The sequence below is a fragment of the Camelus dromedarius genome, chromosome 6 (assembly GCF_036321535.1).
Source record: "Camelus dromedarius isolate mCamDro1 chromosome 6, mCamDro1.pat, whole genome shotgun sequence".
Lineage (NCBI taxonomy): Eukaryota > Metazoa > Chordata > Mammalia > Artiodactyla > Camelidae > Camelus > Camelus dromedarius.
The window spans coordinates 6,823,718-7,096,577 of NC_087441.1; the positions used below are offsets into that span (position 1 = coordinate 6,823,718).

Here is a 272,860-nt window from a genome sequence, read left to right on the forward strand (position 1 = left end):
GAATTGTTTGTTTAGGTCTTCTGCCCATTTTTGGATTGGGTTGTTTATTTTTTTCTTATTGAGTCATATGAGCTGCTTATATATTCTGGAGATCAAGCCTTTGTTGGTTTCATTTGCAAAAATTTTCTCCCATTCTGTAGGTTGTCTTCTTGTTTTACTTATGGTTTCCTTTGCTGTGCAGAAGCTTGTAAGTTTCATCAGGTCTCATTTGTTTATTCTTGCTTTTATTTCTTCTAGGAGAAACCTTTTTGAAATGTATGTCAGGTAATGTTTTGCCTATGTTTTCCTCTAGGAGATTTATTTTATCTTGTCTTATGTTTAAGTCTTTGATCCATTTTGAGTTCATTTTTGTATATGGTGTAAGGGAGTGTTCTAGCTTCATTGTTTTACATGCTGCTGTCCAGTTTTCCCAACACCATTTGCTGAAGAGACTGTCTTTATTCCATTGTATATTCTTGCCTCCTTTGTCGAAGATGAGTTGACCAAAAGTTTGCGGGTTCATTTCTGGGCTCTCTGTTCTGTTCCATTGGTCTATATGTCTGTTTTTGTACCAATACCATGCTGTCTTGATGACTGTAGCTCTATAGTATTGTCTGAAGTCTGGGAGAGTTATTCCTCCAGCCTCTTTCTTTCTCTTCAGTAATGCTTTGGCAATTCTAGGTCTTTGATGGTTCCATATGAATTTTATTATGATTTGTTCTAGTTCTGTGAAATATATCCTGGGTAATTGGATAGGGATTGCATTAAATAGATTCTCTCAATTTTAAGACATCAGAAAAGGTCTTCCCCTTCATTTTTGAAGGATATTTTTGCTGGGCGTGGAATTCTGGATTACCTCAATTAAAATTTTTTTTAAAGAAATAAATAAGAATTCTGAGTCAGCAGGTATTTTCTTTCTGTGTGCTAAAGCTGGTACTACACTGTCTTCTCACCTCTTTTTTTCTGATGTGAAGTTAGTCATTATTCTTACTGTTGCTTTCTGGATAGTGATTGTGGCTTTTTTTGTTTTTATTTTTGTTTTTCTGTTTTCAAAATTTTCTCTTTATCTTTGATTTTCAGCAGTTTGGCATGCCAAGGTGCAAGTTTCTTTGTATTTATCTTGCATATGTTTTCTGAACTATTTGGGTTGATGGCTATATGGTTATGGTTTTTCATCAAAATTGGGAAATCTTAAATCATTAGTTCTTAAAATAATTTTTTGCCCAATTTTCCTCTTTGTACTTCTTCTGGGATTTCAGTTACACAATTTTAGATTGCTTGAGCCTGTCTTACAAGCCAATATCTTTTCAATCTGTTTCTCTTTGTTTTTCAGAATTTATCATTTTCATTAATCAGTCTGCAAGTTCACTGATCATTTATTTTGTCACATGTCATCTGCTATTACACCCATCCGATTAATTTTTCACTTTGGATACTTCCTTTTTATTTCTAAAAATGCCATTTGGCTCTTTTTTTTAATAGTTTCCATTATACTGAAATACCATAAATGTCTTTTTATTATAAGTATGTTTTCCTGGAATTCCTTGAAAATATTTATAATGGCTTTTTAGGTTACCTCCTTCTAGTTACCACACTTGCATTATGGCAGAATAATGTTCTGTTGACTTTTCCCCTCTTGGTTATGGGCCACATTTTCCTGCTTATCCTGCGTCCATCAGTTTATGACTTGATGCTATAACTGTGAACGCTACATTACTAAGAGTCTATATTTTGATGTCTTCCTCCAGAAACCATCTATCTTTGTGCCAAGAGGCAGTTAATTTACTGGTGGGTCAGCTTGGTTCTTCCGAGGTTGTTTTTTTAACTTTGTTGTGATGAGTCTAAAGTAGCACTTACTCTAGCCAGAGCAGCCTGACTTCTGGTGTCAACTGAAAGCTAATGACAAACAATGTTCAGTAGGGTCTCTGCTCTGGCTGGCTAGACCCCCCAGGACTCTCGGCTCTGGACGACCTCCACTAAACTCAACAGCTTGGGATTTTCTGCTCAGCCGAGCACCACAGACTCCGCTCTGTTCGTGCGCAAATTATTGTTCAGCCAAAGATTCTACAACTCCATGAGCGTGTGGACTATGCCACGTTCATCTGTGCCTCCTGGGGGTCCACCCAGAGCCCGGCACACAGTAGGCTTCTGGGAGAGGTTTCCTGGATGAACAGCTTTGATTTACATCCATCAGATCGATAGTTGGTACTGACTCAGTTCAGTTACCAAGTGTTTTCCTCACCTGCTTTAAACATCTCCTTCCCTTCTTCCTTCCCCTCTCTCCTTACATTTCTCGAGTGCTAGAACAAATTTCTGTACCATGCAATGACTTCTGAAAGAACAGTATCTAAAATTAAAATGAAGAGGTTAATAAGGAGTCTTTTTTTTTTTGACTCAAACGAACAAGTCAAAACTCTGATTGAATCGTCTTGTTGCCAGGGACCACTGACATTGATAGTTGGCTGCAGACTCTCTTCTTCTCTGCCAGCAAGGCCACTGAGGGAGGGGAGGACAGCAGGACGGTTCTGGGGTGATGTGATGTGCACCCCAGGCGCTCACAGCCTTCTCATCCCATCATCTTGCCCTCCCCCTCAACATTCTTCTGAGGCCAATGCCGGGCAGAATGAGGGAGATTCAGGCATCAGCAAGATGGAAAACTTCTGGAAAGCACGCAGGGCGGACCTTAGAGGCAGCCTTAGTTGCACTCCTGCCAGGCACCCGGCACGGTGGCCCAGAAATGAGTGAGTGTCTCTCCGGGATAACTTCTTCACCCCCAGCAACTGTCCTGGATCATCGTGGAGCTCAAACGAGAAGGCAGAGATGAAGGTGTTTGGTACGGCCCGGATGCTTTCCAGGCACCAGGCAGGACTGCTATTTTTAAAGCTTTCCTTTTTTTAAAGGCAGGGCTTCCTTGAGCAGCATGTGGCATGAGTAATGATTGCCTGTCCTTGGGAGCCCTGCGTCATGTTCTAGCGGAAGCTGAAGTGACCCAGCCACACAGCAGAGCGGGTGAGCCCGGCCGCACAGAGAGCATCCAGGCTTCCTCACACCCCTCACCTTAATCCTCATCCAACCCTGTTAGAAAGTGAGCGTAGCACATTGATACTTCGAGAAGTTTCCCTTAGAGTTCTTCCACAGGTATCCATGTACTGTGCAAACAATTGATCTGACGTGTTCCTGTGACCTGAAAACTGGGTTCACCTCTTGGTGGGCGTGGAGCCCAAATACACAACCACAGCCACAGCATGGGAGGGAAGGATTTATTACTTGCCCAGGTTAGGAGAACACCGAGGATCTTTCCCAAAGCAGTGTCTCCCTGAACAGCAAAACTGGGGAAGTTTTAAGCCATGGGTACATGCATATTCATGAAGGGGCTTGGGCAGCCGCAGAGTCCAAGCTTTAGTTGATTGAAGACACGAGGGCCAGAAAATGTCAGCATCCTCCTCCCTGAGGTTCCGGTTGATCTGGTACTTGAGCCCGTCAGGCTGATCTTTGTCACTGAAACAGAACCGGGAGTCTCTGCAGCTGGTCTGTTATCCTTGCTGTTGTTACTGCTCTCGTCTGACAACAGGCAATGTTCCTGCCTTCTTTTGTTCCTTAAGATCATTAATTACTGAGATCTGTTCAAGGCCAAGCACTGTAGCCACACTTGGATCTCAAAATGGCTTAGGCCAAAAATGGCTTCTCTTATGTCAAGAAAGCCATGCTTGGTTCTCTTTCTCTGGAGACCTCCTACCCTATCTGTTTACAGACACATCCTTTTATTTTCAGAGATCTTGCCAAAGTGCTCTGTTAAATGAAGAACCCATGGAGGTTAACATATGTCGTGATTCTGTCTCCCAGGGCTCAATTTCTCTCTCGATGAAATGGGTTAGTTAGATCATGGTGCTGGTCAGTGACAGCTTTTGCTGATTTGTGTTCAAATGGGGAAGGGATGAGAGAACAATGTCTTTTAATTTTTTTACAGCTACATTTGTTCTATTTCTAAATCCGGAGATGATTCCAACAATTTCTGGTAGCCACATGTTCTTTTTCTTAAGTTATAGTAATAGAAGATGATTTTGTTGTTGTTTCTTTGGTTTGTTTTTTGAGTATCTTGCTGGCTACACTATGTCAGTCATTGTAGTTCTGAAATTTATTTTCCTGATCCATGAAGTACAACCAACTGAAACAGATGGACCAGCAGATTTCTTATTCAAGTCCACTGTTTCTATTTCCAGTAAGTCTCCGTGGTCTCTGTTTTAGCAAGTTAAAGCATTTTTACCATGACCTTAGCCTCTCAGTCTTCCTCTTGTTACCCAAACCCTAGCCCCCACTCTCCATCCCACCCACTGCTCCTCAAGCCACCAGATAAGCTACTCCCTGCCTGGCACATCCCTCCCATTCCAGGTCAGGCTCCTCCCTTCCCCCTAAATTCAAGACTTGCCCATTTTACAAACCTTTCCTGAATTGTTCCACCCTGTTCCAGTCACTGTTATCTAAGTGATTACTGCCCGATAGCGTGAACTCAGAGAGATGATTCCAACACGTGTTAGGGAACGTAGATGGTGTTGAATGTGTGTTTCTCTTTTTCTCATCAACAGAGACTTTCTTTACCTAATACTCTGTAGCTACCACCAAAAAAAAAAAAAAAAAATCATAGATCAGAGCATTTGGGACTAGAAGAAGTCTTGGAGGCCAAGTGACCTGCCCAAGGTCACAGAACTGGTTCCAGAAAGAACAGCCTCCTGGCCCTTCCTGCCAAGTTGGTGACATTGGCCACACCTCTTTCCTGTCACAAATTCTTGGGAGAACCTCCACTGGTTTTAATACCAAACTTGACCCTTACTAGGTGATTCCGAAATCCGACCAGGAGACACTTACCACTCAGACAAAGGGTCCTCCTAGGGATGGGCTACTAAGATTCTCCTAGGACTCGCCTCTGCCCAGAATTGATAAAAGCTCCTGAGTTGGCCACTTCCAAGGCAGCTGCTTGGCTGGGACCTTGAAATCACCACCCTCCCAACTTCTCAGCTAATTGTCTGCCTCGGGGATGAAATAGGACTTCAAAGTCCAGTCATTTCTGAAAGCTCATTAATCCATCTGAGCAGACCTGCGCTCTTCTCTCCACCCACAGTGCCTCTGTGCCCGGGTTTCTTACCGGAAACACCTTACTCCTTAACATGCTGTGACCTCCACCACCGAACATGGCTTTTACTTTAGTTATTTCAATAGTTTTGTTATTTCAATTTGATGTAACATGCAACTTTTGTTTAGATTGTAAAATACTGACCCCAAAAAATGGCCTTTAGTGATAAGCTTTAATGGCGAATGTACTCTTTCAAAGGCAAGACCTCAAAAACGCCAGGGTGATTCTGTCTCAGAGTGCCAGTGGGTCTCAGCTGTCCTCATCCAACGCTGGCACGGGGTGGTCAGCAGCTGGTCGAGTGCTGGGAGCTCGGCCACTGCCCCCACAGCACAGGGAAGGCACTAGAAACCGCAGGAGCCCAGCAGTGGGTTGCTCGCGACCCCTCTTTCCTCCACTCACAAGACCAGCCCAGCCCATTCAACCAGCTCCAGGTCGACCTGAGCACTCCCCGAGCCAAATGCTTAAGCTAAATCCCTCCGAGCACGCAACACGTAGGGTTTACTCTGCTGGCCAACATCTTGTCTCCTTGTGCGTTGATGGGAAGAGAAAACATGCAGAAAATCTCCTCCCCTCGTTCCATGGATGCAATAGTGCTCACCTTTACCCCTGCCCTCCTTTGGTCAGAAATCTGGACCCTGGGTTACTTTGTAAATAACCAAAAATAGGAGGAGGATTTGGCTTGCGCATCCACATTTCCAGGAAAGCCCCAGGAGGGTGTGAAGGATTTTCGAGGCTGTTCCTCCTCTCTACTGAGCCCTTTCTGTACACAGTATGACCTGGCCCCTAGCAAGCTGCAGTCTAGTGCGGGGAGCAGGAAACCCCAAACCCACTTCCCAGCACAATATCAGATGCTGAGGCAAGCGTTTCTGGTGGTGAGTGCTGCAGGGATTTGATAAACACGAGGTGCTGGGCTCTGGGCTGGTGGTTCCGGGGGCAGGAGTGAGCGCTAAGCGTGGCTGCAGCAGCCAGGGAAGACTCCACCCACCAGGGAAGGCTCCACCCACTAGGGAAGGCTCCACCCACCAGGCGAAGGCAGGGGAGCAGTGAAAGCGCGAGGCTGGGCGGAGCCTGCTGCGTTTGCGGGGTGGTGAGGAGCTGGTGCCAGACGGAGGTGTGGAGGCCTCGGAACCGCAGGGGAGGCTGTGCACTCCGAGTCCCCACCTGGGTCACACTCCCTGTCACCTGTTTCCTTTGTGGGACATGCCCTGCCTCTCCTTTGCTGGCACCTACCCGACTTTCAGGACCAGGGTCACAGGTCATTCCTCTGGGAAGCCCTTGCTTCCCACCCTACTTGCCTCTGTGTGCCATCCTGTGTCCCCGGGACCCTCAACCCGCGTGGTGATGATTGGCTTGCTGGTCGACCTCTCCACTAGGCGGTGAGCGCCGTCGGGCTGCACCTGGTGCCTGGCCCATGCCTGGCAGAGTCAGCACTCACATCACAGTCCGCTGAACGCGGATGAGGAGGGAGGAGAGGGTGAATTCTGAAAGCTGGGGAAACGAAGGTCCACTCTGCCCCCTGATGGGGACCTACATGGGATAAAAGCGAGTACCCTTGGCTGGCATGGCTACTGGAGAAAGTTCCACCATCTCCGGGCTTGTGCACCTGCCTTGCCGGAGCCCAGCTGAGACCTGCCAAGCATCCATGGGCACCAGACACCTCTTAGCACCTCAGTTTCCCCAGGTGAAGAAACAAACACTCAGTTTCTCCAGGATTGTCACAGGAGTGTCAGGGTGTGGGGAGGGGGAAGGTGAGGAGGGCATCTGCTTACAGGGGCTGCTGGGTGAGGGGTGTCGGGGGCCCAGAGAAGAGAGGAGGGTCCCGTAGGGGGGCCTGGCTGGGGTCGCAGAGCCCTGGCAGGTGAGGGAAGAAGTCCAGTGGGGCTGAGAGGGACTCCACCTGGGGGGACAGCCCAGATCCCTCACAGTCAGAGGTGGGAGGCACAGACAAGGACAATTTGGAACTTGAATAAAGCTTGTGGTGCTAAATTGGAATTGGGCATATGGGTGTGAATTCATGGTTGTCATACACAAAGTAGATTCAAATGTGTGTGCACAGATGCATGTGGGTGTGTGTGTGCACGTATGTGTGGATATATATACACAGGTGTATATAAATGTCTATGTGTATCTGTGTGTGGTGGATGGGTGTGTATACAGATGTGTGTGTACGTGTCTATATAATCTCTAACTCCACTGACTGCAAGCAGCCCCCTTTCCTGAGGTGAAGAGTGTAGCTAGTGCCTGGATCTTGGCTCTTAAAGACCATTCTCTGCAAAAGGAAGAGAGGCTCCCTAGAGAAATGGCCAGTTCCCGAGCTGGGCAGGGACAGCACAGGAGAGACTGAAACATCTTATCTCAAAAAGCAAGAAAGTGTTCAAATAATGAGGGGGACATGTCCAAAGGGCACAGATATGGGCAAATAAGACATGGCAGTTAACAAAGTATAACCTATTACACACAAAAGGTAGCTATGAGTCCATCTGATAGAAATAAGTAAGTTTTAAGTTTGGTGAGGAACAAGATATTGACATAGTGCCGACTATTTACTAAGTACAAAGGGGAAAGGAGGGACTGTGAGCTGAAGCAGATACTGGCAGCACCAGCTTGACCAAGCAGTCAGAGTGCAGGTCGTCAGCACTGGTGCACAGAAGCCGAGAATCGCCGATAGGGTCCGACCGGAAGAGCCCGGCCTCCTTTCTGTAACATTCCTGCTGAAAGGGACAAGGAAACACACGCCAAAGTGCTCAGAGCGGGAGGCGCATCATGTCAGCCACTTAGTCGCAACAGAATCAAGGGTTCAAAAAAACCCAAGCAGATATTTCGTATTGGACTTGCAACTTTTCCGTAAGTTTGCAATTATTTCAAAATTTAAAAGATGTCCTGTATAGCACAGGGAAATATACACAAAATGTTATGATAACTCACAGAGAAAAAAATGTGACAATGAGTGTGTATATGTCCATGAATGACTGAAAAATTGTGCTGAACACTGGAATTTGACACAACATTGTAAAATGATTATAAATCGATAAAAAATGTTAAAAAATAAATAAATAAAAGATGTGATGACTAATGCAAAACAAAACATGGAAAAGCCCGTGAAGTACGGTCCTAATTGTGTAAACCAGTGATCGCCCCTCACCTCTGTGTGTGTGGCTCTCTGATTACACAGGTGTGGGTTCTGTCCAGCAGAAATCCCACCAAGATGGAATGAATGATTCGAGACTCTGTGGAAAGTCAAGAGAGCGAGAGGGAGTCTCACTCCTCGAGCCTCTCAAACACTCTCATATTTATTGTGCACGATCAAAGAAAAGATCACAAACAATTGTGTCATGGAATGCAGGAGCTTAAGGAAAAACAGGATCGGGTAGAGATCATCAAATCCCCAATGAATGCAAAGGCTTAATTTATCTTCAGGGCAGTCATGGAGGGAGGGGAACAAGGTACATTCTTCAGATGTAAGAACTTGATTACAAAACAGACCACCAGGCCAGCCAATTCCTTGTCTTGGGGGTTACAGACTATCTAAACAGCAGAAAGCACGCCCAGCATTTACAGCTGAGGGCATGGGTCGTCGCTTTGCAACGAGCAGAGTAAACCCTGAACTATGGACCTTTGCTTAAAACAAGCCAGTGTCCTGTGTTTATAGCAAGGGACACACAATGGCTTTGCTCCTGGAAGCAGCCCTAAGCTAGAACCTCAACTATGCAAGCAATGCTTTGTCTCTGCTTTTTAAGGCCCGTGCGCCTGCAAGCAAAGCACATTTGTTCTTAAAGGTCACAAGCCACTAGGGTCTATTACAATTTATTAACCCAATCATGGGCTCCCACACATGGGTACACAGAGAAGTGTGGACTCCTACGTGACAAACTGCACACAGTGACCTTGGGTAGAGGCAGAAGCAAAGAGAGAAAGAGTCAAGCAGAAGGAGAATAAGGAAAAGACTCGCTTAAAGACAAAAATCCTGCAATGTAAACCATCATTTATCTTGCACTTCATGTAAAATCATGTGTGCATTGGCCAGCTAGGGCTGCCCAAACCAAACTCCACAGACTGGGTAGCTTAAACGACACCTGGGGGGCTAGAAGTCCAAGATCAAGGTATGGGCAGGGCTGGCTTTATCCTGACACCTCTCCTGGACTTGCAGACAGCTGCCTCCTCTCTGGGTCCTCCCTCTCGGGGTCTTCCCTCTTGCCTCTTTATGAGTAAACATTTCCTCTTCTTCTGAGAATGTTACCAAACAAATTTCATGTGCCCGATGCAGTGGGGCCAAACAAACTGAAATGTAGGAGTTTAGAGCAGAGAAAGGTTTTTTGTTTGTTTGTATGTATATATTATATATATATATATTTTTTTATTGACATATAGTCAGTTTACAATGTTGTCATGGAAACAACCTAAATGTCCATTGACGGATGACTGGATAAAGTAGTTGTGGTACATTTATACAATGGAATACTATTCAGCCATAAAAAGTAATAAAATAATGCCATTTGCAGCAACATGGATGGACCTGGAGATTGTCATTCTAAGTGAAATAAATCAGAAAGAGAAAGAAAAATATCATACGATATCACTTATATGTGGAATCTAGGGGAAAAAAGACCAACTTATTTGCAAAACAGAAACAGACTCAGACATAGAGAAAGGTTTTTTGCAGAGCCAAGCAAGAAAGACTGGAGGCTCATGCTTAAAAAACCTGAACTCCCAATGGTTTTCAAGGGGAAGTTTTTATAGGCAAAATTTGGGGTGGGGGCTGCAGGGTGTGACTTTCTTCTGATTGGTTGGTGGTGAGGTAACAGGGTGATGCTCCAGGAATCTTGTGCTCAGCCTGAAGCTACCACACTCTGCCTGGGCAGGGGCCTTGGTTTCCACAGAACTCAGATATGTTGCTATGTCTGTTCCTTGAGGAAGAACCAGGACCCCGCCCCATGGCTGCACTATTATTTCTCAGCTGTTCCTCCCTTGTCTCTGCCTCCCCTCCCTTCTCTGATGAACAACTGTTTGAATCTTCCCTTTGGAACTCAGGGAAGGTCCAGGAGGTTGAATGAAGCCTGTGTCCAACTTACCAGAAATGGGAGACATGGAAAGGATTTGTACCAGGAAGGGCCCCACAGGGTCCTGCCCCACTTCAAGAACACTGTTCGTACAGGATTAAGGCCCACCTAACAGCCTCACTCTAACTCAATTGCTTCTCTAAAGGCTCTACCTCCAGATAGAGTCACTCCTGAGGTATAAGGGCTAGGACTTACAGTTACGAATTTGGGGGGGACGGGATCCAGCCATGTCAGTGTGAACACACGTGTGTGTATGCACGTGTATCCGTATGTTCGTGGGCATGCATGGAGAAGCCTTGACTGATCATGCCGTGTGCTCCCAGTCGTAGCAAACATCCATTGTGATCTGTTCCGGACTTCTTGTTGAAGGATATTTGGTGACTTTTGTCCTTTAAGAAAATATTTTTATAGGGTTGTGTGTTTCCTGAGTTTTCTTTATTCCAGTCAAAAGCAACAGAGATTCTGTTGCTTCATTTTAGGTGAACCCAGTCTTAGGAAATGACGTAGGTTCAGGTAATCCTTTCTGATGACAGGATGTTTATGAACGCCACTTGGAACCCTCTTCCTTCTGGGCTCAATGATCAGAGACCAAACTGGCTTCTCAGGACAACTCCGCTTCCCATGCAGTTTGTATCTTTGTCTTACATATTGCTCTGTGGCCTCCCCTCCCGCCCCGGACTAATTTTTCTTTCCCCTACATTTTTCAGTTTCAGCTAATTCAGCCTGTGCATTTGGAACTGTCTTCTCCCATGACAAAGTCCCACATACCTGTACTGAATGAACCGTCCAACACCATCTCCAAAGCCTGATTTAGAAAAAGAACATCTGTTGTCTTTGGAACATTGCGCATTTGGTATTGTGGCTTCTCAGTTCCCCTGTTGTCATGCTCACAGAGATGTGGGAAGGGTTTTGCTTGCTCTAGAAATGCCTGGAATAAAGCTTCATATCTCTTCTTTTTCTTATTTCCAGTTACTCTAGATGGGCTGTCAAACCACGAAGTGGATGGAAGTACGCCCCCCTGCATGGGTTGCTAATTAGAGCAAGTTGTGCCAGTTACACGTCGTACCATCCCTCAGATCAAACGCTGGGATTGCAAGGACCGAACAGCAGGAGCGATGGCTTCTGACAGTTTAGCCTCCCTGGGGAGTGCATAGCACGCTGGCCTCAGTCCGTTCCCCTTCCACTGTTTACTTGCTGGGGGACCTCACCTGTCCACCATCTCACCTGTGTCACCGACAAGAGCACCCCTCTTCTGTCTTCGCTGGATGGTCAGCTGGGCTCCAGATCACACGCAGATGAGTGAAGAGTCCCATGTAAGCGGAAGGGAAGAGGCAGCGCTGGTGCTGTAGAGATGAGAGGGGTGGCTAGGGCGCGAAAAATCTGGGTGAGGTGTCTCCCTTGGTGCTTTCCTCTGAATCTCGGCTCACTCACTGGGGAAACCGGTCCTTGAGCCAAGCTCATGGCGGGCTGTTCCACAGCTGCACCATCCAGGGGCATTTAGAAGGTGTTTCCCAGAATGTTTTAAGGTCCCAGGGAGTAAGAAGGTCGCCTCCCTGGGGATGCTGCTTTGTGGGTGGGTCAGGCGAGCAGAGCCCACCATGCCTGGGAGGCTTGGAGCCCGGCTTCTGGAGCCCACAGATTCTCCTCGGGGCTCCCCCAACCCCTAGCCCCTCCTTGGGAGCCTTTCTGCCCCTGAACTACACACCTGAACGGCCAGCTCTGTGCTGCCGCCTCACAGCTGTCTTCCTGTCGAGTCAGGTATGTGAGGACTGCAGGCACCACAAGGTGGAGTCAACGACTCAGTCTCCCTCGGGGAGAGGATGGCTTCGGAGCTCTGCCCCTGATCCAGGGCCACCTCCCTGCCAAGTGTGATGATCTCACTCACGCACACTCCAGAAAGTGAGGTGCTAGGGAGCCGTGTCCCCCCACTCACCCATCAGCCCAGACCAAGATGCAAAGCTCTGGTTTAAGGTTTACAAAACAAGCAGCCTGTTGTCTTCGCGAGCACCCAGTGGACGGGGAGTGTGCTGTGTACTTCCTCAGTGTTCTTCTCATGCTGCGGGCTCACTCACTCAGTCATCCACACTTTTACTGAAACCTATGCTACTCCCAGCACAGGGCTGGGGACAGAGCTCCCACAGACAAAGGAGACATTGTCCTTGCCCTGAGGGTATCTGTGGTCCAGTGAGAGGGGAGCACACAGAAGGCACGGGCGTCCAACAAATACCTGACCTGTGTGCAAATCTGAGACTGCAGCCCACACTGCATCCCCTCCCTGTTAATGTGGAATACTGACCCATTCATTAAAAGAAAAAATTCAGAGGCTACAGACTGTCGCCATGGAGAAATCCAGGCTAATGGACCTAAATGAGGAACTAATCCTTGACCTTGATCCCTTGAGGCCAGGTTTCTGCTAATCCATGACACAAGTTACTAAAGTTTTAAAACTTGTAAGTAGGAAGGCTGAATACTGGTTGTGCCTGAAAGTCACACATTGGGTTCTTCTTTTTTTTTTTTTTTTTTTGGAAAATACTTTTCCCCCCCCTGCTCAACAATTGAAGCCAGGGATGGCACAGCTACCACATACCTGTGTATCTTTACAGGGCATCTGTTAGCCTAATGCTAATGTAATAAATCCATCACCAGGACACCAACCCCGTCTTGGGCTGCTACCCACAAAGGAAAGCAGAAAGACTCCTGGTTAGAGTCTACATCTCAGGGTTCCTGCTGGCTCTGCCCGCTTTCAGCTACACCAGAAACCACCTCTTCCTGCACATCCTGCTGGGCCATTCTCCTTCCATAACCTGTCAGGACACCTTCTCGTGCTTGCCTGTGGTTTATTCACGCCATGAGTGTTCCAGATCACATGAGTGATAGGAGAGTCCAGCCTCGGTGTTGTGATACATCTCATTATTTTTATAACTTCATGATAAATACAAGGGCCACTGTGCTCAGGACAATACACTCCCTGCAAACTACTGTACATGCTTCATGGCCCGCGCAGGGCCTGACGCTTGCTGGTGGAAATAACAAAGACTGTAATTGAACTTGGGTGTCCGTCCCTGCTGGCTGCCCACGCTTAAGCAATGCTCTCCTCAATGCTGAGACCAGGTCTTCTGCATCCTTCATAACTCGAAGTCTTGGGCACCCAAAAAAGCTCTCTCTGTACTTGTTCAGTAAGTTCATGAATGCTTTCTATGAAACTGGAGATTTGGTCCCCATCCCTCTTTATGTGAACTTTGGAGGTGATGCTGTGAAAATGAGTTGTCTTCAGCCATCTGGAGAATGTGGCCACACCTGATCTTGGGGTCAAGATCATTTCTCCCTCCAAGGAATTACTCTCAAAGGGCTTTCCAGCCACCGTGGGAGCAAAGATGGCAGAAGGAGAGGCAAGAGTACTCCAGGCTGGTGGCAAATGATGAGAAAATTCTGTATTATCTGTCTCTAATCTCAGGGTTGCATCAGCCACTTTGCAAGGCTGGCTCCCTCCAGGGGATTTGGATAACAGCCCATCTTCCAAGGCAAATAAATGATGTGTGCTGCCCTGAGTTCCAGGCACCACTGTGTCGCTCCAGCACACGTGACCCTGGAACAGTGAGTTTCATTCGGAGGTTCACAGGTTGTTTGTATTGGCCATTCCACTTCCTGAGACGCAGCCAGTGCAACAGCATGTCCTACCACTTGCTGTGTGCTTAGGAACCAGCTTAGAAAAAAAGTCTGGGGGAGCAGGTGAAACCTTCCTTTCTGCCTCTGGTCTGATATAAAATGCACTGTTTTGAGACAAAAAGGGGCTATGCTGAGATCACTTATGGGGAAAATTACAGGCAATGAAAGTGTAGCACTACTAGAATATACTGGAATTTTGATGACTGCTTATTAGAATGTGGACCCTAACGTTTTCTTCTCCCCAGCATCTAGCACTTTGACAGCTACGTGTCAGAGTCCGTTTCATTCTCTGTAAAGGAAAGAATTAGATTTCTTACACCTAGAGTTCTACTCGCCTCTAAGGAATTCTAGAATTTTATAGCAAAATACATCACATAGTGAGGATGTCTTAGAAGTTCGGGGTTAATATTCTTCCCCTTCCAACTCAGTGTTTCACAGAGTCTCCTGATATTCATTAAACAGAATCACAATCACGACTATGATTAAGAGCTTCATGTGAGTTATTGATTAAAGGAAACACCACACAACACCAACCAAAAACTATGGGAAACATTTAAAGGAGACCGATGGACAATGTGGAGACGATCAATATCTTTCCCATCAACCAGCAAAAATCAGTTATAAAGCCAGATCCCTCAGCCACAATATCAGTAACAACGCAAGCAAATGACTTGGGGAAAATCTAATTAAAAATTCATAGGGAATATACGTCTGTCTTAGTAAATATCTATATATTTACTGAGTGACATACTGATTGCATAAATGGAGAGGAGAAAATATTTCTGGGTGGTAAAATTGAGAAGACTGAGGTATTCTAAAAATGGCGAGTCTTCCTCCAAAGAATTGAGATGTTCTATTTAATCCAAAAGAAAATTTTAATGGTGGGGTTTTTTTTTTGAACTTGAAAAAGATAACATAAAGTTTATCTGGAAGATAGATTGAATGAATCCGAGTCAGTGAGAGGAATTTGACACAACATTGTAAAATGACTATAACTCAATAAAAAAAAACGTTAAAAAAAAAAAGAGTCAGTGAGTAGGAATAATGTAGGTCTCATCCAGAGAAGACCCTTTAATGAATTAGACTAGGATTACAGAAGTATAAAAAGAAGACGAAACAGAAAAGCTCTAATGACCCGTGAACAGAACTTAGTACATATACGTGTACATTTTATAAAAGCGTCATTGCAAATCAACAGTGATGAATATTATTTAAAGTAATGGTACTGGCAAAATTTCTTGACATTTTGGAAAATATGCTATTGGTTTCTTATCTCACATTCCTAATAAATTAAATACAAATTAAATAATAATACACAGATGATAACCTCATAAAAATAATATATGTTAAAAGTTTACACCCTCTTGGTAACGGAGTCAAGGCATACAAGCAATGGAAGAAGCAAAAGAAAACAAATCTATTTAAATTTTGAACACTTTTGTAGGTTAAAACTCCCTGAAGTAAAAAGGTCAAAAATCAGCCGGGAAAAAATTGTTGGCACAAATTTCCAGCTTTCTAAGATGACCTGGCTTTGCCTTGGCTCTCCATTCCAAGAGAGAACAGGCTGTTTCTGTGTCAGTGTGGACTGCCCTGCTCTTATTTTTGCTTTCAAGACCTCAGTACCCATGCATCAGAGACATGGGAACACCTTGTGTGGAAATATCGCCACTTCCTTTCTGAACAGCTATGTGAAATGTCTAACTGTTTCCATGCCTGAGAACCTCATCATGGTAAGTGTCTTTTTAGAAGTGTGTTACTTTAGGTTTTGATTTTAACCCTGGAAACGTGATAAGGTCCTTTTAAGAGAAGTTAGTTCTTAAAATTCTCAGGAAGACAAAAACTGGGATTTGAAGGAGTGAACTTAACCGAATTGCTAAGTGGATACTTGATGGGAGCAAAGGACTTCACTGAGAAGGGGACAAGACTCCCTTGATGGGACAAGAGGTCCCTGAATGCACCTCAGTGACAGGAAGGTGAGTGCACTAGGGCAGCCTGCTCTAACTTCGTCAGTACCTGGCAGGTATGACTTACATAGCAAACAAAATCCATGAATTATCCTTCTGTTCAGGTCCAATATGAAACTAGGATCAATTTTACTTACAGCAAATATCTAATAAATGTGTGTAATCTAAACTCATAGCCACATGCATACCTGCTTCTTAGAAGGAAATAAAATCTAGTTAATTTGTAACTTCTGCTTCTGATCAAGATGGAGTAACAGAGACCAGATTTACCCTCCTTCCTGAAACAATCATAGAAACCAAATGAAACACACCAAAGAGCCATTTTCAAGGCACTGGACATCAGGCAGTGAAGAACAGTAATCCTAAGGGATGGGAGACAGAAGAGATGAACCCTCTGATGACCCCAACTCACTGCCAGGGAAGAATTTCCAGGTCATGGTGTAGGGACAGGAGTCCAGATGGTAACCAGTGGACTTTCTTAGTAAACAGAGCTCTGTTGAATAAACAGAGCTGAGAGTGTGTGAGAACAAGGTGCCTAGAGTTTGCAGAACAGAGTACCAGAGAAGAATCACATGGAGGGAGAACTCCTGAGATCTGTGGAGGGTCCGCTCAAGAATTCAGCAGAGCACTGATAGGCACAGATCAGGGAAAGAGCTGTCTGAGAGGATCAGTGGGAGGAGTGCCTAGCACTCATGCAGGGCCAGTAAAAGTGCCTGTCCCCAAAGCAAGACAGGAAAGCATCATAACTAATGGGTCATTGGGTAAGGCACTCAAAGTCATATTTTGTCAGTAATGTGGAATAGTTATCAGCCTGAGGCTATTCCTGTCCTGTTCCGACTAAACTCTTAAAAGCAAGATCCAAAAGGATCAAACATTTTCCAAGTGATCTAACTGCAACCCAAACAAAGCTTATGAATATTTTAGATATAGAAAAATATTCAGCACCAAACAAACTAAAATTCACCAAGCGTGCAAAGAAATGGAAATATCTATGCGGAGAAAAAGCAACCAATCAAGACCAGCCCAGGACGGATCAAATATTAGGATTAGCAAACAAGGACGTGAAACAGTTACTACAACTGTATAAGTGTATTCTAGATGTTCAAGAACTTAAATAGACCCAAATCAAAATCTCAAAATGAAGACTACAAAGTATTAGATAAAAACATATGGGATGTGATTAACAGATTAGATGTTGCAGAATAAAAGGTAATGACTTTGAAAACATAGCAATAAAAACTATCTAAATTAAAATACAAACAAACAAACAAAAAAATTAAAAAGATGATAAAGTCATCAGCAAACTATTGCACAACTTCAAATAATCTGATATTTGTATATTTGGAGTCCCTAAAGAAGAGTAGGAAGGGGGACACCAGAAAGACTATTTTAAAGAAATAATGAGTGAAATTTTTCCAAAGTTGGTGGAGTATAAAATAACAGATCCAAGATGCTTAGCTAACCCTGAGCACCAAAAACATCAAAAATTCCTTTACAACTAAGTAACACAGATATAGTTGTAAATACAATTATAACAAAAGAAGAAAATCAAAAAAGATCACACCAAGTTAATTCATAATCAACTTTCATAAGCCAGTGATAAAGAAGAAATTAGAAAAGCAGCCAAAGAAAAAAGATGCAATAACTATGGAGGAACAAAGATAAGAATGACAGCAGATTTCTTTGGGGGAACAGTGCAGGCAAGAAGATAGTGGAGTAACATCTTCAAAGTACAGGCATATCTTGGAGATATTGCTGATTTGGTTCCAGACCACTACAATAAAGCAAATATCACAATAATGCAAGTTACACAGGTTTTTTGGTTTCCCAGGGCATATAAATGTTATGTTTCTATTACACTGTAATCTATTAAGTGTGCAATAGCAATAATCTAAAGAAACAATATACATACATTAATTTAAAAATACTTTATCGCTAAAACAGGCTAACCTTCATCTAAGCCTCCAGTGAGTTGTAATCTTTTCGCAATAGTAACATCAAAGATCATTGACCACAGATCCCTATAACCAATACAATAATAACAAAGAAGGTTTAATGTATTGTGAGAATTATCCAAATATGACACAGAGACATGAAGACAGCAAATGCTGTTGGAAAAATGACACCAATAGACTTGCTTGACATAGAATTGCCACAAACTTTCAATTTGTGAAAAAAATTCTATATCCGCAAAGTGCAGTAAAGCTCAGTGCAATGGAACAGCGTGTGCCTGGACTACTGATAGAAGGAGAAAAGCTCAAGCTAAAATTCTATCCCCCCCCCCCAAAAAAAAATCTTTCACAAATGAAGACAAAATGAAAATTCTAAACTCTAAAAGCGTTGAAAAAATTTACCACCTTCAGAGCCACATTACAAGAAAGTTTAATGGAAACTCATCAGGCAAAAGGAAAGTGAAACCAAATGGAAACATGGATTCACACCGGTGTTTTCCCAAGCTGGGCACCGTTGACATTTGGAGCTGGGTAATTCTTGGTTGTGGGGGAGCTGTCCTGTGCACTGCAGGACATTTGTCAGCATCCCTGGCCTCTATCCTCTAGATGCTTAATAGTGCCCTCCCTCAGCTGTCATAACCAAAACATTGTGTCCAGACATTGCCCAAAGCCCCCGAGGGGCGAGATCACACCCAGCAGAGAACCAGTGATCTACACAAAGGAATAAAGGGTACCAAGAATAATATTGCATTGGTAAATGTGTAAAATTGTCTTCTTCTTATTTAAATCTGTGTAAAAGATAATGGATTTTTTAAGAAAAATAACGTTTTTAACTTCTTAACTTTTAAAACAAAAAAAAAACCTTTTTAACTTTTAAAACTTTTAAACAAACAAAAAAGATTTAAGAAACCAAATATTTTAAACCAAATATTTAATAAATAAATGATAATTCTACCCAAATTTTTCCAGAAATCTAAAAAGAAAGGCATGCTTCTCAATCTATCCCATAAGACTGGCACTACCCTAATACCAAAACATACAATAGCACAAGGAAAGAAAATGATAGGGCAATATGCCATGTGAACATAGATGCAAAAATTCTAGACAAAATTTTAATAAACAAAATTCAACCATCTAGCAAAAAGATAATACATCATGACCAAGCGGGAGTCATTCAAGGAATTCTTGGTTGGCTTAATATTCAAAACTCAATCAGTGTCATTTACCTTGTTAACAAACTAAAATTGAAGAACCTATGATTATCTCAGTAGAGGCAGAAAATTGCTTAACAAAATTCAACATCCATTTGTGATTTAAAAAAAAAAAACTTTCTTAGCAAACTTGTAATAGAAGGGAACTTTCTTAATATGATAATGAGGACCTTGAATAACCTACAGTTAACATAATTAATTGTGACATATTCAGTGCTTTACCCCTAAGATTAGTAACAAAACAAGATGTCTCCTCTCCCCACTTCTATTCAGAATTGTACTGGAGATTCTATGCAGCTCAGACAAGCAAGAAAAAGAAACAAAAGCCATCCAGACTGGAAAGGGAAAAGTAAACTGCTTTTATTTGCAGATAAATTGATTATCTATGTAGAATATCTGATAGAATCCACACACACACAAAAGCTGCTAAAACTAATAAGTGATTTTATCAATATCACAAGATACAGAATAAATATGCAAAATATGTTTATATACTAGCAACAATTGAAATTAAATATCATTTAAAATAGCACCAAAAAAAAAAAAAGAAATACTCAGAGAAAACTTCAATGAAAGGTATGCAAAGCCTCTATATTGAAAACTTAGAAAAGATTAATGAGAAAAATTTAAAGAGACCTGAGAGGTTTAAGCCATTTTCATGCATTGGAACACTCAATATTGCTAAAATTTTAACTTGTGGTAATTGATCTATAGATTCAACACAATATCTATCAAAATTCCAGATGGCTTTTCTGTAAAATTTCACAAGCAAATTCTGACATTCATATGGAAATGCAAAGGACAAGAATAAGAAAGAACTTGGAAAACAAAATTGGAGAACTAATTCCACTCGATTTTAAGACTTATTATAAAGCTAATCAAGGCAATGTGGTATTGGCATAGAGATAGCCAAACAGACCAATGGAAGAGTCCACAGTCCAGAAATAGACCCACAGATTTATGGACAACAGATTCTGATGAAGATATAAAGGAATTTCAGTGGAGAAAGCATAAACTTTTCAACAAATGATGTTGGAACAGTAATATATGTCCATTTGCCAAGAAATTGACTTTGATACATACCTCACACTGCATATAAAAACTAGCTCAAGCCAGGGAGTGTATGGCTCAGCGGCAGAGTGCATGCTTAGCATGCACGTGGCCCTCGGTTCAATCTCTAGTACCTCCATTAAGTAAATAAATAAATAAAACTAATCACCCCCGCCAAGAAAAGGTAGTAAAAAATTTTTAAAACACATTTAAAAGACTAGCTCAAAAGGAATCATAGAGTCTCTCTCTCTATATATATAAAACCATACAGCATACATGTGACAAAAATGTATAATTATAAGTTATAGAAGAAATCAAAAGAGAAAATCTTGGTTATCTTGGGTTGGGCAAATATTTCTTGACTATGACATCAAAATCACCATCTCTAAAAGAACAACTGATAAATTGGACTTTATTGAAAATAAGAATTCCTGCTCTTTAAAAGATAGTATTAAGGGAATGAGAAGATAGACGGGGAGAAAGGATTTGCAAACCATTGCTGATAAAGAACGTGTATCCAGAATACACAAGGAACGATCAAAACCAAACAATAAGAAAACAAATGATAAAAGATGGGCAAAATACTTGAACAGACCCTTCACAAAAGAAGAGAGATAGATGGCGAATTAGCAAATAAAAAGATGTACAAGATGAAATTGTTCATTTTAACCATGTACAGTTTATTTTCTGTCAATTATACCTCAAAAAGCTGTTAATCATTAGAGAAATGCATATTTAAAGCACAATGAAAACAGACTTACCATATGATCCAGCAATCCCACTCCTGGGCATATATCCAGACAAAACTGTAATTCAAAAAGAAACATTCACCCCAATGTTCATAGCAGCACTGTTTACAATAGCCAAGACATGGAAACAACCTAAATGTCCATCAACAGATGACTGGATAAAGAAGATGTACACATGCACACACACATATACATGTACATACACAATGGAATATTATTCAACCACAAAAAAGAATAAAATAATGCCATTTGCAGCAACATAGATGGACCTAGAGATTATCATATTGAGTAAAGTAAGTCAGACAGAGAAAGACTAATATCATATGATATCATTTATATGTGGAATCTTTTTACAAAATGATATAAATTCTGTTTGTAAATCAAAACTAGACTCATAGACATAGAAAACAAACTATGAGTACCAAAGGGGAAAGGGCGGGGAGAGATAAATTAGGGGTTGGGGATTAACAGATACACATTACTGTATATAAAATAGATAAACAACATGGACCCACTGTATAACACAGGGAACTGTATTCAATTTCTTGTAATAACATGTAATGGAAAAGAATCTGAAAAGAAAATATACATATGTATGTATATGTATAACTGAATCACTTTGCTGTACACCTGAAACTAACATTGTAAATCAACTACACTTCAATAAAAAAAGTAAAACAAAGTACAATAAGATACTACTACAAAGCTACTTGAATGACTAAAATTAAAAAGACTCACTATATCAAGTGTTGAAGAGGATGTAGAGGAACTGGGATTCTCAACCATTGTTGTTGGGAAAGTAAAATAATATAAAGCTGCTCTGAAAAACAGCTTGGCAATTTCTTAAAAAGTTGAATGTATACCTACCAGATGATCCAGCCATTCTCCTCCTAGGTGTTCACGCAAAAGAAATCAAAGCACTTGTCCACACAAAGACTAGTCCACACATGTTCAGAGCAGCTTTGTTAGTAATAGCTCCAATCTGGAAATAACCCGAATGTCCATCAATGTGAGTGGATAAATGTACAGTACTTCTCAGCAATAAAAAGGAATAAACCGCTGATATGCACAACATGAAAAGTTCTCAAAATAATCATGCCAAGTGAATGAAGCGGGGGGGAAAATACATAATGTAGGATTTCATTTACATAAAATTCTCGAAAATCTAGACTAATCTGTACTGACAGCAGATCAGTGGTCGTGTGGAAAGGGTGGAGGGGAAGGGCAGAGGCCAAGAGAGACAATTACAAAGGGCGTGAGGAAGTTTGGGGAGATGCTGGATATGTTCATTACCTTGACTGTGGTGACAATTTCACATGGGTAAACATGTCAAAACTTATCAGATTTTACACTCAATATATGTGCAGCTTAGTGTACATCAATTATACCTCAAAACACTGTTTAAAAAAAAAAATCTGAGAACCAGCCTCAATGGTTGTAGGCCTTTTGCAGAATGAGGCATGTGGCCCAAGCTAAGAGCTGAATTATGTCTCTGTGTTAGGGACAGTCATTTCAAAGTCAGCCAGTTTTTACACCAAAATTCAGAATGTTGGGCACTGCCCTGGAGAAGATTCAATCATGACATCATGTAAACAGTCATAAGGGCCTCCCAAGGGCTGGGCCCTCCACTAGGCAAAGAGCACACAGCAGGGACCAGGGACCCAAACCCCTGTCCTCGGGAACATACACTATAATGTGAGAGATTAAAAGGAAACACAATAACTATGTAAAATATGCTTTAAAGAATGAATGCTAAAAAGGAAAACTGAAACATGGACTGTGTATCTGCATTGTGCTTTGGAGTGGGGAGATGTGACTTCAGGTAGAAGAGTCTGGAAAGCCCTGCGGAGGTGAGCACTGACTAGCACGGACTTGCCATTAACCCAGAGTTCGGGGGTCTTAGCTTGCAAGCTTGCTTCGAAATTCCTTTTAGAAAGTTGAAAATCTGAGCCCATTTTTAAAAGGCTGTCAAGCTTAAAAATAAAATGACTTCATTTACTACTTGATTCATTGACTGATTGGACATTGGTAGCAGCCAAAGAAGTCTAAGAAAAAAAATCGCTAGGGAAAAAGGTTGAAAATGAGAAGCTCTCTTCTGGTCATTCACAGAGAAGTGGGTGAGAGAGAGTCTGGTTTCAGCTGCAGCTAAGATGGACCCAGTTTGGGCAAAAACAGAGCTTTTAGGGAGTATACTTTGAGAAACTTTGCGTTGTATAATTTAATATTCATTCACTCATGGCTTCTGTTGCTCACGTAAAATTGTTCAGAGAAAAATAAGCTGGAGCATCTCTGGGTCCTGACACAAGCATCTCAGAGCGGGAGCGTGGAGGTAAGGGCACCATCTTCCGGGGGGAAGATGCAAGGACTTGACTCCCAAGAGGCAGGGCGCTTGGCCAGGTGCTCCAGGGCTGCTGGTGCTCAGCCTCTCTTCAGGGGATGGGAGGAAAAGGGTCCGGGAGCAAACTCCCTGCCTGACAAGGATTAGTAAGAGATGATGAGCTTTGCTCCTCTCCAACCCAAACTTCCCTAAACTTATAAAACTGTCAGAGCATGAATGGAATCCAGACCTTTATTTTTTTTAATTTAAGTATAGTTGATTTACAATGTGTTCATTTCCAGTGTACAGCACAGTGATTCAGTTACACATATGTATATATTCCTTTTCCTTTTCCTTTTCATCACAGCTTATTACAAGCCATTGAATATAGTTCCCTGTGCTGTACAGTAGGACCTTATTGTTTATTTTATAGATGGTAGTTAGTATCTGCAAATCCCGAATCAAATACAGATCTTTAGACTCACCTTGGTCAGTGCTCTTTCCACTCTCCCACACCGCCACATCTGACATCGTGCTGCGCATGAAAAGGGACCAGGAGACAGTCCTTGCCTACCTGGACTTAATCACAACATGATTCAGTTCACAACGCAGAAGATGTAGTAATTTGGGGGAAAGAGATCGGTGGTCCTTGGGGCCTCCAGGCATCCTGACCGTGCAGCACTGACCCGTTTTTTTTCCACCCCCAGTCTTCAATTTGACTCTGGATATTTCTGGGTTCTGCACAAAGCCAGCTCAAAATTCGTCATCTGGTACAATGAGGACATCTCACAATACGGACACACAGTCCTCTCACTGCCTGGCAGAGCGGTAGCGTAAGCAGGTGAGGGTGCTGAGCCCCCGGATGGCGTCAGCAGCATTCCTGAGCTATCTCCCAGAGCTCTGGGTCGTCTCAACAACAAGCAAGAAGCAGCACCTGCTGTGGCCGCTGGCACCGGCTGGCAGAGAGGATTTGCTCCATCAGACTCTCAGCAGTGCCGAGGGAGACTCGTGAATTTCGTCACTGGCACACTGACATAAATTGGAGTTGAGGTTGAAGGTCGCTGGCCATTTGCTGGCTCAGGTGGTCTTTTTCAACCACAAGCTGCTAGATTTCAGTGACCACACAGCTCTGCAGTGTCAGAATCCAAGCCAGGCCTGCCAAGTGACCCTCATCAACCTGAGAGTGAGTGAGCCCCTACCAGCCAGGGAGGGCTGGTTCACGGTGGTACAGCCCCCAGGGAAGAACGTTCTGGGGCCTGATTTCACTCACCCTCTGCTGTCTCCCTTACTGATTTGTCAACATGGTGAATAAGAGGCGAATAACAGGACCACAAGCTTTCAAATGTGAAATATCTGGGTGTTTTTTTTTTTAACCCCGGGTGTCTAAATATACCCACCAGAAGAAAAGATCCCAGATAAAACCGGATGTTTTCATGAAGTGAACTTTACCTCTGCATATATTACCCCCAATTATCAAATGAACAAAAGCTGTGTGCGGCTTTATTTATTGTCTGGCAAGCGTACCGTCACCCAGTTGCCAGCATCGTGGAAAATGATCAGCACACAGTCCTCTGGGCCTGGCTCAAGGCGTTTGTTTTTTCCCAAGTGAAGGAGATGGAGGGAGAAACAGATACTTTCTCAAAAAGAAAATGTGAGCTTGGAAGGAACATTTTGGTTACTTAGTATCAACTCAATGAGTATCATTGAAATTTCACAAAAAATCTTTGGTACTTAAGTACACTGGAGACAACTCAAACAGTACAAGCTTGCCAAGCCTGAGATGGTCAATAGAAGCTCCGTTATTTTGAGGGTCTGAGCCCAGGCCTCTGTTGCAAATAGGACTGAGCAGTTAACTAATAACTAGCCTGGAGGTTTGCAGCCTCTGAGCCGGAGAAGAGGCCACAGAAGCCCAGCGATGCTCTTCCAGGGTCTGCCTCTAACTAGCTGCGTAGCATAACGTCACTTACCCTCTGGGCTTCCACTTCTCATCTCTAAAGGGAAGGACGTGGACCAGTAGTTCTCAGCCTGGGAACATTTAGCAACATCGGGGACATTTGGTCACGACTTGCGGTGGGAGGGGTGTTACTGACACCTAGTGAGTAGAGACCAGGGAGGCTGCTAGGTGTGAAACCTGGGCAAACTTAAATTGGACCGGATTTCCAACAAGGTAATATCCAACTCAAACATCCTGTGGGTCTATGGACAGTTTGATATATTTCTTCCATTCCAGATCCCTTATTTTTACATTCTCTGTCTCAGATTATTTATCTTCAAAAAAGTAATAATGTTCATATATTACCAAAAATATATAGATAAATAGCACTTTTTTAAATTTTTTTTTAAACAATAGAATAAAACCTCTTAAGTCATTGGAAAAACCTCCTTATAAACACTTCCAGCAGCAGTTGTCAGTGGTTCCAAGTCTTTCAGGGAATAATCTATGTCCCAGCAGTAAAATCAGTCTTTTGAGAAGCTACCTTAATAGCTGTTTGGATGATGTTTGCTGAATCAATGATTCATCAAATAATATCTTTGGTGTTGAAAGAAACATGAAACTTGCGAAAGTCCAGGACCGTGGGAACCAGGGAGGCTGGGACTTCTGTGTGTAGTAGTGGTTGTCGGGCCCACACAGAGATTTTTTAAAATAAAGTAAAGCTAAAACCCTTTTCCCTACAAACCGCTCTTTTGCATTCATCTTTTCCAGTAGAGTCTTTGTTTAGAAGAATATGCTTTTTTTTCTGACTCCCACTCTTCCCCGAAGGCCTGAGTCAGACGCCCCCCCACCCACCGGGCTTACGTAGAACCCCATGTAGCAATGAACTTCTTATATTTTATTATAAGTGTTTCATTTGTCTGTCTGGCTTCTGGACTCTTAAGTTCCCTGAAGAAGAAGCCTGTGCCTCGTTCGTGCCTCGTCCCAGCACCCAGCCACAGCAGGTGGACGGCAGGCATATCGTAAATATTAGTTGACACTGGTAAGTGTGGCAGACTTAGCAGTTGTTCCCTGCGACGCTCCTCGCCCAGGGAAATGCTGCATAGAATCATTGGATAGAAAACCAAGCTTAAATGCAAGAAAAGGATATCCCTAGAGGCTCGAGTTACAGAAGGAACTCGAAATCAGAGGTGGTTCTTGACTTTCATCATGAGTTGAGCCCACGGGGTGCCGTGACCCCTGGGCGCTGGGGTTTAATGCTAAGGAAGAACAGAAGCCGTGGATTCTAGCCCTGGAGGTGATGAGCAGCTGAAACTGAGCTTCCCAAGTAAAGCTAAGGGCTGGAGAAAATTCACTCCCAGAAACACAAAAATAGGGAAATCTGAAAAGTATTTTTTAAATTAGTCTGTTTTAAAAGTTTGAATACGTAAAGGAAGTATTTCAATGTATGATGCAAGAATACAAAATTACGTTTTAAAAAACCAAGGAGATTAAAAAAGGCACCAAGCAGAAATTCAGCCATTAAAATAAAATGCAAATTAAACGGCAGGATGAACACAGCAGAGGAGAAATACATCTGAGAACATAACGTAGACCTCAACACAGAGAAGCAAAGAGATGGGAAATGTGGACAAAAGTGAAAAGAAATGGAGGAAAGAATGAAAAACTCCAGCTTATTATGAAAGGATTCCACCCGAGAGACAGTTGAGAGAATGGAGCAGAAATATATTTGAAGGGAAAACAGGGACTTTTGTAGAATGAGAATCCCCACCAGGCTTCCCCCCTTACATGGGTGGAGCTGTTTTTCTCTGATTCGCCAGTTGAGTCTGGTGGCATCACTGCCATCTCAGAGACCTAGTCCAGGAGAGTCTAGAAGAGGGTGGTCTCCATGCCGACGCTCTGCTCTGAGACCACGGCCCCAAACATGACCTCGTGTCTTATCATCTCTGGGACTGTTTCTCCCTCACACTGAGATATCTCCCCAACCAAAGCTGGTTTGATTTCTTTGCATAGAGTAGTTAAAGCTTCTTCTGACAAATGATTAGCTTGTGAGAGATGGAACAGACTGATAATGACCAGACTGGTTGTAAAGACAGAAGTCTGCGGCCATTCATCCAGGAGGCCAAACAACAGCCTGGAGCAATCGAATTGAAATGGTCAGAACCTGATTAACAATGGACAGCATCTCTGATTTTTGTCCCTTCCAATTCAGGACCCACCAGAGAAAACACAATATGCACCCACTAACCGATCACATGGGTGCCCTGATTCTGGTTAGCTGCCTGGAGATTCCCCGTGCCCACGCCTCCTTCCGGGCACACCTGAGACCGCCCCTTTCTTCACTAAGAAGCCTGCCGGCTCCTCTGCCCGCCCTCGAGTCTCTGCCAGTCACGGTGATGGTGGCTGATCCCTTGTTACAGCAAGTTCTGGATAGAGAGCTTTTGCTTGTCCTCAGTCAAATGGTTTTTGTTCATTTCCACACTTGCTTGTTTTAGCTTTTAGCACAAATTAATTTTTTCCTCTAATAAATGAATGATTTCATCATCTAGAATTAATAAGAAGAAAAAAGTTACATTTTTAAATTTAATTCTCAGTTATACACTATTTTCTTCCCATTGTGATCCTTTCTGGCTTGCTCTGGATAAATGATACGGCTTGTAGGTCCCCCAGTTCACTCCCAGTCCTGTGAAAACCATGACCGTAGGCTGCCTGTTCTCTCTGTTCTTGAATCGAAGAAACCTAAACTCAGAGACTCGCTCGAGGAAATCTCAGATATAAACAAGACACTTTGACCCCTTTCCATCATCTCTCATTTCAACCAGAAGTCTACATGTCTTTCTGTCCTCTTCTACTTGAATTTGTCTTTCTTAGGAAGATAAAGAATTTCTAAGGAATTAATTATGTTGGTGATATACTTGATAATTTGTCTCTTAATAAATGAGGGTGGTGATCTAAAGAGATGAAGAGAACGTAGGTTGCAGCTGCTCCGGGAAGCATCCACCCCACCCGATGCAGCGTGGCTCTACCTGTATTACAGTGGAAGTTTGAGAGAATGAGGAGAGCATTTATATTACATTATTTATGCTATGATCGTAGCTCTGGAGCATGCCAAGTTGTTATGAAGGTCTTTATCTGTGTGTGACATAGAAGACTTTGGATTTACCACTAGCAAATCACTAAGTTCTTAAATTATTTTTTTAATTGAAGTATAGTTGATTTACAATGTTGTGTTAGTTTTTAGTGTACAGCACAGTGATTCAGTTATACACATACATTTTCTTTTTTATATTCTTTTTCACTATAGGTTATTACAAGCTATTTTGCTATACATTAGGTCCTTGTTATTTATTTTATATATAGCAATTTATATCTACAAATCCCGAGCTCTCAATTTGTCTCTTCCCACTACCACCTTTTCCTCCTGGTAACCACAAGTTTGTTTCCTATGTCTGTGAGTCTCTTTCTGTTTTGTAAATAAGTTCATTTGGATCATTTTTTTAGATTCCACATATGAGTGATATCATACAATATTTTTCTTTCTCTTTCTGGCTTACTTCACTTAGAATGATGATCTCCAAGTCCATCCATGTTGCTGCAACTGGCATTATGTTGTCATTTTTATGGCTGAATAGTATTCCATTGTATAAATACACCACATCTTCTTTATCCAGTTGTCTGTCAATGGACATTTAGGCTGTTTCGATGTCTTGACTATTGTAAATAGTGCTGCTATGAACATTGGGATGCAGGTGTCTTTTTGAATTAGAGTTCCCTCCAGATATATGCCCAGGAATAGGATTGCTGGATCATATGGTAAGTCTATTTTTAGTTTTTAAGGAATCTCCATACTGTTTTCCACAGTGGCAGCACCAAACTACATTCCCACCAACAGTGTAGGCGTTTCCCTTTTCTCCACACCCTCTCCAGCATTTATCTTTTGTGGACTTTTTAAAGATGGCCATTCTGACTAAGTCCTTAAATTACAATGTTTAAAGTTTCTTTAGAGATTTCGTTTATTCCCTTCTATTTACAGCTGAGGAAATTTAGGTGGTGTCAGCCTGACCCCTCCAATATGAAATTCCTCACCATCATTTCACCTAATGAGTTTAGTGCCTATTGAAGATTGATGCCTAGATTCACAATTTTGTGGGATTTTTTAAATAAGTCGCTATTGACTAATAGATTTTAACAATATACGTGTGTTTCCATCCTTTACAGTTATTACTCTTTTTAGTGCCCAGATTGTCCCGTTGTAGGTCTATGGAACATCTTCAGGTGGCCCCTTTGTCCTGTAGACGTGAACAGTAGTCTCAGCTCTCTCATTTTCCAGCCTGACGGGGTGTCCCAGCTCATCATGTTGACTTGCTCCCCCCGATATGGAATCAGCAATTTTTCCCAGGAGATGCCCCTCCCTTCCCTCTGCTGCACCCCTGCTCTGAGCTGAAGTCACAAACTATTTAAAATGTGCTGGGACCCCCCTCTCTAGCCAGAGTTCTTTGACCTTTAGGCAACATACTTAAAGCTTGGCTGTGAATGAAAAGTTCTGCTTCTGACACCTGTTGTTTTTTCTTTTTTTAATCGGCTTGGGATTAATTGATGTTAGTATTATTCATTCCCTTTGACTCTGGCACACACACCTGTGTAGAAATCCCTGCAGCATAAGCAGATGAGAGGATTACAGGCACTATTACCCTCAGTGCCCGGGGTAAACGGTCTTAAGAAATAATAACTTGGTCAAGGAGGAAACAGATCACTAATCCAAGCTTAAAAAAAAAAAAAAAAAAGAAAATGAGGAGTTCTGGAAATGAAAGTCTTAAAGGAAAGATTCTTTACTCATTCTCCAGTGGCACCCAGGTGACATTTAAAGGGTATTCCAGGCCAGATTCACTGTCTCTTTGAAGAAGGCAGTGCAATCAATTTGATTCTCTCCTGGGTTTTGGAGAAGTTAAATGCCCACGAAAGTTCTATTATATTTGGATATTAATAAGGTGTTGGCTTTGGCAAATAAAATCACATGATGTTCAAGCCGCCAGGTCAAAGAGCTCTGAAGACTGAAGGCCACGTGCCTGTTGGAGCCGCAGGTTCAACATGACTTGGAAGCCAAAGGCCAAACCAAATACTCTGCACCTAATTTTGCATAAAGAATTAATGATGTTTAAAGACAAGTGGTATCTGTGAAGAAGGAAACTTAGTCATTAGTTGTCTGGGTCCTTTAAGAATTACTTCTCCCTGCAACTCTTCAAATTAAGCCCTGACGTTGGCCAGGTTGCCCTTGTGGTTTGGTGTCAGGCGTGAGACCTATGTTTTACTGCTGGGGGGTCCAGGCCTTTTGTGGCCCCCAGAGCTGCCTATCCACCTGGGTGTGGAGGCTGAGCTAAGAGGGGAGACAAGATGCTGCAGGAGAGAGTGGCCCGGAAGCCTCTTTCCTGCCCCTCCTAACGAAGGCACTCTCATCTCACAGTCTAACTGCGCCTCCCCAGCTTGAAGGGAATAATTACAGAACCATCATTTCATGGGGAAAACAGAGCAATAAAGATAAACAGGATAAGAGATTTCATGGATTCAGGAAGCCCCAGCAGAGTTCCCAGCCACCCTCCCTCATCAGATGATGACTGCAGGGGGTTGACGGAGGGGTCGCGTCATCTGCTGATGTCAGCCCACCCCTGCTCGGCAAGGCAACTCCCAGCTCCCCAGGGCCCCGGGGTCCCCACCCAGAGTGGCGCTCGGAGTCCTGCCCTCTGCACGTTATGGACTGTCCCTGGTGGGGAGGGGAGTCGACACCAGCCTCGCAGGGAACTGGGGCTGTTTACTCTGGGAGAGAGAAAAGTCTGAGGTCAGAGGAAGCCATCTTCCAATATCTGAAGTTCTCTGTAGGAAGATTTCAATCTAACCTATCTGACCTCAAAAGAAGGAATAATGTCCAAGTGTGTGGAAGGTTGTGGAAGACGCATCAGCAACGCCCAACTGCGGAGACGCTCACCTGACACAGGAACCGTTTGTGTGTAACCGAGGGGGAAAGATGTTTTTGAGGAATTGAAGCGTCAGGTGGTGCCGTTCTGATGTCCTCTGAGGTCCTTCCATCCAGAGGCTCCATGATCTTAGGTCAAGGCAGGTCTCCTGCCACCACGGCCAGTGTCTGCAGAGGGGCAGCAACGCAGTGAAGAGGGCAGAGACACGTGCAGGCTGGGGAGGGGATGGGGGAGGCGGGAGGGGGGAGAAGGGAGAAGAGTATCTTGTGGTTGGGACTAGCGGTGTGAGCCACTGCGCTGGGGATCCTGACTGTTCCTGCTCATTGGCTTTCTGTCTCGGATACAGTCACCAATTTGCGAGGTAGGAGCCAGCCCAGGGGACACGGATGCTCTAGGGCAAGGCTGGGCGCAGTCCAGCAGTGTGGGCTCTCCCCTCCTGGTCCCGCACAGCCTGCTGCCATTCCCCAATGAGGCGCCTGGAGAACACAACCCACGTCACCTCAAGACAATCCTTTCTCAGTCATCCTGCTCTCAAGTGGACTCTACCTTCCCTAAGGGGCAGCACTGACCGAGGCCGCGTCGTGCCTTCTCACTGCATCTCATACCTACCACCTAAACACTGGCTTGTCACGGGGTGGGACTCAGTCCTAACTGCCCACCTGTCCTCTAGTGGGGAGAGCTCAGACAGTCAGCTTGGGCACAGCCGACCTTCCTCGGTGTTTCTGGAAGATGGTGTCTGGGGGTAATGTTTAATTACATTAGCAATGAACCTGATAAAAGATTGAGGAATACTTCCAAAACTCATTACAGTGAATTATCCGATTATGTGGATTAAATGATTGTTCAGCATTGGATCGGATTAGCCTCTTGTCACACCTCTGAGTGTGCAAGCACCCCCACGAGGAAGTGGTAGTGCACAGGGGACCAGACTCAAGTTGTAGGTGTGGCGTTAGCCCCTTCACTCCGTTCCCTCCCGCTCTGTGTTTTCTCCTGCTCACTGCCTACGTGGCTTTGCAGGGCGTCAGTCTGTCACCTCAGGAGGCTGGGTTTATGGTAGTCATACTGTGGGCTTTGCTTATGTGCTGTGTCACTGGGAAAGTGTCAAGTCACTGGCAACCAATTGCTGTAAGTGATCTGAGGTCTTGCCTCCTCCTTATCTGATCATTCACAGTAAGTAATTCCCAGGGAATTTCAACATCATTTCTCCTTGGCAAACGAAGCCCTCCTTGCCTCTCACCTGGTGCCCTCTTGCTCTCAGTATGAAGATCTGGTGTCTTGAAATGGACCGTGTCTAAGAGTCAAATCCAGGGTGCAGGTGTTCGTACCATTTCCTAGTTAGAAGGCAGTCAGACCACCTCTGGGTCCCTGGGATTGGAGTCGAGTTTAAGGACCTTGATCACTTTTTAACCCGCTCTTTCCCACATCACATCCAGTGAGTGACAGAAGGCTGGGAGGTGTGGGGACACCCTTGCTTCGGATCTGACTCGTCCTTAACTGGCTGGCTAACGCTAAGGAAGTCTCGAAACTACTCTGACCCTCAGAATCCTCTTTTGTAAAATAGGAGCACTCACATCTGCCCCACAGGGATGGTCTCTGGCTTACAGGAGAGAAGTGATGCTGACGTGGCTCCTCAAAGGCCACCTGCAGCAGAGCACACCCTCAGCAGATACAAGCTTCCTTCTTTCCTCTGCTCCTCCCCATCAAGCTATCTGCCACAGGCAGTGACACCTGCTGGTCCTCCTCTGGGTTCTGCCATCAGCACCTGGGGTCAGAGAAGAGGCTGGAGGTGGAGGTTGGGCAGTAAGACCAAAGCCACAGCTGGCCATGCTTGACTGCTGGGAGAAACCATAGACCGTCTCAGTCTCCCTGCATCAGCCATGGCGATGCACAAATCTCTGTTGTGTGATGGGGTGTCACCTCGAAGAGGAAGGAGCCTTGTTCTGGTGGCTCTGGAGGTGAGAACTGGGCCAGTAGGTAGAGAGCAGATGGACAGGCACTGGTGTTTATAGAAGATGGAAATCGGAAATGACAGGCAGTGAGGCTGGCAGGCTCCGAGGTTGAGTGGCTGTGTGTCGAGAATCTTGTCGAAGGATCCACGCATTTGCCCAGGTGACAGCTGTTCCCTGCCGGTTGTTCCCAACTGGGGGATGTTGTCCAGGGTGTTCAGCACCCTTATTCAGATGATTAAATCACACTGCAGAACTGCAGACAGCACCTCTTAAAGCAGTGTTTTGTTTCACAGAGTTTGGGGATTAAGAGACAATGATGATTTGTGGCTAACAAAAGACAGATTAAAAAAAAAAACTTAGAGGAAAAGAGGAATGAGAAGTCCACAGGTGTCATGGAAAGGCTGCAACATATTTCTGGGAACCTAGAGAGAGCAGGCTTCTGTTGTGGCTTTTGATGGTATTATGTTGGGACTACTGGTTTTTCTGGCTTGCTGCTTCTCCAGCGCCCAGACTGGCTTGTATGACAAGAAAAATTCACCACCATGTCACTCCTTGGGCCCAGAGGTCCCTACCCAGGCTGCCTTCTCCCCACTGTTCAGAGCCTCCTGGCGATTGTTTTATATACAGTGTCCAGGGTTCTGAGTTGTGCTGAGCAGGAAGAATGAGGAAAAGTCAATTTCTTCCTGGAAGATGGAAGCGCCTCCTTTTCCTGGAAGCGGAGGCTAAAGGTGCATTTTTTTTGGTCTAACTTCGCCTTACCTTTTGCTGGTTGGCATTATTTATCTGCCCTTTATGTTATTAATGACTTTTCATCTTTATTTGAAAAATCTTTCTGCCTCTGAAGTGGTCCTGAGCAAAGAACTAGAACGCAGGTCCAGACTCATCTCTCCAGAAATCCTTCCCCTTATCCGTTATCCAAAATGGCGCAGAACAAAGCACAGCTTTCCGGGTTGGTGTTTTCAGTCAGTGACTGTTTATTACCTACTCATCACAGCCTACCCTTGGCCGTGGCCAGTCACAGGACAACCAGCAACTTAATCTAGTTCTCTTGTTTTGTCCCCTTGAGTAGTCAGTGGGTATAACTGCCTGGATGAGCTTTGGAACTATAACTTTGTGCCAGAAACATTACCCCTAGCTCTTGGTTCTACCAAGTCTGAACCCACTCACTCAAACCGGAGCTGGCTGGGGCAGAGTCGCCATCAGGCAGAGCCTCTCTGGGAACCCAACAAAGGTGCAGAAGAGGTTGACAGGGTCTCCACAGGTGCCCTGGTTCTTGCTTTTTTAAGAAAACAAGAAGTTTGCAGCTGCAGTGGGGAGGACATCTGAGGGTCACTCCTCTTAGACCCACGCTGTTATACCCTCAGAAAAACAGAACCCAGAAGGAGAAAGAAAGAAAGAGCGAGAAAGAAAAAAAAAGAGAGGAAGAAAGAATGAAAGCAAGAAAGCAAACAAGCAAGAAAGACTGGATTCAAGAAATTTCTGGTATTTTAATATGCAGATATATCAACTGGCCACCTTCCTGGCGTAGCAGCTGCCCACGGCAGTGAGGATCCTCTCCCTACCAGGAAAGATGTTTGCCTGTTTCCCTTGCATTCAGATGCACCCAGCACCATCCTAAAGAGGCCCCCCTGACCACAGGAAGAAATATCTAGGACAAAAAGACAGCAGAATGAAAACACTCCTGCCTGTGTTCACACTTGACCTAGATGTGTGGAGAACATTGCATTCTTGCCTCACAAGTGGGTCAAGGGGTCTCAGGGTTCAAAGACAAGAATGCCAGATTGTCATTCTTCAAAGGGGAGAATTAGAAAGTCCGGGAAAAATCAAAACAAGCCACAGCAGGTATCCTGAGTGCACTTGCTGCTGTTTGGAGAATGAGCCCAGTGATAGAATTTGCAAAGCACCTCCCGTCTCTGGCCGGAGACTGTGATTCACCGCGCACCCGGCGAGCAAGGCCAAAATCGCGTGCGTTTCCCTGCAACCTTGGAGAAAAGGTTGGCTGTGTGGGTGAGATGGGAATATATTAATTTCCTGGACACTCAGTTTACTAGAGAAAGATTAACAGGTTCGTGATATGTGAAAGCGCTCGGGTTTCTCACCGGGCGGTACAGAGGAGGGATTGTTTGTGGGGCCGCACGAGGTAGCAACAAACTCAAGGAGCGACACTGCAGTAAACACGCCTCGCCCTGTGAGTGCTGGGGACTTTCAGGAGAGCAGCCGGATGCACCCCGCACAGCTGGAAGCTAGCCCGGCCCACAGAGTTCTGGACCAAAGGCTGGTCGCCTTCTAAAGAATACTAATGCTCACCCTTTGACTTTTGGCCGAGAGTCGTGCTGAGCCGGCCGCTGCCTGCCTCATTGGCCTTTGCAACAGCGCAGGGAAAAGCATCAGGGCTCCTCCTGCCTGGGGAAGAATGCCGACAGTGGATGACATCCTAGAGCACATAGGGGAGTTCAACTTTTTCCAGAAACAAACGTTTTTCTTCCTAGCGCTGCTGTCTGCCGCGTTCACCCCCATCTACGTGGGCATCGTCTTCCTGGGCTTCATCCCGGACCATCGCTGCCGGAGCCCTGGCGTGGCCGAGCTGAGCCGACGATGTGGCTGGAGCCTGGAGGAGGAGCTGAACTACACGGTGCCGGGCCCGGGGCCGGCGGGCCAGGCCTTCCCACAGCAGTGCCTCCGCTACGAGGTGGACTGGAACCAGAGCGCCCTTGGCTGCGTGGACCCGCTGGCCGGCCTGGCCGCCAACCGGAGCCACCTGCCGCTGGGCCCCTGTCAGCACGGCTGGGTGTACGACACGCCCGGCTCCTCCATCGTGACCGAGGTGAGTGAGCGTGGGACTTAAGAGGGATGGGAAGGCAAAGAGCGCGGCTTTTCTTAGGGAAGATCCCAGGGAGGCCCAGACGTGCTCCTTGAGCTCAAAGTATCTTACAAAATCCTACTTTCCAACCAAAGCATGCAGCCTTTTACTTGTCTGGACTATGAGTAGGTTAAATTCCATCAAATTCGGACAGTGATGGTTGTAGTTTACGCAAGTCTCAGTGGTAGGAAACAAGCATATCAGACTTCCTGGAAATAACGCCAGGAAAGGGGAAATTGTCACGTCTCCTCTTCTTCTGGAAGCCCTATCCGCCCTTCCCCACTCTGCCGTCACACAGGTGGATGCCTGACAGCTCACAGAGCGTCCCTGAACCGTGCCGTACTGCCGTAATTGTCTCTCGGTGCCTAATTTTCTCTCTTTCACTTACTCCAAGTGTCCATATCAAACCACTTGGGGGAGGAGTTTATGCTATGATACTACTGTTTTATTAAAATCTATACTTGGCTTTAACATCTAATTGTGAAATGTTTTTTCAGTAAATGGAAAAAAATAGACACTTGTTTTTATTGGAAGCAAAGCAAAATGGGGGGAGGGGGGTGAAGTGATTCTGCAAAGACAAAGAAAGCCAGTTGTCTGGCTTAATTAAAAGGACTTCTGGGATAATGTGAAGATGCTCTGCATGAACAGGTGTTTAGGTAGAGGGGCCTTCTTTAAGGCTCTAAAGTGGTCTGGTAGTTCCATGAAATGTGGTTTAACCCTATACAACTTTAAGAGGCTTTACAGCGTGGCTGATCTCGCCTGTTCATACAGAGATGAGAAAGCTGAGGTCCAGAGCAGAGAAAAGTTTTGCCCAAGACCACAGAGTGAGAAAGTTAGTTGTTAGCCCTAGAAACCAGATCTCCTGACCTCCAGGCCAGCATCTGTGCCTCCTTCAACACGGCCTCTTGTTCCAAATGACAGCAAACAGAACAGCCATCAGCAAGTTGCTCCTAATCTAAAGGCACCAAACAGCCCAGCTTCCTCGGAGCAACACTTGTATCGTGTCTGCACACCTATTTGACTTTGTGTAGAAAGGGAAGTGTCCACAGATGGAGTAATTACCCAGTTTCAGCTAAACAGAGTTTAGCCTGACAACATAGCGCCAGACGGGATGCTAAGAAGGCTGTGGACAGATCTTTCGGTTGTGTGAAGAGAGTGCGTATAAGCAAGAGAACACTGTGATGCCCTGCAGCCTCGTCAGTTCAGCACAAGGACTGTCTGCTGAGTCTCCGGGCTGAGTCATGCCTGACAGGGTTCTGTTTTCTTTCCCATCTCACAGTTTAACCTAGTGTGCGGCAACTCCTGGATGCTGGACCTGTTTCAGTCAGCTGTGAATGTGGGATTTTTTGTCGGTTCTATGTGTATCGGCTACATAGCAGACAGGTAGGTGCAGCGCAGATGTGGGGGAATTTAAACAGTCCGTGGGAGGAACTTGGATTCACCTGCCCCTGCTCAAATACCATCCTTTCCCAGAGCACACAGACCACACTTTCCTGGCTTAATGTGACTGTCGTGACAGTCTTAGTGTTCTGCTGCTGCTTCCATAAGCATGACCAATGTCTTTATTTTGAATTCTCTGGGGTCGTAGAGGGATGTTTCGGTGCCAGGCAGCAGCATTTCCCTGTGGGTCACCCAGACGCTTAGGGTTAGAAGGAAGAGTCATAGATGCTTTGATCCCCTTTGTAATTCCCAATTCATTCTTTGGTCTCCTAGCCATCTGCCTGGCCATGCTCCTTCAGGGCCTCTGAGCTCCCTCTGGTCCTCCGCTTGCATCTGCTGTACCTGGACCGGTGTAGACCCTCCCTATTGTTCTAGCCTTAGCCCGTGGGATTGCAGGATTCCTCAGCTGGGGTGCTGGAGCCGGATGTAATTATATGGACAGAACCTTGGATATAATTTGATGAAAGAGAAACAAGGTGTCCCCACTGGCAGAGGTAAATATCCGCTTCTGTAATGTCATGTCCCCGCAGAGAGATGGGGAAAGACCTCTCCACGTGGAGTGTACAGCAAATGGCCCTCTCGGATGTGTCCGTGTCTCCACGACCTAGTTTTCAGTGACTTGTACTAATTCAGCTAGTCCTATGCCCTTTATTTATCCATCTTTTTGCAATCTCAGTTTCACTGTGCTGAGAGTTCCTCATAGCATGCATCTTTACTCTGCTGATGACCAATTAGATATTTTTAAGAGTCCCCAAAACGGAAAGGAACGGGAAAATTGGCTTTATTCTTGATATGCGCCTTAGATAATTTGGCCTTCTGGGCTAATTATTTAATATTCATAGTCACATTATCGATTGTTTACTGAGCGTTTTCCATGTGCCAGGCACTATGTGCAATATTTTGGACAGTACCATTCTCTTTAATCATTAGTCACCTAGTAAGAAAGTGCTTTCTAACTATATCATGAATGTATAATCTTATACTTTATTATAAACTGTGACTATCCATATTTAATTCTGCAATAAATCGTAAAGAAAATTTACTTTATGCTTGTCACTGTCCTCAACTATACCTTTGATCCAGAAAAACCCAAACCTGTGAGTTTCATATTAAATGGGGACAGAACATTTTCTCTGATGATACTCTGTTGTCAGTCTGGATTAAAACCTGCAAATGTGTTAAAAATTAATAAGGATGATTTAGTCGATCACACCTCCAGAGGCATCTGAATTTTCATGGCCAGGGCCCCTTGTGGCCTCCAGGGGGAGGGAAGATGACCATTGAAGCTCAGGGTCACAAGACAGCCCCAGGCATCACATGACTTCTGTAACTGTCTGCTCAGCCTCTGTTCAAAGGATCTTCCTGGGACTGAGTGCGAAGAGGCTTGCAAGGTGAAGAGGAAGGTCATTCGCTTTTCCCTTTATTCCACGGAGCTGAGGACAGTGGTTTGGAGATGACCCCTGAGGTCAGGAGACACACCAACAAGGTGCGGTCAGAGTCGGCCCTGCTCCAGTGTGTGCCTGTCCAGCCCCGCTGGCCCCGGCCTCCCTCTCCTCTTCCTCCTTCCCTGTTAAAGTGCAGAGACTAACGCTCAACTCGACGGAAGTGAGCGAATAGATGCCTGAACCTCCCAGCTGGTTAAATAAATGAGTTAATTATTCTCATCCCACTCAAAGAGTAGGAGACTGGTTCTAATTCTCCACTGACAGCGCATTCCTGACTTACAACCCCCAGTTACCCACCGTCTTAGATGACCTCATTATTCTGCTCTTACTGTTGAAATCTCCTGTGTGAAGCTGATCACTCACTATTCTTCCCCCCGAAGCTGTGTGTGTCCTTCTAGTTCTTTTCCTTAAACTGTCGGAGTCTTGTTGGTTGTTGGCCCCTTTTCTTCTATTTGTATATGTGTGTTGGGGAAGACAACAGGGGTCAAAAAGGGGCACTTTATCTTTTGCAGATTTAATGCTTAGCTTTGAACCATTGTGAAGTTTACACAATGGGGCAAGAATCACGTGAAAACCCATTTTATGCTATAGATTAAACCAACATGAAATAAAATAGATTGTCTGCTATGAGGAATTTTAAAAATATGATCTAACAGCTGATTAAGGTGTCTTTTCGATGAAAACCAGGAGAACATTATGAGCAGGTTGTAAGTAAGAAGACTGAGTCTTACACCAAATCAACTTGATGAAGGTCAGTTTTGCAAATGGAAGGAAGGACAGATAAAAGGGAGAGAGGGAGGGTGTATGCTAAAGAATTTTAAATTAAACCGTTTATACAATGTCTAATTTGCTTCATCACTCAAACCTCCCAAAGAATGATTTTGCATCACCTGACACCAAAAAAGGAATCCCTCACATTTCAGGTTTTTTACTTAATGATCAGTAATAGTAAACGCTATATTCAGTGGCAGGCTTATGAATGTTTAACAGCTGACTCTCTGAAGAAAAAAGCCCCAGTTTGTAGCGTTTGGTGACCTCTGTGGTGTAAATACCCCACACTGGTCCATTTCAAGCTACCAAGTTCCCCGAGATCACTGAACACAGAGTTGGCTAGAAATACACACCATTATGTGGTATGTCCACCACACAAATACATCAAATAGACGTAAAAAACTTCACAAGCATAGATAATGGTCAAACACAGTAAAATAATGGAAGAGATAAATTTTGCCTATTTATCACACTTGATCTTAATATAACTTTATTGTAAGTGTAAAATTTCATTTTTAATCACGGCTGTGTTTAACAGTCAGCTCACAAATTTTCTGAAAGTCTGTCCATCAGCTCTCGAGCGCCAGCACTGCTCCTCCAGCATTCACGGCGGAGCTAGATCGAAGCAGCGTCCAAGTCCCAGGGGGTCGCAGTCAAACTTACCCAACCCTGTGAGCTCTTCCAGGGCAAGCCCTCCCCTACCTCCCTACCTACCACGTGCCAGTTGTTGTCCTGGGGACCCCTCCGTGTTAGATTTCATTTAGGATCCTAACTGCCTTGAAAAGGAGCCTCTATTACCCCCCAGATGTAGAGGAGACTGGGGCTCAGTGAAATGAAATCAGTGCTTCCCCCAAGTTAATGTGCACATTAACCACTTGGGGAATTTGCTAGAATTGTGATTCAGAACCAGTGGGTCTGGAGTGGGCCTGAGAGTCTGCATTTCTAACGACTCAAAGGTGATGCTAATAGCCCTAGGCCACATTCCTGGTAACAAGCAGCTGAAGGACTTTGAAGCCCGTAGTACTGGAGTCTACTCAGTCTCCTGTGTTACCTGCTTTCCATTTAACGCCTTAAGTTCTGTTATGAGAGGGGAGGAAGGAGGGGAGGTGTCTCAAACCACCTCCCCAGCAATCCAGAATTTCTTCCGGCCCTGCCTTATTGTTTTAATAGCGCTGTGCCCTTATGTGGAACTTGCTCCCTAGTGAAGTTTTCCTGCATTCGTAGGTTTGGTTTTCTGAAGGTTTCCGTGCTCCAAGTTTCAGATGGTGAGTGTTCCCTCTTGTCAGCCGCAGGATTCTGTCCGTCTGTGGAAGTGTGGTTGTGGTACTTCACAGTATGCCTGAGTCAACTTCAGAATTTGTACAATTATTACTTGAGCAAATACTTATGAAGTCTTTGAGGGCAAAGGAAGGGGTTCAGGAAGGAGGAAGTGGGAAGAAAGCCTAAAATGTCATGCTGAGACGTGACTCTAGAAGGCTGGGGATGAAAGGTCGAGGGGTTATATATTTACAAAAGGGAACTGTTAACTGAGACTTAAGAAATGGTGTGGTCAAAACAGAGTTTTAAGAAGCTTAGCAGTTTACATTAATAATTAATGAGACTGCTTGATCTTTAAATTTCATATTTAAAGCATTAATAGTCTCAAGTAATTATTAACGCTGAGGATTATTTTCAAATGGTCAATTGGTGTTGAAATGGTCACTAGAACATACTTGCCTAAAAGAAGAGCAGCAATTAAGAAATGTCCACTGTATGAGGCCCCAGGTTCAATCCCCAGCATCTCCACCAGGAAAAAAAAGCCGCACTGAATGTCCACTTCTAATGATGTGAGTACCCTAGGGACATCCAGTTTGAAGTGAATAAACAAAGATTAAATAAAATACTGCTTTCTACGAAGAGTTTTTCAAATATCCTCTGACAGCTGATTAGGGCATCGTTTGGAACAAAACCAGGAGGACATGATGAAATGTGAAAGTAAGAGACTGAATCTCAAGTCAGCTTTCTGGGAGCCAGCGCTGCGAAGGGAGGGAGGAGGGAGAGCTGCGTGCCGAGCTTTTTACATGTGTTACCACGCTGAATTCTCTGATCAGCTGGGTCAGGTAGGTCTTCTCCAGATGAAGAAGCTGAGAAAGGTGGAATAACTCGCCTGACATCACAGTAAGCGGTAAGGTGGTTAAACGCAGCATCCCAAGTTTTCCGCTACTCTGTGTTCTGAGACCCTCTCCTGGTCCCTAAACTGATGAAACCCAAGGCCCTCAAATAACACGTGGAAGCTAGCCTGCTAGGGTCCTCCAGAGCAAAGGCCCTGTGGGACGGCCACATGGGAAGCGATGACAGTGCCACACAACAGACCGTCTCCACGGAGACAGGCAAATACCAGAGTCCAAAAGTGGTGCTGCAAATAGATGGGGAAGCCTATTGAACACTGAGTTTTGTTGTTTATAGGGGAGAGGGGATAGCTCAGTGGTAGAGCCCATGCTTAGCATGCAAGAGGTCCTGTATTCAATCCTCAGTACCTCCATTAAAACAAATAAACAAGTAAATAAACCCAGTTACCCACCCCCCCAAAAAATAATAAAAATGTTTTAAAAAAATCTCAGGCCATAAAATCTTAAGCCACATGAATGTGCACGCACCAGAGACTGGTTAAATCCATCCAGGGGGCAGCCAGCCAGTGGAATCGTCTCCAAAGAGAAAAAGAACAAAGAAGCTGTTTTTCCTAAAGCAAATGCTCCCAGGTGGGCAGTTTGCTGAGACTGTTGGTGCAAAGACCTGGCTCAAGTGATGACGGAAGCCCCAGACGGGCCCCGGGGGCATTCATCACTGGTGGCCTGAGGAATGGCCCCCTCCCTGCGCACCCTCCACGGTGTGGATCTGAGAGGGGCTCTAGCCTGGGGTGAATGGGGTCATTGTGCTTCCAGTGTACACGCCAGCGCCCTGATGAAAAGTCCTGGCGGGACTGACCTGAAGTCAGGGGCTCTCTTGGTGGGTGTCAATCCGTACCTCCTGAGCCTCCATGATTCGGAGTTAGCCTCCACTTTAGATTTCCGTAACTTCCGTGAACTTTCTACAGCCTCATGAATCTGATCTCATTCTGTTCCCTTTCTTCGTTTTCTCCTGGCAGGTTTGGCCGTAAGCTCTGTCTCTTGATTACAATCCTCATAAACGCGGCGTCTGGAGTGCTCATGGCCGTTTCCCCGACCTACACGTGGATGCTAATTTTTCGCTTGATCCAAGGACTGGTCAGCAAGGCAGGCTGGTTAATAGGCTACATCCTGAGTAAGAACGCTTGCGATTGCAGCCTTGGGGTGAAAGGGACATTGCTGCAAAAATATAGTCAGTCGGGGGCGGGGGGGGGGGGCAGCTGCCCAGAAAAATGGACTGAGCTTCGAGACAATGTTGATTTCTTTTTTCTGTATCAGAAGAATTTCTAAATTCTTTTCAGTCAACTCATTTTGCATTCCTCTTGTAAAGAAAACAATGAAGCAGAAATGAGGGTAAACATCATGCCTTCCAAATTCTCATGTAACACTTCAGGAATTTTTGTTTTCTGTACCCTGGGGAGTTACATAGAGAGAAAAGTCCAGGCTACCAGGCTATAACAAAGAGAAAATTCAATGATGAGAAATATGTTAGATTTATAAGGGACTTGATAACTTTGAATATATTCAATCTAGAAACCACAGTGATCTTCAATTTATATGCAAGGAGACTGAGGATGCAGGTGCTGTGGTCAGTCTCATCCCCTCAGCTAGCCATTTATAGGACCAGGAGTATCGCTGACATCCTACTTGTTAGGAATCAGAGTTACGCTTAAGCTCCATGGATTACAGGAGAATTTTGAATTATGCCAGCACGGCATCTTTAAAATAGTTATTAAGAAGAATTCCCACCATAATTAGATGTTGAGAATTTACTCCATCCTTACCTTCCCTTCGGCCACATTCTAATAGCATCATACAAAGGGAAAAGGACATTGAAATTGAAATAATATTAGCAAATCGCTCATTTCACACGAGAGAACTAGCATGTATGTGCTTAAAATATTAAAATATTACCTGGTAAATTTAATCTGTGGAGTCCTGTGAGATAAAGAGGAGATGGTGCTTAACACTCCCACGTGCCTGCCGGGGTAGTCACCTGATCTATGTCTGGACAACAAAGGAATTCATGTACGCAGTTATCCGATGAGAACTTTGGTTTCTAGAACACATGACTTGTAGAAATATGTAGAGTTTGATTGTATAAATTTGAATCTTAGCTTTCTCCCATTAACGTCTCTCCAGTCCTTCTGAATATCCTGAAGTGTACCTGCCACGCCCCCTCTGTATACCTGCCACCCCCAGACCTCACCTGTGACTCCAACCACTTTGAAAGACAGACTTTTCTATTTATTGAGCATGTACATAATTTCCCTTAACTCTCTTTTTAAATACTTTTGGATAATTCACAGTAATTTATAGAAGTAATTTTAGAGTGCATTTCTATTTGGCTTGCAGATCACTGAAGTCTTTAACATGATTTCCAGACATTTAAGGCAAAAACTCTGTGGTTCATTGAATATCTGGAATCTCAATTCTAGTGTCTGTGATAGCGAAATGACTATTTTCTGAATCCGTGTACCACAGACTGCATGCATCTGTCCTGACGTAGTCATGGGATGGAGAAGGCTGATTATTATGCCATGTGCAGTGTTATGCCAATAAGCCAGCTCTTGGCAAATAAAAGGCCCTCATTCATAGTGTTTTCCAGTTTCTAAGTTGTGAATACTCTCACCACTACTGATTTTAAGTTACCAATGGGTTAAAAACCAGCTTGCAAAATTTGTTATTCTCAGAAATTTTGCAAGCTAGTTTTTAAATCAGCTTTTGCAAGCCAGTACTAACCATCTCCAGTCAGCCTGGAAACCTGTCACTAGGTTTTTATACACATTTACACATATTAACCGGATTGCCAAGAAAATGTTTAACTCGTGGAAGAGAACAAGTTATATCGAGCTGTTCATTTACATGAAAACCATCTACAATCTAAATTCAGTGTTTCACTTACTCATCTTGAATTATCACTGCTTTTTTTGCCCTAAATCAAAATTTTGCATGTATCTGAAATACAATTGCATTTGCCCTTGAGATTATTCTGTAAATCAGATGGTTTGCTCATGTTGGCAGGACCTTCACCCCATGTAATGTGGGATTATAAGATTTTACATTACTTAACACAACAGCAATAATTATAACAAAATAGGCCCCAAAGACATTTTAAAATTTTCAGAGAGCTGTGTAGAAAATTCTAGAATTTGGACTACTTTTCTGAGGTTGGCATTCTGGTTTCCCCATAGCTGGATGGCCAACCCACTGTTGGACTGACTTGCACTGACCGTTTAGGGTCTCTCTGCAGTTACAGAGTTTGTCGGGCTGAGCTATCGGAGAACAGTGGGGATTTTTTACCAAGTGGCCTTCACCGTTGGGCTCCTGGTACTTGCTGGGGTGGCATACAGACTTCCGCACTGGAGGTGGCTTCAGCTGACGGTGACTCTGCCCAACTTCTGCTTCTTGCTCTATTACTGGTAAGTCCATGTAGAACAAAAAGGAAATAAGCTGACATGTTTATGTCACTGAAAAGGCTGTCTTCCCCAACACACATCATCCTTCCAGCCTAAGGTTTTCTTCACTCTTCTGTGTCACAGGAGACCCAGGTCCATGTTTCACGGATAAAGATCACAAGCTTCAACCTGTCTTCCCCTCTGGAAATCAAATGTCCTTTCACTCTGAGCTTCAGAGTTTTATGACTTGCATCTCACATATTCACATTATTTATGTGGTGTTTAAATTAGCTTCTAGAGGCCATGAAACCCTTTGAAGAGATTGACAATATTACTGTTCTGATTCCGCCCCTCACAACAAACTTCAGGATAGATAGAGAAGGCGAAGTATGATACTTTTGTCACCACTTCCTACATCCATGCCCAAAGCAGACATCCCCAATCAATCACAGCAGCCTTCATCCCAGATAAGGCCAGCACGGCACCCCAGACAGACCACACCAATCAATCAGAGTTACCAGGGCAACTGAAATATGTCTGTCACCCCTGCCCAAGGGAAACGTGGAAAGCAGTAGAAACAGCAGACACTGTCAGAAACCCCTAACACAAGGTTACCTGAAAACGAAGCAAGACAGATGCTGGATAATCAACCAAATCCTTCTCCTATGCAAAAACCCACTCATTCCGTTCCTGGATATATACCTACCTGTCCTCCCCAGAGCTGTCTTGTCTGAGAACTAAACATCTCAACCCTTCCCAGGAAGCCTGTTTCTCCTCCAAAAGCCAGTAAAATTCTGAGAGTCATCCGTAACTCCACCCCTGTATCCTTTCTACCTTCTATACATCTCTGAATCCACCTCCCTTTTTTTCCTATTCTCATTAGGAATTCATTATTTCTTGCCTTGATTGCTGGGATAGGCCATAACTGGTCTCTTTGGCATTAGCTTTACCATCTAACCCACGCCTCACTGCATTGTAAACATCCACTTCTGCCATGTTGCTCTCCAGAATAAGTCTTCCAATAGTTTTACTCTCCTCAGAATGAAAACCTAGTGCTTTAGCAAGACAGAAAAGGTCCACCTGTTATCCAAGTTCTGACCACCTCGGAAGCACCTTCCTTCCACTTTCACTCAGGAGAGTCAAATTTGATTTTCTTACATTTCTACAAGCTCCCCTCAATAGGACTGCATTTTCCAAAGATCGCTCAAGGTGAAGAGTAGAAAACAACTGTTTTAGGGGAAGAATGGAGGCAAAGAGATCAGATAGGAGACTGTTGTCAGCATCCTTGCCAGAGGGGACCAGGGCCTGAATTTAGACAGAAGTTGTGGGTGTGATGAGGAAAACTTATAAACAACTTTAATAAGGTGTCAGTGGCAGAGCTTGGTGATAGACTAAATGTGGAGGTTTAGAGGGAGGAGGTGCCTAGTGGATGGCACCCAGAGGGTAGGCTTGGGCGTCTGCGTGTTGTTCAGAAATGAGGACCAGAGAAGGAGGAGCGGGTTTGGAAGGAATGCTGGGAGATTGGACATGGCGAATCTGAGATGCTGGAAAGGCATCAACGTGCAGACATCCAGATGTAATCAAACTGAAAGATGAGGAAATCAAGCACAGTTCACGTCTGTTGTCACTATGGGATGGCTAAGATCACTCAGAGGAAGTGAACGGGGCCAGGAGCGGAAGGGGATGGGGCAGAACACCAGAAAACAACAGTTTTTGAAAGCCAAGCTGAGGACGAGGAACTGAGATGGAAGAAGAGTGAGGTGGCACCAGTGGCGAGAAAGGAGGAGTTACCGGGGCCGAGGGGCGTGGAAGTCACGGGAGGAGGGACCTGTGCAAGCCCCACCCTCTTTGAAGCCAACTCTGGTCAGCCTGTCAAGGCAGGGCCTCTGTCCACTGCCCGGTGGCATTGTGCACAAGCCTCTATAATCTCACCTTTCACTGTTTGTTGGGGTCAACTCTTCATTTGACATTGCATGACTGGATTGTCTGTCCCGGTGGGCTGTCAGCTCTTAGAGGTCAGATAACATTAGGGATCCTCTGGACCAGTTTCCTGTCTGGGACAGGAGTCCCACAGCAAGGGCCCCAGTGGGTGACTGTCCAGCCTCTGCTCGAACACTCATGGATAACACTTTATCATCAAGCAAACCATTTCACTCTAGAACCCAAAGCTCAGGATCAAGAGACTGTTCACTGAGCAAGAGTTCACATCCCCATCAAGTTTATCCAGATTTCCTAATTCTGCACGTACAGCCTCAAAAAATTACCTTAATTTCTATTCTGCCAGGCAGTTCTTTAACTGTTTGGATATGCCTCCAAGAGTCCCTCGAGACTTTCCACTCTCAGCTAACCATCTCCACTTCCTAACTTTTCTGACTTACTCCCAAGTCCTTCACCTTCTTGGCTCTTCAGCGCAGGCAACAGTTCATGGCCGGACTGATGCCGCTTCCTAAAGTGTGGGCACCAAGTGTGAACTAGAAAAATTGCCCTGCAACGTCACAGGGAGAGATTCCATGTAGTGAGCTGGGGACTGACTGCCTCTGAGCACCACACACTTCTGTTCCTGATGTGGAGTCTTTTTTTTTTTTTCAGTTTTTTTAAATTGATGCATAGTCAGTTACAACATGTCAGTTTCTGGTGTAGAGCACAATGTCCTTGTCACGCATAAGATGTTGAGTCTTAACAGAGGAATTGTTCTTTATTCCTCTCTCCATTGCAAGCACCCCCACAAAATATCCATCCTGAGTTTCTCCTGAGCCCCGCCTCTCAAAGCAACCCTTCTCTTCCAGGGGGATGACCCCAACTGGGGCCTTTCTGACTCTTCTTCAGAACTACCAGCAGAGCAGTGCCACCACCTCCTTCCCAAAAGTCCCCTCCTCCCACCCACCCCAAACCTGGCTTCTCAAAGCAAGTGACTATAGTCCTGCTCAAGGATGTTCAGGGGCTCCCCGTGTCCTGCTAGATCAAGTTTAATCTGTGCAGGCTGGCTTTTAAATACTAGTACCATCCGATCTCAAACTCTTACCTCATTCCTTTGGGAGATCAGGTCTCAGAATTTTATATATATATATTATAATGGATTGGAGCATCCCGGGATTTGGGTATCCACAGGAGTTCCTGGAACTAATTCCTCCATGGATACCGAGGGAGATAGATACATATATATGTATATGTGTATACACATCTTCTTTATTCATTCATCTATTGATGGACACTTGGGCTGCTTCCATATATTGGTTATTGTAAAAAAAAAATTGCTACAGTGAACAAGGGTGAGCATATATATTTTCAAGTCCTTGTTTTTGGGTTTTTTTTTGGATAAATAACAAGGAATGGAATTTCTGGATCGTATAGTAGTTCTATTTTTACTTTTTTAAAGGAATCTCCATACTGTTTTTCACTGTGGCTGCACCATTTTACATTTGCACCCACAGTGCAACCCTTTTCTCCACATCCTCGCCAACACTTATTTCTTTTCTTTTTGATAATAGCCATTCTGACAGGCGTGAGATGATATCTCTTTGTGATTTTAATTTGCTTTTCCCTGGTAATTAGTGATGTCAAGCATCTTTTCATGTGCCTGTTGGCCCTCTGTATGTCTTTTTTTTTTTTTTAAGTGCCTAGTCAGATACTCTGCCCATTTTTAAATTGAATTGTTTGGGGAGTGTTTTTCTATTGAGTTGTATGAGTTATTTATATATTTTGGATATTAACTCCTTATCAGAACTATGATTTGCAAATACCCTCTCCTGTTCAGTAAGCTGCCTTTTCATTTTGTTGATGGTTTCCATTGTGGTCAAGCCCCTTCAGGCTTCTATTTCTTTACGGATTCAACCGAACCTCACTGGGTAAGATCCTTCCCAGAAATCTGATTATGACCATTCGGGGGAAGAGGTTCCACAGGGCTTCCCCACCACCTGACAGCACTGATAACACTTGTTCTCTGCCCTAGGTGTGTACCTGAGTCTCCGAGGTGGCTGATCTCCCAGAAGAAAAGTGCTAAAGCCATGAGAATCATTAAGCACATTGCAAAGAAAAATGGAAAATCCCTGCCTGCCTCGCTCCAGGTGAGCCAGCGGCTGAAGCATCAACTCAGGGGACAGTGAAGAAGAGGATTTGGGAAGCCCACTCCCTCTGTACAATAGGAGATTCCTGTTGTGCTGAGATGTGTGGTTCCCTGGTAGAATATTTTAAGCTGATGGAAAACATAAAACTAAAAGGAAACCGAAAACCACTTACACATCAAGTGAGGAGCTTCTGCCTTGCTCACCTCAAGACTGTGCTGGTCCTCACGCCCTAGTCCCCGGCATCCTGTTTGCCTGTGTCTGTCGGCATCCTCGGGGAGGGACATCTTCCCCAGAGGGAAGATTCTTCAGACACAAATCATTTCTTAGAATGTTAAAAATTTGGGATAGAGATTATCCCAAAATATTTTAAGCAATCCCCTGCTGCCTTCTTTATTTTTTTCTAATTGAAGTACCGTCAGTTACAATGTGCCAGTTTCTGGTGACCAGCACAATGTCCCAGTCATGCATGTACATACATATATTCATTTTCATATTCTCTTTCATTGAAGGTTATTATAAGATATTGAACATAGTTCCCTGACCTATACAGAAGAAAATTTTTGAATCCATTTTTATGTATAGTGGCCATAGAAGAAATTACTGCCGTATCCGTTTTCTCTGCATTTAGTGTTTTGCCTTTTGCAGAACTCAGCACTTTCAGTTTAAACCTTTTCGTCTGGCAGGACCTGGAAAAGAGAAAATCAAGCTTATTAGGAAATTCTGTAGAAATAAGAGCAAACCATTTCTGATGAGGCTCTAAGACAGGAGACCTGTAAGAATTTGAGATTCACATGACGTTTAGAATGAGGATTCGGGAACTCAGAGGCCTCTTTTCTTCACTTCCTCTGGTTTCTGGGTGATTGGAATACATAGTTTTTCCCACGAACAATTGGCATAGCAGTGATCTGAGGTTTTAGATCCTCTCAAACTGGCCAGGGATCAAAGCACATGTGGGTCACTGTCTCACCCAAGTTCAGAGTTCGTGTGATGGCAGTGAGTCTGGTCATTGCTGGTCTTCTGGGGATTTCTGCCCCTGGTTCCCTGACCTTCTCACACTGCCAAGTGTTGCTTTAGAAGGAGGCAGAGTGGAGTGGTTCTCAAAAGGGCTCTGCTTTCAGAGCCATAGAGATGGAATATACACCTTCTGTGTTCTTCTAGAGCGGGCTTCTCAATTCTGCACCCAGGACTCGCCTTGTGAACATGCAGATTCGGGTTCAGTCTGGCTGGACTGGGGCCAGAGATGTTTCATTCTCACGAGCTCCAGGCAATGCTGACGCTGGTCTGAGTCCCAGGGTCTCAGAGCACAGCCTCCTGACCGTTGAACCACACACAGTCCGAGTGGGCAGAGGAGGCGTGTCAGTGTCAACCCTCCGGGCTGTTGGGCTGGCTCCCCCCCTGTGCTTTTATCAACGGTGCGTGAGTTACCTCCCTTCTCTGTGGTGCAGCTTCCTATTCTGTGAAATGGGGTGAAAACACAGAACCTAACTTGTGGGGTTGCTGGAACAACGAGGTGAGCAGATGTGTGTGAAGGGCTTAGCTCGTCCTGGACGCGCAATACTCACTCAGCACTTGTGAGGCATTCTCGTCGTCCCTGGGTGACAGGGACACCAACGGTAAATATACAAAGCCCTTCCTGTTGTTTCTATTCTTAGAGCCTCCGACCCGATGAGGAAGTTGGCGAGAAGTTGAACCCTTCATTTCTTGACTTGGTCAGAACCCCTCAGATAAGGAAACACACTTTGATCTTGATGTATAACTGGTGAGGAATACTTTTCACTTTGCAATCGCTCCAAATTCTTTTCACTCCAATTATCCACATAAAGGGAGGAACCAAGGGTAACTTCAAAGCCTAGCCTGTGTCCAGTTAGCATCAGTGGTGGACGGCAGGGGGGCTCGCTGATAGCAGGTTTTCCTGAAATCATTTTTCTCGGGAGTGTTGAATTCAGCCTACAATCCCAACATATACATCACTACATTCTCAACCCTGGCTTTGCCTTAGAATCACGTGGGAGATTATAAAATACCAAAGCTTCCCCACAAGGATACGGTTTAATTGGTCAAGAGAAGGACCCAGGAACCAATACTTTTTCAATTCTCCAGGTGATTCTATACGTAGCCCAAACAAAGTGAATGATTATGAGTGTAGCTAGAGCTCTCCTGATGGTGCTAGGCTGACAAAGAAATGGCTTTTTCTTTTTCTTTTCCGCCTGGAGAAAATGAATAAACATCCGAACAAGAATAAACCGTAAGAATAATCCACTGGCTCCACAGTCCAGTAACTGAAGCTTGTCCTCACCGTGTGCAGGCTGCCCTGTGGGCTCCCACCAGCCCTCTTCGGTGGAGCAGACTTCCTCTCCGTCTGCAGCATCTCTGGGATGACTCACACCAGCCAAAGGGAGAGCCACAATCACTCACAAAAGCAAAGCTCGTCAGGGATTAATTTAGCAGCCTCCGCAACATTACGTGTGAAATGCATCAGTGAAGTTCCACCTCATTATCCTTCCTTCCTTTTCTGGATAATTGTGACTCTTGCTGATTATCCCCATCTTCTCCATTACAATGAACACTTTTAGTCAACAAAACTGGAAACATCATCAAAATGTTGTTTGTATCACGTCGGAATACAAGTCATCAGGAAGTGGGGGCTCTACTCATTTGGGAATTTGGTACCCGTCTGGTCTCCCAGTTTCCTAAAATTTGGATTGAATAGTCATTCCTTGTGATTTTGATGGTACTGGAAGACCACAGAGAGGAATTATTAACAACCACTAATAACCTGATTCACTTTTATTCAATAAGTCACTCTAGTAAGACGCCCCTTCTTGCCTTTCGGTTTCACCAGGGAATGTAGTCCTGCCTCTTCCCCTTTCCTGGGCCCAGGGTCACAGCCAACCACCAGAGTGGGTCAGGTAGAATGAAAGCAGTGAAATCGAGGGGAGAGCAACGAGGAGATGACAGAGAGAGGTGGCCTGCGATCAGCCGCTCGGGTCTTTGCTCGTGGTGCTTGGCTTGACCCGAGCTCTCCTCTCTGCTCAGGTTCACCAGCTCTGTTCTCTACCAGGGCCTCATCATGCACATGGGCCTCGCCGGGAGCAATATCTACCTGGATTTCTTCTACTCTGCCCTGGTTGAGTTCCCAGCCGCCTTCATCATCATCCTCACCATTGACCGCATAGGTCGCCGGTATCCGTGGGCTGCAGCAAATATGGTGGCAGGGGCAGCCTGTCTAGCCTCGGTTTTTATCCCTGAGGGTAAGAATGGGGTCCTGTCTTCCAAGGCCCTGAGCAGCAGGGGTGTCACGGCCCTCTGATAGGAGGACCGTGTAATTTACCATCCAAGTCGATTTGGAAAGAAGGAATGCAGTATCTGGGGCCTTCCTGAGCCAACCCATACGGCCACTCTGCCTTTAAGAACAGTCACGCCCAACGGTTGCCTGATGTAATATTCTCACGCCCGCTGGTTCTCTGATGTAATGTAACAAGAGAGCCTGGGCGGACCCGGGCTGCAGCCCACCAAGCTGGCCCAGAGCAGACAGCACGGGCTTGGGGGCAAGCAGCCCCAGCACGATAATCTTATTCCATCATTTCCTTGACCTCCCTGCAGAATAAAGGAGAAAACTGAGATAAATGCTGTCCATGAATGACTCTTCAGTTCCTTTCTTTCCTCTTAAAATGCTTTCTCAATGAAGGGGAGCAAAAACCTGTGTAACAGAATCCTATTACCAACATGGGGCTTTTTTTAATCTTTCAATTATTAGCAACTATTTTTAACATGTCCGTATCTTCCTATTTCTTTTGGGCGACCTCTGTAGACTAAAATGGGCGCCGCTTTGGAAGCTGGGGTAAGTCTGCTATCACTCATGACTGAGGGCTAAAGTATGGAGAGTGCCAGAGCTGTGTTTGAGGTTGAAACAGACGTGGGGAACTTTGCTGGATTTTCTTGAGACTCTAGAGGAACCGATTGTGCATTCTTGTTCCCTTCTGGAGGGCACACGTTCTCCTTGCGAAGCCCTCTCTGGAGCCCTGTTCTGAGACCAGGGGGCATGCACAGCATGTGTAAGTGATGTGTTTCTCCTCTCAGATCTACTGTGGCTGAGAGTTACAGCCGCGTGCTTGGGGCGAATGGGAATTACAATGGCCTACGAGATGGTTTGCCTGGTAAACGCCGAGCTGTACCCCACGTTCATCAGGTGAGTACCTTTTCCTCAGCGTGAAGAGGGCAGTTGGGACGTTTATTTACTGATGAGAACAACCCCAGGTGCCAGCAGAAGACCCCTGCCTTTTCAAAAGACAGGATAAGGGAGGATGAGAACATTTCACGGCAGCAGCCAGCTGCACCTCACACTTGCAGGCTGGGGTAAAACACAGAAGCCGTGTGATGAGAACAGAAGAGATGGAATTGCCAGAGGGCTTACCAACTGGCCACGGGAGGGAGCGGTCAGAAGCGACCCAAACACAGAACGGAGCAGGGGAGCCAGGCGATGGCAGTAAAAAGTGAAAATGCCCCCAATTAAAAGTCTTCAAGAAACTTAACATAAAACAAGTGCAACAGAACATGGATGGAATTAGCATGAACGTTTTCTTTCCATTCACACACATTTTAATGATTTGGGGGAGTATCTATTCACGGCGGGGTGGGAGGTAACCACTGTACTGTGACAAGTAAAAAGTTACACTAGTTTCCTCCATTTCAGGAACCTTGGGGTCCTCGTCTGCTCCTCCATGTGTGACGTCGGTGGCATCGTCACGCCTTTCCTGGTCTACCGGCTCACTGGCATCTGGCATGAGCTCCCGCTGGTGGTTTTTGGTAAGAAAACCTCAGAGACGCCTTTGAATGATAACCTATTTTTCTAGGGGCTCCATTTTTCTACCTCAAAGTAGGCTTCATGCCTATAAGTAACTAGTAAATATGCCCAGTAATCGGTCCTATTGCTGTGTATTACTAATAGTGTTAGCAGCCAGTGGTACTCAGTTATGGGAACCCACTAGGACTCATGCCCATTGAGGTGCAAAGTCAAGGGAGAGTGAGATGAGGCTCTCCCTGAGGAAGCTCCTCTCTTCTCACTGATTTCCGCCCTCCTAGGGTCTCTTTGTCCAAGACTTAACTCTTCCTGCCTCTTCTGCGAGGAAACATTCAAACTCTTTTACTTCATCACTTCAAAGAAAGGTGGTTAAAATTTTGCAAAGGGCAATTTCAAAACCCAGGGGAAATGAAGATCCAGATTAAGAAAATGCATTAGCACAACGGGAACAGCCGGGCTGGTGTGGGGCATCCCCGTGCTCAGAGTCCTCAGCAGTTAGATTTGAGGAGCTGGAGCACAGCGCCTCCCTCTGACCCTCAAGGATGTAGCAATGCTGAGCCCGCCCCTCCCTGACCAGGCTGCAGGATAGAAGATGGGGGACAAATCTAATGATGAACACGTGCTGGACGCGAAGTCTGAAGGCTGTGGATGGGGACTGGGAGTCCTGGGCACTTCCGGTCACCCAGCATCCATTCCTTTCCCCACGTGGTAGACCAGAGGACGGAGCCTCTCCACCGCATCCACATGGACACATCTCCAGATTCACACACACAACAGCCACCTTCTCAACGTTCGCCCAGATCCTTGATGCACCCATTTCAGTCTTCTCTAGGACTCATTCTGAGCCTTTCTTTTAATTTGACAAAAATGTAATACTTTTCCCCATGGGCATACCAGACTTGCTTCATGTTGGGGGTGGAGTGGGGAGGAAAAGCCTCTCTCAGACACACGCCCGCCCAGGGGACAGCAGATGGCTGTGCTCCTGGTACTGTGCATTGTCATACACAAGTGTCTCCGCTCTTTCCTTCTTCACAAGGGATTTGTGAGGGGGACATCTTTCCACTGCTATAGGTCTGCCAGCCAAAGTTCCAAACCGTTGACAGAACTCACCCTCAAAACAGACCCAATGAATTTCTCCACATTCCAACTTAAGAACAACAAGAAAGCCAGAGCTGATAGATCACGAGCTCTTTATCTTGAGATGATCATGCTTTGGCCACAGTGGCTGGCACTGCCCCAGATTCCTTCCTTCCTCGCTCAGCGCTGGCTGAGGGGCCTGACCCCAGGGCCCCCTTTCCATCTTGGGACGCGCCGTCCCCCTTCCACCTCAGTCCCTGCCGCGCCCCTAGGTGGGCAGTGAGTGACTCATGGCTCAGCGGCCTACTTCTGGGTAGAGTACAGATACTCCGTGTTTCTCTAAGTACCATTTGACAAAGAAATGCACAGGCCAGACCCAGAGGAACCAGTGCTGTCCCTTTCTTGGGTCTTACGTCCCTTTGAGAAGATAAAGAATTTTACCTGCATTTCAACGTTTGAAGCAAACTCAAAGACAATTCCCAATTTCATATTTACTGACAGTTTCATCTTCTTCTCTCCCCAACCTTTAATCTGAGTAGGTAGCAGGAGGCTAAACTAACAATTTTACACCTTAACTTCTTTCCCTTTCTTTTCACACAGTAATAACGTGCTAATTGTGCTCTTGAAATAGCCAGAAACAGTCCTCTAGTAGCCTGAAAATCAACAAATCAACACGTTGGAAAATCCTGATTGAAAGAGTACTGGAAAAATTAATAAGAAACATCCTAGTTTATTAGGCCCATCCTTGCAAATATAAAATACTAAACAGATTATAATTTGATTAATATATTTTTTCCCAAACACTTGCTTCAGAGAATCAAAGCCAGTTGAATATGTTTCTTGTTGGCATGAGTTACAACCACGTGAATCTTTAGAGGGTGGGAAGTTCTTGAGAGGTTCGCTATTTAGTTCCTCCCAAGTACCAGGCACTTTTCTAAGCCCTTAACAAATGTGAATTCATTTCAGCCTCATGACGAGTCTTTGAGGTGGAGACATCACCCTGCTTTCTGTAGAGGAGTCTGGAGCAGCAGGGAGGTCACAGGACTTCTCAGGGCTCTGAGACCAGCATGCAGGGTATCCGGACCAGACTCAGGTGCCCAGAGTTCTAGCCAGTGCCCTGAACCACTGTGTGCCGTGGCCTGTATTTCTCGCAGTTTTAAGGGTGCAAAAATGGAGTCCAGCATGTATTTTTCAAAACCCCAGAAAGAGTGAAGAACCCACATCCTGCTTCCTGTATCCTTTTATAGAAAAACATATAAATCTCAAAACTGAATGGGAATTTAGAGAAAGAAAAACCTTACAATCTCAAAACTTTCATGGGAATTTAGAGAAACAAAAACACCCTAATGTTTACTACTATACACCCCCCTCCCCGGCATATGCAAAAAAATCACAGCTGGAGACACAGAAAAAAGGAATTTATCCAACACCTGAATCAGAACTAAAAACCTGGCTCACCTGTTTAATGCTGTTGTGCAGTAACACATGATTCATTGCTTTTATTTACTGATTATGATCCAAGTTTCGGGCCCATTTTCATTGCCAAGTGCTTGATATTGGCAGGGTTATATTCTTCCTTTTCTTAGCATTGAGGTTTTTTTCAGAGTTATTTTCTAACTCCGAAGGATCTTAATATTGTGGTAATGTCCTCTAGCCGAGAATAACTGTGACTCAAAATGTTAAGTATTTCATTTCCCTATAAGGAATTGCAATCCATCGGACTTGGGAATGGGCAAAATATTTATGATGGAGAATAGGGCAGTCAGCGATGGCAAAGGAATCTGAAAGTATAGGAGATCACCAAAAAAAATTTTTTTATAAGAAATAAGGGGGGGTTCTAATTTTAGAGTCAGCATGCTTCAGTTCGGAATGTGATTTGCGTCTGTTTGGCTTCAGCGGTGGTTGGCTTGGTTGCCGGAGGGCTGGTGCTGTTGCTTCCAGAGACCAAAGGGAAGGCTTTGCCAGAGACCATTGAAGAAGCTGAAAACATGCAGAGGTAGGCAGTTGGGATTCCCAAGTGAGCTGTTCAATCCATGTTTTGGGAAAACTCTGCAGCCAGTTGGAAAGAAAAATGAGGTTCAACCTATACGTCACACCATACACTGAGCTCAATTCAAATGAAATCAAAGTGAATCTAACATGTCCAAAAAAAGAACCAGTAAAATAATGAATACTATGGGAGAATACCTTTATCCTTTCATAGTGAAGACGGTCGTTAAAATTTGACCCCCAGTGTCCAGGACTCATGAAAAAAAAAGTTTGCCTTCATAAAAATTTAAATTTCTTCATTGAAAAACTATCATAACTTAAAAAAAAAAAAAAAACTAATTTAGAGAAAGTATTTACTCCTCCATAAAGGGCTAATTTTCCCAATATATAAAGAGTGCTAACAAATTCACAAGTGCAACTGCTCAGTAGAAAAAAAGTGGCCAAAGGACTTGAACAGATAATTTAGCAAAAAAAAAAGATTAAAACAGCTTTCTAATGTATTAAAATATGCTCAGTCTCCTTCATAGTAAGAGAAGTGCAAAATTAACACCACACTAATACCCACTAGGATTGTCAAAGAGCACACTCCTTGGTAACGTAGAGTTGACCTTTGAAGAACGCAGGGGTTAGGGGTGCTGCCCCCCAGTGCAGTCAGGAATCCATATATAACTTTCAACTCCCCACAAACTTAACTGCCAGTACCCTGCTGTTGACCAGAAGCTCACATATAGCATAAAGTCGATTAACACATATTTTATATGTTAAATGTACTATATACTGTATTCTTGCAATTAAGTAAGCTAGAGAAAAGAAAATATTACTAAGAAAATCATAAGGAAAAGGAAATACATTTAAAGCACTCTCCTCTGTTTACTGATTCCAGAAGTTTATGTCATCTGTTTAGAAGATGAATTGTCTGTTGGTACCTACAGTAATATTGCCTTACATGCTATAAAACACTGTAGATGTTACATGTATTACTGACACTTGACATCAAAAATGAAAAGATAATGTGAAAAAGAAATTCATATCTATTTACAGATATAATGATCCACATGTTGATAACGAAATGACAATAAGATTGCTTTATGGTCACCTGGTGTAATTGATACAATTGCTTCACAGTAGCCTGGCCTAGACAGTAATGAATGAATTGTTATGAAATTTTTATGGCATAGAGTGTTACAACCATAGTCATAATATAGTGTTGGAAACATCGTTTCATTTTTTTAAAACCCATGTACGTATGATGATAGTCTGATATGCAGTTTCTTCAGTACAGGGGAGAGAGGCATACTGTGTGGTAACGTTAACTCTCTGAAAGCAAAGTTACAACACAGTAAGAAAATGAACACATTATTAATTTTATATTCTATATCACTCACCTTAAGCCCATGTAACAATAGACTAATATCTACATCTACTTTATGCATTCATGACATACTTCACTTTTGCTTAATTTTTTTAATGTCTCTAGGCTACATGGTTCATCTGCAAGTTTTTTCAAACTGTTACAAATCTCCAAAATTTTTTCTAATATATTAACTGAAAAAAGCCCACATATAAGTGGGCCTGGGCAGTTCAAATGTGTGTTGTTCAAGGGTCGACTGCACCATGTGGGGAACTAATTGGGGAAACAACTGGGGGAACAGGTGGTCTGCATTGCCAGGAGGACAGATTTAAAACCTCTATGAAGGGCAATGTGACAACAGTATCCAAATTATAAATGTGCACGTCTTTTTACCTAGCATTTCCACACTACTAGGAATTTGCATGTGCAAAATGGCGTTATGTCCAGGATTATTCAGAAAGCAACTTTTTATGTAATGAAAGATTGGAAACAACACAAATGCCCATTGTTGGGAGACCAGTTATATCAAGTATGGTATCTCATTCCATAGCCATTAAAAAGAATGAGGCAGCTTGATGTACGCTGGTAAGTTTTCCTAGATATATTATTAATGGGGAAAAAGCAAAACAGAGGAAGGTACATGTTCTATCATTTGTGTACAAAGAGCAAAAAACATATGCATTAAATATACACACAGTTTTCTTGTATCTCTGGAAGAACATGCACAACATTATTGTCTACGGAATTGGGTGACGACAGGATACAGGTGGGAGGGCAACTTTTCAGCGCCTACCTTTTTGTACTTTCTGAATACATATGCACCTATTCAATAAGCAACCTTAAAATTCTAAATAAAGAGAAATATATGTGACACACTCCTCATAAATTTGTTTATGTGGTACGCTTGGATATTTCTATTTATTTTATCCATTCTCCTTCTCCATTTTCGGCCCATTGGTTTCGTGAACTGAGCTGAATTGTATTCATGCTACAAACCCTTCTCACTGAACATACTCAGTACTTGGGCAAACGTCATGGCAGAAGAATCACAAGGGCCTGAGGCTTTTCCTAAACTTGCGGCTTAGAGTTGGAAGAGGCTTTGAATTCAGCCAGAGGTCACACACTGGCAGCCCACAGGACACCAGGATCTCAAGGGCTGTGCTTGGCCCACATGCTGCTTTTTTAAAGTGGGAAATTCCACATAAACTGAATTTCCAGAATCTGTTTTTAAAAGGAAAAAAGTCAGAGAACTAGGTAACACTGAGCAGGCACCTCCTCCTGTTGACAATTTACAGGAGCTGAGCCATCCCTCAGCTCTTTGAAGGACACGCCCACTGGAAGTGGTCACAAGCCCACCTTCCCTACATCCTCTGCCTGGTACCCATCCGCTCAGTGCACGTAGACACTTGAGTTTGAGATCCTTGACCTCGATTAACCCCATGCCGCCACCTCATTTCAGCTTCCCATGTGTGTGCGTGCCTCCCCTTGAGGGCAGAGACTCCAGCCCCTTTAAAGCAGTACCGGGCCCACACAGAGCAGGTGCTCACCAGAGAGCTGTGGGATAAACGCGCTGTTCCTTCCACAGCATCACTGAGGGAGTTCCCCCCGGGGTCTTCCCAGTCAGCCCCGAACACAGGAAGGCAGTAATACCTGGGGGCGAGGAGCAAGGGCTGCAGAGTCTGACAGGCTGAGTCCTCACTTTTCCTACCCTGTGGCCCTAACTCCTCTAAGCCTCCAGTTTTTCATCTGTAAATGGGGACCACAGTTCCTTGTCATTGAACTTTTGCAATGATTAAATGAGATCATGTGTCTGGTGCTTAGTAAATGTCCAGCAAACACTGAGATTATTAATGAAGTTTTCACAGCTGTTCTGGAAAACAGGAAAATATGCACTCAGGTGATTCATTGGGAATCAGATTTTTAAACATATGCTGACTGGTTTTGAAAGAAGGAAGTGCAGCTCAGGGACATATGCCTATACTTGAAAGAGTTTTTCATTTTCAACAAGCTGGTTCAAAGTAGGCAAAAGAGGTATTTTAAAAGATTATTCCTTTTGTTATTTTATATTCTTGCTGTTTATGCGATCTGCAAAACTTCTATGAAGATTTGCACGTTTCAGTTTTCTGTACCATGTAAGCCAGTTCACTTTTCAAAGACAGAAGACAGATCTGTAAGGCTTAGGGCACGGCAGGAGGAGGGTGTAGGAAGATGGGGACCCAGGCAGAGCTGGTCACAGGCTCCCCCTGCAGAGGAGATGAGGAGGGGCAGCCCACAGGAGGCAGAAGGGCCTGGAGCGGAGCAGACTGACCGAAGTTGGTACCTGGGGTCAGGCTGGCTGTCTCGGGCAGCAGAGCTGCTCCAGACACAGCGTCCCAGACACTGAGGGAGCCTGCAAGACAGGTAGGGTGGGAGGCCCCACCACCGCCCATGTCTTTCTTGAGTCCATCCTAGTTACAGAGAGTCTTTTGACTTCCTGATGTACCGCTCAGCCTGTTTCCTTTTTTACAAAATCAGGTAACAATAGCTAACATGTCCCAAGAGCTTTCGGTTAGTGCTCTCCGGGCTCTCTCATGCATCACCTCATTGAATCCTTGCAGCAGCCCTGTGGAATAGGTAGTGTTATTAACCCCATTTGACAACTGAAAACAAACCAAAGCAAGAGAGATTAAAGGACTTGCCCAAAGTCACAGGGCCAGTACGTGACAAGCCAAGGTTCTAGTCCTGGGACCCAGAGGCCAGGGCCCATGGGCACGCCTTGCCTCAGATGGCTGCCTCCCGGGAGGTGCCGTGCAGGGCTGCCTTTGGGGACCAGTCAGCCCCGCCGCTGTGCTTCAGCTGTTGTGTTTCTGTTGTTCTTGTTGCTGTTATTGTTATTGCTGCTGCTGTTGCGGCTGTTGTTGCCATTGCTGCTGCTGCTCTTGGTGCTGCTGTGTTGCGGCTGTTGTTGCCGTTGTTACTGTTGTTGCTGTTTCTGTTGCTGCTGCTGTTGTTGCTGTTGCTGTGACTGCTGTTGCTGCTGCTATTGTTTATGTTGCTGTTGTTGCTTCTGCTGCTATTGCAGCTGCTGTAGTTGCCATTACTGTTGTTGCCATTGCTGTTGTTGCTGTTGCTGCAGTTGCTGCTGCTGTTGTTGTGGCTGTTGCTGCTGCAGTTGCCGTTGCTGCTGCAGTTGCCATTGCTTTTGTTGCTGATGTTGTCGCCATTGCTATCGTTGCTGTTGCTGCTGTTGCTGCTGCTGTGACTGCTACTGTTGCTGTTGCTGTTTTTGCTGTTGCTGCTGCTATTGTTCCTGTTGCAGTTGTTGTTGCTGCTGCTATTGCTGCTGCTGTTGTTGCCATTGCTATTGTTGCTGTTGCTGTTGTTGCCATTGCTATTGTTGCTGTTGCTGTTGTTGCTGTTGCTGCTGTTGTTGCCATTGCTGTTGCTGTTGTTGCCATTGCTATTGTTGTGGCTGTTGTTGTTGTTGTTGCTGCTGCTGTTGTTGTGGCTGTTGTTGCCATTGCTGTTGTTGCCATTGTTGCTGTTGTTGCTGTTGCTGATGCTGCTGTTGTTGCTGTTGTTGCTGTTGCTGTTGGTGCTTTTGTTGCCACTTTTGTTGCCATTGCCATTGCTGTTGTTGCTGCTGTTGTTGCCATTGCTATTGTTGCCATTGTTGCTGTTGCTGTTGCAGCTGCTATTGTTGTGGCTGTTGTTGCTGTTGCTGTTGTTGCTGCTGTTGTTGTGGGTATTGTTGCCATTGCTGCTGCTATTGTTCCTGTTGCTGTTGTAGTTTCTGCTGCTGTTGTTGCTGTTGTTGCTATTGCTGTTGCTGCTGTTGCTGCTGCTGCTGCTGTTGCTGCTGCTGCTGCTGTGATAGCTGTTGTTGCTGTTTTTGCTGTGGCTGCTGCTATTGTTGCTGTTGTTGTTGCTGCTGCTATTGCTGCTGCTGTTGTTGCCATTGCTATTGTTGCTGTTGCTGTTGCTGCTGTTGCTGTTGTTGCAGCTGTTGTTACCATTGCTGTTGTTGTGGCTGTTGTTGCCCTTGCTGCAGCTATTGTTCCTGTTGCTCTTGTTGTTTCTGCTGCTGTTGTTACCATTGCTATTGTTGCTGTTACTGCTGTTGTTGCCATTGCTGTTGCTGCTGCTGTTGTTGCAGCTGTTGTTGCTGCTGTTGCGGCTGTTGTTGCCATTGCTATTGTTGCCATTGTTGCTGTCGTTGCTGTTGCCATTGCTACTGGTATTGTTCCTGTTGCTGTTGTTGTTTCTGCTGCTGTTGTTCCCATTGCTGTTGCTGCTGTTGCTGCTGCTGTTGTTGCAACTGTTGTTGCCATTGCTGTTGTTGCCGTTGTTGCTATTGTTGCTGTTGCTGCTGTTGCTGCTGCTGTTGTTGCTGTTGTTGCTGTTGTTGTTGCTGTTGCTGCTGCTATTGTTCCTGTTGCTGTTGTTGTTGCTGCTGCTGGTCTTGTTGCCGTTGCTGTTATTGGTGCTGTTGTTGCTGCTGTTGGCATGAAGACCCAGGGAGCTCTGTAGACGTGCTTGGGGCCACACATCTGGCTCCTGAGAGGATCCCAGTACCTCTGGGTGATTCAAGTGAGCTGCTGCTACTCTCCCCAGCTCAGACTGGTCCAGAAGCTGAGACAAGACTAAGTACTTCTGAGTGACGGGGATTCTGTGAGTAGCTGGCAGACCCAGGAGCAGGCTTGCTCCAGATTTCAATATTACCAAGAGAAACATGTCAGGAGGGCACAGCTGGGAACAGCAAAATGCAGAAAGCAGCATTTCGGCAATGAGTATCCGCAACATCCTGGTGTTCATACAGGCAAGATGTTGAGAAAACTTACGATGTCAGCAGATTTTTAATTTATTTCTTTTACTTGTTCAATGCTGAAAAGTAAATAAACTTTGGTAAAAAAATAATTTCTCAAATTCCTTTTGCAGAACTAATTATAACAGTGTCTAGATTTTGCAGGCATCATTTTTAATTGATATAAAATTAAATTTAGACATTTCCAACAGTCTCTATTACAGAGAGGGTTGAAACACCTTAAATAAGTTATGTAGGCCAGTCCCACTCCTACAAGACAGTTTAGGAACTGCTCCATCCACATTAGCTATTCACCAAGCTCTGTCCATTTTCTGTTTGAGCGTGACCACTAGGGACACTGTAAGATGGACCCTGAACAAAATTTATACTCATTTGTTATTCCACTTACTTACTAACTTTCAGTTTTCAGCTCCTTATAATTTCTTTCTCCCCTCTCCATTTTTATCATTGCAGATCAAGAAAAAACAAAGAAAAGATTATTTACCTCCAAGTCAAGAAACTAGACACCCCACTAAATTAAGAAGAGAGAGCTGCTCTGGCCCGCTTTGATAAAACAAGGCCAGAATCAGAGGTGCCTACGCTCATCATAAAACCCATTCAATTCAACCTGACTTCTTTTGAACACTATTAAGCTCAATCAACAACCAAATGGAGTTTGTTGTACTGCTGTATAAAAATCTGCGTATGGGACCAGGTCCTGCAATCTTCTCTTCCTTGAACACTTTTCATGACCTCATCTTATGTAGGTGCCTTAAGAGGGGATGCCAGTACTCCTCAAGACCAATCATTGCCCCCAGATGTGTGCAGAGTAGATTCTAGAATGTCTCGAGGGAAGAATTCAGAAGTCTATCTAGGAAAGAGGGAGCTTACACATGAAAAGAATTTCAAGATTTTGTAAGTTATATCGGCAGAAATCCAGGGAATAGTTTGGGAATGAATTATGATGCTAAGCTCAGGAGGCTGAAACATAATAATGGATCAGGTCAAATTTATTGGTATGTGTATTCTGAGCCAAGATTCTAGATTTAAGGTGCTGGCTGGAGCATCTAGCATTGGCTCCAGTAGTTAGCAGATCAACAACATTAGAAAAGATATAAGAGAGGGTGGGATATAGCTCAAGTGGTAGAGTGCATGCTTGGTATGCACAAGGTCCTGGGTTCAATCCCCAGTACATCCTCTAAAAACAAATAACAAACCTGATTACCTCCCCCACAAAAACAAAAACAAAAAAAAATATTCCTAGGATTTATACTTTTGAATCTTAAGGCATGGACACCATCAACATTACTGGATGAATCAAAAAAAAAGATATAAGGGAGTGTTTCCATGATTTGAAATAAGGAGAACTTTTTAGGCAAGAATAGAATTTAAGAGCCACGTGAAAGATTGATTGATCAATGTGACTACCCAAAACAGGACTAAATTAAATGAAGCTGGGTGTGTTGTACACTTGGGGTACCACACACCCCAAGAATAAATTTAATGCATGAGTGACAGGTTTGAGAAAAGATTTGCAACATATATAAAGCATTCAAGGGATTAATATCCAAAAGAAATAGCAGGGGGAATAAATTAGGAGTGTGGGATTAACAGACACTACTATGTATAAATAAATAAATAATGGGGAGCTACTGTAGAGCACAGGGAACTGTATTCAATATCATGTAATAACCTATCATGGAAAAGAATCTGAAAAAGAATATGTTTAAAACTAAATCACTTTGCTGTACACCTGACACTAACCAACATTGTAAATCAATTATACTTTAATTTAAAAAATAATAAATTTGCATTCCCTCAAAAAAAAAAAAAAGGAAATAAAGAGCTACTAAAAATCAGTAAGGAAAAGACAATCCTTTAAACACTCCATTAGAAAAAAATAATGGTCCAAGAATACCAAGTTATTTATAGAAGTAGCATCAAAAAAAGGTTAAGTTATTGAAAATAAAACATGTGTATTCTCATTGTTAATCAGGGAAATACAAATACCAGTGAAATATTTTTATTCATCGGATTAATTAATAAAATTAACAGCACAATAAAATGGAAAATATTAAGTGTATATGCAGAGATGAAGAAACTTTCATGCTTCGCTAGCAGGAGTATTAATTGGTACATTCTTTAGGAAAGCAATTTGTCAGCATCCATCAACGTTAGAAACATGCATATCTGTGACCCAACAATCTCACTCCTAGGTCTCTATCTTTGAGAAACACAAACATGTGCACAGAACCATCTCAGAAGTATTCATTTGTGTCATTTGTTGATGACGGCAAAAATTGGAAATAACAAAAGTCCTTAAATATGAAAAATGCTTACATAAACTATGGTATATTGACTTACCAGTTAAAAAGGAATGAAAATGATTTCTAGCTCCTCCATAGAAAGACTTCCACGATGAAGGGCAAAGATGGGCTTTGGAAGACTAATGTAAGAACGAGGGGCAGTATATCTAATGATCTAGGGGGAGGTGGTCTGAGACTGGGCAGTGCACGAGGAAAGACTAGATTTTTCTGTAATTCTTGCACTTTTATGTTTTCACATGCATGTGTATGGCATGTTCATGCTGTTTTTAAAAATAAATGATTAACTCTGAAAAATAGTTTCTTAAAAAATTAAACATGCGCTTGCAACATCACCTAGTAATTGCATTCCTGGGCATTTATCCCACAGAAGGGAAACACATGTTCACACAGAATTTCATACACAATTGCTTATGGCAGTTTTTATCTGTAATAGACAAAATCTGGAAATAACCAAAATGTCCTTCATACCAAGAAATACTCCCCAACAAGACAAAGTAACAAAGCAACAATACACACACAGCTGGGGCAGATCTCAAGGGCATTAAGCTGAGCGATAAAAGCCAATCTCAGTCATTCATGAACGGAAGAACTATTGAGATGGAAAACAGATTAGTGGTTAATGATGGTAGTGATTACATAAATCTGCTCATGTGATAAAATGACACCCAACTATACTCACATATTGCATCAATGTCAATTTCCTGGTTTTGATATTATGCTATAATTAGATAAAACATAAACTGTTGGGGGAAACCAGCTGGAGGGAATCCAGGACCTCTCTGTGCTATCTTTGAGACTTCCTGTAAATCTATAGTTATTTCAAAATAAGGTTTTAAAAATTAATGATTAAAAATACAGTATTTTTAAAAAGTAAATGCTATAGGGGCCCAGAAAATGTCCACACACACACACAAAATCTACAAATAATGAATCAACTATACTTCAATTAAAAAAAAATAACACAGAGAGGCGAATAATATTAACAATCTAAACTCCACATTCCTTTTCTGTGTGTCTGGAATTCAACACCATTTTTTACAGTCAGGCAAACAGGTTAGAAGTCAGATTAAAAAGAAGAAAAACAGCTAACATCATGTTAGTGCGTTCATGGACGTGGCCTCCCGTAGGTCCCCCCACTACGCCCGGGGGTGGGCTGGGCTGCCGACCTCCTGGAACCCAGCAGCCTCAGGGTGTGTTTGGGGCCTGGTGATCCCCAAAGTCCCCAGCACCCTTGAGGAAAAGAAATAAGTTGGCCGTGCAGACTCTGAGAGGCAACCTGTAAGTGAAAGGGCAGCGGGCTGCTCGCTACAATACCAAGTCCAAGGGAAGACACAGATTTAGGAACAAGTCTAACTGACCCTTGGTCAGCCTGTAACTCAACTAGCAGGTGTAGATGAGTAAGCACGCCAGAATGGGGCCACCAAGCCGAGCTGAGGGTTTGTCAGCTGGTTTCACAGAGGGGAAGTGTGCCAGTCAGGGTTCCCCAGAGAAACAGAACACACACACACACACACACACACACACACACACACACACACACACGCTAAAGGAAATTTTGGCTTACATGATTACAAAGGCTGAGAAGTCCCACGATCTGCTGTCGACAAGCTAGAGACCCAGGAAAGCCAGTACCATTCAGTCCAAGTCTGAAGGCCTGAGGACCAGGGCAGCCGACGCAGGAACTCCCAGTCCACGTGCAGAAAACAGGTGTTCCAGCTCAACGGTTGGGCAGGAAGGGAGGCTGGCGGGCAGGGGGCTGTTTTCCTTCCTCCACTTCTTGTTTGGCCCAGGCCCTCGAGGGACTGAATGACACCCACTCAGGCCAGGGAGGGCATCTCCTTGACTGAGGCCACCGCTTCCAGCGCCGAGCTCCTCCAGAAACACCCTCACAGACGCACCCAGGACTAATGTTCAGTCGGCACCCCAGGGCCCAGTCAAGTTGACACGAAATTAGCCCTCACAGAGGGGTAGTCCTGCAAACTGGTTCAGTAGAGGCCGGTTGCGTGAGCTTCTCCTCAGCCCAATGCTGATATTTGAAACAAAACATAGAATTTTCTTTATTTCTCTCACACAAGCCCTGATGAACAGGACAAGGTGTGTAACCCAATACCCTGATCAAACCCCAAGAATAAAACGCTCTTCCGTTTGCCCTGTTTGGCAGGTCTTAGCACAGGATCCATGGGTAACCGGGACCCTAGAGCTGCGAGCCTGAGTGACCCCCATTAAGTCCTGGAATCAAAAGTGACTTGGCAAAGGCTTCTTTCCCACAACAGTCTGAATCTACTTTATGTCGTCAGACAAATGGGTCTTGGGCTCAAGTTTACTTTCAGATGTCTCTGGCAACAGTTGCTTTAAGGCAAGAAGACGCGGAGTCAGAGACACACTCGTCCATCACTCTCCGGCTGCTGTAATTGTCGGGTTTGTGTGGCACCCGTGTGCCTTCATCTGGGTCTTCCCCGCCCAGCCCAGAGGGCAACAAATCTTGCACCGCGAGTGCTTTTCCTCAGGCGGGGAGCCTGCAGGGACACCACATCTAACACAACTGGCCCTGGCAAAACTGAAGCAACCACGTCCCAGGTTCCCTTGTCCCTGGGCTGCCTCTCCTCCCTCCCCAGGCCCACCCTCTCTGGCTAATCCTGGGCCCTCTGACACCAAGCAATCTCCCCCTCTGGCCCCTTATTGAAAGAGACACCTATGGCTCTGTTACAAAGCGACCTGTGGGGGCAGAGGATGTTAATCCTGGAAACCAGTCTGGCTGCCCTGTGGGAGCTGGTGATCTCCATCCCAGTGCTGTTGGGCATTCGGTCACTTCAGTGCTTGTGGGCCCAGAAACTCTTAAAAAGCAGTAACTCTGAACACCAGGTGCCAGCTTCAATTTCCAAGTCAATGGCTCTGGCCCAGAACTCCCTTCCCAGCTCCAGATGTCACCATTGAGGTGTCCTGAGGGCTTCCTGCAGACAGCATTTCTTATGGAGATCTTAACTCCCGATGACAAAAATGTTTATCATCTTTAGATTTTGATAAGAATTCTGAAAAGGCCCGTATCTTCATATCTTACCTGCACGTTTTCTAAAGCCATCTCTCATGCCCAGGAAAGCATGTGGAATGTTACAAGGGATGTAGCCACAGATGCTCAGTGACGATTTTCACATCATGCAGAACTCCTGGGGTCAGGGACAGCCGGAGGCATAGAGCCTACCCAGGCCCTGAGCCCCCTAGTTCACAACCCAGGAGGGGCCCAGTTCAAACACAACAAACTGGGCTGTACCCAGCTCAGCATTGTCCCTGCAATGCCCCGCCACACCAGAGGGCTAACCACGGACTACTAACCAATCACGTCAGGCACCCAGACAAGACGAACAAGGTGGATGGAGGAAATAGCTGGGTAATGACAGCATGGTGTACAGAGCAAGAACGAGCAGGAAGGATGGGCCGGGGCTCCCCAAACCAGAGCTGGTCTTGCTTGCTGAGCGGGGACATGTCTCCCCACCACCCAGGGAGCTGACACTTAGCTCCAGTGCATGGAATCCACAGACAAAGGAGAAAGTGTGTTTTGTGGGGAGATAGCAGCTGTTCTGGGGGCAATGCCGTGGGTGGTTGAGGTGCAGCGTGTGCAGGAGGGGGGAAGGCAGCCAGGGGTGCTCAACCTCAACCTTGTGGGCAGAGAGCTGGGCAGGAGAGAAAGGATGGGTGGCCGGAGGCATGGAGCCCCAAGTGCTGGCCTGAACTGGAGATGGAGAAGCAGGCAGATAAGAGAGGGTTTTAGGAAGGGGAAAAAAAAAAAAAAAAAAAAAAGGATGCCTGTTAAATATGGGACCAGAGGTTAAAGAGGAATTTAAAAAGAGGGTAGTGATGAGACATCCCACAACAATCTAAGAAAACAAACGCACTGGAAACTAACCCCACACACAGTGCAGCCTGGGGACACTTCACACGGGAAGGTCCAGGAGCAGGGCTGGAGGCCCTGAGGCCATCAGTACCCTAGAGAACCACACAATAATTTTTACACCCAAAACAACCAGATATCATAAAAACAGGGTTCGAGTACTTTGTAAGTACTCCTTTGGAAAGCAAGAAAAAATATAAGGCATTTTAGAAAAACTTTCATCCAAAATAGTTAAAAGAAGAATAGAGCTCAGTTTCCAGGTAGTGGTAATTTTTAATGCTCTTCTTCATAATTAGGGCATTTCCTCCATTTTCTGTCATGTGTGCAGTTTTTAGAAAATATTCGTTAGGCAGTATTTGGTGTATACAAAAGTACATGCATATGTGATAGATGGGTCGCCAATAAAGATTTCCTTCTTGACTCCATCCCTGGTCCAGCCCCCATCTGGACAAAGTAACAACTATTCCAGATTTTTGTCCCTCCCATTTCCTTGCTTTTAATGTGCACCTCACACACACACACATAGACACACACACACACACACACACACACACATACAAACGCACACACACATATACACACACGTATGTATGTATGCTGTTAAAAAACAAAATTCAGTTAAGTACATTTTAAAGATCTAATTAGCTTTAAAGAACAATTCACAATAATATTTAATAATATTAAATCAATATTTATTGTATTTAAACATAATTTGGGGTCTTTCTTAACTGCATTTGATCCAGTAACTGGAGCAAATAACTACCATTCCATTTTATTCAAGTGAAATGTATTTTCCTAACCAGGGTAAAATACAATGTAATTACTAATCAAGCCAGTTAATAGCCAAGGAAAGAAAGATCTTGCAAGCTCCTATTCTATGAAAGCAAACAAACTGTAGTTTAAAAGAAAAAAGGGCATGGGAGCAGTTGTGGTTTCCTTGGTCACTGAAGGTTCAAGCTCTCTTGACTCATTAAGAAAGAAGCAACCATAGTTCAGTTCACCCAATAGTCCTTAAAAATTGGAAAGCAATTGGATCCAATGGACTATTTGTTTTTACTGGCTTAAATCAGGTGATGATAATAAAAATCTGGTAATGATTACTTGAAAATGTGACAGAATAAATAACACGTCTTCTTTTTTTGACATACTTTTATAAAACAAAAGTTCTGGTATTGAGGATGGAAAAGAAGATTGCATACGTTACAACTAAACCAAATCAATGTGATTAAACAAAAGAGCAAGAATGTTTCTCACTAACCTCAGAAACTACTAAAAAAAAATCAAGTATTAACCAACAAAGTTTTAAATGGCCAGCTTTGATTAACTAAACTAATGTGTTCTGACAGCTGCTTCTGGGACTAAAGCCACAAGAAGACAAATCCCTTTAAATATCTGATGTACTGTGAGGCTAGCCCATGGCTGTGGCATGAGCTGTCACCACAGTGGGACCAGCCAGAGCAGCTACAAGAGCAGAGCAAAAGGAATGTCCAGGGGGAAACATACATTCTCTTCCATCTACAGACCTTTGGTGAACCACAGACTTCATGGCACCTTTTGGGGGTCAGTCTAAATCAAGATAACCTATATTTGGCTATTGTGCACTCCAAGGTGTGAGCCTTTTCTTCTCTTGGAGAAAGATACTGTAACAAAATATCTGAAAGGACATTCATGGTTGTTTCCCATTTATATTTAGATGCTGGGAAGTCCTGACAAAACACAAGGCCAGGGCTTAAACCCACTAGAATCTACCAGAGATGAATGTTGGAGATTCTGACAAGACTGAGAGCAGCTAAAAGGAATTTGCCATGAATAGTTTTAAGAGCTTCTAGTTTTAGAACTGTTCCTCTCAATGTGGTCTGTAGGTCTTACTGAAAAACCTCTGCCAATCACAGTGCACAAGAAAAAAGGGATTAAAATCTACGGGGCAGTGCAAAAGTAGACGCCTTATTGATGTTCACAGCAGCATTTATTTGACCAGTGCTTATGAAGTGTCCGCTGTGCGCATGTCCTGTATTGGGCATAGAGAGTCAACATGGGACAAGAAGGTGCTATTCCTGGATCACGGAGTTCAAGCTGTAGCAGAAGAGAATGCGGTCAACAAGGAGTTAGGTTAAAATGGCGACTTGCACACACTCAGCCAGCACAAGGACTGACACAGAGTGCCTGCTTAACGATCGGCAGCCCAGAAGGAGAAACAAGTGCCCCAGGGAGGCCAGACCTTGTCCGGGACCCAAGGTGGACTTCCGCTGAGATTTGCAGGGGAAGCGAAATAACTGGATGGGAGTCACAGGTCGGAGATAACCTAACTCCATCGGTTGCTTGAGACTTTGCCACGTGTGGGGAAAACTCACCTGAGCACTGTAGTGAAAAGCACATAATGTTTACTATCCTGATCACCCTTCAGTTCAGGGGCATGAAGTGCACTCACACTGTTGTCCAGTCATCACCACCATCCACCTCCAGGACTCTCATCTCCCTAAACTGAAACTCTGTGCCCATTAAGACTCCCCATTTCCCCTCCGCCCAGGCCCTGGAGACCACCATCTACTTTCTGTCTCTGTGAATGTGATGACCCCAGGTCCCTCATGACAGTGGGATCACACAGTATTTGTCTTTTTGTAGGTTTATTTCACTTAGCATATTGTCCTCAAGGTCCAACCATGTTGCTGAAAATATCAGAATTTCCTTCCTCTTTGAGGCTGAACAATATTCCGTTGTAAGTGCAAGCACGTTTGTCTGTCCATTCACTGATCAGTGGACACGGGTTGCTTCCACTGCGTGGCTACCATCAGTAGTGGTGCTGTGGACATGGGTGGACAAGTATCTCTTCAACACGCTGCTGCTTCCACTTCTTTCGGGATCATACCCAGACGTGGGACTGTTGGGCATATGGTGATTCAGACTCAGTTTTTGAGGAACTGCCACGCTGTCTTCCAGAGCAGCTGCACATTTTACGTTCCCGCCAATAGTGCACAAGGACTCCACCTTCTAGATGGACACAATTGTGTGTGTGTGGCTGAGATGACGGCCTTTCTATTTAATAGCCCACAGGCCTTGTACAGAATCTCTTTTTTTTTTGCCTTTTTTAAAGTTAATTTTTTAAATCTTATTTTATTTAATTTCAAATTTGGGGGGTAATTAGGTTTATTTATTTATTTTGTGTGTGTGTGTGTGATGGAGTTACTGGGGATTGAACCCAGGACCTCGTGCATGCTAAGCACGTGCTCTACCACTGAGCTGTACCCTCCCACCAGAATCATTTTGTATCATCAAGAAACACACTCTGGAAAAGGCAGAGACCTGTATTAAAAAATATTTTTCAATAAATCATATTTTTCTTCAGTTTCCCATTCATACTCATGTTGACAGCCACCAACACACTTGTTCTAATTTTATCGTATGGTATTTATTTGTGTAAATGTGTGTCTTGCAAAGATCTTTGTGCATCAACCATTTAGACTCTGAGCATCAGCTGTCATAAACGGCTTCGATGTTGGCTGACTCTTGTGTGGGAGGCTGCTCCCACCTGCATAGCGTTCCCCACAGCCCCATGTTCCATGTTTCATGTCCCACGTCCTGTGGCTGGGACCCTCACACTCAGGAGAGTCCCAGAACTCCACCCACTCCCACAGGCTCTGTTTAGGGCCCCCTGTCAACAAGGGTTGGTACAAAATGCACAAAAACCTCTTCTCCTAGCTGACAACCTAGGCTGCTTTTTCCTTTGCACCAGTGTGAGTTGGGAGGCCAGGAAAAGTTCATCCCTGGGTCTTCAAAGGAGAGCAGCTGCCGGCGTTTTCAGGGGCCTCCTCCAAAGCCCAGCCTGGCTGTCTCCAACTGTCCTAAGTGGGAAATGACCGCCCAGGGCCAGACACTGACACACTATTATCTCAGCTCAAACACATTTGAAAACAATGGTCTTCTCTGTTCTACGGGCAAGAGGATGCTATTCAACGTGAAGTGCAGTGGGGCAGTTGTTAACTGAATGAGAGGACAAAGGGAGTTCTAAAGAGAGTCCCCTTCCCTTCTTATAAATTTGGCTCCAGAAAACTTGGCCAACTTTAACCAGGGGAGCGATTCCTTCTAAAGAATCCCAGAGAAGAGGAGAGTGATTCAGGCCAAGTGTCCCTAATGAAATGAAATCCCATTAAAACTGATTAAACAGGATTCTCTCAAACAGCTCAAACTAGGTACATCATCGCTCTGCGGTGAGTAAGAGAGTAGATGAGGAGGTCAGACAGGGTCCAGGAGAAGTGAGGAAGGCCTGAGGGAGGCTGGAATTGTCTTTCCTGCCGTTACTCTGTGTCTGCAGCCGCAGGCAAGCTGAAACAATAGAGAGGAGGGCTGAGAGCAGGGCTATTGCCGAGGTGAGAGAGATGTTTCCGTTTATTAGCTAAGTGATGCCATTGAAAGACTTTGGCTGCATCTATCCAATTGTCCTTAAGAAAATGTTACAAATTAATTCCACCAACACACTCCGGGAGAGTGTGTCTTCCCGCGTCCTTGCTACACCCAGTTTCTCTCGCGCGGCCTCTTTCCCTCACATCCGCACACACACGTGTGCACACATGGTTTTGCAAAGTGAACCAGCAAAAGATCACACTTCACAGTTGTTTTGCCTGTGTTTCTTTGAGCATTGAGGTTGAACACGTTTTCATGTTTCTCGGCAATTTTCTTTTTACTGTGATGTGATTAATTTCTGTCCTTTGCCCATTTTCTTTTGGGAGATATTCCACTTTTCCTTATTAATCAATAAGAGCCTTTCATATGTTAAGAGTAATAACTCTTTGATTGGCATGGAATCCAGATTGTGTCTTGGGGTTGGTCATTGGACTTTTAGGTTTTTATTTGGGATTTTTCACATATAGAAATTTTTAAAATTTCAGTAGACAAACCTATATGTGTTTTCCTTCATGGCTTATTGATTGGTATTATGTTTAGAAGGTCTTCCCCAAACCAAAATTATATAAATGTTGACCCATATCGTCTTCTGGGATTTTAAATGATTCTATTTGCCACATTTTAATAATTCAACCAGAATGCATTTGATGTAAATTGGAGGGCATTGTTGGAATTCCCCATCTTCTAGGGGTGTTCAGGACTGTCTCCATGGTAACTTTGGTGTGATTACATTAGGTCTTTTGTCTTGATCCAATAATTCTGGATATCACCACATCTCTGCCATCTTATTACCAAATGTAATACCAAGTACCAAGTTCCAGTGCCGGATGCACCATGAGGCCAAACAACCCATCAGTTTGGAGCAGAGAAAGGTTTACTGCAGGGCTGAGCAAGGAAGATGGGGTGGCTCATGCCCAGGAAAACCCCAAACTGCCCAGAGCATTTCAGCAAAGCATATTTAAAGGCCCAGTGAGAGACGAGTGCCCAGGGTGCATGATCAGCTCATGCACAGCTCCCTGATTGGTTGATGTTGAGGTAGCAGGGCGGTCTACACCATCCATCCCGAGGTACCAGAAGGTCTGGGGGCCACGTGCTCATGATCGTCGAGTAGTTCAATTCTTCTATGGGTGGTGGTTTTTAACGTCTAAAAAACTCAGGAAATATGCATGAGATAGTATTATCTAGATACTTCAGAGAGGAGCTACAGCAGAGGATATGGAGGGGGGAGGTCTGTCCCAGGAAGGCCCCGTGGGGTCCTTCTGGAATGAGTTCATTCCATTACAATCTGGAATGAGTTCCCTGCCCCCTTCCCCTCCCCACACTCCCAGCTTCTTCCAGATTCCATCCCTGACCAAAGTACCCCCCCTGCTTTCCGTGGAACTCAGACAAGACCTGAAGCATAGGGGAAAACAACAAGAAATTTAATACTGACCATTTCCGCTCTACGTGTGTGCATTGCATCTGCGGTGTCCGCTCTCCTTGACTCTCTCACCTTTTACCCTCCGTGCTCGCTGGCTGCCACTTCCCTCTGCGTTCTAGCAGAACTTCTCAAGCTCATCTTCAAATTCACTAACTCGGCTTTCTGTAATATTCAGTGTGTCTCTGCTGCCGTGCCAGATGTTTTTCTTCTAAAAGTGGTATATCTATTAACATTTTTTTTTCCCTTTTCATGACTTCATTATCTTCTAGAAACTTGGAGAGGACAGGAATTAGAGATTTTCTTAAAATTTCCCCTTTTTGGTGAGGGGAACTCTTTTAAAAGGAAATCTTGGCTATGGTATCTCAGGTTCATCACTTCCTCCTGACCTTCTAAATCTTCCCAACGTTTGCTTATGTTTTCTCTGCTAGTGTCTTTTTTGAGTATGAAATCTACAATCTTTCCCAGAATTAGTAGCTAAGCTAGTTTCCTGGAGTGTGTTTCTTATTATTAAATGGAAAGGCCACCACCATAGTCACACAAAGAGTGTGTGGGTCATTCTTCAAAGTTTGCAGGTACAGACAAGGGGGTATTAGAAGAGTTTAAATATGCTGCAAATTGGGTTTCCACCCATCTCTGGCCAGACTGCTCTTTGATACTTTTGCTCACGATGAGATGGAAACGTTCGAGCATCAAGAGTCTGATGTTGGTTAAAGGATTCCACCCACTCATTTTTCCTAGTTAAATGCAACGTCCAAACAATATCTCAATATTACTTGCATTACAAGAGCAGGTGTGGGGCCCTGAGCTGTTGTTCCCACTAGAGGAAGACAAATAAAATAGTGTGCCCACTGCCTAGGGTTGAAATTTGGAAATTGGGAGGCCATTCCACTCCAGCAATTGAAAGTTGAGAAGGCAAAAGTTGTAGTTTGATAAAGAAATTCACTCACAGACTCCCTGAGGTTTAATGTTAATAAACCTTACCAGACAAGAACAGTAAACTAAGACATAACTCTCTGTCTAAATAGACTGGGGAAGGGGTGTTGTAACCAAGAGGCAGAAAAGTCTTTAAGAACATTGAATAAAAGAATTTACATGTTTTTGGTTAATAACAATATAATAATAATAATAATAATAATAATAATAATAATAATAATAATAATAAATTTTATTTTCAGGGAAAGTAATTAGATTTATCTATTTATGTATGTATTTATTTATTTTTAATGGAGGTACTGGGGATTGAACCCAGGATCTCTTGCATGCTAAGCATGCACTCTATCACTGAGCTATACCCTCCCCCCAACAATTTACATATATTTTTAATCATCCCTCAGTTGGCAAAAAGGGATATACACTCATTCAGGAATCAAGGTATAAATGTATCTATATTCTCTAGTCAAGAAAAAAGAAAAAAATTATTACACAATTACTTAAACTAAATTAGCCCAGCAGGGATCCACCCAAATCTTTCTGCTTCCCTTGTCCCCGGGGACTTAATTTTCTTCGGAAATTACTTCGATCATTTGTTTATTTTTAGTCTGTCTCCCACAACTAGAATTTAAGTTCTTTAAGGGCAAGAGATCTTGTCTTTCTTCTCCTCTAACTGGATCCCCAGTCCCTAAAACTGTCTAGCACATAGTAGATGGTCAATCAATGACTGAGTGAATTAATGGTGGATGGTTGGATTGATGGATTGATCAATGGATGGAAGCAGCTAAGAGACTTCTTGGGGCATCGTATCCCTTGATTCTGGCCTTTATTTACCCAAGACAAAGGGAGTATGGGGATGTGGGTGAGAGAGGTCTGGTTGTATATCCCAATAATCATGATTATCCTGTATGATCCAACAATTCTTAGGTCAAGAGCATTTTTCACTGTCCCCATTGGGAGACCACCATTCATTAGTCTTAGATGGATCATTAATTCATTCACTGTATTTCTTTGGTGTTAATTTTTTTTTTTTTTTGTCATTACCAAGTGCACCATTTTCTTTAACTTACCATCAATTAGCATCTCTGCTTTCTTCTGTGCAGTGGCTTGCATACCAGCATTGGCAGAAAATATGCTACTTTTAATTTGAATTAACCAGGATTCCTGTAATAAATGCTAGAATTATCCAGCTTTTCCCTGTAGACAAGTATGGTCCAATATTGCACAACTGTCCTTTAGAACAAAGCCAGCAGAGGAAAAGCTTTCAAGGGCCACTTCTATGTCTTACACGAGCCTTTGGAGTGAGGTAGTCTCGTTTGTCCTGGAAATCTATCTTTCTCATCAAAGAGCAGCCTTTGATTTGGGACCCAGAACACCAGGGGTCAGATGTCGTGGGCTGAGTCTCCAGCTTTGAACAATCACAACCATGTCAGGAGCAGCTGGTCCACAGGGACCATACTGGAAAAGGGAAATCTTCCAGAACCTCCCAATTCCAAATGACAGTGTGTCATCAGTTTTATTTCCCAAATCCCCAGACAGTAATTCTTCGTGCCCTCGAGTTGGGTCACAGGTTTTCCACCTTATTCTGCCCCCTTCCCGAGTAGCCTTTTGGCTAATTGTATTTAGTGGATTAGCATCAAGTGATTCCTTCAAGTTTTCTGAAAAAAGAAGAAGAAGAAGTAGAAGGAGAAGAAGCTATTTTATAAAAAGAATAAATAATGCCATTTAAAGCAACATGGGTGGACCTGGAGATTGTCATTCTAAGTGAAGTAAGCCAGAAAGAGAAAGGAAAATACCATACGATATTGCTCATATGTAGAATCAAAACAAAACAAAACACAAATGAACTTATTTACCAAACAGAAACAGACTCACAGACAGAAAACAAACTTACAGTTACCAGAGGGGAAAAGGGGTGGGAAGGGATAAACTGGGAGTTTAAGATTTGCAGATAATAACTAAAATATATAAAATAGATAAACAACAAGTTTCTGCTGTATAGCACAGGGAAATGTGTTCAATATCTTGTAGTAACCTATAATGAAAAAGAATATGAAAATGAGTGTATGTATGTGTGTTCATGACTGAAATATGCTGTACACCAGAAATTGACACAACATTGTAAACTGACTGTACTTCGATTAAAAAAATACATGTTATTTTTGGTGCACATGTCTGATTATTGTCTTCCAATTCAATAATCGAAGTACATGTTTGGACTTCCTCCTCAGTGGTGTACCATGCAGTCCCATGAAGTTGGGCTTCACCAGGTCTCTCTGGATCGTGGGCCATTCACTGTCTGACCAGCACCTGTCCTCACCCTCCCTGACTGTGTCCACAGTAGCAGGAGGAAGTGGGGAGAGCTTGTGCCGTTAAGAATTTGAGCTTTTCAAGGTCCTAGCCTGATTCACAGTGCCACCTGAAGGTCTGACTATCGTTGCTGTTAGAGTGTGATTGATAAGGCAGGAAGGGACAGTCTCATAATTTCTAATTTTTCAGTATGAGTTAAGAAATTGTATCATTTTGAAATTTTTTTAATCTTAGAAGGTGATAGTTCTGCCCCAGGCACAACTTCTTGGCTTGTTGGACAGTCAGGCCCACGGGTCACAGCGGGGGCAGTGCCCCAGGGCTCTGGCCACTCACCACCAGCTAGCCCTCCATGCCGCACACGTCATCTTTTCCCCCGTGGACCAGGCAGGTCTGTGTTCTCTACTCCAGACCTGTCGTCTTCATCTTGGATTGAGGCCCTGAAAGATTTGACTTTGGTTTCCAGGTTAGTTTAATTCTGGATGGCCACTTTGTTTTAATTTAATAAGGTCAAATCATAGACATGATATGTATTTAAGCATGTGTGAGGACCTTTCCACATCTGTTTCATACTTGTGACTCTTAACCTGGGTGTTAATCGCAACTTGAGTGGCAAAGTCACATTAGTCGTGTTGAACAATGAACAGAATGCCCTATAAACTTTATTAGAAACTCATGTGTGCTTTTTCCTTGGCATAATTCCTATTATTTGTTCCTTTTAAGTATTATCACGGACTTGACTCTTTTTATAGTCTCAGCTTGTTCCAATTGACTATAATGACTGTTTTGATGTTAAAATTGTCCCTGCTTGGCCATCATGGACTCCCCATATTTAGGTTTCTTTGTCTTTTTAACACAACCTTGGTCATCTTTGATGGGCAAAAACATTCTCTTTGGCAAAAACATTTCCCCACCCTTTTGAATTTTGAATTTTTCCTGTCCCTAGGCCTAGCCACAGCAGCCCTTCTTGGAATCTTAATTTCTTTTAAGCAAATTGTGTATGCGAGACTAAAAACTGGCCACTAGGACTGCACACGAGATGGCCCCACAGGCTCTGGCTACAGGCAGAGCAATATTAGAGGCAGCCTCAGTCACTGAGTGAAATTACAAATATTTTCAAGACACTTGGCCGAAAGTTCAAATTTGGACTGAGACTAAGATCAGGGCACAAAGCCTTGCCTTACACAGGCAATATTTAAAGAGTATTTTTTAAATGAAGGACAATTCTAGATCTTATTAATAATATTAATGACTGGGCTATGATACCAGAACAGATAAAAACCAAACGTTCCTTGAACAGTTAGAGAGAGGTCTGGGCTGTCAGGCTGGACACAGTAAATTACAGATTTGGGGTCAGAAGGGGACCTCAGCACTTGGAGAAGAAGTCACAGAGATGGGAGACCAAGGCTGGGGTGGTGGACATCTAGGCCAGGAAAGGGGATGAACATTTTACTACAACCAGAGGGTCCCCGAGGCACAAATGGACACTGAGAAGGTTTTCCTAAATGAGGGGAACTGAATGACCAAGCGCGATCCTCTAAATAGTCCAGACATCTAGTCTGGGACTAGATGGAAACAAAACTAGAGTCTGGCTTAAAGAGGTTAGAAGACGGGCTCGTGTGCCACCCACTTCTCTTCTCAGCTGTTCTTTAGCTCTTAAAATGCCCTGTTACGCCCTCCCGGAACCAGCGAAGGCTGGGCCTGACATCACCAGCCTGGGTCTGCATGAGAAGCAGGTGGTGCCTTTTCTTTCGGACCATTGGCAACAGTGAGCCCTTTGGTTCTTGGGCGGCTGGGGAAAAACGCCGTGGAAGGGGGTGTGGTTGGGGTGAGAGGATGAGGATGACAGACGTCACCCTGCCATTGTCAGAAGTGAGCTGAGCCAGCTGAAGGGCATCTGTCCATCTTCCGTGTCCTGGCTTCCCTCTGGACAAGTCAAGGAGGTGGCGGGGAGAGGCGTGGGAACTGCCTGACCTCTGAGGGGCTCATCTGGTCAAATATGCACCTTATTCTCATGCCGTCTTTCTAGCTTCCTTCCCTTCTTCTAAAGATCCCCTTTGTCCCTCCATGTTTAATCTCGAAGGCAGCTTTGAGCTTTACAGAAATCTGGGTAGCAGATTAGCCATCTCTTTGTTTCCTTGTCTTCTTCCCAACCCACCTTCCACTCCCAGAAGGTCCTAGAGAGACAAACCTACTAAACAATCGGCCGTTTGGTCCCTGGGATCTACTCTGTCACTCCCCAAGGGGAGTGGAGACAGCAAAAGCGCCCCTCACTCCACATTCCCCAAGGGCAGGAAGTCAGGACATTTTTGCTTGCGTCAGAGCAGTAAGTACGTTATCTAATAGGAGGGCAGTTATTTCATTAAGACAGAGCAAAATTTGTAACTGATCTGCTTGGGAAATGTACCTCATTGAGAAACTTCACGTGAAGTCATGTATGTTTGTGATGATTTTATATGTAACGTCATGTGCAATGTGACATGTAATGGAGAGAGAGCAAAATGAATTCAAAAGATGAGACAAGTAGGATTTGGTTCAGCAAGAAAAATATGTTTAGTACACAAAATGCTTGAAAGTGCAGAAATAGATTGTGTACTGATTTGGACATTCTGACAAACGCAAGGAAGAGACGGTGCAGGCTGGAGTTTGGGAATGTTTATGGAGGATGGCCAAGGGCAGATGCCCTGGAGAGAAAGCCTGACCAGGAGATGGTGCCAAGCTGCCGTCCTCACAGTCCCCCTGGCCACCCCCAAGGAAAGTCAGTCCCAGCAGAAGGGATGTGACAAATGAGATGGGGCCGGAGAGCCAACAGAAAACCCCATCATTCATATTCCAGGGAAGGGGACCAAAATTCTAGGAACAGAAAACAGAAACGGCTGAATAACTTCTGTTGCACAATGTCTTACTATGCAGTCATTAAAACGAATCAGAACCATGTGTCCCCAAGGGAAAAATGTTCACTCACAGACCCATTTGGATGGCATGACTCCATGAGTTCTCTGGCCATAAAATTCAAATGTGTGAGAAATGTAACCTTGTTTTTCTCCAACTTGGTTTTTATCTCAAACCCCTGTTCTTCCAAGGAAATGTCCTTAAAGGAAGGCTGTCCTCCTCGCTGCGCCCCGTCCCCTGCAGTGTGTGTGCAGACGATGGGCAGGTCCCAGCAGCCACCTGGGACCTGGGAAGCCCTGCCTAGCAGAGCAAGGAGCCAGCAGCACCTGGGCCTGTCCCTGTGCCTCCAGACAGAGCTGTATGGCTGTCCTTGAACTTCTTCAGTATGAGAAAGAAAGAAACTTAAATCTCGTTTAAGCCTCTGATATTTAGGGGTTTCTGTTACGGTCAGATATAACCCAGACTAATGCACCCCCTGGGAGCCAATGCAGAGTAGGCGTGCCCAGAGCCCAGGGCCCTTCTCAGAGACCCGCACTGACCATCTCTTTTGTTCCACAGACATCTCAAAACATCAGACATTGAAGCTTCACCTGCAAGGAGGAGGAAGAAGTGGGGTGAACAATAGGATGCTCTGCCCTTAGCAACCAGCTGCAGGGAGTCAGCTGGTCAGATGGCTCAGTTCCATCTCCAGCTGGAGATCTGCAGGTCCCCAGTACAATACAAATTGGGGACCAAGTGGCAGGGAGGCTGGGTGACTACCTCGACCTGGGAGGCGCTCCCCAGCTTCCTGCCAGCTTCTCACAGCATCCCAGCATCTTCACAACCCACTAGCGGGTGGGTGTCTGGAGGACACAGAGGCTCACACAGTTCAGGAACTTGATGGAGGCCATTAGATTAGTAGCTGGTGGAGGAGGCGTTGGAATCACATCCAGCTCTGACCCCCTCTGTGAGAGAACGCTGCAGCTCTCCGGCCACTCTCTGCCCTGGGGAATGGGGCTGAGAGTGAGGCTTCTTGCCCTGTGATCACCCCGCCCTCTGCAGGCGCTGTCCCTGCACCTCCGGTCCCCACTCTGCTCCTGCCTGACAAGCGGCCCCACCCCTCCTGCTTTTCTTCCGCCTCCTCCCATCCCAGGAGCCACAGGATCTCTGAAGGCTGGATTCTAGGCACTGAAGGAAATGTTGGGGCAGGACTGGGGAGGCGATTTTCCAGACCCTCAAATCCCCCCATCAGTTTGTAAGGTTGGCCAGTGCTGCTCCTCCACGTCCAACAATATGACCTAAATTGCCTTAAAAGGCTCTGTTCCTACCGTGAATTCTCACGTGGGCGCTATTCCCAGCACACCCTGCAGCTGCCTTCGGGCCTTTCTGAGAGGGTGACAGAGGCACCCAGCAGGCGCTCAGCTCGTGCTTAGACGGCACAGCTGCCGGGAAGCAGGGCCCCCTGGCCGCCTTGCCCTTACCAGGAGCTTCTGCTTCCCCAGGACTGCGTCCCACCTCCCAGTCTCTCCACGTGTTCAGACGCCATCTGTGCCCTTCACCCCACCCACTCGGGACTGACTTAGGCTCTGTTGTATCCACAGCCAGGAAGGCAGGAAGGGAGGAGGCCCAGTGTCACCTCTTGACACACAGGGCAACACTCAGACTTTCTTCCCTCACCAGGAGGAGCTGCTCCTGGACCCGCAGACACACACTCCTGCCCGGATCAGACAAACCGCACTAGGAATCTAAACCCTCGTGCTTTTCAATTAAACTCAGACCTGCTTCTCCTACAGAACCGCACACATCTAGTTGGTCTAGACATGTCTTCCAAGCAGAAAGTTGGAGGTTCACTGTGGATTTTTAATAATGACCCCTCTCTGTCTAAAGCCTTCCTCAGAAGTTTTGCCAAAAGATTCTAAGATTTGAAAGGGCATTTTTTATACGTATTTGAAAAAATGATTCAAAGCCTGCAATTTACATATTTGTTACCAAGAAAGAGTGTAAGTGTTATGGTCGGAAAGATAAGATACAGAGTCAGGACTCTGCTTGGGAGAAGCTGAAATGAAGTGCTCCATGTGTCCAGATGTGTTTTGGGTTTGGATTTTTAATTCTTTATTTTTAATTTTTAATTGAAGTATAAGTTGATTTCTTTTTTTTGTTTTTGCTAAGGGCACAGTTTCAGGTTTCTGAGAAGCCAATGTTCATTCTCAAAGGAAGGTCAGATGCTGCCCAGGACGGAACAGGAAGAGCCCAAGTCCCTGAGGCCACACCCTGCCTGAGCCAGTCCCGCCAGGAGAGTTTGCAATACAAGCACACGTCCTTCATCGTGCCTCCAATTTGCATTAGAGTCTTTTTGTCCCCAGTGCGCTCTGAAGGGTGCCCATCATGTGGTCTTTGTGGCTTGTCTCCCAGGTAAAGAAATTTTCAAATAAGGTTTTTGTGCACGCCAGGAACGACATCACATCTTGAACCAGAACTTGAACCGCTTACTGCTAACTCGCAGTAGGCTGAACTCTTCTTCTTGATATCTTCACTGTGATATTCCAGAGCTGGCATCTGAGTTCACCTTCTAGAATCACCAACAAGAACCAAAGCCAAGAGTGAAACAGAATAAAGTATTCCTGGAATGTAGGTGCCAGAAACGTCTTCCCCAAAAAAGGTCATAGAAATTCTGGCCTTTGAATGAGGAGCATGCTTTACTTCATTCTACGTGTGGAAATGTGATTGGGGTTTGCTGGTGAAGTCACTATATTTAAAAACCAAGTTCCCTCCAGGAAACCTATGTGTTGAAACACTTTTGCCAACATAAGTACCTACAAATACAAAAACATTTTCTTTCAGAGAGTGAATAAAACAATACTTTATTCTAGGAAGTCAGTTACAGAGGCTTCTTTTATAGCAGCATTTAATTCTATTGGATCTTCAAAATACTTCAGATGATTAAGTACCAATTACTCTCACTAAAAAGGATAAGTAGATAAAAGATAGCCAGGGCTTTAAGAGATGGAAAGGAAAGGGAAGGGAAGGGAAAGGAAGGGAAGGGAAGGGAAGGGAAGGGAAGGGAAGGGAAGGGAAGGGAAGGGAAGGGGAAAGAAAAGACGCTTCATGTTCTTTAGAATTGGTATTGGTTTGGGGTCAGGCAAGTACGAGGAAGAGTACAGGGGCAGGTGGACTTCCGACCATTCCTTCAGATGGTAACTCTGTCCTCATCTCTGCCACCTGGTCCCCAGGGAAGCATCTCTCTCAGGTGCTATTTGGATGTTCTGATGTTTGGATCTGAATGTAAATCGTGTTTTCTTTGGGCTTTGCTTTCCTGTAGCAAACAAAAATAAAAATTTAAGTTAAAATAAATAACATCTTGATTAAGAAACCATTGCAAAGCTGTACACGGGAGAAGTCTGAAAAAAGCTGAGAATAGGATAGCAAATGATACAGGAGGGAAGGGTTGGTTCTGGCTCTCTGCTTATTTTGCTGTGACCCGTGTGCTAAGAATGGTTTCTTACATTTTAAAATAGTTTTTAAAAATTAAAAATAAAATATCATTTCTGGACACTTGAAAAGGAGATGAAATTCAAATTTATCCAAATCCAAACGTCAATAAATAAAGCCAGAACCCAGCCACCCTGATTCATTTATGTACTGCCCACAGCTGCTTTCTTGCTGAAAGGGCAGAAATGAGGGCGGCGGCAGAGATTAGATGGCCCCAAAGACCGAAATATCTGCTCCCTGGCCCTTTGCAGAAAGAGCTGGCTGTCCCTTGAAGCAGAGCCATCTGTTGTGTCACGGTCCCCCTCCATCATCAGACAGTCAACGTGCCATTTTGAAGCCGGGGGTTTGGGGGTATCTGTCATTATTTCCTTCCTCGGTAGAGTGGGTTTAACAGTAGCTGCCTCACAGTGCTTTGAGAGGGCGGGGTGAGAAGGCACCTGAAGCTTTCGGTGAGGCTGACGCACTGTGAGCGCCCTGTTAGCTAGCGTGACCCTTCCTCCCAGCCCCTGACGGTTCTTCCTAGAAAGTCGGGAAGAAGATGTAATTGAAATGATCTCTCTGGCCATGGACTGTGGCTACTATTTATGGAATTAGTACAGTGGAGAAGACATATATGAAACAAGTGATTATTACACATTATGAAGGGCATCGTCCAGAACAGAGGGTGCCCAGGGAGGTGTGGGGCTCAGAACAGAAGCCCCTGACCTCCCCAGGCAGGTCTATGATGATGGGGCAAAGGGATGAACAAAACATCCTAAAAGACGTCAACACGCCTATTAACAAATTATACTGAAACACTTTAAAATCAGGTAGTCAACATCAGCTATATACGTCTACCTCTGGGGACCAAAAAGAAGCACACTGTCAGCAATTACAAAAATGGGTTCAAATTAAAATAGGGTATTTGTCCCTTATCAGTACTGAGAAATGCAGAATTTCTCAAAGCGAGGTGCATAGAGGGCTTGAACAGACAGCGTCCTTTAAAGTGCAGGTTCCCGGGCTCCCCCATCCACGTACCAAGTCAAAAACCTAGAAGGCCCAGGAATCTGCGCCTGAGCAAGCTCCTTTTGTGATTCTTCTGCGTACTAAGCTTAGGAATCACTGAGGAGGTCACACAATAAGCAGGAAGAATGGAGAAAACCTAGGATTTATGGAATACCTACTATGTGCCCGGCAGTGGATTAGTCACTGCCACCTACCTCATCTCACTGAATTCTCACAGCAGCCCTCTAAGTTAAGTGCTATTGTGGCTATTTTTCAGGCAAGGAAATTAAGGTTCTGCAAGGTTCAATGACATTCCCAAAGTCACGTGGCCAAGTAAGCGACCACAGCCAGGCTGAACCCAGGCCTTAACGGCCCCACAGAGTCTCTTCTCCCTGCCTGCCAGGGACGCATGTGTCCTCGCTGTGGACTCCGTGGAACGGAGCCTAACGACCACCTCAACAAACACTCTCTTCCTTTTTTTACTGCTTCAAGAGTAGAATCTGAGACTCCATTGAAGCCCTTGTCCTCATCACAAGAAGGAAAGTTTTAAGCCGTTCTTCTTTGTGAAGAAAGTCATTAAAGTATCTGAACCAACAATTGCTAAAAGGACAGGCGATTGATTTAAAAATAGCTCCCAACTCAGAGCTCTCAGCTCCTGGGGTGAGTTAGGGAGCTGGGTGACCCGGGTCGTCAGTATGACAGACACATCGCTCTGTCTCACAGTTTGGACCAGGCGACTGTCATCAGAAACGCACGCTCATGCTCTCCTGTCTGTCCTTTTAAGCCAATGGTTACTGTGTTTTGTTTCTCTCTACAGCAGCTCTGGGAGAAATAGAAGGCTGACAATACCTGTAAAGCTCTCCTAACCCTTAAGAGAGAGGAGATGGGGGGTGTTCATGACGTGGGAAGGCAGGTCTAACGTGGCCCTCGGCGTCCCCCAGCAGCCCGGCTCACCTCCGCAGGTTCTCCACGTCCTCGATGGTCTCAGGCAAAGCGACCCCCTTGGTCTCCGGAAGAAGCAGCGTCAATCCCCCGGCAACCAGCCCCACCACCGCTTCAGACAAGACAGATTTCACATGGAGCCATTAGAGCATGGCCAATACCATTCGCAGGTGATGACAGCTAACTAAAGAGATGCCTAGGTGACGCACGTGTAAGGGACACGTAAGGTCAGGAACATCTAGAAAATTACAGCAGTCAGGTAACTGGGGAGACGGCAGAATAAGAAAAGGGCATGTGGCCTTCATTTTACTTTCACGTGAGCATAAAGCTCCACGTACCTGATGTTTAGGTATTGGGGGCTTTATTGATTCAGAGACCTCAAGAACAATATGAAGCTCAATTCTGACAAGCTTCTATATATATATTACTATATTGATAGGCTATAATAAAGTATTTATAGTAATCATAATTTATACATAATAGTGTTTATATAGTAACTGTAATATATTGTACATAAAATAACATGTAGCATATAGTTTATGTATAACTATAACACATATTATATATAATACATATATTATAGTTACTATATATTAACATTGTGTTACTATATATTAATATGTGTTGCTATTCACACTGGGCTGGAAAGAAGGAAGGATAAACGTTTCATGAAGTCTTACCAAACAAAGCGAGGGGCAAACCGTGCCAAACCTCCATCAGCCTGAAGACCAGAAAGGGGGTGATGATCCCACTGAAATCACACAGGGAGGAACACACCATCATTCCAAGGTTCCTGATCAAATACAGAGAACGAAAAAGACGACATTCTTGTGAATCAATTTTCCAAATGTTAAACTTATTCCAGAGAAAACTCATCACCCATTCCCCAGCCTCCGGGGAGGGGAGACAGGTTGGAGATGGAGTTAATCACCAGTGATTTGATCAATGGTGCCTACATAATGGATCCTCCATAAAACCTTAAACTATGGGGTTCAGAGAGCTTCCGGGTTGGTGAGTATATCCATGTACCAAAAGGGCGGCACACCAGCTCCACAGGGACAGAAGTCCTTGTGCTCAGGGCCCCTCCAGACATTGCCCTGTGTACCTCTTCATCTGGCTGTTTGTTTACATCCTTTATGATAAAGCAGTAAATGTAAGTGCTCCCTGAGTTCTGTGAGCCATTATAGCAAGGTAGGGAACTCAAGGAGGGGGTCGTGGGAATCTGATTTACAACCAGCTGGTCAGAAGTGTAGGTGGACAATGTGGGGCTTGTGACTGGCAGCTGAAGTGGGGGCCGTCTGTGGGATTAAACTCTAAACCTGTGGGGTCTGCACTAATTCCAGGCAGTTAACGTTAGAACTGAACTGTAGGACTTGTTTGGAGAGTTGGAGAATTGACTGGTGTGAGTCGAGTTTTTTCTTCCACATGTAGAGATAGGGAAGGGTAGAGAGAGGATTTTAAGGAATGGAGGACAAAGAAAGCTAGAGGGGAAACGCGGGGAAACGCGGGGAAGCTGTCTACTTGAAATGAACTCTTCATCTCTGAGAACAGTCTTTGCTCTGAAATCCATTGTGTCATATGAACACAGCCACTCCAGCTTCCTTCTGATTAGTGTTCACATGGACTATCTTTCTCCATTCTTTTACTTTTAAACTATCTCTGCCCTTAAATTTAGAGTGAATATCTTGTAGACAGCACACAGCTGGGTCATTTTTGTCCAATCTGACAAACTCTGCCTTTTAACTGGGGTGTTTAGACCATTTATATTTCTTGTGATTATTGATATAATTGGGTTTAAATCTGCCATCTTGCTATGTGTCTTCTTTCTGTTCCACCTGTCCTTTGTTACCCTTTTCCTCTTATTCTCCCTTCTTATGAAATGAGTATTTTAAATGAATCTATTTTTTTGATGGCTCAATAACTATAACTCTATTTTGGGTTTTTGGTTTTTTGCTTTAGGGTTTATAGAACTTGTCTTACGTCCACACAGTCTACCTCCAAGTACTGTTATACCACTTCGGGGGTTGAAAATAAACCTTACACCAGCACATTTGCGTTTCTGTCCTCCCGGGCTTTCACAATTTTACTTCTACTTCTAGGTTATAAATCCACAACACAATATTTTTGCTTTCATTAGAAGTCAGAAAACAATAGCCCATGGGCCAAATCCTGCATTGTTATGGCCTTTGAGTTAAGTGTGCTTTTTATGCATTTATTTTTAATTTTTTTTTTAAAGATTTGGCATTAACTTTTTAAAGATAACAGTAAGTGTAAAGGAGGTCTCCTTGACTTTCACACTTCTTGACAGGGGTGTTTCTCTGGAGAGCTTTTTTTTTTTTTTAACATTTTTTATTGATTTATAATCATTTTACAATGTTGTGTCAAATTCCAGTGTCGAGCACAATTTTTCAGTTATACATGAACATATATATATATTCATTGTCACATGTTTTTCTCTGTGAGCTACCATAAGATCTTGTGTATATTCCCCTGTGCAATACAGTATAATCTTGTTTATCTATTCTACAATTTTGAAATCCCATTTTAAAAATTAGAAAGCAAGCCAGAAAGAGAAAGAAAAATACCATATGACATCACTCATATGTGGAATAAAACAAAAGACACTATGGACTCATCTATAAAATAGACTCACAGACACAGTAAACAATTGTGGCTCCCGGGGAAAGGGGTGGGAAGGGATACATTTGGGAGTTTGAGATTTGCAAATGTTAGCCACTATATATAAAATTTTTTTTAAAAGTTCCTTCTGTATAGCACAAGGAACTACATTCAATATCTTGTAATAACCTTTAATGAAAAAATATATGAAAATGAATATATGTATGTATATGCATGACTGGACATTGTGCTGTACACCAGAAATTGACACATTGTAACTGACTGTACTTCCTTAAATACATACATACATACATACATACATACATACATACATACATAAAATAAAAATTAGAAAAGAAAAAGAATATGCAACAGAGACCACATGTGGCCCACTAGCCTAAAACATTTACTATTAGAAAAGTTTGTCAGTTCCTGCAAGATTTTTGTTAGGTGCCTTTCTTGATTTTTTTTTTTTTTTTTTTTTTTTGTGGTTGGAATTAATTGATATTCTTAGATCTTGAATTTGTAATTTTTATTAAATTTGAAAAAGGTTTGGCCATTATTTCTTCAAATATTTTTTAACCTTTTTTATCGATTTATAATCATTTTACAATGTTGTATCAAATTCCAGTGTAGAGCACAATTTTTCAGTTATACATGAACATATATATATATTCATTGTCACATTTTTTTCTCTGTGAGCTACCATAAGATCTTGTATATATTTCCCTGTGCTATACAGTATAATCTTGTTTATCTATTCTACAGTTCTGAAATCCCAGTCTATCCCTTCCCACCCTCCACCCCCTTAGCAACCACAAGTTTGTATTCTATGTCTGTGAGTCTATTTCTGTTTTGTATTTATGCTTTGTTTGTGTTTTTTTTTTTTAGACTCCACATATGAGCGATCTCATATGGTATTTTTCTTTCTCTTTCTGGCTTACTTCACTTAGAATGACATTCTCCAGGAGCATCCATGTTGCTGCAAATGGCGTTATGTTGTCAGTTTTTATGGCTGAGTAGTATTCCATTGTATAAATATACAAATCTTCAAATTTTTTTTTCATCTCTCTATTCACCCTTTCTACTCTCCTCTGCAGATGCCAGTTACCTGTATTGGAGTTGTCCCACAGCTCACTGACTCTCCCTCAGGTTCATTTTGAATAGTTTCTACTGCTGTCTTCAAGTCTATGCATCTTTTCTTCCACAGTATTCAATCTGCTGTTAATTCATCTGGCATATTTTTGACCTCAGACGTTGTCATTTTCATCTCTAGAAATTTAACTGAGGACTTTTTAAATATCTTCCATTGTCTCTGCTTAACATGTTCACTCTTTTTCTAGGTTCTTGAACATTCAAGATAAAGGTATGGTAACTGCTTCAATGTCTTTGTCTACTGCTTCATCATCTGTGTCATTTCTGGGTCCATCTAGTTTTCTTTTTCTCCTCAATGTTGGCTCTTTTCCTGCAGCTTTAAATGCCTGATGATTTTTGATTGAACACTAGACATTGTAAATTTTGCCTTGTTCAGTGCTGGATATTTTTGTATTCCTATAAATAACCTTAGCTTTGTTTGGAAAACATTGTTAAATCTGGAGCAAGAAATCAGGAAAAGTTTATCCTTCAGGGTCTTACTTTTAAGTGTCTTCTATTACATCTATCTGTGTACTTTACTTCCTATAATGAGTAATTATAAAATCAGTACATTTTCCTTTCCTTCCCAACCCCCACTCCATGACCTCATCTTAGTTGGTTATTTAATCTCTCAGTGTTCGCTACTATATCTGTAAATATATTCATAATTTACTTGATTTATCAGCTTTTTTCTTAGCTGGAAAAAGTATACTGAGCAAATTATATGACAAATTATCAATCCATGTTTTACTGAGAGATTTTAAAAACAAGAGTAGATGCTAAATTTTATTGAATGCCTTTTACTATCTATGGAGATAATAGTACAATTTTTCTCTTTTAATTTATTAGCACAGATTATACTATTAGATTTTCTAATATTAAGCTCTTTGTATACCTGGAGTAACTCATCTTAGATATGATATATTATTATTTAATGTGCTCCACTATTCTGTTTAATAATGTATTGTTTAGAGTTAATTAATATTCCTAAATAATATTTGTCTGTAGGTTCCTTGTTTCCTTTATCTTTGTTGTTATTTGATATCAATACTATGATAGCTTTATAAATACTTTTTGAAAGATTTCCTCCTTTTCCTATACTCTAGAACAGTTTCTATTAATTAAATGTTTTGTAAAATTATCTTAGGAAACCATTGTGGATTCCCTTTTTATTATTTAGGGTCTCCTTCATCTTATTAATATATTTTATCATAAATTCAATTTTTTCTGATAAAATTATGGTTCTATTTTTGTTCACATTTACCCAGTATGCTTTTTATTTTATTTTATTTTATTTTATTTTATTGAGTTATAGTCAGTTTACAATGTTGTGTTAATTTCCAGTGTAGAGCACAATTTTTCAGTCATACATGAACATACATATATTCATTGTCACATTCTTTTTCACCATGAGCTACCACAAGATCTTGTACATATTTCCCTGGGCTATATAGTATAAACTTGTTCATCTAGTCTATATATACCTGTTAGTATTTACAAATTTCAAATTCCCAGTCTGTCTCTTCCCACCCCCCTGGCAACCACTACTTTGTATTCTATGTCTACGAGTCTGTTTCTGTTTTACATTTAAGTTCATTTGTCTTCTTCCTCTTCCTCTTCCTCTTCTTCTTCTTCTTCTTCTTTTAGATTCCACATATAAGTGATATCATATGGTATTTTTCTTTCTCTTTCTGGCTTATTTCACTTAGAATGACATTCTCCAGGGACATCCATGTTGCTACAAATGGCATTATGTTGTCATTTTTTATGGCTGAATAGTGTTCCATTGTATAGATATAACAAAATTTCTTTATCCAATCATCTGTCGATGGACATTTAGGCTGTTTCCTAGTATATGCTTTTGTGCATTTCTTTCTTTTCAAATTTTCTGAAGAAAAGTTATACTTCAACTATGTAGTAAGTTGTTGGGTTTTGCTTTATAATCAATCAAAGAGCATTTTTATTTATTTTTTCAATAGAGGAGTTGAGTCCACATTTATTTAAATGTCAGAAATGTTTAGTCTTAATTCTGTCATTAGCTTTTATGCCATTTTTTTATTATCATTTCCAGTGTCTTTTATTTTCCAATGTGTGTTGGTTATGTGTATTTTTTCTGATAATTAGAAAGGTTTGTATTTTTATACAAATGACTACCTTTATAACTTTACATAATACACTTAATACTCTATTTCTTTAGATAAGTATTGGCTAACTATTATGAATAATTATAAAATTAGTATATTTCTACTTTCTTTTCAACCATCCTTCCATAAACTAATTTTAATTAATCATATCATTGTTTTTAGAGCTTGTCTTTGTATCTTAAAACACACCTGTAACACTGCTTAATTTATCAGCTTTTAATGATGCATTTTTTCCAATCTGGAGAAAGTATATTGAGGAAATCCGTGCACTACACCACCTCTAACATTCTCTCTCCTTTCCCTTTCCAATCCTTGCTCGTTACAACATTTCTTTACTGTCAGATATATGACATTCACATTCTGTTCTGTAGCCAAAACAGGATCAGGATTTTAATCTCAGATTCAGTGATCACCATCAGTAATTTTGATGGATTACTCCACTTACCACTGTGTTTACTGAGAATTTTTTCTCTAACAGCTTTTTGGGAAAAGGTTTGTAGGAACCATATTTTAAGATAATCATTTCAAAATAATCAGCCACTGTCTTTATTTAGGAATGAGAGCTTAGATTAAATTCTTTGGGTTTCACTTCTTTTCCTTGAGGTCATTGAAGGCCTGTTTCACTGTCTTCATTGAATGGCATTGGTCTGATTTTCTCCTTATACACGTGGCTTAAACTTTCAGCTTGGGTGCTTGATGAGTCTTTCTCTCTGAAGCACAGTAACTTAGCTAGAATATTTCTTAATATTGTTCATTCTGGGTCAGTTTTTCCCATTACACGGTGTGGCATTTCAAATCATAGATCATTCTTTTATTCCCAGAAGTTTTCTTTGAGTTTTTGTTTTTAATTTCTTGAAGTTATTCATTATTTTAATTATCTTCTTTGGGACATAAACATAATCTCTAAACCTTTCAAGCCCTTTGCTTATTTCAGTCTTATTTTGCACTCCTTCATCCTGTCTTGACTTTCCTGGACTATGTCAGTCCTTCCCTGTACTGCTTTCAAAGTAGGTATCATGTCTCAAATACTTTTTCTTTTTTGCTTCTTTTGAACCTGAGCTGACTTCAGTTTCATCTACTGTCTTGTCACATAGTCTCGCAAGAATTTACATCTCTGCTTCAAACTCTTATTTTCTAGAGATGACTGATTCATTATTATTTTGCATTTAGTTGTAGTATATTTGGCTACACATTTCATTTGCTTTGTGACAATATTTTTTGCGGTGCATCTTCTTCGGTTGCTATTCATTTTTCCTGTTCCTTTCCCCCTTGTATCTCATGATATATTTCTATAGCTCTTAGGCAAGTTGCTTTTTTAGTTATGATTCATCTTGTAACACTATGATTTCTTCCTGTATCGGCTATTTGAGAAGGATTTGTGGGGAGGGGCCAGGCCATGTTCTAGGCTAGTAGGAATTCTTTCTGACCAGGGTTCTATGTGGTGAGATGCACTGACCTCTCTTGTGCCCAATCTACAGGGGGTGGCAGTGCAGAACTTCTCACCCTGCGGGGTCTCTCTCTGCCCTCCCTCACAGCACACTGCTATCTCAAAGGTTCCCGAATCTTCTCTCACAGCCTTGCCCTCCCTGCCTCACCTCCAGCCACACAACATCCAGGGAAGGGAGTGTATACCTCCAGCCCGGCATCCATCCTGTTACTCCAAATGAGGAGTTGTGCCTTAAACTCTTCAAGGTTCGCTTCCTACTTTGGAAGAATGCTGGATTTGTCTCAAATGTGCTGTCACAGTGAGCCTCCCTGGTGTCTTCTAGACCTTCCCAGACTCCCTGGATTACGTAGCCCTTCTTCCTCCATACAGTCTTTCAGGGTCATCCTAGTTTCAAAGATGGCATTTGCAAGGTTTTTTATTTTTTCTTCTCATTCTTCTAATAGCTTTGGTGTGATGTCCAAGAGGAGGAGGGGAAAGACTATTATTTTCTTTGCAATTTTAAGAAAATAAGTCTTTAAAAAGAGAAAAATCTGAAATGCACGCAGAAGCTAGAAGTGGGCCCCTCGTTCCCTTATTTAAAATTCACATCTCTGTGATGCTTTATTCATTCATTCTGCAAACACTGGGTGACTGGTCAGCTCCAGGAAGAACAGTTCCAGGAGGCATCGCGCATGATATGTTCCTGTTTTCAAGGAGCTCATAACATAGTGAAGAGGTAAAAATGGGAAGGCGATTTTCAATATGAGGCAGTGCATACTGATGCCAAAGGACTGCTCGTGACTGTATGTGTCACAGTCAGGAGGGTGCTGTTCAACTTTAAAGCCTCCTACGATGACAAGCAGGGTCAAAGTGGCTTAAATAGCAACTGTTTGAATTTGAAGTGCTTATAAAGTAATAAAGTAACAGAAATAACCCTCCCCCCCCCCCAGTTTCAATTGGATTCAATTGACTGAGGTGGCAGTACAGCTCAGTGGTAGAGCACACGCTTAGCATGCGCGAGGTCCTGGGTTCAATCCCCAGCATCTCCCCTAAAAATAAACCTAATTACCTCCCCATCAGAAAAAAAAGAAACACAAATCAACTGACTGAAGATACAGGAACTTTCATAGCTGTCTTACTTTTGGGGGGGGGGGGCTCAAGTTTAAAATTATTTCTGAACATTGGGCCTCCCTTCCTAGTTACTGAGACTCCTCATCAAACCGTCTCTGCACAAATGGTCAAGGGCTCCTTGAGGACAGGTCACTTGGCCTTCCTCCACGTAGGACCAGGCACTCAGCACCTCCGATAGTTTACATTCTGAGTCAGTCCCCTGGGTCCAGTGGCCATGACAATGGAATTGTTTGGCCTGGCTATTTTAGACTCTGGGCTCAGAACTGCCAAATGTAGAAGATTTTTCTCTTTCATTTGCCTTAATCTCTTTGTCCTCATTCCAAGTGACCTTTTACAAATGAGAGTATGAGACAGGGCCTTTTAATGAAGGGACGGGCAGGAGAGAGGAAAGAGTGAATCAGAGGCACCCTTGTGTCTTCTGGCTCTGGGAGGGGTTCAGAGAGCTATGCAGGTGTAAGAGGAGGTTGGGGAGCTGGGATATTTGTTAGAAATCATTGGTCTGATGACATGGGGAGAAGAAACAATTTATACAAAGAAAAAAAAGAGTTTAAGGAAATATGCCAAATGCTAACAAAGGTCAGAATTAAACTTTAAATAAAATGGTTAATTACTTTTATAATAAAAATAATCTTCATTTAAACTAAGTCTTCTAAACAAATAATCTATATACAAAATAGAAAGAGATTCAGTGACATAGTAAACAAACTTATGGTTACCAAAAGGGAAAAGGCAGGAGGGATAAATTAGGAGTCTGGGATTCACAGATACACACTACTGTATATAAAACAGGTAAACAACAAAGTCCTACTGTATAGCACAGGGAACTCTATTCAATATTTTGTAATAACCTATAATGAAAAAGAATATATGTGTGACACGTGATTGATAACTGAATCACTGTGCTGTACACCAGAAACTAACACAGCATTGTAAATCAACTGCACTTCAATTTAAAGAAAAAAAGAATGCAGTATCTTTTCAAATCTCAGAAAAAATAAATAAACTAAGTCTTCTACGATACAGATGGTAGTAAGTACACGCAAAGACGCTCAGCATCATTACTAATGAGGACGATGTAAGCCAAGGTCACAGTGAGGCCACCCTCTCCAAGAAGGACTCGAGCACTCTGTGGAAAGCTGGCCACACCAAGCTCTGATGGGGATCCTGAGTCACCAGCTCCCTTCCACACGGCTGGTGGGAAAGAAAGACCCTGAGGCCACTTTAGAAAACATTCTGGCAGTTTCTCATAAATTTAAACACACATGACCCACTCCATAGTTTTTATCTAAGAGAAATGAAAACATATGTCCACTCAAAAAACCGTACATGAATGTCTGTTGGCAGCTGTATCATAATCACCCCAAACTGGAAACGGCCCAATTGTCCATGAGCTGGGAGATGGACACACAAATCGTGGTGCATCCCCCACGCACTGGAACACCACTCGGCAGTAAGAAGGCATGAAACACTGACACACGGAACAGCGTGGATGAGCCCCGCGAAGCCAAGTGAAAGAAGGCTGCGTTCCATGTTATTCTATTCACGTAACATTCCAGAAAAGGGAAAGCCGCAGGGAGAGAAATCAGATCAGTGGTTTCCAGGAGGGGGTGGGAGGGGAGAAGACTGACCACAAAGGGATAAGAGGAAACATTTGGAGAGGATGGAGCTGTCTCTGTGGTACACTGATGATGCTGGTGGTGAAATAAATATAATCAAAACTCATCAAACTGTGCATTTTAGGGTGAATTTTGTTCTAAGAAAACTCTACCTCAATAAACCTGACTTTAAACAATGACTCTTCCGGGCCCGTGACTGAGTTTACAGAGTATCATGTCATCATGGGAAAAGCAGGAGATTCAAGGTCAGAGAGGAGCGAGTTCCTGCCCTGGCCCTGCCACTCCAGCTGCGTGCCTCTTGGAGGGTCCCTTTCCCTCTCTAGACCTCAGCTTCCTCCCATGTAAAGTGGGGGGACCAGTGACGGTAAGGGCGGCATGTCACAGTGCAAATCTGAACTGCTATTTAAGCCAGTGATGCCCAGAGGTGCCCATGTTGCTGCAGAAGTTTACAAAACGGGTCGGCGCTAAGGACAGACTTGAAACTCAGCCTCCCGCTCCCGGTCCAGTGCTGTCTCCCCCGTGCCAGATGCCCCTTCTCTTGTGTTTGCCCTGTGCGCAGCACACAACATGACCCTTGGTCTACCCAACCTTCCATTTCCCATCTCCATCGAATTAGATGTGGGCTCGCTCTTGGATGCCCAAGCCCCATCTCGATGTCAAACCATCTACCCTTGGGGGCATCTGGAGGGGTGGTCCTGAAGTGCGGGTTCTCCCTGAGCCTGGCTGGCCTGTAGCCACCAGTGGCCACCTCGCCCTGACCCCTGCTGCCCCGCACTCACCTGATGAACGTGGGAAAGAGCTCGGCGTTCACCAGACACACCATCTGGAACACGATGGTGATTCCCATTCGGCCAACACAAGCCACCACAGTACTTAGCCAGTGTAGATCTGGGGAGGAGACAGAGGGCGTGCAAAGCCGGTAAGGACTGTGCCCACAGAGTTGCTATGAGAAGCCACCATGGGAAGTGTGGACTTGAGAGCTGGAAGGGCTGGAAAGACAGTCTTATCTACCCCTTTCATTTTTGGATAAGTAAACTGAGTCCTGAGAGAGTTGGGGGCCTGATAACGTTGCATAAGGGAAGAAAGGGCTTTTTGTTTGTTTGTTTTGGGTTTGTTTGTTTTGGACGGAGGTAATTCTGTTTGTTTATTTATTTGTTTATCTATTTTAATGGAGGTGCTGGGGATTGAACCCAGGACCTCGTGCATGCTGAGCGCATGGTCTACCCACTGACGTCCACCCTCCCCACTCAGAATGGGCTTTCTGAATCCCAGCTCCGCCTCCGGTCAGCAGTGGGACTTGGCAGACTGTTTACTTCTTCATGCCTCAGTGTCCTCAGCAGCCAAATGGGAATAATTTCACAGCTGTGAGACTTAGAGAGAATACATGTCAGTGTGCACCATGACGGCTCATGCATTGAGGTGGGAGTGTGAATGGGGCCATCCGTTTTGGAAAGCTCTCTGGCTCTATCTACAAAATCTAACATATGCCACCCCTCGACCCTGCAAGGGAAATGAGCAGCCATGAAAAGATATGTCAGAATGTTCACCGCAGCCTTAGCCCCAACAGGCAGACACGGGAGACCACACAAGGGTCAATAAGAGTGGCGTGGATAAACGGGCACTCGCACAACGCGGCGCAGCACAATAGTGAAAAAGGGTGGACTCCACTCTCATGTGACGACATGGGCGAACCTCACAGACGTAAATGAGGGAATGAAATGGGACAATACAAAGGGTATGTACAAATGGAGCTGGTTGTATGATGTTCAAGGACCGTCAACATTAATCTGCAGTGGCAGAGACCAGAGTAGTGGTGACCTGGGCAGGGGTGGTGAGCAGCGATGGTCAAGGGGTGTGAGGAAACCTTCTGAGGTGTTGGAGATGTTCTTTATCTCCAACCTTTATGGTGGTAGCCAGGCCCACATATATGTAAACATCCATCAGCCTGAACACTCATAATGGGCTCATTGTATGTATGTTATACCTCAATTTAAAATTAAAAAAAAAAAATACTTGTAGACTAAGGTTATTGAAGAGTTAAGACAAGGTTCCTGAGGTCCAACTGAAGAGTTAAGACAAGGTTCCTGAGGCCCAGTTATCTGGAAGATGATGAAGTGGACCACTCACCATGTGGAATAAAGACCATGAGGAAGCAGGCTGCCCCGGCCACCAGATTGGACAAGGCCAGTGGGTAAATGCAGCCAAAGCGGTCGATGGTGAAGAGGATGATGAAGGCCGCCGGGAATTCAACCAGAGCGGAGTAGAAGAAATCCAGGTAGAGGTTCCCACCGGTGGCTCCCACGTGCAGGATGAGGCCCTGGTAGATCATGGAGCTGGTGAACCTGAGCAGAGAGAAGTCAGATCAAAGACAAGCGCCATGGAAGAGGGGGCTCAGGATCTGGCCAGGAGGATAAAGGACCCTGCAAGCTGGAGAGTAACATGTGTCACCTGATTTAGAAGGTCCAAGAGCAATATGAGAAGAGGAGGATCAAAATCATGAAGGGTGTCCTGGAGGATAAGAAGGTCCCTTTCACGAGGTATGTGAGAAGATGAATTACAGGATATGCCCACAATTCCAAGGGACAACAAATGACGATCGCTATTCTTTACTCTGTACCAAGGTGCTGGCCCTACTATGAGCACTGCACATGTCCTACCACATCGGATGTTCCAACGGCCACCAAGTGGGAGAGCAGGAGAAGGCAGAGGTAACCGAGCAGTTTCAGGACTCAGACTGCTGTATGAGCTGTGTGACCTCAAGTAAGTTAACTAACCTCTCTGTGCCTCAATTCTCTCATCTGTGAATGAGGTAGGAATAGCACCTACCACACTGATTTGTCTTGAGCATCCACTGAAGTAATGGACAAAAAGTGCTCAGCACAGTTCCTGGCACAGAGTGAGCCGTCGGTGAAGATGAGATTTTATTGTTGTCATTATGGTCTGTCCAAGGGCAAGGGTCCAGAGCACAACAGGGTGGAGAAGCTGGCTAAATCTTCCCGACTGCACAATGGTGCTCCTTCCACACATCACACTGTCTTTAAGGAGCATTATTCCCTAACTCTCTCTTAACCCATATCCCACTGCACGACCTCTTCATCCACATTTGAGGACAGGAGAGCAATGTTACAGATTTGGGCACACAGATCAAGGGGGACCAGCTAAGTCACTCTCACTCGGGGGAAGACTTGGAGTCCTGTGTGTCACTTTTGGGGAAACTCTATAATTTTGGAACATTTACCGATTCTATTGGTACAGTTGTTCCTCGTTATCCATGGGGGATCAGTTTTAGGACCCACCGGATACCAAAATCTGCAGACGCTCAAGCCCCTCATATAAAATAGCATAGTATTTGCATATAACGTACACATCCTCCCATGTACTTGAAATCATCTCTAGATCACTTACAATACCTAGCACAATGTAAATGTCATTGTAAAGAGTTGTAAATACAATGCAGACAATATATAAATACTTGCCAGTGTGCAGCAAATTCAAGCTTTGCTTTTTAGAACTTTCCGGAATTTTTTTCAGATAAATTTGATATGCAGTTGGTGGAATCCCCAGATACAGAACCGGCAGATATGAAGGACTGACTGTTATTTACACTGTGAGATGACATTTTGGTGGATAAGGAATCACTTTCTTATGGAAATGCAAATTGCTTATTAGCTCCAAAACTGAGATCACAGCGGGTGCTTCTCATTCATACATCCCCTGGTTTTATAAGGCTGCTCCCAGAGAAGCATTGGCTGCTTTTGTTTCTCGTCCCAAATTATTCCTGATTGGACCAAAGGGCCAAAAATACAAGAAGGAAGGCACTGGCTGCAACTTGGTGAGTTTAGATGAGCCTGGGTACCCCTCCATGCCCCTTAGGTTAGCTGGCTAAATGGGAACAGTTACCTTTCATCCCGAAAGAGACTGATGTAAGAGAAAGGAATGCAAAACTCTAGATTTTCCTGTCCCCCTCCTCCAAAAAACTCCAAACCAGAAACAATTAACAAGCATACAGGGCTGCCATCTTTTGGTAGAACCTAGGAATTGCATGTACATGTCAAAATTAGCCATTTGTGGTTGCTGGGCATTTCCTGTATCTACATCTGTTAGATACTGTTCTAAGTTCTTTACACATATTATTTCATTAATTCTCCCAACATCTGTATGAGTAGGTACCATCATGACCTCCACTGGCTGATGAGGTCAGTCTTACTGCTGACCTCCCATATATATGAACTTCTTACTAAAATGAGGCCTTTCCTCAATGATGCAACCCTCCAGGGAGAAATAAGGGTGACTTTTTAAGAGCTCTTTGATCCTTCAAAAACATCTTGAAATTCCTTTCCATGCTTCTGTTTTCCCACCTGAGTTGTTCCACTATCTTTAATTGTAGCCCGGCATATGGGCCAGCACACCGATTCCGTCTGGGGACAGTTGTGGCGGAGGCCCCTTCCTTACCACAGGTACATCAGGATGAAGGTGTACTTCCTCAGGCGCGCCGTGCGGAACAGGTCTGTGAACGAAGGGCTCAGCTTTTCGGTGGCGTCCTCTGGGAGAGAGAGCATCTAGGAGGGGGTCAGAGCATCAGCCGCATCCAAGCTGGCGCAAGCAGGGAGAACCATCAGACCCCTTTCCCCATCCTGCTCCTTCCCCGGTGGGCCATCACCTGGCTGCTGGCTGCACCCATCCCCCCAAATGTCACCAGTGCCCTCCTGTATCCCAAGGCAGCCGCACAGGCACGTTCTAACTCCCAAACCCAATACAAAGTTCAGTGCCGTGAGAAGCCCCTTGCTAGTTTGTCACCTTTAGATCAGCAGAAGGCAGTTTCCCATTCTTTTGGGCTATGCGGTCCATGATCTTGACTGCTTGAGCATTTCTCTTTTGTGATAACAGCCATCGGGGAGACTCAGGCACATACCTGTGGACACAGATCACCACCACTTGGCATTTCCCCCCACCACCCCCAGCTCATCTGATGTCAAGTCCTGATGGGAGCGAAGCTGTTGCTCAGAGCAGCCCACCATCCTCACATCGGGAAAGAAATTCCTCAAGCAGCTGGTGGATGAGGATCTGGGGTCACTATGTGCTGCCCAGACAGCCTGCCTAGGAGCTCTGTAGGTCATTCATCCTCTTAGGGCCCCCTGCTAAGGTTTACAGACCAGAAAAGAACCACTGCCTCCTAGGTGCTACCTTCATTCAGTGGGGCAGGGGTCCCAGTACCTCCTGGGAGCCAGCAACCATGTCCTCCTCTGGGAAATTTCTCACACATAATAGATGCTCCATGTGCCCCACCCTGGGGGGTTCAGCAGATGTCCCCATGGAACACAAGTGCTGTTGAACAAGTCTCAAAATATTTCCAAAACAAAATAAACTATATTCACTTCCCTTTAACATCAGATAGACACCATCATGTCTATTTCAAACGGGACAAGGATATCACAGCTCAGAGGCTGGAAATCTCTGGAATAAGGTCTTCTGAAAACCCACAGGCGCAATCTCACCCACGCAGCCATCAGGATGCAGCCAGGGGCTCCTGCCACTGGAGGGCTCCCTTGTTTCACACTGACGAGGAGAGAGCAGGCTATTCCTGAGCATGAGCATACTCAGAGGCCAGCCACGGTTCTGAGAGATCGGGTGGACTCAGTGCCACCCAGAGATAAGATTTGTCCTCAGCAAAATGGTGACAGAAGCTGCGTGGACAAGATATTTCTCTCCACACCCCTCTCTGCTGTCCCCTCTTCCTTCTTCCACAATAAAAGCTCATCTGTCCAGCTGCTTACCCCTTCAGGCCCTGCCAAGGGCTGACTGTTCAAAAGGTTATTGACTTACCTGAACTGCTTTTGCTTCACAAGGGCTCAGCTTGCACATTCCCCAGCGACCCTTTCATTCATCCATTCCTCATTCACTCATTCATTCACTCAGCAAAGAGCAATGCCTCCTATGTGGCTGGTTGGACTTTTGTCTGACTTGCAGCATCGCTGGCCTCTATCTGGGGGATGCAAATTTAAAGCAGCTCCATTTGAGGGCAGCTCCCAGCATAATGAGGGCCACCCTTGAATAGGACACCCCAAACGGCACAGATGGAGGTAAACTCTGGTCCTGCACGTGGGGCTGCCCTGGCCATTGGGAAGACGGGGTCCAGGAGAGGTCACATACCAGAAGCAGAGCAGGAGGAGGAAGACCGGCAGAGAGACGGCCAGCTGCAGCCTGCGCCAGTGAGGGACGGCGTAGGCCAGCCCGGACAGCAGCACCAGCCCCACGGTGAATGCCATCTGGTAGAGGATCGCCACCGTTCTTCTGTAGCCCAAGCCCACAAATTCTGTGACTGAAACAGGAGAGATGCCAGCTCATGGGCTCGGAGGAGGAGAGAAGGCCGCTGGCGCGCTCCTAGCCACCTCCATGCGCCTCTACGTCTCCTTCCCCGAACATCCCCCTGTCCTCCCATCCATCCGTCCTCCAAATATCCTGCAACCCCTCAGCTCCCCGAGACGCCCAGCTGTTCTGTGCTGACTCTTCTCTCGCTGCCCCCTTTTTAGTCCCCCGTGTGCAATCTGTTGTTCTCCTTTTCACGCTGCGGGGCTCTCCTCCCCAGAGCCTCCCTCCAGGCTCCAGGCTGCCCTGGAATAGTCTCCATGATCCCAGACGTGCTAGTTAACTTCACCAATATCTTTGGGGGACCGCCAGGACCTGGCCCTGTTGTGAGGGGTTGGATGCATCCCATCATGAGCTCCGTCCTCGGCAGGGTCCTTCCCTCCTAACCTCACATTCTCGAGGGAGGAGAGACAGCGGACACGCAAGTGAGTTCATCACACCCGGGTCAGAGCTCTATGGGCGCTGTGCATGGAGAAAAGGTACATGGTGGAAGGGAAATCCGGAGGTCCCGGGGGAGGGGCTGCAGTTTTTCAGAGTGCAGTGGGGTGGAGCTCGTGGGGGATATTTGAGCCAAGACCTCCAGGAGGTGAGGGAGGAAGGGGGAAGCGAGTTCCAGGCAGAGGGAACAGCGCCTGGGCAGCGGGGCAGTGTGCCCTCCTGTGGGGCATCAGAGGCAAGGCCAGAACATTCCCTTCTACTGTGGAAAATGCAGAGCCATTGCGGCCCAGGAGTGACACGATCCCGTGCCTGCAGCCTGTAGGTGCCACAGGGAGACCCACGTGGAGGTGAGGCAATGGGACCCGGGTGGAGGCAGCAGGGGACTGAGACAGGTGGGATTCCGGATGTATTTTGAAAGTAAAGCCGATAGCATAACTAGGGGAGGGGCGGGGGCAGTTGGTGCACAGGTGGAACAGGCTTGGGGTTGGGGGACAGCCTTCTGGGTCCTGCCACGTTGAGGGGTCGGGGAGATGAGGAGGAGCCAATAACGCAGACTGAGCAGGAGCTGCGGCCCAGGGCCCCAGAGTGTGTAACCCTCAGGGAAGCGGGGACACGATGGGTGGAGCAGAAGCCAGGGGGCGCTCTCACTCCATCGCGGACAAGTAAGTTGCGATGTCTGTCTCCCTTTCTCTCTGGCCTTAGAGCTCCTTGAGGGAGGAAGGGCGCCTTATCTACCTTGGGCCCCCCAGCCCTGCGCCAGTGCCTGCCATATGGCCACAGCCACGCTGCAGGGGCAAGTCTGGGGCGGGCACTGCTCAAAGCTACACCTGCTGCAGTTCATCTACCTCAGGGCATTGCCCTTTCCACTTGGAGGATACTGAGGCTCAGAGAGGTTATGGAACTTGCCCAAGACCACACAGCTGGTCAGCATTGTGTGTGGATTTGACCTTAAATTAATCCTCTTTACTATGTGCCAAGTAGTGCGTGTTCAGCATACAGATGGCTGGGCTGTCAGTGCTGAACTCAATAAACTTAACCAGCACGTTCAGTTCATGGTTTCTTGAGGGAAGAACATGATTTTTCTTGGCCCCACTATTTTTCAGAAAGCCAAGCCATAGGACATTTTCAGAGGTAACAAGACGTGACAAAAGGTGGATTATCCTCACTGCTGTCTGACGTGCTGTCCACAGGCTGAGGGACGCACGGATGACTCTTTGATACTTTCTTCTAAGAAAATGTTCGTTTTCTATTCCTACCCTGCATAGACAATTTGAAAGAAAAAAAATTAGTATGTGGAACTACATTGCTTTACACCTCAATGCTCTAAATCATTCTGCTTCTGTCTTCTTTTATTTCCTCTTATGGTTTCTAACTCCTGAGTGTCCTTCAAACCAGTTGAGTTTGTTGTGTTTCTTTTGAGAGATGCTGCTTCTTTCATATTTAAAACGTTAGGGAAAAAAACCACTCTCCTACCTGTCTCCCCTTCCTGCACACCCCCCACTGCTCTTAACACATCACATGTGATCTTTTTGCTCCCAAACAGATCAGTTGATATGGAAAGATTGATCTATTTAAGTGCTTAAGTGTCTCTCAGACCAAAAAAAAAGAGCAAGAGAGAGAAAAGGAGGCCATCCTGATACCATGCCAGCCCAAGTCGCACGGACAACAAACACAGCTAGAGTGACCACGCTTTCTCTAGACCCTGCAACTATCACCCCCACCAAAAAAGACGCACCTCCACATTTGGCTTCATTCCATTCTACCCCACTACCTGACCTCTGCGGCTCCTTAAAGTGCGTGGGAACCCCAGGCCAGCAGGTGCTTACTCAGGGTGTAGCCAGCCGTCCAGTTGCCCTTGCTGACCAGCCCCTGCATCAGGCGGAAGAGCAGCAGGGAGATGTAGTCTGGAGCGACAGCCGTCAGGACACCCAAGACGGCGCTGATGAGGGTGGTGGCCAAGAGGCATACTTTACGGCCAAACCTTCAGAGGCAAGAAGACAGGGAGGTAAGACAAGGGTGTTGAGTGTTTGGAAGCATGATGGGACACCAGGGGTCTCTATCTGGAGACAAGATACTGCTTTCCTGAGGGACTGTGGAGTCCACTGAACATTACTGCCCCTTCTCAAAGCTTGACTTGGTCCACCCTCAGCAAACAGTGACCAGTGGCTCTTGCACAGTTAATTAGGTTGCTCCAAAGAGGAGTCCTGGTCGCTCTCAGAAACATAGCAACACAGCCAAGGATGAGTGGCCTCCCTCTGACTTTCCCCGTCCTCACACTCATCTCCTCTTATTATCTTTGTATATAACAGAGTGTATTATCACTAACAGATTTAACAGGGTGCACCAGAAACCAGGCTTTTCCCCTCACATACTTAGTCTTATCAATGGTCATAAAAGTTTTTCTGGGAAAATCTTCAGTCCTAATAGTTTAATTTTTGAGAATTTTTTTTCTTTCCTTTTTCCATGAGTAAAATGGGCAAATTATTTGCTAAAACTTTATCCCAGAATTGTGCTTAATTGATTTGATCTTTTAAATCTTACCCCACATTCTCTGGCAGTAAAGCAAGGAGGAGAGGGACCAACCTCATGTGTGGTTACAGTGAGCTCATCCCACACCCCAGATCCCTCCCCAAGCTGAGCAAGCCCACTGCTCTTCTCGGTCATCCTCCTTCCCGGCTCCCAGTCTGCCTCCCTCGTTTATCTACGCCATGTCTTCTTGCCTCAAACCTCCGAATATAAGAACTTCTTGTCAGAAGCCCACATCTTCTCAGCCAAGAATGTTCAAACGTAACAGTCCAGTGTCCATTTCCTCCATCTTTTCTCCTGTGTCTCCTCCCAAAGGCAGCCCCACCCGCTGCACTCAGGCCCAGCCCCTGACTGTCCCCCGTTGATCCTTCACTCCCTCCACAATACTGCTCTCATCCTGGACCTTTCATCTATGTCATCATTTGCATCTGTCTTTTACAGACAACTTGTCTTAAAGAGTTGTCCACGCAATGATCCAAAATCTATGAGACACAGCAAGAGCAGTTCTAAGAGGGAAGTTTATAGTGACACAGGCATACCTCAAGAAACGAAAAAAATCTCAAATAAACAACCTAACTTTACATGAGAAGGATTTAGAAAAAGAAAAACAACAACAAAAATAAAAACCCCAAAGTTAGTAGAAGAAAAGACATCATAAAGATCAAAGCAGAAATAAGGGAAATAAAGAAAAAAACGCAATAGAAAAAGATCAGTGAAACTAAGAGCTAGTTCTTTGAAAAGATAAACAAAATTGATAAATCTTTAGCCAGATTCATCAAGAAAAAAAGATAGAGGGCCCAACTGAATAAAATCAGAAATGAAAAAGAAGTTACATTTGACACCACAGAACTACAAAGGATCACAGGAGACTACTACAAACAATTATACACCAGTAAAATGAGCAACCTAGAAGGAAAGGATAAATTCCTATAAATATACAATCTCCTCAGACTTAATCAGGAAGAAATAGAAAATATGAACTGACTAATTACCAGTAATGAAACGAAATCAGTATTTAAAAAAACAAAAACAACAACAACAACAAAAAACCCTCCCAACAAACAAAAGGCCAGGACCAGACATCTTCACAGGTGAATTCTACCAAACATTTAAAAAAGAATTAACACCTATCCTTCATAGACTATTCCAAAAAAACTGAAGAGGAAGGAATGCTTCATTCTAAGAGGCCAGCATCACCCTGATACTGAAACTAAACAAAGACACCACAAAAAAAGACACTTTCAGGCCAGAAAGTAGGCATAGAGGGAATACACCTCAACATAATAAAGGCCATATTTGACAAGTCCACAGTCAAATTTATACTCAATGGTGAAAAGCTGAATGCATTTCCTCTAAGATCAGGAACAAGACAAGGATGCCCACTCTCACCACTTTTATTCAACATGGTACTGGAAGTCCTAGCCATGGCAATCAGACAAAAAAAAAGGGGGAGGGGAGGAAACCAAATCGGAAAAGAAGGCGTAAAATAGTCACTGTGTGCAGAAGACATGATACTATACGTAGAAAATTCTAAAGATACTACCAAAAAAAAAAAAAAAGTATTAGAATAAACAAATGCATCAAAGTTGCAAGATACAAAATTAATATACAGAAATCTGTTGCATTTTTTTACAATAACAATTATCAGAAAGAAAATTAAGAAAACAATTCCATTTACAATTACATAAAAAAGAGTGAAATACCCAGGAATAAATCTAATCAAGGAGGTAAAAGATCTATACTCAAAAAACTATAAGACATTGATGAAAGAAACTGATGACAACAGAAAAAAAAATGGAAAGATATACTGTGCTCACGGATTGGAAGAATTAATATTGTTAAAATGACCATACTACTTAAGGCACTCTAAAGATTCAAAATAATCCCTATCAAAATATCAATGGTGTTTTTCACATAACTAGAACAAATAATTCTAAAATTTGTATCAAAGCACAAATGACCTCAAATAGACAAAACAATCTTGAGAAAGAAGAATAAAGCTGGAGGTATCATGAGCCCTGATTTTAAACTATACTGCAAAGCTACAATTATCAAAACAGTATGAACTGGCCCAAAAGCAGATACATAGATAAATGGAACCAAATAGAGAGTCCAGAAATAAGTCCACACTTATATGTCAAGTAATCTACAACAAAGGAGGCAAGAATATATAATGGGGGGAAAGAGCCTCCTCAATAAACGATGTCGGGAAAACTGGACAGCCACAAGTAACAGAATCGGACTAGACTACTATCTCACACCATCTACAAAAATAAACTCAAAATGAATTAAAGACTTAAATGCAAGACCTGAAACCACAAAACTCCTAGAAGAAAACATAGGCAGTATGCTCTTTGCACTCGGTCTTAGTAATGTTTTTTGGATATGTCTCCTTGGGCAAGGGAAACAGAAGCCAAAACAAAGAAATGGGACTACACCAAGCTAACCAGCTTTTGCACAGCAAAGAAAACTGTCAACAAAATGAAAAGACTGTCTATAGAATGGGAGAAGATATTTGCAAATAGTATTTCTGATAAGAGGTTAATGTCCAAAATATACAAAGAGTTCATACAACTCAACATCAAAAAAAAAAAAAAAAAAACCAGATTTAAAAATGGGCAGAGGACTTAAATAGACATTGTTCTGAAGAAGACATACAGATGGCCAACAAACACATGAAAAGATGTCCAACATCACTAATCATTAGGGAAATGCAAATCAAAACTACAATGAGATATCACTTCACACCTGTCAGAATGGCTACTATCAAAAAGACAATAAATAACAAGTGTTAGTGAGGATGTGGAGAAAAGGGAACCCTAGTACACTGTTGGTGGGAATGTAAATTGATGCAGGCACTATGGAAAACAGTATGGATTTTCTTCAAAAAATTAAAAATGGAATTACCATACAATCCAGAAATTCCACATCTGAGTATTTTTCCAAAGAAAACAAAAACTTATTCAAAAAGATATATGTGTCCCCTATGTTCAATGCAGCATAATTTACAATAACCAATATATGGAAGAAACCCAAGTGTCCATTGATAAATGAATGAATTAAAAAATGTGTATACACACACATACACAATGTAGATAGATATAGATATACACATATACACACACACACACATATAGATACCATCAAATATTACTCAGCCATAAAAAAGAATGAATTTGTGACAACAGAGGTAGACCTAAAGGATCTTATGCTAAGTGATAGTCAGACAGAAAAAGACAAATACCATATGATTTCACTTACATGTGGAATCTAAAATACAAAACAATTGAATGAACATAACAAAACAGAAACAGAGTCATAGATACAGAGAATAAACAGATGGTTGCCAAAGGGGTGCGGGTTGGGGGATGAGAGACATGGATGAGGTAGACTTAGAGGTACAAACTTCCATTTACAAAATAAATGAATCACGAGGATGAAATGTACTGCGTGGGGAACGTAGTCAATAGTAATGGGATATCTGTTTGGTGACAGATGATAACCAGACTGATTATGGTGATCAGTTTGAAATGTATAGAAATATTGAACCCCTAAATTGTGAACCTGTAACTAACATAGTGCTGTAGGTCAGTTACACTTCAAAAGCATATATACATATACTTTCTTACTCATAAATGACAATTATGTACCCCTGAAAATAATTACATACACACTAAAAAAATTCTAACCTAACATGACTGAACAACTCACTCTAACTTCTTCCTACATGTAAAGATGAAATTAACATACTTTAACAAAATACTGAGTGGAGGAGGGGGAGTTGTTCACACACAAAAGTCCACATCTCCCGTCCTAACATTCCCACCCACTTCCCCACGAAGCACTGCAACAGAGACTGTTCTTAGCCCACTATGTCCCATCTCAAAAACTGGCCTGCCCATCCCCACCCATCTGCTAGAAGCATCAACCTTGGTTTCTTCCCCTCTTCCTCTCAGCCACATACCGCAACAGTACAATCTACATGAAGTTTCCACCTCTGAAATCCATCCTAAATCCCCACCTTCTCCCCTGTCCTGCTGCCCCACATAGTTCAAACCACTAGCTACCGTGTCTTATCTCCCTCAATTTCTGCCTACCCTCTACCACCACTGTCCCCTAAAATCGGTCCTCCCCATAGCGTTGATGCTCTGTCCAGTTGGACTGGCTTTTACATACCTGTCTGCAATGTAGCCGATGCCCAGAGAGCCCAGTAAGAAGCCCACGTTCACACAGGACTGAAAGAGGTCCACCTTCCAAGAGTCCTCACACACCAGGTTAAACTGCGGGTCACACCGCGGTCAGAGGGGCCAAAAACACAAGACCGTTTGTAAGTCCTGCTGCACCTTCCATGCTCCCTCCACACAAAGGTAAATGCACAACACAGAATGTGGTGTCCCCAGAGGCTTCACATCATTTTCTCTACCACATTTTCGTGAGAAGAATTCAGGGTTCCTGGTCAATCCCAGTCAATGTCATGATATGCCTAATATGTTTACCTTTGTTGTACCCTCAATATACACCAATTAAAGAGGATGTTGTCAAGTGTCATTGACAGTCAGCTGTCAAAGGACTACATAGCCAAGAGGTAAGGTTTCTAAAAGAAATCTCCAAAACCAGAAATGTAACTAAATAAATATAACATGTGTTCCAGAATTGGTCAAAAGCCCTTAATTAACATATATTAATTATGTATGAGTATGTAGATTTTACCAGCAATTATGTAAAATTGTCGTGACCCGGGAACTGCTGAGCAGAGAGGCCAGAAGGAGGGGCTTCCTGGGAGCAGCCCGAGCACTGCAGGGTTGGGGTGGGACTGAGGGGTGGCAGGGGACTCGGAGGGTCTGATGTGACAGGAGCCAGGGGAGGACCAAGGAGGAAAGATAGAGGTGAGAGCAGGAGCAAGTCTGCCTGAGGAAGGGTGTCATCATGTGGGGGATTCAGGGGATGTCCCTCCATGTGTGACACACACATGGTGACACCAACACGTCCAGGCACCCTGGGAAGCCCGAGTGCGTGAGCAGCGCCACGTCCTCCTGAGGGCTCCCAGGGGTCAGGAGAAGGATGGCGCTCCAGGGAGACATGAGGGGCTGGGGGGCAGCAGCCAGGGCACAGCTCTTAGCTGGGTGCTATCCAGCCTGAAATCTGTGTTATGTGTCCTGTCACAGCCACAGAGCTACTGTGAGCACCAAAGGGGAGAAATCATGTGCAAATTGTTTTGGTAAATAATACACCATTTGGGGGGGGTATTTATTTATTTTTTTAGTGGAGGTGCTGGGGATTGAACCCAGGACCTTGTGCAGGCTAGGCACACACTCTACCATTAGGCTCTACCCTCCCCCCACCCTTTACTTTTTAAATGGAGGTTTTACTGCACACCACCCTCAAACATCTAAAGTCGCCCATGTGAGCTATGCCTTGGTCCCAGCCTGGGGGTCCATCATGAAGACCCCTGTGCTCTGCACTCAGCCAGCCTAGGGTTCCATCTGGCCAGCTGCTTACTTCCTTGATATGAGCAATTTTTAAAATAAAATGTAAGTAAAACTCCACACTACCACTTGACTTTCAGAACTGACCACGAGCTGGATCGACTGTCTGTCTTCTGCCCAGACTGGCCGTCTGCTCCCGTGAGTGGTTCAGCTCTGGGAGGCAGGACAAGACACCACTCAGCACCATGCCTGTCCTCTGCCAATCCAGGTGTTTAGCCCCCTTAAAATTCAGCAGAAACCACCCCTTCCCCTTGGAGCCTCTCCTGCCGTTCTTTGGGTTTCCCTGCTGCCCTGGACCCCACCAGTAGAACGCGGGGGAGGTCACTCCTGGGTGTTGTCACCCAGCTGTCCCAGGTCTGTATCTCCAGCCCTCCCTTTGTAGCCTCTGCGCACATCGCCCAGCACGACCCTCTGTGGGGACTCTATTTCACCAAAGTCACGGTGAGGGGCCCGGGGTTTTTACTGTCTGTTCTCCTCTTTGCAATCAGCGTCCCTGTAAGATGTCTCTGCCACTCTTCCTGAAATGTCCTGGGTGCCCTCCTGCCCCGGGGAATGGGGCAGAAGCCGGGGCACTCTCAGAGCTGGAAAAAGGGACATTCGGCTTCACCCGCTGACACCGCCTCCCCTGAGAACTCTGCCCCAGGCCTCACAGAGTGTGTCTGTCTGGAGGCACCCCCAAGACTGGGAAACCTGCCTGCCCCCTGCACTCCCAAACTCACCCCCAGCCAGTGTCCCTGGGCGATTTTGTGCCACCAGGAAGACAGGCTAGGCCCCTTGGGAAAGCCGGGGGCTGCCTAGGGGGAGCGCGGGCTTGGGTCCTCAGGCCCACTGCTCCTGCTTGGGCATCACCCGGGCCAGGCCCCGCTGCGGGACGCAGACTGGAGAGCTGCATAGAGACAGTGCGCACCCCACTCGCCCGAAGTCACCCAGAGTCCTGTTAGAATGCAGGTTCCCAGGGATCCTGTCCCAGCAGGTCACAGGTCAGAATCCAAGTGAGCCCCAGGATGAGACGAGTTTGGAGACATAAGCACCCCTCACCTCTGTCTGGGGCCTTTCTCGGGCCCCCTGGCCTGAGGTGGGGCTAATTGAGAGCCAGGGCCCCTGAGGGGAGTCACAAGTCAGGACTGTGCACATTCCTTCTCCAGAAGGACCCTGACCCCATCCTCCAGGACAAGGAGGGCAGGGAGCCGGGTATTCAAACAGGTTGGCTCATCGCCCTCCCTTAAGCAAGTTCCAATGTCCAAGGCAAGGCCAAGTTAAAGATTATTTCTGCAGAAATAAGTAACAAAGATGAACTACCCCCAGAATAAGCCTCAGCTGAGGAGGAAGAGTGGAGGCCAAGGTGGTTTTGAAGCATCAGAAGGGAAAGGTTGAGTAGAGCCCCTTCCTTCCAGGAGCTGGGCTCCCCTGCACCGCCAACCTAGAGGCCCTGCAGGTCTGGTCACCTTTCAATATGTCCAGAGGCGTCCCACCACCCTCCACGCTCAGCGTGTCCCCGAAAGAACTCTGTACAGCCCCTCCTCCTCACTCTCTCTGCAAAGAACGGCTCCAGGATTCTCTCAGACCTCACCACTGCTTGGCTGGTCGGTCACCTGGAAGCCCAGCTCTTAGAACCACAGTCAGCCAGTTGGTTCTAAAGCTCTGTAGGTCTTCTTGGCTGTGTCCCCTCCTTTCCTGCCCCCACCCAGGCCACCACCTGGCCAGGCTGCTTCCTGTGTTCCAGCCTCAGTTTTCAGTAGCTCCATTCACACACCCCACCCTCTCCCCCAGCGTCTCTTAACTGGGTTCTTCTTTCCCTTCCTGTGACAACCATGTTGGCTGCCATTTCTCACCAGGGCTCATGTCTCGGCCTCCTCCTCAATCTTCCCCCAATCTCCACCCCCACCCCCACCAGCGCCTTCCCAAGGTCCAGCGAGGCTCATCTCCCTCCTCTGCCTAAATAACACCTAGCTCCCAGCCCTGCCTCGAAGGTAGGGTTGTCAGATGTAGAAAGAAAAAAAAAATACAGGGTCCCCTGTCGAATTTGAATTTTGGATAAACAACACATTTGTTTTGTTGTTTTTTAGTTTAAGTATGTCCCCTGCAATATTATTCCCGGCCTCAGCAATCAATATCAAGGACCGTGCGACATCTGGGACATAATTATCCTTAAAAAATTGTCCATTGTTTACCTGAAATTCACATTTAACTGGGCACCCCGTATTTTATTTGGCGCCTTTGCGGCATAAGGACTCCATGCCCTGGCTTGAAGGTAAGCTGTCACTGCCATTCTCCCCCTTGACTCCTCTGCCAACAACTTGTTCCCTGAGTGTAGCACCCACTCCCTCTCCCCTGAGCTTTGTTTGGCTCATGGTCCCCCACCCACCCTGTTCCCTCTCCTGGCTGTTCGAAATAACCCCCCAAGGCTCCATTTAAATGCCACCTCATTCTGGAAGACACCATGATCAGCTCAGTAGCTAGGATCCTCAGAGTCCCCTGGTCCCTCTACATCTCCCACATGTGATGTGGTCTTGGGTGCCGGTCTTATCCCCACGTCCCTCCCTCACTCTCTGGAGACTGCAGACTCCCTGAGGGACCCACATAGGTTCTTCTCTGTCTCCCTCCTGGCACCACCCCAGCGCCAGAACAGAGGAAGAGCTCAGAGCATGTACTGAATGAACAGACAGAGAGGAGATTGGGCGAATCCTTGCCTCTGAGCCTTTCCAAGCAGAGTATGCCTCAGCCACAGAGAACAGTACCTCCCCGTCCTGGTCTGCTTCTAGTTTCCCAGCAAGACCAGTGGCCAATTCAGTGTCCCTGGGAGGCGAGTCTACTAATGGGACATCTGTCATGGAAGGATGACTTGGGGACCAGATGTTCATGCAAGACAGGTAAAAAAGTCACACTTGTACCTGCTCCTCCCGCGGGGGAAACTTGCTGCCCGGCCGCCCTGCGCCCCAGACAGTGAGCTGGTGAGGCTGGAGGGGAGGACATGGCGCCTTCCTCCAGGGACAGCCCAGACGTGTTGACGCTGAGACCACTAAGCAACCTTGTTTCAGATGAGCAGTGCCTCACCCAAACCAAGACTTGCCAACGGAACTCTGTATCATTCGGGCCTGTGGCTTCGCCAGCTGACCCTGAGGCCAATTTCCAAGTGCCCACAGTGCAATACTTTCAAAAGGGCTCATGAAGGAAAAACATCTGGTGGCTTTTTACTAAGATATTCTCAAAACAAATGCTCAAATAACCCATTAAACTATCCCAGGGAGGCCCTTTTTCACCTTCACACTCGCAGTAGGCTATCAAGGGGACACGCAGTGTAACTCGGCTTGTCTGGCCAGCACCTCCGTGGTCCTCAGCTGACCCCTATGAAGCAGGTTATCATCATCGCTGGTTTACTGGTGGAAAAAACAAGGCTTAGAGAGGCCAAGTAACCTACCCAGTAATGCTCAGCCAATCCGGGGCATGGCTAGGATTCAGTCTGACTCCAAAGCCAGGGCAGCCTCCACACCACCTCAGTGGCCAGGGTTTAGCTGTCACATATCCATGACGCTTTTTTTTTAAATTGAATTATAGTTGATGTACAGTGTGGTGTCTGTTTCTGGTGTACAGCACAGTGATTCAGTGATCAATATGTATGTACATATTCTTTTTCATTACAGGTTATTACAAGATATTGAATATAGTTCCCTGTACTATACAGTGGGTCCTTGTTGTTTATCTATTTTATATACAGTGGTGTGTATCTGTTAATCCCAAACTCCTAATTTATCCCTTCCCCCTGCATGACTCTTGAATGGATGGAAGAGACTCACAATTCTAATCATTGAGGCACTGGACCCCAGGTGAGTTCTGCAGGCTCTTGGAGAAACCAGCAGGACAGAAAGAAGAGGAACCCGTCTCCCCGTAGCCCCGTGTTCAAACAATGCAGCTCAGCCTGGCTTGCGATGGTCTCTCTGACCCTCAGTCTCCTCCTCTAATGCCCAGAGTCTGTGGAGGATTAAACAAGGGAAGACTCCCAAGTGCCCAGGATGGAGCCTGACACATGCTGAGGTTCAGTGACCAAAACCCTGCTTCCTCTTTCCCGATGGGAACCTGAACCTTGTGGGATTTGTTGTACGTTTCCTCCCTGCCCCTGACACTCCCACATCCCCCAGAGGCAAGGTCTGCTGTTACCTCGGTCACGATGGAGGAGCCAGGCGTGTCGTACACCCAGCCGTGCTGACAGGGGCCCAGCGGCAGGTGGCTCCGGTTGGCGGCCAGGCCAGCCAGCGGGTCCACGCAGCCGAGGGCGCTCTGGTTCCAGTCCACCTCGTAGCGGAGGCACTGCTGGGGGAAGGCCTGGCCCGCCGGCCCCGGGCCCGGCACTGTGTAGTTCAGCTCCTCCTCCAGGCTCCAGCCACATCGCCGGCTCAGCTCGGCCACGCCGGGGCTCCAGCAGTGGTGGTCCGGGATGAAGGCCAGGAAGACGATGCCCACGTAGATGGGGGCAAAAGCAGCTGAGATCAGGCATAGGATCAGGAAGATTTGCTTCTGGAACCAGCCAAACTCCCCAACCTGCTCCAGAACATCATCCACGGTGGGCATGACTGACCCACCACCCTCATCGCTTGGACCAGACCGCTTCGGCTGCACGGTCCAGGGTCAGTGTCTTGTGTGGGGTTCTCTGCAATGGGCTGGTTTGAAATAAAATTGCTGTCTAAGCATGATACTGCAGAAAGCCAAACAGCTGGAAATAATCTTTCACCCCGTGGTGCAGGTTTCAGGCAAGGGCGGAAGGCAGGGGGGTGACTGGCCAAATTGTTTGCTTGGCTGGGGAGCAAGTCACCTAGGCTAAGGTCCCAGTTCTGCTGAGTTAGAGCTTACAGAGCAAGAGGAGGGAGTGAGCGTGCCTGTCAACCTTCCAGCAGTCTCTTTCAGGCTCCTCCAAAGGGATTATCTATTTTGAAACTTTTTATGATCCAGATAAACCAAAGCTCGCACACTGGTTGCCAGGCACAGCTACAGGACCTCCTACTTGCGGTGGGCACCTGAAGCAGGGTGGGGCGAGGGTCTGACCTGGGTGGTGGGAGAACCAAGCTCTCCAAACAGACCCATTTACTTCCATCCTTGTCCTAACGTGGGGTGACCAGGGTCTCCAGGACCCACGTGGGACCCCACTAGGCGGGATCCTGGCTGCTGGACTGTGAAACACCCTGAATCCCCAGGGCAAGTGGGCCAAAGGGCCATCTGGGCCCAGGGACAGGAGCCCCACGGGCCCTGGCCAGAGTTGCTGACGAAAGGTATCAAAGGGCCGCAGGCAGAAAACACCCTCCCCCTTCCCCCATTTCAGCCCTGGGAGGACCCAGGATATGAAGGGTGGGTCCCTCTCTGTGCAAACAGGAGGGACAGATAAACAGAAGCACAGGGTGCCTGTTTTGTTCCTGGGACTCTTGTGTCTTCGCCCTGTGGGTACTGGGAGCTGGCCTCACACCCAGGGGCCCACCAGCTGTCTGGTAGAAAGAGCAGGGCCCACCTCGGGGGCTGCAGCTCTGCCATCGCCGTTCCCACCCGGGCTGCAGCAGAGGACTGGCCGGGGGCAATGAAGAAGACCAGGGGCAAACCTCCCCAAGGCAGGGCCTCAGCACACGTGGGCCAGGCACTGCCCTTTCTGCCCACGTGAGATAATAAAAACTGTATCTTGGTCTCCAACCCCCACGCCCACCCCCACCCCCGACACCACATCCTGGTCCGGGGCTGCTGAAACCCGTCTCACTTCCCGGTGACAGCAGTGTCTTCTGTTCAGCAAGGTGACTCTGGGCGGGTTCCTGGCCACAGGAAAGACCAAACCATGGTTAGAAACTGGGAACTTTCAGCCCTGCCCGCGCTCTCTTGAGCAAAGGGGAACCCTGATTTGTGGCCAAGTCAGGGACAGAACTGTGGGTAACCTAGGGACCTAAGAGTGATGGGCTTCCAGGGTAGGGAAGGCAGTCTCATGGAACTGAGCACTTAACCTGTGGGTTTGATGCTCTTTCCAGGTAAACAGTGTCAAATATGGGGACAATGCAGTATTAAATTGTAGGACACTCAGCTGGCTTAACAGAAATATATTGCTTCACAGTTGTGGGGGCCAGAAGTCCAAAACTGATGTGTCCGCAGTTTCCCAGTGAGGGTGAGGGGAGGCTGTCCCAGGCCTCCCTCCTGGCCTGGTGGGTGGCCGGTGTCTCCCTGTCTCTTCACACACTCCTCCCTCTGCTGCAGTCACTGTGCCCAAATTTCCACGTTTTCAGAAGGACACAGGCTTAGTGGGGCTTAGGGCCCAGCCACCCCACTGACCTCACTTTACCTCGAACGCCCCTGTAAAGACCCCATCTCCAAACAAAGTCACATTCTGAGATTCGGGGGTTAGTACTTCAACATGCAAACTTTGGTGAGACAAGATTCAACCCTTAATGACCGCACTACTCCAGCACTCAAATGTGGGGGAGTAAGGAAGGGGCTGTTCAGAGCACCATTTCAGTGGTTCTAGGACGGTGGTCCCTCAACATCCCCAGAAGCCCCCACGTACACCAGAATCTGGGCACTCAAGCCCCACAGCCGGCCCTTCTCCGTACCGGCAGCTCCACATCCATGGATTCAACCAGCCACAGATAGTGTAGAACCATAGCATTAACTGACGAAAATCTGCGTATACGTGGACCCACACGGTTCAAATGCAGTTTGTGTTGTTCCAGGACAATGGTGCTTCAATATCAGGGCCGTGGGTCAGTTTTTTGGGAAATTTGACCCAAGGAGAGAGAAGTGTTGGAGGCGGGGAAGGGATGGCAGAGGCAGGAGCAGGGGAGGGGGCAGGGCCTTCCCCTGGGGAGGGCAGGTCTGAGGTAGCAGGTGCCCCCGGCCCAAGTTGTTAATCAGCACTGTCGTCTTGTACGGACAACCCACCAACCTGCTCCGTGTGACCGACAGCAGAACAGCAGAGCGGTGCCCACGGTGACAGCAGCCCCTCCGCCGTGCACTGGCCACACACCGCCAGCTTCCCCACGGGGACACGGGCAACCATTGAGGGCACGCTGCTCACTGTGCTCACGGTTCCCCTTCCCGGAGGCTCACTGGCCGGTTCCTACCGCACTGTCCTGTGCCCTCAGCAGTCTCTCCCTTTAAACACTGAGGGCCTCACAGCAAGAAAGGCTATTCACCTTTAACTCAGCATTTTCCAAACTTTCTTGAGCCCAGGTCCTTTCCATTTTTGGTAGAACGTCTGTCAAAATCACACAGAAGAAGTGCTGCATGGGGCACACTTTGGGAAACGCCACTATACGACAATCCATCCACGTGCCAACGCGACCTTTAGTTCAAGGGTGATTTCGTTACTCCTGAGGCCCCTCCCCCCATGCCTCCAGAGTCCTAAAGCCACGAGGTGGGCAAAGCAGGACAGGCATCGTCCCAGCAGTGGAGAAGGCGACACTGTCCCCGAGTAGAGGGTGGCCCTTCAGGGGTGTCAGGGTGCAAGCAGGGTGAGGAGGGCGACCCACCTCAAGGTCACCAGTGCCAGACTGAGGAAATTTCCAGACTGACGGAAACTCAAGAGACATGGCAACTGAACGGGACAAGATTCTGAATGAGATCCTCTCAGTGAAAACAGCGTTGCCATGATGACTGGTGACACCTGAGCAGGACCCTAGGTGCAGCTTGTGCTCTGGGTCGGGAGGGAGCCTTGTGCTCGTGGGGGAGGGCATCCTGAAGTGTCCGGGGTGGGGATGCAACCGGGAGGCAGGCAGCTCACTCTCAAATGGTTTAGGGAAAATAATGTTCTTTGCCCCATGTGTTTAAATTTTTGGTATGTTCCATCAAAACTAAAAAAAAAATCTGAAGCCAAGAGTCACAATGTTTGCCTGGGAACTGAACCTCCAGTACCCTCAAGGCCGTCTGGGCACCGCACCCGCCCCATGGGATCCAGAACCCACATCACCTCCCTACTCTGGTGGAATGAGGTCGCCCCCCCAGGCGCTTTCCCCAGGACATGCTGAGAGTGGCCGCCAGGTGACCCACATTGTCGCCCTGTCCAGGAGTGTTTCACAGCCTAACTTTGGCCTTTCCCTCTATCTTTAAGGAAAACACTTTATTTTCCCCAGGATGGTACTTCCTGCCAGGCTGAGAGCCCGAGGCTTTCCAGTGTCCGCACAGCCAAGGCTGCCCAGGCCCAGCCCGGCCATACGAGTGTTAAAGTGTCCCCTTGTCTTTCGTTTCTTCTACCTTATGATGCTCAAAAGCAAACTCTGCCCTCCCCACCGCTCCCACTGCTTTGGGGGCAAGAGCACACTCCTTACTGTGACTTCCAAGGGACTCTTCAAGTTCCAGGACTGCTCCAGCCTTACCTCTCCAGCCCCTCTGGTCATTCTGTCCCCAAACACACGGCCACCTGCCTCAGGGCTGCCCCACCCCGGGAGGTGCCCAGGACAGCCCGGCTAGGACGCCCAGCCCCAAGCCATGGCAGCCCCGCCCAGGCTTTCTGCAGTGACACCGTGCGCCCACTCTCCCAGGAGACAGCGTCCTCGGCTGGCTACGCGAGGCCAACCCCACGTCAGCCCAGTTCATCTGGACAAATGAGAAGTTGCGTCGCAGTCACTGAGTCAGGGGTTTTTAATCAATCTAACCTCGTCCGTACCCCCTGCCCCCGATGCACACTATCCCCTTGTGACCTGACCCCTAGGAAGGGAGGTAAGACTTCCATGCCCATCAGTTCTTGAACTCATCCCAAAGTATTTCTTCAAATTGGCCATGGTGGTGACCAACCTCCCAAAGGAATCGTGATCAGTATAGGTGTCAGCAGTTGGTGAACTGGATTCAACCATGTTTGAAATGTTCTGGGTGACAGCTGGGTGTCCTCTCTCCCATGGATTTCCCTGGCCTGGGGTTTGCCTAGACCATCCTTACCCTCCACTGATCCCATTTCTCCACCATTCAATGGACAGTCTCAAAAAAAAAGCTTAAATTTGATTAAAAGGAAACTAAATTAGGGTTGTACTCTCTTTGATAAAATCATTTCTTTTAAAAGAGTGTAACTCCTATCTGCTATCAGGGAGTGTTTTCCTAAACTACCTGTGACAATGGCTGGTGTGGACGGTCACCCTGTTTGCAGGGGCTTAGGGGTAGAGATTACCCAGGTTCTTAGGGGTAGAGATTACCCAGGTTCTTAGGGAAGGAGCCTAAGCAAAGGCCTCGCACGTGTGATCAACCCCCCTCCCTCTGTGGCCAGAACGAGTGGGCCGGGCAGGTGGCCCACAGGGCAGACGGAGAACTTCCCTGCCATTAAGTTTACCAACAGGGCCAGCGAGTGCCCACAGTCAGAGAGGGCCTCATGTCTTAGCAGGAAGGGAGTGGCTTGGAGACTGGACCCCTGGACACAGTGTCTGAGGAACAGCAACACTGGGGTCACAAAGTAAACCTTTGTAAGACCCCAGAGTGTCTGTCTCAGGAGAGGTGTTGTAAAATCCTTAAAAAAAAAAAAAAAAAAAAGTTACTCCAATTGGATAATCAGAAAATGAGGAGGAGGGAAGGGTGTCGACGCCGAGAAGTCTAGTCTGACGCTGGGGTAACTTCCCGCTCCGCCCACTCTCATGCTAATGTCTAAGACGTTCTCATTCCTGGTCAGCAGTTTCAGACGGATGATCAAATTTGTGCAAGACAACCCCCCCTCCAACGCAGGTCAGACTGGGCCACACCCTGGGGTGCTTTATGGTATCGTGGGATCTGCGCTCACGGCGGCTGTTTTGGTAAAAATACCCTGAGGTCTGCTTTCTCGGAAGGAGGAAGAAATCCAGATGAAGCTGAGAAGCCCTCGTGGGCCTTGAGGGCACACTGCACGCGAGGAGACCCCAGATAGAAAGCCAAGGGGCCGTGCAGGGAGGGTCCGTGCACACCAGGCGGGGACGGGATGTCCCTGCAATGTAACGGGAGGCACAGGGAAGTGGCCGGACTTGGCTGCTGAGTCAGCAGCTTCTCACTCTCACAGGGAAAAAGCACTAACACCCAGGTAATAATTTATCTTTTATTCAAATTGTTGAATACTTTATATTACAGTAAATTTGATTGAAAAAATGAGGAAAGAAATCAATTTTTAAAAATACACTCATGTTTAAATCAAATAAGCCCGCCAAACGGAACACAAACCAAGGAACCCTACAGGCTGGTTTGCTTCCCACGATATGAATACCATTGAGTCTATATACAATTCTATAATGCAAGGAAAGTCGTTCACTAAACACTTCAAGAAAGGAGCCTGCAGCCGGGGAGGGCGGCGTTCCCGCCCCCTGTCCTGCAGACCCAAGGCTGACCTCGGCCGCCCCCCAAGAAGGAATCCAAGTGCAACGCCAGGGCGAAACACTGGCCCAGCGGCTTTCACGCAATTTCCGTAAGTCACGCACTGTGCAAATTAAGGCTTCTTATAGGTCGAATGGTTGAGAAACGCTTTTTCTTAAAAAAGCACAGTAAAGGTGGTATCATGAGAACCTGAAGAGGTGAGACCTACACCCCAGATCTGGAAAAAGGTTATTTCCTCTGACATCTCAGCTCCATTCTCTCTCTCTCACACTCACACACACACACACACACATATCAATCTTTGGGTGGGTTGTCTGACTTCACCAGCTGACGAAAGAAATACTGATAAATGTGATCTGTGCACCTAGGATTGAAGACGTCATGCAAAAAGCTGCAGCCATTACTGACTAGAGGCAGAGAGCGGGCGGACCCTCCAAAGCCCAGGCACTGGGACCCCACGCATGTGTGTGGGCACATGCGACCCCTTACAAGACAGGGAGCAAAAGGGGAAAGAGAGAGAATGGCCTATTCTAACTGAGGATACATCGTGGACCAGTTCAAAATCTCGTATGAAACCATCCAAGTGCCCCAACAGCTTCCCCTTTGACCAGGGGTGGACAGGTACGTATGTTACCCGACTACCGGCAGGAAAAAACTGTTGGTTTTTTTTTTTCCACAAACCTGAGTAATTGTCAAAGTCAATAAATAGGAGGAGAGAATTAAATGCTAAAATATAATGGTCAAATACCCTACAGGGCCTAAAGCAGCAAGGGTTTTTCTCCAGCACAGCCCTCTGTCCCGAGACCCGTGTGGCCCGGGCGCATGCCAGGAGGCACTCTACGCGAGGACATGGGACAAAACCTGGGGCCTGGCCCCGCCCTCCGGCAGCTGGAGCCATGCCTCCTTCCCATGCCGGCAAACCACCCCGGAGAGTGGTGCAGGCCGCCTCCCCCTCTCCCCCACCACGCAAACCCTTCCCTTTTGAAACAGTTTTTGTTAAAGGCAAAAATGACAGAAGCGTCACGGAGCTGAAGTCTTATTTGGTTGGAGGTGCCGCTGGTGCCGCCGAGCCCGCCCCGCAGGCACGGGGGCCTAGATGTGCAGGAGGTCCTCGTCACTGTCGTCGTGGAAGGAGTTCACCGGCTCCTGCGTGGCCCGGGGCCGCCCGCTCCTGGCCGGCTCCCCCCGCACCAGCCCCACCCTGTCGTCCGCTCTCTCCCGGAGCACCTTCCTCTGTGGGGGTCTCATCGGGAGCACGCCGTCGGCCCCGGCCCCTCTGCCCAAGTGCACCTTCACCTCCGGGATGGTCAGGACCTCGTCCTCGCTGTCCTGCTCGTCCCCGTGCAGGGAGCTGAGGGCCTCGGCCTTCACGGACTTGGTGGTGATGTGGCCGTTCTCCTGACCCTCCTTCCCGGGCCTTGGCGCCGGCGCCTGGATCTCCTCCATCAGCCACTCTGTCTCGTTCTCATCCGCCTCCTCCTCCTTGTTCACCTGCCGGGACACACAGAAACTCCGTTCAGCTCCTCTGCCCCCTCCCTCCAGGACCCACCCAGAGTCAGGGACCCTCCTCCCTGCCCGCCACAGCCACCATGTTCCCAGGTCCCGGGTCCCCCACCAGGGAGAGGAAGCTGAGGGCTGGCAGCTCCTGCTGAGACCCGACTGAGGCAGATGGGGTCATGGGGGCAGGAAGGCGGGCCGGCGACAGGAGCCACACGGAAGACATGTGGATGAGTCCGGTAGGAGGAAACCTTTCAGAAAGCAGTCTGGCAGTTCCTGTCAAGAGCCACAAGTGTGTTCCTGCCCTCTGGCCTAAATAATGCTGCTTCTTGGGAAATCTACCTAAAGGGAATCATCCAAATGCCAGATGCACAAAAATGTTCACTACCATGTTTTTTTTGGTAGAACAGCCAAAAAAGTAGAAGTAACCTAAACACTGAACGCCCTAAGGAAATCAGCTGTGACCACAAGAAAAACTGGAAGATGAAAGGATAAAATGTACATTCATGTCAAGAGCAAAGAATGATGCTTCCCCTTTGTCTATTTCAAACTGGTGGAGCTGACGGTCTCCTGGTCGTCACTGACCAGCACTGTAACAGCAGCTCGACAGTGTGCGCGTGTGCACACATGTGTGCGTGTGCGTTGGGGGCACAGTTACCTTCGAGTATTTGTAGGACACATTCACGCTTCTTCTGCAGCAGTTGGTGAGCTTGCTTATCACCGTCTCCCTGAAAGGAGACCTTGGTTACTCCGGGGGGAGCCCCTCACCCCCCAGCACTCCCAGCTGGAAACCAGTTCAGCCAAAAGGCTTTGGAATCTGACAGAAGTGGATTCAAATCCTTGCTCCATGTCTTCGTGGTGTCCCAAGGACCAGAGTGAGTTATGTGTGGATGTGACGCACCCACACCTCCCACCACCCCAGGGCCGCACTGAGATTCCTGGGCTGAGGGACGGACCCAAGTCCAGCTCACTCCCAGACCTTCCGCCCCAACCCTATGTCCCTCTGACGGCCTCTCAGGGTCGGGATGGCGAGGCCAGACCTTCCTACCCACCTGCTGCCTGCCTCTGGCTCACTGGGCAGATGACAGGCAACAGGGAGCCCCCGAGCTGACCCAGCCTCTGCCCTCAGGACAGGGCTGACCACACACAGATCCTGGGCCTCATTCATAGGTGATGTGAAATCCATCGGACAGTCAGACTGCCCGGGAATGACAAGTCCATTCACCAGCAAAGGGAAGCCAAGGGGTGGTGTTGCACCCGGCACACAGCAGGCACCTAACAAATGCCCCCTTTTTCAACGGCAGGGGATCAGCTGATCAGAAAGAAGCCTCCTCGTTAACAGGGTTTAACTCTTTGTCCATCTGTGGACACACGCAGAGCAATGTCCTGGGAATGGGCAGGCCAGGCTGAGGCCCACAGAGCATCTGCCATGTGACCTGAGAGGGTCCACGGCCCTGGCCAGACACCTCATCACCTCATCACGGGATTACAGAACAGATTACAAAACACAGTTTAAGAGACCGCTTCCAAAGTCTTCATCTAGAACTTCATGACTCTGATGGCCCAGGTTTCAAATGTGAAGCACCGGCCTGTCCCCCTCAACCCGCTTCCCTCTCCTTACCGTCGCTCCTTTTTGTAAAGCAGCAGGGTGAGCAGACAGCCAGTGAGCGCCACCAGCAGCAGGCTGAGGACCGCCCCGACGGCCTGGCTCCTCTCCGAGAGCCCCTTGTGCTCCTGCGTGTCCTCCCCGTCGTCCTCGTTGTCAAAGCCCACCCTGCAGGGAAGGCACATCACTCAGCCACACCAAAGCCACCACCCCAGCAAGGCCCAGCTCGGGCAGTGGTTCTGACTCTGCAAACCCCGCACAGCAGGACCAGATCCCACCAATACGGAGAACTCAGCAGCGGACGAACTCCTCTGACAATGAGATTAAGGTGGGGGGATCGGAACACTCAGGCCTCGTGAACTCTTGTCACCGAGGAAATGAGAGAAGCCCAGCGTGGGGAGCGCAGCCCCCCCCCAGTCCTCGCTCATCTGCCGCGGGGCTCTGAGGGCACAGACGCAAAAGCTCAGGGAAATGCTGGCTTCACCGGTCTCCCAGGACCACTGCTCCCTTCTCTGGGAAGAAGCCGTGATCGCAGCCGAGGACTCATCCTGGGACACAGCCTCAGTGCTCCCGGGGGTGAGGAAACACGGGTGGGACACCACTGGGCACAGCACAGACCCCTGTCCCCATCCAGTGCTGGTAAATCCAAGGACAGAGGGTCGGGGACAAACACAGCAGCCACTCAGTCAGCAAAGGTCCCACAATCCCCACCCACGTGTGGGGAGAAGCAGCGCACCTCCACGTGGAGCACTCAAGAGAAGCACTGAAAATACCTAACACAAAACCAAAAACACCCTGACTGACCGTTTCCGCGCAGAGCCAGACGTCTGTGTAACGACTTGCACTTCTGCCCTTTCTGGCCCTCGCTCATTCCGGGCCAGCACGTCGGCGGTAACAGGACCAGAACAGAAAGTGTGCCCCATCCCGAGAAGGCGAGAGCAGCGACAAGAAAGATCTGGACGCTTTGGGTTAAGACAGGGGAACTCAAGAGGCCACGTGTGCAACGTGAAGGTGCTATTAATTCAGAAAAGTATTTAATTCAAATAATGGGGTCAGAGTGCAACCTGACGGCTTGGTCACATATGGATGACGGCTCTGATCAAAATTCAGTTTAAGCCAATCTTCTTCCGGAACACCCGTTAGATAAGAAACAACAGGACAGGACGGGCTCACACCTCGTGCTCTGCACACTGCAGGCAGGGCTGGCTCTCCGCAGACGCGGCACCGCGGAGCCAGCCCGGCCTCTCAGGAAGCCCCGAGGCGCGGCCCATGTTCAGAGGTCAGAGATGTTCATTCTGTTCTATGTGTGTTTCAGTTCCTATTTTTGGTTTCTTCTGTGAGCCATAAATTATTTAGAAGTGCGTTTTAGTTCCCAAATATATTTCTAATTTTCTGTTCATTTCTTCCTATTGGTTCCCAATTGCACAGTGTACGTCGTTTATACAGCACCAATGTGTAAATCTGTTGAGACCTGCCTTACGTCCATATTCCTAAAAAAAGTTTTGCCCTAAATTTTCCAGAAACATGGATGTAAAGCAAGTGAATTTAAGATCAAAAAGGTGTGACCTACAACCTCCCCACTCTGTCCCCACTCTGCTTTCTGCCTGAGTCCAACATCCCTCACCCAGGAAATGAAGGAAACGATTATACGACAAAGATTCATTTTTCTTCTGAACTTGAAGTGTTAGGACAGAGAATGAAAAACCTCTGTAAGACAGTGGCCTGGGTAACAGAAAGAAAAGCAGTCCAGAGAAAAGCAGTTCACGGCATTTTGTTCCAGGCAGGGTCGTCTATGAGTGACAGCCCAGCGGGCCGAGAGCAAAGCTGCAGACGTGAGGGGACGCCCACGTAGGCCGCAGTCACCTCGCTCCCCCCAGGAGTCCTCGGCGCAAAACCGTGTCCTCTCACTTTCCAGGGAAACCTGGCCCCCAAGATGTCCAAGATCTGCATAACAAGCTTTTCATTCACTCAAATGTAGAAAGCAAGTCACTCGAGTTAACGTGAGATTTACCACACTAATCTGCACCAAAACACAAAGAAAAGATGCACTGGGAACACAAAGATGAGACACAGCACCTGCCTCCCAGGAGCCCAGGGGAAAAGTCAGCTGGGAAAAATGTGCAAGGAAAGTGTGGAGGTGCTCAGGGCTCGGGGCTCGGGGCAAGAAAGCGGCAGGTGGTGATGACGGGGCAGGGCCAGCAAGGGCAGGATGCTGACAGCCAGTGAAGCTGGGTTTACCTCTATCTCCTCCTCTGTTTTTTGTTCATGCCAGAATATTTCCACAATAAAACTCCAGGGGAAAAAAACACACATAAACTTATACTTATAAAACTTAGGTTTTGAGAGAGGAGGTGAGGGTACAGTTGGTACTTGTCCATCGATGGAGGAAAGTACCCGACCGCAAGCTCCTGCCCAGGCCAGGACCCCACTTACCCCAGAGGACACACGGCAGAGGTGTACCAGGAGAAGAGGTACTGGCAGTCTGCAGTCTCGTGGCTGAACTCGGGGATCCCGTCCTTCACCAGTGGGTCGCAGTGGAAGAAGATGGTGGACGAGACAGACTTTGTCTTATCCTTCCCACATTTGGAGGATGAGGCAAACACCACATCCAGATCGCCATCTGTCAGAAAGGCAGGCACACACACATCACCATTAGCACCGTGTTTCAACAGTGGGACAGGCTCATCTCTTCAGAGTCTGCAAACAGTTTGCAGAGACTCAGACATAAGGCTGCATCATTAAACGCTCCAGATGAGCTCTCCACAGGCCACTTGACACATTAGGAGCCCCAGCCCTAATTCAGGATGTGGGAAAGGCTTGCACCACGTGCCAAACGATGCCTGGCCTTTGTCCTCAGCTAACAATGTGAGGCGGAGTAGGGGCTGGCCAGCATATCAGCCTACCTAGAGACCGAGGTTGGCCACGCAGGCAACCAACCAGCCAACCAGCCAACCAGTCAGCCAGCCGACACCAACAGATCAATCAGCCAAACCCAATAAAACCCCAGACACTGAGGCACGGGTGGGCTTCCGCAGCTGGTTCCTGAGCTTCTGTGCATGTCGTCGCACATCCATGCTGGGTAAATAGTGCATCCTGACTGTGGAGGGAGAAGACAGCAGCTGGCTCCCCCGGGACGTCACCCTCTGCGCTGCTTCCACCAGCTGGTTTTAATCTCTATCCTTTCACTGTAATAAACTGTGTGCATGGCTGCAAGGGCTCTCAGGGAGCTCTGAGCGCTCAGGGAGCTCTGGTGGATTATCAAACCTGAGGTGGGGATGGGAGTTGTCAGAAGTGAGAGGGCCTTGTGTGGACAACCTCGGAATTGGCTCAAACTCCTCAAGGGCAGACACGGCTGGAGCACCGGGCAGCGAGGTGTGGAGGCCCCAGCTGTGTGGGCCGGGCTTGGGAAGGCCCCACTGTCCTCACCCGTAACTGGCTGTGACCTGAGCAGCTGTCCCACAGGCTGGAATGTGAGCTAGCTTAGGGCCAAGGTGGCAGCTCCATGTCTCGACCAGAGACAGGGCTTCGTGGTCTCCTGCCCTTGCCCTCACGAGCAATTGTGCCTCACACAGAGTTAACAGTGCATTCCTTACTGAAACGTGAAGAAAGGTCTCGAAACCACCTACTTTCTGGGGCTGGTACATGAAGGGAGTGAAAAGGTCCAAAAGGGATTTTATTAACCGAGAATAAATAAATACGCACTCACGCCTGTGTGCACGTGCGCGCACACGCACGCACACACACACACACACACACACACACACACTAAAGTTCGGAGCCACAGGAGGCTGATGAGATGGGGCCTTACAGACATGAAGGTTCTCACTCGTAACTAGACCCCCTACCAGCGCTGTGCTGTGGAGCCTGACCACTACTGCAGCCACACAGCAGCAGTGACCCTGGATTTGAGGAGAGGGGCTTTGCAGAGAAGGGGACACTGAGCTGAGTGAGTTTGGCAGGAGGAGGAGGGTGGGTGGGCTGAGGCCAGCAGAATGGCCTGCACAGAGGGGACATGAAGCCTGCGGGAGCTCGTGAATCATCTGGGTGTGTCTGCAGCACCAGCCGCTAATAAAACAAGTTTTCTGAAATCTTCCAGGGCTTTCCTTCTCTGCATCATAGGGAACCGTAAGAGGCTTTTAAAGCAGTCCTTCAGTCAGTCAACAAACATTTGCCAAGCACTTACTACGGGGCCAGGCCCAGAGGACAGCACCTCAAGAGAAGGCCCAACCCAGCCAGTGTGCGACTCCAGCATCTGACTCGGAATTACTGGCAAAGCAGAGAAGGCGAGTGGGCTGACTCCATGACGAGGACACATGACAGTGAGTCAGGTTGACCCGGCAGGTCTCTGCCAGGCCCCATGGCCCCATACATGGGCACAGAAACTTCCAGGCTACACCTATTTGGGGAGCGGCTGCCCCTCCGCCCAGGGAATCTCTCAGCAGCCCCTTTTACATCAGTCGGCTGGTTTTGTAAACTCATTTAACTTTTAAAAAAGCGAGTTCATTCACCTGGTTTACAAATCAAATCAAATTTGTTTAAACCAAAAACACACAAGTGGCCTCCTGGAAATATTCTTCCAAGGTCAAAAAGGAATTAGGGAAGAAGCAGATGAAAGAAAGAGACACAAACTTGCAGTTGCAAAACACGTGTGCCACGGGATGGAGCGCAGTGTGGGGAATGCGGGCAATGCCCGTGCGATACCTCCGTGCGGTGACAGGCAGCGGGACTTACCGTGGTGACCGTTCAGAAATGCAGAGAAATACTGTATCACTGTGTTGTCCAACAGGAACTAACACAGTGTTGTAGCTCCATTATACTTCAAAAATCAACAAACTCACAGAAGAAGACATCAGACTGATGGTTCCCAGAGGTGGGGGGAGGAGGAACTGGGTGAAGTTACAAGATAAATCAGCACCAGGGATGTCATGTGCCACATGCTAAACATCAGTATTAACACTGCGGTATGCTGTTGAGCGTAAATCCGAAGAGTTCTCACCACAAGAGAAACAATTTTTTTCCCTCTATTTCTTTAATTTTCTACCTATGACGATGAATGTTCACTAAGCTTGTTGTGGTCATTTCATGATGTAAATCAGTCAAATAATTATGCTGGGCACTCTAAACTTACACAGTGCTGAATGTCACTTCTATCTCAGTAAAACTGGAATTTAAAAAAAAAGAACTGGGATTAAAAAAAAAAAAAAAGACCACAGCCCCATTAGTGCAGCGTGATGGCTTCCTACACACCCACCCAAATCCCTAGGTCAGCTCCTTCCCAACCTTCCTACAAATGTGAAGTCTCCTATCTTCCTGTAAGAACATCTGCAGTTTCAAAATAAACACACATCCTGACTAAAACCGAATGGAAGGCAATTCCGGACGTGCACACTGTGCCCCACCTCCGCCCCACCTCTCCACCTCTGCTTTGGCCCAGGTCTGTCCGGTTTGTCTATGAGGTGAAGCTGACCCGCAGTGAAATGCTCGGGTCCCACACGCGCCGCTCGGCCCGTCTGACGAGGCCCACGTGACAGACGCAGGGTCAGACCAGGGCTTCTGTGTGAAAATCGACCTGAGGTTTCAACTCAGGGGCGTTTGTTTATGAAGATGCTGAAGTTCCTTCCAGGAGGTTAAATGTGGGGCGTTCGCGGAGAGAATTACCTTGAACGTAGTACTTGGTTCTGTCGGAAGTTCCGACTTTCCGGCTGAAGTGCCGGTCGTTGGGCTTCACCTGACAGATGTTGGCCCCGGAGCACGCCGGGTTGGAGGAGCCCGTGATGGAGGACAGCTGGATCTCGTACAGGTACTTGTCCCCATTCGTTCTCATGTCCCCAGAGGCACTGAATCGCCTGGATACATGGAAAAGGCTGTGGTGACTCCACAGTCCTTAGAGAAAGCCCTCTATCACCTGGACCCAGAGCCCCGGGGACGGGGCAGGGCTGTGGGACGCTGGCCCCAGCTCCTTTCCCAGCCGGGAAGGGGCCGAGGGCACCATCTTACTGCCCCACCTTCCGCGCTTGGAGCCTCACGCGCCGCCCGGCACGGCCCCGGACCCCGAGACCACCCCTCAGTGACACTGTGGAGAAACGAAGTCTTCTTCCTCGTGCCAGTGAGCCCGGAAGGTTCCAGCTCCAAACCCTGGGCTTATCATGAAGTGAGGGAGGAGGGGCGGCTTTATTTTTACACTCAAGACAATTCACCATCATTAGTGTCAGTGGTGGAGTCATGCTGTCCTCCTGTCTGAGTAAAAGCTGACAATTACCTGGAAAGGTGACTGAAACATACGGGCCTATTTACCTCGCAGCCCCCGGCCAGGGGGGGGGACCTGAGTGAGGGGCAGCACTCGAACGGGAAACTTTCCACTTACTTGAAATAAATGTCCCCGAGGCTGAAGCTCCGGCCATTGGCAGGGTTGGTGATGGTGCCGTTAACCATCTGCACCTCCTGCGGCTTCACGGCGCAGGCAGCCCGCGACTCCCAGCTCAAGTAGTAGGTGCAGCTGTTGATGTCAAACCTGCAGGGTGCACACGGGCCTGGTCACGGCCACCGACCCGACGGCCCCCACTGCCCATGCCTCTGCCCAGTGAGGGACAGGCCGCCCCGGCGGGCAGGGCTGCTCTACCGGCCCATCTCAGCACCAGCACCGGGAAGGCGACCCTCCGGCACACCCGCGACGTGACTACGGAGGCAAGTCACCTAGTTTTAAAATGTAGGAACTAAACATCTAAAAGCTGGGAAAATGTGCACGGAGACTTTTGAATGTTTACTTTACAAGCTCCTCAGACTCTTAGCTTGATTCGCTCTCCGACAGCGCCTGGGTCTCCCTCCTTCCAAGCCCAGCTTCTGGGAGGAATTGGTTTGCTCGCGAACAGCGGCTCATGTGCTGTCTGTGTTGGCAGAACGCCTTCCTCCCGCACCAGACTTGGAGCTGCCTAGAGATTCCCAGTTTAATCCAAGAACATCCCAGGTGCTGCCCCACCTGCTCGTGGGTCCCAGACAGGCTGCCTGAACAGCTGGCCTTGGGTGGCACCAGTCAGTGCCCTCTTGGTTATAAAGTGGCATCCAAAGACGGAGCCAGTTAAAGCCTGCTTTAGTCTAGTACGTGTGTCCCAGCCTCCATGCAGAGACTCCTCCTTGGGCAGGGCAGCCCTGGCCCCAACTCAGGCCCTAAGTCTCAGCAGACAGGCCCTCTCCCGACTGTGGAACCCAAGAACCCTCCCTGCTGCCCACACACTCCCAACCCCACAAGTGGAAGCCATAGGGAGAAACTGTGACGGGGTCCCGGCCCGCCCTGGGCACAGCTCCCCCAGGGACCCCTACACCCTCACCGTGTGAACGAAGGCCGGCCCACTGTTTTGGCACAGGTCAGCTCGATGACAGTGGATGCTGTCTTGTTTTCACCGCACTGATGGCCCTTCGAGTAAGTCACGACGACTCTGTCATCTGAAACACAGGTGATTGAACTGACATCATTTCCACTGCCTCCCAGGAACCTCGATGTCAAAGTCAAAACCTACATTAAGGACAAACATTTGTCTCTCGGGAGACTCACTGCCTGGGTTATCAGCACTGCCAAGCCTGGTGACGGCGCTGGGCCCACATCACTACCTGCACGGCCAGAGGAGACCCGGGTTCAAGTCCCAGCCCCGCTCCCTGCGCTCACCAGTTCTACAACTGGGCTGCTGACTTTGGGGCTATCTCCTCACTTGGGCAACAGGAAGACTCCCCCAAAGTGAGCGGCTTCGGGGCTGGAAGGGGGATGCCCTCAGAGCGCGTGCGTGGAGCCAGACCCAAGTACCTGCAGCAGCTACCATCACTGCCCCAGCTCTGGGCCACCTCTGTGTACTTTTGGGTGCCTTCCCCACCACCCTCGTATCCGAGCCTCCCAGTAACAACAGCGCAGGTGCCAGACCTCCGCCTGACAAAGTGAAAAGCCAGATGGGGTAGTTCTGGATTTCTCAGATCTCCTGGCTCCACACGGAGCTCTCTCTGCCCCTGGAGATGAAGAAGGTAAAAGCAGAAGCTGAGGCCCCGAGCCTCCAGAGTCTAAGAAAAGTGGGGACATGCTTTCAGTTGCACGTCTCACAGGGGCCAGCGTGGCAAGCCGGCCAACTCTGCTGCTGCTGCCAGCTTCTCCCAGTGGCCACCAAGAGCTGTCCCAGGGGGCCCGAGCCCACGCAGCTCGGCAGACAGATGGTGGCTCCAGGGGCCCGCATGGGGCGGTCCTCAAAGGGAGCACACCCTCCAGCCCAACTCTCACACATCCAACCTCTGTCCTTCAAGGCAGGGGATGCGGAGGTAGGCGAGGTACCAGCTGCCCAGGGGACCTCCAGGGCACGGCCAAGGTGCAGGGGACCAGGGAACCACTCAAAGGGAGGTGAGACGTGAGGCCCAGCTGCTTTGGGTGAATTTGTTTTACCTATTGGGCTGTGTGTGAAATTTTGGAAGAAACAGTTTCACAGCTTTAAGGAGAAATTCTTAAATGGCTGGAATATGGAGCCAACAAGCACAGGTCTTGATGGCAGAGTGCCCCCGACAGCAGACAGGCAACACACTCAACCTTCCCTGCCTCAGTTATTCCACCTGTGAAACGGACTCAATGCCTACCCGGCCGCTGCTAAGGACCACACACATACACAAATGTACAAAGCATGGCTGTTATACAGGACTATTAGTTCCTGGGACAAGAGTCCATCTCTTCATCCCACGAGGCAACATGCCCTAACTGAACACGGCGGCCATGGTGACTGTCCTTAGACGGCTGCCCTGTAAGGACCTCAGAGTAACACCCCACCCGCTGTGTCGGGAAACAGGGGGTTTTACTAGCTAACCTGGTGAGGCTTCAATGTTGCTTTACCAGTTGGCTGTGGGAAACTGAGGGAGAGTCAGGTCAAATATCCAAACACAAGTATGAGACGGCTGGGACAGAGCCACCCTCGGGCCATGATGCACCCTCCAGGAGCAGGTGGGACCATCTCCGACAGAGGGCGAGCCAGGCTGGAGGTCTGGCCACCCACCCCCTCAGGGCAACTAGCCTTCAGTTCCAACTTGCAGGGTTTTTCTTAAGGGTGACAGTGGCTCCCTCAGAATCCCCTTCCTCCATTTCCACAGCTCGAGCAGATGTAATCTCCCTGTGGTTTAATCAGGACAACTCAGGGACCCCTACACTAGCCTAACAGGCAGAGTGAGTGTTTCTCCTTTCCTGCCCTCTGACACACCCCAACTGTTCCAAAACCAGGAGAGCCCCACTCTTCCTTTACATAGTGAACTGTTCACTCAACAACCAACTGCAAGATAAATTTTCTATTAAAACTACTCAAAAAAGCTTCATTATTTATCTCCAAATTATTAAGACCCTACAAAAACATCCTCCTGAATTGTCTTTACCAGGTTCTGTCACCGTTTGACTTTCCAGAATAAATGCGCGCACGTGTCTACGGAGACTCAGACACAACCCACAGCTGGAGCAGATTCCGAGGGACCCTGAACATTCCACCCTCCTCCTGGGCACAGGTACCTTCCCGAGATCCCCGAGCCCTCTGGACACACAGGCTGTGATCTGCCGCCTCAAAGCATCCGGGGCAGAACTTACTTTAATGTTCTGGGAGGTGCCAAATGCCAGAGAAAGAGTCACTGAGAGTGCCGTCCAAGGTTTCAACCAAGCCAGAGCTGACCCTCCCGGTCACATGAGGACACCCTCAGCTTCCCAACTCAGAAGCGGCACCTGTGACCACGTGACAAGGATCCAGGCCTTACCTATGACATCCAGCTTCTGTGTGTGAACAAGGCCCAAGACCTGGACCTCACCCGAGGGGCTCTTTCTGCAAACACTGGCTCTGTCAGCGCAGTCGAGGGGCCCCTTATAGATCTTCTGACACAAGTTGATGAAGTAGCTGTGGAAGGACACAGACAGAGCGATGGTCAGTGTCCGTCCCGACACACACGGGGCAGCTCTACCCACCCCTCCGGAAGAAGTCATCGTTCCAACAGCCACAGACTCCGTCACACCTTTGGACACAGCACTGTAACAGATCTCCTGAGAAACAAAGGCCCAAGAGGGGCTACTGCAGAAGAAGGGAGCGTGTGTGCCCCCCGGGCACACGGGGGGGACCCTGAGTGTGGTGGCTTTAGAAGAAGGAGGGCTTTCGAGTCAGGACAGGCAGCAGCTCAAACCCTGGCGAGTTGTTACCTGACTCGAGGTTACCGAGGTCCTCCAGGGCCACGCTGCCCTCTGAGGGGAGGACGGAAGGACCTCAGAGCCCCCGGCCGAGGGCCCTACGCACAGAGCCGTCAGTGTAACTGACCAACCTCGGGCCAGCGCGGCCAAAGGAGTTTGTGCGGCAGCGCTAAGAAAGTCAACACGCCTCCCACACGCCCAGCCCCGGACAGCCGCCCTCACAGATGCAGACCCAATCGACACTAATTCATCAGGCCGACGGCCGATCAGCCGCTTCCTCTGCTTCCAAACCACCTGCTGGACGCCAGGCCTGAGACTCGTGGCCGCCCCACCTTCAGAGCCTGAGCTGAAGCAGCTGCCCCGTCAGGAACGGCACGCTCCTGCCTCCCGAGAGTGGGGCGAGGCGGGCGGGGGCAGGTACTCACGAGGCCCTGTCGTGGACGAAGAACCAGGACCCGGTGAGGGAGGACAGGAGCCGCAGGTCATAGGTTTTGTGCTTCTGCACAAACTTGCACTCCATCTTCTTCGGGGGGCAGACAACTTTTGTTCTCCACTCGAACGTCACCTCACACCCTCGAACTTCACTGAAAACTTGTGGCCTCCCCACATCAGCATCCTCGTCACACTTGAAGATGATGGCCGACGTCCGGTGGCTGTTTGCTGGGGACACAGGAGAAGTGTCAGACCGCAGCCTGTCTCCCCCCTGCTGCGCTAGCACCTAGGGGTTCTGTCCATTCCCAGCCGCTCCCCACGCTGCGCTGGCCACCTCTTGTTTTGTTCCTTTCACGTGTATCTTAAGCCTAAATAGACCTGGTTCCCCCAGTTCTTAATTCTGCAACACCAGCACAACTCCTTGTAGACGGGCGTTCAGTATTTGATTAATACAGGAATGACAGCAAAAAATAAACAGTAATGATAAGATACCCATAATTACCTAAACCTGGGAGCACCACCCAACTGCCCAGGAGAAAGGTCCTGTCACGAAAAGCCTCAGGCCAAGACTGCAGCAGCCCCTTGTAAGTCAGCATTTCTCAGTCCTTACTGCTAGCTGCGTTCCCCGGTTACTTACAAGAACTAAGCACGTTCTCCTGCATTCATCCCACCACCCTCCTGGAAACTCACATTGGTCTGTGTCACACACGCAGCAGCGGCAAGGGCGCTACATCCGGGCCACTGTGACCCCCAAGCCCAGGCCCCCCGCAGAGCAGCCGGTCACCACACTCCTGATTACTCCCTGGACACCCCGCAGACCCGTGACAGCGGCAGCTCTGCTCAGCGTGAGTGTGAATCACCAGTGCCGAGAACGGGTGTGGACCGAAGTCCTGCGAGCTGGGGAGTGAGCCGCGCTGACCACCCCACACCTGCTTTAGCCCCCGGCCCTGCCGAGGTCTACGTTCAAGGTAACGCAGCACAACCCACAGAGAGCTTAAAAACAGCCTTTCTTGCAGGGAGGGTATAGCTCAGTGGTAGAGCATATGCTTACCATGCACGAGGTCCTGAGTTCATTCCCCAGTACCTCCATTAAAAAAATAAATCTAATTACCCCCCTCCAAAAAACCGCCTTTCATTATGGAAGACAGCCCTGACGAGAAAAGATTATGTGCAGCAGAGTCGCTGCCATGAATCTGGACACTGGCAGAGGTCTGAGCACGATGCGGGCCTCTGGGATGCGGGCGCTCCACTCACAGTGTCTGCAAAACCCCCACTCATGGTCTCGGTCATAGTTGGCGGTCGTCGCGCACCAGAGCCGGGCCCTGCCCTCCAGGACACACTCATCGTAGCTCTTCTCATTGAACAGGAAGGGGAACACACACGGCTCACCGTCTTCAGTTTCTGGAAAAAAGAAGAAATCTACATGACCCCGACTGCCATCATGACACTGGCTGTGCCCGGCCAGATGCGATCCCCTAGGACAAGGACCCCCGTGGAAGCGATCACCCTGGACCAGCAGGGGGACAGCCAGGCCTCCCAGTCACCACGTGAGTGCTGGCACCCAGGGCTGTTAGTACAAGTAGTCTGAGGTCCAGTCCAGGGTCCCAGGGCTCACAGCATCTGGGGTGTCACCCCTCAGTTCACTCCTGCCACCTGATCTCATTTCGTGTTTATTAGGAAAAGGAAATTCAACCGCTGCAAAGATTTACCTGGAGGGCAATTATCTCCATTGGCATAACTTAAAATGACGGCTTCGTCCTGGTGCCTGTAATCCAGTCTCATTGATGCCAGCCGCCCAAAAGATGTCCCCTTGCTCCCTGAAAGCAGACAGACGCCTCCATCCTTACAGCCACCTTGATCCAGGCCTGCGGCCGCAGTACACACCCCCACGCTGTAGGTGCGCGAGTCTTGGGTCACCTGGAGAGACATCACCATACGTGGCTGTGACTGGGTCTCGGGGAGAGGGCCGGCACCGCAGAGGGGAGGCTAGGGCAGGAGAGTGGGGCTGTGTCCGCGGGCTGGGCATGGGCTCCTTGGAGTTCACCCTCCTTCTCCCTGGCCCTGACCTCCCCCCACCCTCAGGCGGCAGCTGTGCTCCCGCAGGCCCAAGGTGGGGAGCCAGCTATGAGATCTCAGGCTGCTCTCCCCACTCCCGAAGCCCAGGTCTCCCACCTGTAACCAGAGAGTGCTGTGGACTCAGTGCCCGAGCAGAGTGGCCACAACCTAACTACACGTGTACCTCCCCAGCCCCCCTCCCTCTGTAGGCTCCATCTGCGGCACACCTGTGGGGAGCGCCTGCACCCCAACAAGATCTCCATTACTGGGGCCAGGCCACCGGAACCTGGGCACACAATTCAGAGCTCACTGCTCACCGGCCTCCCTGCAAAGTGCTAAGATCTCATGGCCTGGCTCCACAGCTGTACGACTCAGTAACATCTATGTCACAGGCCTAAAGGTTCCCCAACCACTGGCAACCCGAGATGTCCACAGCCCCATCAACATAGCACACAGTCCACGACATGAGGCTGGGAGAAACAGCCATCCCCCAGCACACACCCCAGTGGGTCTCAAGTCAGGAAACCTCGCAGCTCCTGCCACCGTCTCCCCTTGGTCAGCAGAAGCCCGGCTGGAGACAAGGAGGGACCCACGTGGGCCTTACTGCATCCCTGATCACAGACCCTGGCGAGCGGCGTTACCTTGAAGGTGCTCTTGGAGAGGCTGGACAGGTTAAAGCTGTAGTGCAGCTGCTCGTCCGTCAGGGAGCAGCCCTCCGTTTTCACCTCATCAGGACAGACCAGCGGGGTCTCCCACTCGAACACAAAGTCACAGTCACTGGTCCTCAGCAGCTTCGGAGTCCCCTGTTTTAAGGAAGAGCATGGGATGGAAACCCACATTTCAGCACAGCATCCTCGCACTGCTCTCTCCTCCCCGGGCAAGGGCCAGAGACACCTGCCCGGGCCTGTGGGCTCCAGCGCTGCTCCCAGACCGCCCAGTTCTCAGGTGACCCCCAGTGGCCTCTCTCCAAGAGGAGGGCGCGATTGTCATCACCAGCGGCAAGGAAGCAGCACTGCCCTCCCACCCCGACACCCTGCCACCGCCAGCCGTGGGCCTGCGCTTAAAGACAGAGTCTCAGTGCTCGATGCTACCAGCCCAAAGGAAGAAAGGGAGGGGTCCTTAACGTCATGACAGAGAAGCATATGAAACTGAGGACTCCCGACGCAAAGTGGGGAGGCCAGGGCTCTGATGTGCTCGCGAGGGGCGTCTCCACTCCACCTTCCCTGGAAACTGAGGATGTTCACAAGTGTGAGACACGACATGGTCCAACATTCCACAGGCCAAGTATTATAAATAAATAGAAGTCAACATATTTACGCCCTCCCTTCCCTCGTTCAGCAACCGCCGCAAAAACAGATGAGGACTTTCATTTTTAGTTGTTGTCAAGAGTTTGTTTTTCTATAAACTTACGTGGAGAAAGTATTTCCACTGAAGATAAAAAACACAGGGGAAGAAAATCTCTTTAAAATCTTTCCCAACTTGAATGCACACGTGGCCTTGTCTCTAACACCTCATAAACCCTGACTGATCATGCTCCGCAGGCTGCTCAGAGAATCAGCGAAAGTCCAACGGCGCCTGGAGACGCGCGTGCAGACATGGCCAAGTCAACATGCAGGCTCACAGAGAGATAAGGGAGACTGATCGCAGCTCCTCTTGTCTTGATCACTCGGGGTTATCCTCGTGCCCAGCACTCTGTGAGCAGGGACCCGTCCACTGCTTCGGGGTGCTGTGGGGCTCTACGTGCAGAGGCCCCAGGCAGCAATGGTCTGTGTGTGCCCACTTCTCTCAATTACTGTCCTGTCCCTCATTGTTAGGCTGCTGCCGGGCCACTTCCTGCCACCGTCCACAGACCCTTCTCCAGCAGCCACAGCTCCCCTTCCCTCACAAACCTGCCACAGGAATCAGAAAGTCACCTTACTGAAATCATGAGACAGGTTACAGAACCATGACCTTTACCTGTCCTCCTAGGGCCAGATGAGCCTTAGAATTAACTTATCACCTGCAGAGTTTTAAGAGGCAATTCAGGATATATATATATTTCTCTCTCTCTCTCTCTCTCTCTCACACACACACACACACACACACAGAGTCCTGTAATCAAACACAGTAATATTTCTATAGCAAAATGTATGAATATTCATACTAAGTGAGACACATAAAGAGCCAAGTAGCCTCAGTCCATCCACGTCAAAGACTGGGTGTCCGGAGCTTTAAGGATTTCAGAAGCACAGGAGAGGGAGGGGCTGCGGGCAGGGCAGCCCAGGGCAGAGCTCTGCACCTGAGCAGCAGGCAGGGCTGTGTGCCGTCAGGCAGCCCTTCTGAGTCAATGTAAACTCTACCAATTCATCTCCTATTCTAATGGGAAGTCAAAAGAGAACTTACACAAAGCTATTTATAACAACACAGTACCCTTTTTAATGGGAGCCAATGCTGTTTGGTAAATGCATGTAAAAGATGTCAATGGCCTCCTTAAAAGTAGAAAGTACAGATTAGTTGTAGCTATTCTGACTCCAGAGGTCTTCTTTCATCTGCTAATTTCTGAATTCTGGGTTATGTCCCGAGTGATCATAGCTGCCGAAACAGCTGTCTGACTTCCCAGTAAGGCTAACATCAGTAACGTCGTGATTCAAAAAAGGGAAAAGACAGCCGACACTTCTGTGTATTGGTAGGCAGAGGCGAATGCCACGTCTGTGCTCAACTGTTTAAAAATTCACATTTTTAAATTATAGCAAGCCTCTGTGTAAAATCTGCCCTGGTAACTCAGGGTGGACTGACTTATTATTAAGTTAATGGTTTTAAATTACTCGATGCACCACTGATACACCGTATGATGCAAGACTGGCATTTTGAATACGGGCATCCTTAGATCTGAATCAGGCGTTTCGGGTTCCCGGCTCCCACAGTGAACAGGCGCTCACTTACCATGCTCACGCCTCTCTTACAGTGAAACGCGATCAGAGAGGTGTAGTTGAAATGCCTGTCCGCCAAGCAAGGAGTACTGCTTTCAAAGTTCAAGTAAACCTCATTAGCTATGGGGTTGAGTATTGGAGGTCCTGTGACTCGGCCAATATCCTAAACGAAGAAAAAAAGCAAACATTTCAGGAAATTAGTTGTTCCCCAGGTTAGGGGATTAAAGGCTAATAAAAAATTGTAAAAATTATGTTACTGGTTTTGCAGAATTGTAGCATCTAAAGAAACTGGGTTAAGAGCAGCACCTTTGACAAATCCTGACAACACAGTGAACCAAAGAAACTTCAGTTTGCCCGTGGTTATCAGTTTTAAGCCTACATCAGTAACAACAGTTCTGTTTCTACTCATGGCAGATTTTGGAAGATTCTAGGGAACAGGGATCCCTCTCTCGGGTCACATCAGAAATGCTGCACCGACTCCTGACGGTGGGAGGCAGGAGCCCACGTAGCTGCCCTGACACTGTCCTGTCTCCCTGCTGCCCAGCACTGCACAGGGACTGCTGTTTCCCCGGCCAGTGACCCAGTGCATCCTCGGGACACACACACTCATTCACCCCTCACCACCTTCTGTGGCTTTGCACAGCATCTGCACACCCAGGCTGCTCAGAGAGCATCTGAGAGCAAATAAACATGAATGGAAGAAAGCTGACTGGCCAGAAACAGTGTGTGTGATGAGTGTGAGTGTGTGTGTGAGTGTGTGTGTGTGTGTGTGAGTGTGTGTGTGTGAAGCCACAAGGCATGGTTCGTTCACAGCTGTGGGGCATGTTCGGACCACAATGACACAACATCCTCTTCAGTTAGAGAACTTACTGCTTTTTTTTTTAATCTGCAAAAAGGGAGCCAGGCAGGAAAACACAGCAGACTGGACCTCTCAGAAAGTGAGTCACAGCATGCCTCCCACCTGCGCTGTTAGCAGGGGTGACGCCACAGCGCTTCCCGCCAACCCCCGGGCTCTCTGGACCCCGCGTTTGTCATGCAGCTAAGCCTTTGTCAAATTCCCATCATGACCAGCTTCCCCACCCACTCCCAGCGTTTCTCCCACCAGCGCCACAGACAATGCCTTTTAAAGGACACCTACGTATCTCGTGACAAGACTCACCGTTTAAAGAACACAGACAGAAATAGACCACTTTTGAGATGCATTTCAAATAAAACACACCAAGCGTTTCACAAAATGTGACTATGACTCATGAAGACAATTTTTAAAGATCCCAATCTACACTGAAAAATGCGCTTATGAAACCAAGATTGTCAAGGCAGAGTCTGCAGCTGTCAGCGAACCAGCTGGTGCCCTGCACTATGACTCATTTGCCGAAGAACATGCTTGCGTTTTCCAAGTGTTTTAATGGCCCAAGACCTGCATTTAAACAAAGAAACCAAGCCTCGTCAATGTCCCTGGGGCTTCTAACACCACACACAAAAGAGTGTCTACATGTGTGTTCACATGTGTTTCCAACTCAAAGGCCTTCTGCTACCAAATCCTGACACTGACCCTCCCCCCGCGGGACCCAGACACGGAGCCCCAGCTCAGTTCCCCATTCCGTCTGCCCAAGTCAGCCTCCACTTGCAGAACCGCCTCTGCCCTGGGACCCCCACACTCACTATGGGGGCGCCGTCGACAGGCACTTTGCACACAGCGGCTCCGGCAGGGCAGGGCACGCCGTGCATGGGGTTCAGCGGCTGGCAGATGTTGATGTAGAAATCAGGGCTGGCGTCGGAGTACTCGTCCTCACTCTCGTCATAGGCCTCGTACCCACCAGTGCGGTGGATGAGGGGCGACAGGTCGATGATGGAGCTGCCGTTCTTCACAGAGCACTCCGTCTGTCAAAGAGGAAACACACCTCGCTGGCGTGCACAGCAGAATGTCCTCGCCACCATGAAGTCACCCCCGAGAATTTAAGCCAAACCAAAAAAAGCACGCAGAGCAGATCGGTGCCCCCTACTGCTTCGTGACATCAACATCAGGGACCTTGAACCCATTATCTCGGGCTCAGGAGGGGATGAGGCAGGCCGGGGGGGCATGTGACTCATAGGAGAACTGGAGAGGGAGACTGGCACAGCTGGGCACTCATCAGAGGCCACACGGGCCCAGACTCACCGGCTGCTCACAGGCCAGAGGCGTGTGCCAGGAGAAGAAGAGGGTGCACGTCTGCTTGTCCAGGGAGATGAGCACCGGCCGGTTGGTGGGCCCGGTCTCGGGGCGGCACACGAAGCTGATGACGCTCTTGTAGCTCAGGCCGGTTTTGGAGGGACACGGGGACCCGTCCTCGTACACCAGCTGTAAGACCTGGTCCACGTAGGCCAGCCTCTTGCTGGCCTTGCCCACACTGATCCTGGTCTGCCCAAAGCAGGCCCCTGTCCCAGACGCAAAAAGGGGAGAGAAAAACACACAATGAGGGTCTCGAACGTCTCATTTTCTGATGAGAACTTTCGGCAAATCCAGACTTTGACATTCAGAGCTGTTGCTTGTAATTTTGAGCGTCCTATGTGGTTTTAGCAGATGTTACACATCTTGTATTTCATCACATGGCCCGAAATACCCCCCACTAGCCGCCTGCTGCAGGTGAAGGCGTCTCAACTTCTCTTCGCTAGAGGAGTGCGGAGGGCAGGCCGACCCTGGGGACGGGGGACAGGAGGGCCGCGCGACAGGCAGGCGGGCGGGCGCACTCACCCACGCCGGGGGCGCAGTTCTCGTTCTCCCCGCACACGCTGATGTAGACCAGCCCCTTCTCGCTGTAAGCAGCGGTGTATCCACCTCTGCCGCTCAGAGAGCTCAAGTCAAACAGGTGTCCTGCAGGGGCAACGGGACAGATGGGGATGCTTGGAGGCCCATCACCGTGGATCCCACCAGCCATCCAGCCTCCTGACTTCTCACCACGAGTCACTGCCCACTTCACTGACACGGCCATAAAGCCCTTCCCTACTAGCTAGGAAGTACCACAAGGCCGTCAGTTCCCAAATTTATGAAATGGCCTGTCTTTCCCCGGGAGACAGGGGCTTACGGCACCCTCCTCCTCCTGGGGCAGGGCCACAGTGGTCACCAGGACTCTGGTGAGGTCGGGAGGGCCCTACTCCTCCCACAGCCAATGAACCTGCACCTTTCCAGTCCCCAGCACAGAGACTCGGTGGAGGCCTCCTGGTGGCCCCTTGTTAACTCTGAAAGGTAACAGGAGATGGCCTAGAGCTCGTGACCGGCACCCCAAAAACAGGAGTTACAGGGAGACTGGCTTTCAGGGAGAGGATCAGTCTCTTCTCCACTGAAGGAGAACTCGAGTCAACAGCACTGGGCAGACCCAACACACACACCGACAGGACAGGATGCTGCTGCCTCGGGGTGCCGCGCTCCCCAGACTCACACTGGGCCTCTCACCATGTGCTGTGCGTGCAGTGTGACTGGCGTGTGTGTGTGGTGTGACCGGCGTGTGTGTGTGCGCGGTGTGTCCGGCGGGGTCCCTCACCCGTGGCGGGGTTGGTGACTTGGCAGTCGCCGTGCACGTTGCTCCTCACGGGACACGCGGCTGCCGTGGGCCAGGAGAAGGTGTACTCGCATTCCTCCACCGCGCTGACCAACATGGGCCTGGAGTTCTGTGAGCAGAGGACAGACGTCACCGCCGGGGCACGCGCCTGACAGACCCAACGACACCGACTTGACTCAGACAGGAGCTTCCCTGCCAAGCACCACAGTGCGTGAACGTCTCAACGTCTTTGCGGGATGAGGGCAGACTGAGGAAAATAAAAGGGTCAGGATTTGTTCCTGAGATACCACGGGGGGCTTGACACACACAGGGTGAGACGTAGGCTGAAATCCCCGGGGGGGGGGGGGCGGGAAGGTTTTCCCACAGCTAAGACAGAAGACGGGGCGGGGACAGGGTGGACAAAGGTGCTCAAAGGGCTGCTGGGAATCAGGAATGAGGAAAGAAGTGATTCTGTCCAGGAAATGAAATCTGCTATGATGGACAAAACAACAAGAGCCTCTGGAAGAGCCAGTGTGGGTTAACTAGTCTCCGCACTACACTGGTGAGGGCTGGCTCCCGACGTCTCAAACATGTTCTGTCCACACAGAGGGGGTGAGAGTCATCCAGCAGCACCCGCCCTCCCCGGTGAACCCCACGCCGGCCTGGCTCCTGGGCCACCACAGGCCCACACAGCACTGCAGCCCTGGCCCCCTCGTGAGGAGCCCTGAGCCGAGGTTTCCAGACCTCAGTGGCCCAGGAGCCTGGGCCACACCTCTGCACTATCTTCCGGGAGGAACCCTTAGCCAGCACCCCTGACAAGAGGACAGGTCGCAGGTTCCCGAGTGGCCTGCATCCCAGGCCCCTCCCACTACCGGCAAACGCCGCCGGACAGGTAGCAGTTCGACCTGACGTGGAGTGGGCTGGCCCAGCCCAACCTCACTCACATCAGCTACAACCCAAATCTCACAGAATAGCACCCGGGCTTCGCCTTCATCTCCCATGCAGAGACATTCCCGTGGTGAACAGCAGTCCGGAGAGACCATTAATTCAGCCCACACCTGCTTAACTGCACAGACCGACCCATCAGGGAAAGGAATCACCACGGAGGTGGGAACCCAGCTGCCGCGCACTGACCACACACTCGGCGTGACGCCTGGCACTTCCCACCTCCTCTCTCTCAGCCTCATGGTGATCTGGTGAGACAGGTAGATCTCATGTCGTGAATGGGTGACCGTTTTGCTGGTTAAGTTACTGGGTTACACAGTCAGGGATGGGCGAGCCACCTTGGGACTGGTTCTGCCCGCCCTTCTGCTTTACCCAAGTGTCCTCGAGGAAGACAGAGGGCAGGCTGCCAGACGCCAGTTTCCACTCCAGCCTTTGGGGAATCTAAGTCAAACTTCAAAGAGAATCAACTAACTCTAGAACTAAAACCTCCAGGGCGGCCCAGGGGCCAGAGAAGGAAGGCACTCCAGGAGCACAGGGCCGAGGCCGGGCTGCTCTCACCCGCTGTCAGGCCGGGCACCCCGAGCTCCTCGACTCTCCTCCTGGGAAAGGAAGACACCAGTCCCGCCGAGCTGGGACGCGTACCGTCCCCAGAGCCGCACATCGGGGCCGAGGCCGCTGTGTCACTTACCACCTGGCTCTCGCTGCAGCTGAAGTGGATGGTGGTGGACTTCTTCCGAATCCGATCGGGACACAGGTCACCATCGACATACTTCAGCAGAGTCATGCCATCTCTCCACTGGGGACCATCTCTCACCCTGCCGAGGTTCACGGGCTCGGAGCCACTCAGCAGACACACGGCCGCCTCTGGGGGGCACGGCTCTGCGGCACAAGGGGTACGAGGAACAGAGACATCAGTGGTTCTCCAGCCTTGGGCTCACAAGGCACGTGTGGCCAGCTGCGACATACTGACTCTAACAACCACTCCGAAGTGTCAGTGATTTCTTTCACGTACGTCACATGCCAAAGATACCACGCAAGTTCTCCCTCAATTAAACGCTGTTTTACCATAGGTGGACGGGGGGCTGGGGTGTGGGGAGAGTCTAAGGCGCAACAGCCTAAATTACTCCTGACCCCGAAGCAGGATGATGCTAAAATACCTCGATTAAGCCAATGGGACGTTTTAAACGGCCTGCGTTCATGGGCTGTGTTTACCTAAGGAGCCACCAAGAGCTGCGCCATCTTCCCAGTCCCCAAAATGCCTGTGCCATCTGCCCTGGGCAAATGAGCCCCTTCACAGGTTAAGAACCTCAGTGTCACCAGTCTGGTCAGCACACAAGGCAACGGGAAGTGGGCCACGGCCTCAGACCATGCAGAGGATGGAAACACTTATCGTAGTTACATAACGGGGGTGGGTACAGCTCAGTGGTGGGGTGCATGCTTAGTGTGCACAAGGTCATGGGTTCAATCCCCAGCACTGCCATTAAAAATAAATAAATAAACTGAATCACCTCCCCCACCCCTTGAGTTGAAGCCAGATAAGACGTGAGCGAGCTGCATGAAACTCCATGAAAATGGGACAGATCTCGTTTTCAGGATCCCAACAGGGGGCACCATGGTCTCTGTGCATCGCCCCTGGCCCCACGTGGACCGCTGAGTTCTAGTCTCATCACTGGCACCAGGGGTCTGGGTGCATCGTAAGGGGCCCTCACCCACATTACTCTCAGTAGATGCGTGGGGCAGGTACCCACATCTCCTTTCACACCCTCCGATCTCCTGCCCTGCTGAGAATTACCTGCAACGATGATTATTTCTACCTCTGTCTCCTCAAGTTCAAAAAAGGTTATATAGCGTTTCCAGCAGAGCCTTCAGCACTGATTTGTCCTGGGCCGCACCAGGGTCAGTCACTGACCCTCAGATAACTCTTCCTGTTACTTCTTGGCCAAACCACTCACATAACAGAAAGCAACACACCTTCAAGGAGCCTCACTCTTACTCGTTCCTTCCCCATAAAGCCCCTTACAAGCCACCAGCCCACCCTGAGACCCCTCACCCGAGCCAGCCTGGGGAGCCAGAGACTTGCAAACGTTGATGAGGTAGTGCTCGGTGGCCCCCGTACTCGTGATGGCCTCCCAGTTGTCACTGTATCTTGACAGGGGTGAGAGGTCGTAGGTGTTCCCAGCCCCGTCTCTGAAGGGAAGAAAGCACGGCCGTCAGGTTCAGCTCTGTCTAACGGGGTCCTCGGTGCCCCATCTGGAAAGGCTCCGGCACTTAGAGCACAGCCTACTCCTGACACCCTGGGAATCAGGTCCTTCCAGGGACAGAACTTTATGCGGGACTCTCCCATCTCTGGTCAACCAGCAGCAACACAGCCTGAGTTCAGGAAGCATCAAGCAATTATGTATTAACCTGAAAAGGCAAACAGCAAGTGCTTGCCCTGCTCAGGCCGGTGAGCAGACGAGGGTGCCCGGCTGGGGCACACGGGGCCCCCTCAGGCAGCCCGGGAAGGCCACCTGCTGTCTGAGCCCGAGGCCGCCGGCAGTCACTGACGTAAAACCGGCCGGGGCGGACTTTCTGCTCAAAGGTTTACTTTCTACACAAATTCCAAACAAGGACAGTTACTGGGAACCAGCCCCACACCAGGTGCAGAGTCAAAGGTAAGAAAGACAAATACTCCACCTGCGGGGCACCAGGTCCAGGTAGAGACAGACAAGAACACCACTTGAGTGAGAATCACTCATTCATTCAAAAACCACGTGCCCCACAACTGGGGGTGTTGTATTGAAGGAAAACAGATCAAAATCGCCCATCTTACGAAGCCTGCAGAAGTCACCAGTGGAAGAAAAACCACAAAAAAGAACTTTTTTTTTTTAATGTATATCAGATGGCAACCAGAGTGAAGAGAAGAAAAGGCAGGGTGGTGGGGTGGGCAGGGATAAAGTCTGGGAGAGGGAAGAGGAGATGAGATCAGACAGCACTCAGAGACCACCTTCCTAAGGAGCCACCTCTGAATAAACTCAGGAAGATATGGAAGAGCCAGGCATCCAGGGACTCAGCACAGCACAGCACAGCATAGGCAGAGGGAGCAGCACGAGCAAAGGGCCTGGGGCACAGAGAGCCTGGTGAGGTCAAAGGCAAGGAGCCCCATGTGGTCGGAGCAGATCAGACGTGAGGAGTGAAAAAGCAGGGGCTGTGGTGAGACGTGATACAGGGGGTGTTCCAGCCTGTAGTGAGGACTCCAGCTTGAGACGGGCTTCACTGCACTGAGGGGTTTCAGCAAAAGCACCCTCACTGACCTGTAATTCAACAGCTTCACTCTAATCATCGAGCCGGACTGTCCCGCGTGTAGCAAGGGGACCGACTGAGGGGTGACTGCAGTGGTGCAGGTGCAAGATAAAGCCACATGAACCAGGGTGGCGCACTGCTTCCAGAATGGAGAGTCCGAGGTATTCTGAAAGTTGATGGACCGTCAACGGCCACACCACCCAGAACACGTCCAATCTTGTCTGAAAGTTGATGGACCATAAATAGGATAAGAGAGAAAAGATGCCAGCATTAACTAATACTGGAATCTGTGGGAGCCACCAGTTTTTGCAGAAGCAAGTCCTCAAGAACTTCACCTAATGGACCAGCTGAGAGGCTTACTGTAAATGGTTGAAGATCAAAAGAGGAAACTGAAACTATCGTGAAAGAAGGGGGCAAAATGGAGGGAAGAAAGGGTGGATTAGAAAGAGTACCAAACAGACCTCCTAGAATGAAAAGTACAGTCATGAAAATTAAAAAGGCAACAGTCAAAACAGCGCATTAAACCAGCTAAGAGACCAGCTGATAAAACTGATTAATAGAAGTTCCAGAAGAGACAGATAAGGTTAGAGGCAACATTCAAAGTTACAGTAACTGCAAATATTCCGAAACTAGTAACAGACACGCATCTTTAGTTTCAGAGAGCACTGACTTGCAAGCAACACAGACAATAAAGCCCTATACAAGCAAATCAGAGCGAGACTGGAATACACACAGGGAAATACATAGGGAAGGCATGAAATTAGGACCAAAGGGGGCAGATCCTCTACCAGCAACGCTAAGCACAGGAAGATGATGGACACCTTCAAAGTGCTGATACACACACACAAACTGTTAACCCAGAATTCTGTATGAGGCCAGCGAGGATAAGCCCAAGCCTTTTCAAATGAAGACCAAGACTGAACCCCACAGACTCTGTCAGAACTACCGCGCGGGTGGTGCAGTGCGATGTGGACCCCAGGCCTGGGCAGCGGCGGTGCAAGGAGTCGGAGTCAGGAGATGAGCCAACAGTGGACTTACTGGTATAAATCACTAACTGTATGTATTTCCATATGTCACTAACACTTCAAAAATTATTTCTTTATCTAAATAAAAGGACATAACACAACAAGAAGACTGGAAGGAAACACGGAAATGACCAAATTTCTCCCAGGACAGGACGCTATAACTCAGTGATTTTTTTCAGGTGGGGTCCTCACACAGCAGAAATGTCAGCATGTCCCTTCAATACTCAGGACGTGTAGACCCAAGAAACCACACTCTCCAGGGACAGAACCCAAGAGGTCTACTTTGTAATAGTTCTGAGAGTGACACAACTGAAATTCACACACAGTGAAGGTCACCTTATCTCGAGAGCTGCCAATCACCCGATTTCAGAGGCTTACTTGAGCCACAGGTAACAGAACAAAAGAACCAGGCGGCCACCAAGAGCCTGCCGGTTGGGTGTCACCCCCTCGTGCTCTCTCCAGCCCACCCCCATGCAGCTCCGCCATCACCTTCCTCTTCACTGTTGTGTCTCCAGACACAGGCAGCCCCTGGGGAGGAGCAGAGGCCAGGGCACACCCTGCTCACTCCAATCCGCTCAGACCCATGAATCATGCACGGTTTTCTGTTTCAACCACAATCACTTCCCTGAACCTTAACTCAAAGTAACCAAAGCCTCTCAGAGCTGTGAAGGGTTTCATAGGTAACCTAACCCAACTTGCCAGTTTAATATTCAGGAACTAAGGCTTCAAGAAAGCACCTGACTAATCTAATGCCCTGTCCCTCAGGCAACTATTAAAGCAAAAATATTATCAAGTAAATCAGACTGCCCAAGAGCCAACATCCCCATGCACTTACTTGAATGAACACTCGGTCAGGTCAAAAGGCGGGCAGGCATACTGCGTGCGCCACTCGAACAAGTAGGAGCAGTCTGAAGTCTCCTGGAGGAACACCGGCTGCAAAAGTTGAGATACATACCCATTAAGTGGAAACTTCATTTGCGGGGGGCGGGGGGGAGGGTTAAGACTTTTTTCTTAATAAAAAAAGTTTTTTAAATATATTTTTACTGGAGGTACTAGGGATTGAACCCAGGACCTCGTACGTGCTAAGCATGCACTCTACCACTGAGCTATACCCTCCCCACTGGGAAACTTCAGTTTTAAGGATGCAAATAGTAAGGGATGGTCCTGATCTTTACTCAACACGCATTGATCAAAGCTTGAACTCACTTTCTGTACATAACATATTTAAACTAAGTTAACCAGGAAACTTCAAGACTTAAGAGCAGATTCTTTTATAAGACAGTGGCCCCTGAGCTGGCAGACCGACCCTCCCACCCCATGTGCACTGAGCACACTCACCGCCTGGGTGCTGCGGTCACAATAGAAAAAGATGGTCGTTGAGCGCTGGTACACCTTGTGGCAAGGGTCCCCCCCAGTATAGTTCATCTTCAACACCCCATTCTCATAGGTCAGCTTCTGAGTAAGCAGACCTGTTCAAGAAGAAGCTAGTCAAACAAGGATTGGTTCACGAAGTCCCCAGGCCACCAGGCTGGTCCCCAGACATGTTACGCCACACACCCTGAATGAACTCTCACAGGACCAAGTATGTCTGGCCTACCAGCACTGGACCACTGGCCCCATCACATGACACCATGGAAGAATAAAACCAGGCCTTCTCTTGGCCAAGGCTGTGACCTTCCAGACTACCCACGGGATCACCGACATGGAGACACTCCTCAGCCTGATGAGCTAAGAGGATGTCACCTCGTCTGCACAGCCCCCAAGGTCTTCCCACACACCCCCCATCAACTACTTCAACTTCTTTTTTTTAAAGTTCTTAAACTTAGCATCACTTGCCCGGCTGTTGAGACAGCACAATGACCACAGCCTGCCCCATAAGTTTTACAGCCCAAGCCTACACAAAATGTGTCCCCTTGGACTCAATTCTAGAAAGTACGACCTCATTAATAGTCCAGTGGGTCCTAAAGGTAAAATAGAAAAAAGAGACATGAACTTAGAATCAGTAACTGGCGTGGCTAAGCACGAATGAAATAAACTCTAACAACGCTCATCAGCCGAGGCCCGGCTACGAAAATCAAGCGAAAGCAGAGACGTCACTAACACGCTGTCCCCTGGAGCGCAGGAGTCACCCTTCCCACCTGAGACAGACGTCGCCTGTAGCCTGATGTCTTAAATATGTAATTCCATTCTTGTGCAAAAACAAGGAGGAAAAACCACGGTACCTGCCACTTTCTGAAATCCCTCAGGTCCCCGCTTTTCCTGACATGACGAGACGACCCTGGACCTGTCACCGGCCGAGCAGACGCCCGAGGACAGCCTTCCGCAGACGCGGAAGTAGTACGTGTACTCGCCGGCGCTCACGACCGTGTCGTTGAGGGCGAGAGGCTTCAGGTCATACAAGTTGCCATGCCTCGGGTCCTTCACTTCACAGTTGTCTCCTTCAAGAACACGGCGAGGGAAGGGCATCGACACAGGCACTCACACTTTCAGGCAAACGTTTTGCAACTTTTCATCAGCTAGGAACTGTCTTAAAATAGGCATTAAATATCATTTCCACCTGTTTTCATCTGGTTTGTGTGCATGAGACAAACTGCCTGGCAAACAGCTTTCTAGAAAAGCTTCAGGTCACAGGCTGAAGATCCACGTAAGCAAGACAAAGGCCCACGTTCATGTTCTCACCAACCACCCACCAGTCAGGAACGTGAGGAAAATGTTACAGGTAAAGTTAGCAACGGAGTGGGGCGAACAAAACTCAAGGGTGAGAATGACCCGCCCGCTGACACGCGGGGCTGCACGCCCATGGGGCTGCTGCACCCCCTTCGCACATCCACACGTCGCTGAGCGGCGTAGGGCGGCGTCTTACCTTCGACGCGGACCACAGGACAGGCCTCCACCGTTCTCCAGACAAACACGTACTCGCAGTCGTCCAGAAGCTGAAAGGTCGGCGATCCCTGCAGTGGAAACCAACAGTTCACTGTGCTCTCACTCAGCAAAGAGAATCAGTCAAACGCCAGCCAGAGCTGACACCCGACTTGCAACCACGAGAAAAGTACACAGCACTTGGGAAACATGTCAGACCTGCGGGGACACAGCACGTGCTGGTCGGGCCCTACTGATGGCCTGACCCCCTCGAGAACATGGGCAAGCTCTAACTCAGACAAGAGAGCCGAGGTGGCAGGGACAGGCACGCACCGTCGTGTGGGAGCACTCAAGCATAATCCTGGTGGAGAAGCGCTGGTTCCCGCACTTGTCACCGTTGACATAGACGAGGCTCAGGGACCCATTGGCGGCAGCTTGAGGGCTGACCTGCACGACGCCCAGGTTCCAGCTGCTGTCCTCCGACACCAGGCAGGACCCCACAACGCTGCCTGGAAGAGCCAGCAAGGCCGTTGGACGTGGGGAGGGGGGGCACGACCAACTGGGGTCCAAGGCGCGACACCCACCATGGCAGCCGGGAATGTAAGGGAGGGAGTTGCAGACACTCAAGTAGAAGGTTCTCCTCTTCCCATCAGCCGAGGTGTCAACTGCAGTCCAAGGCTTCCTGGCTTTGCTTAAGCCGCTCAGATCATATTCGTTCCCAGCCGGGTCTGAAACACAAGGCAAATGCTGGAGACCCCTGCCTTCCCATGAGCGCTGGGCATCACTTCCAACCCCGAAGACCAAGGATGCACAAACAGAGCATCATTTCAGAAAAATGAGGGGACCCACAGCAAGCCGAGAGGGCTTCCAACAGAAACATCATCTGCCTGGCCCTCAGAACCGCGACTCACGACAGAGCACCGTGGACATGGAGGTGGGGCCGGTCCCCAAGGAACAAGGGTCCTGGAAGCCCCACTGGGTGTCAGGGTCCGTCTAACAGGGCCTCATCCTGGTTCTTTTTCTCTCACTCAGGTGAGAAGCTCTGACAGTGTATTTGACTTTCCCCTTAGTTTTCTTCTGTTCTTAAGCAGCTTCTGATTCCAAAATATTGCTTAAAACCATGAATTACAAATCCAGACTCTCCTCAAGAGAAATTTTATAACTCTAGGCATTGTCCACAGAAAACACGTAGCACACATGTCGTGCTGCCTGTAAAATAAAACACACACACACACACACACACACACACACACACACACACACACACTTTTGATCAGCCTCTTAATTCCTGGTCCTCCAACCTCACCTGTGACTTGGCAATCCACCGGAGAAGGTACACAGGCCAAGGCCGTTTCAAACTCAAAGAAAGTGTCCCGGATCCCAAGGCCAGAGTCGATGTCTTGATGCAGGAACCTGGGGTTCCCTGGGTAAACGTCACCATTGCAAACAAAGCGGATGATGAAAGCATCAGCTCTCCCTGGAACAGGAAGGCCAGGCTGTGAGCAGCAGCAATCATAGTGCCGCTGCCCGCACGCGTGTGTGGCACCAGGATGGCGCCCCCGAGAACCAGCCTCCAGGCCACCCCCGGGAATTCGTGCCGCAGCACTGGGTCTGTTCCAGGGACCTGATCCGAGCTCCAGGGAGGCCACATTCATTGTGACAGTGACTGACATAAAGGTGGGTTTACACCATGAACTTGGCATTCTTACATTCCAGAAAGGATGCAAATGTTACATCCATTTATCCTCCCAAATGTTAGAAAAACATCACTCTCAGGTCCTACTATGCACAGGAGTGAAATACACAGAAGAAAGCCCCCACCTCCTAGGAGACGACATCCTCGTTCGGCCTGAGGCGCCAGGCAGAAAGGGAGTGGAGTGTGGCAGGGACAGGGCCTAAGGAATCACAAGGGTGGCGGGGATGAGGCGTGGCGGTTTTGAATGTGGCGGCCGGGCTCACTGCGAAGGTGACATCTGAGCCCATACCTGCGGAAGTGAGGAAACAAACCGCCCGGCCATCCTGAGAGAAGAGGGAACAGCAAGGACCAAGGCTCAGGAGGGGACGTGGGCGAGTGGGCCTTCACAGTTCCGGGAGCACGCGGCCACCGGGACTGAGCCAGGAGAGTGGAGGGTGACCCCGTCAGAGAGAAGCAGCAGGTGTCCCACAGCCACTGGGTCGGGGTTGGCTTCTACTCTGGGTGCAGGTGGGGCCCTGGGGGCCCTGAGCTGGAAGTGACGTGACCTAACATTCAAAATGTCACTCTGACTGCCAAGAGGAACACAGGCTACTGCAGTGGGGGTGGGGAGGAGGCTCCCACAGCAAGGGGACCACAGTGGCTGGGGGCTGCATTCACAGAAGAACGTCGTGGTCATTGACACATTAACAGGTCCAGAGGTGCCCATTTAACACATAAGGAAACTGAAGCAGAGAGGTTAAGGAACAGGCTGGGCCGGGGTTAACACAGTTATGCACGTGCTGTGCCCCTGGCTTGCTGGAGCCTGGATTCAAACCCCGCAGAGTAAACATTGGCAGCTGTCAGCCACACGAGCTCATCGGTAACCCTGCAACGGCCTTGCCGGCTCTTCCAGGCAACGCTGTGCGGTCCTGCCTGGTGTTGGAGGACAACAGCTGGAACCTGGGCGTCATGCAGGTCAGCCCTCAGTCTGCCGCCAACGGGTCCCTGAGCCTCGTCTTCATCAACAGCGACAAGTGCAGGAACCAGCACTTCTCCACCAGGCGGGCAGACACAAGGAAAGAGCCCCAGCACCCGTGGTCCAGGATCCCTCTCACCGCAGGATGGCCCCCAGGGGCCTGGCGGAACACAACAGGGGGCCGTGCACGTGTGGCCCAGAGTCTCCGGGCACTCAGGTCACGTACTCAGAACCACCAGACATTTGTCAGCTGCAAAAACAACACAGATCTGGGCTCACCTCCAGAATGGGAAGGCGACCCCTTGTAGGTCAGAGTTATGAAGCCCTCGGTGGACAGCTGAAGGCTCTTCTCCAGTCCAACCAGCCTTCCCGGCTTCAGATTCTTGAGGTCCTCCTCCTGGGTCTCTGCCTCACAGCCGGAAGCCGGCTTTCCGTCCAGGGTCCCACAGAGGGGCGTCGTGCCACACACGTTAAACTGCAGGCCGGACAGTGAGAACCACACGCTAACTCAGGGCACGTGACTCACCAGCAACACGAGCCCCAGCAACTCAAAGCCTGCCAAGCTAAACAGTTGTTACTTATTATCAAAATTACCAACTTTCCACGTTTGGGCAGTTACTTTCCTAAATCTAGCACGTAAGGCCAAAATGAGCGTCCAAATGGCAATGCCCAGAATTGCCCCTAAGGCTTTATGCGCACAGCCTGCATCCCTAAACGCATGATACATGTTACACATGATAATGCAGCATCTGTAACGGAAGGAACACGAGTAGTCAGAATTTCACAGTATTTTTGACCACATTAGAAAAAGTACATATAGTTGAAGTCACGTTAATTAAAAGTAAATAAAACGTGATACCCCTGTATTTCTTAAAGATGTTGACACCATTCCACTGAAGGGGAATATGTTCTTTGGTTTGAACACACAGAAAGGAAAGACTTCTCTGTAACTGGTTAAGTGTCCGCTAACAACATCTACTAAATTAGGATCTACGTACAGAAAGTGATGTTCCTAGACCAAAGCTTCCGGCTTAAGAAATGGCCAGTCAAGACTACACCCCAGACAGGTGCCCTGCAGCCACACGGGCTGTGTGGTTACAGGAATCTGATGGTGCAGATTCAGGGCCCCCTCTCCCCTTTCTGGTCCTGCCCATAAGTTCACAACAGAGCCGAGAGAAGTCCAGGATGGCTCTGCCAGGTGGTGGGCACCAGCCAGCCTGGCTGCCCCCACCCACTGGCCTCTCCATTCGCGGGTGCTCAGGCACCTTAGCAGCGTCTCACTTGGCAGCTTCGGCCGCACGGGGGCCCCCAGGAGCAAGATGGGGCCGCTGGGCCTGGCAGGCCGGGTGAGACAGGTGCGATGCCAACAGTCAGCTGGAGGGCGGGGGTATCCTCAGCCTCTCCGGCAACACGCTGACCGTGCCTGTCTCCCAGGAGCCTGGACACCTCCCAGTTTGTCCCCGCCACCTGCGACTGACAGGAGTGACGCACACCTGCTACGCCTGCTACTGCACAGGCAGAGCCTGTCAGGCCTGCCCCTGGCATGTTCTCCGCGGGGTCACCCCTTCTGGCATGCTCCTCAGGGGGCGCAACAAGCTCGTCCGCCTCACGCACTCACACTGACATCCAGCTGCACTGTCACCTGTTAGAACCTATTATAAACCAAACTGGAGCAGCAGTTTCTGAGAGGATGTCGGTGGAGGGATGGGCCCTGGCCAGGTGTCTTCCGGCCCCGGAACCCGCTGTACGCTCTCTGGCACGCACTGCGCTTCTCTGCTTCAGGTTTTTATAAGACAGTCCCAACCCAACTTCCTGTTTTCAAAAGTTATTCTCTTCTCCCAGCATGGATTTTGCTAGAAATTAACTGAAATAAAGATTCTTAAAAAGCTTCCTTCCTTTCCAACAGCACTCAGTGTCTAACCAAACGGCATTAAGTGGAGGTTTTCCTCCTCGCTGCTCGAGACACAGCATCAGGGCCGCCCATGGAGAGAGTGAGGCCAGAAGATCCCAGAGCACAGCCGGTGGGTTGTCCCCTTGTTACAGGGAAAACAATCACCGTTTCCTCTGGACTAGCGGCTCTCAAACCTCACTGCACATCAGAACCTCCTGGGGCCTTGTTAAAACAGACCGCTGGGCCCCACCCCGAGACTCTACAGGTTCCCAGGCAATGCCCAAGCTGCTGGACGGAGGACCATGGCTCCAGACACTCGGCCACAGGTTAAGAATAGCTTATTTTCTGAAGAATGACACCCTCACGTCTGCACTGATGCAGGATGGGGTGATGGTTTCACCTCACTTGCCCTTAAATCTGGATTTTCTGAGTCCCCGGGGTGAGAGCTACCATCACCGCGAGCTGGGCAATCCCTGAGGATGCTGCCCGCCCCACGCCTATTCCCCATCACCAGCTGCAGGTGACTCAGGAATCCTCCCCTCGTTTCAAAGCAAAACAGAATTCATCACGTAAGCCTTACCAAGAAGATCTTCCCGATGCCTGAGACCACGTATCCTTGGGACTTGTTTAGTGGGTTCAGATCAAACACATGCCCACTGTTGGGGTCCCTGATGGAGCAAGCCTGCAGGAACCAAAGGGGGAAAGAATCACTCAAACGAAGTCCACGAGAACACGGCAAAGCCAGAGCACCTCCAAAACCTGCCCGCATGGACCGCTTGGACTTTAAAGCCCACTCAGAGAAGCAGCCCCGTGTGTGCTCATGGCCCTGACAGACATGGCAACTGAAGTGCTCCAGGTGTGACACCGGCTCAGAGATGCTGACGGTACTCGAGCTCTTAAGGCTGCAATCATTACCTGGACAAGAAGATGGCTGCTGATCCCCAGGGAAATGTGAGAACTGCAAGAGACCCACAATTCATTAACTGTCTCTTCTCCTCTTCTAGGAGGTGGAAGGAACCTCCCTACCCCAACGTGTCTTTTTTCTGTCCCGCCCACCATATGCAGGAAACAGAGCGGCAGCCACAGCCTTGGGCTGCACTGACGGTGGGTGCGGGCGGCATGCCACCATGCCCACCCTCCCCGGGCACCCTCCAGCCAGGACCCTGTCCTGGGAACATTCATCAGTCCGGATGCTGCTGCTGGCGGAGCTTTGAAAAGGGAGGGAGGGAAACACATTCTTTATTGTAAAGAAAAATACCTAGTGCCATGGAAACAAGGTGCACCCTTGCGGGGTCAGAGAGCACGTCTCAGAGCAGCCTGCTGCCCGGTTCTGCAGGTGCAGGCTCGCCCGAGGGCAGGAGTGCATCCCAAGGCTAAAGGGCGGGATGAGTCTAGCACTTCAGTGGGCACAGGGCTGAAGTGGACGACGTGGGAGGAAGGTGGCTGGGACCAGAGCGTTAAACCCTCAAGTATCGCGTTGAAACAGATAGACTGTACCCTACAGATAATTTCACATTAAGACATACAGGCTGTATTCTATAAACATGTGACACTGGAACATACAAGTGTATCCTACAGATGGCGGGGCTCTGACATGTGTCAGGTGCTGAGTGACACACGAGCACTCATCTCTGCAGTGATGGAGAGCCCAGAGCCCCTGCAGCACTGAAGGACGTGGCGTGGAGGAAAAGGAAGGAATCTACAGGAATCGGGGAGTTAAACGGAAGGTCCTGGTTCTTCTCCCAGGATCTGGGAGCCAGGGGTGAGGGAGAGGAGTGCAGGATGACTTCCAGACGCCTGCTGTCAACACTGCGGAAACAGAGGCGCCAGTAACGGATTAAGCAGCACAGGGAAGGGGTGCAGAGCCAGGACACCTGGACAGGAAGGTCTGGGGCAGCTCGGCGGGAGGCCCAGGACAGCACACGTACCTGGTCTGTGTCTGTCATTACTTGGACAGGACAGGCAGCCTCTGTATTCCACAGGAAACTGACCACGCACTCCCAGTTGAGAGAAAATATGGGGTGGGTATTCTGAAAGGACAAAACCAAGATGACAGTCAATATAAGAAAATGGAACTCGATCTAACCAAAAGAATACTAGTCTGATAAATAAAAATAGCAAAAATCAACAGAACAATTATCATGCCAGTGACAGGCTAGGTGCTTAATGTGCCTTAACTAATTAGAACTTTTTAATTTAACATCCTCATTATTCCCATTAAGGAGATATTATCTCTTATGCTCAGATGCCAGTAAATTCACCTGAGATCATGACAGCAGTAAGTGGCAGAACTGGAATCCAAACCTAGGTCTGAGCCCAAGTTGATGCTTTTGCAAAGTGTTCTAAACGTTCTACACCCAGAGTGCAGAATACAAGAGCCAGACACTAAGACCACGGGGCGCACGATCACAGCCACGAAGAGGCAAAGCTGACCCGCAGGGTCACGGGTCAGGACGGGTGGAGAAGTGACCAGAAAGGGGCAGGAGGAGGCCCCTGGGCGCTGCTGGTGTCCTGTTTGCACACGTGGGTCTAGTTTACACAGGTGCATTCAAGCTGTGGAAGTCCACCAGCTGTAACTTACAACCCACGCACTTTCCTGAGTGTTTTCAATAAAAAGCCCCCCAACGTGTGCCACACCAGCTTCTGAGAGGGCATCGCCTCCACCACGGGCAATGGCCACTCAGACAGAGGCCGTTGCCACCAGACACTGCGCAAAGGATGCGACAGCATTTCTCAGCTAGCGTCACAACAACCCTCACCTGCCATCTGTACAAATGAGAACACTGAGGCCTGAGAAGGCGCCTGCCAAGATGCACAGGGAAGGAAATCACAGTGGTCTGTCACCCACCAAGCGCCCTTTGATCTGGAAGTCCCCCTAGCCACCCTCTCAGCCGCAGTCACCAACAGTGAACTAAGAGCACACCCATCCCTTCTGCCTCATGACGTGGTTGTGAGAAGTTCCGTGACTTGCAGAACCTCTGGGACATCACCTTCACTCACTCGGTATTTCCTGGGCCCTGGAAATGTGCCAGGCCCTGAGCCGAGGCGGAGAGATACAGTAACAAGGAAAATAGCTCTGAAAACTTAAAAACTCTGTCCAAACAGGATGTCACAGGAAAGCTGAAAATAGAAGGGTCTGAGAGATCCTCCTGAAGTGTCCAAGATCTCCATGGCAACGAGACACCAGAGAAGGGAAGGGGGGTGGGCCAGGCCCAAGAAGGGGACCCAGAGGTGCACCCAGGGGGCGGCACAGAGGAGGGCCAGGCTGTGCAGCCAGGAGTCCTTCCCGAGACCAGGAGTGGAAACCGGGAAACCGAGCTTCGGCTTAGCAGACTGCGTGTTCACGTCTCAGTGCAGCCACTCTGCTCGCACACACGGGCCCTGCTCAGCCAGTAAGTACTTCACTCCCCTGTCAGAGCAGCCTTCTGGGGCTCAAGAGACATTATCTCTTGGGAAAATATTGTGTGCTGGCAAAGGACAGAGAAAACTTGGCATCTGCAAGACGACTAGAAGGTAAGGAACCAAGGCCCCTGGCCTGCTCAGAGAGGAGTGACCACATGGGGGGCCAGCTCATGTCAATCAGGCGAGAGGAGGCTGAAACACAGACTTTAGGAAATAATCTGTTTGATAATAAACAAGTTCTATTTTCCTCACTCTGTTCATCTAAGGGTTTGGCAATTATTCGAAAAACACATGATCCAAGTATAAAAGATCCAGGTATAAACTCCAGGTGAAAAAAGCAAAGTTCTGGAAATCCTTACTGGTGATAGGTGCACAACGCTGTAAATGTACTTGTATTTTATTATATATTTTTTTAGTGGAGGTGCTGGGGATTGAACCCAGGACCTAGTGCATGCTAAACACATGCACTCTACCGAGTTACTTCCCTCCCCTATCATAAATGTACTTAATGCCACTAAACTTTACACATAAAAATGGCTAAAATGGTAAATTTTGTTATGTATTTTCTGCCACGTTTTTTAAAACCAATTGAGACTGTACATAATGACCCCAAAGCATTCTTATTTCCAGTTTTCTCTTCTGTCCTGACTAAGGAACTCAGGCCCAAATACAATCTCTATCACCGTCTCCATTTCTTAACCTTAATTTTTTATTCCTGCTTTGCTGACATACTACACATCCATCCCTCATTGTTCATCCCTGGCCCTGAGCTGTGCCCAGCCTCAGTTTCCTCATCTATGAACTTTGGGGTTTGGACCAAACCATCTCTAAGACTTGTTCTGCTGCGGTGATCCTGGGATCACCAACTCACAAGAACTAAGGGCAGGACGGTGTCCATACCACTCAGAGAAAACTCAGGTCTACAGAACACCATGCAGTACGTGCCACAAACCAGCAGTAAGAGATGAGGCTTCAACTTGCGAAAGCACAGCCGCAAGAGCACCACTGCGTGCTCCCTGCCTCCCCGCCTTTACATCACATGCTGGCCTGAAGCAGAGTAAAGAGCAACCGCCACCCCTCTGAACCCAAAGCAGCCCAGGCCATGGGCGACCAGCGGGGCCTCCCTTACCAGGCTGCCCCTGGAGCAGATGAGGTGGATCCTGGTGGTGTAGGCGGTCCGCTTCCCGTCGCTGGTGGTGCAGGCTGAGCCATTCACGTACTCCAGCAGTAGGCTGCCGCTCGCCTCCACCACCGGGCCTGTCTTGGCGACCCCCAAGTTGCTGATGGAGACGATTTCAGAAGACGAACCCTGCAAACACGTATGTCTGTTAGATCTCCCTCTGAAGAAAAACAACTCATTTCGTCATGACTAACATAGTGGAGTCTTGTTATTCACGGCAGGGAGCTGTGTTCTACAAACGCGACACAAATACTCAATTGGCAAGCACGGAGCCACCCTTCCTACATGTAGGGGGAAAAACTGTCAGCCTTCTGTATCCGCGGGTTCCACAGCCGTGGATTCTATCAAATTTGCATCAAAAATATTCAGGAAAAAAATTCCACAAAGTTCCAAAAAGCAAAACTTGAATTTGCCTCCAGCATCTATTAACATAGCATTTACGCTGTATCTACAACTGCAACATAGCATTTAAATTGTATTAGGTATTACAAGTAACTGAAATGAAGTAAGGATGTGTTTAAGTAACATTAACACTGTAACACTGCATGTAAAGGACTTGAGCATCCCTGGATTTTGGTATCTGCTGGAGTCCTGGAACCAATGCCGCCCCCACCTCTCCCCTCCCCAGTACACCGAGGGACAACTCTAGGTATCTCGTGTACACTTATCTCACAAAGATAATGATCGTAAATCCTCAAAATCATTGTAGACTCTATTTTATCTTACGAAAGGGCAAACGACGTTCAGATATGCTAAGTGACTTATTCGAGGCCACCTTACTAACAGGCATCAGAGGTGGGACTCAAACCCTGTCCGCCTGGCCAGGAGCCAGGAGCTTCTGACGCTGCACTGCCTGTCCCCTCGTGACTCCATCCTCTGGCCACCGGGTAGGAGAGCTGGACAAGAGCGTGGAGCATGACACCCACGTCAGGCCACTCTGCACACGTCCATGAAAGACTGTGAAGGCACCAGGACTGATGTGGGGTTACAGGTAATTGTCACCAAGTAGACAAACTCGCAGATACAGAATTCGTGAGTAAAGAGGACAGGCTGTACTGGGAGGCCGTTGCTCCACCCAAGAGCACACACGCTTAAGTGCACATGCACACCCCACAGGGCGCCCCTTCCTTAACCACCAGAGTGCGCTCTCCAGCTGCCTCTAGAACACCTCCAAGCTGCCATGTAACAGGCGCCAGGAGAAGTACATTCTCGACATGCTATTTTTAAAGAAGCACACATACATCTTTATTTTAAGACGCATCGTGTACAAGGCGCACAGGGAAACATACCAGAGTTCTGGCAGTAACTGCATCCCACCGGGATGATGGAGTGCAGCCTACACCCAGGGAGAGCTAACGCCGGGGCTGAGCTCATCCACAGTGACTCTGCCAAGCAGGTGTCACCCCTAATTAGTCCAGGAGCAAGCACTTTTGAGAGCAAAAACTACTCTTTATAGATGTCGGCTGCTCACTCGAAGACACTTCCTCTGCCAAGGACCGTGAGCAGAGGCCACCAACACCACGGCTTTTTAAAATCCTAAATCTGAACGATGACTCAAATACAGTCACATCCGTGGGAGGCAGATGAGTTCACACGGAGGCTCCTCTCCCGCTCAGGGGGCTTCACTGCAGCGGTCAGGCCCACTTAGATCTGGGAGCCCCGAGTAACCCCCTGCACACCCAGTCCCATGCTCGGGCGGGCCGACCCACCTGGGAGCTGTCGAACTTCATCTGGCACGCGGACGCGTAGCGATCGCAGCCGGGCACGGGGCTCAGGGGCCGACACACGTTGATGTAGTACTTCCTCCACGTGCTGCGCGGCCCTGCGTTGTCCATGGCGTACCAGTTCCCTCCGAGGCCGCCTTCAGATTTGGCTAGACTGAAACGTGAAAGGGAGACGGGTGCTTTTCAAGCTGAGTTTGATGATTCATTTCTAAGTAGTGAGGGAAATACCAAAGGAAACACAGCCCACCCATCAAACTGCAGAAGCCGCCGCCGGGACTCGGGACGCACCCGAGTGCTCTCCACCTCCCTAAATGCTGTCAGTGCTCCACAGACGGGGACCACTCCTCACCTCTGCACCAACAGGCATTGTTTTAAATGATGCAGCCGAAGACTGAGGCTTTCCTGCAGCAAAGACTGGTTGATCTCACTAAGGCTACTAGATCCTCACTAGAATTCATTGTGCTTGAAGCTCCCTGTCTCGGTCCCGCACCCAGAACTAACGGACTCCCTCTATCCGCTGAGCTCTGTGCTCACCAGCCAGGTCTGGCAGCCCCAGCACAACCCAGGCCGGGGCCAGGCCTGCGGCAGACCGACCCACCTTACCTGGAGAGGTCGTACTGCTCCAGCGTGGCGGGGTCGGTCACCACGCACTCCAGTGGCTCCTCGGGGCAGGCGTAGCTGGTGTACCACCGGAAGTCGTAGGTTGAGTTATCTTCTTCCTAATCGTGGGACAAGAGCAGACGTGGAAGGGACGGCAAAGAGAAGAGGAGCCGCGACACAAAGCCAGCATTTCGAAAACGCTGGGGCACTTCTTGCAGATAGAAACTGTAGGAAAGAAAGTTTACTTTGCCCACCTCCTCTTATTTTATTAAAAGGAAGCTCGCCCAGCAATAAATTAAGATGGAAATCTAGCCTCTGTTAAATGGGAATGAGGGACGTTTTGATGCCTTTGTGTGTCTTGTATCCAACACCAACAGGGTTGTGGGCCGTCACTGAGGTGTGTGGCCCACTGGAGCAGCTCAGAAAATAAACACTGCCCATGTCTCCTGGCAAACCTAAAAGGATTAATTAAAATCACAGGAGATGACCATCTGGCCAGGAAACCAGACTAATAATAATAGCTCTGCTTCTAAATAAAGGGCCCACGACGGGCTCCCATATAAGCCTTCGGGAGCCAGACAACCTGACGGTTTATCCCCAGGGACCCTCCCAGCTCACACGCCACCTACATTAGAACAGCCACAAGCCCTGTCAAAGCTGCTTCTTTCTCTTCCCCTGGCTTTACGAGACTGACGTCCTCTCCTCCTCACCCGTCACTGCGTAGAGACACACACACGTGCACACACACAGAGGCACACGCGGTGCCAACCCTACCTGATATTCAGGGAGACCCACGCCAGCATCTCGGTCACAGAGAAAGGTGATGAGGGTGGCTCTCGGGGTGCGCCTCTCGTTGTTGTAGGGTGTGCCGTCTCTGTAGTTCAGCTGGATCATCCCATCGTAGTAAGAAAGCTTAGCGTTACTCCGTCCCAAGTTCCAAAACTTCTTATCACTAAAACAAACAAACATCTCTCAGAAAAGGTACCGAGACCAGAAGCACCATGATGCCGTGACGCCAAGGAAGGACAGAGGGCAGTGTGGGGGGTAGCAGCACCCAGGACCCAGGGATGCAGACCCACCCTGGTGCCAGGCTAGGATTTCTAAGCCCAGGGTGGGTGAGAGGGTGGCCCCACCCCGACACCAGGACCCAAATCCACTCAGCACGGCTGATTTAAGGCACAGCTCCTTTCACGTGAACTAATGCTGCACTGACAGGAGACAGAGGTGCACCAATCTATCCAACAACTGAGAAGGGCCGGCTGCCGGGAGGGGAGGCGCTGTGTAAACCCACTTCCTGTCCTGCTCCTTCTCTGGGAGGCTCGACCCCCAGCAGCTTCCCCCCATTTGGGGGCCAAGTCTTCTCAGTGTTTAGGTCAATACTCCCCGTAAAGCAAAGATGTCAGCAGAGAATGCCCCTATTCCTGAATAAAGTATCAGTGAGCACAAGACACCGCAGGGAAAAGCCACAACTGAAAACAGTCTACTTGCCTCCTGGACACCTGGCAGGCTGCCGAGCCTGGTGGACAGGGGCCCGCAGACAGCGCCCCACACACGTTAATGTAAAACTCGTACTTCTCTGTCTCGACTTTGTAGCCGTCGTTCTTCGTGAGAGGTGACAAGTCAAAAGAAAACCCTAGTAACAACCGTCCAGGTCAGTGAAGAGCCACCACCCCAGCTCACGGCTTCCAGAAGCTTCCCCGCGATGGCAGGGAGACGAGCTACCGGAGCCACCATCACTCACATTCCCCATGGAGACGGATTTTCCACCACCAACCCCTTCTCCTGCCCTGACCCAGCCCCACTCACAGCCCACACCTCCCAGCTGAATAAACCACCAGCGTGTTCAAAGCGGGAAGATGACAATACAATGACCCTAAAAAGTCTAGGGTGGGTTTCTTGACCAGAAACTCACACAAAAAGCCGTTTCAAATGTGACCTATTTCCTGTGTTCCCTGGGTTTTGCATTTAGCAAATGACCTCAACTATGAATATGAGATATTTTTCATTATCTCAAGCTTCAAACACTGATTTTCAGATTTTCAGAGTCTTGGTCAAACAGTATTAATAGAATTCTAAAATGGGTTACCTCTAAAACACTCCTAGAAAATGTCAAAAAAATAAATAAAACAAAAAGCCAGCTGAGCAGGTGCAGGTGCCTCTGCACCAGGCGCTTGGACACACACCGGCTTGGGAGTCGAAGACCGTACAGTTGTCCCCCTCAGTCCTGGACAGCACGCAGGCAGCCGCCGTGTGCCACTCAAACTCATAGAAGCAACCGTCGTCCCTGGAAGTTCTCAGCACCGGAGCACTTTCTAAGTCACCTGTTAGTGGGGAAGAGAGAGTCATCACTCACCCTGTCTCAGAAAATTTCCTTCCCTTGTTCTAAAAATAGTCCTGCAAATACTGTGGAGTCCACTTATCTGAGGTTCCTAAAGTGGTCAAACCTACAGAGACGGGACAGAAGGACAAGGGTGGACAAGGGGGTGAGGATGGGGGGACTTCAGTTTGGGAAATGAAAACGTTCTGGAGACGGACAGTGGGGTACATGTACTTAGCACACACACTTAGTGCCACTGAACTGGGCACTGAAAAAAAGATTAAAATAGTGAATTTCACATTATATGCATTTTACTACAATTCCTTTACATGGGTAAATTTTATATTATATATTTTACAATTAAAAAAATCGTCCTGGTCCTTGACTTTATCCCACAGCTGGGAATTTATCCAAAGGAAATATTCCAACGGGAGGCAGAGAGAGGTATGTAACTGCACAATTAGCAACACTGGAAACATGCTATTAATCCAGCAATAGTGAAAATGTTTAAAAACAGTTAAAACCAAGCCAGCATCAAAAAGGAAGTCCCTAAGGATTATAACAGTGAAACACAGAAGAGTATTCACAAAATATTATGTGCTGAGAAACATGAAAATGTGTGCATATACAGATTCTAACCCTGAACAACAACGTAAACCTGTAAATAAAGATAAGTGAGGAGAGCACAGTGTTGGGGGGGGGGGATCAGTGACAATGTTCTTAACCACCTGAGATTCTCCCCCTTCAAAGGAAGCTGACGGGCCACATGGTTGCCCTGCTCCAGGCCTAAGGAGAGGAAGCCGTGGGGAGAGCGCAACTCATCCGGAAAATCCCAGCCACGCGGCCCCTCCGTCTCCGGACTGGTGTGCGCGGGGATGGGGAATGGAACCCAAAGCACCACCGCCACTTCCGGGGCCTCACCAGTCAGCCCTACACCCCTCTGCCTTGGCATCTCGGCAGTGGCCAGGGAGAAGCAGAGACACAGAGTGCAGGGCGCTGCGAGCAGAAACCACCCCACACCTCATCTTTCTCATTGTTACCTGGCTTGCAGACAAGTGTTATGTTAGTCTGTATTTTCTTGCCATGACCACACTCATCACCATCGGAGTAAGACAGCTGAATGTTTCCTTTCTCTTTTGTGGGAGAAGAAACAAATTTGCCCAGATTTTTACTTCCGTCCTTATCTGGAGAAAAGGCAAAACAAACAAACAAAAGAACACACAAACAAACCCAGAAGACAAGATTAAAAATGATAATGACACAAAGAAGTACTGAAAATCAAGGCCCAACTCGTGTGCCTCGGCCCCTTCCCCGGCCCACCTAGTCTGGCCCCGGTGGTCAGTGGGTTTGCCTTGAGTGGCAAGGTTGACAGTGGCAGCCACACTGAGGAAGGCAAGGCCACCTCCAGGCTTAGTAGGAAAGTGCGAGAATGATAAACAACATTCCACAGGGACACGAGGGACAGAGAGGCGGGACCATGTCACGCCATCGCAGAAAATAACGCTGTTCCTCCACTTTAGGGGACTCAGCTCCCTCTAGCCACAAGGTCTTTCAAAACCAAGGGCTGAAATTTGTCCACGACCAGAGCAGACACTAATTAAAGCCTGCTCGGTAAGCCAAGCAGGTGATTGCTTAGTTCTTGGTTCAGTTGATTTTTACTATAAAGTACTGAAACTTTGTCCCAGATTCTTCTCAAATAAAGGCAGGGACATGCCTGGACCTGCTCTGAAAGACACCAATTCCCAGTCCTGGGATAATGCCTAAAATCCTGCCTGGGTTCACAATTCCTTTTCTAACGGTCATAACAGATTCCAACTAGTCTCACTGCGCGTCGTTTTCCAGGTGAGTCTGAAGTGACAAACAGCTAATGTGCTATAAATATTAAATTGAAAGGTTGCAACCAACACAGTTACAGCAAAAGGGACCTAAGAGGTAAGGTGCTCTCAGATGAGGCTACAATATGAGATTCCAGGCGCCTTAAGCCATAATGCTTAAACACTTGCAGGCAGGAAGGTTGTTAAAAAATCAGAATCAGTTTTACACAAGGACTGGCAACGCTATTCCTTGGGTTACTAAGTGAGAGGATCACCCAGTACTCTCCCACATGGTTCTCCGTTCCCAGTCAGACCACATCAGAAGGCTTCGGCCAACTTCAAGACACCTGAGGGTGACAATGTCCAGAGTGCAACCAAGCAGTTGCCTACATCTGAGTCACTGAACTCTTTTATCATCCTTTATATGCTGAACCCAAAGAAAGGAGGCTCAATAAACCACAGGAAGATTCTCTGGTTCACTCCGAACAGATGCAGCCTGGCTCCACGCACCTTCAGGACAACTGTCACCTAGAGCCTCAACCCAGGGACCACTCACCTACGGCGCACACGGCCGCGTCCTCAGGGCAGCCCCTCGCCTTGCCCTCCTGCAGCACTCGGTGGCAGATGTTAATGAAGAAATGTTTCTTCTCTGGTTCCCTCCGGCTGCCGTCCACGGCTTCCCAATTCTGTTCCAGTTCTGTAACAACAGAAAAGCTTCTTCTGAGCCAAAGGCGGTGCTATTTCTCTGCGAGTCACAGCACAAACGGTGACTGGGGGGAAGGCAGGTGAAGGCCCGAAGCCCACCAGGCCTGTGGCTGCGAAGCGCCAGGCGCGCACGCTGTGCACCCAGCTGGCTGGAGGCACAGAAACAGGAGAATCTTAGGCTTGTCCTGAACGTGACAGAAACAAGCCATCCAACAACAGCTCCTCAGAAGAGGCTTAACAGAGAGGCCAGAGGATTAAACAATAAAATTCTCCCAAGCCCCATGCTTGGAAATCAGATGCTGAAAAGCAAATCCAGACGCCAGCCCTGCCTTGGGACTCGGAGGGCGCGGGCTGTCGATGACGCACCTGCCTTGGGACCCCAGATAAGGCCCGTGTGAGAGAAGGGACCCAGCCCTCTCCACACAAGCAGCCCAGCACAGGGATTAGCACTCGGGGCCACCGGAAGGAAAACAAGATACATGTGGTGCCTGAGCTGGGGCGGCTCGTGACCCAGTCCTCTGTGCACAGGAAAACATCCACCCGGGCGGAGGGAGCAGACTCGGGACACACAGTAACTGCCCTGTCACAGGCGGTCACCTCGGGGCGCAGGCAGGTTCTTCCCTGTGTGTCTTACACATTATCCCCACTTTACAGACGCAACTCACTTCTACAAAGGCCCAAGTCCAGGGCTGCTAAAGGACATCCCCATTCCGACTCTTCACCCTGCTCTGCCTCCGGCCAAATTTCAAGGCCCACGAGGCAGGGGTCGTTCGCTGTGGTCTCCCGGGCACCGAGTCCAGCCCCTGACCCGTAACAGATACTCAGCAAGCACAGCTTCAGAGAACAAATAAATTTACCTCGGCGGGTGTCCGCCGGGAGCCAGGCTGCTGTGACAAGCCCCTCCGTACAAGGACACAGCACCGCGTCCCAAGGGCACCCACATCTATTCTCCTCTAAGCCTCATGAAGGGCTGGGCAGGGGACACGGACCCCACTTTAGAGGTGAGGCGAGGCAGTGAGACCCAGGGGAGAGCAGAGGGCAGAAGGCTGGACCCACGCAGCCCCACCGCCCTCACCCCAGGAGGGCAAGCCTCCGGGCCTGACAGCCCACGTGTTTAGTGGGAACACTGCCTACTCCAAGCCTGCTGTAAGAATTTGAGTAACTTTTAATTGAGACAGAACGGACACACACCACCGCATTCATTGCAGGCGTACCACCATAATGACTTGATCCGTGCATAGACTGGGAAAGGGAGACCCCGCAAGTCCACTTAACGTCCACACCATGTGTGTAACCACCATACACATACCAACATGTGTGGTGAGAACTTTTAAGATCTACCCTCTTAGCAAGGAGAGCTTAAATTTAAAAAATAATAATAAGTTTCTAGTCTCAAAGCACAAGGCCTGGCACACAGAAAGTACTGGGCAATTTTTAGCCAACTCTGACAAGGTCAGCCCAAGGTATTCCAAGCAGAAAGCAGTAACGTCGACCTCAGAGTCAGACACCCTGCTTCCTAACTCAGTGTCACTTCTGCTATTGCAATGAGCAAAGAAGAGGGGCAAGGCCTAAATGCGATTAGCTGACAAAGAAACCAGTAACCGCACCTGCAAACATACTGGTGGGGAAGGTTCGAGTGAGCCCCGCGAGGGCCGCAGGCCTACCTGAGTGCCGGGCCAGCACCGACAGGTCGAAGCGCTGCCTCCCGTCAGAGACGCCGCAGAGGAGGGCCTCCTTCTCGTCCACGCAGGCGTACTTGGTGTCCCACGTGAAGAAGTAGGTGCAATCCACCTCTCCGGTGAACACAGGAGCCCCTTTCCCACCGTTACCTGTGCAATTTGTAAAGGGAAAAAGCACCCAGGATGTGACCAAAATGTAGGAACGTCAGAGGAGCAAGGGCAGAAACAGCACAGAGGACACCAACACCAGCTGTGCAGTCACACAGACTCGAGCCCCAACCCCCGGAGATCAGAGCGGCTTCTGTAAAGTGTCCGACAGTCACAACCCTCCAGGGCAGGCCTATGTCCCTCCCATCTCAGCAGGATGGTCCCAATAGGCCATAAGGCCATCTACAACACACTCAACGGGGTCTTGAAACGACTGTTCACGAGGAACATGTGAGCCACCAGGAGGGCTCTGCTGCTCGCAGGCTGCAGTCCGCCTCCAGCAGGCCCGTGAGCGCCCTCCAGGTCAGACCCGGGGGTTCACTGACAGGCCAGGGCTCTAGTTCTGGGAGTGCCACGGATTTAACAATGTGCTTGTGAGCAGGACAAGCTCCCCGGGATGCAACCCTGCAATGAAAGTTGGAGAGGGACAGTGTCTGCAGTCGCTCCCAACTGAAGCGTGCAGAGGCCCAGCACCGCACTCCCACAGGCTCCAGCACCCTCGGTCTGCAGGGCGGCAGCACCAGGCACAGGTCTCTTCCGCCCTACTCAAACCAGCAGGCTGTCCACCCAGCAGCTCAGGGAGCCCCACAGGCCTCCCCACCGGGAGCCCTCCCAGCTCAGCTCTGCTCTGAAGGCAGCACTTTATGGGCCACTTCCCCGCTCCACGTAGCCTGGGATTCAGCAGACTTTGTTGACTTTTCCCAGACTAGAAACACTATCCCCTAGCCTTTCCAAGCTGGTGGACCGCTGGCATGAAGGTCCATTTTCCACCCCTTGATGGCTTAATAATCCTCCTCTGGACCTCCTACATGATTTGCTTTTCTTGAGGTTTCGTGCCCTGAAGTGCACAATGTTCTAAAGGAAAGGGAAATAATATTTTGGACCAAGGGCAAATGACATTTCAATTGCCATTCCTGTGAAATCTTTAATACCATAAACATCATAATCATAACACCAGCGACAGTGGTTGATCTGCACAGAGCGCAAGGACGCTGTGCTGAGCGTTAAGCGCCCTGTGGGGACCCGCTGCCCCAAACAGGCTCTGCGTGAAGTACTCAATATAAAATGTCAGTGCATCTCATCCCAAAAACTCAATGGCACAGGTACAGGTTTAGCCCCATTACGCAGATTTAGGCAGGCTAAATAATTTGCCTATGGTTTCACAGCTAGAATGCTGGGGAGCCAGAAATCAACCCCAGACGGTCTGGCCCCAGAGCCAGACTCAACCACAAGGCAATGCTTCCCTCCGCTACTGTGGGTTTCTTTCTTCTGTTTTTCGGGGGTTTTTTGTTTTTTTTTAAAGTGAGTACTCAAAGCCGTTCTCTTTAAGCAGCAGCATTCCCAGCCTCCTTTCTGACAACACTGAGCCCACCCACCCTCCCTTGGCTTGGACCCCTGCCCCCCCACCCCACGGAAGGAGCCAGGAAGCTCCTACGCATCTTTCCACCCCCATCCCTCCTCCCCACGGTTTACATACAGCTTCCTCCCACTGGATTGGTATTTCACTCGTCACAAAAGGCCTGTTTCCTCAAAACTTGAAGCATTCACAGTGCTTTTCTTTTACCAGGTAAATTTACAAGTGATTGAATGACACTAGGAATGCTTCTAGGGTCCATCCCTACTTGGGAGCTAGATTTGCATGTGAAACTAACAATCTGCTGGGAGAGTCCATTTTAAATAACCATTGGCATGCACCTCACTGGCATTCTCATTTAATTCCTCAAAGAATTTCAGGAGAATAGTTAAGACTCCTCTCTACCCAAGCACATTGTTTATTTGTTTTTAAGCACAATGGCCTTGCCTTCAGGACCACTTTTCCTGGGGCCAACAGTTTCCTTCCACCAGCAGGGTTAGTATTACTTTTCTGCAGTCTCCGCATCCTGGCCCCCCAGCCTCCAGCATTCACTCCCCAGCATGTTACCTGGCCTCAGGGCATGTGGATCCCCTGACCAGCTGAAGGGCAAGCGGGCTCTTCCTGTGGAAAAAGCTCTCGGCATCAAATTTTTCCTCTAGGCGCACTAAACTACATTCCCCACCTCCCTGCCTTTGAGGCTGGGACGTGCCTTTTACTTCTGGTGATAAAAAACTGCTGCTCCCATTCTGCAGAGTCCTAGGAAGCCAAGTCTACAGATACAAGATGCAAAGTACAAAGGTCCCCAAGTGACTGTGAGACAGGAGGGGAGGGGGCAGGGCACAATCACTCAAAGAATGACACAGCAATTAGCCCTGAAGCGGAGGAACATTCAACCCCTAGCAGGCCTTGAGGCCCAAGATGGTGGGAGATCTGACTTCTAACAGACCTTGAACTTCATTATGCACCCCACTGTAATATATTAACATGGTAAATGGCCTTCCTACAGGCGCCATGACAGTTCCAAGGCTGACCGTGAAAGGTCAAAAAGTTGGCAGTGGCCCAATTCCTGGGAATCCTAGCCCCTTCCCCAAAGTAGCTGGAATAATCCTCCCACTTGTTAGCACATGAAGCTACTGAGCCCATAAAAACCAGCAACCCCGCACTGTCTATGAAGTGTGTATCTACTTTTACTTTAAATTGAGCACCCAACCCCTACACCTCGTGACTTTTCTCTGGCCTTCTGAAACAGCCTGCACTCTGTCTACGGAGGAGGCATCTCTCTGAATAAACCTACCTTTACTCAACTGTGGCTCAGTCTTGAATTCTTTGCTGTGTGAAGCCAAGGCCCCACACTTGGCGGGGCACATCCCAGGGACTCAACCGAGACCTGGGACACGGCCATCCTCTCACCCCACATTTTTCCTGCATCAACAACATGGAGCAGGGCCCCCTCAAGACCTGCACTGAACTAAAGAAAATAACTTATTATTAAATGTAATAAGGAGCCACTTAAATCTGTGGATGGTTGTTCACTGGCCTATCATTCCTCCCCCCAAAATGGTCTAATGTTCTTATCTGACAGGATCACCACCACCAATACGTTTAATTTATATCAAACCAGATGTAAATTACTAAAATGAAAGAATACACATATCATGGATAGAAAAAAAATGCATGCACCTTTGTATCTTGAAAGGCATGAAACCCTTGATTGATAAGCATAAATAATTGCTGGAGGTCCAAGTTGAACTATAAACCACAGTTCACAATACTACAGCCTCAATTAACACCCATTCAACATGCAAAACTACATTATTACGTTTACCCAATGAACACAGAATCCACTGAGGGGCTTTCTCTAAAAACTCTAAATTTAAATTTGCACAAACTAATAATGAAATGACTTCATAGTATACAGGCAACATAGCACATCTAGCATACAGTTTGCTCTGAATCACAGAGCTGGAGGGAGTCAAATATTTCATAGTTCAACTCCAGCCTGAGGGCAGGCTCGAAATCTCCCACAAAATACCTACCACCTCTGTCTGGTCTCCGAGTCACAATCACAATGAAATGAGCCTACAGAGATGTGAGTCTTCAGTATGAGGGCCTCTCTGTTAGTTTTGTCCTATCTGATGATGGCACTGAGGTCACATAAAGGTACATCCTCTCTCAGAGTCAGGGTGGTGTGTTATCACCCATCAACGACACACACGGAGGAGATAAACATGGAGCAAATTTGGCAAAACATTCATGACCGTTAAGCCTAGAGTGGTGGGCACATAAGTTTTCACTGTAATGTTCATTATTTATATATCTGAAAACTTTCATAATAAAAAGCAAAAAAGGAAAAACAAATGGCCTCAAGCATTTCTGGGCTCTAGCTTTCCAGCACCACTCCTGGACGTCCATACCTCTTCCCTGAGTCCCTGACCACGTGTCTTCTCAGTACCCTCCTCGGGTCTGCTGGGGTCTCTCTGGATCATTATTCTAGCCTCCCAGCATGCCCAAATGAGACCAGCACATTCCCAAAGACCTCGGCCAAGTCATTTATAAAAATCGCAGACAGACCGGGGCCAAAAGGGTTAACAACAGGGCGGAAGGAGACGGGCAGCAGCAGGGCAGCCCAGCCCGCAGGGGCAGCCCGAGGGTCGGAGGGTCTGGGGAGTTGGAATGTGGAGGAGGCTGGCCTTTCCACGGAATTGGACACAGAGCAGAAGAGGTGGACTTCAGAAAGGGTCTCCTACAAGCCTAGAAGAGGTGAGGGTGATGGAAGAAAGGAGAATCTGGGGAGGGCAGAGGCACCCAAACCAGAGGGAGACATACCCAAAGGCCACACCCAGGCCAGACGCGGGCCACCCCCTGGTTAAAGTCCCTTTGCACGGATTTCTACATCAAGTCCAGCTCCTCTGCAGGACCTACAAGCTTTTCACCATGTGGCTCCAGTCCCCTTTCTAGGGTCATCGTTAGCCACGTTCTGGACCCATAGCTCTGACCTGCTCACAGCTTCCCCAGTTCACACCTCTGCATGAGCTGTTCCCTCTGCCAGAAGCCGAGTGCCCACAGGTCCCCATCTTCTGCTCCTGGTTTACCCCTACTTGTCCTGCAGGGCTCACCCAAGCAGCACCTCCTCTCATCTAACTGCCTGCCCCTTACAGATACCCACCAACCTCAGGGTCTCCCTCCTGATAAAGACCCAGTGACAGTGCTTGCTGCCCGGGCGCTCCATCTAGCCTGCATCAGCCTGCACCGCAGTCATCACTCTCCGGATCTCCCTCTGCTTCTGGTCTATGAATGCATGGAGGCTCTCCATCATCTCAGCATCCTTAGGCCCCAGAGGGTCGAAGCAAACAGGTGCTAATAAAATGTGTGTTGAATGAATCGACTGAGAACACAAAAAGTTCAGTGAACAGAACCCAACGTCACACCAGAGTGCACGATGGGGAGCAAGGAGGGCTGGCAGGTAACAGTAGAGCTGTGAACAAGGGTGACTACAGACAGAAATGACAGGAGTCAACGGGACATCCTGACATAAGGTCCTCCATTTGCGCCCTTAGGTCACTCTCCACTTACTCTCCAAGCTGCTTATCAGCGCCTGGTGCTCGTCACCACCTCTCCTGACCACTGTCACTGTCACAGATACACTCCTGAAGCACAGCAGCCCCTCCCAGGCCCCTCAGTGAATCATGAAGGAGGCTTCCCTGTGACCAGATGGTCAAAAGCTCTACCACAGAAACACACCAAACAAACAGCAGGAAGGGCCAGGAGACCCTCAGGGGCGGGGCTGCTGTGCAGGCCTATGCAAACGGGGCTGGACCCAGGCGGCTCCAGGACCGAGCCCATGCGGAGGCTTGGCCAGCTTGCAGAGCAGCTGAGGTCCCCACTTGGAGGTGCTCAGGTGGGACAGCTTTCTTATGACAGTGGGGTCCCATGCATCCCTGCAGATGCAACCCGAGTCCAGAACGTTGGAGACACAGGCAGCAGCCTGGCTTTTTGCAATGCCAGTGCCATCGTAACTTCAAGGCCACTTCTCCCACTGCTCAGGAAAACCAAACGTTTGTTTAAGCTTGCCCTGTTACCTCTCATGATCCCAAAGCCTAGGCTGTAATGGGGAGTCACCATTTACAAAAAGACTCACCTAGAAACTCATCTCCTAAAAGAAGAGCTGTTCAGCAACAACCCACTTGGAGCTGGTGACTCAATGCGGCCTGCCGGCTCTGCACGCGCTCCAGTGAGAGCCAGGGCTCAGGACGGAACGCTTGCCCAGCAAGCCAGTGCTGGGCCCATGCCCAAAACAAACAGAGCACGGGGGAAAATGGAAACAGGATGTGTGTGTCGTGGGTGGGGCGGAGCTGGGGTTCTCCTGCCCGCTCCAACAGAGGAACCTAGGCTGGGACCTGGAGGTGGCCGAGTCTGAAGGAGGACACTTGGCCTCTCCACCCAGCGCTCATCCATGCAGACGTGGTGAAGCCCAGGGCCCGCTCACCTGCAGACTGACTGCACTCGAAGTTGATGACGCTCATGCGCTGGAAGCCAGAGCTGCACTCGTCACCTCCAAAGTAGATCAAGGTGAGGTCTCCGTCGGAGTACCTGGATTTTTTAACACGCACACAAACATTTGGTAGAACCAAGAAACTTGAATTTTTAAACATGTCTATATTAAGTCTTTTGCACACCGTCCACAAATCAGCACTGACAGAAAACAGCAAGCTCTCCCGCCAGCTGGGAAAGAATTGTCTCAAGGAAATGAGTTCCAAATGTGCGGGGCTTGTCATCCCCTTATTTCAAAGTAAGAACTGGCTGGAAGAAAGCACTGAAGGTTTTACTCTGAGCACAAAGACCCCTCTGCTCTCATTTTTGGATTTTGTACAAAATAAGTGATGCCCAAGAAGACACAGCGTTGCGAGCAACTGCCCTAAGACGTCTCACCTGAGGGATCCTGAACAACGCTTATTTTTTCAGAGAACTACGCTTTTGCAACGCTTCTGTGCATGTAACAACCAAGGTAAGGGTTGCAAGAATGTGATGAATGCTTTCCCCGTTGTTTAAAACTTTTGTTGCAGGAGGAGGGTGTAGCTCAGTGGTAGAGTGTGTGTTTAGCATGCACGAGGTCCTGGGTTCAATCCCCAGGACCTCCCTTAAAAATAAACAGGTAAGTAAAAAAATAAACCTGATTACCCTCCCTCCCCCAAAAAAGAAAAAAAAAACAAAAAAACTTTGGGGAATGCCAATGGTGTTTCAGATTCTCAAACCGCCAAAGGAAAAACAGTAACAACAAAAAATCAAAACTCCTCAGAAACATAAATCTTAGGATTACAAAAGCCAAATAAAGCGATTAAATAATCTTCCTACAGTGTGGCTCCTTACAAACAACATAAAGCAAATGGTATGAACAGAACTCCCTGACGGTGAAGCCCAGGAAAGCATCCACCTGCTCAGGGGCAGACGGCAACATGCCCGAGTCAAGCAGGAAAGCGTGCAGGCTAAGCTGATGTCCTGCACTTTGTGCAAAACGCGAGGAAGAGGCAGACAAGGGGAGGTTTCACAGGAAGACACACAAGGCACTTCAAAGTGATGCGAAGGCGGTACCCACCGGAGGGTTTGATTCTGGAGATTTCCTGCCACTTTGGCTTGAGTGGAATCTGACTTTTTCACTTGGCAAACAGCAGCATCCTTCTTATTACAGACCTGTGCTTCGGTTCCTCCACAGATATTCAAATAAAAAACATATTCTTCTCCATCTGAAGTGTAGTGTGGGGAGCTTGAAGCTAAGGAAACAGCGATAAACCAGAGGAAGCCTCGTTACAAGCCCGGGTGGGACAAAGTCCCAGCACGTCTTTACTCAAACCAGTAACACCCGGCCCCTGGCAGGGGAGCTCACCCCAGGGCTCCCGGCCCCGCTCCCACTTCTCGGCCCCCAGGCCCCGCCTCACCCCCGTCCTGGACAAGTGGCTGGAGGTTGATGGCGATGTCGTGCTGCTCACTGCTCAGAGAGCAGCTCCTACTTTCCAGATAATCCCTGTGGCAGGCGTACTCCGTGACCCACTCGATTTCATAGCGGCAGTTGGATTTTGCTGTGAGCTTGGGAAGGGTGCCCTAGTAAAGACGGTTTGAAAGAAGCGAAAGTAATTTTTTTTCACGCAGTTTAAAGGCCGATGTCCTATGCTTCTGAAAAGCTCAAAAGTATGTTGTTGGGTTTCGACGTGTTTCTGTTCTTGTTTCTGAATCAGCACTGCTCTCAGCAGATTTCCACTATTTGACCTACAACCACTCCATTTCCTCCCAGCTCCTCTGGTCACTTTCAGAGTCACAGGCAATTCAGCCCGTGAGCCCGCCCGGAACCAGTGTCACATGACCACCATGCCCTCTTGTGACGGGCACGTGCTCCATTCACCCCGTCAGTCAGAGGTGCTGCTGAGCCTGGGCCACACGCAGCCCCAAGGTGAGTGGCAATCATTGCGCACGTGTGCATCTGCGGAGACAGTCCTCAACCCCTTTCCTAAGACTGTCAGAGGGGTCTTGGGCACACCTCACCTGTTCCAGCCCCCAGGTGAAGCCAGGGCGTCACCCACCACAAACCCGGATTCTGGGAAGGATGCTATGAGGTCGCTGTTCACTGGGGTACAGTGTCATCTTTCTAAACTTCCTTGGGAGAAACGCTTTACTGGTCTTAGTATCAGGACGAACAGCTGTGCTACTTCCAGGCCCCCTCACTCTGCAAACGTTGACTGAGCACCTGCAACGTGCCAGGCAGTCCTAAGGGCCAGATTTACCAAATAACAGGTCACGTGATTATTAAGTTGCAGAGTTACAAGTCCAGCTCCAACTGGTGACTCCAAATTGATGCTTTAACCCCTCATCTCAGGGCAGTCTGACATACATACAGGGATGTGGTCCAAGTGCTGGGTGAGGGGCAGAACACCAAAGGCCACATAGTGTGTGATTCCACTTAAGGGAGACGTCAGGCAAGGCAGATGCAGAGAGAGAAAGGAAGCTCATGGTCACCAGGGCTCAGGGGGAAAGGGGAGTGAGCGCAACTGGGCCCAAGGTTTCTCCGGGTTGATGGAAATGTTCTAACACAGACTGTGGCAATGATTGTGCAATTCTGTTAATATACTGATAACCACTAAGTTGTACTTAAAACAGTTGAATTTTCAAAGTATGTCAATAAAATTTTTAAAGATCTATATGACAAGGTGAACGTTTACTAAAGTTTCAGCTCCTAAAAGCATTCAATAAGCCAGCAGAAACGCTTCAATAAAACCTTCAAGCATTAAGGCATCCAAGCACACGGCACCCAAGTTCTGCCCCAGGAACAGTCAGGCTGAAAACAGAACCACTAGGTCCACCGAGAACACCCTGGCCTCCCCCTCTAACCCCCGTGAGCGCCTCACAGACCCCGGAGAAGAACGAGGGAAGCCCCCAATCCTCCTCGCCGTGACTGGGTGAGATGATTCTCACTGGACATGGCACAAATAAGAAAGGGAAACACTAGAACCACTGCCAGCTTAGAGCCATCTCATCAGGCTTAAAAGACTCAGATTCACATTCGACTACTGGTCAATCGGGCCTTCGCTCCACTGACACCACGTGGCCCTGGAAGTCTAGGGACATAAAAACGAAAGCCGGCCTGCACTGTACTTTTGTCCCCCACCCCCACCCCCACCCCTAGACATAAAACAGGCCAGTAGCCAGAAACCAGAGCAAATTCCATGTTTGCTTGGGGGGCAGGGAAGGGAGGACATTCTTTGGCAAAAGAATTCAGTTCCTCCTACTTCATTCTATTAGGAGAGGGCAGAAATAAATTGCAGGAAAGCCCACCCTTCCTCCCTGGAGAATGTCTCCCTCGAACCGCATCTGCTGAGACACTTACACAGAAGCGGCATGTGCACCACAGCTGGGCACGGGGCCCAGGGGCACGCCAGACTCGGGCCCTACCCTCAAGGAGTGCACAGCTGCCTGAGAACTGAGTGAACAGCCAGGGGGCAGGGCATTCATCTGCCCGAGAGTGTGGGAAGGGAGGGCGGGCAGGCGAAGTGGACCTCCTCCATGAAATGTAGGAACCCTGTCATCTCTGACACCGGCATCCACCCCCACTTCCGTCGCCGGCCTGCCCAATTTCTGCCCGGTATACACACCATCTGTACCACCCGTTTCTTACTACGTTTCTATAAACCAGTGCGCTATTTTTAACTTGTCTCATCCTAAGCAATTCAGAGCCATGAAATCACAGGTTCAGGATTCTACGGATGGTTTCTCAAATAACTCATTCAAATCAGCATAACTATAAAAAGGTTTTAACTCTGTCCATGAATCACTTACAATCACTCACACACCACCTGAGCAGAACACCATCCTATCAGCAGGGGTAGGGCCCCTCCGGGTGGCTGAGGAAAATCAAACAGCAAGCTGTCCCCCCACCCACCCCAAGCCTCACAGGGGGGCCCAGGACCAGCCCAGGAAGCATGTCTTCCAGCTCCCCCGGCATCCCCCACACCTGGCCCCACCGCCCGGCTGCACCCCCAGCCCTGCCGCCCCTCCACTGCGGGGAGGTCGCCCAAGACCAGGCCCTCACCTCTCTGCGCTCCGATGGGCAGACAAATGTAATAGTCACCGCCGGGCTGTGACCGTCACAAAAGTCTGGCTGGATTGCCTCTTCCTTGACGTAGCTCAGGACAAGCCTGCGGGAGACACGTGGAGGAAAGGGTGTTATAAAAGTGCAAATCACGTTCAGAGTGACCTGTTGCCCTGAGCACTCAGCACACCCTTTGGGGAAGGAGGGTTAACAGAAGAAAGATCAAAATATAAAAGAAGCCACAGGACAGAGTAATTTAACTTTATTGTCATTCTAAAAATTTTTTTTCTGAAGTCAACGTCAGTGAGTGCTATTTTCTTAAAAAAATAAGTAAAACAACCAATATGTAAACCTGAATACTAAGAAAAGCTGTCTGAGTACAACAAACAAACACAACCAAAAAGGATCTAACAAAACAAAACAAACAAGCTGAGCAGGCCTAGCGCACGTCAGCCGCAAAGCTGCTCGACCACTTCCTCTCTAAACACAACTCCTAAGCGCAAGCCAAAGGTCTTTTTTTTGGAATGAAACTGAAGCGAGCCCAGTGGCAGGGCCTCGGCTGCGGGGAGCTGGGAAAAGCCTGGAGCCGCGAGAGGGGGTCCTGGTCTCGCTGTGGGGCACGGGCTCGGCTCCTGGTGTGCTGGCCACAGAACCACAGAGAGCAGATGACCTTCCTCTTCTCTGAAGACAAGCTCAGGCCTTTGCTCGATGTCCACACTTCCTCTCGAGCCCTCCCAGGATGAAGAATCACCCTTTCATCACACAGGACAATGCAAGAGACCGAACTGTGTGCCCACAAAATTCGCATGTTGAAGCCCTAACCACCCCCAGCAGCTCCACGCGTGGTTGTACTTAGAAACAGGGCCACTGAAGAGGTGATTAAGCTAAAATGAGGTCATCAGAGTGGGCCCTCAACAGATACTAGTGTCCTTACTAGAGGAGATCAGGACCCAGACACAGAGGCGAGGCCGTGAGAAGACAGGGGAGAAGGCGGCTGTCTACAGGCCGAGGGCGAAGGTCTCAGGAGAACCCACCCTGCTGACACCTTAGCCTCCAACACTGAGAGGAAACAAGTTTCCGGTGTTGAACCACCCGTCTGCGGTACTTGGCTCGGCGGCCACGGCAATGAACACAGACCCATGTGCAGACATCTCCCAAACACCTTTAAATTGCGCTTATGCTCCAGCGTTTCCTGGGGACAGAAGTGAGACCTATAACTGCACACAGGGAAGCGCCACCAGCTCCAGACTACAGCAGGTACTTGCCAAAGGCCCCAGGAACGGGGAGAAAAATCAAAATCCCTGACCCAAGTTCAGGACGTGGTCACATGTGACACACTGGAGAAGGACATCTCTGCCGAGTCAGACACATGAACAGGAGAGGCGCACGTGCAACCGGCACCGCTTTTTAGGAGAAACGAACCACGGTCACTGGGAACTGGGGGCCTGCGTATCCCAGTTAGGGAGGCAAACTCTGCACCCAGAAGGGTGCCTGCAAAGTGGCCCTCCTGCCGCTCGCCCGCCCAGGACCATGTTTTTAAATAACAGATAACCTTAGACATAAAACCAATGTCACGGATGGCGAAGCAGGGAAACCGTCAGAACACACCTTAAGGGAGGTGTACACGAAGTGGATGCACGTGTAGGCACGAGCTGGCTCATGATACACATTTTCCTGCTCTAAGAGACAAGTGATTAGAAGGTCAACAAGCCAGCGCATGTGACTCAAGTCATGACTAACAAAGAACTTTATGAGCATATGGGAAGCAGTAATTTTGCACGTACTCTCTCAAGCCCTGTTGTAAAGGGATATTCTCGCAACTCCCCGAAAAGCCAGTTCCTGCCAGAGATGGCACGCCAGCAGCACACCGACCTGTCATTGCTCAGGAGCTGCAGTCCCTCCTTGGGCCGGCCGACGTCGAAGCCCTGGCCCCCTCGCACCAGGCAGGCGGCAGTGCCGGGGGGACAGGCACGCAACTGCGGACTGGAGTCCCGTAGTGAGTCTGCAAAAGGTGACGTGTGACATTGAATCAGACCATGCATCCGGCGCAGTAACCAAGCTTACCCTTAGGTCCAAGGTTCCTTTAAAACATGATCAATTTTTTTTAAAGTCTCCATAAGTAACATAAGGTAGTAGAAGTTTGGAAACAAAACAGACTAGGATCACATCCCAGTTCGAGACCCTGCGCAAGTCAATGACCGCTCAGGATGAGATCAGCACTCCCACCCTGCAGGGCAGCCGGGAAGTCACCAAGCAATGGGAAGATGCTTGCCCTGTGCCTACATAAGAGGTGAGTGAAGGGATGATGTACCCCCTTCTCCTAGACTTACAGGAACCCCAGTATTGCCCACTTTCAAGCTATAAATAGACTAGGCACTCCATGGACTGGACTAGTGGGAAGATGAGTAGATTCATGGAAAGAACCCACACACAGCTCTGGGTTCAAATCTTAGCTCCACCATTTACTGTCTCTATGACTTTGGTCAAATTACCTATGGACCCAATGGCTTGTGTGCTACCTCACAGGCTTGGGGAGGAGCAAAGAAAAGAAACTAGATGTGCCTAGAGTAACAGCCAGACTGTACAGACTGCCGGCAGCAATGGCCATGATTACTACAGCTGTGTTTCTCTTTACACGATGACTTTTATCTTCATCTGCTATCTTATACATTACGGGGCTTACTTACTATGCACCTTCCCCAGGAGAGCAGAACCCCCACGCACTGAGTGCTACAGCCCAGTGCCCAAGTCAGTGCCCACCATGTAACAGGATTGGAAATAACAGTTCCACCACCTCGCCTGGGCTTTATTTAATTAAAGTCTGATCTTTGATGAAGGGGAGGGTTACCACGCCTTCTCTGCCCCTACTCTGCCCCAGCAGCTCTCAGCGCCCCCAGTTCCCCCAAATCAGTCCATTTTCCCTCATCTCATTAGTAGGAAGATTTGCTTGAGAATCCTGAAACCCAAAGCACCTGGCAGAGAGAACACGCTGGGATGGACCGATGGTTTGGAGACTTTGTGATGGAATCAAAATTTGCAAAAGTGAGGAGCTGTGCACAGAGAACATCCCTGGGGACAAAAGCTCTCTTAGACAGCCCATCAGTGACACGGACATCCAAACAGGAATGTGGACAGGCAAATATACTGAAGCCTTCGAAGAAATCCTTCACCACCACCCTCCTCACTGCCCACAGATTCAGACCTATGTCTCTGCAAACGTTGATGAACAGAGAGGTGTCCGGGTCAGAGTCATCCACCAAGTAGGCACCGCTGATCTTGATCAGTGGGTTTAAATCATGCTTCTTGAGCTCTCTATCAAATGCGTAGCACGGCACCTAGAAGAGAGGAAGGGCCTCTGTCACAGATGTAGCCCCAAGCAAGGCTGGGGACAGCACCCAGAAACCAACAGGGGCCTGTTAAACACCTCTTTTCTGACACGTGAGGACAAGTTCCTCCCCTGGGCATCTAACCCACTCTTACTGGAGTCTAATTTATGACGACTCTCTCATCTCTATGAACTAATTAATGGCCTCTTATTTTTAAAGAGTCAACGAGTATATTAAATCATTACATTGTACACTTTAAATATATGCAATTTTATTTGTCAGTTATACCTCAATAAAGCTAGAGGAAAAAAGCGGGGAGGGAATGTCAAATAACCCATTACAGCCGGCAAGACCCTGTGCTTTGAAAGTCTCACCAAATTCTGAAGGAAAAGCATTCAAGGCCAGAGATGGACCCTCAGTCAAGACCTGGGTCCCCTAGTCAACACCATCTGCTGCTATGTCTTTACCTGCAACACCTCCCAAGTCTAGCCTCCAAAATAATGCACTGTATCATTTTAATCATCTCAGCCAAAGAATATTCTGAAAACTCATGTTCTCCGCCATCCTTTCAAAGTAGTTTGCCTCATCACTTTCTATGGATAATTTTTCTAAATTATGTAGACTGAAACTATTTTAGACTGAAACTATTCACAGGCAGGTCTATTTACAAAAGTTAATTGCTTAATGTTAATGTTTAGCTTTTAAACGTTTTTTAAAAGATGCTATCAAGCCTGCAGGACTGCTCTGATCCACTAACCCCTTTCCCTGTCCAGTTTGCAGAGAACTAATGGATTAAATCAAAGAACTTGCACCCCCTGGTAGCCAGGGGCGACGTGGGGCACCTAAACTCATTTCAACCAGACCCTTAAAGCAAAGTCTCCCATCACCTGCTACGCTGACCGACTGAGGAGGGCGGGCACCGGCACAGACCAGGTGAATTCAGAAGGCCAGGCCCCACGCCAAGCACTACATCCTGCAGAAAGGCACTCAGAATACAAGAAAGGGACTCCTGCGGACCGCGGGGAGGCGCCAGTGAAAGTAACCGGTGTCTGCAACTTGAGTCTAAGGCCTGTCATCCCCCCAGCAAGATGATGCAGGAACACTAACTTGAGGGGGGAGCAATTCGGCTAAATGGGTGAACAGAGACAAGAAACAACACTCTAGATACAAAATGAAAGAACAGAGAGCAGGATGGCGCATGGCAGGGGGACAACAGGGGCCATGTCTGAAAGGACTCACAATCCTCAAAGGAGCTCAACTGTACCAGAAGGCTTGGGGGATTCCAACTGGCCAAGCTCACAACCCCGGGCTCAAGGCCGACCCCAGGCTCAAGGCCGTGAGCAACTTCTGGCTGCCTCTCTCCTCCAGGAAGGAACAGAAGACGCGCCCAGCACAGCGCCCCACAGAACTGGCGCGTGCGTCGGAAAAACAGTCAAGGCTCCTGGGGGAAGTCCTCCCACTTCCTGCTCCACTGAGCAGAGCAATGGAGACATTCATGAGAGCAGGAAAGTAGCAGCCGGGGAAGGAGCCCGTTGCCAGCTCCACGCACCGCACACTGAGTCACCCTTGTTCGCGTCGTATGTACATTAACCGTACTTATGTAACTCTCCTAAGACAGCTAGCGTGCCAGTTCTGAATTCTGTGTGTTCCTGAGAGCAGAATGGTAGGAGACATAGGTCCACAATGTTTTCCAGAAATTATGATCTCAGACAATCCACTGAACAAGTGCTATACTGATGGGTTTAGAAGGCACTTTTTGGAACCACCATGACCTCTGCCCATCAAATCATTCTCCATCTGACAAACCAAAACTAACCAAAGAAATGAGGGGATGTCAGTGAGGTGTGGAAATCAAGACCACACTGGCACTAAACCAAATCTGAATTTTTTTCTATTTTTAAAGGACTGATGAGTGTTTCACAGATGTACATTTAACATAATTTTTGAAGTTATATCATAGCCTGTAAGGTGTAATCAAATCTCACTGAAGACAAAAAGGGGAATTTGTTACGATTTGCTAGCGGTGAGAACACTGTTTTTTGGGGTTTTTTTTAAACAGCCATCATGCTGTCATCTGTCTACACCTAAGGCAGAGACATGCCCTCCACACTTCTGTCTGTGGGCTCCCTGAATGCAATAACTCCTTCAAAATGTAATGAAATTCCTACTGCTTAGCCTGCAACAGGCCCTCAATAAATGAAAACTGCATGAATACAGCCCAGCTGCCAACCAGGCTTAAAGAAACGATGACTGGGAACAAACCAACATTCCTCCTGCATCTTTAGATCAGCTTCTAAGACAAGTTAAATGCCGTCACTTTTGAGAAAAACACGGACTGCATCTCCTCCCCAGCACTCAAAACGACTCAGACCAAGGGTCAGCACACTTGTTCTGCAAACATTTTAGGCTCCATGAGTGACATAGGTCTCTGCTATGTATTCTTCTTTGCTTTTTTACAATCCTATAAAAATGTAAAGAACCATTCTTAGTCGTGAGGCTGCACAAACACAGGATGTAGTTTCTGACCTACAACACAGAGAAAAATTGAAAACAATTCACCATTCCTTTCTTTTGGGAAGCCATTATTCCCTCAGTGGTGGGAGACAACGGTCAGTTAGCTCAGCAAAGCAAGGTAAGAGGACACCCAGTTAAAACAGGAAAAATGGGTTCAATTCTCGGAGAATCAGAGCCCAAGGGAACCTCCAAAGGGCCCGGAAGGCCTGGGGTCTCTGAGGAGAGCACACTGTGATTCCAAGATGCTTTTCCTGCCATTATATTGCAAACAGTTACTTTCCTGTTGTAAACTGGCAAACAATTTAACCTAAGGTCTAAAATGCAAAGTTAAATTCGACACCATCGCCTACAGTATCGGTGTCATTTCACTAGGCCTTCTTTCTTTCCACACTTTGAACTTTTTTCCCATTGAGCAATCCTTGCAGTCTTCAGAGAGGCAGCATTTTGACTGTCTTTTTTCTTTTGTAGATTGCCACATCCGAAGAATCAGTAATAGCTTAGTAGCTTAATTTGCTTTCATTTTTTAAAAACAAACATCTCTTTTTGCCCTTCTTAAATGACACTGCATTAGGCCATCAGTGCAAAGGACTGATTACTCCCATTTGTCAGTTCCTAGTTTCTAAGAGAGTCTTTGGACTCAACCCTTCAGAAGAGCTAAGGGGAGGGTGTAACTCAAGGGTAGAACGAATGCCTAGCATGCACAAGGTCCTGGGTTCAATCCCCTATACGACCATTTAAAAAATAAATAAACCTGATTAACCCCAGACACCAAAAAAAAGGAAAAGGTAAAAAAAAAATTTTTTGTAAATGGTGGGAGAGGAGGAGTGGCAGGCAGAATGCCTTCAGCCCCCGCCACGCCAGGGACAGTCACACAGCAGAGCCAACATCAGAGGCTCCAGGGAAGAGGGTGCTTCGTCAACGACCAGAACTGGAGGGCTCAGCACACCTGGCTGGGATCCACAAGGCATGCAGAAGCCACCCCGAGGCTAAGGAGACGGTGTCCACAGGCAGAGTTAATAATCTAAACCCAACCTCAACTTGTTACTGAGTTCTTGAGCTGCAAAGCATCAGAAACCAAGAACCTGCTCTATGTGAGTGAGCCATTCTGTTTCCAGTGCATCCTGTGATGTTTAAAATGCCCTGTCCTAAAGCTAAGAACCAGCCAGCACAATTTAACAATTAAATCACATGGTTATCTCTGCTCAAGTGGAGTCTGAAAACCAAAAAAGACTTCTACTCCAGAACATTTGTGTCAGTACTTCAAACCTTCAGGGTCCCAGAATGTACTTCACGAGCCCATGACCTTGAAGTGCCCTTGTTACCTCTTTATTTGCTTTAAATGTGTCTTTCTTGCAGGCTGCAGTTGTCCTCCACTCAAAGTAATGCACACAGTCTGTTGCAGTTACAAATTCAGGAGTTCCCTAATTTTAAAAAAAAGTAAAAATAATTTTGCATACTGCATATCATAACGTGTTCTTTTTTAAAGTCAGAAACAGTAAAGACGAAAGAAAATTTTTAAACTAGCGACAGAGGGGGTGGGGCATGACACACAACTGTTTAAGCTAAACGGGGACATCAAGAAAAGGCTCCCAGACCCAAAACTTTGGAGACAAAAGCTTCATAAAATCACGTTGGAATCTGGCTATAACTGGTCCAAAACTGTTCTACTGCCCCAACTATGCAAGTACAGTAAACTCATGGGAAGTAATCCTCACAGCCGTTCTACTCTCAAGCTCCAAATGTTCTCTGAATCAAACGCCAACAAAGCCAAAGCCAGAAAATGTGACCTCATGCTTCCTGGAAACCGAGGGAGGAGGCCCATCTGGACCTGACCGAGCTCAGGCACCAGCCTCGGTCAGACGCCCCCGCACTTGACAGACCGTGACCCCGGCAACTTCTCCAGACCGGTTAGGCACGGCGCTGCTGGCTGCTATCGCCCGGCGCAAACTCACCTCTATGCGCCCATGTGCAGATTTAACCAGTTCTGTGAATTCTGGTTCTTGTACGGTGAACACAGAATTCTTGAAGGAAATGAGTTAAAATTAAAACAGCAGCTAGCTTATTCTATAACTTAGACTTCCAGATTTCAGAGCACTGCCAACGAAATTTTTTCCCCCAAGGTTTCAACAGGGACAATAGTAAAACTGATAGACTGGTCCAAAATTAACAGTACAAGTTCTATTTTTAAAGTTCTTCAGATGAGACAGTATGGCCTGAAAATGCAACAGCCACAGCATCAAATTCTAAAAATGATATTTTAAAGCAATCTGGTAGCCACATGAGCTTCACTCAACCTGATTTTTCTAAACACGTAGATTCTTACTCTGATTAGAGAACATTCATAGGATTTGTAAACAGATTGCTTTTCCTAAAAGGTAGCGATCATTTACTGAGAATCCCTTTCTAAATGCTAACGATTAAAATTAAAGAAATCACATAGAATGTGCAGAGAATGAGAACAAGCATTGTGATTTAAACAATTATGTTCCATTTCAACACTAGTAATATCCCCAAAAGGTTGGGAACCCTATTACCTACTGGCCAAGGCTTCTTCTAGACAGCTGTCAGTCTATCCAATTTAACGTAAATGAGGAAAAACATTTTTAAAAACAAACACATTGCCCTAAAAACTATCAAAATAAAATGCTGGGAGAAGATGCTTTCAAAAAGAAAAAAAAAAAAAATTAGGCCTGCAACATAAACATTAAACTATGCTTTGAGTTTAACACACTAATCTTTAAATTGTCGTTTTACACAGGATGTGGCTCAAGTTTCACTTGAAAGTTATAACTGTAGGCTTAGGATTTGTTTACTTACTGGTTCTTAATGGTGATGGTAGTTTGGTTGGGGTTTCTGTTTATTGGTTCGCTTGTGTTTTTAGTTTTACCCACTTGTCCTAGAACACCGTTACAGCAAGAACACCCCAGGGACAAACATTTTTAAAAGAAGGACTGTAAAGTGACTCTGTGTGGATTCACTCACCAAGGTTTTCCCACACAAGAAGGTGATGCTACTCTGGATTCTGTGACCTGCACTTTGCTGCTCACAGCTCACTGTTGTGTTGAATTCCAGAAGAGATCTGGTTGCGCTTTTCAGAAGAGAGTCACCTATTTGGAGGGAAAAGAGCATGAGTGAGCTATAAAACATTCGTACCCATAAAGCTATTTCCAAGCACAAGCAAATTAAAAATGGCACTATAATTCCTCTGAAAGCTTATAACCTTACCAACTGCCCCTTTCCCAGAATTCTCCAACTCAGGAATGACATTCCCATCCACCCAGCTGTAGAATCCCCAAACACACTGCACTGAGTCCTAGCTTTCTCTCACTTATCACAACAGGAAGTTCTACTGGTTCAACCTTCATCTCAAATACATCCACGTCTCGCCATCTCTGCACTACCAAAACCACTATCACCTCTCAGTTTAACTCTGACAATATCCTCCTAACTGGTCCCTGTGCCTCCACCTCTTGGATGGTCCTCCCTTCCCCATCCATCTTGCAAACAGTGTGATCTTCAAAACACAAGTTAGAATATATAGCTCAAATTCGTCAATAACTTCCCATCATAAACACTATAAAACCAAAATTCTTTAGAATGGTCCACAAGTAGGGTGATCACTTCTCAGTTTGCCTGGTATATTATTGTGGTAAAAAGTCTGTATTATTTCAGTATGATAGCATTTGGCATAAGAACAGATAAACTGATAAACAGACTGGAATAAAGATCAAGAGACTAGAACAGAGAGCACACAGACATATTTTTGAGTCAAACTTTGATATACAACAGAAGTAATACATCAGGTCACTGAGCAAGGAGACTGTTGATTAAATGGAACTGGAAACAAAATGGCAATCCATACGGGAAAAAAGATAAAATTAGATCCCTACTTACCACTGTATACAAAAAAATCAACTCCAAATGGATTAAAGACAAAAACATCAAAAACCAAGCTTTAAAACTCTTAGTAGAAGATACAGTTAATCTTTTAGATCTTACTGCAGGAAAATTTTTAAGACTCAAAAGAATTAACTACCCCAAAAAAAAGAAAAACCAATAAATTTGGCTTACTAAATTTAAAAGTTTATATTCATCAAAAAACAGCTGAAGGAAAACAGAAACAAATTGTAAACTGGGAGACACACAGAGCTGGTAAACAGCTAACATCAGGAATATACACATATATATACATATATATGTACACTCAACACACAAATGAGTTAGAACAAAAGTTTTTTTTTTTTAAATTCTAGGAAATAAAAGAAAACAAATGACCTCTGACTGAGAAAGCATGCTGAGAGGAGGGGAAAACCCAAACCTAATCACAGTACAGTGATTTTAATTTTAAAGGCAGAGAAAATTCTAAAGCTTCTAGAGGGAAAAACTAAGTTACAAGCAATAGATAACTCAACATAAAATAGGTAAGATATGATCAGACAGAAGAAAAACATCTTCATAAATTTATGAAAAGATGTTCAACATCACTGGTGATCAAGACCACACAATATACCAATTCCAGCCATTCTACCAACAAAAATTAAGTGCCAAAATGTTGGAGGAGCAATGGTCCAGAGCTCTCCTGTGTTGTTGTTGGAAATACAAAGTGCAAACTGGTACAACCACTAAATAAATGAGCACAGTATTATGTCCTGTAATTGAACATTCACATACCTATGACCCAGCTATTAAACTCTTAGGTAAATACAAAAGAGAAAACCATGAGCATCTATACATATAACAAGAAACATGTGAAAGAACATCTCATGTTCTTCACACCAGCAACAACCTGGAAACAACTCAAATTCTCATCAACAGAAGAGTGGACAAATTAACTTTGGTAGATCTACACAATATTACATAAGAATCAGAAGAATAAACCACAGTGAAAGATAATAATGTAGCTGATTTTTAGCAAAATAACACTGTTATTATCACTTAGGTCCAAAAAAAAAAAAAACCACAAAGCATGATATATATTTTCTATAGAAAGTTAAAAACATCAAATACACCTAGATTCTTAAGACAGACAGACAGACTGACTGACTGAGAGAGAAAGAGAGGAAAGAAGAAAGAAAAAAACTTTAAATACAAGATGTGGGCTAAAGATTACTTCCAGTGAAGGGGGACAGGGGGATAAAACAACACACATAAAGTGGTTATTGTCAAGATTCTAGATTTTGTTAGAGAAGAGGTTCACTGCGTTATCCAAAACAACTAATTAAAAAACAAAAAGAAAAAAGGTTACTTCACAGATTAATGGTGAGTGCATATACGATGCATACACCTGAGATCTTAAAAAAAAAAAAAAAAAGGAAAGGAGGAGATAGGTGAAAATTAAAATGACAATGGAGAGGGGATAACAGGCCTCAGACCCACAGCACCAAACTAACAGTATGGCGGTTCTTTATCCTGTCTGTCTACGTGGCAAGGGTTTGCCAGAATCGTCCTTCTCTGCCTGAAACTCCCCAGGTCTGTCTGAAAATCTTATTTCGACCAAATAGGCGCAGAAGCCCCGCCGAAGCTTCGGGACCAAGGACAGCGCCCCGTGGACAGCGCCCATAGCCCCGCCCACCGTGGGCGTGTCTGGCGCCGGGAGACAAGGCGGGGCTTTTGGCGAGCCCCTGCAGCGCTGCGCTCCAGGAGACACGGAGGGCGGGCTAGGCCGGCGGGAAACGGCGCGCGCTGCAGCCAGAAGGGGGCGCTCCCGGGCAGCGCCCTCCCCCCACCTTAAAAGACCCTCCCCCACGCCTCCTGTCCCCCCACACGGCAGCCCCATCCGGCCCTGTGCCCAGAGCTCCTGGGGGCTCCTCAAAACTGCTGGGCCTGCCCTGAAAAGCAAACGAGGAAGGCCTTGGCCTCGGGCCGGAGGGATCCGGCCGATCTCTGCTGCCGCGCCGCGAGGCACCGGCATCCCTCAGCGTCAGGCCCCATCGGCATCGCGCCTGCCTGTCCACCTCGCCTTCTTCCTCTGCCCGCTCCACCTGGTGGCCGGGACCGGCTGCCGACCCCGGCACTCGGGGACAGGCCGCAGTGCACCGCGGCAGTGAACCGCGGCAGACAACCGCGGCAACCGGCCAGCCTGGCCGTCCTCCCCGGACGAGAGCCGGGCGAGGACTGCGGGGCGGCGGCCAGCACGCCAGGCCCACGGCCAGCTCCCGAGGACGGCGCCAAATGGGCTGGGCCGCGCTCGCCGGGCCCGCCAGACCGCGCCGGGTCCTCCAGACCGCGCGCCGGGCCCGCCAGACCACGCTCTCCAGGCCGGGTCCGCCAGACCAGATCGCACTGGCGGGGCCCCACCAGACCAGACCGCGCCGGGTCCTCCAGGCCGCGCTCTCCAGGCCGGGTCCTCCAGACCAGGCTGCGCGCGCCAGGCCCGCCAGACCGCGGTCTCCAAGCCGAGCCCGCCAGACCAGGCCGCGCTCGCCCAGGCCCGCCAGGCCGCGCCGGGTCCTCCAGACCGCGCTCTCCAGGTCGGGTCCGCCAGACCGCGCTGGGTCCGCAAGACCGCGCGCTGGGCCCACCAGACCGCGCGCTGGGCCCACCGGACCGCGCCAGGCCCGCCAGACCGCGCGCGCCAGGTCCTCCAGACCACGCTCTCCAGGCCGGGTCCGCCAGACCAGGCCGCGCTCGCTGGGCCCGCCAGACCAGTCCGCGCTCGCCGGGCCCGCCAGATCGCGCCGGGTCCTCCGGACCGCGCCAAGCCGCGCGCGTCAGGTCCTCCAGACCACGGTCTCCAGGCCGGGTGCTCCAAACCAGGCCACGCGCGCCAGGCCCACCAGACGGCGCTCTCCAGGCCGGGTCCGCCAGACCAGGCCGCGTTCTCCAGGCCAGGCCGCGCCGGGTCCTTCAGACCCTGCGCACCGGGCCCGCCAGGCCACGCTCACCAGGGCCCGCCAGACCGCGCCGGGTCCTCCAGACCGCGCTCTCCAGGCCGGGTCCGCCAGACCAGGCCGAGCTCGTCCGGGCCCACCAGACCAGACCACATTGGCGAGGCCCCACCAGACTAGACCACGCCGGGTCCTCCAGGCCGCGCTCTCCAGGCCGGGTCCTGCAGACCAGGCCGCGCGCGCCGGGCCCGCCAGACCCGCCAGACCGAGGTCTCCAGGCCGGGCCCGCCAGACCAGGCCGCGCTCACCTGGGCCCGCCAGACCAAACCGCACTTGCCGAGCCCGCCAGGCCGTGGCGAGTCCGCCCGACGGCGGTCTCCAGGCCGGGTCCACCAGACCGCGCCGGGTCCGCCAGACCACGCGCTGGGCCCTCCAGACAGCGCTCTCCAGGCCGGGCCCTCCAGGCCGCGCTCGCCCGGGCCCGCCAGACCAGGCCACGCTCTCCCGGACCCGCCAGGCCAGACCACGCTCTACCGGCCAGGCCCCGCGAGGTCCTCCCGACCCTGCGCAGCGCCAGGGCGCCCGCCAGGCCACGCTCGCCCGTGCCCGCCAGACCAGGCCACGCTCCACAGCCACAGCCACAGCCCCGGCAGCGCCGGGTCATCCAGACCCTGCGCGCCAGGCCCGCCCGGCCACGCTCGCCCGTACCCGCCAGACCAGGCCACGCGCTACCGGCCAGGCCGCGCCGGGTCCTGCAGACCCTGCGCGCCAGGCCGCGCTCACCAGAGCCCGCCCGTCCAGGCCGCGCTCCGGGCCCGCCAGGCCTCGCCTGCAACCCTCGCCGTCCCCGGCCGAGCCCAGCCGAGCTCGCAACTCGACCTCGCTGAGGCTGCCAGGCCTGGCGATCACGACTCCGCCTGCGGCCGCGGGGCCCAGCGCACGGCCGCCGGGCCTCCTCAACACATCGCTCAGAGCCTGTCAGCCAGGCCGACAGCCCTCTCCGTGCTAGTCTCCGATGTGCTCCAGCAAGGCCTCCCTCGCTGTCCACTTTCCCTGCTCTACTGTATCGTGTCCTTCGACGTGTACTGTTCACGTGATGTTTCACCAAACTAAGAGAATCCCCTCTCTCTAGCTTTTCCCTCCAGCTATTGCCTTATTTGTCTGTTCCTCTTTACATATATATTAACACTCTAAAAGAGATTTCCACTCTTGCTACCACCCACTACGCCCCTCAGATGCTCTCCTCCACCCCCTTTTCCCCTGCGCTGGCTGTTCCCCAGAACCACACGACTCACTCCCTTTGGCTTCAAGTCTTTGCTCAAATGTCACTTTCTCAGTGACACTTACCCCAGTGAATATTCCCGAACACATACCCCTGAGACCCCAGCACACCTGACTCTCCTTCCTGTTCTTTTCTAGAGCATTCATCACAGTCTAATACACCACTCAGCCACTGTTTTTGTGTCTCCCTCTCACTCCGCTAGAATGAAAGCTCCATGAGAAAAGGGATTTTTGTCTGCTTTGGTGACAGATTCATTCAAGTATTTGTTATAAATAAATAAATGAATATTGTGTTGGCTGTTTTAAAATATAATTTATCTGTTGTGATGTGATTTAACCAAATCAGAATAAAATATACTGCAATTTATTGAACTATCCCCACAGTTAGTATGTTTCAGCTTATTTGCCACAGTTAACAATGCTACAAGAAATTTTTTTGTACAAAAATCCATGTACAGTGCTAATTCTTCTATTGGTAAGATTAACAGAAGTACATCACAGGAATCAGTTTTTAAATCTAACATATAATCCCAGATATCATCTTAAATATCCAATAGAATTATATGATTTTAAGAAAACAAAAGACATAAGGCTTAAGAGTGAAAGATATTTTCCCATTTTAATAGTCAGAGATGCAAAATTCAATCTAGTGATCAACTTGGATAGCTGCTATAGATTTCCTCAAGCACACACAAGAATCAGATAATATAAGTGCCTCCTGCAGTCAGGGGCCAGGCTCCTTAGTGTAAATGAAGTCACTTGACCAGCAATTACAATCAGAATCACTGGATCCTACTACACCCACGTCACCAATAAGAAGCCAGTCAGAATCCCAGGCTTTGGTGGTGAGTAACCTTAATTAACACTCTTCCCTAGTGGTACGTTACCTCCTAGGTTCAAATATCTGGTAACAGCCTTCATGAAGTGGATACATAGCTTTTGAATGAAAATCATGGTATTAATGGTTTTAGTATTTAGAATGTTGGGAGGAATGTGAACAGATTTGGCATTTTTACAGACTTGCAATGTTTAATGTTGTAACTCTAGTTCAAAGGTTATCTAACTAAGCAATTGAGTTAGACTTGTGACACACTATTAGACCATCTAAGAGAATTTCAGGTTTATCATATTTCTTTTAAACTATTAAATCTATAAGAATTCTTATTAGTACTTAATTTGGTCAGATGAAATACCTGAAGTACTTTTAACAAAAAAAAATCAAATATATAAAATGCATAAATCATTTTAAAATCTGGTAAAGATGATTCAACGAAGTTGTAAATGGAACCAAATGTTGTTCACAGACTCCATAACAACAATTGCTAAACTCTGCTACATTTATATATGTAACAACATCATTGGCCTAGGGAAGAACTAATGTAGGATTTTTTCAATCAAAAATAATGTAATATTGTTTAAACCAAAGTTGAGGTCTTAATACTTGTTTCTAAGTAGAGAAACTGCTCTTGCAGGCATTACAAAAGTTAAATCAATTACCTTCCCAGAAAGGTTATAGACAACCATCTTCCTATGACAATATATGAATGTGCCCGTTTTTAGGCTCCCTGCCAGCACTCCATGATTCAACCATTTAAACTTCTGCCAATTTGATTGAAGAAAAATTAGATTTCATTATTGCTTTGATTTACATTTATGCCTGGCTGACGAATGAAGTTGAACTGACCATCTGGATTCCCTCTTTTGTGAATTGCCTGTTCTCACACTTTGCCATTTTTCTCCAGGGTTGTTTGTTTTTCTTATCCTTTATTAAGAGAAATTCCTACCTCCTCCAGATTATATTTCTAGGGTTTTCCCCAATGTTCTATTGTCTTTTTAATTTTAACCAATCCATCATTTCTGTTACACGGTATGAAGGAGAGGTCTAAAGCTGTTTCCTAAGAGATGAATAGCTTAATTACATCCAAATTTTAGGTTATACATTAAGTTCTCAAATATATTTGGATCTACTGCTATACTAGCTCTTCTGTTTCTCTGACCTATTAGGACCTCCAGTTTTTGTGGCTGTTTTCAAAATTCACATTTTTTTCTTCCTTTCTAGCAAGCTCGTAAGAAGTTAGTTTCCAGTTGTCCTCTCAGAGCCAGGAGTTCAGATTACCCATCATGGTCCCCGTATTAGCTCTACAACAATCTGATGTGACCCTGTGACTCACAGAACAAGAACTCTGAATAAGTAAGTACCCCAGCTTTACAGTCGGCCTGCCAGCATTCAAATCCATACCCAGGCAATCTCTGGTGAGCGGCTTGTCCATTGAATGCTTCAGTTTCTTCATTTATAAAACGAGGGAAATGAAATCACCTCCTTCAAAAGTAGTCACATAAACTGAGTGAGGTATTTTACTTAAAAACATAATGCCTGGCATGTAAGCGCACACCAATTTTAGTTATTACTTAGTTATAAAACTAAATTTATAGTAACAAATTTAGTTATTTCTATTGTGTAACATGCATTAGCAGAATGAGATCTGAGTCTAGATGATCTCCAGGTTAATGTTAATGTCTCACTCAAGCCAGCGTGCTTGCCTGAGTTGAAGGACGGGGCAATGACCACTAGCGCTGAAAGCACACATCGGCCAGCATACCATTCTCTCCCTCTGGGAGTCTGAGGCCCTAGGAAAAGTATGTCCTGTGTGTCTGGGAGTAAAATGAGATTAGAAACGGCTGCTTTATATCATCGTCAACCCATAACTTAACTCATCTTTTTAACTCTCTCTTTTAACCAGCCTCTCCTATCCCATCAGGCCTAGCTTTCTAAAAACACATTTTATCGGATTACCTCCCCCATTACCATCACAAAGAATCCACAACGGATCCACTACCTACCCCAGAAAATATCAACTCTCCTGCCTGGCTTTCAAAGCCTACCTAATTTAATCATTCTCAAATTTTGTGCCAACCTCACAAATCACCCTCCTAGTGTCCTGCATCTGGTATCCATCTATGTTACATTACACTATTCTGTAGTACCACCACCTAGAAGACATACTTTTATTAACCAAAAATACCACAGCCAAGTATAAAGCCAAGAGGAAAACTGCTTTTCCTCTTTCTGAAAACCTGAGCAACACCGGCCAATAGGCACACTTGGGCCTCTCTCCAGGAATTGTCAAAAGACCCCAACCCAGAAACTACTGAGCTCATTTGCAAGTTTTTAAGTATATCATAAAATAATGAAAATTTGGCCCAAGAGTTCAGAACAGCTTGGTGCTTTCTCAGATCTCCCCTGAGCCTCCAATCCCTCTTACCAGTGTTTTCAGTCTAGACCGTTTCCTTATCTGGACACAAGGAAACTGAACAGGAGCTGGACCTCAGTGGACCTTACTCTAAACATTACTTTCTAAAAAGCCCTTTTAAGTATGTTTAGGAATTTCCATTCAAAATGACAGATCGGGCTACCAAGGTAAGCTGCCGCTCCCAACTCCAAAAAACTACCAAGGACCCTCTTCTCACTGCCAAACCACCCCGTCACATGCTGTCTCCATTCATGACTGACCCTCACCATCAGACCTGACCACTGAAACTGCCTTGGTCAAAGGTCACCACAGGCATCCATGCCACCAAATCCAGCAGACACCGGCTGCTTTTATGTCCCCCCACCACAGCTCTTCCTTTAGGCATCTGCCATTTTCCTGCTCCATGTTACTTGGTATGGTTGTTAACCACTTGGACCCATCATCCTCTCCAAGGAAAGGAATCCTGACGAAAGAAGGGCCTTTGAGGAAATGAAATGAGCCCCAGGAAAGAAGTGTTTGTGCTTTTTCCTCTGGGATTGGCAGTCCTTAGGACTATTTCATTTTTAATATAAGCCCAAAACCAGGGACCATCTTTGACCCTATGTGAATACAGACTGCCTGAGAATCAAACACGGGAGGAAGAGGGCACTAGAGGAAATGGGGTGAAGGAGGGAGAAAAGTAAAGACAAAGTTTTAAGAAAAACATGAGAAAGCAGAGCCACATAGGAACCATCCTTCCACATCGATAAACACAAATGCGCATTATTCTTCATAATGATTGACTGCAGAGTATCCACTAGACGGGAGTGACCGAATCTGATCTCATACTGGACATTTAAATTTTTTACCACTTTTAATCACTATAAAACAGAAAATGTATATGATGTATGATAAGCATATATAATTGTATAGATGGCTGTTACACAGAGTCATTTTTGCAAAATCGGGATCCTGCACACCCAATAATTTAAGGGGAGTTTTACTTACCCACAGAACGAAAGCTGTCTGTCTTCAAGTCGTGCATACACACAGCACTGGATGACCCACACTGGGCAATATTCATATTTCCACAGATGCTGATTTTATAAAGCCTGTTATTTTGAGTATCAACAGCTTCCCATGTGTAACTAGAAGGAAGAAAAACAATTTGTCACTGTCACTTATCTGCCAATAATTAAACTTCTCTCTAGTTTCACATTCAAGTCACATTTGCTTAAGACTACCATAACCTAGAAGACACGCTTTCATTAGTGGAAAGTATTAAAGTAGAACTATGCTAAGTTGAACAGAAGCCAGGGCAGAAACCACTAAATACCACCTCGCTCTGGTTCAATCTGCTCTGAAGCAGCCTCACAACTCCACGATCATTGAAACACTTAAAATTCTACTATTAATTTAAGAACACCAACTCAGATATGTAAGTAACTGCTCAAGAATCGTGCTGAACTGTAAGACAGTAAGTAACCTTTCCAACCACACTGGAATGCCGAAAAACCACAGGGTTGTTTTTAACTCTGTCTTATTTAAAAACTAAGTATGGCATGCAAGACAGTTCTACTTCTGGTTTACCTTTTACAAGATGAAGCAGTGCCAGAAGTTGACTGTCTGATCCAAAATCAGACAACATTTACTTTAGCTGATCCACTATATCAAGCATTTTACATGCATTAAAACTGTCCGCTCAAACCTCCAGCAAATTAGATATTGAGCAATTGGCCATGAATCAATCTGTATACTTGGGAAAAAATACAGCTGACCCTCGAACAACATGGGTTTGAAATGCATGGGTCAACTTATAAGTGACTTTTTTCCATTAAGTACTGCACTGCTGTACTACGTGACCACGACTGGCTGAAGCCACGGATGCGGAACTGTGGACACAGAGGGCAAACTGTAAAGTTACATGGGAATTTGTGACGGGGTGGGGGGAGGGTGGGGGCGCGGCACTCGTAACACCCACACTGTTCAAGGGTCAACTATAACGCTTCGTCAGCCCTGTCATACAATTATTCCCAATTCTCCACTCTTCCCAAGGAGAATGTCTTCTCCATTTTGTAAAATTTCCTCAGCAAGGGCACACAGGAAATGAGGAACGTAAATTAAAAGTTTCTCACAAAATGCAAAGATGCATTAATTCAACTACTGTTGTAAAAAAAAAAAAAGGAAGATACATTAAATCAGAATTGCTTAGGCTATCCTGGAATTGTGGAGGGCTTGGGAATGAGACCTTGAAACTGCTAAACCCTGAGACCACGTGTATGCATCCGGAGCTTATGGACAGCACCACCAGCTCGAGGAGAGAACGCACCCCAGGAGAGGCAGCAGTCCACTTCCCAGAGCCCCCCTCCACCGGGCGTCAGGCGAGATGACCCAGCACAAAACACCGGGCAACACACCCCTCCCTGCCCAGAAGAGGTGTCCGGAAGAGCCCCATCCAGCAACGGAGGGACCCCACCCCAACAGCAGAGGCGAGCATTCTCCTGAACCCGGGTCAGGGCACCCATCAGTTCCCCCTGCCAGGGCCCACAGGAGCGCTCAGGCAGGGCTGCGGACCGCTCCCCTGGAAACCTGAAAAACTGGCCAGGGTGCTTTGTGAAGGGCCCGGCCTTGGGTGACGCCAGGCTCACAAGCAGCTACCACTGAACTCAGCTTCTTGATTAGGAACACCTTAGAGCTATCTCCACAGTCAGGGGAGTTACACGGCCCAGGAAAGAGACCCAACTAACAGCAAGCACGAGAGAGCTATCCATCAAGGCCTGTTTCTTTCAACCTTCACTAACCTTTACTCATTGGCCTCACAAATATTTCTTAAGTATTTACTGAGGAGCACAGCAATGACCAAACAATGATCAGACAAAAAAATCCCTGCCCCCGAGTGTAGATTCCTGGGGAGGACAGAAATTAAACAGGTAAAAAAATACCCAGGAAAATTCCACCTACTAAACACAGGCGAGCTTTGACAAAAACACAACAGCGGAACGAGGTGGGAAACAAGCAGCTACTTCAGTCGGGGACATTTTCTGAGATCATATTCTCCCTGGGGCTTCAATGGCAAAAAGAGCAACCCAGGGGGAGGCACGGTGGGAAGAATATTCCAGCAGACTGATTAGCCATCTCGCAGTCCTGAGGCGGAAATAAACTTAGCACAATGATGCAAAGGAAAGGAGGGGCTGTGGCTGGAGCCAGGTGGAAAAAGAGACCATCAGAAGGTGAGGTCCAGGAGATGGGGGCACCAGTCACACAAATTAAAGGAAGCAGTTTTGATTTTGTACTTGAAGCAAAGAAAGGCCACTCAAAGGTGCTATGGATCTTCCCTTAAAATTTTAAGCTAGTGGCTTTTATTTGCAGAGTATTCATAAATTTTTCAATTAATTACAGTTAATTAAGGAAAATCGTGAATCTCTTACTCAGGACCCCCAAGTTTTTCCAGGAAACCAGACTTCAAATTTAAAGCCAGATGTAAAGCAGTGGCACTGTTAAGGTATGTGAAGGTGTCATTTCAGGATGAGTCAACTGGTAGGAATCAACCCTAACGAAATCCACATGGTTCCTGAAAATGCTATGCTTTTCTGGAAAACAGAAATCGGCTGCTGTTTTTGGCAAAGGTGATATTTAAGTAAAGAATGTGTTTGTGGAGCAGAAAAGAGATGAAAAAGAGTAAAATGGGGGACACGTTGTCCTGCTTATCTGGAAATCAAGGTTCCTAGAAAGTTGTTGCTCTATTCAGTTCTGCTTCGTTTCTCTATTTGCATTTTACATACACTTTTTGTCAAGATTTATCAAAATGTTAAGGGGTACAGGAGTAACAGGGCAAAAGTACTTGAGTGCTGGTTTTTTTCAGGGGTTACTTTAATCACCACTCAGCACAGGGTAGTACCTTCAACAAGACTCCCAAACCCAAACGTTGGAGAAAAGTCCTTGGTCACCTCTCTTAAAAATGAAGGACTGCGGGGGAAGAGTAGAGCACGTGCTCAGCACGCACGAGGTCCTGGGTTCAATTCCCTGTACCTCCATTAAAAAATAAATAAACCTCATTCCCTCCTCCCAAAAAGATTTAAAAAAAAAAAAAGAAGGACCAGCCCTGCAAGCCATCAGTATGTAAAACACTTGGACCCCAGCAGACACATGTCTGCTTTAAAACAAACACACCTAGCGCCCTGCACGACTAGGAGCTCAGGAAGAATCATTCGGTTGAAATAATCTATCTGAAAACTCCCGGAGCACGTTCCAAAAACTACTGTCTATCCTGCTTTGCACCCTATTTAGGTTAAATTATCATCTAGAGACACTTTTTGCTTGTAGTAAATATCTGTTAAGGACGATGTCATTAAAACTGAAAGTCATAAATAATCCAGTAGCACTTTTTAAGAAAATTACATGCCTGGAACTAGATGATTCTAGACTCCTTGCCAGACTGAAGGCCAAACCACCAGAGTGGCCTAGGCTGAAATTACTCTTCAAATTTATGCTAAAGTTTAAAAGCATCATGATTATATTCTGGAACCAGAGAATGGCTTCAGAAACAATAAAAGTATATAGGCTAAATAAAATTTAACGGTATCTTTGAGGAATAATAATCTTTTGTCCAGAAGTTTGTCCACTAGAAAACTCCCTACCTGAAGTGAACACGTACAGCCAAAATGAGGACATCCAGCAACGATTTATTTAACAGCCCAGCAAGTGAGATGGTGCAGCTGAGATTCACAGAAAAGTCTATATCCTAGACTGAGCTTTTTTGGCTTACACAAGTAAAGACTTGAGAAGAGAAAACAAAACAAAAAAAAAAAAAAACCAGACAGGAAAAAAATGAGACCAACACATTAGACCAAAGAGAAAAAGTAAGCTACAATATTAAAATTTTAAACTTTTAGTATGAAACAAATCATGGAAAAAAAATAGCTGCAAGTTGTGTGGAAATGCAGTCTTCTACACACACACACACACAAACACATGAATCTTTTAAATACATCTCCTCTACAAGCATCTCCCGCAGCAGGATACGTATGAAAGCCCAGCAGGCATTTTCATGAAACTCTGACACTCATATCAGGTCAAGCCTTCTAAAAAGACACCGCGGTTCTAGTCCATCCTCCGTCCCATCTGCAGGAAACGACAGGACACAAGGGGATGGGACAGGGACAACCACAAAGGCCCAAGGAAGCAGGTGGTCAATGGGAAACATCACCGAGAAGCCCTGCTCACTTCCCAGTCTTGCAAAATTCAGTTCATATCCTCCAGGGAGGCAGCCCAATCCCAGTTAGAAACGCTCTTCTGGACACACAACCATCTGTGCAAGAACCTGGCCTTGAAAATCAGCAAAAGCAAGCAAAATCCTTCCCATTCGACCTCATTTTTTCAGACTGTAAAATGTAGTGAAGCCAATCTCCCACTCCTACTCTTAAAAACTCCAAATTCATTTCAAAGCAAACCTGACAGTTTTAGACACACACGTACATGTGGTAGGGCCCCAGATCGCTCCGGCTGGTCCCTGCTGGTTCCAGAGCTCTGATGCAACCCTCTTCGCGTTTCCCACCACCCAATGCTAATTTTTCCTAGCTGTCTGGTTCCGCTACTGCACAGTGACTCTGGACGGGAACGTCCTCCCTCCCAGAACAATGACATATAGGCATGTATATGGACAGAGTCACCATACGCCGGCGGGCTGCGAAGGATGCCGGCCCGTGGACTGAGCACGTGTCACAGCACAGCTCACCACAGGCACAGACGTCGACTCAGCACAGCTGCCCAAGCTCCTCACGCCATAGTTCAACTCTCTCAGATTCCCCAGCTCAGGAGTCAGGGACTCCAAGGCTCAGAGAGATGGACCCCCGTGTCCGACATCACACAACTGCGGAATGGCATGGCCAGGAATACGGCCGGCTCCACGGAGCCCCGAGGGCCAGGTAATCTGCCTCATTTATTTTCAATGTTTTAAAGTTTTTCTTCACTCTTCAGAAAATGTTTAGTTTCAATCACAACACTGAAACTGGCAAACCATTCTATGACACTTTAGAGTTTAACTCTTGTCACAATAAATGCCCCTAAAATGACCGATCCTGTACGGCATGTAGGATTCTGGAGGGAGTGGGTGCTTGTGAGCAGGGCCCCAAGGAAAAGCTGTGACCTCTGGGAAGATCCAGGCTCCGTCATGTTACACTGATCACAGATCATACACTTCTCGGAGCTCAAGTTCCTCCCCAAGTTTTAAACCTCGAAAAATAAAAATATTTTTTTAAATTTAAAAATAAACTTCTGCTGCTATTTACTCCTGTCCAGTTCTGCTTTCTCTTTTGCACAGTCAGAATTGCCCAACACCAAAGGCACTGCCTTTCTGCAAGCTCTCTTCCCTCACGCAACAGGTTTCCATGGAAAGAATATCAATTCCTTCGGCCCCCTCCTTCCCACTGGCTGCACTCACCTCACTTTTGTATCCAGGCTGGTTAAGGATTCCACTAAGAAGGAAACACACCTATACTGTGTTCCTAACCTCAGATTCATACCCTCCCTTAAAATGACTGCTTAGCTCAGCAGAAAGCCTCCTCCAAAAACGTCAACCAAGAGTCCAATAGTAAGGGTCACGAGGAACTCGGAAGCACCCTGCAATCAGACCATCAAAGCCAGCAGGGGACGGGGAGAGGACAGAAGTCGCGCACAAGGCAAATGGCTTTAAGTGATCTCTGATTTTTAAAGTGAATTATGTGGCTGAAATATGCCCTGGACACGGACAATTCACTACTGCACCATGCAAGCTCAGCACACAGGCTGTGGTTCCAGTAGTTAATAAAAGTTTAAGACCCTCTGCCCCTGACTGTAATCCCACTGCTTCTGCTGAAATGACAGTGGATGACGGCTGTCAGTCTGCGTCTGTTCCGTGGCACAGAGGTTCCATTTTAACCGCATGTGGTTTACATTTCATAATATCCTGAACGGTGGTGGCAGATTACCAATCAGCAGGAAGGCCACAAGCAGCATACTGTCAACCAGCCCAGGGACAGGAAGGCGCTTCTGCTTTGCCAACACTGCTCTGGCAAATGCCACACCGAGAGCTCATCCCAGTCAAAACTGAACCAGTCTGGGGGCAGCAAGGAAAGCAAATTCAACTGGCCAACCCAGCTGCCTAGAGTTCGGAGAGCTTCACGAAGAGAAACGCAGAGCCATCTCCACTGAAAGGGGAACAAACGTCCATCCAAAAGAAAGAGAGAAGTCAAAACAAAAAGCCAGAGGGCTAAACCGGACAGTACTTCTCAACCCTCTGACACAGGCGTCTGACTGTGACACCTCTCGAGTTTTCATAGACTATTCACCACTGCATGCCTGCCAAATGGTGATGGCTTGCAAAATATAATTTGAGGTTCTTTCAAATTTTTCAAGCAGCTAACATCTAAAATGAAGTATAGAAAGTTCAATTATAAAATGCATGGTATGCTCGAGTGCTTAAAGGAAAAAAAAAAACTTAGAAAACTGAGTTCCTTCCCTCCCACACAAAACAGCTCCATGAACTCCGCACATATTGCCACACAGCCATACTCTTTTGAAATATATCTTAGTTCCCTCACTCCCTCCGAGTCTTCAGGTTATGGTCATGGTCACATGGCTGTTAAACACTTTATTACTGGCCTGTAATCATCGGTATACAAAGCAGGATAGAGGCATGATGGAATCAGTAATAAAAATTAATAAGCATGTGTGAAACTAGAATTTGATTTCCTTTGGGAGGGAAAAAAAAGACCCGAGTTGGTGATATACGAGCTAAGTTCACACAACGTGGTCACTGGCTAGAGGGGCGCTTTTCTGAATCCAGAGAAAGCAGTGAACTCAAAACTCTGGGGATGAGGGGAATGTAACGTCTTTCCGACCTGGACACCAGAAGAGACTTCTCAGCTCTGGGCCTGCATCCAAGTCCTCGAACGGAATATTCAGGAAACACTTGCCTCACTAATGCCCCTTATCACTATCAGATAGCTTCTCAGCTCATACCTCCAGACCACGCACCTACAAAAATCTAGAACAGTCTCCTAAAATAGGAAGATGGGGGGTGGGGGTGGGAAGTGACAGGGAGAAAGGAGGTCACGGAGAGGGGCAGGGTTTCCAAGATGGACATTTGCAGCAGAGATGCCAAGAGCCTAATGGAACCGCTGCTGTCAGTAACTTTCTGCTGCTGACACTAAAAGAGGAAAATCTGATCTGGCACGATACATCTGCACCCGGATCCGAAGGCCGGGGACACAGAAGTCTGACACCACACAGCCAAAAGCTTATATAGGAAGTACTTCACTTCCTATGCTAGCAAACCCACAAAGCTGTGGACAAAGATATGGGGCCTGAAAAAAAAAAAAAAAAAAACACAAGGAAATGCCAGACATTAGTCTTTGGTTTTCCCGGGTAGTTACGCAGGGCCTGGGAGCAGGAAGCCAGTTGTCTGGAGAAGGAGCCACTGGAAGCAAGGCTCTAAGTCAGCATCAGAGGCCAAGGTGCCAGGGAGTCAGCAGGGATGCTTTCAAAACCAGCATCGTGACTGACAGGCAGAGGTCCTGTGAAATGGAGAGTGGGGCACCCCAAAAGGTGCCTGGCCCTGAATCCTGCCCCACCCCCACCAGCGCCGGGGGATACACCTAAGCTCTCTGAGCCCCACCTCCCCAGTCTACAGAGGTGAGCGACCCCACAGCCCCCATGAGGAAAATCCAGACGGGGAACATGCAACTTCTGAGAGACTAGGATCTAAGCTCTCGTGTGGGTCAGCAGCAGGACTCAGACTGCTTAAAACCCGAGTTTACAAAAAAGGTAAGGTTAAGTCCTTCCTAAAGGATTGTCACATGACACTGCCTGGACCTGGAGAGGAGAGAGAAAGGGAGGGGGCCCCGTGTTTGGGGGACCCTCTCCACGGAGCTGACGGAGCTCAAGACAGACACCAGGGGCTCAGGACACACACTCACACACCAGCTGCCTCCTGCCACATCTCGGGACAGGACGGGCACTCAAGCCCACCTGAGCCTGCCATGTAGCCATTAGCTCACCAGAACAGAGGCCTGATGACTCTGAAACATGTGGGAAAGGACAGGACACACTCTTCCTAAAGAGGTGTCGCTGCAGCGCAAGCTAGAACTCTCGGTAACTCGGCAAGCACCCTCCGCACCAGATCCTGCCACGAAGGACCGGCCTGTCTGCCTCTGCCGCACCTGCTGCATTTTTTACTCAGATCGAGTCTATGGTATCAGGATGCAGGCCAGGATTTCAACCTGAAACCCTGCTCTGTGAGGCCCTTTTTAAAATCTGGATGCTCTCATCCTTTGTCCCTCGAATGCTTAAAAATGGGTTGAATTACAAGCTAAACCTCCTTCTTAATTATACAGATGTCTGAATTCAACTCCCTTTGACATCAACCCCGCCCACAGCACAGAAATCAAACCTTAATGCTCAGTCCCCTAACAGGTCATCCCCAAAGTCCCCAAAACCCTCCCAGACCCAGTACCCTTCCTTCAGAGCCCTCACTGCATGAGAAGGTCTGCCTTCTGAGTCAGCTTGACTGAGTTCGTGTTAATAACGAGGCCGCTATTGAGTGCGAGTTCTTCACAAAGGCCAGTGAGGTTGACATGAGAGGAAAGTCTCTGCTTTGAAGATGCTGGGGTCAAATATCAGACTGGCACTTACGGCTCAGAAAAGCTAACACCCAGCTGGGAACAGGAAGCGCAGGGCCACTGTCACATCAGCTATCACCTTATGCGTTCACCTAAAGGAACGGCAACCACCTCCCACCCCGGCCCGCCCCAGCACTTCCACTGAATGACCTGCGAACAGGCACAACCCCCAACCAGTCTCTCCAGGTCCCCCTAGACTTGCTCTTCCCACAAGCCTCCCCGTCTTTGAAAACGGCAACTCCATCCTTTCAACTGCTCAGACCAAAAAGCTAAGAGCCATGCTTTCTCTTCTTTCTCTCCTTACATCCCAAATCCAATCATCAACAAATCCTATCAGCTCCGTATTCAAAATACCCAGAATCAGGTCACTTTTCACCAGACCCACTGCCACAACCCTGGTTCAAACTGTTGTAACTCCTGACCTAGTCAGGGTGCCTCCCACAATCGAAAGCATCCTCCCTCAGGCCATCCCCACCCGAGGTCACTCCTCTGATTAAAATCCTCCCAGGCTCCCTCAGAATTAAAGCCAGAGTCATTACTAGATAATTCTCCAACCACCCTCTCCCTGGCTCTTGCCTCTGCGGCCACAGCGGCCCCTTTACCACTTCCCAGTCTTGCTTCCTGCCAGAGCATCTGACCCATGGGTCCCTCTGCCTCGAACACTCTTCCCCCAGTTAGATGCACAGGTGATGCCCTCACTTCCTTCATGGTCTCTGCCTCCAGAAAGACCCTGGGACGGTGCACCCTGTACAAAACAGCACCTCCCCACCGCTCCTCTTCCCAGCCTCAGTACATCAACCAAAGCCACCAACTCACACGCCTCCTCTAAAGGATCAACTCTAAAAAGGCAGAAGAGAGAGCCGCACTGGCTTCTCACTTTGTCTGTGGTGAGTAACACTTCGACGGCCAACAGGTGGAGCAGCCTCAGAGGAACAAAGAGGGTGACTCAGTGGAGACGCACCCTTGTCAGTTCTAGGAACCCAGTTCTTCAGCCCTTCCATGCTGGCGGTTTGGGTTTCTATTTGCAGACCACAGGCAAGGAGCAGGGAGGGCTGGGGAGCTGTTTTCAGTACAAAACAATGTTTTAAAATGTGTAACTGAGGGACTGGGAATAGCTCAGTGGTAGGGCGCATACTCAGCATGAATGAGGTCCTGGGTTCCATCCCCAGTAGCTCCATTAAAAAAAAATTTTTTTTTTTTAGTGTAAAACTGGTTTGAGAACAGAGATATTCAAACATGGCAATGAACTAATTTTACACACAATCAAAATCCAGTGGTCAAGCTCCTCCTGAGTGAGCTCCCTGCGCATACTCCCGCTCCGCATGCTTTATTACAGCACACACGGACGCGCGGAGAGTATTTACAACCCCAAAGCGCGAAGGCTCAGATGGGAATGACGGCTCCTAAACTGTCCTCCCAGGCCGCCCACCCGGAAAGGCCACTTTTCGCTGTTTCCACATTCCTCAGTCTTCCCCTGACCCCTTCATATCCCAAAACAGAACTAAAACTGATACTGTCACGATCTCTCTGACTTCCTACCGCTCCCCGGGCCCCCAGTGAACGGTGACCCTTGCAGGAATCTGCTTCCCACCCAGGGGGAAGCTGCCCCCATATGTTTATGGAAGGACTGCTGCTCTGGGGGGATCTGAAAGCAACACAAAAGGCAACAGAAAACTCCCACCAAAGGTCTCTGGCCGATCTGAAGGGCAAATCTCATGCTCTGGGGAACTGGAGGGGCTGGGCTCCCAGCCCCGCACCCTGCTGCTGCGCAGGATGCACCCGACCTGCTCCACCCCCACCCCCCACCCCAGCCCCAGCTGCTGAACAGGGAGACAGAAATAGGCTGGTGACGCGCGGCTTCGGGCACCTCAAAACCCCGCCGGGGGCAGCTGTTTTCTAAGTTGTAGGCAGAGTGGAGCTTACCCGGCACTCCCACACCCACCCCATGGGGCCGCATTCCTGTCCCAGCCCCCACCCACAACAGGCCCCTGGAATCCGGCCCCCGCCCCCTCCAGGGAAGCCTAGTGCGGTCTCAGTCCTCTGGGGCTTCGTGACCCCGACAAAAGATGAACAAGGAGGCTCTCTCCTCTTCCCGGGACGGTGGACCACTGCAGCTGCCACAGGAAGGAGGGCGATGCCAAGAGAACAGCAGGAAAGGGCCCAGGGCCGGCCCGACACGTGGCACCTGGCACCCTCGCGGAGCCCACACCTCCTACCATGTGGCTCCTCCTGGGGTGAGGCTATCTGCCACTCAGAGCTGCAGGGAGCCTGAAGGACACATTACCGCAGAACCGCAGCACGCTGGATGCAAAGTGGACCCTGAGAATCACTTAGTCCGGTGGCTTTAAAACTTTTTTACATGATGGAAACATTTCTTTTGCAAAAGGACTCTTATGGTGGAGTGCCATTGTATAGAACATAAAGAACACATGCCCTCTGCTTGAGGCTGAAACTCCTAGGCCCCAGTGGAGAACCCGGGGGTGCAGAGTAACAAGCTAAAAATACCACTGACCTAATGCAGACTCTAACTTATACATAGAAAGCAATCGCTGCCACCACTGCCACTTAGAAACACTGAGGATGGGCAGGCACTTACACACTCTGATTCTCATACCACCCTAAAAACATGAGAGCACCCTGCACTGACAGAAAGGGAAATTCTAAAACCTCAGCAGAGCAGTAAGTGGCCTGAGGCCTTACTGAGGAAGGAGGAGTGCAGATTCAAAAGCAGGACAGGGTCTTCCAGAACTCCACTCCCACCTCTCCTGGGGAGGAAACAGATCCGGAGAAAAGATGCGATTTGCCACAGCCAACTCAATAATCCAGCTCTCCTGCCTCCAGCTGCAGGCAGAACATGCTGTACTCTGCCAATCGCAATCAACAAGGGCTTAGCAGCTGTCTCGGAGCAGGAACAGGGCTGGGAGTGATACTCGGGAGGACAGAAAAGCACCTAAGACCAGCCACAGAGACACACCAGCCAAAGGAACGCCCTGCCCATCCCCCGGTCTCCCCCCAAACAATTTACAGCCGAGCTCCAACAACTGCTTTCAGCTCTTTCCTGCACAGCTGCACAAAGAGAGGCAAAAAATGTCCCAGAGGAGATCGACTGCAAAGAGCACAGTCCAGAGTCACCAGTCGTCACCAGGGCACCAACACCATGAAAATGAGATGACAAATGCCAACAAAGGAACTGGGCCCAAGGAAAGAGAATTAATAGAGCAACCAGAGCAGAACTTTACAGCACATCTTCCAAGGGACGATGAAAGCTGTGACATCCATGAAGAAAGAACAGGCAGCTGTGAATATACGTCAACTACAGACTTTGGCAAAATTAAAAAAAAAAAAAGTAGAAGAGCTTATGAACAACAGAACTCCTAAGCTGGGAGACAGGACAGAGACATTCTTCTGCAACCCTGCCCAAAGTGGTAGCCAGATACAAAGTATAAAAGACAAGCCAAGCAGGACAAAGAATAAGTTAGGATAAAGAAAAGCTGAACAGCACAATTCATGAAACGTTGACCCAAACAGAGAACATTTTTTCTGAACACAAAGAACACTACCAACTTGACCAGGTGCTAAGCCACAAGGGAAATGCCAGTAAGTTTCACCACATTTACTGCCCACAATGGGGGAAAAATCCACTTAACGGGGGAAAAGATTTTAAAGAATTAGTGGGTCACGGAAGTTGAAATAGAACTTTTGGGTACAAGAAGGAAATATTTAGAACTGAAGGATGAAAAAGCTATGTATCAAAATTTTTGAGTAGTGCAGTACTCAGGACAAAGAAACACACTGCCTTAAACTCATCTCTTAGTTGTGTAAGATTTAAAATAAAAGATCTAAGCTCTCAACTCAAACTAGAAAAAGAAAAATGAGGGAGAAGTTAGCAATAAAGAGCAGAAATCAATCAAATCAAAAATCAACGGTGACAGAGATGATGAATAAAATAAAATGCCAGTTCTTTTGAAAAGACTAAAAAAAGTAAATAAAATTTTAATAAATATGATTAAGGGGGAAAAAAGGAAATAAACATCAGGAATGTTTTTTAATTTACCTACAAATAAAAGAAGTATTTTCCAAAGCGTAAAAGTAGCTTGCTACACATTCATACATGAATATGTAATCACAATGACAATTTCCTGGGAAAAAACAGATTACCAAAATTGACTCAAGAAAAAGTACTAAATCAAATGTATTCATTCAAAATAAGTCAAATTTATTCAAAATAAAGTAAATGAAACTGGAACCATAAGTAAAACTCCTCTTCCACTACAGTTTAACTCCACAAAGGCACCAGGCCCAGATAGTTTTACTAATGCATTCTACCAAAATTTAAGGAAGAGCAATTGTCCATCCTGTTCCACTGAATATAAAATACTAAAAGCTAACTAGCTCTTTCCACAAAGCAAGCATTCTTCATAATAAACTCAGCCAAGATGGGTGGCTATAGCTCAGTGGGAGAGCATGTGCTTAGCATACATGAGGTCCAGTATCTCCATTAAAAAAAAAAGGGGGGCCTAAATGAGAATTTTTTTAAAAAAAAATTTTAAAAAAAATTCAGCCAAGAATAGTACAGCAAAGAAAATTACAGCCTGAGCTCACTTAAAAACAGTCGCAAGCCCCCTACATAAAACACTAGTAAACAGGAATAGATATGTTAATGGGGGGGAACCTTTCACCCCTTCCTCACAGGATACATAAAAATTAACTTGCAGAATTGATCATAGGGTTAAACATAAAGTTAAAACTGTGAAACTTCTAGAAGCAAACACAGGAGAAAAAATTTCTGACCTCAGCGTGGGTCTCAACTGGAGGTAATTGTGCCCCACAGGGATCACTTAAAATACCTGAAGACGTCTTTGTTTGTTACAACTGACGGGGGGCAGGGAGATGCGCTCCTGGTATCTAAAGGGTAGAAGCAGCCAGGGGTGCTGCTTCACACCCCACAACGCACAGGACAGCCCCACAACAAAGATTTATCCAGGCCAAATGTCAGTACTGCTGAGGCTGAAAAACCCTGGGATAGGCACAGATTTCTTAGGCTACAAAAAAAAACACAAACCATTAAAAAAAAAAAAAAAGATGAATTAAAGTTCATCGAAACTTAAAAATACCTGTTCTTTAAAGGACATATTAAGAAAATAAAAAAGCAAGCCAAAGACTGGGGGAAAATACGTATCTTACATACCCAAGAAAGGACCTGACTAAGAACACATAAAGAACTCTTAAAATTCAGGAAGATGATCCCCAAAAAAGTGTTAACGGATGAGGGGCAAAAAATTTTTTTTAAGAATCACAACAAAAGATCCAAATGGGCGATGAGCACATGAAAACTGTTCAACACCATTAGGCACCCCAATAAATTCAAGAAAAGATGTTCAACACCATGAGTCAGCAGGGACGTGAAAACTAAAACCACACTGAGATACCGAGACAAATCCACTACGAGGGATACAACTAAAATACTGGTAAGATCACTATCAACAAGGATGTAGAACCTGACCTCTCACACTGCTGGTGGGACATCAGAGTGGACAACCGCTTCCGAATACAGTTTGATAGCTCCCGTGAAGTTACCACTCACTCCCCATTCATTGACCAACCCCACTCCCAGGTGTTTATCGAACAAATAAAAATAAAAAGGCACATGTCCACACAAAATCTTAACCAAATATTCACAATAGCTTTGGTAATAAGTAGCCAAAAACCAGTAACATCTAGAGTAGTCTTGGATCAAACAGAAACTCAAAACTAAGATTATACATTATTTAAAATTAGCAAAAATCAAAACTAAGATTACACATTATCTAAAATTGGGACACTGTTCAGTGTTGCGGCCCCCTGGGGAGAGCAGTGGTGGCCAGCAGTCTCCCGGATCCCAGTGTGCTGTCCACTTTGTGGTGTCTCCATTCCAGCTCTGGCCTCTCCCAGTTTTCCCCTCTGCTTAAGAAATGCCTAAGGAGTACCTGGAGAATAAATGAACCCTGTGTCACCTTGCCAGGAGTAAAGGTGAGGAGACACCATTAGCATGAATTCAGGCCTCTGTCCCTCACTGGTCAGGAGTCAGCTCTGAGGAAAACACAAAGGACCCATAGGTGGACAATCTAACCACCTCCACCTCCTCATACCACCTTATCCATGACCAGTGGGGACACTGCCAAAGGTCTCAGGGCTGGGAACAAAAAAAATACAAAAGGAAAGAAAAAGAAAGAAAACAGTATCTCCAAAGCCACGAGCTACTTTCTGCACTGGCCCCAGTTCGGTGACCCTCGTGAATTTCCTCTGCCCAGCACAACAGTTTTAATATGCCAGGATCAAAAGAAAGGCAAGACATCTAAACCATTTTCCTCAACCTCATCCTTCAAAAATCCCTCTGTGAAAGACCGATAAAAGATATGAAACCCAATCAGGAATTCATTTCCTGGGACTTTGTCAGGATGCTGTTCTTAGAATTAAAGCACATAGTCTAATGTGCCCATAATTAACAATCTTGGGCTACACATACTTATTGTTGCAAGAAATCTATACACACAAATGGATGTGGTCCAGGTTCAATATGTGGCTCAAATTAGGCATATTAAGCACTGTTCCTCAGGGAAAAAAAAATCACAGGGTTGGGGGTGGAATCTCCTTAGAGACAGCAACTAAACCAACCTCATCTCCCAGTTGGCTTCATTATTCTCTTGTCCTCAATATAATAAAAAACTTTCCAGTATTTATACAACTGTTCTAAAAAATGTTAAAGTACTGAACTACCTAAATCAAGCCAGCCCAGTGTGTTATTTTATAACCAGGACAAACTGTCAAGACCTCACTCACTAAGAATGTTATTAACACCTAAAAAAAGGATGGAAACTCACCTATTACACAAATATGTAAGATGGCCTTTTACAAAGTGTAACTCAGTCAAGAGTAAAGCTGTGGACAAGTGGAGGGCCTTTGGTCACTTTTGGTGACTCTGCATGGCCTGGCCTCTGCCTTGCCTTTGTTCTCGCAGGTCCTGTCCCACTGACCTTTGGATGTCCCTCACCACCATGACACTCCTTTGGGCCCCAGGACCTCAACCAGTCCCACTGGCCTCTGGAATCCAGTGCTTTCTACTACGCACCACCTCCCGAGAAAGCGCTGAGTGATTTAGAATCACCAACTTCTTCCGCAGCACAGGGGCAGTGATCCTCATGAAGCTTCAGAAACACACGACTGAGGCTCTCCAAAGAACCAGTAGCAACTTACCTAAAGTGCTGGGAGAGCCACATGCACTCTGGGAAACTTGCCTTTGTCCTTGCTTTTCAGCGCTCCACTCGCAGAGACCTGCTCTTCCGTGGGCACAAATGTGTTAAACTGCGGCTGAACTATTTGCCCGGCCGTTTCCTCCATCCCCCTCAATAACTAACTGCACCAAGGACGGCACCTCTGCCCACCACCCCCACCCCCGGAGTGGTCAGAGCCGCAGCTCAGCCCGAAGCTTTGCCCCCACCGAGGGCTCACAGAGGCCCTGCCGGCTCCCCGGAAGCAGGCCTGGACCTCCCTCCTGCTGGTCCTAAGGGGCTGCAGGAGAAAGGAGCGCTCCCGGGTTCTAGAGAGCTGGGCTCGGGGAGGAGAGGTTGTTTCCCTGGAAATCCAGCTCCCCCGTCCAGCGACCATGAGAATGCGCTCCCAGGGCCCTCTGGCTGAAGCTGTATGGTGTCTGGGCAGTCCAGTCCCACGGCTGAGGCGATGGGTGTCTGGAAACTGTCCCAGGCACCAAACCACAGTGAACAGGAGGGTCCTCAATGTAAAAATGTGTTCCTCGTTATGAGCAACCAATTCATAAACAGTCAGAATGTGACCTTGTGTCTACCGGGGACTGCCACCTAGGCAAGCCGCACAAAGTCACAGCAGAAGTCGACCTGCCATACTCCCAGGGAGACCTGGGGGAGTTACTTACAAACGGACACAAGGGAGACAGTGAGAAGGCAGCTTAACACGTCCTGTTTTGGTGCTGCTTGGCACAAGTTTTCATACTGGATTTTAAAAAATGATCAGCTCGCAATCCCATTGAAATACATGCTAGAGTTAAGGAACTTTTAACCAGTGTTATCTCATTTAAGTACACAGATTTTTTAACACCCCCGCCCCCAGAAAAAAAAAAAGGTCTTAAGAACTTAAGACAAGGTATCCACTTGAAACAGTAACAAAGAATTTCACTGTGCAGGTAGTGGGTTTAAAAGAGAGATTAAAAGTGGCTCTGGAGAAGTCTCAGTGCGAAACCACAGAGCAATAATGGGAAAGAAATGTGCACAGGCCCAGCTGTGAACTGGCTGGGGACTGCGGTTCTGAGGAAAGCTGGCAGAAAGAACACACACACCAAGTTTAACGCTGTCCTAAGACCACAGAGGGCACACACTAAATGCATATCCCCCTCGGAAGACGGTCTAGCATTTGCTAAGTTATGCCCGCACGTGACCATGAGGAGGACGTGCTTAAACACACAACGGCCATTTCCTACTGGACCAAGAGGCCGCATTCAACCTTGAGATGAAGTTCATGAACCAAGTTCCAGGCGCTGTGATGACAACCCCTAACACAAAACTGAGGGCCTCCTCGAGCAGCCACAGAGAAAGGGTCTGCCCTTGAGGCCAACTTTAACCTTAACTATTAAGAAATGAATGCCAATTTGCTAACACCACCAAGACTTCAACAACACTGGCCCAGCTGAGCGAATTTCTCACAGATGCGTTTGGTCACAGCGGCCATTACTCCAAGAGTTCCTCCATTAAAGGTCACTTGCAGTCTGACCTTGTGTTAGTTGCTGCCCTTCTTTCTCTTAACAGGGGGCTTATGTAAGTAACTATGTGTCTAACGGCAGCTAACTGGCCTATAAAGGAATGAGCAGTACCCTGCCCTCCTACCCCTTTCCAAGAAAGGGAAAAGGAAGAATATGGGCCTTTTCCGTTCCATTGTGAGTTCAGCCTCGCTCTCCTCAGAATAACAATTTCTGCAAGGTCTGAACTCAGGGGTGCTAATACGCCCATCTCTGATGCAAGGAAAGAATAAGAACCCAAAAACCCCAACACAAACTCAAAATTCAGCTCAGACTGCGCTAAACTTCATCCTGAGAAGTACCTTACTAGCACCAGGGGTAACTGCTGACTGTTCACTAGTCTTTCAGAACTTTTCGTCTTTTTTTTTTAACCGAAATTTTAAAAATAAATAAAAGCTGGATTTTCCATCATCCCGAACAGTCCAGAGAAGGTTGGTCAGAAAATTCTCAGAATTGGTAGTTCCCCAATACGGGGATTTCCAGCGACGGCAGGACCCTCACAGCCCTCACTGGGACGAGTGATGATACAATCATGGTTCCCAGAGCAAAAGACTCCACTAGAATAGTCCACCCGGAGACAATGACATCATGTGAGCAACCAGACAGGAAGTTAGGCTTGGAGAAGTGAAGGGTGAAGAATTGAAAACCAATACTGGATGACCTCCCTCCACTCCCCTCATCCAAAAAGAAAAAGAAAAAGAAAAAGTCACCTTCTGCAAAAAAGCTACTTCAAAGTGAAAATGGAAAACCCACATGTAGGGAATCAATCAGCAAATGAAACCCAAACCCCCCAACTCCATGGTCATCCGTGCGGGTGAGTCTTTCCACACTGAGGGGCCCTTCCAAAGCCCCGCTGCTGGAACTTTGAGGAAAACGTGGAGTGGGAACAAAGCAAAGCTGTAGTTCCTGCGTCCTCCAAGTTTTGCAGGCGCTGGGCGTGAGGCTGCCCGCAGTATGTCACCGGGCGGGTCGCGGCGGCCGGCCGCTCGCACACAAAGCCGCCCTGGACTTAGTTGACAGCCACAAGTGGCCCGGCGGCGGACCCCGGCCAGCGCCAGGACGCCCGGTCCCCCGCGCCCCCGACCAGCGCGCACGACCCCCAATCTCTCACCCTTCGCCACTACGCGGGCAACTTTCCCTCGGGGCAGGGCGGACCAGAGGCGACTCCGAGACCCCCGCCCCTCCTCCCAGGGCCCCCGGCCCCCTACCCCGCCTGCCGCGCGCCAGGGTACCAGGAGCGAAGACTGCGTCCTGGCGAGCCACCCACCTGCACAGCTCTGGAAACTCGGCGCCCTGGGTCCCCACGGCCCCGGCGGCCCAGACCAGTAGCAGCAGCTGCAGCAGGAGCAGGGAGCCCCGCGGGCGGCCGGCGAGTGCCGGCCCCAGGTGGGCGCTCCGGCCGGCGGCGGCCCCCATCGCGTCGGGGCCGGGCTGCGCGGCGGGCGCGGGGCTAGCGGCGCGCGGCTGCCGGGGGCCGCGTCCGGGACATGGTTGAGCCGCCAGGGCGGAGACGGAGGAAGACACGAGCGCGAGAGGAGCGGGAGCGGAGCTGGAGCCGAAGGGGCGCGCGGCTCGTCTGGGCTCGGCGGCCCCGGAACCGGTCACGTGACTGCTGCCCGGCACCGCCCCCTCCCCCGCCCCGCTCACATGACTCCCTTGTTCAGGTGATCCCCGCCCGCCCGGCTCCGCCCAGGCCCGGTCACGTGAGCGCCGCTCGCGCGGGGCAGGAAGCCGCGCGCGCGGCGGGCGCGGCGGGCGCGCGGGCGCAGGTGCGGCTTGAAGGCCTGTGTCCTGGCGGCCGTCACCGCGGGGACCCGGCCCCCGCCTCCGTTTCTCCCAGCGCGCACTCTGGGTCGCGATGTGGGTGCTTCCCAACTTGGAGTCACCGTTTCCCACTTTCGACCGATATACGGGGGGCGGGGAAAAAGAAGGTTTAGACTTAAGTGCCAAGCTGTGAATGCCACCGTGAACGCACAGCCGTGCTGCTTGGGGAACCTACTTTTCTTGCCCTGCGGAGGCGCTGCGCGGAGTTTTCCAACTATTCCCCAGCAGAGCCTCTCACAGTCTTCTGTGGCAATGTTATTTCCCAAGCATGTGCTTCCTACAATAAGGAAGGCGGCACAAATGTAGGGACTTGAACTATAAAGGAGGTAAAAAGTGTAACTGTCAAGTGAGTGCCACTCAGCAAAGCTTTATTAATCCCTCTATTCAAATATTTTGTTAAACCTATGCTGTGTGAATGGCTTTGAGCTAGGCACAGTGAAAGCATGACGGTAAATCTGAAAAGAGATGGGCTCAAAAAGTTTACCTTATATAGAATAATATTATTATACAGAATAGTTACATTGGTAACAGCTTATCTTTTTAAAAATACTTACTCCACAGAAGACACTGTACTACTATTTAACAAGCATGAATCTGGGGACTTTGCTATAGATGAGGAACAGGCACAGAGATGTTAGGTAACTTACCCAAAGCCACTGTGTTGCAGCAAAGCAGGAATTCAAACACACACAATAATAGCTAACATTTACTAAGCAGTAGTTATGTGCCTGGCACAGTTCTGGTGCTTTGATTTAGCTCATTTAATCCTAACACAATCCTATAAGAGAGGTATCTTTATAAGCACCCATTTTACAGATAAGGAAAGTGTGGCACAGAGAAATTAAATAGTTTGCAAGTCATACGGCTAGTAATTGGAGAAGCCAAGGTTTAAGCCCAAGCCAGTCCCAGGGCCTGTGGCTTAGCCGCTATGCTATATTGCCAAAGAGGAATATGGCCCAAGAAAGGAAAAGTGTTGTAGTGGCTCAAAGGGAGTACTCAGATGTCCAACTGTGGCCATCAAGAAAGGGTCATATTTTGCAACTCCGATGTTACAACGGATACAGGCAACGCTATTCAGTGGAAACTAAAACCATCATGTGAAAAATAATTCCAAACCAGAATATTCACTATACCTAGAAGGATATTTCCCTAATGAAGGAAGAACATATTTTTACAATGGAAAGGTCTGATAGAACCACCTTAATCAAGTGATCAAAACTCTTATCACCAATATTTGGAAAAACTAACATCTTCTGTTTCCTAAAGTGATGCAATGAAAAATACTGCTAAAGGACAATATTTAAAAGAGAGTGTAATCATGACTCAGATGCAGATGTAAAATGATCATATGTCAAAGGTACTACTTAACTCATTAATTTGAGAACCAGTAACGCATTACAACTAGTTCAAAAGAGAATCCCAAGAGAATCCAACACAGACAAGCACAGTCAGGAATGTTGAAGTTAAATTGCCTAATAGATGGAGGATTGGTCAATATCCGTAGATCAAATGGATGTCCAAGGAACTGGATTTGCATTTGTGAAGACAAGAATCATAACCATTATCATCGGTATTTCACAATTTATAGAGCTGTAAAATAGCTCAAAGTCAGTAAAAGGCACAGAGCCTCATAGAATTAGATAACCCACAAGACTATATTAGATGGCACCTAGCTTTCCACCAAAGTTACCCAATAATATATTTGGTTCATTTCACAGTCTTTCACAATTTCCCCCTGCAGTGCACAATATCACTTTTGTGGTGTTCTTGCAAAGATATTTAATCTAAATGTAATCAAAATAAAATAACCAAATCCAGATTGTGAAACACTGTACGGGAAAACTGAACTGGATAATTTGAAAATGTCAGTGCTCTAAAAGACCTCCTCCCTACCCTCCTCCCCCCAAAAAAGCGAGAGTAAACAGCAGACTAAGGCCAAGTCTGGCCAGGAAACTGTTTTGTAAATAAAGTTTTATTGGAATGGCTTGCTGCTGGCTGCTTTGCCTACAACAGCAGAATTGACTGGTCACAACCAAGCCCCAAGAGCCTAAAGCATTTTGCCATCTGGCCTCAACAGCAAAAGTTGGCCAACCCTTGTTGTAGATCAGTGGTTCTCAAAAGTGTGGGGTTTGGACCAGCAGCTTTGACTTCACCTGCCTGCTTGTTAGAAATGCCAATTCTTGGGCCCCACTTCAACCTATGGACTCAAAATCTTTGGAGATGTGACCCAGGATATTGTTTCAATAAGCTTTCCAGGAGACTCATACGCATGAAAGTGTGAGAACTGCTGCTGCAGGAAAAGGGAGCCAGAGAATGGTCATGTCCCAGGTGTCTCGTCCTGGACAAGTTGCTGGGATAGGCCACCAAGCGAGGGAAGCAAGGGTCCTTGGCTTCATGCAGAAAGGAGTTCAATAGCAAGCCATAGTAAAGTGAAAGGTAGTTTATTTAGAGAGATACACATTCCATAGACTGAATGGAGGAACTTCTCAGAAATTGAGAGGGGCCTGAGTGATGGGGGCAGTGCCAGTGGTGGGTGCAGAGGTGGGGGAGGGGTTGGTATGCAGGAGTGATTAGTTTTTATGCACTGGGTAATTTCATAGGCTAACAAGTGTGAGGATGATTCCAACTATTTTGGGGAAGGGGTGGGATTTCCAGAAATTGGGCCACCGCCCACATTTCAGCCTTTTATAGTCAACCTCAGAACTTTAGTGAAACCTGTGGGTGTGTCATCTAGCATACTAATATATTACAATGAGTGTATAATGAAACTCAAGGTCAAGGTCAAGGAAGTCAAATCTTCTGCCATCTCGGGCATAATTGGTTCTAATCAGTTTTTCTTGTATCCTCAATTGCTGTGTCATTCTTTTAACTGTTGTGCCCTGCCCCCTTCCCTCCTGTCTCACCACTATCCTGAATTAAAGGAGAATAAAGAGGCAAGACAACAAAATGTGATGCATGACCTTCAATTGGAGCCCAGACCCCAAAAAAGGAAGGCGTAAAGGACACTTGAGGGTAACTGGGAAAACCTGAATATAAACTGTATATTGGAAACTGTAAAGTCAAATGGTAGAAGGCATAACTCTCCTATATTTCTTTTAAATTTTGCAGCAAACTTTAGAGGAAACAGATTTAGAGATGTTAGCACAAGACCCCATATGTTGGGTTGTAGTATGTCCTTTAAAAAGACATGTTGAAGTACTAATCCCCATTACTTTGGAATGTGACCTTATTTGAAAATACAGCTGTTGTAGAAGTAATTTGTTGTCATTAGATCATATCACAGGAGGGTGGGCTCAGTCCAATATGACTGGTGTCCTTGTAAGAAGTGGAGTAGAGACACACAGGGTGAAGACAGCCATGCGAGGATGGAAGAGTGATGCATCTGCAAGCCAAGGAATGCCCAGGATGGGCCGCAACTCCGGAAGCCAGGACAAAGGCAAGGAAGAAATTCTCCCCTAGAGCCTCAGAGAGAGCAGAGCCCTGCTGACACTTTCATTTTGGACTTCTGGCCTCCAGAATTTCACAACAATACATTTCTGTTGTTCTAAGCCACTCAGTTCGTGGTACTTAGTATTAAAAATAAGACAACAGGCCCAAAGTGGAGTCACTTATGCTAAGCCCCCAAGGCACCAAATTGAGACTTAACTATAGTTTCAGTATCTCCCAAGAGTGGAATCTTAAACCAATCAATCAGAAATCCCCTGGTCAGCACTAGGGAGGTCATCTGCCTGATAAACCGCCCCCTTAAAGAAATTAACCTTGTCACAACCAATCCAGTTTTTGCTTGTATAACTTCCTCATTCCTGCTCCCTTCTGCCTATAAAAGTCTTTTATTTCATGCAGTTCTTCAGAGCTGCTTTCTCTCTGCTAGATTGGATGCTGCCTGATTCATGAGTCATTGAAAAAAGCCAATAAGATCTTTAAAAATTGACTCAGTTAAAATTAGCTTTTTAACATTTTTACAGCAGTCCGTGTACACGAATATACCTCTCAAATAAAAGGACAGATCCAGGCTTGGAATCCAGTTGCTCCAACCACTACACCACTGTGAAGGTCCAATCTTCTTGCACCTGACACTTGGCCTGGCTTTGGAAATGCAAGCTCAGGTGACAGACTCAGGACAGGTACATGCTGTTGCTGTGGATGTCCCTGTTTGGTATCTACAGCAATGATAGCTTCAGGTAAAGATACTGGGTGCCCCTCTGGAGCATAAACCACGAGCTTTCAAACTGGTGGTGCTCAGATGTCTCTCTGAAACTCAGACTGAAACATACAACAAAATTCCAGAAACTTCTGACCACCCAGAGAATAGCATAACTTTACTGGGAGTCCCTCAAGGCACATTGTCATTCCTTTTGGGCATTTCTTGATTCCTATGGTGATAAATAAAATAATCTGTTTCCCAAGGCAAAAACTGGATGGTAGATAGTATTAGCAAATCAATGGTAAATTTCTTGAGTGTCATAATGATATTGTGATTACGTAGGAGAACATTCTTATTCTTAGGTGATACATGTTGAACGTAAAATGTCATAATGTCTGTAACTTCTAAAAGGGTCAGAAAAAATAAAGGATACATATATAGATAGAAAGCAGATATCAAAAATAGCAACAGTTAGTAAATGTAGGTAAAGAGTGTATCAGTGCTCTTGTACTCTTCTTTCAACTTTTCTATAGGTTTACCATTTTTTCAGACGAGAGTTGGGAAAGAGATCCCATCGTGAAGAAATAGCTTTTGCACCTGGAAGGATGGGGGTGGAGGGAGATGGAGAGACGACACTGCAGACAAGGTGAACTGCAAGAGCAAGGCACGGGTAGGAAAAGATAGAAGCTGTGTAACGAGCAAGGCCTTTTGCTTGGAGTCAAAACCACATGGGAACAGACAGAAATGACTTTGGCCAAAGATTGTGCTAAATCCTGGGCTTATGGAATATGATCCTTCCCTCGAGTCATTCATGGTTTAGTAGGGGAGACATTCCATTTGAGTAAAAGTTCGGAAAAATTGTATTAGGGTCAGCTCCTACAGGATCTTAAATGATCACCTTGGAAACTTAGATTTAGTTGGATATAAAGTGAGGAACAATAATGGCTGACAAAATAATAATTACTAAAGACTCACTATGTGTCCAAAACCATTCCTGCATTATATAATTTACTCTTTATAGCAATCTTCTGAGCATAGTAATCCCATCCTCATTTAAAAGATGAGAAATTCAGGCATAAAGAAATTAAATACCTTTCCCAAGTTCATGCAATTACTAAGAGCTTCGATGTGAATGATCTGATCTGGTATGAAAGCCCATAATTTTAACTTCTCATCATTGGAAACTTCCTTGTCATTGGAAGATTTGGAGCATGAGAGAGAGAGAGAGAGAGAGAGAGAGAGAGAGAGAGAGAGAGTGAGAGAGAGAGAGAGAGAGAGAGTGTGTGTGTGTTTGTTCACAGTTACACTTCAGGAAAATCCATCCAGGTACAGGATGAACTGGAAACTGCTTTAATAAAAGCATCAGAGTTAAGGTGACAAAAGAAAAAGTAGAAACTCTTTTGCCCTTCCTCAGAAACACTCAGTTCCCACCTGGTTAACACTTGGCCCAGAGTAGAAATTGGGTCTTACTACTACACAGGGAGAATATTATATACAGTTCCTTTATATCATATAGTTGCTCTTTGGTCATAGTTAATAATATTGAATGTCCTCTTTTCTATTCTCTGATTGGACCCAGACTGCTACACCATGTTTAGTTGGCTTTTATGTTACTTGCAGCCAAATGCGTACCAACTGACAACACAAGGCAACACTTGACAACTGGTTGGACACGACAAACAGAAGAGAAGGCATCAGTGATGATTAAAGTTTCTAGATTGGAAAGTTGGTGCTGCCAAGAACAGAAAGAGGAACCAGAAGAAGCAAAATGAATTTGAGAAGAAGGATGCCATGTCTTTCTGTGCAATAATGAGTCTGAGGAATATCAAAGAGGAGGTACTCGAGGCAGCAGGCAGTCCAACACTAAACAGGGACAAGAAGTCAGAACTGGAAGTAATTACAGGGGAGCCATTTGCAAAGACAGGTGCATTGATGATGGGAGGGGTAACTGGACACCAGCAAAGTGAATGAAATAGCCCAGGGAGACAACAAAAGAGATTCTTGGTATATTAAGTGATCTGCCGGCATGTAATAAACTACTCTCAAACTTAGTGACTTAAAATAACAAGCTTCATTTATTAATTCTCAAGAGTTTCTGTGTGTCAAGAACTCAGAAAGAGCCCAAGAAGAATGGCTTCTTTCGGCCCCGTGAGTTATGGTCCTCAGCTAAAAGATCCGAGGGCTCAGGGCTGGAGTCCTCTGGAGGTTTACTCACTCCCACATCTGACAGTGGTGCTGGCTGTCGGCTGAGACCTTAGCTGGAATGCCTTGCATGTGGCCTTTACATGTGACCTGAGCTCCTTTAAACGTTGTAGCTGGGATCCTAGTCAAACAGAGAGAGAGAGAAGAGGGAGAGCAGTGGGCTCATCTTGGAAGTCGATAACACCGTTTTGTCCTACAAGAGTGGTCAGGGCAGTCACGAGGCCCCGCCCAGATTCAGGGGGAGGAACCCTGTTCTCAATGGAAGAGGGTCAGTCACATGATTAGAAGAGCAAGTGGAAGGGGACAGATATCAAGGTGTGGCCATGTCTGGAATATGCAAATTGCCCCCTTGGGGAGCACCTTATTTATGAGGAAGAGAGAACAGGCCAGAAAAGCAGCAGAGACATGGAAAGAACACTGAGGGGATTCATAGGAGCCGTGAAGGAAGAGAAAGTGCCTGCAGAGGTCCCCTTGAGAAGTATGTGGAGCCCCTTAAGAGGTGCACATATGAGACTGATCGGTGGCAGCTGCATTGTGGCAACTCCAGCAAGAATGTCACTGTAGGCTGGTGCTTGGAAGGAAAAAGTCCACAGATTAATTAGAGACATTCGTTGTTTAAGTTCTCCTACTAGGAAGAAAGATAACCTCATGGAAGTGAGAAGATGGGAAATGGTGACCTTTGAAACAAACCGTCATCTGACTCAGGATATGTGCTGTGGTTTCCTTAGTGTGTAACGTCTCTACTTGGAGGGTCAGGAGCTCGTGGATAAATACAAACACCAGGTCTGTATTAGCAAGTCTTCTCTGAGTGAGTTCTCTCAAAAAATTGTACCAGGAACAAGGTGACTCATTGGACCACCATCTTTTTTTTTTTAATTGAAGAATAGTCAGTTTACAATGTTGTGTCAATTTCTGGTGTACAGCGTCATGTTTCAGTCATACATATACCTACCTGTATTCCTTTTCCTATTCTTTTTCATTATAGGTTACTACAAGATATTGAATATTGGACCACCATCTTTTTCTTCTCTGCTCACTCTCCACCGAAGGCATAATTCCATGAGAAGACAGTAAAGTTAACTGAACAAACACATAGTGAATATTTACGTCTTAATTGATACTATACGTGGCACTAGGGATGCAAAGAAGGCATGGTACCTGCCTCAAGGGACTCACAGATTTGAGAAGAGAGTCAAGAAACCAAAGATATACTACACAGTGTGATAAGTTGGAAGGTAATTGCCTGCAGGGAATTAAGGGAGACAGAATACCCTCTAAGACTAACTCAATCTGGAAGAATCAGAGGGATTCCCAAAGGAGACGATCTGAGCAGATGTAGCCAGAACACGGATGAGAGTAAAGGAATGGGGGAGGGGGGGGGCGGGGCAGGCAGCGCTAGTGAGGAAGGCTCAGGCCAGGTTTTAAGGAACTTTGTGCTTTGCTAACAGAAGGGAAACTAGGGAGAATCTTCAGCTGAGTAGCCACATGATCAGACTTTTATTTTAGCCGGACCACACTGACCACTAGCGTGAAGGACGGGTGTGGGGCTCGTGTGAGGGGGAATTACTAGAGGTTGAAAGGCTGTGCCACAGCCCAGGTCTTATGGGGTGAATATTATCCCTCAAAAAGATGTTAAAGTCTCAGTCCTCAGTAACCCAGAATGTGACCTTATTTGGAAACAGAATTGTTGCAGATGCAATTAGTTGAGATGAGGTCATTCTGGAGTAGGGTGGGCCCCTAATCCAATATGACAGGTGTCCTTATAGAGAGAACAGCATGTGAAGAGGCAGACACGCACCCAAGGAGAGTGCCAAGTGAAGACTGGAGCCGTGCTGCCACCAGCCAAGGAGCTCCCAGGAGAGAAGCCTAGGACAGACCCTTCCCAAGAGCCTTCAGATGGAGCATGGTCCTGCCAACCCCTTGATCTCGGACTTCTGGCCTCCAGACCTGTGTGGCAATAAACTTCAGTTGCTCTAAGCCACCCAGGTTGTGGTACTTTGTTAGAGCAGCGCCAGGCAACTGACCCTCCAGGGAAGGATGATGCGTGTTGCTGTGAAGGCAGCAGCAGTGGGAACGGAGAAGGAAGAAGTCCACACTCATCAGAATCCTGGGGACTAGCTCGGAGGTGGGAGAGAGAGGAGTTAGGCTGAGTCCCAGGTTTCTGGTGCGCTGGCTGGGTATTTGGTGACACCATCCAGTGAAAAAGAAAACCTCTGTTTTGCTCATGCTGGATCCCAGGGCCAGAACAGTGACAGCTCACTGTACCTAGGTATTTATCCAACAAAAGGAAAAACTAAGTGAAATGAGGAAAAATTAACAACAAGGATCTACTGTGTAACACAGGGAACTATATTCAATAGCTTGTAATAACCTAAAATGAAAAAATATGAAAAGAATATACATACGTAGAACTGAATCGCTATGCTGTACACCAGAAACACAACATTGTAAACCAACTATACTTCAATAAAAAACAAGAACAAAAGGGAAATCAAAAAAGAACCACTGTTGGAGAACCCTCAGCAACTTGACTAAATGAAGACATAGCCTAAGACTTTGTGTAAGAAAACCCAATATAAAATGTCTATTTTCCTAGTAGGGAGGGTATAGCTCATTGGTAGAGTGTATGCTTGGCATGCATGCAGTCCTGGGTTCAATTTCCAGTACCTCCATTAAAAAAAAAAAGAATAAGAAAAACATATCAATTTACCCAATAAAAATTATCAATGAAAAAATAAATAGGGAAAAGAAGAAGAGCATCTCTTAGCTCTACAACACACACATGTATCTCTCCAACACTTCTCCCTTACCTCATCAAGTTTTGTTTTTGTTTTGGGAAGGATGTAATTAGGCTTATTTATTTATTCTTTAGAGGAGGTCCCGGAGAATGAACCCAAGACCTTGTGTGTGCTAAGCATGCGCTCTACCACTTGCGTTACACCCTCCCCCCTTAACATTGTCAAGTTTTCCAAGTTCCATGTGCATATATAGATTTTTCATATAATCTTATTTTCAACATCCCCTGCTGTCCAGCTTTTATCCCTCGTGCCTACTACTCCCTCCCTTTTCCTCTTCCCTTCTTCTAAGGTGCATATTTTCTGAACCAGGAAATCAGAACCATGGTCCCTTAAAGAAAGGGTGCTTAGGTTTACCACCACAGTGTCTAGCGCCTAGTAAGGGTTCAGTAAAAACTACTATTGTTATTGTTATCAGAACAGTGAACTTGAACTTACTGGCCCTGAAAAATCTGGGCCATATAATTGTCACACATTCTGCCTTTTATTTCCCTCCTCTAAACTTCATTTGACTTCTAACCTAGCCTCTTTCTTTGTCCTTTGTTTCATTGCTAACCCTTCATTCTGACCTGCCAGCCTACACTGCCGTAAGTCTTTTGACCCAGTATGGCAGAAATGGACATTAGTTATCTATTGCAACTTAACAAATTACCCCAAAACTTGATAGCAATAAGCATTTATTATCTCACACTCTTTGTGTGTAAACAGAGAGGTTCTGGCTCAGTGTCTCTCCTAAGGTTACAGTCGAGTGTGAACCCAGGTTGCTGTCATCTGAAGGTTTGACTGGGGCTGATCTGCTTCCAAGGTGCTCACTCACATGGCTAGCAAGTTGGTGTGGCTGATGGTGGGAGGCTTTAGTTCCTTTCTATGGGGGTCTTTCCACAGGGCTCCTTGAGTATCCTTATAGCATGGTGACAGGATCTCCCCCAGAGCAAGCAATCCAGGAAACCAAGACAGAAGTTGCAATGCCTTCTATGACAAAGCCTTAGATACCATCACTTTGGTCATATTCTATTGGTCACACAGGCCAACACTTACATAAAATATGGTAGAAAGCTCCCCAAATCATGAATGCCAAAAGGTGAGGGTGACTGAAAGTCATCTTGGAGACTGGATACTACAGAAAGGCAGAGGCAGCAGTCAGGGGCTGAAAAAGTAAAGGCAGACGGGGATATTGAACGCATTATCAAGGAAAAATAGATATGATAAGTGTGTCTTTTTTATGAAAACTGTATTCATTCATTTTACTTTTTTCTCTTTCATTTTTAAAACTAATTTTCTGTGAATATAACATTCACATAAATCAGCATTGCATCTATGTGATGTTGTTTTTTTGAAAATCTTTCATTTTATTCCAATGGTTATTGACAGACTTTATCAACTATCCCAGTTGGTGTTTGTGTATTTTTAATGGGGTGTCAAACTTATGACGATGAATTATAAAATATCCCTTCAGTGTTTTCATGCCCCATCCTATTCCTCTATTTATAGTAGTGTGTGAACTCATTGCTCCTAAGAATTGAATTAGTCATTATAGATTTATTTCAGCAGGCCCTTCTCAGGGATACTGTGTACAAAAGACCCCTTGGCGCACATCACAAAAAATGCAAGCCTATCCCAGGAAACTCTCCCAGTGGACCTGGTAGCAGAGAGGGCTCCAGGCATCTGAGTTAGAATCTAGTCCCTGCCTCTTCTTAGCTCTTTGACTTTGGAGGTCATTTAATCTCAGACACACTTTCTTCATCCAGAGCAAAGGTCTACACACTCTCTATTAAGGCCAGATGGTAAATATTTTAGGCTTTGTGTTCTCTGTCACAACTATTCAGCTCCACTATTATAGCATGAAAGCAGCCACAAATCTCCATAAGCAAATGAGCATGGCTGTGTTCCAATAAAACTTTATTTACAAGAACAGGCAGTCAGTCAGATTTGGACCAAGGACTGTATAGTCTGCCAACGCAGATCTAGAAAATGGACACATATAGAGGACATTGCTGACTGCTCAATATCTATTACATCCCAGCTGATTAGTCTAAGCCAATCAAAGATGTCTATCTCCTAAGCCATGTCAGCTCAGAAATGGGCACAGCTAGCCATTCTGTGCCAGTGAGACACAAAAGAGGAGAGGATTACTGGAGGCTTCTGGGAAATCAGCATCCTTGCTCTGAAGAAAATGCTGCTGCACAAAGCTAGCCTCTCTCTCTCTCTCTCTCCCCTCCCCGCCCCCCACCTCAGGCATGGACAGGGAAATGTATAGGTCCAGTTATCATTAGCAGCTATCCTATCAGCCTGAGGAAACATTTGACAATGCAGATGGCAGAGAGAAGCCTTTCTTTAGACTTCTTTGTATATGAGACTAAAAAAAAAAAAAAAAAGAAATGTCCAACTTCTCTTTATTAACTCTGAATTGATTTATCTATTATTTCAGCTAAAGGCATCCTAAGCTTTAAAAACCCCATTCAAAGGGTAGCAGTAAAATGGGATGATGTGTGTGGCTGTGGCATGAAAATTATAAAGCTCTGTCAATACGAAAATTGGTAAGATTGAAATAACCACCAAAACCCTGGCCCGAGTCATCAATGGGTCTCGGTCACGCTGACTGTCTACACTTGCCTTTGATACCCTTATTTCATTAAAAATGAAACTCTTTCCTCTCTCTTCAATAATTTTTTTAATTGTAAATAATCACTTCTCCTAGCTTGAGATACCCAACCAACATTAGAAAAGACTCGGTGGAAAGAAACCAACACTAATTATTAGCATGTCAAAGTAGTGAAGTACAAATATGTGTGTATATGCATGGCTGGGACACTGTGCTGTACACCAGAAATTGACACATTGTAATTGACTGTACTTCAATAAAAAACAAACAAACAAAATGATGAAGTGGTAACATCCACAGAGAGGGTGAAGCCTCCTACTAAACAGCTTGCTCGCTCCCTCTCTCTCTCTCTCCCCTCCTGCTTTCCTTCCTTCCTTTTTTGGAAAACAGCAATGGGGAAAGCTGAGTTTGAGGGATGTTGGACTAGAGTCAAAAATCATTCTTCTCTGACTATCCAACTTCTGCCCCTGAGTAAATCATTACATACATACATAGTAGATATGACTAGTCCTCATAAATAATATTCTCTAGTATCAAAAGGGTATTAATAGGGATTTATGGTTTTTTATCAAGATTAAAAAATGCTGAGTGTCTTAAAAAGTTAAAACACTCCCAGTCTGATTCCCCCTCCCTCCCTCTCTCCCTGCTTCCCTCTCTCCACTCCCTCTGGGGACAGTCAGCTCAACTACCAGTATCTTTTTTTCTATTTCTTTTTTTATCTTACCGTGATGACCCAGTTCCATGATGATTGGAAATTTGAAACAAAGAAGTGAATTAATCCAATATAACATTTCATAACTTGTCTTGCTTGCAACTATATCATAGGTGCAGGATACCAGAGATGGATAAGAAATAGCTTTTCTAAAAAAGAGGACACTAATGAACTCATCTACAAAACAGAAACAGACTCGCAGACATAGTAAACAATCTTACGGTTACTGGGGGAAAGGGGGTGGGAAGGGACAAATTTGGGAGTTTGATATTTGCAAATGATAACCACTATATATAAAAATAGATTAAAAAAACAAGTTTCTTCTGTATAGCAATAGCACAGGGAACTATATTCAATATCTTGTAATAACTTAAAGAAAAAGAATATGAAAACAAATATATGTATATATATGCATGACTGGGACACTATGCTGTACTCCAGAAATTGACGCATTGTAACTGACTGTACTTTAATTTAAAAAAAAAAGAAAGAAAGAAAGAGCTGTTCTAATTTATCAAGTACTTGCAATGTGCCAAGTATTATACCGGGTGGCTGACAATCATTAACCTTCATAACAACTCTGTAAGGCATTATTTTCCTCATTTCACACATGAGCAAATTGCAGTTCACAAAAGGTTAAAGCGACTTGCCTAAGGTTGTAAAACAAGGAAACGGAGGCGCCTAGAGTGGGCTGTGGGTCTGTGAGATTTCAAAGGAGGTTCAGAGAGAACAGCTCAGTTGGGAAAGTATGAGAAGCATGAGCAGAATTGATATTTATGGGGCGCTGCTGGCTGAGGACCGGCTCCAAGGGTGGGACAGGCCACACTGGGGCGGCAGGACTCGGGACATGCACGGGACATGCAAATGAGCAAGGAGAGGGGACAAGCTGCCCAGCAGTAGTGAGACAGGGGTCGGCGCCTGGACATGTCCCCGCCACGTGGCTGCCCGCACACCCAGGATGTCTGTAATGGGCTGCAGCTGGCACGTCGGAGTAAGGACAGACTGGGGCTCAGCTGACACCTAGTGTCTGACGCCAATTCCAGTCTTTTGTCCTCTAAACCTTCTTCCTATCTTTCCTTTAAGCCTAGCACAAACTCTTCTTCTCCACGATGGCTCAGTTGACCCCTCTGGTCCAGTGGGCTCCCCACTCTGAATGTCAAAGACACCCATCTCCTTTGGCACTTGTCATATACTAACTCGCACTGTTAGCTAACTTCCCCTTTGGTGGCATTTATTTTGGTAAACTCAAAGGCAGGGGCTATATGTTGTATGATTTTGTGTGCCTGCATAGTATTATTTTTGTGCATCTTCCAAAAATCTACTACAACACGGAAGGGGAGCAGAATAGGCTGCCCACAAATGTGCCACTTTGGCACGTGGATTGTTTCAAGCTAAAGGCATTCAAGACCCAGCAGATTTTAAAAAAACCATTTACCCTTCCCTTAACCACTTGAGAGAGCCCTGGACAGAAAGAGAGCTGTTACCAGAGATGATTTTTGATCTGAATGACCCAGCTGAATGGCAGGGCGAACAGCTAAGTACCAAACACCTGCTCTTCTCATGTCCCATGATTCTGACTCACCCTCCTTCCTCAAAGCTCCAGACCCCACCCCATTCCTGAGCCCAGGACGGCACATAAGCCTCACCTGCCTGACTCGCTCTGAGTCCCATGACTTTGAATTCCCATAGGGATGTAATTAAATCTGGTTTTCTCCTATTAACCTGTCTTATATCAATGTAATTGTTAGACTTGTCAACTTAATTATTAATTGCTAGACCAGTTTAATCAAAGAAACTCAAAGGGAGGAAGGGAAGAGTTTTCCTTCCCCACACAGCGAGCAGGGAGCATCATGCACTTGGTGAGAGAGGCTGACCCGTGACTTGGGCTACACATGTGAGCTCTTTCCCATGGGCCTTGGAATGCACAGAGCTGTTTGTGGGCCGTGCTGCGGTTTTGTGCTTAAGTATCTGGGCTTTCGAAGGGCATCTTGGGTCGGAAATCCTGCTGTCTCCTACCTTCTAGCTGGGCCATTTGGATGACCAGCTTCACCTCTGTCAACTGTAATTCCCTAGTCTGTAACATATGAATTGCAATGAATGGCTGTGAAGTGCCCAGCACTGTCCCAAACACACGGAGACTCCTTGATAGAGAACGTCTATGTGGTCTGTACACATTAAGTGCTCAATAACAGTGTAGGTGTGGTGACGGTTTTTAAATATCATATGTTGAATGCACATTAAAAAGTAGACTAAAGAGGAGGGTGTAGCTCAGTGGTAGAGCGCATGCCTAGCATGTGTGAGGTCCTGGGTTCAGTCCTCAGTACCTCCATTAAAAATAAATAAATAAATCAAATTATCCACCCCCTCAAAAAAGCAGACTAAGAATTAATAGAAAGAAACTTGATATTCACCTTTGCTGTTCTCTTGCCATCCACCTGCTCTGGGGACATATTTTTAATCCCTGTAGAATTGGAAATCCTCTTCCGTCCCCCACTGTGCTGTGAACCTTTCTTTAGGTTGCAGATTTTCAACTCACTGGCATTAACTGAGTGTCCCTCTGGACACAGAAACTCAGTTCTTCAGTGGTGTTCAGCAGTGGCTGAGGAGCCATCTACCTTTGTCTATACCAGTGGTTCTCAGAGTGTGGTCCAGGGACCCCTGAGTGGTCCTGAGACCTTTTCAAAGTGTCCATGAGATCAAAGCTATTTTAAAAATAACACTAAGCTTTGTTTTGCCCCTTTCACTCTTTCACACGTGTACAGTGCTGTTTTCCAGAGGCTCCCTGAGGTGTGATGTCATTTCTCTCAGCTAATGGCTCGAAGGTTTCACTATTCCTTAAAAGCTTCTCAGTTTTAATATTGAATATGGTAAATATCAGTAGATATAATCCACATTGAAAAAGAAAAAGCACTTGGAGGCCCTCAATACTTTTTAAAAGTGCAAAGAAATCCTGAGACCAAAGATTCAGAGACCCCAGATCTAAACCCTTCTACACTGAGTTTCCAGGTGCAGTGTGTGATGTCACCTCACCCACGTCCGCCCATCAGTCCCTCACAGTCTTTGCTGTCTTTGTATAAAGCGCTGGGAACAGTGGTGAGGATGCCGTTTGATTTCAGGATACATTTTTCTGGTCCATTTAAAGAAGCCCTGCCAGCATTTCTGTTTGCAATTACAGTTGCAAAACAAGCAATGTCTTCCCCAGTTCCCAGCCTACAGACACTCCCGTAGAAGAAGTGATATTCCTTGCAGCTCAAGAAAAACATCCACCATGACAGGCTGCTACGCCAGAAAATGGTCCCTTGCAAATCAGCTGGTCTAAGTATCCCTTTGCTCTGCATCCGATTTTCCGCCTCGAACACTGTGCTTTGCTTTAAGCAGTTCTACTCTAGAGTTTGTGAAAGAGCTTCACTGAGCGGTTCTTACCATGATTTTCTGTTTCCCAAGAGTGTGCTGTAGGTGTGTGGTTACAGAAGTTAGAAAAGTCCAGTGGGGGGGCTAATCACACACGTGGATTGTTGCCTCACGTTTTCCTGTCCTGCACACTCAAGGCAGATGGTGTGATTGTTCACACAGCAGGGGCAGATTTGCCACCAAAGCAACAGGAAACCTCGGCGGGAGGCGCACAAGCACCAGGGGTGTGTCCACCGGTAACCTTGGCATCCCTGCCGCAAACCCTTCCTTTTAGGTGATGGAGGGAGGCCCCTCGTGTGGGTTCTGCCGAGGCTAACCGAACTCCGATTTACCCGAATTTTGAAATTTGCTGGCTTTAGGCTAAAGAGAGAAATTAGACACCTTTCCAGAATGAACGGCAAACCCACAATCCCCTTAATTACACAGGCGTCCTCAACTGTCTAATCGCCTACAGACAGGGTCCTTCCTCAATGTATCCCCTCGGGAGCCGACTATTTAGGAGACAAAATAACTCCTCAGTGTGTTTACAGGAGACATCTGGTTTCTTTGGCTGGTTGCTGCCATTAATCAAAATTTATATGGCTAGTCTGGGCCAGAGCAAGAATGCAATCAAGATGACCCTGAAAGGCTGAAAAAGGTTAGTAGACTGAAATAGAATTCCTAGGTTCCATGCAAATGCAGAACTAATCTCAAGAGTCCTTGAAATAATGAAACGAGGTCCTGTACTTAGAGGCACACACCATAGAGTCGGTCTCTAATCACAAAATACAGAACAAGATAGTAGGGTTTTGTGCTGTCCCGTCCCCAGGACCACCCCTGGCCCAGTCACCATCCGCTCTCGCCTCCTGAGTGGCCCCCTTTTATCCTCTGCTGCTATGTGGCAGCCACCGAGAGGTTTTACATGTTTAGAAGTGAAAGTTGTCCACTCGGGTCCCTCCTCCTAACCCGTGGCCCTGAATCACCCATTTCAGACCCAGATGGTGAACAACGTTTGCAAATACTTGTCCACCAGGCTCAGGAGGACAGGAAGTTGGTCTGGAGAGGTAGAGAGCTGGTTTGGGCTCCCAGAGCTGAGATAAAATATTCCGGGAGCTGAGGGGGCAGAGAGGAAGGGGGTTCCCAGGGAGGAAGCAGAGTGTGGGCCTTGAGTCTGAAACAGATGGGTAGACAGGCTGGTGATGCCTTGTTGAGTGTCACCAGCCTGTTGCCCACCAGTTTGAGGGGTTTAGCTGACTCACTCTTGTGCCTCGAACTTCCCAGTCCACCGGCCGAGGGCCCAGGACACTCCCACGTCCCCTAGAGCAGAGGACAGAGGTGCTTGTGGAGGGGAGAATCCTCAGGGTGGAGCTGGCGAGGGGAATGGAAGTCTGACCTCTGAGCAAGAGGGCTGAGCTGGACCAGCTCCCCTGCCCCCGGGTGGAATATTCAATCCTGTTCCGCTTCCAGGACTGGGCTAACTCTGCCTTCAGAGTGGGAAACATGTGGAAGCATATGAACCTTTTCCCACCCAAAAGGCAGTGCTCAACCTGCAGGGGAGAAAGAGGAAATTGTGATTCATCAATAATTTAGATGCTGGGAGCGGGCCCTGGGAATGGGTCCAGCCCCCGTCTCGTGGGCTGACTGCTGAAATGGGAGAATACAGCCAGCGTGGTGGGAATCCCAGGTAAACTGAAGACGCCTGGCTCCCAGGACCTTGCCCGAGAGGCTGCAAACCCCCCAGACCATTTCTGTGCCCATAGGGCACCAGAGTGGTTAGGGAGCCACGCTGAGGTGCTCAGGCAGGTGAGCTTGTGAGAAGATTCACAGGGGACAGGGCAGCAAGGAAACTAGCCAGGGGTCCTGGCGGGGCTTTCCTGATTGGGACCAAGACCAACCAAGATGGCCCAGTGAGGGTGGCCTTACAGGATGGTGTGCCTCCTTGAAAACCAGCAAAAGCAAGATGACTGAGGACCATAAAGCATTTCCCCACCCCAGAACAGCATGGGAGCCTCCCCAAACCTAGCCCCATCTAGGGAGAAAGGACCAGGGAGGGAGGTTGGCGAGAATCACCAATTAACCTAGTGGTTTCCCAAAAGAGACTGTTGTAAACCAGAGGCAACTGAATCATGGCAAGATGCAGTTCTCCTCCAGAAGAATGAAACGTCGTCAGCTAAGTTGAATTCCATTTTAGAGAAGTCACATTTCCGCACACCTACGTTTGGGGATAGAGAAATTGTGCCCGTGATGAGGTCATGGCAATCCCCCACTAAAATAGTATAATTGTTTCCCGTTGCACTTGTAAATTAATCCAAGTCTGGCCTCTGGCCTGCAAGACTAGGAACCTGTTCCTCCTCCTCTGGTTCCACCCTCGCCCCCACTAACCTTTTGTCCCACTGGTCCCCTTTGTGAACGGCATTCTCACCGAGTTCTTTCCAGACTCAGGCTTGTGTGTCTACAGTTTCTTCTGCCAGGAACACTCTTTCCCACGCCAGCAGAGGAAACTGGCGCCTTCTCAGCCTTGGAGAGGCCAGCTGCAGCCGATCCAAACAATTGTTCGCTCCACCTGATTCTCTATCTCAGCCCTCTTTGCTTCTTCATGCCAGAGTGTTGCACGCTTCAGACTCACTTTTTGTTTACGAGACGTTCCTCTCCTAGACTGTCAGCTCAGCGAGGGCAGGGACTTCGCCTTCTCTGCTCACAGGGGTACACCCGGTCCTAGCACACACCTGCGTGTAGTAGGCACCTGCCAAATATTTGGTGAACAAATGGATAAATAAGCAAACAAATTAACCAGTATAATGAAGGACTCTAGAAAGTGCACTGAAAGTTCAAGGCTAGAAACGACTAACTCTGTCTGCTTAGTGGATTTAGAGAAGGCTTTACAGGAGGAGCACATCCTGACAGCACGGGAGAGAAAACCAACGCTGTGGTTAAGAGATGGGAATGGGAAAGGCACATATACACCAGAAAAAAAATCCAGAGAGGACAACGCTGACTACAGCTTTAACAGCATCCCATATTAGAAAAGGAAGTAGTGGCCCTGATTTGGAGGAGGGAGTGGGTTCAGGTGCGAGTGAGGTGTGAGAATGCAGAGCATAGTGAAGCTTTGAGTACCCAGCCTTCTGCTCCCTGAGCCCCACCATCGCCAAGGTTCCAAATAGAATAATGTGTCCTAATTACAACCCCATACTTCATACACATTGCAAATTTGCTAATGAAAACCCTGGAGAGAGCATGAAAAATGATAACAAGGTATGAGAAAACAGAGTGGATTATCTTTAGCTGGAAGAACACTGAAAAGTGAGGGTAATACAGGTGGTCTCCTGTCCAATAAGAAATTTACACATTTACAGAAGAGATAAATGAAGTCAGTTATTCCCTTAGAAATGATTCTCATAGTTTCAACACCAACAAAATGTCTACTGTTTGTTGAATGAATAAATGATCATAAACAGTGCTAAAATTCGGTGTGTCACTTAGTATTCTTATCTGAGGCTGAGTGCATGCTAGATATGTCCAGTCCAGGAGCTGTGGCTGCCCAAGACATGGCTCTGTCCCCTGTGTCAAGGTCACCAATTTCACTCCAGAGAACTCCATGCCATCAACACCTGACAAGCCTGGAATAACTCATGTGACCATTCGAGGTCGCTACAATTCCTGACTTAAGGAAAGAAACCTAAGAGTTTAACTACTCTGTGAGACCTCACGATTGCTATATGTATATTTTGGGGAAATGTTTCTTAAAAACACGATACACATGTGAAACTTCTAGGGACCAGGTTGGAATATGCTGCTTCAATCATTAACACCCCTTACAGACCAGGCACCTTCTTACAACTCAATTGTAAAAAGACAAATAACCTAATTTAAAAATGGACAAAGGAACTGAACAGGCATTTCTTCAAGAAAGATATACAAATGGTCACAAAGCACATGAAAAGATACTCCACAGCGCTAGTCATTAGGGAGATGCAAATCAAAACCACAGTAGGAGACCACGTCACACTCACTAGGATTAGAATCAAAAAGGTGAGACGACAAGGGTCGACAAGGACACAAAATACCCCCTATTATGTGATTCCATTTATGTGAAATATCCAAGAAAGGGAAATCTATAGAGAAAGTAGATTGGGGGCAGCTTAGGGGTGGGGAGAGGAACGCTGGGGGGACAGGTAACTAAGGAGTATGAAGTTTCTTTCTGAGGCTCTGAAAATGTTCTAACATTGACTATGGTGAGGACTGCACGTATCTGGGACGATACTTAAATGCCATTAATCACTTTAAATATGCAAATTGTATGGTATGTGAATTATCTCTCAATAAATCTGTTTACATAATAATTTTTAAAAAGACCAGGCACCTATGGAATGGAGCTGGAAAGGTTTTCCAACGTACCTATTCTGGGTAAAGCAAGGTAACTTTGAGCTATACCAGCTGGAGTCACCACCCACTTAAGCCAGGAACACACACATTGTTGTGGACTCTAGGGGACCAATGCAATGCTGTGCACATCAGAAGAATTCAACAAAATAGTTGATAAACAAGTGAACAGAAAAGTAATATTCCAATGAATGAGTATTTTCTATTTCTCCTGAGCAGGCTGAATAAAAGGGGTAAACGCCAAGACGAAGACTTAGATCAGGTGTTTGGCAAAACGGCCTCACCTGAGGCTTGGACTACACAGGAGAAGAGTCTGTTGTGGCCTCTTCATTATAAAGTTGAAAATCAGGTCAATCCAGGAAGTGCTCAGTGAGCTTTCCTCTGGCAGGAATCGAATGATTCAATCCCTGTTTGGTATTACCAGCGCTCAGACTTTCCTCAGGTGCAGCCAATACCATGGGAAGACAGAAGCTTCAGAGACTCGACAACCTAGCGGCAGAGACAAAAAGAACACCCCCTGAGCAATTACAGAGTAAGACCCAGCCTGCTCTTACCATTCCCTCTATTTTGGGAACGATGACGTCTCTCTCTTGTTTGTTCAAATAATCTTTTATCTTCCCTCTCTACTCTTCTCCACCCTTAATAATTGGGTGGTTTGGCATTTTAGGCCAATTAACATTAATTTCATTTTAAGAGTTTCATACCCTTGAGATAGAGACCTTGTATTAAAAATCGGCACAAGAAACTCTAAAACAGGGTGGGGGTGTTTAATGAACAGGGATGGTCCTAATGAAAATGCTATATTTTCTGTGACACGATTTACTTAAGAAAGCATGCTTTACATGCTAATGGAAAAGAAAGTATTAATCAACATACAGGATGGAAAGCCCCATACCTAACGCTGACCAGCATGCAACGTTCATTCTAGAATTGACCCAGTTACTTCCTACCAGGAATCACACTTCTTTCTGCTCCTCTTCTTGTTAGAGATGAGACTCTCCACTCACTGCAGGCAGCACTCAGGGATCACTTAAAAGGGAGCACAGCTGTATCTGAGTCCCTGTCTGAGTCCAAACCCTAGGCTAATGGTTCAACTCCTACCAAACAGGAAACCAGACTTATTTTCTTGCAGCCTGAAGAACATCACACGTGGAACAGACTTGGTAAAAGCTGGATGGATGAAACTCTAGAAGGATCCTGGATCTGGGGGTTGAGAGGCCCTGGTTTCCAAAGAAGGAATTCTTCCCTTGGGGCCACAGTGGCCACCAGGTCTCCTTGTGACAAGGGGTGAGCTGGCAACAGAAGATTCATCACACCAGCGTGACCCTGATCATCAGGAGAGTCTGTCCTTCCACGTGGGGGTGTAGAAGAACAGATTTACACACCGGTGGTCCATGAGGGTGTCTCCTGGTATTCCCCTGCCCAATTCTGATGGCAACTAGTCATTGTGCAACAGCCACAGCCTGATGGCGACCAGGATTTTCCACCCCTGGAGATAAGCATCTGGGTCATCCTACCAGGAAGGCTGCCTAGACCAGCAGAGGTACTGGTGAAGGAGGAGGGAACCTAGAATGGATAGAAAAGGAGGGGGTGATGAACCACACACAGCCTCGAGAAGACCAGTCTTCCTCTTGCAAGTTTCCCAGGAAAAGAGACTGACCAGATTCCTGGAGTAGATGTTTCTAGATGAGATGAACTTTCCAGATGAGATGAACTTACCAGATGAAGCAGTTGTGCAAAAGGCAGACTGTAGTGGATGGTGGTACACTGCCCAAGTTCCCCCTTCCCACTGAAGGCACTAATTTCCCCAGATTCAGGGACTGTTTTCTGCTGAAGGCTCACAACTGTGTTCTTTTCCAGGCATGGCCCTCAGCTGACGGGGGCTACTCGACCTAAGCGACATCCCCTCTCCAGGGGCAACCGATGGCCAACAATTAGTTGATGCAAAGATACAAAGTTTCCATCCCCTTACATCATTAGAGACATAGTTGTGTGTCCTGTGTAAATATTTAACAACCACTTCTTTGGGGGAAAAAAAAAAGCTCTGGTTTGTAAGGTTGGGCAATTTCCAGGGTGTAAATACTTCTACTGTGGTCAATTTCAAGATCAGGCTGACGTCAGTGAAGGAGGAGCTGGGGGGAGATGCACACAGTTGCCCCCACAAGCTGGTGGGAACCAGCCTGACATACCGCCACACACCTCTCAAAGGGCCATCCCAGATTCAGAGCTCCTATGGCATCTGCTGAGACCTGCTGAAATTACTTCATAGCTCAGCATCTCCTCCACACGGTCCTGCATCCTCACTCCTTACAGGTGATAGTCCTGAGACTCTCCCCAACACACCTGCTCACAATCCTCCATTCTAGTCTATTCCTGGGGAGCCCGCTCTGCACCTGCCCCTGGGAGGTGCATCCTTGGGAGTCTGTCCTTGGCTTGTTTTTGTTTCACTCTGTAGTCTTTCCCTGGGCAACTTCATACCCTCCCACTGTCTGCCATCACCTCTGAATCAGGTGACCCTACTCCACTGTGGACTTCAGAAAAGAAATTTCCAGATGCCTACGGAAGCCAAACAGATTTCACTGCTACTTAGAACTCAACAAATACAAGACAAATTGATTATCTTCTCCTGAAATCTCTTTTCTTCTGTATTCTCTTTCAGCAAATGATTCAGTGTCTTTCCAAAGGCCTACAAATTCAAAACAAAATAAAGCCACAAACTCAGAAGTACCTTTAACAGTTCTTTCCCCCTAAACTGCTGCAGTCCTCTAGTCCTCTCTCTAAAGGTCTGTCCCTTTTCTCACCTTCTGTCTCCCCCTTCCTTAGGTCCCTAGTAGCTCTAGCCTGCACTGTCTTAGTGCCTCCGAGAGTCTCCTGATTCTTCTTTCGCCATCTTCCCGCCCACACTGGTCCAGGCCAGTGACATCCAAAGTGGGGTGAGCCTAACAGTCCAAAAGGAACCAAAAGGAAGTCCTAGGGTTACTCTTTATTTTCTTAGTCTTCTCCTTTCACTATATGGACAAGCCTCATAATGGACAAGCTACATCCGTAAATTTTTATCATTTACAAAGAAAATACTTTTAGTGGAATGCATGTTCCCTTTTTTGGTTTGGTTTTTAGTGGTGCACAATCAAAAAAGTTTACGGATCTCTGCTCACCACTAATCCAGCAACCTTTCTGCCTCACAGATCCCCTTATGTCTCTCCTGTATTTGGTGACTCCCTGGGCTCGGAGGCCACCTCCCTCATGAGGCCTTCCCTAGTTTCCCATGCTGTCATTAATTTTTCTCCTAGGAATTATCCTGGGCCCCTCACCGTGATGCACACCTTTCGGAGTTCTGCCTTGTAATATAGAAATTTACATAAAGTGTCCTTATTCTCCAGTGTATCTGAAGCTCATTGAGGACAGAGGCTGTATGTATAATTTTCCCCAGAGCCTAGCACTGCCCTTTACATATGGGAAGATCAGTGTTTGTTGAGTGAGTATTTTAAGCATCATACACCTCAAAGACTGATCTTAATGGTATATTTTACATTTAAATGATCTGTCTTTCATAGAGAGTGTCAATGGAGTTAACAAGATATTTTATAGGACTAGACACTCATCCTTTTCAGGGAAAGTTAGTGAGTCATTAGGTTACCGGCCACAGTAACAGAAAGAATTTACCGAAAGATATTACCACCAGGTGGCAGGATAACACTGCTCTTCAATATGTATCTTTCTTTTTTTTAATTATTATTTTTTTTATTGAAGTACCACCAGTTACAATGTGTCACTCTCCGGTGTACAGCACAATGTCCCAGCCATGCATATACTTCAGTATGTGTCTTTCGACTTGAGTTCTCGTTCAAAACATTATTAACCTACCTATTAAGCTACCTTAGAACATGTCACGTGTCCCGAGAAGAAAGCAGGGACTGGAGCTGATTCTGCTCCGGGCTCATCCCCACCCCTTTCTGCTGAGCCCTGACTTTGCAAATGGCATCAGGTAACAGGTAACTCTCACCTTCCGAGCAGGCTGCGAGAGGTTCTGACTCAGCAGGTGTGGTCTCCGCATGGAGAAGTCTAATGCAGCCCCCCAGCTGCAATCCTTGTGGGGATCAGGGTGCCAGGGGGCTTCTGCGGGCAACTTTCCCTCTGCACCAGGTACCTCATCTCAGACCTCGGCGAATGAGGCTAACATTTGGAGGTGTTCACCAAGGGTGGCCCCTGCGTGTCTCTGTGCCTGTGAGCCTCCCATTCGGTCACAGGGCACCCAGACGTGTGGCTCCGCATCACACAGAAGGCAGAGAGTAGGAGTCAGTATGTGAACACCTGGCTGGAGGTATTTTATGAAGGTTTTTTGGGGAAGAATGCAGCACCCTCTGTCCCCCAAACTGGATAAGGATTCCCCCGGGTGAGCTCTCTGGAGACAGGAGGCTTAAGTGAGAAGATTATGATGGAACCCTGGGCCGTGCCCTCTCCATCCCTCAGAACCCCCAGATCATTTGGGGGAAATCAGATCAGAGGGTCTAAGTGCCACCTTTTCTGGAAGAGCCCAGAGGGACCAAGAGCTCCAGCAGAAGGAGAGACAGGGCCTGAATGCTCCAGCATGACAAAATAAATGTCTCTTATCAACAACTCATCAAGTTCTGGGCACTGTCTTCAGTTCTGACTCATTTAATTGTTCACAACTATCCTATGAATTAAATTATTTTAATCACTGTTGTTTTCAGATGTGAAAATAAAGTTTCTGCCTTGCTGGGAAATGATGGGGCAGGGCTTCAGGTCTGAGCAGTCCCTAAGCCCACGCCTCTGACTTCTGGGCCAGTTGCTTCCTTGAGTGGGACACGAGGATGCAGAGGAGCACCCGGCCTGGTGAAGGCTGAGGTCGCGTGAGGTGTGACTCCACCATGAGCTGTGTCTCCACCATGAGCTGTGTGACTTATCCCTCAAAGGCCAGTCAAGACATCTAAGCAGACCACCACCCCCACCATGGCCCAAAACTTGAAAGGCAGTCTGGAAAGGCACCTACCAAATTGACTGATGTCCACTCTCCTGTGGATTGATGGCTTAAAGTAGAAATTAAATGCAGTATCAGGAAAGTAAAGAAGGAACCTGACTTCTTGCACACTTGACTGGTAGACTGAGATTCATGCCCAGTAGAATAAGGGGAGGGAAGACTGCAAGCAGACGTTGAAGACCTGCTCTAGCGCAGACACTTTAACATCAGTACGTTAATCCTCCCTCGAGGGGTTAATAACCTCCCCACATTGACTGAGCACAGCCAGGATCTAAGAGGGCAAGGCTACAAGGCTGAGTTTGGCATGAGGTAGATCCAGGATTCAAGTTCAGATCAGCTCAAGTTAAGTTCAGAATCACAGGGCAGTTTTCCACCGGACCAGGGAGCCTTGATATCGGAGGTCAGCCCGGCTGAGGTGGCCACCTTACAGATGAAGAATGACATGATGGCTCTTGGACGAGCCACCCAGCCCGCTCTCCATCCCCTCACCCAGTCACTCTGACCAAACTTGATCAGAAAACACCACTCTCATTTGGTACAAGTGACTCCTTCTGGTTTGCAGCTTTTGGCACGGGCTTATCTCTGATTCTGATAAAGGGAGCTTCGCTGGAAAGCTCTTGGCAGTTGTTCAGCAGAGGAATTTTGAAAATTTAAATAGCTTTATTGAGGTATCATTGGCATGCAGTAAATTGCAAATTGACATAAAATAAACTGTCCATTTAAAGCGGACAACTTGATAAGTTCTGATCTATGGACACACCTGTGAAACCATCAGCATAGTCATGATAGTGAAAATATCCACCCCCTCCAGAAGTCTCCTTGTGCCTCTCCTTTGCAATCCCTCCCACCTTCCCTCCCTCCTCCCTGCTCCCCACCAGCAACCAGTGATCTGCCTTCTGTCACTGCAGATTAGTTTGCATTTTCTAGACTTTAACATAAATGGATTCGTATAATACGTGCTCCTTTTGTCTGGATGCTTTCGCTCAGAATAATTATTTGGGGATTCATCCATGTCATTACCTGGATCAACAGTTCATTCCTTTTTCTTCCTGAGTAATATTTCATTGTACTGCTGTTCATTAATCCATTCACCTGGACTCTATTCCATTCCATTCATCTATTCATCTGTCTTTATATCAGTTCCATACTTTTTTCTTTTTTTAATTGAAGTATAGTCAGTTTACAATGTTGTGTCAATTTCTGGTGTACAGCACAATATTTCTGTCATACATATACATACATATATTCTTTTTTATATTCTTTTTCATTATAGGTTACTACAGGTATTGAATGTAGTTCCCAGTGCTATACAGTATAAACTTGTTGTTTATCTATTTTATATGTAGTAGTAGGTATCTGCAAATTTCTAACTCCCAATTTATCCTTCTCAATCTCTTTCCCTCGGTAACTATAAGTGTGTTCTCTATGTCTGTGAGTCTGTTTCTGTTCTGTAAGTAATTTCATTTGTGTCTTTTTTTTTAGGTTCCACATATAAGTGATATCATACGATATTTTTCTTTCTCTTTCTGCCTTCACTTAGAATGATGATCTCCAGGTCCATCCATGTTGCTGTAAATGGCATTATTTTATTCTTTTTTATGGCTGAGTAGTATTCCATCATATGTATTTTTTTCTTTATCATATATATGTCATATATACCTTATATATATCATATGTATCATATATATATAAAGAAAATGCCCCTGAGGTCCATTCCACCCAGGAGAGTCTGCCTGTCCCTCTTTCCCTCCCAGGACAAGGAAAAGCCTGCATTCTCCTCCCAGACGTCAGCATGAGCCACCTTTTGCTTAAATGGTCTCAGAACAGCTGCCACACAGGCTGCAGCAGACAATATTCTTGGGCTTATGTGAAGAATATAAATGACAGGAAACTGCAGAAAACCTACCTATCATTTGCTCCTTTTCCCCAAAACCAGCACCTGAACCAAGCTGAGCACAAAGGCCTCACGCAGCCCCGAGCCCAGGCAGGGAGGGGCATCCTCCTGCAGGAACGAGCACCGATGGAGCTCCTAGCAGCGGGCCACTCAGTGGGACACTTGCTAGCAGTTTCTATAAAGATGTGCAGGTAGTAAGGAGACTGGAATTAGCCGTTGAAATACAACTTGAGAAAGTTCAGAATCCATTGCCCCTACCTCCTTTCCTTCCATTTCCCTCTTCCAACGTCACTCCCAACCCCTCAGCTTTGAACATTGTGAGCCAGTTATGCACTAAAAAGGAAATAGAAAAAGAAGCTGTCTCTCGTCTCCCTGCACCCTGGGGACGTGGCGCTGATGATCTGTCTGAGTCTGGCGTCTGCGTACTGGAAAGCTTTGAGCAAAAAGTCAGGGCAGTAGGGTACGTGGAATCTCGCTGTACTATCTTTACAAATTGTCCATAAACATAAAACTATTCTAAAATTAAAACATTACATTTTAAAAGTCAACACAGCCATTTGAAAGAGAAGTTAGGGAAAGAGAAGGTTTACTAAAGTTGCTGAAAAATAACTCTGTAGCTCTAAAAAGTAACCATCCTCTGTTTTTAGCTTCCCAATTGGAAAATGACCATTAACCATCCACTTTCCAGATGCTCCTCTTTGACTTGGCATTTATTTCTTCATGCTGTAAGGTGGTCCTTGGATGCTCCATGAAGCAAAAGTGAGTGTTTTGGTTTCTCCCCAATCCTTCCAGGCGAAAACACCCTTCCATCTGTTTCTCCTCCCCAACCCTGATTGTGTCGTTTTTTTTCTGGTTTAATTGGAGAAAAGAAGAACAGATATTGAAAGTCTCCTCAAAGGAAAGTCTGGAGATGTTCAGTGCTTACAGAAGGTATGAACGCATGGAATTTAAAGATGAGAACTTCAGGCCGCATTATGTCTCATAAAAATGAAGGACATACAGACACCCACTCCCTGAGCTGGGAAGTAGACTCTCCTGTTGACGAGGCATTCTACTGAAGAGGACCCCACTAATGGGATAACCCCACAAGTGGATAAAGACAAAAATATGGGGATCTGTCACCCATTAAAACCGGCCTGTCTTCTGGTTACAGCTTTGCCCAGGAGGAAGCCTGTCCAGTAAACCCAAGTGTTGAAACAAAACAGAATCCCTGGGATCTGACTCTGACAATTCTCACTACTGAACGGAATTCCATCCAAAGGCAGGTCTATCTTGGACATTGACACAGAGAGCTATTACTGAAAAAATCACCAGGAGTTCCAGATGAGACCACCACACAGCATGCACAAGGGCAGCCTCAGTCTGAGACCTGGAGGTGTTTCCCAACAGAATAGGTAGGGCATTAGATACTCATTCACAGGTCAAGTCAATCCTTCCATGTAGATGGTCAATGGAGAATGTATGAATGACTGTAGGTGACCCCCAAGGAAACTGGCCCCCTGGGGATCACACCTGTGTGGGAATCCCCTTTCCTGGATTTTGGGCCGGACTTTTGACTTGTTTGTAACCAAGAAAACATGGCAGAGATGATGGGCTGTCACACCTTGATTAAGTTACCACATCTGGCAAAGATTGGTCTTGCTAACAGATGTGCTGGACTCTTCCACACTGGTCTGGAAGAAGCCGCCATGGAGACAATGGCCACAGTGGAGCAGCCCATGTGGCAGAGAACTGTGGGTGACTCTGGTTACAGAAGCTGAAGCCTTAGCCCTGCAACAAGAAGTAAGTGGATTCTGCCAACAACATGAGTGTGGGAGCCGACCTTTCCCCACTGGAGAGTCTGATGACACTTAGCCCTGGCAATGCCTTGACTACAGCCTGGTGAGGTGCTGCAGCCAAAGACCCAGCTCAGCCATGCTCAGACCCCTCACCCATGGAAACTCTGAGATTATGAATGGATGTGGTTTTAAGCTGCTAAATGTATGGTTATTTGTTATACAGCAATTGCTGATTGATACATGGGAATAAGATATACTCTTGCATGTTAGCCACTTTTACTTTCAAATATAAAAATTTTGTTCCTAGAAAGTCTCTTCATGCTATAAGAAGCATGCCTTCCCATTCCTACAGAGGGGACCCCTGAATCCAGGCTCGTGGTGGAGACCCATCTAAGACACATGACAGTGGAAGAAGGCTCTCCAAAGGAAACTTAGGGTCCCATGACCAGAAGAAAAAGGAGACGGAAAGTGAATATTCAAAAAGTAATCGTTGCCTACCTGAGAATCCAACCCACTCAATTTGACAGAGGTCCCGAGAGGTAAATGGATTCTGGAGTCACAGCTCCATGGCAGGTTCAGGAGCAAATCTACATTTTCTTGTCCCCAATCCTGGACTCTTATCACTAGAGCACATTGGATGACTAATGTTTTTGGATGATCTTATTCCTCTGTTGTCTTAACCAATTTAGGAATATTTATTCAGTGAGAAAGCATTGAACTCAAAGTTAAATTATTAGTGAAGATAAACAAAAGTTAAAAAAAAAAATCCAGCAGTGGAATCAAACTTGTTATTTGGAAGAGAAACGCCTATTTGGCTGCCCTTTTAAAACATTTCCAACTGGTTTTCGCATACTTGGTACTTTGAATTACTCTCACAGTCAAGAACAACTGAAGAGCAAATATGAACCTGTTAAAAAAAAAAAATAAAAGAGAATTAACTTTCTGGCTTCTATTTTTCTCTCTCTCTCTTTCCTTACACTTGGGGGTCTTTTCATATAAAGAGATGGAAAAGTAGGCTCTCTCACGGGGAAGGAGCTTCAGGCTCATGTAGACAAATGCCTTCCTTTGCACATAAACGAACAAGTAACCACAGGACCGGTCTGTGCTGGGCGCTCTGCTGGGCTCAGGGGCTGCAACTGGGATGCAGGTCTACAGGACTCCTTCCTTCGCCATGTGATTTCTGTCAAGCCCACCCGTGGTCCAGGAGCACTGGGAGCTTCTAAAGGCTGCAACAGATGTGCATGTGGCTTCTTGAGGCGGAAACACAGCTGCTTATGGCCCAGTCATGGCCCTGGTGTGCCCGGAGCGGCTGCATCACGGAGGGGGCCCTGACCAGGACCTCAGTAAACAGCTCTGGCACTCGCCTCCTGCCTGGCCTTCTGCTCTTTGTTTTGGCAGCCCTGCTCTCAGGGACGGCCGCGGTTCCATGGAAGCCCAGGGGCAGGGGAGGAGGGAGGTTTAGACAGAGGAGAGGAGGTGGGTACGAAGCCAAGTCCTGCTGTGGGACTCAGAGCAAGGTGCCCTGTCTGAGCCTCCGCTAGTCCCGCGCGGAAGAAAGGTAATGACCGCTGCCTGCAGCCTCTCCGTGGTGAGCAGGTGAAATGACTTGGGTGAGAGCCTTGTCCCAGGTCCGGGCCAGTCTGACCCAGTTCCAGACCCCTAACCATGTCTCATCCACAGCTGAGCGACGCCGTGCGGCTTGCTGCGCACCATGTGCTACGTGCTTTACACAGAGTAACACTCGGTCCTCAAAACCGCATGTGAGATGAACTCTGTTTCACTCATCCCCATGGTATAGATGAGGAAAATGAGTCACCGGGAGGGCGAGGTTTGGAGGAACTAGCCAGGGTGCCAGCACAGCCAGAACACAGACTCAGGCCGCGGGGCCCCAGCGTCCAGTTCCTAATTATCCTGTTCCACCAACTTTTTTTTTCTGCACCTCTTGATAAATCCAAAGAAGGGAGCCCAGGGACCCACCCTCTCACTCTTACTTCCTCCCGTTCTCCACCCCCAGCCCCTCACGCCTCTTCAGGTCTGGGACTCTGCTGTCTTACTCCCAGATTCCGACCCTGAGCTCCTCCACATCACAGCCCTGTTGGGTCACCTGCCTCTTTGGTGTCCACTGAATCTCAGTTTCCTCTGCAGCCTGAAGATGTTCCGCCCACCCAGGGCCTGTCTAGATGGGGAGGTAGGAAGACTGCATTTGTTGACCATTTGGCAAAGGCTTCTTGGTGACTCATAGAATGATCAGACGCGAAGCGCCTGACCATGCCAGCGTGGGAAGGATGCTAGCCAATCACTGAGTGGAATTTACCAACAGATCTGAAGCCCCGGTTGTGAGTTTCCTTCCAGGTAAGCCCCAGGAGGAAAAGGAGACATGGCGCCAGAAGGACCACACTTGGGTTCTGATGTGCCGTGACACAAATTCTGTAAACATTCCAGGGAGACCCTGGGGAGGGGGAGGCGCTGAGGGGCTGAGCATCTTCTTTCTAGCATCTGTGGAACCGGGGTTTTGGCATCGGGCCCAGCTATGGGCCGTGTCGTGGAGCCGTGATGTACCCTCTCCAAGTCACATATGCAGACATTTTTTTCATTTTGTCAAAAAGGTCTTTTAAGTTCATGACAATCTCTTTTTTCCCACAATTTTCAATCTGACAAAGAATTGGTGCATTTCTCATCGCTGTTCAATACATTTTACAAATGGAAATCTCTCTTCCTTGCAATGATGCTTCAAAAACCACATCTGATAATATGATAGGAGTAGCTTTCAGTGTTGTCCAACCTGGAGGTGTTGATCAGCACGCGTCCCCGTGGGCCGGCCTTGCAGACACTTGTCATTTCTAATTGATTAGCTGCTGAGATGCCGTGGGTACGCTGAGTTTGAGTTGCGTCTGACAAAGTAGGGCCAGGAGTGGCAAGAGAAAATGTGTGATTTGCCTTGGCAAGTAAAGCAGCTATCCCCTCCCAATGAGCGGGACTGGGGTCCCTGAACCCCCGACCCGGCGCCCGGGCATCTGGCGGGAGGAGCCGCCACCACTCCATGTAGTCACCAACTGGCTTCCCATGTGATGGCCCCAGGGCGTCCCTTCCTCCTCCAAGCCCGTGTGCCTCCCTGCAGAGATATTCACTCCACTGAAGGGCCTGACCTTCTCAGACAAAGAGGAGCCATTCTCAGATCAAGAATAACCTCCAAAGATACATCTGGAAGTACTTATGGGAGACACAGTATCTGGGATTGGCTTTAAAATGCTTCAGCAGCAATAACTACAGACAACGCCACTGAACACAAATGGCAAGTACAAACACCACCAAGACAGAGTGCGGTAAAGAGGGCAAACTGCAGAGCGCTGACGGCTGGCGAGGGCCAGCCATGAGTTCGTGGGAATCCAGTGTTTTCTCCATGTTTGTCTTTATTTGAAATTTCCTGTAAGATAGCAGTCTTTAAAAGGAGTAGATGTCAAGTTCCCTCCTCGGTGTGAAGGACATAGCCACGCAGCAGGCTGGGAGCCAGCGGTCTTCTGCTGACCTGCAGGCGAGTGCTGCCCTCACGCTGCGGGGCACGACGGCTTCTTTGCGCCTGAGTAGGTCAGTTGTTTGAAACAACCATTCACATTCATAGTCTGATACAGCCAAATAGTACAGAAATGGACCAGGGAAGGCCCTCAGACCTGTGTTTTTCTAACCCGTGCTCTGTGAGAAGATGCTTCAGAAGGAAACATACAAATCCTTGCTCTTGAGAATCTCTGCTGGGGGAGGAGTGGGGCAGACAAAATAGATACGTCCGTTCATGGTGCTGCGGAAGGAACAAAGCAGGGAAGGGGGAGGGGTTCCCCCAGGGGAAAGGTTATACTCTCCCCAGGGTGGCCTGGGAAGGTGTTTGAGGGGTGACTTGTGCTCAAGAATAGTGAAAGGAGCCAGAGAGCTGTGAGGTTAAGTGAGAAAAGAGCATTCCTGACCCAGCAGAGCAAGTGCAAAGGTCCTGAGGTGGAAGCCTGCTCAGTGTGTTGGGATTAATATCCAGGAGGTCGGTGTAGCTGGAGCAGATAAGGGGCAGGGTGTCAGGAGGTGAGTCAGAGAGCCCATGGGGCTGGGGTGTGTCAGGTCCTATAAGCTGTTATAGGGTCTTTGATTCTACTTTGAGTGGGATGGGAGCAGGCTTTGAGCAGAAAAATGGCATGATTTGACTGTTACCTGAAAAGGGGACTTGGGGTCCTGCAGGAAGGCAAAGGAAGAAGCAGAGAGACCAGGTAAGGCCCCTGCACGGATCCAAGTTAGAGATGGAGGTGGCCTGGAGCAGCGGCAGCAGGGGGAGGTGTGAAGGGGTGAGAGTCTGGTAGACTTTGGAGGTGGAGGGGAGAGGATGTGCTGACAGGTGGGACAAGTGACCTGAGGGAACGGGGGTCATGGAGAACTCGGGGCAACCACAGGGTTGGAGCTGCCCTCGATGGGCTGGTGGGCGAGCAGGCTCAGGTCTGCGCCACGTCAGAGCTGAGCATCTCACTTTTTGTCTGCTTATCCTTTGAAAAAAGGCTCACTGCAAAAGACAAGGTTAAATGTTCAAGTCCACTGATGTAATTAATGCTGTCCCTGAGGTGGGACTGGTCTCCTGGGGGCAGTTGAGACAGAAAAATACTTAGAGTGGTTGGACACTGAGTCGTCGAAAGGGACGGACCTCGTGCAGAGCCCCGGCCAAGGTCATGACCTTATGCAGACTTTGGTCTAACTTTCAGGCTGGAGAGCCAGACCTCCCGGCCGCTGGTCCCCCAGAAAGAAGGAGAGCAGCGTCCATGACCGAGAACCCCGCACCGCCCTGCCCTGCGGGCTTCTCTCCTCCAGGTGTGATGGGCGGTGAACGTGGCGGCCCGGACCCGCCAATGAGCTCAGAGCAAAGCACGTGGCAATGAGCCTCCGGGAGGCGCAGGACACCCTTACTTTGCTCTTAGTGTCCCCTTAATGTCCAGCTCTGCTGTGTGCTATCATAGCCCATGCTGCTTATTATCTTTATTCTATGTGAAAAAAAAAAAAAAGAGAGAGTTCCCAGGTGCGATTGGAGTCTTTCCCGCAGTTTGCAGTGACCCGCACGCCATCAGTGAGCTGCTGGGATCACGGTGAGCCGTGCGGTTGAAGTACCATCAGGTCCCTGGGGCTGAAAGACGTTGACACATGACAGGCCCACAGCTCACGTTCATCAGTGAGTGGCCTGTGCTCCCCAGGACGGGTAACCAGTTATCCCTGTTACCAGGTTAATGCCTGAGTTTACTGTTTCATCAATAGAGACAACCTCATTTTGCCCTTTATCATGAGAAAAATTAGTGACTGCTTATGAGTTTCCATGTAGAAGCAAAAAACGTGGAAACGACTGCTGTCTGATAACATAGTACAAGCGTACGTGGAATTGGGGTGCCAGGCGGAAAGCCTCCCGACCAATGTCAAAGCAAGAGACTGGAGGAAGACTAACTGGCAACAAGCACTGGGCTCCGTGCACCTCATCATCACCCCTTGTACCCTGTCCTCTTGTCCAGCCCACTCCCCTCCCACCCCCCACCTCTGCCCACCCCACCTGCAGCCCCACGCCTTGTGTCGTCCTGAGCAGAGTGACTGACGGCATATTTACAAGGAGGGGACCCTTGCGTGTCAGGTCAGCCATCAAAACCCAAAATACCTTTGTCTCATCTCCACCTTCAAAAATCTGCAGGTGAGAATAGCTCTCTCGTCTCCTCCTTAGTTTTTCAGGAAATACTTATTTAGGTACGAATTAGCCTAAAGGTCGCCCCACTTCCTGGAGCTGCCACACTCACTTTAAGAAGATGTTCTGATTCTCCCAAGCTCAGCAAGGTAGCTTTGGCCAGGTTAAACCTTGGTCCCACCGAGGGAGGGTGTAGCTCCACGGTAGAGCGCGTGTCTAGCATGCACAAGGTCCTGGGGTCAGTCCCCAGTACCTCCATTAAATGAACAAATAAACCTAATTACTACCCCCCACCAAAGTGGTAAAAACATAAAGTAAAACTGCTCACTTTACCTATTATCCATTTAAAGTCAGAAACAGCAGAAGGAGCTGGGGTCCCAGGGGGCCCTGGTTCACACACCCTGCAGAGCCCTGGCGTGTTAGGGACGCTGCTGGGACTTTTTTCAGGTCAGTCGGCCTCTTGGGAGAAGAAGTAAAGGCAGACATGGAAACTCATGACCTTGACATTAAAGCTCTCAGGGAAAGGCAATGGCAAACGCACCCCAGGCCTACTGGGACCACGCAGGGCGATGGCCGTCTGGGGGGCTGGTTGACTCTCCAGGGCCGATGTCACAACCCGGCAGATCCACAGCCCATGCGATGCTTGGTTCACAAATGAGTTTTTAAAAATTAGTTACCAAGGTTTCAAAATGGGATTATTTCACATGAAAACCCAGATTTATGGCTTCTCTTAAAGAGTGAGAAGATCAGGCACTCCTGAACCTGCCTCTCTCATGGCCACAACAGACTGACAGTGACTGCCCTCTTTCCGCTTGCTTTTCTGTTACTCACAGTCCTCAGCACTCCGGGCTGTCCTCCTGGCCACTGCTTCCTTTCCCATCCCCTGCTCGGCCCCTGGAGGTATTTGAACTTGGTCCTGAGGGAGGGACAGCCGGTTTTGCAGCCTTCTCTCCTGGCCAGAGGCTGAACCTTGACAGACGCTGTAGGAAGCACCTAAGTGAGAGGTCGGACAGCCACCTGCGAGGACAGTACTCAGGTAGAAGGCTGTGAGCATGGCTGGGCCCGGCCTACCAGATCCAGTTCCCCAGCAACCAGGGAAGCCGTGTATCCCCTTCCTCCTGCAAGGCCCCGTCTCTGAACTTACACAGTCAGCGTCTGGGTGGGAGACAGGGCCCACAACACCTGCTTGAGGAGAAAGAATCTAATATAAAAAGCTCACTTACATATACATAAGGCTGTTAGCCAGGTAACAGAAAGGGCAGGAGGAGACTCTAAAGTACCTTTAAGGAATCACTACAGGAACCATAGGAAACATGCCCCAGGCTAGGAAACAGAAGGAGAGGTTGGCATTGCTAAGCCTGAGAACCTGGAGGAGGGTCCCACGGCCCTGGGGGCACCGGCAGCTGGAGCTGGCGTCTCTGCAGTGGGAGCGATGACACAGGCGCCGGAGTAGCTGCGAAGTGGACTCAGCTGTGCTGCCGAAGGGCTGATGCTGCTGCGGGGAAGAGGCCTGTCTGGGCGAAGACGGGGTGGGGACCACAGGATCACAGCTGTGATGAGAAAAACAACTTTAGGGAAAAGAACTGTCTTTCCGCGTTGCTGCCAAGGCATTTCACAGAATGATAACCCTGCTCTCATCCAGAGTTTGGAGACTTGAGTTTAGGATGCCCCCCACAAGTTCCTGCCTTACTCTTCCCAGGGCATCTTCTAAAATAACCGCTTAGAGTTAAGCCTGTGAAAAGTTAGTGCCCTCCACCCCAACCATCTTGTAAGTGGTAGGTGTTTGCCGCCCTGTTCTCTGTCTCCTCTCCCTGGTGACCTGGGACGGAGCACTGCTCTTCCCTCAGCTCATTGTGCCCCCTCACTTCTGGGGTCGAAAGTGGTGATAAATCTTGTGACTCTACTTTCTTTGTGTGAGTCTGTCTAAACTGCACCTTGAATCAGAACGACTCCGGGCTTTTCATTTCCTCAAAGCAAGAGCTCGGATGCTGCCCCCACGTGGGTGTCTTGTGCCCCTATGTTCAGCGGGTCATAAGCTCCGTACGCTTAACTGAGTACACCAGCTCTGGCTTCTCAGCACACAAGCAGACACGGAGCCCATAGGGAGCGGCAGGAAGGAGCTGCCCCTTCCTCAGCCTCCCTCTTGAGCCCCCAGTTAGCAAAACGTCAGAAGTGCCGCTAGCAAAGCAGACCTTTGTTTGCAGAGTCCCAGCTATAGCATCACACAGCTAAGCACAGGGGCTGGGGGTTGAGAGACGACTTAACGACCAGCCCAGAGGGCTCCCTTTGCCCCCTGTGCTGTGCTCAGCCTTTCTAACTTAGCGGCATCTGTTCAGCACACCTGGACACCCCCTGGACACCCCCTGGACACCCCCTGGATGTCGGCAGTGTTCTACATGCAGCGGGCATGATATCAACACGGTGGACACCGTTCCTACCCTGGCGGTCAACCTGGACTCTTTTTTTTTTTTTAAGTCTTTCACTCTTCTACTAGGTTCTAGTACCGGGCTTTACCCCTGCCTACGTGCAACCTTTGCATGTCTGTACATTCTTTGTGGTAAGATACACATAGCATAAATTTTTCCATTTTAATCTTGTTTACGTGTACAGTTCAATGGTACTAAGTAAGTTTACAGTGTTGTGCAACAATCACCACCATCCATCTCCTTTTTTATCTTGTAAAACTGAAACAATATCCATTAAACAAATTCCTCATTGGCCCTTCTCCCCAGCCCTGGCAACTACCATTCTACTTTATGTCCCTATGGATTTGATTACCCTCAGTGCCTCACATAAGGGGACTCCTTTGGTGTCTGGCTTATTTCACTTAGCACAGTGTCTTCCAGGTTCCTCCATGTTGTAGCGTGTATCAGGATTTCATTCTTTTTTAAGGTGAAATAATATTCCACTGTCTGGATAGAACATATTTTATTTTTCAGTTGATAGACATTCGGATTGTTGCCACTTTTTGGCTCTTGTGAATAATGCCGCTATGAACATGAGCATATAAATATCTGTTCAAGTCCCTGCTTTCAGTTATGCCCAAGTTCATTTTGGGCACACACCTGGGAGAGAGACTACTGGATCATATGGTGGTTCTATGTTAACTTTTTAAGGAACCATCAAACTGTTTACCATGGTGGCTGCACCATTTGGTATCTCTACCAACAGTGCATAAGAGTTCCAGTTCTGCCCATCCGTGCCAATACTGGCTAGTTTCCTTTTTTTTTTTTTTTACAGACATTCTAATGGGTATGAAGTGGCTCATTATGGGTTTTGATGTGAATTCGATGTGAAAACAGCACACGTGTCCAGTGTTCTTGTTGGGATAGTGCCTCAAGCGTCACCCAGCAAGCTTCCAGCCAGCTCCTCTCTCCTTTTCCAACCAGTTTGGTTTGCTGGCTCTGGCAGCTCCAGCCTTTCTCAGAGGACAGCTTGCACCCACTTGGTAGAATGAGATGAATGAAATGTAAGATCAGAGATGCAGAGAAAGACTGAGCATGCACTTTCATCTTTGATACCCAGAGGTCCTTCCCAGTGACATCTGGAGCAGCATCAGTGAGGGCATCCAGGGCCCCTTAGTGACTGAACACTGGTTATCAATGGGCAATTGGGGACCAACTGAATATTCAGCAATTGGACAAATTACTCTAAAGCTGTAGAGTGTGAGTTTCATGCTGGCATTAAAACTATGCTTCTAAAGCATATTTAATGACACAGGAAAATCACATGATTTAACGTAAGGTGCAAAAAGCTGAATATAAAATAGGAATGATGTTAAATATTTGTAAATATGACTTTAAAAATACTAAGAGGAAGCATATAAAAATATTAGTGGTCTCTGGTATGGGTCACTTTTAATTCTCTATTTTTCTACTTCTCAGATCTTCTATAATAAGCATTTAATATCTTTTAATTATTAAAACAAGACTAACATCATTAAGTAAAGAAATACACCAGGGGCTGCAGTAGATACACTTAAGTGGCTGCCAGCCAAGGGGAGCACGTGGAACTGCCCGGAGATCCACTGGGGAAAAGTAAGGGCATAGACAGTGGCTGAGAGGATGCAGCTCCTTCTGTTACTGTCGCTACGGTTCCCTGAGCCCTTGCTTCCTTTCCAGGCTGGTGGGGACAAGCAGGGGTGATAGAGCGTTCATGTGAAGCGTAAGACCCCCCCCCCCCCGGGGCTCATCCCACAACATGACAGAGAGGAATGCGGAGTTCGGGAAAGCACCGTTAGCCACTGAGACTCTCACTCAGTAAGGACTCTCCTCTTTTCCCTCCATAGCTGTTGTATAAATAGGCCAGAGACAGCTCCTGTGCACCGGCCTGGAATGACTTCTGTGTTGTTTTCTTCCTCACAGCAGGCTAGGACTGCGAGCTCAAAGCCCACGGGGGCCAAACTCAATTTCTCACACATTCAGTTGCTTTACATATAGTCTAAATAAATATATTTTTAGCCATTTGGAGCCTACCAACTTTTCATGCTCCATGAAACCGCAGCCAACATGTCCAATAGCCATAGACAGGACAAACCCTGCAGCCGTAAAAGACCTTTTACTGCTCAGGATTCCCCAGAGAAACAGAACCAATAGGAGAGAGAGAAAGAGAGACAGACAGACAGACAGACACATATATGATTCTGCAATGAACTGGCCCATGTGGCTGAGACATTCTTAGATTTGCAGTCGGCAAGCTGGTTACCCAGGTAGCCAACAGTGTAGGTTCCAGTTCAAGTGAAAGTCCGAGTCCCAAAGGTAGTGTCCCGGCCTGGAGACAGTCAGGCAGAGGGAGCAAATTCTCCCTTACTCAGCCTTTTTTATTCTATTCAGGTCTCCAATGGGTTGGATGGGGTCCACCCATATTGGGGAGTACAATTTGCTCCACTCAGTCTATCAATTCAAATGTTAATCTTATCCAGAAACACCTAGAATCTTGTTTAACCAAAAATCTGAGCACCCCATGGTCCAGTCAAGTTGAAACATTAAATTAGCCATCATAGACCCCGGCTGCCGGTGGGAGTTCTCCAGCCCACCCTGCAGCTGAGCAACATCGCCTGGCACCTAAGCCCCTCGCCGAGTCCCCGCCGCCCTGGGAGTTCCCTGCCCTCCTCCCCTGCTTGATGTTGCTCCAGTGCCCACTGTTCCTGCAGGGTCTCTTGCTGAGAGGGAGCTCCCCATATGCCATCTATCCAGGTGTCACCCAATAACGCTTGTTGTGCAACACTGCCACCTCGTGGTCCTGTCCCTTCCTTGATCAGGCTCGAAAACCTTGACCGATCACAATAGTCATGTATCTTGGATGAACATGTGTGACCTTCCTGTCCCTGACCAAACCCTTGGGAAGAGAGGGTTAACCTTGAAATCCTCATGTTCTCAGCATCAGATTTGTCCCCACACTTCTTGAATTTCTTATCCGTAGCTCAAGAAACTATAGAGGAGGAGTGTGCTGAGGAGTAAGAAGCAGGCAGGGGGAACGAAATATCCTGTCTCCACCTTCCAAGCTCCTCTCAGCCAAGTCTGCAAAGTCAGGACTTAAACTGCACTGAGACCTTTAGTGGTCCCAGAACTGAAAAGGTTACGATGCCCATCACATGTCCCCTATGTACTTCAAAATAAGAACAATCCTAAGCCATAAAACCCAAAACTTACATGTGTGCTGAAATTCAAAATAATTGATAGATTGTTCTGAATCTAAAATGTTAAATAAGTTTATGGAAAATAAATCTCGTGTTAGAAAATGTTTTGCTTTGTTTTCCATCCCTGACTTGCTGATAGACTTAGCCTATGAAGCAATTTCGCACTTTTTACACTCAGGCACGGTACAGAACACAGACTCTCTGAAGCAAGATCACACTATTTGTGCTTAGCATAGTGCATGGCATGTGGAAGATGCTCATCAAATGACTGAGCCGATTTGAATAGATAAAGTAGAGAATGAAAATAACAATTTTGAAGCCACATGCTGTAGGGTACTGTATTTTTCTTCCAGCTGACTTCACGTACTTGAAATAATGTGACATGGAGAGTATAGAACTATATTTATTGTTGTATCTTTATAAATAAGAAAAATAGTTAAAAATTAAAAAGAAAAAATTCATGCATGATCCATGAAAAAAACAATTGACAAACTGAACTTCATTAAAATTAAAATCTTCTGCTATGTGAAAGACAATGTCAAGAGAATTGGGAGAAAATATTTGCAAAAAAACACATCTGATAAGGAACTCTTAGCCAAAATATACAAAGATCACTTAAAGCTCAACAACAAGAAAACAAACAAGCCAATATAAAAATGAGCCAAGGACTTTAAGACACCTCATCAAAAAGATACACAGATGACATATAAACATACAAAAAGATGCTCCACATCACGAATTGTCAGGGAAATGCAAACTAAAACACCAGTGAGATACTACTGCACACCTATTAGAAGGCCAAAATCCAGCGGATACCTCCAAGTACTGGCAAGGATGTGGAGCTGTAGGAACACTCATTCGTGCTGCTGGGAATGAGAAATGGTGCAGTCACGTTGGAAGACAGTCTGGCAGTTTCTGACAAAACTAAACATACTAAACATACCATATCCTTGGTATTTACCCAAAGGAGTTGAAAACTTATGTCCACATAAAAAACTGCACGTGCGTGTTTACAGAAGCTTTATTCATAATCTCCAAAACTTGGAAGCAACTAGGTGTCCTTTGATAGGTGAACAGATATATAAACTATGGTATATACAGACAATTGAATATGATTCTGGGCTAAAAAGAAATGAGCTGTCAAGCCATGAAAATATACAGAGAAATTTAAATACAAATTACTAAGTGAAAGAAGCTAATCTGAACAGGCTACATATTGTATGATTTCAACTATATAATATTCTGGAAAAGACAAAACTACAGAGACATTTAAAAAAAAGAATCAGTGGTTGCCAGGAGTTTGGGGGAGAGACCAGCACAGAGGACCTTTAGGGCAGTGAGACTACTCTGCAGGAGTCTGTAATGATGGGTACATGCCATTATGCATGTGTCCAAATCCGTAGAATGTACGACATCAAAACTGAATTGCAATGTAAACCATGGGCTGTGAGTCATTACGAGGTGTCAGGGTTGGTCCATCAGCAATAAATAATATACCCTCTGGTGGCGAACGTTGATAACAGGGAAGGCTGTGCACACGTGCAGGCGGAGGCATAGAGGAAATCTCTGTCTCTTCCTGTCCATTTTGTTTTAAACCTAAAACTACTATTTAAAAAAGTCTTCAAATTATTTATTAACAAAACATTCAATATTTTCTAAAATTTCAATAGTGAATTAAAAAAAAACCTCAGATCTGTATTCGGTAAAAGAAGGCTACGCTATTACATAACCCTTTCTGCTGCCAAAGCCCAATGTAAATTAACGAAAAGTTCAGAACTGTGTATTAAAAGTCTTAATTTGGGGGAATCACTGAAAAAAAAGATGCAAGACAGCTGACCTCTAACCTTTCATTTGTCTTGTTATTCAGTAATTAATAAATCATATTTAGAAATGTTCTTTCCTTTGCAAAAATGTTATTTTAGAGGAATAATGTTCCTCGTAAAAAGATGACAGACAGAACTTGTAAAATGCTATTTATAGCATTTTTAGCAGAAAACCAAAGAATAATTTTTTGGGCTTATTAAACTCTGACTATCTTTGAAAGCCAACAAAACCCCAAACTCCTGAGTTCTTAAATGTCAGAACCCTGTGATTCAATGTCTTGATATCTACAGTCTGTTGGAGGCTATTATCTGCAGAAACGTATTTGCTTCTGCCAAGTGTATTATTCTCTGAAACACTGGGTGGTTGAGATTTTCTTTTTGTTGGAAGTTATCTAGCACTAAAATAAGTCCCTACTTGGGACTCCTGGAGGAATGCCCCCTAGAAGGGGTGTGCAAACCAGAGATAGACAGAGCCTTCCAAGACAGTAGTGTAGTCTCAATTCAGCTCAGTTCATGATTGGATTAAGGTGCTCAAACTCCACTCTGTCTCACCGAAGTCTGCGGTGAACCTTCTCTGGTGGAAGATAACATCACCCAGAACGTCTACACTGTTCCTAACCTATGGGCCCCCAGATCCTCTGGGCTTCAATTCAATATAATTGATTTCTTTGTAATCTTCATGCATTTTATTTTCTATATTCAAAAATACTCTTCTAAGAAGGAGGCTATAGACTTCACTAGACTGACAAAGAGGTCCTGACACACATTTTTTATATGCGATGTCCAGAATTCAATCAAAAATTACCGGGAATACCAAAAACAAAGAATCAAGAATAAAACTCTATTGCGTTTCTATGCACTAGCAACAGTTAGGGAACAAAAATTAAAACAAAACAAAGCAAAACCTTCACCATTTACAACAGCAATAAAAACTATAGAAATAAGTCTAATAAAATATGTGCAAGACCATTACTCAGAAAATTATGAAACCTTAGTTGAAAGTTACTAAAGAAGACTTACAAATAGAAAAATATTTTATATTCACATGTAAAAAACATTTCATATCATAAGGACATAATGCTTTATCTAAACTGATCTATATATTCTATATAAGTCCAAACAAAATCTGAACAAGATTTTTATGTAACCTGAAAAGATATTCTAAAATGCATATGGAATAACAAAATTTTAAAATAGTTCCCAGAAGACCTGGAGACAGGGGTACGTGGGAAAGTGCTTTATTAGGAAGTGTTTCTGGGAGGCTCTGGTAGTGAGATGCACAGGATAAAGGAATCCAAGGGACGTGAGCAGCTCACTGGCAGCATTTGTTGTATCTCTCCTAAAAAAGGAGAATAGGATGAAGGAATTTCCTTACCAGATAGCAAGACTTATATAAAGCTATAGTAATTAAGGCATATGGTCTTGCCAGAAAGATCTTTTAAAATTTGACCGGTGGGAAAAATTCAAGATGCCAACAGGACAGTGCTGTCTCTGAAAGCTCTAGAGAGGAATCCTTCCTTGTCTCTCCCTAGCTTCTGCTGCTTGCTTGGCCTGTGGATGCGTCTCCAACGTCCACTTCTGCTGCACGTGGCTGTCCTCCCTCTGTGAGTCTGTCTTCACGCAGCACTCTTATTAGCATACCAGTCATTGGAGTCAAGGCTTACCCTCACCCAGTATGACCTCATCATAACGTAATTAATTCCATTTAGCAAGATTCTGTTTCCAAATAAGGTCACATTCTGAGGTTCCAAGTGGACACGCATTTAGGGGGAGGAGGGGACACTATGCAAATCAGTCCAGCATAAATGGCTGGTCACCATAAAAAGATGCTCAGCTCTCTAGTACTTTACTGACTGCAGATGAAGTCTATGACAATACACCATTTTACACCTTCCAGACGGGCAAACATTGAGACTTTGAGATGTGTGGAGAGGATCAGTCATATCCTCCGGATCAACGGAGTGGATCAGCTGGACTCGTACATTGTAGGGAAGTGTGAACTGGTTCACTCCACCTGACCTGCCCCACTTCAGAAAACACTGTTGTTTGGTAAATCTGACCCAGAAATCTTACTTCCAGGTGTATGCCCAAGAGAAATTCTTGCACAAGTGTACAAAGAGACGTGTATAGAAAAGCTCCTAACAGTGGCATTTCTAGTTAAAAACAAAACAAACACACCAAACTGAAAACAGTTCACTGACAAGAGAATAAATAAACTGTGGTATTTCAGCAGTCAAAACAAATGAACTTGTGGGGGAGGGTATGGCTCAAATGGCAGAGCGCATGCTTACCATGCACAAGGTCCCGGGTTCGATCCCTAGCACCTCCTCTAAGAATAAATAAATAAGTAAACCTAATTACCCCACCTCAAAAAAAAATGAACAAGTTAAAAAAAAAATGAACTCGACTACACACAACAGCATAGGTGAATTCCTCAACATAATACTAAGTGAAAAAAAAATTTGCAGAAAACTACATTGAATAGGATACAGTTCATATATAAAACAATATATATAAAAAATAAGCTACATGTTATGTGGAAAATGTTTATTGAAAGACAGTGATATATAGAAAGTGTAGGGCAGGGGCTGACTCAGGTTGAATAGATTAAACGTGGGTGTCCTGGCTGCCTTGAAGGGATTTCCAAAAGCAGACTGAGTGTGGTACACAGAAGGGGAAAGAGGTAAATCATTTATTTGTTATCAGTTTTTCATATGAAAGCTTTCTTTGTTCAATCATTCTATAGTTATTGAGAGACAAAAGCTGTCAGAGATGGGGCCTCTCTGGAAGCTTGAGGCTGAAGAGGGGCTAGGTCTGCCCTGGATCATTCTGGAAAAGGATGGGGCTCCGAAAACAGGGAGGGAGGATAAAACAAAGAGTTTAAAACTTATTTTAAAACATTTAAGTTCCTTGATGAAAGAAAATATAGGTTCCTGCGAACTATGACCCAATTCATTTTTTATTCATAATTTTGTGTCACTGTCAATTCTTCCCTTTCTCAAGGTAATTGCATCCCCTTTAGTTCGTTGCTGCAGGGTTTTTTCATGGTCTTTAGCCTTCTGTTTTAGCGACTAATTTCTCTCCAATTCTTCTCAAGATGCTTTGGAGCCTTTCGTGTTTCCAGCCCCACGTGGCTTACATTTTCATCCTGTATCCTCCCACTTGCCAGGTTCTGCACTGGACCATCCACGTCGTGGGCTTCCTTCAAGGCGCAAGGCGACAGCATCCGTTTGCGGGAGAAACCACCACGGGGTGAAGACGGCTCACAAGGTGGAATTTGCAGACACTCCTTAGGGGGCATCTCCGCGTCCCCACACTGATTCTCCACCACCTGGGTTCCTCTGGTCCGCTTTGTGGGCGGTGGCAGCCCAACCTCCTGCAGAACCTTCTGTTAAAATCCGAGAGAACACCGGAGCAGCCCCAGCTCTGTTTCCTCCATAGGGTTTAATAGTAATATTAGCAAATTGCAGCAGCTGGGCTGGGGAAACAAGCGAGGGGAACAACAGAGGAGCCAAGACATCAAGATTCCATTGTCTTGGGGGAGGGTGTAGCTCAAGTGGTAGAGCGCATGCTCAGCATGCACCAGGTCCTGGGTTCAATCCCCAGCACCTCCATTGAAAAAATAATTAAATAAATAATTAAATAAATAAACCTAATTACCCTCCCCCCTAAAAAAGCTAAGAAAAAAAAATTTCTCTGTCTTAACAGCTAAACTCTGCACTCCTTATCTCTGCAAGAGATATTAAGCTTGAGGGAACATCTTAATCTTTCCCCAGGGAGGCCTCATGTCATCTACATGACATAAATCTATCGTCTTCCTTTTCAGAATTATCAGGGGAAGTGATCTTTGGTCAGCATGGGAGAGAACGTAACACTGGAGTAAAATGAAGAGGGAAGCTCTGGAGTCAGACTGTCGCGGCTTGGATTCTGATTCTATCATTAACTAGCGAGAGGACATTGGTCCAAAAAATAGAAATAATAATAGTATGTCCTTATAAGGTTGTATTAAATGAGGTATACACCTAAATCCCTAACAAAAGTGCCTGGCAAATAGCAAATTGCCATTCGAGTTAGTAGGATTCATCCCTATTTCTCAGGAGGTAGTTATCATTATTTATGCAAACAAAGTCTCGCATCACGGCCGATTGGTCTTAATTCTGAACTCATGCACGTTCCGGAAAAGAATATTGCTCTAAGAGATGTGGAAAGTTCACTGCACAGAATCAACTCTCCCCCATCTGTTTAAAACACCAGTCCCACACATACCCAAACTTAAAGCTGCCCAAGGTTCTAGAAACAATAAGAAATTTCTTCCCATAGTTTCTTGTGAGAAATCATGGAATCGAAAAAAACTCATACAGCTGGTCACTACGTACTTTTTTATTGTCATCGACTTATTCCCATGTAGATCAGGCAAAACCTGGACCACAGGACACACCACCTTAGGTGTGCAGATTGAAGTTCTACAGAACGTAAAGCGAATGAAACGATCTTCGTCTTTCAGAGGCTAACTACCAAAATGATGAATTTTCACTTCCTGGTGATTGTCCTCTTTTTAGGGTTTCCTATTTCACTGCTTCTCTCTAAACCAGAAAAGGATTCCAAGGCAAGGAAAAGGAAGAGAAAAGATGTCCCCCAGACATCCTGGATGAGGAGCTGATGTGATAATGAAACGCTTTGACCTGGAGAGAGAGGTGGGGGCACTTTGAAATGGGGGAGGGGCATGTTGAATGTCAGGTAGAAAAAGGCGTGGACCAGAACAGGCATCGTCATTTCAGAGGATCCCGTGATACGTAGCTTCTAGGGACCGGACCGTAGAGGCTCTGGCCTCCCAGAGCAGGGAAAGGGAGGGACACGTGCTCCCTCCACCTGCCCCACAGCAGCCAGGACTGAGCGTGTAAACTCGCCCAGGACTCTGCCCAGGGTGTGATCAGGATGTAACTGCGTGGCGGGCAGAAACAGTGGGCAGCGAAGCTCAGACCCCCGGGGGTGTCCAGGAGATGGGGTTGCGGCCAGTGTCAACATCAGCAGCTTGGCCAAGCTCTGCCTGATGGGGCCACTCAGCCCCCCAATCAACACCCAGGAAGTTTCCATTCTAATTTAGGTCACTGATGCCCGCTTTCCTTTAGACCCAGTGTAACATGGTCCAGCCCAACACAACACAAGACAAAAGCATAGCTTGACAGTTAAGAACGACTCCTCAGAGAGAGAAAGGAGAAGGAATAGGGACAATCAAAGTTCACAGAGCCTGGAGCAGTGCTTCCCAACAATCCATCGCAACGACCGTTTCCCTTTGTTTTTATTTCCAATCCATTGCAGACCGTTTCTTTTGCAAAATGTAATAAAAGCAAATGACTTGAAAAATGAAGTGGAAACAAAGTCCTGCAAAGTACAAGTCCAATATCTTGTTTTTAACTGACATTCCAGTGTGCCAGTTTCTGGTGTACAGCACAATGTCCCAGTCATGCATATACACACATATATTTCTTTTCATATTCTTTTTCATTAAAGGTTATTATAAAACGCTGAATATAGTTCCCTGTGCTATACAGAAGAAATTTGTTTTTTATCTATTTTTATGTATAGTGGTTAACATTTCCAAATCTTAAACTCCAAATTTATCCCTTCCCACCCCTTACCCCATTAACCATAAGATTGTTTATTATGTCTGCAAGTCTGTTTCTGTTTTGTACAAAAGTTCATTAGTGTCTTCTTTTTTCTTTTTTTACATGTATTATTAATTTTTAATAACAATAATAATAGCCAACATTAATTTGGAGATTCCCATATTCCAAGTGTTGTTCTAAGCAGTTGACATCTCATCCCTCATGAAGTTCTTTTTTTTTCCCAGACACATTATACTTTATTTAGCTAAGCATCTTTTTTTTTTAATTGGCATATAGGTGATTTACAATGTTGTGTTAGTTTCTGATGTACAGCACAGCGATTCAGTTACACAAATACATATTACTTTTTATATTCTTTTTCATTATAGGTTATTACAAGATACTGAATATAGTTGCTAGTGTCTTCCTTATTCTTTTTTCTTTTAGACTCCACATATGAGTGATATCATATGGTATTTGTCTTTCTCTTTCTGGTTTACTTCACTTCGTATGATAATCTCTAGGTCCAACCATGTTGCTGCAAATGGCTTTATTTCATTCTTTTTTATAGCTGAGTAGTATTCCAGTGTGTGTGTGTGTGTTTGTACACACCACAACTTCTTTAGTCAGTCATCTGTTGACGGCAAGTCCAATATCTTAATTCTCAGATTCAACAGATATGAAACTCTTCTGTCAAACAACGGTAGATGTTCTCAGCGCTTCCTCTCAGTGTGGTCTCCCTGTGCACCGGGAGCCACTTGGGCCTGGAGGAAGGACTATTTCTCGGAGAACAGGAGTCCCCTGTTCTTGCCCAAGGCTGTGGACCAAGGTGGGAGCTGGGGGCTTTCCGAGGACATCTCTTGAGAAACCTTAACCTGCAGATGAAGCTCTCCATCATCCAACACATGCCACTCAACTCCTAAGGCATCAGTGTCCCACCTCATCTTCCCCGATGCTCCCTTCCCTGATCTCCGACCAGCTTTGATGAGCGGCCCCGGGGTCATTCGGAGTCATCTCTGTAACTATAAAGAGAGCACAGCTTCACCACGTCTCCCAGGCCATCTGTCCAGCATCGAAGTTTCTGTTCTCCTCGGTGCTGTCACAGTTGCAGGGAGGGGATGCTCAAGGACCCAGGGCTTCTCTCCAACATCTGTAGCCTCAACGATGCTCCACCCTTACCCGCATCGTATTCTCTCACCTCAGCACTCAGCTTTCAGATGAATAAGGAAAATGATTGAAAGTGGAGAATAAGGTCTGTGAAGAAACGTCAAGGCAAGCAGGCACTGGAAGAGTGATGATTAACACCTGCAGGTCAGCGTGGAGAGGGTGCTGCCAGCCGCCCCTCACTGCCCATGGACGACTGGACAGGGAGGACTGAGCCGGCCACCCCTTGATGGACAAGCTCCAATCGTGTGAGACTAACATTGATCTTCCTACTTCCTGTGTCTAACAGAAGGTCCTCCAAACCTGAAACCTGACCGGAAATACCCTTGTTCTTGGTCTATGGAGATAAAAGGACGGTTTGGTATTAAGCCCTCCAAAAACACAACCATGACCTCGCTGGGCTAGTGAGTCCATGACTCAGTCAGAAGCGGGAGGGCAAGAGCCCCTCAGCCCCTCTGGCCTCATCTATTTCCTCTCTCCTTGGGGGAGGAAAGGTAGGAAGACCCAGGAGCCCGCTTCAAGTTCCCACAAACATTCACTCATGCTCAACTGGTAATGAGGCTGAAGGGTCTTTAATGATGTCTCCTTGTACCATTATTTTGTTTGCGTTTTAAGAAATGTTTTTAGCTTTCTATGTTTGACAAAGGGTGAATCATTCTAAAGGGTACACTTTGCTCAAAAGCATACATCAATAAATCAGTGTGATAATGACCTTTGCATTAATAATATCCTGCAATGTTTATCCCACAGCTCGGGACAAGGCTTATGTTCCTAGATTAGGATGGTGAGGGTACAAAGCTTGCAAGTGCTGATCGACCCAATATTAGGAATGTTCTGGTTTCTAAATTTGTTAGCAATTAGAGTTTATTCATGCTGTACCCAAGAGCCATATGTGAGATCTTTATCCTTCTAAAAACCCAACAAAAAATTCTTACTCATGAACATTTCATTTCTGCTTTCTGAAAAATTCCAGTAAGTCCTTCTGAATCCAGAGAATATAGTTTGGTATGACTGAATCAAATAGTCCCTGAGCACAGAACTGGAATTATATTTACAGCCAAGAATACTTCTACTGCAAAAAATTTCTTCCTCACCTTCTAGTATCACTTTAGGATTTTCCAAAAATGGAATTTCTCAGTTTCACCATAGTCTCACTCATCAGGTTTGGGTTGGGATGTCTGCTGGTCCTTTTGCAAAGTCCAGTCTCCAGGAGACAATGAAGATTTGCCACCAGCAAGGTTAGGATTCTACCTGGATGTGCTATGGCTACATAGAAGGCAATTCCGGGAGAGGGGTTCCCAAAACACATTACGCCAGGGGTGGCAAAGTACAGCTGCCACCAATGCTGGCCACCGCTTGCTTTGGCCTACAAACTGAGTAATTTTTTACACTTTTTAATGGTTGAAGAAAAAATAAAGTGAATTTTTATCACACAGAAATATTACATGCAATTTAATTTTTAGTATCTGTATATAAAGTTTCATTGGCACATTGCCATGTCGTTTATTTACATGCTGTCTCCAGCTGTTGTCACACAAGAAATGACAGAGTTGAGTCATTGCCACACAGACTGCAAGGCGCACGAAGCCCCAAAGGTTGACTCTGTGGCCTCCATGGTGGCTTCACCACCTGTGCGTCAGAGGAGACCGAGCTCATTTGAAAGTACAGATTCTGAGATGTATTGTTAATGAGCCTCCTGTCTCTGCACCGTCACTGGAGACAGTGCCAGGGCTGCGCCCGCTGGAGCAACAGAGGAAGTTCGTCTTCACTGTTTGTCATCAGCGCAACAGGCCTGGTCCTCATCATGGGGCCAGGCACTGTCGAGCATGCTGAGAAGCACTGGTTGTTTCTCATTCTGCTGAAATATACACATTGCATGAAATATTCCATGGTGACCATTGTACATTTCAGTGGCATTAAGTATATTCACATTGTGCACCCATCACTACCATCCATCTCCAGAACTTTTTCATCTTCCCAAACTGAGATCTGTCCCCACTAAACAATAACTCCCTGTGCCCCCAGCCCCAGCCCCTGGCGCCCACCCCTCCACATTCTGTCTCCGGGAATTTGATTTCTCTGGGCACCTCATATACGTGGAATCATATAGCATTTGTCCTTGCTTGATTTGTCCATCACTTAGGGTGAGGTCTTCGAGGAACAACGAACTTGATGGCTGTTTCCCAGTTTACACAGAGTGTCACACATGTTATCTGGCTTACCTGGTAAGGCTATTTTGTGAGGCAAGTTTTATTTATCCCACGAGAGCAGGTGCTGTGAGTCAGCTCTGAGGCTACTCTGAGGTCACCTGCAAGGAGTGTTCTCACCTTGGGTCACGCTGCACCTGGGCACAGGGCAAGCCCAGAAGAGCTGGAAGTTGTTACCCTAAAAGTGACCCTGGTGGATGATGGGCAGATGGTGGCTCAGTACCACCCTGACCCCGAAGAAGGGCAGTTCTGAGGCAAGTTACGCTTGATCCTCAGAGGGTCCCCCCTCCCCAGGGCCCCTGTACTCAGAGTCACCCTATTTTGCTCCTCTTGTGCTCCCTGAGAACCTTCTGCATAAGTTATATGCACAGACTCCTTGCCTCAGGATCTCCATTGGGATGAACTCCAACTGAGTCACCAAGTGTAGAAAACTAAGAGGCAGAGAGGCTGACGTGCTGACCCCGGCACAGCTGGTAAACAGAGGCAGGCCTTTCGCCCTCATCTTCTCTCCCCAGTGCAGTGTCCTCCTCACTGCTCCCCTGCCTTTAGGACGAGGTCTCTGCCTCAAGCACTCAGTCTGCTGTTGGCGGACAGATCAGAAACGGAGTGATAGCCTGTCCCTCTCTCTTTCCCACAGGGGAAAACACGTAAAAATGTACCCCGGGAAGTGGCCTCTTTTCAGAGGGATAGACCTGACCTGTCAAAACTGATTATTATAAATAAATCTAGAAAGTATAGACTTATGGAGCACAGAAGACTGAAGAAAGGGCAGTGGTCACATACACATTTTCTCATTTTCTCTCTGTGTAAGTAACAGAATCGCCAACTTGACTTCGCAGCCAGTTTGCGTGGTGTCAACCATTGACTCTCAATGGTTCCGAGACCGACTCACAGAAACATTGATGAGGCTGGAGGACACCTTCATTCTAAGCCATAAAGGAGGCTTGGTGGAGGCCAGTTTTCTAAGATACATTTGGTAATTAATGTTTTCCTGTTTTGAGGATTTTTTAGTCCTGATACAACGTTGTGATGTGAGGGAGTCAAATGTGAAACAAAAGGAAAAGAAGCTTCCCGTGTGTGTTATCAAGTGATCAAGTACTTTACAGCTCCCACCTCCTTCCTGCAGCCCTGCCCCCCGCTCCACCCCTCCTTCAGCAGCCCCAACAGCTGGGTGTCTCGTCTTGTCCTCTCCATGAGAAAAAGCACAGGAAGAGTCATATATGACTTGATGTGTTGTCCCTTCCAGGGATGGTTTGTAATTTTACAAAGAATTGAGTGAAAAGTCAAAATTTAACCTAAAGGAATTACTTTACTAGTGATGAAATTGTGGGAGCCCCATGAGACACCTGCCAGGTGCTCCCCACACAACCCCATGAAGGAGGCTGACCACTCCGAGTCCACCTGCACTGGGCACAGGGAAGGGGGAGAGTGATGGGGACCGCTGGACGCTCCGCTTGCTAACTCAGTGCCCACGCATTCGTTGTCTGCAGAGAAAAACCAACACGCGTGGTGGGGGACAAGCTAGTCCAGGCTGATGCTGCAGTGCTCGGACTTTCCCCCAGCCTGCTTCCTGAAAATCTGTCCTCTCTTGGCCCGGACTGAAGTGGATGATGCAAGACAAAGAGGAGGGAATTGCTGGAGAAAGGTTTTGGGGCAGGAAATGGGGGAGGGAAGCTGCAAGACAGGCATGGGAGCTCACCTTAACCAGGAGCTCAGTGAGCTCCCCCAGTGTAAAAAGAGGAGAAGCCTGTGTGCAGAGAGACACAGCTAGATGGGAAGACCTGATGCCAGTAAGATGCGGGAGGCTTCTCTTCTTGGTAAAGGGAAGCAAGCCATTAGCTGAGAGTGAGGGCAGGAAAAAGATGCTGGAAGACTGGGAAAGAGAAGGCATGAAATGGTCACCCAGGAAGTCAGGTTCCAGGAAGGCGCTGCTGAGTGGCTGGAGTGTGAGCTGGATGTAGATGGATAAATGGAGTTTGGCGGATTAAAAAGGGGGAAGGGCAGTCTCTGCAAAAGGAACAGCATCACTTGGGTGACAGGGTTACTAGGGTGTCACCCCCTAAGGAAGGAACCCAGGAGGGACAGTCAGGACTGCACGGGCTGCATTGGAGGTGTCTGCAGGGCGTCAAGTCCAAGTGTCCTTTAGGTGGTTGTATGTACAGGACTGGAGCCCAGCAGAGTCTGCTCCATCAGTGCAGGTTTGAGGGTCATGAATATGTGAGCAGTTGTGGATCAGGACCCAGGGAGAGTGTGCAGGAGGGGAAGGGCACGGGGCACCGAATCACAGGAAACATGGACATTTAAGGGGTTTCCTGTTCAGAAGGAGATGGTTTGAGTTGCAGTAAGAGACTCAGAGTGTAGCTCAGAGAGAAGCAGGGCTGAGGTCACTGGAGAGGACACGGAGAAGGAGGCCAGGGGAGGGCTTGTGGAGAAATGCTGGACTACCCATGGCCAGGTCGGACGGTGGTGAGAGTGGAAGGGGAGAGAAGGCCTGGGAGCCACATTCCAAGAAACTTGAAGAATGCGGTGCCTAGAGGCCAAAAATAACAGCAAAATATGAGCCAGGAGGGGATGGTGGGCAGGACCACACGGGGCCCCGAGGACCCCCTCTCCAGCCAATCTGCAGACTGGGAGTGACAGCCTTGCTCCTCCGAGCTGCCCGCCGGAAACCTCCTCCCTCCTTAGTCCCTGGAGATCCTATCTGCACTCCGGCAACTAAAGGGCACCTCCCTGAAACATCCCTTCTTACTACAAAAGACGTGATTTTGCTTTCCTCCTGACTGCCCCCCAACTTTGCGTATAACACTCTCCAGGCGCTGACTGGTGTGCAGCTGGGAGCTGTAGACACCTGCGTGCGTCTTCCTCCCCCATCTCCCTTTCCAGAAGACGCGGGCTCCACTCGCTCATCTTGGCCTTGTTTATTATGGGGTCTGACAGAAAAGGCATCCATGAATGCCAGTGGCATGTAAACCCTTCCCCTCCATCAAGGCCAGGAGTTACATTCTAACAACTGTGTCCCTGATTCCAGGGAATTCTCACGCTGGCTCAGGTGAATTATCTAAATGCCTGGTGGGTATCAATTATCTTGTCTACTCTCCATATTTGCAGATTACACATCTCTTCTTTAGTTTGAACACTTTTGGGAGTAGGTTTAGGTAAAGAGAGTTGAATTTGTCCTCCTAACGCTGTCAGACTCTGACTCCTAGCTCTCTGCAAGGCATTACTCTTTAAACATTAGAATTTTTATATTCATTATCACACTCAGTTTCTCCACTTTATCTGCAGAAAGGCAATAAATAGGGACTTCCCATTAGTTCTTCATATTTTCCTTGGGTGAAAACTCCTTGTTCTTTGTTAAAGAGTCTTTAAGTTTATCTCTGACACCAAAATCCCTTTGAGATGAGATGAGGTTGATTCCTTTGTCACTAACCCAGAGGCCAGCGCCACTTTGGGGGAGATGATGGTAAACAGAGGACAGTGACTCTGATCTCCATATTCTGTTCTTTCCCAGTGAAGACGCTCTGTTTTCAATCAAAAACAAGATCATTCTAAATGTCACTGCTCCACACCCATCTGGGCTCCTGAAAGCAAGCTGCCTTGTTTCTGAATCAGATGTTATCACCCACTGAGAAGCCTCCTGCCTCCCAGCTTAGTGGGTTGGGAAAGATTTGCACATCTCTCCCAGCGAGGCTGCCCCCTGGTTATAGGCAGCAGAGGAAGGGGATGGAGAAGAAACACACTGTGACAGAACCGTTTCATCATGGCGTCTCTGAGCCATCAGAGGCCAACAGTTGTGTAAATACCAACAGGCTCACTCGTGGGTGTGCACATTTTACCCCCATAGAGCCACACGAAGCATTGCTATTATCGTGGGACGCCTAGAAGGGGCAGCAGGAAACCAAACAGGGTGACCTAGTCTACAGGCCATGGTGATAGGTTTCCCATTAAAACCTGGGACACACTGTCCGGAGGGGCAGGCGAGCAGCAGAGCACTGAGACGCTGAGGAAACCCTGCAAAGACCTGTGCTGGGAGGAACATCTGAGTTTCCTCCGAGAGGGACAACACTCTCCTCAGCCCCAGCCACTAAGCCTCCTTCCAGGAATGACCCCAGGAAATGCCCAGAACCCTGCCCCCAGCTGCGGCGAGATCTCTCCGGCTGTAAACATAACCCGCCACTTCAAGGGGGCGGGGGTCCAAAATCCCTGTCACCCACAG

At 47.2% G+C, this 272,860-nt stretch overlaps 3 protein-coding genes across 5 annotated transcripts; 1 reads left to right on the plus strand and 2 right to left on the minus strand.

The window, feature by feature from the left end:
- Window positions 1-35,022: 35,022 nt before the first annotated feature.
- Window positions 35,023-65,668, plus strand: SLC22A2 (solute carrier family 22 member 2). 2 transcript variants are annotated; one of them, XM_031456645.2, is made up of 11 exons: window positions 35,025-35,748; window positions 37,064-37,167; window positions 42,565-42,719; window positions 44,838-45,006; window positions 48,932-49,046; window positions 50,699-50,805; window positions 52,083-52,297; window positions 53,127-53,235; window positions 53,740-53,852; window positions 56,821-56,920; window positions 63,522-65,668. In XM_031456645.2, exons 1-11 carry the CDS (start codon window positions 35,338-35,340, stop codon window positions 63,586-63,588), a joined length of 1,665 nt encoding a protein of 554 aa, XP_031312505.2. In that variant the 5' UTR covers window positions 35,025-35,337; the 3' UTR covers window positions 63,589-65,668. The 2 variants fall into 2 exon arrangements, with proteins under 2 accessions (XP_064342576.1, XP_031312505.2); XM_064486506.1 differs by lacking the exon at window positions 63,522-65,668 and having other exon boundaries at window positions 35,023-35,748; window positions 54,425-56,923.
- An 18,348-nt stretch (window positions 65,669-84,016) lies between these two features.
- LOC105100382 (solute carrier family 22 member 1) lies at window positions 84,017-116,167 on the minus strand. Of its 2 annotated transcripts, none has more exons than XM_064486507.1 (11): window positions 115,643-116,167; window positions 110,178-110,281; window positions 105,302-105,456; window positions 102,822-102,990; window positions 101,469-101,583; window positions 101,124-101,230; window positions 98,799-99,013; window positions 97,451-97,559; window positions 87,282-87,352; window positions 86,614-86,713; window positions 84,017-84,499 (listed from the first exon to the last, which is right to left on the minus strand). In XM_064486507.1, the coding sequence occupies exons 1-11, from the start codon at window positions 116,051-116,053 to the stop codon at window positions 84,430-84,432; spliced, it is 1,626 nt and encodes a 541-aa protein (XP_064342577.1). In that variant the 5' UTR covers window positions 116,054-116,167; the 3' UTR covers window positions 84,017-84,429. The 2 variants fall into 2 exon arrangements, with proteins under 2 accessions (XP_064342577.1, XP_010991685.3); XM_010993383.3 differs by having other exon boundaries at window positions 87,282-87,394; window positions 115,643-116,162.
- Window positions 116,168-121,479: 5,312 nt separating this feature from the next.
- On the minus strand, window positions 121,480-217,231 carry IGF2R (insulin like growth factor 2 receptor). Its single transcript, XM_031456644.2, has 48 exons — window positions 217,068-217,231; window positions 198,350-198,489; window positions 188,986-189,110; window positions 187,326-187,424; window positions 183,366-183,498; window positions 182,036-182,165; window positions 180,164-180,269; window positions 177,522-177,684; window positions 177,182-177,356; window positions 176,075-176,178; window positions 170,013-170,177; window positions 168,200-168,340; window positions 166,870-167,013; window positions 165,696-165,833; window positions 165,001-165,145; window positions 164,287-164,464; window positions 163,516-163,631; window positions 162,898-163,066; window positions 161,138-161,317; window positions 158,535-158,636; window positions 157,187-157,288; window positions 154,995-155,190; window positions 153,371-153,541; window positions 152,649-152,792; window positions 152,398-152,573; window positions 152,069-152,156; window positions 151,428-151,643; window positions 150,544-150,674; window positions 150,041-150,138; window positions 146,949-147,085; window positions 145,587-145,777; window positions 143,957-144,083; window positions 143,170-143,289; window positions 142,597-142,853; window positions 142,101-142,319; window positions 140,452-140,601; window positions 138,171-138,332; window positions 137,184-137,391; window positions 136,729-136,875; window positions 135,468-135,702; window positions 134,622-134,758; window positions 132,194-132,308; window positions 131,233-131,379; window positions 130,527-130,714; window positions 127,302-127,488; window positions 124,884-125,036; window positions 123,921-123,990; window positions 121,480-123,256 (listed from the first exon to the last, which is right to left on the minus strand). The coding sequence occupies exons 1-48, from the start codon at window positions 217,214-217,216 to the stop codon at window positions 122,858-122,860; spliced, it is 7,473 nt and encodes a 2,490-aa protein (XP_031312504.2). The 5' UTR covers window positions 217,217-217,231; the 3' UTR covers window positions 121,480-122,857.
- Between the last annotated feature and the right edge of the window lie 55,629 nt (window positions 217,232-272,860).

Excerpts from the sequence above, each read along its gene's own strand:
- SLC22A2 (XM_031456645.2), top strand. The coding sequence starts at position 35,338 with ATGCCGACAGTGGATGACATCCTAGAGCACATAGGGGAGTTCAACTTT. Across the intron at positions 45,007-48,931 it reads TGCTTCTTGCTCTATTACTG|GTGTGTACCTGAGTCTCCGA; the intron begins GTAAGTCCATGT and ends TCTCTGCCCTAG. Across the intron at positions 53,853-56,820 it reads GCTCCCGCTGGTGGTTTTTG|CGGTGGTTGGCTTGGTTGCC; the intron begins GTAAGAAAACCT and ends GTTTGGCTTCAG.
- LOC105100382 (XM_010993383.3), bottom strand. The coding sequence starts at position 116,053 with ATGCCCACCGTGGATGATGTTCTGGAGCAGGTTGGGGAGTTTGGCTGG. Across the intron at positions 105,457-110,177 it reads ATCGGCTACATTGCAGACAG|GTTTGGCCGTAAAGTATGCC; the intron begins GTATGTAAAAGC and ends TTGCCTCTGAAG. Across the intron at positions 101,584-102,821 it reads CTCCTCCTGCTCTGCTTCTG|GTATGTGCCTGAGTCTCCCC; the intron begins GTATGTGACCTC and ends CTGTGTCCACAG.
- IGF2R (XM_031456644.2), bottom strand. The coding sequence starts at position 217,216 with ATGGGGGCCGCCGCCGGCCGGAGCGCCCACCTGGGGCCGGCACTCGCC. Across the intron at positions 183,499-187,325 it reads CATTTAAAGCAAATAAAGAG|GTGCCGTGCTACGCATTTGA; the intron begins GTAACAAGGGCA and ends CCTCTCTTCTAG. Across the intron at positions 123,257-123,920 it reads TGTCCTACAAATACTCGAAG|GTGAACAAGGAGGAGGAGGC; the intron begins GTAACTGTGCCC and ends GTGTCCCGGCAG.